We start from the raw sequence: 288,358 nt of genomic DNA, 5'->3' as shown, positions 1-288,358 counted from the left end.
TCCACAAGTGCCCGTTCCTTTACTGCAACACTCAATGTTCATGTCTGTAAATTGAAAACAATGAAACCCAGTCCCAAGAAAGGAATAAAAAGCAAAACATATTCATATCATCAACATAGTACAGAGCATACCACCCCCATCCCAGTGATAAATATCGACTTCCTCAAAGACAATCAGAGCCCCAACACACTGCCTGAACGACTTACAACCTCTTCTCTTGGTTCCCACCTCACCCTAGATTCCAGCTACTCTAAGCTCCAGACCCGATGTTCACTCTTACCTCTTGCCTTTGTTCCTCCTTTCCTCCACCAGTCATCTCTCCCTACCCTTTGCTGAAATTGCTGAACCAATCCTTTAGGTTTCAGATTAGACGTTGCCTCCTCCAGGAAGCATTGCCTGATCCCATCCCACCCCCAAAGCTATACACTTACTTCTGTCACAGGACTATTATATTTGTCATTGCCTATTTATCTGTTTTGGAGAAGGCAATGGCACCCCACTCCAGTACTCTTGCCTGGAAAATCCCATGGATGGAGGAGCCTGGTGGGCTGCAGTCCATGGGGTCGCTAAGGGTCGGACACGACTGAGCGACTTCACTTTCACTTTTCACTTTCATGCATTGGAGAAGGAAATGGCAACCCACTCCAGTGTTCTTGCATGGAGAATCCCAGGGACGGGGGAGCCTGGTGGGCTGCCGTCTCTGGGGTCGCACAGAGTCGGACACGACTGAAGTGACTTAGCAGCAGCATAGCATTTATCTGTTTGACTTTTTCGCTGGACTATTGATTGCCATTTTTTCCTGTGGAGAGCCAATAGTAAATAGCTTAGTCATTAGAGGCTACATGGTCTCTGTCTCAACCACTCAAACTCTGTCCTTGTCACCAAAACAACTGGCTGCTGCTGCTGCTAAGATGCTTCAGTCGTGTCCGACTCTTAGTGACCCCTTGGACCACAGCCTACCAGGCTCCTCCATCCATGGGATTTTCCAGGCAAGAGTACTGGAGTAGGTTGCCACTGCCTTCTCTGAAAGCAACTGGAGACATCGTATAAACAAACAAGCTTGGCTGTGTTTCAAAAAAAATTATATACAAAAAGGATGGTGTGGTGGGCCAATTCAGGCCCACGGGCCAGGGCATGCCCTGCACTAGATGATGAGTTTCTCAAAGCAGCAAGTGTCCTTTGTTCAATTGGCCCTTCCACGGTACTGGCAGAGAGGAGATCAGTTCACTTCAGTCGCTCAGTCGTGTCCGACTCCTTGCGATCCCATGGACTGCAGCACGCCAGGCCTCCCTGTCCATCACCAACTCCTGGAGTTTACTCAAACTCATGTCCCTTGAGTCAGTGATGCCATCCAATCATCTCATCCTCTGTTGTCCCCTTCTCCTGCCCTCAATCTTTCCCAGCATCAGGGTCTTTTCAAATGAATCAGTTCTTCGCATCAAGTGGCCAAAGTATTGGAGTTTCAGCTTCAGCATCAGTCCTTCCAATGAATATTCAGGACTGATTTCCTTGAAGATGGACTCTTTGGATCTCCTTGCAGTCCAAGGGACTCAGGAGTCTTCTCCAACACCACAGTTCAAAAAGCATCAATTCTTCAGTGCTCAGCTTTCTATACAGTCCAACTCTCACACCCAAAGATACTTGATCCTTAATGAACAGGAGAACGGTGTTGAAAAAAATTGTTTGCAATCCCTGCCATCACCTGCTGGATTGAATTAACCCATCATACCCCTAAAGTCTGGAGAGGGCTGCCTGGGCATGGAGCTTGAGTCTGAGTATGGCTGGGACCATCTCTTGTGCTGGAGAGTGACACCAGGACTGGTGAACGTACTGTCTCCAAGGCCGGACCCAGGAGGCCACACGCACCTGTTCTTCACTCTTTCTGCCTCTCCTCACCCATTAGGAACCTGTTGTTCTGGCAGGTGGCCACCAACACCACTTCCTGAAGGTACCATTGCTTCTGTGGGACATTGTTTCTGCCACCGCTGGGCACTTCCATGCCCTGCCCTGTGCCAAGCACAGTCATTGCAGTTGCTTTACGGCCAGTAGGATTTCAAAGTCCCACAAAGAAGGGCTGTGGTTTGAGAGAAGAAAGTCCCTCTCCCCTCTTATGTGAACGTCCCCAGAGGAGACTCAGGTAATTAACGCCTCTTAGTCCCCAGTAGGAGAAGGAAATGGCAACCCACTCCAGTGTTCTTGCCTGGAAAATCCCAGGGACAGGGGAGCCTGGTGGGCTGCCGTTTATGGGGTCACACAGAGTCAGACACGACTGAAGTGACTTAGCAGCAGCAGTCCCCAGTAACTCAGAGTTTTACAGAAACAATAAACTCTCCCCAGGAACCAGTCATGAGTCAATGGTGAGGAAAGGGACCAGGCAGGGCATGAAGCCAGAGAATTACCCCTTCCTTCAAGGAGTGAGGTTTTGTTACTTGGGTAAATTCTGTGACCCTGGCTCTGTATTATCCCAGAAAGAGCTCATGTAAGAATCCTGTTTCTCTTGTAACTAGCTTCCTGCCCATACAGCCCAACAGTTTATCAGACATTCCCAAATAAGTATGAAATTATGTGCACACAACTTAAAGGTTTAACCCCAATACATCAATCTCCAAACCCCTCTGGATAAATAGTCAACTGCATCTTTGGTCCTAATTCTTACTTCATCACATTAAGATTGTGCATCTCAGACTTCCCTGGTGGTCCAGTGGATAAGAATCCGCCTGCCAGTGCAGGGGACACAGGTTTGATCCCTGGTCTGGGAAGATTCTACAAGCCATGGAGCAACTAAGCCCACAAGCCACAACTACTGAAGCCCGTGTGCCTAGAGTTTGTGCATAGAAACCACCACAGCGAGAAGCCAGTTCACTGCAGTGAAATGTAGCCCCCGCTTGCCACAATTAGAGAAAGCCCGAGTGCAGCAACGAAGATCCAGCACAACCAAAAATTAATTAATTAATTTTTTTTTAAAAAAGATCGTGCATCTCACCTTGTAACTCATCATGTAACTTGCATGGCAAGTAGGCCCTCCTACTGAGGGGAGGAGCTTATGTCTCTTGCCCCATTGATGTTTGGCCCATGTGAGCCATGTGACTCACTTTAACCAATAGAATGACAGCAGACCTGACCAAACAGAAGCTCAGGTGTGCATGGACAGTTTGCTTGCTCTCTTAAGTTTCTCCCATTCTCCATTAGAAGACCATGCTTTGGGGAGCTGTTGGTCCAAGGAGAATAAAATTCTGTGGAGCAGATCTGAACCCAGCTTTCCTCCTGAAGTCCACTCCGGCCCAGCCAAGACCAGCTGAACCCCAGTCAAGCCACAGACCCATGAGAGAGAGAAAAAAAAATGTTTGCTCTTGTTTGCCACTGGTTTGGGGTTATTTGTTATGTAGCATTACTATAGCAGGAACCAAATAACAAAGTAGGGAACTCTCTCCAAGTCTTCCAGATGATCCTCCAGGGACTGACTTACAAGGTGTCCAGAATGCTTGGGGGTACCCGCTGCCCCATGCTTCTTCAGCAACAGCTTTGACCATTTGGATCCAGTTCTGTATTGGACAGAGACAGGGAAGGCACTGAGTTTTGAAAGCCTTTCGTCTTCATTTGGTTTGGGCTTTCTTTAATCAGGCTCTGGGGCTCAGCAGAGGCTCCCCTGGTCACTACCGGCTTTGAGGAAAGGGTCTGAGTTACCATCTTTCAAAGGTGATGGAAAAGCCAGTTGCTTTTAACAGACAGCCCTTATGCAGGGCTACAAGGACAAAGCTAACCCTGAGTCAACTGTTTATGGCAAACAAATGAGGAATTAATTCACCTTGATTCCATGATTTTCAGCAGAATTTAGTCCTGCAGATGAGTCAGAGTCTCTGAACCTCATGAATTGGGTGAGTCCAGTCCCTGGGTATGAAAGATCCACTGGAGAAGGCAATGGCTACCCACTCCAGTATTCTTGCCTGGAGAATTCTATGGACACAGGAGCCTGGCAGGCCACAGGCCACAGGGTCGCAAAGGGTTGAACATGACCAAGCAATTAACACTTTCACACTTTCATCAGAAATGCAAATCTTTGTCATGACAGGAAAACATATTGAAAAGTTATGGTCAGTTTGGGGGAAATGGTGTGAATTGTTCACTTTCCCCTAACCACATCCCTTTGCAATTTGACTTTGCAAGTCATCCCATCAAGAGGTTGAATCAGTTTCCCCACCCCTTCAATCTGACTAAGCTGGTGATTTGCTTTGACCCATGGAATTCAGAGAGAGCATGTTGCGTCACATCTAAGCCCAGGTCTCAAGAGACATTGGGCTTCTCAGGAGGCTCAGTGGTAAAGAATCCACTTGTCAGTGCAAGAGACATGGGTTCAATCCCTGGGTTGGGAAGATCCCCTGGAGAAGGAAATGGCAACCCACTCCAGTATTCTTATATGAAAAATCCCATGGACAGAGGAACTTGGTGAGCTACAGTCCATGGGATCACAAAGAGTGAGACATAACTTAGCAACTGAGCACACACACACACTCAAGAGAGAGTGCCTGTTTTGTTCTCTTGGAATCCAGTCCAGCCTTTATGAGAACAGATCCTGGAGCTCCAATGAGTCATCTCAGCTGAAGAAATTCTAGACCAGCCAACCCTGCAGTTAGCCTGAGTCACGTGAGTGGGTCCAGCCAAGTCCAGAAAAACCATTCAGCTGAGCTCAGCCCCTTTTACCAATATGGAGAATCAGGAGCTGAGTTAACAGTGGTTAAGTCACCGATTTTAGGGTGGTTTTATGTCTAATAGCAAAACTACTTACAGATACCATTATTAAAAATCCATTGGAAATTCCCTGGCGATCCAGTGGTTAGGACTCTGAGCTCTCACTACCAAGGGCCTGGGTTCAATCCCCGGTCAGGGAATTAAGATCCCACAAGCCAAGTGGCATAGCCAAAGGAAAAACAGTACTTTAAGACAACCTTACACCCATCAATATGGCAACCAAAAAATAAAAAAGAGAGAGAGAGATAGAATTGGAATCCTTGTGTACTGTTGGTGGGACTGCAAAATGGTGCAGCCACTGTCGAAATCAGTATTCAGTTCCTCAGAAAAATTGAATACAGAATCATCATATGATTCAGCAATTCCACTTCTGGATACATACATCCAAAAAACTGAAAGCAGGACCTGGAAGAGATACTGGTACATTCATGTTGATAGCAGCATTATTTACAAAAGTCTAAAGGTGAACGCACTCTAGGCGCCCACTAACAGACGAATAGGTAAGCAAAATGTGGTGTATAACCACAATGGAATATTTTTCAGCCTTAAAAAGGAAGGAGATCCTGTCTTAGGATACGATATGGATGAAACTTGAGGACATTATGTTAAGTAAAATAAGCTAATGACAAAAAGAAAAAAAAAAAAAGACAAGCATCGTATGGCTCCACTTAAATAAGATAACTAGAATTCATAGAAACAGAAAGTAGAATGGTGGTTGCCAGAGGCTGGGAAAGGGAATTAGCATTTAATGTGGACAGAGTTTCAGTTTTGCAAGAGGAAAACAGTTCTGGAGATGGATTGATAGGAATGGTTGCACAAGACTACAAATGTACTTAATACCACTGCGCTGCCCACTTAAAAATTGTTAAGGTGGTAAATTTCATGTTGTGCATATTTTACCACCACAATTACAAATAAAATACAAATGCATTCGGGCACTGCTGTTAGGAACTTCTTAGGAGTAACTAGTATTCAGAGCGGAGAAGGCAATGGCAAGCCACTCCAGAACTCTTGCCTGAAGAATCCCATGGATAGAGGAGCCTGATAGGCTGCAGTCCATGGGGTCGCTACGAGTCGGATGCGACTGAGCGACTTCACTTTCACTTTTCACTTTCACACAATGGAGAAGGCAATGGCAACCCACTCCAGTGTTCTTGCCTGGAGAATCCCAGGGACGGCAGATTGTGGGCTGCCGTCTGTGGGGTCGCACAGAGTCGGACACGACTGAAGCGACTTAGCAGCAGCAGCAGCAGTATTCAGAGAACCTTTAGCCATTCTTTGAAAAAGCATGAATCTCAGGGAGATGAGGAGAAAAGGCGTAAGAAACAGTGTGAAATGCTAGAGCGGTGTCCGGTGGTTCAGAGAGGACTCAGAAGGGAGGGGCTGTGATGTTAACGTTGGATGTTGAATTAGTCAGGATTTTTTGGGTTGAAAGTGACCCAAAAAACCTAATTTCCATTGGCCTAAAAAAAACTGAAATTTTCTGATGCAGCTGAGAATAACACAGGCCGAGGCAACTCAGAATTGGAGACAGACCTTACCAGCAAGACTCGGTCACCAGGTCTGGCTTCCTCTCCTCTTATTTCTGTCTTCCTTCTCTCCTGGTGCTCTGGTGGCTAAGAGTCTCTCAACTCCCTGTGGAACAGTGACTTCCCAAAGAAGATAGCTTCTCCCCCGGTTCCTAACTGAAAATCCTGGGGAAGGCATGTGATTGGTTTAGCTTGAGTCCCACCTCCACCTCTGGGCCAATCACGGTGCTCCAGGGAATGGGAGATTCTAATTGGCCCAGCCTGGATCATGTGACCTCTCTGGCAGGGGTTGGGGTGACATTTGCTTCAGGGAAGGCAGACGGGGTGCTTGCTGGGCACGTATATGCAGTTGCTACTGGCCACTTTTCTTTTAGAATGAAGTTTTTTTGGAGGTATCATCTCCACTGCTGAGCAAAGTTCACATACCCAGGTTCTCAATACAACCTAACGCTAAAGATCCCAAGCTTTGGGGAATATTAGACATGAGAATGAGGCTCAACTTCCTCACCAACTAGCAGTATGAACTTGGACAATACATTAGCCTTTCAAAGCCTCAGCTTCCCCATTGACGACATGGGTTTAATATCACAGGGTTGGTGTGAGGGTAAAATTAAGGAATGTTTTTAAATCATCTCGCACAGTGTCTTGTACCTTGTAAGCATCAAAAATTAAATTTAGAATAACTGTAATAAAAATTACTTTGAATATTGCCACCAGCCTGTCCTCTTTGCTGTCTGCCCTGTGGAGAACCAGGAAGCAGCTCTCTATGGCAGGCTGAATAGTTTTCATTCATTCAAGCCCCATCGGATCACCTCTTATGCAAGATTCATCCCATAGGTGGTTATTGTAAGGTTACTACCAGGGTCAGGATGGGCTCAGGAGAGTGAAGAGTCTAGGTGTCATGTTCAAGGGAGAAACCCAGGTACAAGCTGAGCCCTGGAGAATGAACATCTCTGTAAATGCCACGTCCTAAGCACCAGGCTTGCCCCACCCTCACTCATCCCAGCCCTGACAGCTGGACTAGAATCAATTCTTAGTCTCCTGTCTAGGGATTGAACCCAGACCACCTCAGTGAAAACACCGTGTCCTAACCACTGGACCGCCAGGGAATTCCTCGGGGGCTTGTTAAAAGGATACTACTAGGGCAAATCCAGCCCTAGAGAACCAGGTGGGTTTACGACTTTGAGAAGATATTCTCATCCCCTGTGGTTCTTCCGTTGTCAGCCCAGGCTGGGATTGGGAACCGGCATTGAGACTGGGGTCAGCCACGCACTGATGTGGGGTTTCCAGAAGCAGAAGATTTCTGCAGAGATGTTCTGGGGTGCGGTGGAGTAAAGGGCCCTGAGGGGCAAATGAGATGCACCCTACCCCCAATATTTCAGCTTTGCTGGAGCTTTTTCTTATTCGACCTTCAAGTGGGATGTCATTTGGCAAAAAAGTTCTATTGCTTAAAAGCAAAATGGTCATGATGAACCTATTTGCAGGGCAGGACTAGAGATGCAGACGTAGAGAATGAACTTGTGAACACACTGGGGGAAGGAGAGGGTGGCACAAATTGAGAGAGTAGCATTGACATTTAGACACCACCATGTGTAAAACGGGCTTCCCTGGTGGCTCAGAGGGTAAAGCGTCTGCCTGTGATGCAGGAGACCCGGGTTCGATCCCTGGGTCAGGGAGGTCCCCTGGAGAAGGAAATAGCAACCCACTCCAGTACTCTTGCCTGGAAAATCCCATGGACAGAGAAGCCTGGTAGACTACAGTCCATGGGATCACAAAGAGTCGGACATGACTGAGCAATTGCTTGCTTGCCTAGTGGGAAGGTGCTATACGGCACAGGGAGCTCAGCTCAGTGCTCTGGGATGACCTAAAGGGACGAAATGGTGGGGGAGGACAGTCCATGAGGGAGGGGATATGTGTATTCGTATAGCTGATTCACATTGTCATACAGCAGAAGCTGACACAACATTGTAAAGCAAGTATACAAAGAGTTTTTTTTTTGTTTGTTTGAAAACTCCTGGGCTGGAAATGGGAGAGAACTTGGCATCTCTTTAATAGGCAAATGACCAGTGTTTCCAAGAAGGTCACTCACTCCCCACGCCTCTCCTCTGCATGCTCGTCTTTCTCTTCCTCATCCTGGATTGAACCCCACCCTGACACCCTGAGGGCTGCCCCTTCACAGCTGGCGACAGTACCTGAGCCCTCCAGCCCTCATGTGGCTGCAGCCAGAGCCTGGCTGGCACCCCGTCCACTCCCATGCACGCCACTCCCATAGGGCTGACGCTGGCCAGCTCACTCAGCAGCCTCTCTGAGCAGGGTCAGAGGTCAGGGCAGGGAGAAGGCTCAGTCACGTGCTCTTGGTCTCGGGTTCCACCCCCGCCCCCGCCCCCCAGAAGGCCTGGATCTCCAAGTTCCCATGAGGGAGAGTCCTAATTCATCCACTGATTACAGCAGAAGGAGGATAAATTCTGAGGGCCAGTGAGGTTGCGTTCCAGTCCAGGGCATTCTTCTCCTTCGAGTCCTTTCTCCTCAGACATAGAAAGCCAGGAAGATTTCCATGTGATCTCATTTTATTAAGTATTTGTCTTTAAATTTTCCTTTGAATTATTTTTTAAGTCTTTTATTTTTTAAATAAAAGAAGCAGACTCATAGATATAAAGAACAAACTAGTGCTTACCAGTGGGAAGGGGGAGGAGCAGGGTAGGGGTGGGGAGCAGGAGGCACCAACCACTGGGTCAAGACGGGCTCAAGGATGGCTCCTCCTACAGGAAATACAGCCAGTGTTTTGTAATAACTGTAAATGGAAAGTAATCTTTAAAACGGTTAAATAAAAAAAATTTTAAAGGAAAGGAAAAATGCTGTTAAAATATGTTATTTCAATGCTTCTGAACTTAGGGACTAGGACAAATATACCTTTTTTCCTAGTGCATTATCTCTGATCTCAATGCTGATTTCAGAGAACTGAGTTCTGCAACTTTGGAGATAAATATCTAAGGGTTTCGTGATAGGGACGTTATTGTTTTGTTTTGTGTTTTAAGAAATTAACCCCCAAAGCAAAGATCATAATGGTGAAAAGGCACCCTCACGAATAATCAATAACTGGGTGTCATCATCACCCAGTTCCAGGCTGCAGACACCAAAAAGAAAAGGAAATATCAGCTGTAGAAATGAACAGAAACCACCTTGTCACCCCAACCAAGCACAGCCTCTAACGCTTCTATCAGACCATATTTTAATATTAAAACAGAAATGGATTATATCTCTGAAAGAGAAGCGAAAATGATTTGACACTATGTATATAATCTAATTCAAATCATGGGCCCCTAATCGACATTTAATTGATGCAATAATGCTTGTTCATGATGGTAAATAAACAAAATATATAAACAGAAACATCTTTGATGTTTAATGACTGCTTAGCAGCTATTTGGGTCAGAGCTACTGAGCCCTAATAAACAAATGCTTAATAATCAATTGAAACACATTTCTCTGGTTATTGCCTTATTAAATCAGGCTCCAACTCCAATTGCAGAATATTCCTTCCACTAGGAAGAAAATGGTTTGAAGTGGAAGAGGCTGCGATGATAGGTCCTCATGTACACTGTGAGTTAAAAGGAAATGTTTTTCTCTCTCCCCTCCAACAATCAGATGCAGTTTAGCAGGAAGGCTTATTCCCAGCTTGCATGTATCTTAGGCTTTATTGTCCTAAAAGAGAGTCTGTCACCTTTTCAGGCTTACTTTTCATTAGAAATCCTCTCCTATTTCGTATTTTACAGGGTAATCCATGTAAATAAAAAAATCCATGAAAAGTGCTCACAGCAATGTCTGGCAAGTACTAAGTACACAATAAATGATTTTCATTATTATTATTATAATCCTGACTTGTCACGGCTCTCTGAGCACATGTAGAATTCTGTCTTGGTCATCTCACCTGAGTTGTTTGGGGGTTTTTTTGTTTTTTTTTTCTTTTTCAGAAAAGTAAGCCTAATTTTCAGATCACACCCTGCCACCCCAGCCAGCAGCTCCAGCAGCTTCCAAACCATTGTCCAGGGAAGGGCCACAGCTGTCTGCAGCGGGATCTGCCATCAGAGCCACTTCCAGCTGGAGTTCTGAGCCTCGCTGATGGCTGATGGCATCCTTTTCTGTGTCACCCTGGCCCTCGCACTTCCAGGAGGTGAGACCTGCGCTGGATACCCTAAACTGGGCTGCCAGATATTCCTTGGGACTGACATGTAAGCTCTGTTTCCCATTCCTAAAGGCTTCCCAGAGCCCAGCTCCAGGTGACCACAGAGAATCAAGCCCATAAGACATTCCTTCCTTATCAGACAGTCTCTAGCCTCTTTAGCCAGCCTCTAGTTTCTCTGCTCTGCCCTCCCTTCCCTCTCCGCTCCTCTCTAGCACAGCCAGCAGTGACTGGAGTCTGTCTGCCCAGGGTAGGAAGGAGACCCAGAGGTCAGCTGCATAGGTACAGAGACGAGGAAGCGGAGAGCGGGGGACGGGGGCAGGCAGAGGAGGATGACAATGATGAGATGAAGCAGAGACCATTTGGTGCCAGTGGAACATTTAAGAAAGAGATTAGCCGAATGACAGTGGACCCGAAGCCCATTGGGTGTGCTTGATGGTCCCATGGCGCCATCGTGTGGCCAGTCCATGTAATGACCAAGGGGCCCCCTTCTAGTGACCGAGGAAGCTCCTCTCCGAGTTGTCTGGGCTCCTTCTTAGACCTCAGAAGCCCCGTGACTCACCCTTTAGGAGTGCAGAAAGGAGACGTGGAAAGTGGAGGCCAGAGCAAGGGCTCCAAAAGTGTGCCCAGGGAATCTGAGAGGTCTCAGAGACAAAAGCTGATCCCAAAAGACCAGAAGTTCCTGCAAGAAAGGGCGTCAAGAGAAAGAAAGCCTCATGTGAACAGAAAAAGCTACAAGGGTGGAAACCCAGACCGCCTCTATTAGAGCTCTAGATTCCCAAGACACCTTGGTGCTGGGCATCTGGAGGGAGGGAGAGAGCCCAACCTGGGGGCTGGGGTGGGTGCCCGGGGTGCCAGGCCTCTTGGAGGCAAAGAGCTCCTCCCCGTCCTCTGCCTCCTCCTCTTCTTCCTCCTCCTTCTTCCCCTCCCCCTCCCCCTTTGTCTCCTCCCCCTCCCCCTCCTCCTATCTCACCAACTCAAACACAGGCTAGGAGGGCACATCGCCGGGATGGTGAGAAGCCGCGGAGATAGGAAGAACATGCCCACGACCCTCTGCAGCTCTGAAGAGCCATCACTCCTGCATTTATCCCGTGGTCTTGCCAGGTCTGTGCAACCCCATTTTACTGATGTACTCGTTTTGTTCCAAGTCCATCTTGCAGCAAAATGCCCTTGGGAGGTCATTATTAAACAGTAAGATTTGGAAGTCAAACTGCCTAAGTTTCTTTCTCCAACTGTATACCTTTACTGGCTGTGCGACCTTAGGCTGGTCATCCATCCTCTCTGAGCCATCATTGCCAGATCTATAAAATGGAGAGATCACAGAGGTAAAATGAGATAACATCCATAGTGCTAGATATTTTCACATACAAGAGCTAATTCAGCTCCCAAAACTGCCCACAGTGCTATCATCCCCATTTTACAGATGGGAAAACAGGTTCAGAAAGGCTGAAATGACTGGATGGAGGTCACATTGATAGTAAGGGACAGAGATGGAACTTGAACCCAGGTCTGAATGAGTGTTCATTGACTGTCTCCCCATCCAAGTTTGTTGAAGGCAACTGTCTCTATTCCCTGATCTAGGCTCAGTGACTGGCATGTGGCAGGGGCTTGATACATACTTATTTATTGACCACCCACATCAGCGCAGAGTCACCAAGTACACCATGCTCGCTCAGGCCACCCTGAAACTCGCAGCTTCCTCAAACACGCCAAGCAAGCCCTTTCTGGTCTCCCAAACTTTGTATGGACTGTTCCTCCTGCTGACAAGGCCCTTCCCTCTTGCCTTCGCCTGAAAAACACAGACCCAGGCCAAATTTCCCTTCTTCTGCAAGGGTTTTCTCTGCCCTTCCAGGCACAGCAAGGCTCCCAGGTTAGAACCACAGAACTCGATTAGCACATGAGTCATACGACAGCACCGTCCTCTGCCATCCCCTGAGTACTCCACTAGGCAGAGACCTCCTGGGGGAGGGAGGCGAGGGGCGAGGGCAGGCAGATTCTCTCCCTGCAGCTGCGTCCAGCCTGGAGCACTGAGGATCATGGAGGGTCCTTAGTGAAAGTGGGAGGGACACTGGAGAAAAAGAAGGGGAGAGAGAATAAGGGGAGACGGGAGAGAGAAGAGGAGAGAAGGGAAGGGTAAAGAGAGGGAATGAGGACCTGAAGAAGGAGGGAAGAAAGAATGAACGGAAGGAGGGAGACAGACAGCAGCCCGACTTCCACAGTCAGCTTATGGGGGCCTCTTTCCTTGGCAGACGGAGAGGAGGGAGGGGGTTCTAGCGAGGGCGCATGTGCGTGCCCGTGGTGCCAGCCACCTGGTCCTCTTCCAGGGCATCCTTCCCACCAATTCTCTCCTGTACCCGAGGCTGGTGCCGGGGCGCCTGACTCTAGATTCTTTCCGAGTCGGCATTTTTCTTCCCATGCTGGGACACAGGCTCAGGCTCGGGGAGCAAGCACACCTGCCCGGCCTGTGCTGACACACAGATTTTCAGAGGAAGGGAAAACGAGCCTGGATGATGCTGGGAGGCTGGGACAGAGTCCTACCAGCTGCCCCAGGCAGAGAGTTCAGCAGCTGCTCTAAGGGTGGCCCCCACAGAGGACCCAGAGGCTTCTTCTACTGGTCCCCACCTCATTCTCCCCTGTTCCTCCTGCACCTTGAATAAAGTGGAAATGATCGAGGCATGAGTGCTGTTAGGAGCAGACACACAGAGTCAGGGGTGCACAGGAAAGAAACCCACAGCCTCCTCTCTTGGACCAATGTCAGAGCAGCGCTTTCTCATTACCTGCAAACAAACCCTCTAGAAATACTGCAAAAGAAATGGCATCCAAAATTCAGTAGCTCCAAAGCAATTTGACAAAATAAAATGTCCTTTTAAAGAACATTCTATTAGCCTGCTGGTCCCTCTGGGCATGATGTATTTGGGTTTTGCTTCTGCTAAAACCAAGTTGGTGTCATATCTTCCTTAGGGAAATGAGGGCAAGCTTAGCTCCCACAGCTCTGGAGAAGGAAAAAGAGAATGTCTAAGCCCCCACCTTGCACCCCAAGCTGGACCTAGAAACCTCAGCCCCACCCAAGGAGAATGGGAGTAACTGGCAGCAATAGCAGCCTTCACGTACTGGGCCCTTGGTACATGCCACGCCCTGCTGAGCCAAGCCCTGAAGTCACGTGGTCCTTCCAAAATCCCAGCAGGAGGTTGTTCTGATTTTACAGAGGACAGCTCAGAGAAGCACAGTAACTTGCCTAAGGTCACACAGCGAGTAAGCCATAACTCAGGTTATGAACTCCACCCACACTCTGTTGCTGAGTGCTGCTTGCCTTTTTCACTTTTCTTCTGCAAAAAGTCTATGGGTGAGAACTGCCAAAGATAATCCTAGGGACATGGGCTTCCCTGGCGGCTCAGACAGTAAAGAATCTTCCTGCAATGCAGGAGATCCAGGTTCGATCCGTGGGTCAGGACAATCTTCTGGAGAAGGAAATGGCAACTCTCTCCAGTATTCTTGCCTGGAGAATCCCATGGACAGAGACACCTGGCCGGCTACAGTCCATGGGTCACAGAGAGTTGGACATGACTGAAGTGCAAGCATTCACATGCACACACCCATGTTATGTCTCCTTTCTTGAGAAGGTTCTGCTTAGTTCTGAGACCATATCTTCCCCCTAGTTTTTACTATTCAAGTATTCTTTCTTTGGAGAAGGCAATGGCACCCCACCCCAGTACTCCTGCCTGGAAAATCCCATGGATGCAGGAGCCTGGAAGGCTGCAGTCCGTGGGGTTGCTGATGGTAGGACATGACTGAACGACTTCACTTTCACTTTTCACTTTCATGCATTGGAGAAGGAAATGGCAACCCACTCCAGTGTTCTTGCCTGGAGAATCCCAGGGACAGGGGGGCCTGGTGGGCTGCCGTCTATGGGGTCGCACAGAGCGGGACACGACTGAAGCGACTTAGCAGAGCAGAGAGAGCAGATTCTTTCTTTTGTAAACTGGTAATGATTATAAGGATAGCTGTTTTATGAAGGTCCTCACCTAGAAAAGACATGGCTTCCCTCTGTCTGTCTCTCACAGATATTCTGTTTGTTTGTAAATATATATTTTTTAATCTGTGGAAAGCAGCAGTCTAGAAACCAAAGTTCTCATGTCTTTCGATGTTCCCCAAACCAGAATATGGTACATGAGTGTCACTGAGGGATGCAGTCAACTGGGGACCCCAGAGGTAGGGATAATACCTGCTTGAGATGCTCAGGGAGAGGAAATAAGACTTATCTGGCTTCAAACCAGACTAGAAATGAGTCAGGATGGAGCCCAGACCAGAGCTGAGGTCTCTGTGCTTATTGCCCCATCCCAAGCTGCCTATAAAGAGCCTGAGCTCCCAGGAAGCCCCAGGTCAGTGTCCCCCCTTCTCCCCTGGGCCCCACTCCCCTATGACCTTGCCATGCCCTCCCTTCCCACAGGGCAGGCAGGGGTCCAGCATGTCTCACCCTCCTCCATCCCACAGACACAGCCTGGAAATCAGGGCTGCGATGGTTACCCCAAAAAGCCCCACGTGCTGACAGGTATGTCATTACACACTGAGTAGCTTAGCCGGCAGAATCCGTTCATCTTCCCTTGGTGAGTGACGTGTCAAATCTAAGTATGAGAGGAAGAGAGAGGGTGTTGGAGTCTGTGTCTTCCTGCTGAAAACTCCTGCGAGAACCAGAAAGGTCTCACTGGTCTTTCCAAGCCCCACGCCAGGCCTGAAGGCAGTAAACTGATAACATCGTAGCCCCTGGCCAGAGCATGGAGGTGTTCTCAGACCTGACACCTGTACCATGATGATCAGGGAAGAGGTGACATCTACATCCAGATGCCAGGGGTTCCACAGATGCACATCAGGGCCGGAAGGGAATTCCATGAAGGGATAACCACCTCGGCCATGGCCTAGGATTCCTGTTGCATTCATGCTGCCTAACAGCCCCAGTTGCTCAGTATACACAGCACTGCTCATGGGTCTGTGATCGGCTGGCCTGGTCTGGCTTCTGACTGCAGGGTGCCACCAGGTCTGCTCCATGTGGCTCATAGTCTGGGATCCGTGAAGAAGACACACAGTCGTGCTGGAAAATACAATTACCTCAGTGGGTCCTGAACCCCAGCTCCACCTCCGCCCAGTTCCTTCCTCTCAGCCACCCAAGTCCTCTCATAATATGATCAGTGCCCCAGGAAGGATGTCCTCTGCCCTTGACCCAGGTCAGTCTTTCCTTTTGTGGCTGTGCTGGGTCTTCATTGCTGTGCAGGCTTTTCTCTAGTTGCAGCGAGCAGAGGCTACTCTTCACTGCGATGCTCAGGTTTCTCATTGCGGGGCTTCTCTGGTTGTGGAGCACAGGCCCTGGGGTCCATGGGCTTCAGCAGTCGTGGCTCGTGGGCTCTAGAGCGCAGGCTCAGAAGATGTGGTGCCCAGGCTTAGCTGCTCTGTGGCATGTCGGATCCTCCACAACCAGAGATTGAACCTGTTTCCCCTGCATTGGCAGGTGGATTCTTCACCACTGGACCACCAGGGAAGCCCGACCCAGATCAGCCTTTATCACTCCTTCCCTCAGACCCTGCCTTTCTTCCTAAACTAAAATCCTGCCTCACAGGTCACCTCAGGAGAAAGCGATGCCCAGGAGATTGGCTCTGCTAAATGAAACCCATGGGTTGCTAAAAATGAGAAAACTCAGTTTTACCTACTCCCCTAGCACTCAAGGACATCACAAGCCTGCCTGAGCTCTGAAGGGTAGGGTGGTCCCCACCCACAGACCCTGACCCTAGTCCCCAAGCCCCATGAACCAGTGCTTCTCAGAATCAGGGATCTCAGACAGGTCAGGGGATGCCCAGAGCTGAGGAGCCACACTCAAGAAATGATCAAGCCGGAAAACTTCTTCGTGATTTGGGTACCATGAGGGGGAGGGGAGGAGGGGGGAGGGGAGGAGGGGGGAGGGCCCTGCTGGCTTCCCGGTTCTTAATTTGAGGCTCCAAAAGAAAGAAATAATAACAATAACCACCCCTACTGCCGCCGCAGCATTTCCCGCCCGCGAAGGCATCCGAGAAAGTGCTGACGGGGCCGGCTGACAAGCCGTGTGCATTGTAATTCACACCATAACAGCATCTCCAGGGCTCATGGATTTCTCATTGAAAAATTATGTGATGTCTTTTTGGAAACCCAATACTGAGTTATTGATATCGTGAAGGCAGCCGGCTCACCACTTCCAGCTTATTAGCTTTATACTTTCTGAAGGACTTTTTTTTTTTCTCCTTCTCTAATTTTCAACTTGGTTTTCCCTTTTCAGTTTAAATCGGATCACGAGGTTTGAGTGAGTGTCTTGAGTGTGTACCTGGGGAGTGGGTGCTCTGTAACCCTGGGAGTGGGTGCCCTGAGAAGCATGTCAAGATGTGTGTGTACGTATGTGTGGTTTCCCACAAGGGTGTAAGTGAGAGTGTGTAACTGGGTGTGTAAGCGGTGGGGGATCTTCCAGCTCTGCAGATACCTGTGGGCATGTGTGTGTGCAGACGTGCATGTGTGTGTACCTTCATGACTGCTCTGTTGTGTGTCCACATGTAGAGTTGCAGGTGTACATATAGCACGTGTGTAGGTGTGTAAGTACACATGTGGTGTATGTGTAGCTAGATGAGGGTGTGTCCGTGTATCTTTGTACCTGAGTAGCCACATGTATGGTTGTATATGTGTCTATATAGCTGCAGGTGTGTGTGTAGGTGTATGCCTAAGGATATATATAGTTGTAGAGGTAGGTGTGGGTTTCCCTGACGGTTCAATGGTAAGGAGCCCACCTACCAATGCAGGAGTCACAGATTCGATACCTGGTTGGGGAAGATCCCCTGGGGAAGGAAATGGCAACCTACTCCAGTATTCTTGCCTGGGAAATCCCATGGATGGAGGAGTCTGGCAGGCTACAGGCCATGGGGTCACAGGCTACAGTCCATGGGGTCATATGCAAATGTGCATGTGAGTATATCTTTCTATCTGCCTAGCTGTGTGAATGGGGGTGTGTCTGTATTCTGTCCACATATCCATGTGAATCTGTGTGTTTTGAAATGCACGTTCATATATGTATACCTATGTGTCTTCACGTCTCTACATGTCTTTGAAACCGTGGGTCCAATTGATAAAAATGAGAAAATTCAGTTTTACTGCTCCCCTAGCACTCAAGGACATCTCAAGCCTGCCCGAGCTCTGAAGGGGAGGGTGGCCCCCACCCGCACCCCTGCAGTCTACAGTCTTTGGGTCTGTAACACATGTGTCTGTGAGAGGCAGAACCGCTGTGGGTCGTAGGGTCACACACCCTGGGGACCAACATTAGTTCTGCCTCTTGCTTCGTGTGACCTTGGGCAGTTTTCTTAACCTCTCAGGAACTCAATTCCTCATCAAAGGGAGGAGGACTGTGGCCTTACCTAATAGAGCTATGAGGACTAAGGGAGTTAATGTCTATGAAGCATCCAGCCCAGAGCCCTGCAGTGCTCAACTTACACAGTCATTACATCAGCATACGTGTTGGAGGGGACAGCCCTACTCTGAGAAACTTCTCTCACCAGCTCTTACCTGCTCAAGCTCCAGGATGTGACTGAAACCAGTTTTGTGCCTGGCAGCCCCACGCAGAGCCTTTGCAAAGATGCCTCCGTGGAACTGATGGCCTCAGTTGACTTTGGACCACACTGCTGAGTATTAGACACACACCTGGCCCGGTGAAGATCTACAGAAGTGAGTCGGGTAGCATGCTGCCACCCGATTAAGCCAAGAAGGCGATAATAGGCGAGAGGTCTAGAATGAAATATACAAGGTACAGAAAGTGCTCTGAGATTCCACAGAAGAAGGGCTTCCACCCTGTTTCAGGAAGGGAGTAGCTTCATAGAAGTGTTAGCTCTCCATCTGGGGCCTCAGGGGGTGAGAAAGATTTCTGCAGAAATCCTGGAAGCCTAGGAAGAGAGCGGGTCTTCTATGTTTCCTCTCAAATCTCCTGTCTTGAATACCCGGGGGTGGACACCCTCTTAGTACTTGAGGGTGGGGGGTCAGAATCCCAACTGGGGGAGTTTGATGAGGTCTGAGTTTAAAGATTTACATGATCCAGAGAGGGGGAAGATGATCCCACCTAACTGAGGATGGATTTCTCATCAGCCTGGTGAGGGGTTGCTCCAATTTAATTCAGGATAGAAAAGAGGCATGGCATTCAGCTGCTTGCACTCAAGGACACCACGTCTCCAAACCCTAGTGTATATTTTATACCAGCAGCATATCTCAAGTCACGTTTCAAGTGCTCAACAGCCATGGGAGGCTCATGGCCGCCATATTGGACAGTGCAAATCTAAACTTCCAAACACACAGAGGCCTGGCAATGTCTCTACACAGCCCCCAGATGCCAAATTCCAATACTGGTGTTTGATACAGCAGCGGGGCAGGTACACAAAGGACAGAGCTGCTTTCCTGGAAATCACTTCCCTGCCCTCCTGCCAAGGCTGCAGCAGCTGGGCAGGACTCTAGTTTAGGTCTCAGTCCTCGGGCCCCTCGGGGGAGCAGCAGAACCTAAAAGACCGCTGGGCAGTGGCTGCAGCCAGATGCAGGACTGGTGAGGAGGGGGAGAGGACGGGAGGGAGAGGAAGGGGAGGGCAGGAGGAGAAAGCAGACAGCCTGGACCAGACCGCAGCAAGGTCAAGTGCTTGAGGTGGCATTCAGAGCAGATTTGTGTAGCTGGAGGAAGGAGGAGGAAAGAGAAGTGAGGGGAAGGGAGACAGCAAAGTGTGAAGCACCGACTGTGTGCCGGGCTGCTCAGTGCCTTCACACAGGTAGGTCATCTCCTTTGGTCCTCCCCGCGTCCCTGTGAATTGGCTATTTTCCATTGAAGAGGGTGTTTGGGAGCCTTTGGGGATCTCTCCTTGACTGGAGATGACCATGGGCATGGAGAGTGGGGAAACATCCTGCTGGACAAAAGAATAAAACAGATCTCTCTCTTGAGACATCAACAGTGCACTCCGTTGAGAAACGCTTTGAGGGACTGACCTCATTTTGCAGGTGAGGACACGGAGGCTCAAAGAGGTCAGGTGAGTTCCAGACACCCAGCAGATGTTCCATAAATAAGTATGGAATGAATGAATAAAAATGGCTTGGACACTTTCTTGACCCCTGAGACAGCTCCCTTCCCATCCCTGGTCATCTCCCCAGGGATCCTGGGGTGCAGAGCATGTCTGTGACCATATGTCCCTTGGGGCCCTCATCCCCACCCCACCCCTTGATCACGACTGAACCCCAAACACCCTTCTCTGTCTACAGCCATCTCACACCTGCTGAGGGTAGATTGAGCGGAGGAAAGAGGTTCTCAACTTGGAATCGGAAAACCTGGGTTCAGATCCCAGCTCCTTCATCAGGTAGCCTTGGGAAAAGCTACCCATCTTTCATTCATGCTTCCATTCATTCATCCATTCACTGCAAATGCTGGTGTGGTTAAGAGCCAGGGCTCTGGGCTGAGACAGCCCTGAGTTATGTCCCTGCTCTGCCACTTACTCGTTCGGGGGTGAACTTGACAGAATTCCCTAACTTTTTTGAGCCAAAAGTGTGCTCCTGTGTAAAATGGGGTAGTAACTGGACTACCCCTCACTGCACTGGACCAAGGAGTAGATTACATGCTCCAAGTAACGCCCCAAGCCCAGGGTTCCTCAGTCAGCCCGCAGGTCAGACATTATCCAGTGAAGGCTACAAGCCACCACGAGCTGGGAAGGCAGCATGAGTCCACCTGCAAGGCGCTGTCACCCGAGAGAGGGGCAGGGTGACAAAACAGCCACCACAGCGTCCAACTCATGGTAGAAATCCCAGTGCCCACCTGCCCCCCTCCTCTTCTTCCTTTCCCGTTTATCACCCAGGCATCCTGTGCGTTATGAAGGGACCTCCTTGCCTTAACTCCTAATGGGATAGATTTGTTGCTGTTTAGTTGCTAAGTTGTGTCTGACCCTTTGTGACCCCATGAACTGCAGCATGTCAGGCTTCCCTGTCCTTCACTATCTCCCCAAATTTGCTCCAACTCACGTCCATTGAGTCGGTGATACTATCCAACCACCTCATCCTCTGCCGTCCCCTTCACCTTTTGCCATCAATCTTTCCCAGCATCAGAGTGTTTTCCAATGAGTTGGCTCTTGCGATCAGGTGGCCAAAGCATTGGAACTTTAGCTTCAGCATCAGTTCTTCCAATGAATATTCAGGGTAGATTTCTTTTAGGACTGACTGGCTTGATTGCCTCACAGTCTCAAGGGACTCTCAAGAGTCTGCTCCAACACCGCAATTCGAAAGCTTCAATAGCAAGTGGGAATCAGGCTCTTTTGACATGAACATGGAAGAGATGTGTTAGAAGGAGGCCAACAGGGTCCAGAATTCCCAAGAATGGTCAATCCTTTAGGATGATCACCCAGACCACACTCTACCCACAACCCACTCAGAAGCCAGAGGGATGGACCCCCACACAGCTGGGGTCATTTTTTCCTTCCCACTCCCAAGGTTTCAGCATCAGGGCTTACTTAACAAGCTGGGGCAGCCAACAGCCACACACATTCCAGAATCAGCAGCTGTTCTTATACTCAGATAACACAGCACAAACATCAAGTTGGAAAAAATAGTCCTTTCTTTGGATTCCCACTGATACCCAGATAAGAGTGTGTATGTGTGCATGCACACTCACACGCACACACAACACACACACACAAAGAGACCATTTTTCTTTTTGCATCTTACAGAGAAAGGCCCCAAGCATTCCGTTCCAACTCCTTTCCATGGGAAAGGTGTTCTGTGCTGTGCCCCAGTGGGTCTGTGTGACTGAGTTAAAATGTGTTCTTTTTTTTTTTATTAGATGAATTGCATCATTAAATTACATTATAAAAGCTAAAAATGCACCATTAATTTTCAAAAACAATAGTAAATACATCTCATTTCTAATACATGATTCTGCATTTAATTTTTGCCTGGGGCCTTGCCTTCTTTTTTCCCCAGCCTCACTGTCTCCCTTTATGCAGACTATATAAATGGAGCTAAATTGCCAAAGAAATTTTTGCCAAATGTCCGTAATGTGAAAATAAATGAATTTCTAATTGGCTGTTGCAAAAAGAAAAATTACTTTTTGATCTCAGCTCAGCCAAGCAAAAATCTACCTAGCTGGAGTAATAAGATGCGGGTACACTGCAGGCAATGAACAGAGAGACAAAAGGCCAGCGAAGAGGCTCTCAGGATGAAATTTCTTCTCTTTCCTCCCTGTCTCCCTCCAGCTGGCCAGGCAGTCCAGCCTGGAACAAGCCATTAGAGGGGCCAGGCGAGGATCCAGCCCCCCAGGAGTCCAGCTCTGTGCCTTCTCAGGGACTCTGGGACCCAGCTGTAGTAACACTCGGTACTCCAGGGTTTAAGCCCCAACTGTTCCGTCACTGGCTCTGCAACCCTGAGTAAGTTACTTGACCTCTCTCAACCTCCAATTTTCCATCTGTAAATAATAGTCATTTCTGCCTTTTGTAGGCTTGTCAGGAGGTAGGAGGAGTTGAATTGTGTTCCTTTCCAAAATTCATATGTTGCAGTCCTAGCCCCCACATCTCAGAATGTGACCTTGTTTGGAGATAGGGTCTTTACAGAGGCCCATCCGGTTACAATGAGGTCATTGGGGTGGGGCCCTAGTCCAATATGACTGGTGTCCTTATAAGAAGAGGAAATTTCGACAGACACATGGAGGGAAGATGGTATGAAGAGATACAGGAAGAAGACAGCCATCGACACACCAGAGAGAGGCCCAGAACAGACCCCTCCCCCATGGCCTCTAGAAGGAACCAACCCTGCCGCCAACTTGGCTTTCCCGCCCCAGAATTGCGAGAAAATTAATTTTTGTTACCAAAGTCACTAGTTATTGGTATTTAGCTACAGCAGCCCTAGCAGACTAATCCATGAGGTCTGAGACACTGATAAACATACGCCAGCAAGCATGGCATCTGGTTGCTCCTGCCATTATTCCAGAATTCTCCCAGGATGACCCCAAAAGGAGGAGAGGGAAGAGACGAGGGTGAGGACTCATCATAGCCTGTGACCCTCTAGAGACAACCTGGGGGGCAGCTGTGCTGAGCAAGAACCCAAGCTCCGTGACACCCTACCTAGACACACATGGGAGCCACGGGTGGGAGAAAGTCATGGGGTTTCAGGACATCCGTGAGTTCAGACAAGGAGGGCATCGTCTGCGGTGGCCACAGAAAGAGCAGAACCCCAGTTGTCAAATGCCACCTGAGATCCTTGGATTCTGGTAAGATCTCAGAAGGAGGGCCTAAGTACAGACTGAAAGTGAATTCCCTGCCAGTTCAGGGGGCCAAGGGGTAGGGGTTAGAGTCAGATTTAATCGATTTAAAGGAAAGATCTGGGACTTCCCTGGTGGTCCAGTGCTTAAGAATCCATCTTCCAGGGACTTCCTTGGTGCTCCCGTGGCTAAGACTCTGAGCTCCCAATGCAGGGGGCCCAGGTTTGATCCCTGGTGAGGGAACCAGATCTTACATGCTGCAGCTTAAGATCCTGAGTGTCCCAACTAAGACCTAGCGTGGCCAAATAAGTAAATTAATAATGTTAAAAAGAGAGAGAGAGAGAAACCACCTTCCAATGCAGTGGGGGCTGGTTTTATCCCTGGTCAGGGAATTAAGATCCCACATGCCATGGGGCAACTAAGCCCATGCCGCTACCAGAGAGAAGCCCAGGCACCGCGTACTGCAACGAAGACCCGGCACTGCCAAATAAATAAATAAATAAATAGTGTGCTACACTTACACATTTTAAAAAGAAAGAAGGAAAAGAAAAGACCTAATTGGCTATTTTCTCCACCTCTGAATTTCTACTGCAAGCTTCAAAACAATCCACCACTCAAGGGCCACCCATTGATTCCTTGTCCTCTGAACACACAGGTCTTTCCCTCCTACTCTGCACAGACTGTTCTCTCTGCCTGGAATAATATCCCTCTTCCTTGGCTCCACTTGAAGGACTCCTATAAAGCCATGAAGCCCCATCTTCAATGTCCTCTTTTCCATAAATGCTTCTCTAGCTGCCTCAGGCTGAGTCAACCACTCTCCAGACTTATCAAGGAGTTTCTAGAAGGAAGGGCTGAGTTCAGGTTGCTCAGTTAATCCGCCTTTCCAGTATTCCGGCTTTGAGGATCAGCAATGTTTCTGCTTCTGCTCCCTCACTGTTCTCTTCTCCTCTTCCTGGCTACTGTCACTAAATCCATCTCATTTACACTGGGAGAGAAAAGAAAAAGACAGGCAAGCTGAAGTCTGCTGTCATCCTTATACGACAGAGGGGAAAAAAATCAAGGCTGAGAGCAGTGGAAGGATTTGGCCAGGGTCGCACAGCCAGGAAGTGGTGAGCTAGGATTCAAACCCAGGCAGTCTGGCTCCCGAACCCAAGCTCGCAGCTGACACACTTTCACTGGCTCTCAGGAACATGCCCTGATCGAATCTCTGTTTGGACACAAGGCTCCACTGCTGTGAGGGTCCCCCTGGGACCTCATCTTCCCCAGACCTGCGAGGAGAGGGGAGGGAAGAGAAATGGAGACCAGACAGGACCTGAATGGACAGAGGCAACCAGAACAGAACTAATTCCCAACCAAAATCCCAGGGTCCAAACCCCCCTCCTGACAGGCTCCCACCTGGGACTATGGCTCAGATCACAAGATTCAGGGGGGAGAGAGGCGGGGAGCCTTGTGGGGAGCAATAACACAGGCAGTGGCTGGCGTCACAGGCTCAGAGTTCCCAGGATCTGATCAGGGCTGGGGTCCCAGAGAGGGGCTCTCCAGCTGGACGAAGTCTGTCAGCAGAAGGCAGGTCATCTAGTCACGGGGGCAAAATGGCAGGCAGTGGTGTCAGGCAGGGTGGGAGGGCAAGGTCAACACAAGATGGAAAACCTCCCTGGACGTCTGCAGACCTCTTCTACCCAGGATGGGCTAGAAGAGCGGGCTAGATAGACTGAGTCCCTCAAGAGACCTCAGGAATAACCATCACCCCCTCCATCACTGCATGGGAGCTACTGAGAGGCAAGCAGGTGGACTTTGCACATTGATCTTCCATTTACGAGGACTTTGGTTTCCCCTGGAGAGTCTTCTTAGCAGGCCCAGCTCCGAGAAAGCAGAGAGAAGCAGGGCTGAGAAGCAGACACAGAAAGATGTGATGGGCCTCAGCCTCCATCCCAGATAGAGCTGGGTTCCTGCAGCGTTTCCTTCAGTCCTGGGAGCTCTGTTGTCTTGAGTTTCTCTCACTTGCAGCCAATGAGTTCTATCTTTTTCACCTACACACAACTTTCCTTTGTGTCCAGCTCACCACCTCACTGTTACAACAGCACCCACACTACTCAGGCTGCCTGGAGGGGCTCTGCAACACAGAGCATCAGATCAGACCCCAGTGCTCCAGCCCCTCCCCAGTAGCTCCCGGCCCACAGACCTGAAACAGGCTGGCCGCTGACCTGAGGACCCCACAACGTGGCCAAACTCTGAGCCACCCGCCAGGCAGTCTGTAAACACCACCTCTTTTCCCTTTTGTGTGCATATTAATTACTCCAAAACAGGTGCAAAACCAACCTCGTTTATTATGATTTCTTTGAGCCTGTAATGGCAGTTGCTGCGAATAAATCCCGTTAACCCAGGGAAAGGATTTATGGCCCCAAATTTACACCAGCCGTTTAATCATGGCACCTTTGCTGCAGACAGACTTTCTGGAGAACAATTTGCCCCACGATTTGTCAGTGGGAAAATGGCCTCATATAAACGTTTGGAGGAAATAAATGCTAATCCACAGCTCACTCTTTCATTCTCCTAATTGCCCAGGGAATTTAAAGGAGACAAACTTATTTACTCACAGCAGGAAGTGAGCTGTAATAAACCATCACCATTGCGGGCTGTAATCAGTCCCCAACAGGGAAGGGGGAGGGGGTCTGGGGTTTACACATCTGGGAGTGGGTGGGTGAGGCCATCGGGCCATTTAAGTGGCTGGCTGATACATCTGCCCTCCCCCAACCTCAGTTTACCCCAGGCTTCCCTAACCACCAAGTTGACTGCAGGAAGGGTTCCTGGGAAAGGGGGTCCCCCTCCTCCAAGCTGTCCTGAGGTTTTGGGGAAGGAGGCCCAGAGCCAACCAAGAGAGCTTGCAGGGAGAGAAGGAGAGGTACCCCCTGCGTTGGAGGCAAGGCCCTGGAAGCCAGCAGTCCTGCAAGGAAGCCAAGCTTCCACTCCCATAGTTCCAGGATTGGGCTTCCACAAACCTCAACCTCGTGTGCTGGGCAGAAGAGGGTGAGACCACCAGGCACTTCTGAGTGGCACCGTGGTGAAGGAGAGACCCAGGACCCAAGTTTGCTAGGGGACATGGGGCTCACACCTCTATATCATTCTTCCTAGGAGACTCGGTGGCCTGCTGTGGGCTGTCCCTCTCAGATCTCTTTCCTCTGCAGAGGTCCTATCCCAGCATGAGCAAGAATCTGCCTGTTCCCATGGTATCAGAGCCAGAAGTGCTAAGAAGTCCTCTTGTAACATAGGATGTGACCCATGGGTCTGTACACAGTGCCATTTTCACAAACCCCAGTGTGAATGATGCCACCTAGAATTGTGCAGTGTACAACCTGTGCAACTGCTCACAGTGGACTTGTCGGATACTGTGTAGGGACCAAAATATTCAAAGTTTTTCATCAGTCCTCCTCTCTGTCCCCTCCTGTCTTCTCCTAGGCACGAAGGTAACTTCCCAAAGAGCAGAGGCCAGGGTCCCACCTCCAAACTTATACCCTCCCTACCCCACCTCTGGACTTCTCTCCCCTGTCCTCACCTCATCCCCACTCTCCCCAACTCTGATTTGGTCACATTCTTGCAGATCATCTTCAAAAGAACAGAGAGTGCCTGAGTTTGAAATGGAACACAGCCACTAACCAGCTGTGAACACAGCCCTTTAAACTTCCTGTACCTCCATCTCCTCTGTAAAAATTCTCCATAATTCCTGGGGGATTATGCTGTCACTCAGGGTGGCCGTGAGATTAAAGGAGATAACGTGTATAAAGTGCCCTGGCACAGCATCTGCTAGCCGGATGTTATTCTGTAGGCAAGGATGAGGAGGCCCTGGGGACCTCACTGCACTCTGGCTTAGTGAAGAAGGTTGGATCACGTCTCACCAAGAAAACCAGACTGCCCAGGGCAAAGGGCAATAAAGTCTCAAGTGAAGATTCGGGATCTTGCCAGCTCAGAGCAGCAGTGCTCATGCCCGGGGGGAGAAGCCACAACTTCTGAGAGGTCAGTCGGGACGATCTAAAGGATTTCCTGGGCACTGATGGGCTAGGAGCAGGGTGGTGGACATTAGCTCTCTACAGGGGATCCGGTAGCAGTTTCAGGAAGCCCAGACATGGCAAGGCGGTGGGTGATGGATGGTCGCCTCCCTAAAGCACTAGGCGTTTTATTGCTTCATCTCCAAGCTTATGACGGTTTTCCGTACAGTCACATGTTTAACGTCCATCTTTCCCACTATGCGGTCATCAACCTAAGATCATGGGCTTTGTCTGTCCTGCTCATCACTGTATCCCTAATGCTTAGCACAGTGGCTGACCCATAGTAGGTCTTTGATAAATATTTGCTGAATGAATGAACAAACCCTCTAGGGGTAGGTATCATTAGCACCATTTGACAGGTATGGCTCAGAGAGGTTGTGTAACTTGCCTAAAGTCACACAGTTCTGCCTTTGGGACCAAATACAGCACAGCAAGAAAAAAAAAAAAGGTAAGTCCTGTAAGCTTCCTCTTTAATGCAGTAGGAATCGCTGAAGATAATGGGATCTGATGTTGGGAGATTCATTAACGGAGGGACTCATCAACAGAGGTGTAAAGCAAGGAGGGGACAGTCTAACACTATACTGCCCATGCCCCACGTGGAACGTGGGTTCCACAATTCGAGAGGGGCTTGGCCAGACCTAAAGATGCTAAAGATTCCGTGATCATGGTGAGAGAAGAGAAAATATCATGAGAGGACTAAATGGCAGAGGTTGGTTGGAAACAAGCTGTGGGGAAGACGGAAGGGACGAGGTCTCAGTGCACTGGATCTTAGCTGCCTTTGTCTTGAGAATTGGTGAGTTATTAGACAGCTATTTTGCTCTGAGTTCTGGTGTAGGCAGGCCACGCTCTGTGCTAGGTGCCTGCATCTTTCCATTCGATCCTCATAACAAACTGCATTAGTCAGGGTTCTCCAGAGAGACAGAACCAACAGGATACATCTATATACGGAGGGGTTTTAATTTTTTTTTTATTTTTTGGCAGCACCACATGGCTTGCGGGAACCCCCCAACCAGAGATAAATCAGGACCCTCGGCAGTGAAAACATGGATTCCTAACCACAGGACCACCAGGGAATTCCCCAGAGATTTATTACAAGGCATTGGCTCACTTGATTATGGAAGCTGAGAAGTCCCATAAGCTGGAGCCAGCGGTGTAATTGAATCTGAGCCTGAAAGTCTGAGAAATAGGGGAGTCAGTGGTGTAAATCCTAATCCAAGGTCAGGAGAAAAGGAGGGAAGATGTCGAAGATGTCCCAGGTGAGACAGTGAGGCGAGAAGAAAGAGGAAGTTCCTCCTTCCTCCACTTTTTGTTCCATTCGAGCTCTCAACAGGTTGAATGATGCTCATTTACACTGGGGAGGGCAGCTACTTTACTGCTTCCACCAGTTCAAGAGCTAATCTCATCCTTCATCCAGAAACAACCGCACAGACACACCCAGAAGGCAGGTTTAATCTGGGCACTCCACGGCCAAGTTCAAGTTCACACATAAAAGTAACCGTCACATAAGTCAAGGAAGCTGAAACTTTATTATCCTCTTTTTAAGGATGAGGGAGTTGGGATTTTTACCTATCAACTATCATCAGTTGAGGGCTGCTTCCGGGAATGCTAAGTCCCCAGTACTTTTGACTCTCTATACCCTGGAATCCTGGAGAAGGAAATGGCAACCCGCTCCAGTTTTTCTTGCCTGGAGAATCCCAAGGACAGAGGAGCCTGGCGGGCTACAGTCCACGGGATCACAGAAGGTTGGACACGACGGAAGCAACTGAGCACATAGGCCAGAAGAAGTGCCCACAGGCAGTGTCAAGTGTTTGCAGAAAGTAGCCTTTAGCTATTGCTGCTGCTGCTGCTAAATTGCTTCAGTCATGACTGACTCTGTGCAACCCCATAGACGGCAGCCCACCAGGCTCCCCGGTCCCTGGGATTCTCCAGGCAACAACACTGGAGTGGGTTGCCATTTCCTTCTCCAAAGCGTGAAAGTGAAGTCGCTCAGTCGTGTCCAACTTTTCGCAACCCCATAGACTGCAGCCCACCAGGCTCCTCTGTCCATGGGATTCTCCAAGCAAGAGTACCGGAGCGGGGTGCCATTGCCTGAGGTAAACCTTATTAAGAGATTATGAGCAAGGAACCAATAGCATCCATTGCACTCAGGGAAGTGACTTGTACATATCACTCTGCTAGGATGCAACTGAGAAGGATTAGAATAGAGCTCTGCCAGACTCCAAAGTGCTCCATCTTGATTCTACTGTCAGGATGTGGAGGTTTCCAGATGCGGGGGTTAGGCAATGAGAGCCACCAAGACCAGGGCCCACCCTCACTGAAGGCTGTGAATAGAAGCCTGAGATCAGAGCATCTCCTTCCTGGCTGGCTAGGAGAACAGAGGAGGCCAGCTTTCTGGGAGGATCCGAAGTGAGGGCAGAGACACGGGATGGACACGCAGAGGGGATGACCTCGTGATCAGAGTTCATGGAAGAAGCTGGTAAAAAACAGCTCCAGATTGTGGGTGTTGGCCATTACCAGGCCCTGTGTGGATGCAGTGGTCTGGGGAATCTTCACAGGGGCTCTAGACTGAGGACTGTGCCATCACCTTGCAGGTGAGGACCCCAAGGCTCAGGAGATGGTCCAAACTCACAAGGCAAGCATCAGAGTTGCCATTTGAACCCTACCATTCATACTGGTGAGGAATATTCGTGGAGTCCCTCCAGAGTGCTATCTTTTAATTTTTAATTTATTTGGCTCTGCTGGGTCTTAGTTGCGGCATGCAGGATCTTCATTGCATCATGCGGGATCTTTCGTTGCAGCACGTGGACTCTCTACTTGTGGCGCACAGGCTCTAGAGCACACGGGCTCAGCAGTTGCAGCACATGGGCTTAGTTACTCCACGGCATGTGGAATTTAGTTCCCCAACCAGGGAACAAACCCGAGGCTCCTGCATTGCAAGGTGGTTTCTTAACCACTGGACCATCAGGGAAGTCCCCCGAGTGTTATTCTAACCACCGGGGATCTCGCAGCAACCAAAGAGTCCAGAGTAACAAATAAATGTAAACAAATAAATGGTATGTCAGATGGTGACTGGTCCTAAAAGTTATACTGATAATAACCCTGGGGAAGGGTGACAGTGTGTGTGAGGAGGAGGCAGGGGCCTGGGGTGCAGAACAACTGCTGTTTCATGAGGGGTGCCCGGGGAGGCCTCTCTGCCAGCTGACCACCAGAAGTGAGAGCGCCCAGCAGAAGTCTGGGGAAAGGGCACTCTGGGTGCGGGTCCAGCTAAGATGAAGGCCCGGAGGCCTTTGAGGAAGAACAAGCCTCAGTGAACTGATGAGGAGATGGGGCATGAACAGGGGATGGTACTGGGAGGTGAGGAAGCACCCATGGGACCTTAGAGAAAAATCAGGCACACACAGGGACTTGACTTACCCTGAACGAGAGTGAGGCAAAGGTGCAGTCCGATGACCACTTTCACCCGATTCTTCCAGATGGTCCAGGCTACACTGCAGGATCCTCTTAGCCAGGACTAGAAGATCTGGTTTAAAGCTGGGAAACCTTCCTCCCTGCCCACCCCGCACTAGCTGGGACACCCTGCCCTCCCCCTCCCCAGCCTGCCCGGCTCCCAGCTCCCTCTCCCTGCTCCCCAGCCCCTCGGCCACCCTCCCTTGCCCCCCTCCCCCCGGAGTCACTCACTTCCCCAAGACAAATGGCAGCTTCTTCCTGCCCATCCATCACAGCTCCCGGGCCCATCCATTAGCGGCTGCTCCCCCGTCCTGCCCCCAACCCCACCGTCCTTGCTCGGGGACGGGGTCCATTGATCAGAGGCCCATCTGCCGCTTGTCACATCCTGGCAGCCCCGACAGCAGGAGACAGAACTGTTGTCGGCCAGGCCAGCCTGAGGCCAAGGGAGAGATGAAGCTGCCCCGCCCAGGACTGGGGGCCAAGGCCAGGGCCCCGACTGGGAGGGGCGGGCTGGAAGGGTCAGGGTAAGCCCTCCCCAGCCAGAGGCTACTCCCCCCGGTCCTCCAGGGCAAGGCGGAAAGTAAGCTTCACAGGACAGGCTGGCAAAGGCTCCCATGCCTCCCTCCACCTCCGGGTCTGCTCCAAACTGGATGCACAAGGCTGGAGGGGGACCTGGCAATTCCCTCACCCTGACTCTCCTCCAGGTTTCTCATCAGTAGCCCCCTGCTTGTGAGGCATCTCACAGGGACGGGTGTGTGTGAGGCAGGGAAGCCCACACAATTCCCACGCTTCCCAACCCTTCGTCCCAGACCCGTTCCTTGAGCACACTGGATCAACTGATGCCCCTCCTCCACACCCCATGGCTTCAGCATCCCCTCCATTCCTCAACAGGGTCCCTCCCTGGCTCTTGTCCAGTCTCACCTTCCACCTGGAGAGTCCATGGGGCCAAGGGGACATGCCCTCTAGGGGCCCACACCCTACCCCAAGACCACAGTCCAAGGACCTACACCCCCAGAATTCCCTGCCAGGATGACCTCAAGCTCACTTCCAGGGTCCACGCAGGCCTCTTTCCCCGGGTCCATCCTCCCAAGATGGAACACAACACTGGCCTGGGGGGTGGCCCAAGGACAGCATAGACGCGGGGCTGGGGAATCCACACGCAGCACACACCTCCCTTCACTGAGCAGCGCCCAGGGGAGAGGGAACCAGCCAAGAGCCTGCAGTTCTCTTTGGTCTCTTGCCCCAGGTTCTGTAAATGTTCAGGGTGAGCCTGTCCAGGGTCACAGATTGGGGTCAGCATCCTCCTTGCTCCCCACGGCTGCTCCCAACTCAATAAGTCCTCAGCCCTTGTAAAAAAAAAATCCCCATATACACTTGAGGCTCACCTCACCCATCTGGCTGGCTATGTAACTTATAGAGCCCAGAGCAGAATGAAGGTGTGGGACCCCCATCTTCAAAAAGCAAGAAAAATGTACCACTAAAATAGAAAATATTTTCCTTTTTTCCAAGGTCTCTCTCCTTCCCCTACCCAACTCAACCTGTCATGGTACTTTTGTCTTCTAGGTAACGTCACACTCCTTCAGGGATGGGGACCCTCGCTGGGCAAGTACAGACCCTCAGAAGCACCTGGGACCTCACACTTCGATGTGACTCCTGCATGCATGCCTGACCCACTAGCATGGCTACCATCATTTCCGTCCTCCAGCCGCTGGATCCATGCAATGAGCTCCAGCTGGAAGTGGGGTGGGGGGAGGGTGTCAATCCCCCTCCCCACAGGCCTGCTGCCTGAACCCACCATGGATGGGCGACCCTCATGCTACAGCTACATACTCGACCCCTAAACGGGGACAAAGAGGAGATGCCAAGTCCCTGGGGTAGTCATGGCAACCACTATACCCCCAGGGGCTTCCCTTGTGGCTCAGCTGTTAAAGAATCTGCCTGCAATGCGGGAGACCCCAGTTTGATTCCTAGGTTGGGAAGATCTCCTGGAGAAGGGAAAGGCTACCCACTCCAGTATTCTGGCTTGGAAAATTCCATGGACCGTATAGTCCATGGGGTCACATAGAGTCGAACACGACGGAGCGACTTTCACTTTCACTATAGCCCACCCTAATCCTCCCCAGGACAGGGACCCAGATACCAGTGGGAGGTGAAGAGGCAGTGGGAGACAGGTCTGGGTGTGAGTTGAGGCCACAAGCCCCCAGGACACACTCCATTGTCTCATCACACGTCACTTCTAAAGCACAAATCCAAAAACAAAGTCATGAAGAATTTCAAGACGGCAACCACAGAGCATGGGGCCTCTCTAAGCACTGAGCCCTGTATGAGCTCATGCACAGCCGCCCCTGCCCATCACCCTTCTCTTCTGTCCCCCCAGACGCTGCCTACTGGCCATGCCCCCTCACGCATTGAAGACTTTGGCGCTGGTTCAGACTCCTGTTCCCTCAAGCTCTGCCATCCTCCCCAGAGTCACCTCCAACCTGGACAACTCATCCATCCCCCTGGCTGCCAAGTGTCTTGACCACCTCGTTCCCAGCGACCACCACCATTGTCCACTCACCCCCGTGTTCAAATCCCTGCACAGCTCAGCCTGGAGCTTTGCAGACATCTCTCCTTGATGATCAGCTAATAGCTGCCTCCTGTAAGTTCCTCGGATTTTCTCAGCAAAGCTCACAAGCTCCAAGGAACAGGTCAGCTCCTTCAGACACCTGGCCCTACACAGATGTGAGTACAGAAGCAGAGTTGGAGTGATGGATGCTCTTTGAAGCTGGAGGAAGGACCACAGGCAAAGGAATGTTCTAGATGCCAGAAAAGACAAGGGAACATTCTCCCCTCGAGCCTCCAGCAAAAACAAAGTCCTACTGACACCTTGATTCTAGCCCATAAGACCCATCTTAAACTTCTGACCTTCAAAACTGTAAAAAGATACATTTTATTGCTGTAAACCCCTAACTTTATGGCAATTTGTTACAGCAGCAAATAGGAAACTAACATAAATGTTTCAGACACCCTCTTCTCCAGACTAAACTCACTCAACTGTTATAAACCAGGGAGTGTGATCCCTGGAAAGCGGTGACCTTTTCAAACTTCCATTCCCTCCTGCGGAGCTTTCATCAAGATCAAGTAAGTTAATAGACACAATGTGGTTAGCACAGTTAGGGAACGTGCTGGAAAGACTAAGGACTCAAAAACTGTGAGCAGATACTATTATTGTTGCTGTTTGTTTTTTTCAACCAGGGCTGATGCTGCTCCTAAAGAGACATTTGGCAAAGTCTGGAAACATTTTTAGTCATCATACCAGCAGGGACACTACTCGTGGATAGAGGCTATAAATGGTGCTAAACATCCTACTTTAAAAAAATATAACCCTCCCCCCACAACAAACAATGATGCTGCCCAAAATATCATATGGGTATCAAGGAACTATCGGTTTGGATACTGTCTAAGCCTATCCATTTGCCAAATAAAATTCCCAGTTCCTACTCCTGTAACTCACATTTCTACCACAAGGTGGCGCTCAGACTTACCAGAGGATGATTCAGAGCCCAGATTAACAAATTATTCTTCTATTAGGCTTTTCTATCAAAAGTCATGCACTGTAAAATAGCAAACCATGTTAAAAGAGCCATATGGATATTCCTCTTTATCCAGCATATCATAGAGCACATCTTCCATAACTTTCTCCTTTGTTCCTCAAAAATGTTTCTAAGTCACTGGTATTCTTCCCATTTTACAGAAAAGGAAACTGAGGCTCACAGAAGCAGTTCTGCTCTCAAATGATGGGCCTCCCTCCCGGTGGTATCACTTGATTGTTGGCTGGGGATTCCTGGCCTTGGGGTTCTGGATCATTTGATTTAAAGCCCTGATTTCACAAACTCTCCGAAAAATCCAGGACACCCCCTGCATTTGGGGAATCCCCCAGAGCTGACTCACACTGGTTCCTCCACGTATAGGCATTCTGCATTCGTCCACCTGGGCTGCTAGAGGCTTAATACCTGAACCCAGTGGTTCCCAAACATGTCTGTGTGTTGAAACCCCATGGTGAACTTCAGAAGTTTCTAGTGCCTATGTCCTACCCCAATGGTGAATTCATCTGGAATGTTTTAAAGATTCCACAAATGATCCCACTTGTGCAGGTAAGCCCGGGAGCCACTGCCTTCACTGGCATCCTCTGAAATAAACACCATTCTTTTCCAGCATCCCTCTACTGAGTAACTGTTCTGAAGACTGAGGAGAAGAAGCCCAAGGTCTTCCTCCGTCTCTGGGGCCCGCGCACTCACATCTGTTTCTGACCCACCCCCTCTCTCTTGGGCAAGCAGCAGCCCCAACTCTGCCTTTAAACGTTTGTCACAGTCACGCTTGTCAAGGAAGTTTCTGTTTCCATAAAAATGCAGTGCTTTTCCTGAAAAGAACTGTGATGGAACAACTTACTTTCCTGCAATTCTTTATAAAGTAAAACACCACCCAGAACAGGGGTCCTCAAACCTGTCTGTACTTGAGCATCACGTGGTTTTAAGAAAACCTCAGTGTCTGGGCTATGCCCCAGACCAATCACATCAGTATCTCTAGGTATCGTTAAAGCCGCTCCAGGTGGTTCTGTGTGCAGCCAGGCTTGGGAACCAGCAGTCAAGATCCTGCTTCTCTGAGTGTGATCCCGGGCCCCAACAACATCAGCATTGCCTGAGAGCTGGTGAGAAAAGCTGAATCTTAGGCCCTTCCTCTAGACCCACTGCATCAGAATCTGCATTTTAACAAGGTGATCTCTGTGCACATTACAGTTCCAGAAGCATCTAGTATGACCTGCCCCCTCCCCCACAACCTTCAGCCGCTGACCATCCCTGCCAGGTCAGGTTCACCTCCTGTTGTCCTCGCATCCCAAACCCCTCCTGGAAACGGCTCTGCTTTTCACAGAGCCCGAGGTAGGGGATGTGTGTTCCTAAACCACCAAGTTTTCCATCCATTTTATCTCATTCATTTATTCTCGGTCAGTCAGTTTGTCAAGAGATTTATGTGCAGAGTTTTCTAAGTACCCACCACTGTGCACATGCCACAGTGCACAGAACAGATGCTCCTGTTACCTTCTGATAGACACAGCAAACCACCAAATGGACTCTAAAAGTTGCAATTTGTGATGAATCTGAAAAGGAAACCATGGGACCTCTCTGGTGGTCCAGTGGTTAAGACTACGCCTCCCACTGCAGGGGGTGTGGGCTCAATCCCTGGGCAGGGAAGGAAAGTTCCACATTCCTCACTGACAAAAAAAAAAAAACCATAAAACAGAAGCAATAGTGTAACAAACTCAATAAAGACTTTAAAAAAAAAAAAAAAAAAGTTCACATCAGAAAAAAAAGAGAGTAAGCCAACAAAAGACCAAGATAAAGAGGAAATAGAGGTGCTCAGAGCCCCTTAGGCAGTGGCTGGGTGGCCGCTCTGATAAGATGAAGGCAGTCTAAAATCCAGGCCTTGGGAGGGAACCAGCCATCTGAAGCACAAAGACTTAAGCAGTGGAGGCAAAAAGTCCCAACATGGCAAGTGCTGAGTGTCAGGTGTTCTAGAAACATAAATGAAGTCGATGTGGCTGCACCAGAGTGATCAGTGGGACCCAGTGGTGCAGAAAGACTGGAGAGATGAACAAGGAGTAAGACCTGGCAGGGAGTCAGAATTTTATCACATATGCACTTGAGACCCTTTGAAGGTTTCTAAGTAGGGGGCGTGATGGGATTAGTAGTGGTTTAGAAAGCGCCTTTTGACTGAGGGTAGAGAATGGGCTGGAAGCGACCAGTGTCCAAGGCAGAAAAGACAAACTTTGAAGCCAGGCAACCAGGGTTCAAGTGGCAGGGCGTGACCTTCCCGTGCACTGATGCTGGGGTGTGTGCACCACCCAAGGTGAGTTGCAGGGTAGGGAAGGATTAGGAAGATGCCTTCACACCTTCAGAGGGTTAACTGAACACCTACTGTTTTTTTAAATGCAAGGTTAAACAAATCGAAATGAAAAGGCTGATTCTCTGGTGTCTCTGTTTCCAACCTGAGTCGACCAGCCAGAACTTGCCTTTCGGAAGACACAGACCCATTTGCTTGCAAACAGCAGGACAGAAATGCCAGTTAAAAACCAGCTGAAGGGTCTATTCTCTATAGAACCTCACTCCTCCCCTACCTCCAGGCATAGGTGCCTGAAAGCTCTAATACGGAGAGGGCTGCAAGGTCCTGCGGTTTTCTAGCAGGGCAGCTGTGTTAAACAGCAGGGCAGCACTCACACTGCAGCCCGTAAGGATGGCGCCCCCAGAGTTGTGTTAATCTACACAGAGACACAGGCTAGGCCAGGGGCTCTAGTGGAGGAAGGGAGGCAGGGAAGCCAGCTTACAGTGTTTGCCAACTGGATGGCAAAGAAGAGATGAGGCACATTTCGAGGGCAGACTAAAGAAACTGGACTGTCAGAGGGACCAGCCAGGCTAATGGTTTGAGAAAGGGCTGTGGGACTAGGGAGACTTTTGTTAAGTTGGGAGAGTCTTGATGGGGAGGATTCAAGAGGATCTTCAGTAAATCAAGGAGGGATGAGAGAAACTATCATTGGGACTTCAGTTTATATTTCACTGATGACCAGTTTATGAGTCAGGGATCTCCAGAGAAGCAGAACCAATAAGGAGATGTGTGTGTGTGTGTGTGTGTGTGTGTATAAAGCAAGATTTATTATAAGAAATTGACTCACACGATTATGATTATGGAGGCTGACAAGTTCTAAGATCTGCCAGTCAGATGGAGAACCCAAGAAAGCCAATGGTATAGTTCTAGTCTGAAAGCCAGGCTCAAGATTCAAGAAGAGTCAGTGTTTCAGCTCAGATCCAAAGGCAGAGGGAAAAATTATGTCCCAGTTCAAAGGCAGCCAGACAGGAGGAGTTCTCCCCTACTCGCTAGAAGGTCAACGTTTACATGCTACTCAGACCTTCAGCTGATTAGATGAGGCCAGCCCACATTGAGAATAGCAATCTGCTTTACTCAATCTATCAATTCAAATATTAATCTCATCTAGAAACATCCTCACAGACACACCAAGGATAATGTTTGACCATGTCTGGAAACCTCATGGTCCAGTCAAGATGACACATAAAATTAACCATCATGATAATTATGGTTGTAAATGTTTTTCCATGTTTCAGAGATATATACATTTATCCTCTGATGAGTTATAGGGTTTTAGCCTTTGGCCATTATATTAACCACCAGTGATTTTCTTTATCAATTTACAGACATTAACATGTCAATAGGTTTTTTTCAGTTTGACTTTTGCTTGGAGGATACATCTTGAAATGTAACCATTTTGCAAGATACATCTGTCCATCATTTTCCTTGGCAGTTCTATCCAAGGTCATGGATAAAACCTTTCTGTTTCAGAGATCAAGTAATTCTCTCTAATACTTCCTCCTAGCCTTTTATTGTTTTATTTTTTAACTTTCCACTGCTTCACCCATCCATTTTTTATCTGTTGGACTCGAGAATGAGATGAAGACCTAAATTGACTGTTTTCCAAATAACCAGGTTTTACAGACAGCTTTACTGAATAATCCATCCCTCCTCTATTGATGTGTGATCCTTCATTTCCCACAAGCTCTTATTTGAGACTATATCTACTTCACCCCATCGATTTGTCCGTCTAGCCTTATGCCAGTAACATACTGGTTTTATTATTGTAGCTTTATAATGCATTTTAATACTTGGTAAGACATGCCTTTCTGCAAATTGATTTAGGTGTTCTCATCTTTTTTTTTTTTTCTCTCTCACATGCACTTTAGAATCTGTTTTTATCCCTTTTTTGGCTTGTCATCACAGGGATGTGACTTTGAAATCCATGGGGGGTGGTGTTTGTGAGGACACCTCCAACCAGCTCCACCTGCCCAAGGTCCCTCATTTAAGGTCTGCCCTCCCCAGTTGAGAGTAGATGGCGTGTGGCTCACAGACTCACCGGGAAACACAGGCTATTGTGGTTGAGAAAGCTGGGGCAGACCTATGTGTTCTTTCCCCCACTAGTTCAGTGTTTGTCCCAAATAAAAGCCCATTTTTATTCTTGTAGGAGCTGAGCCGGGAGATGTTTTATGCCCCGGTTCTAGCCCACCATGATCTATGTCCCTTTTACAAACTTATCTCTGGGTTTTCGCTCAGTTTATAAGCAAGGGGCAATCTTTCTTCCCTAAAGCCTCCTTCCACCACAGTCTGGAGGAACCTTGAGATTTCCTGCCGATGATTTAAAGGGCTATAACACTCGCAGGCTAGATTTGTTTTAGTGTCCATAAAACTCAAAAATTTCATAAAACAATTGGTGAAAATAAAATTACCAAAAAATGATATAGTGCCAGCAGACTGTATAATAGTTACTGGAGAAATGGAGACTGTGATTCACTGGGGGATAAAAATGACAATGTATTTATTGCAGTGCACTGACAGGAAACTAATTTGTCCCTTTTACTTTTGAGACAGGGCAAGAATTCCGATTTTTCTCTTCCTGCCCTGACTCTGACAGGGGAGCAGAAGACGGTAGCAAATTGTTCTCGGCTTCAGGAGCTGTGTGCTTGTGTTTGTGTGTTTGTGTGTGTGCTTGCGTTTGTGTGTGTTTGCATGTGTGTGTGTGTGTGTACCAACATGAAGAGTTTCGAGAAAAATAAAACTATATTTCTTACCTTACCTTGGCCTATGTCTTTCTGAGCCTCCAAAAAGTTTATTTCACCTAAACTACATGTGTGTGTGTAAGCTTGTGTATTGCATGTGTGTGTAAGTGGATTGTATATGTGTAAATATGTCGATATGTGTGGGTGCATGTGTTTGTGTACACATGTTGTATTGGGCCATTATCCGCACTGTTTGCAGAGGTAGAAAAATGAATATTGAGTTACCAAAAAGATACATGCTCTAAAGAAAAAAGGAAAACAGAAACATACCAGCAAAAATAAAGTAAATGAAAACTTAGACTGAGGGAAAAGAATAGAAATCAGACCAATGATTAACGGCAGGAAAACTCAAAGGGACCTTCCGGAGTCAAGGGAAATGTTCTATGTCTTGAATGGGGTGGGGTTCCATAGGCGTATGCATTTGTCAAAAGTCATTGATCTATAAACCTAAAATGTACAGATTTTATGTAAATTATACCTCAATAAAGTTGAATTAAAAAAAAAAAAAAACAGTCCTTAGACTAGAAGACAAGAACAAAGGGGAAGGAAGTTGCTTCTAACCTGATGGGTAGTGATCACACATAGTCTGGCACATTGTGGAGCCCAGAGGGCAGGCCCTGAGTGAATGGATGAATGAATAAAAGAATGAATGAAGCACGTGTGTGCACGCTAAGTGGCTTCAGTCGTGTCCGACTCTTTGTGACCCTATGAACTATAGCCCACCAAGCTCTTCTGTCCATGGGATTCTCCAGGCAAGAATATTGGAGTGGGTTGCCATTTCCTTCCCCACTGGATCTTCCTGACCCAGGGATTGAACCTGAGTCTCTTATGTCTCCTGCATTGGCAGGCAGGTTCTTTACCACTAATGCCACCTGGGAACACCAATGAATGAAGGGCTAGACTTAATTTACCCCAAAGACGGAGTCCATTGTTCAGGATGAAGTAAGCTATGGACCGTGACTTCTGGGAAGGTCTTATTACACCCACTTTACAAATGAGGCAGTTGAGGCTTAGAAAATTCACCTGACTTGGCAGATCTCACAACGAAAGAGAGGCAGCAGAGAAAGTGATTCGGCTCCCTTTGGCCAAAAGTCCAAAGGGAGGGTAGTCTCAGTGAGGGAGGGTAGGGTTAGGATGGCTCCTACCAGGCTGATTGGAGCCTTCTCAGATCACAAAGCCCTGTGCACATTGCTGGTGCCAGCAGGGGAGAGGGGGGTACTGTCCACCATGGACTCTCAGGACTGGCCTACCTCCTTGCCCACCCTCCCCCAACTGGCTTCCTACCAGCCAGCTCAGTGCACTCCCCTGGGATTCTGAGGAGCCATAAAAGGTGACTGTGGGCAAGACAGAGATGAGGGCACCAAGTGGGGGTGGGCGGGGACCTGCAATTAACACCAGCACCTGAGCTAACACCAGTCCCTGCACCTGAGAGTGAGAGAGGGGAAAGAGTGCACTGGAGCGCAGCCCCCCAGGTGGGACACGCTTGCAGGGAGGAGAGGGGGCAGAGAGATGGAGCCCAGCTCTCTGTCTTCAGTTCAGTTCAGTCGCTCAGTCGTGTCCGACTCTTCACGACCCCATGGACTGCAGCACGCCAGGCTTCCCTGTCCATCACCAATTCCCAGAGCTTGCTGAAACTCATGTTCATTGAGTCGGTGATGCCATCCAACCATCTCATCCTCTGTCATCCCCTTCTCCTCCCACCTTCAATCTTTCCCAGCATCAGGGTCTTTTCTAATGAGTCAGCTCTTCACATCAGGTGGCCAAAGTATTGGAGTTTCAGCTTTAGCATCAGTACTTCCAATGAATATTCAGGACTGATTTCCTTTAGGATGGACTGTTTGTATCTCCTTGCAGTCCAAGGGACTCTCAAGAGTCTTCTCCAACACCACAATTCAAAAGCATCAATTCTTTGGCACTCAGCTTTCTTTATACTCCAGCTCTCACAACCATGCATAACTACTGGAAAAACCACAGCTTTGACTAGACAGACTTTGTTGGCAAAGTAATGTCTCTGATTTTTAATATGCTGTCTAGGCTGGTCATAGCTTTTCTTCCAAGGAGCAAACATCTTTTAATTTCAAAGCTGCAATCACCATCTACAGTGATTCTGGAGCCCCAAAAAAATAAAGTCAGTCACTGTGTCCACTGTTTCCCCATCTATTTGCCATGAAGTGATGGGACTGGATGACATGATCTTAGTTTTCTGAATGTCGACCTTTAAACCAAGTTTTTCACTCTCCTCTTTCACTTTCATCAAGAGGCTCTTTAGTTCTTCTTCACTTTCTGCCATAATGGTGGTGTCATCTGCATATCTGAGATTATTGATATTTCTCCCAGGAATCTTGATTCCAGCTTGTGCTTCATCCAGCCCGGGATTTCGCATTATGTACTCTGCATATAAGTTAAATAAGCAGGGTGACAGTATGCAGCCCTGACGTACTCCTTTCCCGATTTGAAACCAGTGTGTTGCTCCATGTCCAGTTCTAACTGTTGCTTCTTGACCTGCATATTGATTTCTCAGGAGGCAGGTCAGGTGGTCTGGTAGTCCCATCTCTTTCAGAATTTTCCACAGTTTGTTGTGATCCACACAGTCAAAGGCTTTGGCATAATCCATAAAGCAGAAGATGTTTTTCTGGAACTCTCTTGCTTTTTTGATGATCCAACGGATGCTGGCAATTTGATCTCTGGTTCCTCTGCTTTTTCTAAATCCAACTTGAACACATGGAAGTTCACAGTTCACGTACTGTTGAAGCCTGGCTTAGAGAGTTTTGAGCATTACTTTGTTAGAATGTGAGATGAGTGCAATTGTACAGTAGTTTGAACATTCTTTGGCATTGCCCTTCTTTGAGATTGGAATGAAAACTGACCTTTTCCAGTCCTGTGGCCACTGATGAGTTTTCCAAATTGGCTGGCATATTGAGTGTATCACTTTCACAGCATCACCTTTTAGGATTTGAAATAGCTCAACTCTAATTCCATCACCTCCACTAGCTTTGTTCATAGTGATGCTTCCTAAGGCCAACTTGACTTTGCATTCCAGGATGTCTGACTCTAGGTGAGTGATCACACCATCGTGGTTATCTGGGTCATGAAGATCTTTTTTGTATAGTTCTTCTGTGTATTCTTGCCACCTCTTCTTAATATCTTCTGCTTTTGTTAGGTTCATACCATTTCTGTCCTTTATTGTGTCCATCTTTGCATGAAATGTTCCCTTAGTATCTCTGATTTTCTTGAAGAGATCTCTAGTCTTTCCCACTCTATTATTTTCCTCTATTTCTTTACATTGATCACTGGGGAAGGCATCCTTATTTCTTCTTGCTATTCTTGTTATTCTCTGTCTTCCTCCCCTCCAACCCTGTTGGGGCTCCTTTAACACCTCCCCCATTTGGAAACAAGAGCGCAAGCAGTCTTGGAGACATAATTCATGGGTACAGACTTTCAGGGCCCAGGAGAGGTTGGAGACCCATGTGTGGGGGCACAGCCCTGACGGAGCTGGGGTCTGGGCCGGGAATCTGGGAACAGACCTTCCCTGGGTCTCCCTGCTCTCCAGTTAGGCCCTGCTGAAAAAGATAAAGGAAGACAACATTTTGGAGTGAGATATGGGTTGGCAAGTCACATAACCTACTCAGAGGCAGACAAAAAGTTCATTCAAGGCATGGAGAGATGTCCAGCCAGGGTTCTGACTCAGCCCAGCCCTCTGACCTGCCTGATAGAGCATCAGATCCGACCTGCTTGGTATTTACCTGCAGTGGTTAATCTTATGTATCAACTTGACTGAGCCTCAGAGTGCCCAGACTTTTGGTCATTCTTTTGAGCATTTCTGCGAGGGTTGTTTCTGAATGAGATGAACATTTGAATCATCTGATTAAGTAGGGTAGATTGTCCTCCCTAATGCGGTGAGCCTTGTCTAATCAGGTGATGGATGGAATCACAAGGTCAACCTTCCCCCAAGAAAGGGGGAATTCCTCCTGCCCAGTGGCCTTTGGGTGGAAAATGAGCTTGTTTCCTGCTTTTAAACTCAAACTGAAATACTAGCTCTTGCTGGCTCTTGAGGCTGCTGATCTTCCGACTGGAAGTACACCACTGGCATTCCCAGGGCTCCAGTTAGACTCACCCTGTGGCTCTTGGGCTTCCCAGGTGGCACTAGTGGTAAAGAACCCCCTGCCAGTGCAGGAGATGAAAGAGATGCAGGTTCAATCCCTGGATAGGGACGAATCTCTGGAGAAGGAAATGGCAACCCACTCTAGTATGCTTGCCTAGAAAATCCCACGGACAGAGGAGCCTGGCAGGATACAGTCCATGGGGTTGTCAAAAGTCAGACATGGCTGAATTGACTTAGCACCATCACTGTGGTTCTTGGGAGTTGACACCCTCCATAATAGCCGATTCTTCTTAATAAATCTCCTTATTTATTATGTCTTAAATGTAAATTTTATACACACACACACATTTTCTGTTTTTCTGGAAAACCCTAATACACTGCTTCTCAAGAATGAGGACTGAAACAGGCCTGAATGAGGTTAGGGCAAAATTTTCTACTCCAGGCAACCAAAGGAAGGTGTCGGGACCAAACCTGAGACTAGATTAGTGAGCAAACTCCCAGGACTAGAAATCAAGGATACAGTAAGGACATCCCTGGGGGTCCAGTGGTTGAGAATCCACCAGCTAATTCAGGGGACATGGGCTTGATTCCTGATCTGGGAAGAGCCCACATGCGGCAGAGCAACCAAGCTCGTGCGCCACAACCACTGCGCCAGCACTCTAGAGCCTGTGCTCCCCAACAAGAGAAGCCACCACGATGAGAGGCCCACACACAACCACTGCGCCAGCACTCTAGAGCCTGTGCTCCCCAACAAGAGAAGCCACCACGATGAGAGGCCCACACACAACCACTGCGCCAGCACTCTAGAGCCTGTGCTCCCCAACAAGAGAAGCCACCACGATGAGAGGCCCACACACAACCACTGCGCCAGCACTCTAGAGCCTGTGCTCCCCAACAAGAGAAGCCACCACGATGAGAGGCCCACACACCGTGACTGGAGAGTAGCCCCTGCCCGCCGCAACTAAAGACAGTCTACATGCGGCAATGAAGACCTGACCCAGCCAAAGGAATGAATAACTGGGGGTGGGGGGGAAGGATACAGCAAGTACAGCAAGGATGCAGGGATGAGAAGGGATCTGTGGCCTATACCTACGGGTCCTGGCTGCCCCGCTTCCACTGATCTTCACTCTGGGTCCAGACCCACGATTTTACTCTGTCCTCTCTCACTGTCAGGTCATGTGGTTTGAATGACTCAGCATTCAGCATGAGCATGGATACATGCCTGGTTCACCCCAGTGAGAGGCAGACTCAGGCTAGTTTCTGGAACTACTATGAAAATGTTTACGTCTTCTTAGATCTGGATTGTTAAACAGTGAAGGGGTAAGTCTCAGGCTGGAGTAGGCATGTTGGCTGAGAATCAAGAACTCGGAAAGGGAAAAGTGCTGAAAGGGAAAGCAGAGCAGATTCCTGATGCCACTGGATCCAGTTCTTCCTGAAGGCAGACATATTTCTAGATGTGTCAATTACACAAGTCAATCATTCCTGACAAATACAGAATTCAGAGCTCAAAAAGCACAAGCAGGAACAGGACTAAAACAAAGGGTAGAGTATGCAGCTGAGAGGAGGATGGGGTTGGTCCTGAAAGATGATTCTGAATGGGTAGGGACTTAGAGGAAAGGGGTGGAGCAGGGGCTGCCCCGAAGTCTCAGGAGGCCAACACCCAACTTCCTAGAGAAAAAGAGCACACAGGGAACACACTTTGCCCGCCTTCCTAAAAGCTGCCTCTCTCTAGCTAAGGTTCTTACCTGACCTTCTGGAAGACTGCCTATGTACAGGAATCATTAGTGCCTCAGGGCCAGCCTCCCAACCCCAGACCGAGGATTAAAGCCACTATATTTATTAGTCAAGTTCCAGGGGTGCTTGTTATCCTCGGTAAATTTTGCAAAAAAAAATATGTGTCTCATTTTGAGACAGGCCTGGAATCCGGGACTTTTTGCAGCAGTGCTTCAATGCTTGTACCTGGACATACCTCTCCTAGATCAACAAAATACAGAGAAACTGTTGGGACTAAATATAACTACCTGCACCTGCAGTTGGGATAAATTCTGGACCCAAAAGATACAAAGTGTAAAAAACCCAACTGCTACTTTTGAGGAGCCTTGGAGCCAAAGCAGGGTACTGCACGTGCCCCCTGCACACACCACCACCAAAGAGGTAGGCAAACCCTCTAAGTCACCTTCTGGCCGACCCCTGGACACACCCCCACCCTCATCAACATAAGGAACAAGCCTGCCGCCTCCTCAGGGAGCGAGCAAGCAAGGGGACCTGTAGTTTGTTCCCACTCCCAGCTGCTCCCAGCAGGGCCCCACTGAAGCCTTGCCTAAATTTCATGTCTGCTCTACAGTCAGTTTCTATTGCTTGGAGATAGAAGCAATGGTCTGTAAACTATTTTCCCTCATTGACCTTCTCTTACTTCCTCCTGCCCAGGCTTCCACACAGCCCCCAGATCTAAGTCCTCCAACCTTTGTTAGCTCCCGTTCCTAAGGAACCCTCCACTGGCACTTCTGTCCATCTCCACTGCCTCCCACGAACCCAAGCCTCCATCATCTCTCCCTGGACCATGTCAAGAATGTCCTAACCCGTCTCCCAACTGCCATTCTTCTGCCTAGCATCCTTTCTCAGCTCCAGCTCCGGGAGGAGCTTTGCTCAATGAACATCTAAATACAGAATCCGCCTGCATACAACTCCTGAGACCTTCCACTGCTCACAGGAAAAAGTTCAACATCTTCAATACAGCTTATCAGTCCCAGTGTGGTCTGGTCCCTGCTAATGCCCCAGCTCTATCTGTCACCTTTCTCCCCTTCCCCAAACCCTGGGAATCCTGTTTTATTTTCTCTACTGTATCTTTTTGTTAAGCTCATTTTTTTTTTAACTCAGGTACAGCATACATACAGAAATGGACAAATGCTGCATGTGTAGAGTTTCACAAAATGAACACAATTGTGAAAGCAGCAACCAGATTTTAAGGTGGGAGCAGAACATTACCCCAGCCCTTCACATCCCCTTCCAGTCACTACCCCACAAGCACAATACTTTCTCGCTTTTGTGGTGTAAATTACATCATCTGTTTTTAGAAATTGACAGAAAGAGACCGACACATAGCATCTTTTGTTTCTAGCTGGTTTGGCTCAACATGGTGTCCAGGAGATTCCTCCTATTGTATATAATGAGACTTCATTTGTATAGCTGTATAGTATTCCACTGAGTATATAGGCTTCAGTGTATCCATTCTATGGGCTTCCCACTGTGGCTCAGCAGTAAAGAATCTGCCTGCAATGCAGGAGGCACAGGTTCGATCCTTAGGTCAGGAAGATCCCCTGGAGAAGGAAATGGAAATCCACTCCAGCATTCTTGCTTGGAAAATCCCATGGACAGAGGAGCCTGGTGGGCTACAGTCCACAGGGTCACAATGAGTTGGGCACGATTTAGCAACTAAACAACAACAATAAATCCATTCTATGGCTGAAAGACATTTGGATCTTGTCCTGTTTGGTTTATTATGAATAAAAGTGCTATGAATATCCACGTGTGTGGATATGCTTTTTGATTGACATAAGCATGCCTTCCTCCTGCATCCTGGCCCTGGCAATGGAGCTGAGGCCATTTGGCCTAGAAAAGAAGCTCTCCCCATGAGCTCCCTAGCAAGGGTTTCAGAAAGTACATCCTGAAGCTTGAGGAGGGGCAGGAACCCTTACTCTCCCAGGAAGGAGGGGCCTTTTTCTGTGTGACCCTAAGGCTCGCTACTTTGATGGCGACACTATGAGATACCTTGAACCCAAGGCATCCAGCCAAGACATGTCCTGATTTCTGATCCACCCAGACTGTGAGATAAATATTTGTTGTAAACTTCCAAATTAGGGGGAAATTTGTTACAAAGCCCTGGTGGCTCAGACAGTAAAGAATCTGCCTACAGTGCGGGATACTTGGGTTCGATCCCTGAGTTGGGAAGATCCTCCGGAGATGGGAATGGCAACCCACTCCAGTATTCTTGCTGGAGAATCCCCAAGGACAAAGGAGTCTGGTGGGCCACAGTCCACGGTCTCACAGAGTCAGACACGACTGAACGACTAAGCACACACACACAATAAATAAATAACTAATACTCCCCAGTATACAGAGCTACCCACTCAATGTGTATATCTGAAGGATATGCTTTCACTGTGGGTGCAGCTATCTACGTGTCCATGCAGGGTTGCTAGTTACCATCAGTTAGGTGTTAGCACAATACAGCTGCATAATAAATCATCCCAATACTGAGAGATTTAAAATAATTATTATTGCTCACAAGTACGTGGGTCAGCATGCCTGCTTTCGTGTCTGGTCAGCTGCCAGCAATGTAGGGCAGCTCCACTGACCTCGGCTGGACTCTGTCAAGTGTTTGCCAGGCAGGTGGCTGTAAGATGGTCTAGGAAAGCTCAGCTGGGGTCACGGGGCTCCTCTTCATCTGGTGGCCAAAGTCCCTCATCCTCCGTTGGGGTAGCTCAGGTTTGTTCCTATGGCAACTGGGAAGAGTTCTAAGATAGCTAGTAGAAACAATGAGGCATCTTGAGATCTAGGGTCAGAACAGGCTCCCTGTCCCTTCTACCTCATTCTAGGCCAAAAGCCAGTCTCAAGTCAAGTCCAGTTCAAAAGGGTGGAGACAGAGACTTCACCTTCCAGTAGAAGAAACTGCAGTGTCTCATGCAGAGGGCATGGACTCAGGCAGCAACAAAGGAGTGGGGACCTTTATTTGCATCTCTCCCAGCTACCAAAATGGGTGGTGCATTTATCCAAGCCCTGTCTTCATCTGAGGCATCTCTGACCTATATTGTGGTTTTCATAGCAAGGCACACAACGTGCCCAGATGCAGACGTGAGGACAACCCTCTCAAAGAGAAGCGCCCCCCACCACCCCCCATTTGAAAAACAGAATGTAGTCTATGTACACAGAGACACATAAAGACACAAACACATTTGGGATTTCCCTGGTGGTCCAGGGGTTAAGAATTCGCCTTGCAATGCGGGGGACGCCAGTTCGATCCCTGGTCCAGGAACTGGGATCCCACGTGCTGCGGAGAAGCTGGGCCCAAGTGCACCACAACTGCTAAGCCCATGGGCTGCAGAGCCACGTGCTCCAGAGCCCACACGCCACAACTAGAGAGTCCATGCACTGCAACGAAAGATCCCGCACGATGCAATGAAGATCCTGCATGCTGCAACTAAGACCCAACACAATCCAAATAAATAAATACAACAAATAAATATTTTTTTAAAATGAACACATTTGCTAGTTATGTAGATGATGTGCACACATGAAGATGGGCAGACTCACACAGATTTTCCTCACTTTGTCTACAACGTGGAGACCCCAGGTGCACACAAGCAGACACGCCAAGTTAGCTGTGTCTAACATGCAAACGTACACAGACGTGTGCACACAGCTTTGGGATCTGTACACAGTAAGCACACAGTAACCACTTCTGGCTAGAAGAAGTCTGCTTGCTTGGCACACATTGTACATACATTCCCACACCACAAGTCCACACGCACGTTCGTTCCAGGTGGGTGGAACCAGCATATAAACACACCAACAAATCCACACGGGAACCGTGGAATCGTCTCCACTGGGCGGTTCTCTGCTTCCAGAAAGATAAATGTCCTCCTCTCAAAGATGAGTTGCCGACCCCACAAATCACTGCTCCTGGGCTCCGGTGCCCTCCCACCCCCCGACCCTCCCCCATTACTCATCCAAAGAGGAAATGCAAAGAGTAATAATAATTAGACAAGGACAAATCACTGGGCTAGGGTGGGGATGGCTCCACTCAATAAAGGGCCGTTTCCTTGGCAACCAGGGCAGGTGCAGGGCGGCAGGGGGCTCTGGGGGGCCTGAAGTGGGTGGGTGTGGGGAGCTGTAGGCCAGGGCTCAGTCCCTGCACCGTGTCCGGCAGAGATTTAGGGAACCCTGGATCTAGGGGAGCAGGCAAGTCCAACCCCAAATGCAGGCATACTCATAAATTCAGCTTTCAAAGCACACACACTGTGAAACGGAGATTGATGGCCCTCTGTCACTTCCTGTATTCTACATTAAATGGTGCAAATCTTATCATTTTTTTCCAAAAGCTTATCTTTTGCTTCTATAGAGTTAAAATTTCTTTAAAAAAATGAAGATAACACTTTTTTTTTAATTTTAAGTAATATGAAAGTACAAAAAATAAAAAGAGAAAGTCTGTCTCTTATAAGTCCACTCGACTTCCGAGGTAGCACCATTACTCTAGAACTTTCTGTGGGCAGATATAGATACACCAGCAGGGTAATAATATATCTACCCCTTCCATAGCACTGACTACGTGCCAGGCACTGTTTAAGCACTTTATGTCCATTCACTCGTTTAATACTTCTAATAACCCCATAAGGTAGATACTATTATACCCCATTTTCAGATTAGAAAACTGAAGCGCAGAGTCCAGTGGGTAGCTGAACCAGCAGTCGGGCCTGAAAGCCAAGCTCTTATCTACCGCACCCTGCTGCCTCTTGTAATCCCGAAGATGTTCATTTCCACCCGGGTTTGTTGTTGTTTTCATTTGGTTTTATTTGATTTGCTGTTGTTGCCGCCTTTCTGTACAGACTCCTGGAGATGATAAAGCTGGAGGGTCTGGAGGGCAAGGCCTCCAAGGCTTATAGCAAAAAAAGGGAAGTAAGGGAAGAGGGACGGGGGGCTATACCCCCGGAGGGAGGGCTGTAGGGGGCTCAGGGGCGCTGGCACTGACGGCTGCAAACTCAGAGCCTCACAAAGAGACCCTCACTGATTCAATTTGATTTCCAAAACTGGTGGTGTGGCACTGGGGAACTCTCAAACATGACAAGTGGGGCTGTTCATTGGTGCAACCATTTGGGAAACTGGTCTGGCAGTATTTGGTCCTGCTGAAGATACACATGCTCTGTGACCCAGATCATCCCTCCTGGAAATTTGCCCTAGAGAAATGGGGTCCCAGGACTTCAGGGACATGTAATAAAAATGCACCTGGCTGCATTGTTTGCAATAGTCCCAAACAGGAAATAATCCAAAAGTCTATCAAATGGAAAATTGTTCAATTATAGCCATTGTCCTGTTATTACTATAATAGAGCCATACAATGGAATAATATTCAGCCAGGAAATGAACTGCAACGACTCACAAAAACACAGATGAATCCCTCAAAAATGTAATGTTAAATTTAAAAAAATGCAAAAGAATATATGATATTGTTTCACATATATAAAATTCAAAATAGGTAAACTAAACTATACTGGGGAACTATGTATAAGGGATCCATAGTTAGGAGAGGAAAATTATTTTAAAAAGCAAAGTGAAAGTCACTCAGTCATGTCCGACTCTGTGACTCCATGGACTGTAGTCTGCCAGGCTCCTCTGTCCATGGGATTCTGTAGGTCAGAATACTGGAGTGGGTTGCCATTCCTTCTGTAGGGATCTTCCTAACCCACAGATGTAACCCAGGTCTCCTGCATTGCAAGCAGATTCTTTACCACCTGAGCCACCAGGAAAGACCAAGGATAATGCAAAATTTCTCATCAGGACTCTTCAAAACTTTCAAGGTAATGAAAACCAAAGAAAGAGTGGGAAAATGTCACAGAGTCAAAGAAACCAAGAGAACACAACAGCTAAACGCAACGTGGGATTCCAGACTGAATCCTGGAACAATAACAACAGCAAAAAAACAACCTAAGTAGAAAAACCAGTGAACTCCAAGTGAAGTCTGCAGGTCAGTTCACAGCATTGTACTAATATGAATTTCTTTGTTTGATAACCACGCCACAGTTATAGAAGATCTTTTTATTAGAGGAAGTGAGTGAAATGTACACAGTAATTCTCAGTACTCTTTTTGTAGTTATTTTATCCATCTTAGACTGTTTAAGCATAAAAAGATTTTTTTAAAGCAACGATGATTCTTATAAGATTAAGGATAATAGTTACTTCTTAGAGGATTTGACTGGGGAGGAAAACATGGGCGGGGGTGGGACTGGGGAGAAGGCACTCTCCAATTCCTTGACCTAGATGGTTGGTGCTTGGGTGTCTGATTTAAACTGGACATATATGTCTTATGCATTTTTCTGTATGTTAGCTATTTCTCACCATTTTTTAATGTTAAAAGAGAAAGAATGATATCACTTTTATGGGAAATCTAAAATATGACATGACTCAACTTACCTACAAAACAGAAACAGACATAGGTAACAGACTTTTGGTTGACAAGGGGGAAGGGTGGGAGAGGGAAAAGTTGGGGGGTTGAAATTAGCAGATGCAAACTAGTAGACAGAGAATAAACAAGAAGGTGCTTCTGTGTGGTGCAGGGAACTATACTAAGAATCCCGTGATAGACGGTAATAGAAAGAGCGTGGCAAAGAATGCATATATAGATACACGTGTAACCTGATCCGTCTGCCGAATAGCAGAAACTAACACAACGTGGTAAATCAACTCAATTTTTAAAAAAAGAAAATAAAGGTTTTAAAAATTACCAATTAAAAAAAAAAAGACTAAAGAGATGATCACTCCTAGCAGAAATGTAGATTGGAAACCCACATTAGTGAAAGAGGAGAGAACGGTGATGAAGGCGAATAGAAACCTTTGGTAACAAGAGGGAGGGAGGGAGGGCGAGCAGGAAGGAGGCCTCACTGTCTTTCCCGCAAGCATCCAGCAAATTCACACCCGCTCCAAATATACAGGTGTTTCTGCATAAATGGTGCCACTACGCATAATTCTGCTCCCGTGACGATACCTTGTCAATATCTTCCGCATCTGCACATGCTCAGAGCAGGGCTTGTTCTTCATCCCACCCCACCCCCATCCCCAGATGGATACTCATGTTGTCCCTGGGTCTCCCTGCCCCACAAGGCTGCTACCCACCTCCTTCTCACACACGACCTTGAACACCTGGGGGAGGCTTTTCAGAGACTTGTTTTCCCTGGGTGGAGGCTCTGTTCAGGGTCAGAAAGCCATTTTCAAGTATTCATTATTACGGGACTTTTCTGCCCTGTTGCCTTTTTTTTTTTAACTATTTTTTATTGGGGTGAAATATATATAACATTTGCCATCTTGACCATTTTTAAGTGTACGATTCAATGGCATTGATGGCATTCACAATGTTGTACGACCATCACCACCTCCCATCTCTAAAACCTTATCCCCCAAAACTAATCTGTACCCATTAGCAATGGCTCAATTCCCCTCTCTTCCCAGCCTTGGTCACCTCTAGCCCACCTCTGTCTCCAGGAGTTTGCCTGCTGTGAATATTTCCTGAGTGGAACACAAAGGGTGAATATTATGTGAAACTTGTTGCCTTTTACACCCCCACCCCCACCCTCGAACTCTCCCACCCAGGCACCAGCTTCCCAGAGGGGGCTGAGTGAGGCAGAAGAGAAAAACCGAGGGGGGAATTCTGACTTTTAGGTTCAAAAGGGACGATGCAGAAGACTGCCTATTGAAGGAGCGTTTCTTCCTGCACTTGGGGAATTAAAACAAGGAAAACGGGACTTCCCTGGTGGTCCAGTGGTTGAGAATCCATATTCTTGGGCTTCCCTTGTGGCTCAGGTGGTAAAGAATCCGCCTGCAATGCGGGAGACCTGGGTTTGACCCCTGGGTTGGGATGATCTCCTGGAGAAGGGAAAGGCTACCCACTCCAGTATTCTTGCCTGGAGAATTTCACGGACTGTATAGTCCATGGGGTCACAAAGAGTCGGACACGACTGAGTGACTTTCACTTCACTTCATTGCCAATGCAGGGGACACAAGTTCGATCCCTGGTCCAGGAAGACCCCACATACCACGGAGCAACTAAGCCCATGAACCGCCAGCTACTGAGCCAAAACACCCCAGAGCTCGTGCTCTGCAACAAGAGAAGCTACGGCAATGAGAAGCCTGCAAATCGCAACTAGAGAAAGCCTGGAAAAGCAATGAAGACCCCGCACAGCCAAAAATTAATTAATTACTAAAGAAAAAAAGAACACGGAAAATGGTCTGAGCTAGGAGGAAGAGAGGGGGTCAGAGAACGGACGGGAAAGTTAGAAGCGGATGATAGACTCCAGGAAAAGACATGCGTGCTGCAGGCTGCTCAGGGTTAGTGCTCAGTATGGGACCTCCAATGAGATTGGGGATTTGAAAGCAAAGGCAACCTGGGCCCCATTTCCTGTCTGCAATCCTCAGTCGTGCTAGCAGAGTTGGCAGAAGGAGATATATATATATATATATATTTTTTATCTATCAAGTCTGTACATCAGCCTAAGCCCACACATTCCGGGGCTCCGGAGTAGCGTGGACAGACAATCCAAGATCTCTGTGCTTCTGAGAACAGGGAAGTGAGCTGAGACACAGGACTGGGACCCCCAAACATCAGACAAATGCAGCGCTGGCCAGCAGCCACCACCACAGACACCAGTGGGGGAAAGGGGTGATGATCCAGCAGAAACCGACTCCGTACGACACACCCACCACCTCCAAATACACTGTCTCCCAAGGAAGGAGGGGGTTAGAGAAGAAATTTCAACTGGCTGAAGACCCTCTCGAGTGGTGAGTTTATCTTGAATTAACTGGAAATAATTATCTGCTTAATTGGTTAATTTTCTGCCTAATAGGGAAGGAGGGGGCAGTTTTGCGACAGAAACCAGATTCAAATACAAAACAACAAAAACTTGCGTTTCTTGCCTGGCTGAGTTTTGAAGACTAAGAAACCCAAAGCCACTACTCAGGTTTTATGTCTCAATGACATTTCTGAATCTTTCTCCATAAGCATTATGAGGCTCATACTCCCAGATCTGCTGGAGCAGGGCATGGCAACCCACTCCAGTATTCTTGCCTGGAGAATCCCATGGACAGAGGAACCTGTCAGGCTACAGTCCACAGGGTCACAAAAGAGTCAGATGCTACTGAGCGACTAGTCAGCAACAAAAGCAAACAAACGAACACATGGTTATGACATTTCCTCTCGCCCACACCAGCATCCACTGCCAGTGTGAAAGACGGTGGTTTAGTCGGTAAGTCATGTCTGACTCTTTAGTGATCCCATGGACTGTAGCCCGCCAGTCTCCTCCGTCCAGGTGACTTTCCAAGCAAGAATATTGGAGTGAGCAGCCATTTCCTTTTCCAGGGGATCTTCCCAACCCAGGGATCGAACCTGGATCTCCTGCGTTGCAGGCAGATTCTTTACTGGCTGAGACACCAGGGAAGGTAAACATCAAAAAAAAAAAGTTCATTTTTTTTCTGCCTGAACAATCAGTTACATGTACCAGTCCATGGCATGATGAATTCTGTCCACACCAGTTCCTGGTACAGAAAGGGGAAGAGACTATCAAACCAACATTAATGGATGTGGAAGAGCATGTTTCTGGTTGAGAAATACCATAGCTCATAGAGAAGTGTTGTTCCTTCGGGGTTATGAACATCTATCGTGTCCAAGGCAACGCCCACGTGGAGACGGCTTTACTGGCAGAGAAGGGGACCTTGAGGGGTGCTCTAGGGGTCTCACCAAGGACAGAGCCCAGGAGATGCTCCACCCACCCAGCAGTCAGTCTCTCAGCATCCTCCTCTCCCATAGACCCATTTCTCTACCAAAACACCGCCATCAATCAGGACACCTACCTGGCTGCCCTCTCTAGGTCCTCTGCCATCCGTCTAGAACTGTATTTCTTTCTTTGCACCAGTGCACAGACTCTCAAGGCTAGAGAAGGGCTAACAAGTCCAACTATGTAACAGATGCTTAAGCTCCCTTAGGGCCATATCAGCAATGGAGTGCTGAAATGTGTCTCCTTCAAAACACAGCCCAGCCCAGCCCTGGAATCTGGGCTGTAGAAAATCCTCTTTGCTAAGAGCTGGAAGGCTCCGCGTCTGTAGGTCCCACATTCCTCCAGGGTCACAGATTGAGTGGAAGCCCCCTTCGCATGTCAATTCTCACTTCTTCCAGAACAGTCCCCCCACATATATAAATTTCCTAGCGCTGGCATAGCAAAGTATCACACATGTGATGGTTTAAAGCAACAGCAAAATATTGTCTCGCAGTTCTGGAGGCCAGTTCAAAATCAAGGTGTCAGGAGGATTGGTTCCTTCTGGAGGATATGAGGGCTTCCCAGGTGGCACTACTGGTAAAGAACCCCCTGCCAGTGCAGGTAGATGTAAGAGACACAGGTTTGATCCCTGGGTCGGGAAAACCCTGGAGGAGGGCATGACAGCCCACTCCAGTATTCTTGTCTGGAGAATCCCCAAGGACAGAGGAGCCTGGCAGGCTACAGTCCATGGAGTCACAAAGAGTCGGACATGACTTAGCGACTACACCACCACCACCACCAGGTAATCCAATAATCCAGAATGATCTCATCCTGCGACCCTTACCTTAATTACATCTGCAAAGATGCTTTTCCCAAATAAGGTTATTTATTAGTCTGTCTGGGCTATATAAGGAGATGCCACAGATAGGGGAGTTTATAAACCACAGAAATGTCTTCTTCACAGTTCTGGAGGCTGGATGTCTGAGATCAGGGTGCTGACATGGTTCTTGTGAAGGTCCTCTTCTGGTTCATAGCATCATCTTTCCCCATGTTCTCACATGGTAGAGGGGACTAGGAGCTCTGTGGGGGCTCTTTTATAAGGGCACTAGTCCCATTCATGAGGACTCCACTCTCATGACGTAATCACTTCCCAAAGTCCCCACCTCCCAATACCATCACCTTTGGGGGCTAGGATTTCACATGAATTTGGTGAGGGTGGGGGGGACAGACCATAGCAGACCACGAGTTCCAGGTAGACATATCATTTGGGGTTCCATTATTTAAATCAGTACACTCCCCCAAGCTCTTTATTCTGCTAACAGAACAGCCTCTGTCGTCCTGCTATTCCTCAAGTTGCAAAATGTCAAGTCCATTCTAATCCCACTGGTACTGGTTTGGTCCACCTGCATGCTAAGTCACTTCAGTTGTGTCTGACTCTTTTCAACCCCATGGACCATAGCCTACCAGGCTCCTTTGTCCATGGGATTCTCCAGGCGAGATTACTGGAGTGGGTTGCCATTTCCTCCTCCAAGGGATCTTCCTGACCCAGAGATTGAACCCAGGTCTCCTGCACTGCAGGCAGATTCTTTGAGCCACCAGGGAAGCCCACCTAATTGCCCCAAATACTGGTAGAATTTTTCTCTTTGTTTTTTCTCTCCCCTCTTCCTTTCCACATCTACACTTTTTCTCTCTATTGTACACTTTGGCCTGTTAGATACAGTTTTCCAGTTTCCACTTCTCTCTCCACTCCCTCCCATAATAATAACTTTCATAACAAACGTTGCATCTTTGGGGCTAGAGGCAGAGGAAGGTGGAAAATGCAGTGGAAAGTGCAGAAGAAACGGTTTAACCCACAGGCACACATGCCCTGCCCTCAAATGCACCCATGTGTGCTACTGTGGGTGCACATTCATGTAGCAAGTGTACTCACATGCACACATGCATGGCCACACGTGTGCACACATGAGTGTGGTGGCATGCATACATGTGCATTGTGACGTAGCCATGATACATGCTTGGGACTTGTACATGCATGCACAAACATGCAAGGTATCCATGTGTGTATATGGCTGTAACATGTCTGTGCATGTGTGTTGTGTGGCTATTATACATGTTATAGCATTGCACATGCATGCACAAACATGCCCAGGCAAATTGGTACACATATGTGCTATAGTGCGTGCATGTCTGTGCACACACATGGCATGTGTAAGTGGTGTGTGCCGTAGCCAGCACACACACACGCACCCACACACGGGCTCTGGGATTCTGTGGTCCAGGCCCACATCCAGCCAAGAGATGCAAGTCAAACCGCAGCCAAGCCAGGCCTCCCTCAGCTAGTCCTCCCCCTCACTGGCCTCAAGAAACAAAGACAGTTTAGCAAGAACTCCTCAGCTAAGCGGTTTTTTTAAGACCTTCAGCCAGCAGCCGCCTGGCTGAGCTGAACGTCTCACTTTATTAGTGAGTTTGGCCTTGGGTGTCTGGCTGTTTGATCAATCCTGCCGGGGGTCAGTGATACTTCCTCCGGGCCCCCCGCCCCTGCCCTGCGTCCCCACGCACCTGATGAACAGCGCTGCCCCTGGAGCGCTGATCACCTATTGATTTTCCAGCTGGAGGTTGCATCCGCCGCCAGCTGCCTTCTCCAGCCCTGTCACCAGGACCATTGGTGACTAACGGATCCCCCGGGCCCTCCCCAACCACCCCCTCACTCCAGACCCAGCTCCCCTCCCCGCGGGTCCATCCTGCCCAGCTTGCTTTGTCTGTGTCCAGGCTCGGCCCTGTCTCTCAGGGCTGAATGCTAGGGCCATGGACACCAAAGTCAAGGGCTTTTCCCAGTGACCTGCCCCCCGGCTCCCACCCAAGCGACCTGGCCTTGAATTCCAGCTGCATGACCTGATGCAAGTTGCTTTAATCCTCCCGTGCCTCGCTTTCGTCATCTGTCAAGCTGGGGCATATTAGGATGTATATAAGCCAGTAGTTTCTAAAGTATGACCTGCGGACCTCTGGGGGACCCCGAGATCCTTCCAGAATGTCCATGATAGTTAAAACTATTGTCATAACAATACTCAGACAGTACTTTATTTCCATTCTCAAGTAAACAGTTTTTTGACTCTCAGTGTAGTGTTCCAGAGATGACATGACATGTGATATCTCAAAACCTCGAAGGCAGAAGCAGCTACGAGAACCCAGCTGTTTTCTATTAAGCCTGACATGATAGAGATCTGCACAAATGTACAGCAATGCCATGCTCCCTTCTCCCTAAAATATTTGTGTTGGGAAATACCACTATTCTTCATAAAATATTTATGTGAACATGTAATGTGTTTATGTTATGGTGATTTGAAATAAATGAAGAACAAATATGATCACAGTTTCTCAGTTTTAACTCCTCGAGTGCTAAATCGTGATAGATATGGCCCACATTAACAAGAGCGCTGAGATCCTCAGTAGTTTTTAAGAGTGTGAAGAGCTGTTGAGGCCGAAATGTTTGAGAATGGCTGATACAAGATGCCAGCACAGTGCCCGCCGGCTCACTGCACTATGATTGAGATATTATCATTGGGGGTAATTATCAAGGGGGGATTTTTCCACCTGAACTGGGGTTCTCAAGGTTATGGGGAGGGGGTTGCTGGAGAGCTTGATTAGGGATTTAGCCCCTGCAGCCAAATGGCAGAGGTGGGACCCCTCTTCTGGGCCCAAGAAGCCTCCGTCCTCACCTGGCTCTCACTGTTAGCTTCGGGTGCTTGGCACCCCTGCCAAGGGAAGGGAACACCTGGGTGACCTGTGACCAGGCGCCTGGCGCTGCCTGCACCTCGTGCTGCACCAGCGCCCAGAGGGTGGCAGCTGGTGCAAACAGGATAGGGGAGTGTAATAATAATAGCTCCTCCTGGCCTAGCATCCAGGTGTGTCGGGAACTGTCGTAAGCATTTTAGAAGAGTTAGGTCGTTTCATCCCGGCCAATCTTATGAGGTTGTTTTAACATGTACCCGGGATTTTGTTGTAATCTGGTATGGTAGCTTGACAGACAGGGAGACAATGTCTTGAAAGAAGAGTTTACTAATCAGTTTCAGAGAGGAGGTGGCATGACCCACCACACAGGACCATGGGGGGAAGCACCAGAGTCAGTTGGGAGGCAGGAGCAGGGAGGGGAGAGCGAGGACCAGAGCCTTCACTGTGCTTTGCACAGGAAGTGATGGGTGAGACAAGGTAAGCTGTTTGGGATTGGCTGGTTTGAATAATTTAGTGGGCTCCAGGCTACTGGGGGCTTCCCTACTGTCTCGGATGGTAAAGTATCCACCTCCAATGCAGATCAACCCAGGTTCAATCCTTGGGTCGGGAAGATCCCCTGGAGGAGGGAATGGCAACCCACTCCAGTATTCTTGCCTGGAAAATCCCATGGAAAGAGGGAGCCTGGCGGGCTATAATCCATGGGGTCACAAAGAGTTGGACCCAACTAAGTGACTAAGAACATGGGCTACTGGGCTTGTCACTAGCTGCACCTGTGCCCGGCCCGCAGGTGATGGAGGGCAGGGCAAATATCAGCTTGGTTTGCAAGTTAGAAAAAAGGAGATGGTTGGGGTATCGGTTCTGGATGGATGTGTTTGCAGGTGAAAGGCGCACTCTGGTTAGTTGTTTGCTGGGAATTTCCTAGCCCTGGGAGAGGCAGAGCCTTCCTGGGCTGCAAGATACCAAGATGCCAAAGCATCATAAAATATACACACAAAAAGGCATGAATTATGCAGAGATAGTCTATTATCACCTTCTTTTGAAAGCAAGGGGCTCAGCCTCCTGCCCAAGACCCACAGCTGGGAGGTGGTGATAGCCGGTCATGAACCTCAGCACTGCAGCTCCAAGTCCAAGTTTTTAACCACCTGCCACACTGCCTCCTGCCACGGCTGCCTCCCCAGCCAGTACTGCTCACTGGCTCGTCTTCAGTGTGGACTGGGTTGGAGTCAGGCCCCTCGAGCCCTTGGCTGTGGCCATGGCCTCCACCTTATGCCCCTGGCACAGATGGGCACCACTCTGTGGTCAGGCTGTAGCTCTGAGCATCATGACCCTGGTGAGTGCCACAATGCTCCTGGCCACTAACCAGGCACTCCAGCCACTTTAGGCTGCAGAGAAAGTATGGCCACAGGGGCAAAAATGCAGATACGGGGTGCCCAGTGGGGGGGTGGGCTACACATCCCATTGGCCCTAAGATTTTACTACCGCCCACCTGGCCCACCTGCTCTCCCTACAGGTCCTCAGATTTGCAAGGAGCCCGACGTTGGGGCAGGGGGCTCCTAGGGCGGCCACCTCCCCAAAGCTGGCTTTTCACCCTCCTCTGTCGGCCCCAGCTCCCCTCTGAAGGATCCTGGCAGACCAGGTCAATGATTAGAACTCCATAAAGGTTAAGGGGTTATTATTCGATTTCAGCTGTTTGTAGCATCACAAACTGTCAACTGGGGACAGTCATGTCTTCCTCCGGGAGGTGCTCAAGATTCAAGGACCTGGCGGGTCACGGGCACGCAGCGGGGAGCGTGTCCACTGGGAAGGTGGCGAGAGGGGGCGAGGGGGCCCCGGTAGGAACCGTGGGCCCTCGCGATCTCAGGACCCTGAGCCGGGACTGCAGAGTCCGGGCCGCGCAAACGCGGGGCGCCTGCGCCTCCTAGCGGCCGCCGCGCGCAGCACCGGCCCGAGCGTCCCGCCGCCTCCTCCGGCGCTGCGGGCGTGCTAGGAACACTCAGCTGTGCAACACGGGCAGGACTCGGGGCTGGAACTGCCTCCCCCTGCGCAGATCCCGCGGGTCCGCCGCCCGCCGAGGACACAGGCAAGCCTGGGGGGGACAGGGATCCAGCACAACATGCATCCACCTTGGCCATGGCCCCTGGCCCTTGAGCCTCAGTTCCTCCTTCCAAGGAAGAAAGGGGCGATGTCCCTGCAACCTCGAACTCGACGGTGTCCCTGCCTTCCCTCGGGTCCACTCCCACCCCACGTGCGTGACTCTTCCTGTAATTCCAGGTCTGGGTGTGTCACTCCTCCATTTAAGACCCTTCAGACGAAATGGTGGTCACACAAAACCTTGCTTTCCTGTTCGAATGAAACACGGATCAAACAGACCCAATCTGGGAGAGCAAGGAGCTGACCAGCTCAGGGTCACCAGCCCCTTAGGAATCTCAGGGGATGGAGGCGCCCGGAGCTCCAGGCCGCTTGGCCAGAAGGGGACCCGGTCTCCCAAAGAAACAGCCTTACCAAGGTGGGTCCCAGCTCCAGGAGCCCATTTAGGCCACCACGGTCTGGGTCTAATTAAATGATTATCATGGTGCTCTGGGAGCTGCATAACCGTCACCCCAGAACTTGGTGGCATGAAACTACCTCTTTATCATGTCCACAGGCTCTGTGGGTCAGGAATTTGGACAGGGCACAGAAGCAATGTGTTGTCTCTGCTATCTGGGCCTCAGGTGAGGGTGATTCAAAAGGGGCTTGAGGCTGGAGGATCCGCTTCCAAGACAGTGTCTTCACGGTCATCTGGCCCTGGGCTGCGAGGGCTGAGGCTGGGTTCCCCCTGTGCCTACTGGCCGTCGTCTCCCGCATTCTGGCCTCAAGTAGTTGGCCTTCTTAGGTGTCAGCTAGATTCCATCCTCATATTTGGGAAATGGGTCCCTCCATTCCTGCTGGAGGGAGGAAGGCTGAGAAGGAATCCCCTGGAGCAGCTACACAGCTAGGGGGCATTAGGGTGGTGCCGTGGGAAGCCGTGCTGGAGACGGCTCAGAAAAACATCGTGAGTTGGTTCAGCTCTCACTTTTCAAATCCAGGAACTTATAGGGAAGAAAAGGGCATGCAGAAAGCGACAAGGAGATCTGGGCACTGGGGCAGGGTTCTTCACACTGTCCTGCCCCTCCATGTTTGCTCTGCCCAGGTGACGGAAGCAAGGTAGGTTCCTTTTCTACCTCAGCCCCGCGGCAAAGCTGGAACCTTCCAGCCTGAGCTGGCACTGCCTGCATGTGGCCAGCAGGGGGCAGCACAGCCTCATCCTGTGGCAACAGATGCTGAGTGGATTAACAGGACCGACTCTGTTGGATGGAACTCAGGGCCACAGTGGCACCCCACTCCAGTACTCTTGCCTGGAAAATCCCATGGATGGAGGAGCCTGGTAGGCTGCAGTCCATGGGGTCGCTAGGAGTCAGACACGACTGAGCAACTTCACTTTGACTTTTCACTTTCATGCATTGGAGAAGGAAATGGCAACCCACTCCAGTGTTCTTGCCTGGAGAATCCAGGGACAGGGGAGCCTGGTGGGCTGCCGTCTGTGGGGTCGTACAGAGTCAGACACGACTGAAGCGACTTAGCAGCAGGGCCACATTGAGGACCCTCTGCATCTCTGGCTAAGGAGGGGGAGCAGCCTGAATGTGCAATTATCTTCCAGCACATGAGCTCCAGGGAGCAAGGATTTGGATGTGCTTGATACTGTTATCTCCCACGGCCTCATCCGAAGGAGATGTTAATACACATGAGGGTGTAGGTGTGAGAGGGGTGAGTATATGTGCCCTGCAGGGTGGGTGTGTCCCCGATGCACCACTCACCTGAGTGTCCGGCAGCCCCACACGTCTCCTGCTCACACTTGCTCCCCTCGAGAAACCCCAAGGTCCTGAGCCCCAGAGTCAGTAAGGCCCTACTCCAGGCCTCCGTTGATGCCTCCCACACTCATCTCTCCCCTCCGCCCAGTCTCTGGCCACCTCTGCCCATCTGGGGGATCCTCATTGCTACATCCCTTTCTTTCCTGGGGTGTCTTTGAACCTCTCTTATTTAAATAAAAGGAGTCCTCCTTGATGAGGGTGTGGGGACCTGCCGATCACGGCACCAGGGCGGCTAGGATAGGTGTGCAGGGACGGGGCACGAGGAAGCCTTCTGGGACACAGTCTTGCTGAAACGAGCAGAGAGCCCTGATCTCTGAGGAGCTCCTGACCTGGAACCTTTCCAGAGCCCCAGCACCACCACACTTGGTTGACTGGTGTTCTAAGTTATTATCCTTACTGTACAGAGAAGGAAACTGGGATGAAGACGGAAATCGTATCCTACCAAGGGTCATGGAGTTGTCTGATTGTGAGACCGGGGGTCTTCTCCAAACACAAAAGAGTTTATTTGGAATTATTCCATTTAGATGACATTCTACAAAAGGCAAAACTAATTCACAGTGGCAGAAAGCACACTGCGATGCTTGCCGGCAAGGGGTGGGAGCGGGGGTTGACTACAAAAGATCTTGAGGGAAGTCTTTGGATAGAAACGTTTATACTGGACTTTGATGGCCATTTGGGATTTGTGTATTTGTCAAAACCCATTGAACTATCCAAATAAAATGAGAGCCTTTGTTACATATAAATAAAGGTTTTTTTTTTTTACCTTTTGAATTTACTTTTTTATTGAAGCTAGTTGATTTACAATGCTGTGCTAATTTCTGCTGTACAGCAAAGTGACTCAGTTAAACAAACACATACATTCCTTATATTCTTTTCCATTATGGTTTATCCCAGGATATTGGATATAGTTCCCTGCGCTACACAGTAGGACCTTGTTTATCCATCCGACATATAATAGTTTGCATCTGCTAATCCCCAACTCCCAACCCATCCCTCCTCGCTCTCCCCCACCTTGGCGACCACAAGCCTGTTCTGTGTGTCTGTGCGTCTGTTTCTGTTTCATAGATAAGTTCATTTGTCATATTTCAGACTTCCTGTATAAGTGATATCGTATGATATTTGTCTTTCTCTTTCTGACTTACTTCACTTAGTAGGACAATCTCTAAGTCCATCCATGTCGCTGTAAATGGCATTCTTTCATTCTTTTTTATGGCTGAACTGTTTTTGTTTTTAATCCAGGTCTTCTGACTCAGATTTCAATGCACTTGCCCCTATCACTTAGGAGACATGGCTTGTGCCTGCAAAAGTTATTCTCACACCCAACGGGTGTCAGAATGCCAACTGGGCACAAACCAGGAGAGCATCCAGGAGGGAGCCTGGGTGAAAGCAGGAGACTTTCATCCTAATTCCGGCTGGAACGGACTAATCGATTGGCCAAGATCAAATGTCAAAAATTTACACCGTCGGCACTTCCTCAGAATTGGCCCGGCATCGTCATCGTTCAGGAGGGCTGACTTTGGTTTATAAAGCTGGCAACAGGAAATCTGCCCTGTTTCTCTGGAAGCTGGGATTCCATGACCTCATCCCCCGCTCCTGGACAGGTAAACGGCTCAGTAACTGGGACAAGTAATGCTTCCTCCTTCTGAGTCTGCAGCCCAAGTCAGGAACACTCAGGATGAGTGATAATATCCTTTTCTCCAGGCAATGAAAAGTTTAGAGTCAGACTTAAATTTAATAAGTTCCCTGGTGGCCTCTTTGAATTTGCATGTTGCCACGCTAACCTGGCCCAGATTTCTCCCCCTACAAGGCAATTCTTGGAAAATCAGGCATCAGTGCTCATTAAACTGGTTCTAAATGTCCAGCGAGCCAATAACAAGGGGAGAGGGAGCCCCACCCAGGAGCAAACACAGTTGAAGTTCCTGAGCTCCTCAGGGTGATCAAAGATCATCAAAGGATTTTCAAAGCCTTGACGTATCCTGTTCCTTGTAGCCTCTAGGCTTACTCTAAGGGCAAGAAGGTTCCAGAAACACAGTGCCAGGAGCTGAAATGGAGGACAACAGTCCCCATGGGCTGAGAGCATCAATTCCATCTTATGGACAAGATCATCAGGAAGGACTCATGAGGAAGTAGTCTTAGAAATCCAGCTAAGCTTTGCCCAGATGTGTCTATTTATAAATTTTGGAAGAGTTTGTCTAGTGAATTCATTTGCCTCTCCTGACAGTGACCAAGGGGGGCTACATGCCTTTCTTTCCTTGGTGGTCATCCAAGGCCCATTGGCTTTCCGATGGCCAATGAAAACTAACTCCACGTTGGGGTATGTATTTATTAAAAGGGCATCACAACAGGGGGGACTCCCCTGGCAGTCCAGGGGTTGAGAATCTGCCTTCCAATGCAGGGTACGCAGGTTTGACCCCTGGTTGTAGGTGAGATGGTAGCCTGAGATACCGGAGACTTGGGTTCAATCCCTGGGTCGGGAAGATCCCCTGCAGAAGGGAATGGCAACCCACTCCAGACTCCAGTATTCTTGCCTGGAGGAGTCCATGGACAGAGGAGCCTGGTGGGCTCCGAGTTGGGTTGCAGAGTCGGAGACGACTGAGCGACCAACACTTTCACTTTCACTTGGGGAACTAAGATCACACGTTCTGCAAGGCAACTAAGCCCACACATTGCAACGAGAGAGAAGCCTGCATGTGGCAATGAATGACCCCAAACATCACAGGGAAGATCCTGTGTGCTGCCACGAAGACCTGATGCTGCTAAATACTTTTTTTTAAGGGTATCACAACGAGAATAGCAGCCAAGTAGGAAGGCACTGTGATGGAGAATGTGAGCATTAAGGCAGGTCATGGTGGTCCTCGGAGCATCACGTCCAGGATCAAAGAGGTGCCTTGGGGATCTGACCTGGGAGGCAGCAGCAGCAAGCCCACTGAGGTCGACACTCATAAGTGAGGCCAACCCTGCACACCTTCCACCCGCCTGGCCCTTGAAGAAGAAAGCCACCTGGCCTAAAAGCAAGGCCTCCTGCAGATGAACACCTGAGTGCCTCTTCCAACCCACCTTGTTTCATTTTGTTCTTTTCTCTTTTCCACATTCCTCACTCCCATCCCCCACCCCCCTACCCTCTACAGGCAACCCTCCTAACGTGCATCTTTTTGTTTATACCTGTTTTTGCAAACGCTGTGTTGTTTCTTGTGTGAATGTATTTGTAGCGTCTGTACACGGTACTGTCCCATCTGTTTCTTATTTTTCTCACGCATCTGTTTTGAAGGTCCGTGTTACATGTTGTCTGTGGCTTGAAAGGGCTTCGTATGCTCCGTGATGCCAACCACTGACTTCCCTGCACATTCTCCCAGTGATGGGCATTCCTCCACCCTGTCCCCAGCCCCTGCCACCTCCGCCACTGCTACCCTCTCACCACAACCAAAGTGGGTGAGCTTCCTTCCCTGTCTCCTCATGCACCCAGGTGAGAATTTTGTTGGGAACATTGACCCAGACGTGGGATGTCCGGACTGGGGAGCACGTGCTTCCTTCATCCAGTGAGCTGTGCCAGGAGGCTCTCCGCTGGTCCCCATGTCTCTGCCAACACTTGTCATTACTCACCTTTGCTAATCTGATGGGTGCCAACTGCTACTGGATTGGCACTTTAGTTTTGTGTTTCTCTGACGATTCACTCAAACAGCTTTTCACTGGTTTGGTGCACTGGATCTGTTTCTATCGATTGTTCCTTATCTTTTGCGCACTTTTTTCTCTTGGGTTATCTATTTACTGTTGCATATTCCTTGTATATTCTTTACAGTGAATCCTTTGTTGGTTTTAACCAACATCTTGCAAACATCTTTTCTCCTGCTCTCACACCTACAGTTAGGCCTTTTGCCAACCACGGACACCAATTAAGCAAACTAAGAGAAAGGAGTAACAGAAGTAAAATGAAATGGGAAGTGAATTGTTAAGGTAAGTTTAAAACGAATACGTTAAAATGAGACAATGAAAATAATGGAAGAAAATATTTACAGAAAAAAACAAAAAATTAATATGAGTTTTTTTAACCCCAAAGTATAAAAGCATAACCTAAAAGTAACAAGTATAAAGAAGACCAAGAAGTTAAATATGAAGGTAAAAGTGCTTTTTAAAACAGTATCAACATGAAGCAAATCACACACACCTAGATTTTTTTAAACTTCATGGTAAAAAGGGAAATAAAGCAGAAAAGCCAGGGAGGTAAATGTCAAAGGGACAAAGCATACACACATGTGAAGACGAAAAACAAAGAACTTAAACACAGAGTGGGTACTAAGCAAACCTGATGTCACCTCAAAACTGAAAACACAGGAGGTGGAATTGGAGAGGAAAATGCTCGGAGGAACCAACCGAAGGCAGGCGAGAAACTCCTTGCCAGCCAAGTTCTGCCCTGGGGCCTGGGGTCTGGGCGCACTGGGCTGGAGGCAGGGCCCGGGGCTACTCTGGGTCATGTAACAGTTCACCCATCAGTCTAGGGCCACGGAAAACCCTGGCCAGGTGCTTGTATTCAGAGCCACTGCCCAGACCTGTCAATGGACTGGCCATGAGCAGCAGCTCATGCCTGGCCTTCGCCTGGCTACAGATTCTGGGCGTGCTCCCCCCGGGTCCTTCACGGCCACACCAACTCCTTTGTGCGTATCCCAGCCGCTCTGGCTCGATCTCCGCCTTTGGCAGAGCCCGCAAGTGAGGCTGAAGCCACGCAGGCCACAGGGCCAGGGAAAATGATGCCCTGGCATCCCTTTGCCAGGCAAGGAGACAGCCTGTTTGAACAAGTTCAGTACCACCCAAGAATGCAGAAGGCACCATCTCTGGGATTCATCACAAGTGCCAGAACTTTCTCTTGGTTCGCCAGACAGAGCAGTGACCCTGAGGACCCAGGGACAAGCTCCCTCCAGGACACACCAACTAGCTAGCCGCCCCAAAGTGGCCAAGTATGAAATGGGCGGATAGCCCATTTCTAGGTCCAATGGCAGGACAAAGAGAGGAAACGTAGGAAATCCAGGGTTCCATCAGGCATCAAAAACGCATGCCGGTTGTACTTCACACAAACAGGTTGGAAGGCGGAGGAAGCATCCAGGTGAGTCACTGGAGGTTGGAAAATATCTGATCTTATCAAAAGGTGAAGTCAGCGACCCGGGGGCTGAGTCCCGCCACCTTGAATCCTTCCAATTATGTGAGGACAGGTAGTTCCTCTGCGGCTCCCGAAGCCCAGTTGCAATTCGGTTGTTTGACGAGGCCGCTCTGTCTTCCCAGAGATGTGATGTGTGGTGCTGAGCTGCCGTGTGGCCCTCACAGTCCCCTCTGGCCCACAGACTAGTGGCTCCTGGGTTTGGGGATTTCATCAACCAGTTTTGTTGTTGTTGTTGCTGTTGTTGTTATTTTGGCTACATCAAATCTGTTATGGCTCGCGGGACCTTTTTAGTTGCGGCACGTGGGATCTAGATTCCTGACCAGCATCGAACCCGGGCCCCCTGCATTGGGAGCGTAGAGTCTTAGCCACTTGACCATCAGGGAAGCCCCTTGAATTTTTTTAATCAGGAAACTCGTATACAATTTTTTTCTTCTTTTTAGTTTTTTTGGCCATGCCATGTGGCATATCAGATCTTAGTCGCCCAACCAGGGACTGAACCCAAGCCACTGCATTGGGAGCATAGAGTATTAACCACCAGACCAGGGCAGTTTGACTGTTAATATTTATTTTTCCAAGGAAAACATTTTTTTTAAAGCTACCATCTAATATCACCATTATTTTCTAAAAGAACATTTTAGCACAAAAAAAATAAGACAAAAGGATGGGATGATCTTTTATACAGCATAACTATGAAATGCTCACCATTTATTTGGACAGAGAAGTCAGGAAAAGTCATCATGGGCCAACACGCGCCCATCATCATGACCTGTCGGAAGTTAAATTCCAACCCCAGTGCTTTGGAGAAACAGGCCAGTGGGCTCGGAGTGGATCCTGGTACAGGTTAGAATACAACCTGTGTCAAAACTGTCACTCAAGTCTGATGCTCCTCCTGACTGCCCAGCTGGTGGCTCATCTCCTTTCCTGAGTTGAGGTCCTCGTGACATCTTGTCTCCTTTACCAGTGGTCCCCAAGCCACCACATCATTAGAATCATCTGGCGGAAGCTTTTCAAGTTGCAGGCTCCCAGGTCCCAGCACAGGAGATCTGGTCCCATGGTTCCAGCATGGGGTCTTGTGCTTATCCAAATTTAGGTACCTCAGACCTGTGACCCCACCACTCAACCCTATGAAATGGACTGACAGGAAGCCATCAGCACGGGGTCCTGAAAAGTGAAGCTGAGAACGGGGATGGAAGGCAGGGGAACCCAGACCAGCACCGAGGCCACCAAGAGCAAGCAGTGGTCACAGGCTGTGCTGGTGCTGAAGCTGGTGCCAGAGAGAGGAGCCGCAGGACTGGGCAACTCTCCACGTTCATGGCCAAAGTGAAAGGGTGAGGTAGGAGGGACAGACAGGGCAGCAGAACGCGAGCATGTGCTGTAGGTTCACAAGGAAGGGTCTTGTTATGAGCAAGCTTTTTCTGGATGATGACTGGCTTCTAACCACCGCCGCAGCCTTTGCCATCTCTCACCACTATCACCTTGTCCCCTGCCTCCCTGCAGGTCCCCACACCCAGTCACTTGCTAGCGAACATCTCCACCCCACTCCTGTGTCACATCTGTGTCACACATACAGCCTGGGTGCTCAGCCAGTGTCTGCAGACTGGATGGAGACGGGCCGGAGTGCTGCCTGGCCCATGGGCCTCCTTGTGATGGCACCCTCCAGCCCTGGGGGAGACCGGCTTCGGCACAGAACCCGCAGAGTGTGATCGAGCACAGAGGGGCCCGTCCCTGGGCTTCAGGATGACACCACCCCATGCCACCTCCCAGCGCGGACTTCCCTGCGCCGTCCAACATGAGCAGCTGGCTTCAGAAGACACTGCAAAGTCGTGGAAATGTCACTAATGGTATCTGAGCACCTATGTGGGCCTTGAGAGGGCTCATTCTTGTGGAACAACTGGGGGACAAAGTCTTGGGAGCTGCCAGGCCATCAGGCCCTGCTGGTCTCTCAGCCAGGCTGAGTCAGTGCTCTCTTGACAAGGTCACGTGGTCCTGCAGAGACGTGTAAAGGGGCCCCGGGGCCAAGGCTGGCATTTCGCGGTTACAGGCCTTTCATGGTGATGATCCATCTCCACACACGAGGGGCTGCAACGTGACACAGTGAACACCGCTGGGAGGCCTGCCTGCCCTGCTGGGGACTGCCCAAGAGGTGGAGAGACGGCGATAGATGGGACCCACGGGCAGAGGTGGCCGGGGACACCTTGCTGTCTCCAGCTTGCACCCCGGACTGTTGTTTGATCTCCTGATTTGATGTGTGGTCTCGCCCCCAGGGGATGTGGATTGTGCCCCTTTGCCTCCTCCCACCCCAAGAGAAGTTCAACAGGATCAGCCCTGGTCCTAAATTCAGACTTTATGAAAGCATTTCTGACCTTTCCCCACAAGGATCCCAATCAGAAACTGGTGAGAACTGGCACTTCTTTGGGACTTTATATAAACAACATCCCATGTCTGCTCTAAGGATGTCTGGAGGGCATTTGATCACATGATCTTGCTCTATGGGGCTCCCTGTGCCCACATGACCCCAGAGTTGCTATGTGACAAGCCTCTGGTTTCTCAGCTGATGTCAAGCATTCGCTTGTAAAAATTCATTGGACTGTCTTAAAACATAGACCAGGAGAACCATGGATGGGAGGGACTACATTTACTTTACGTATAAAGGTTTACTATTATTAACAAGTTACCGCTATTATTTACATGTTTATAAAACAGAAATAAAAATGACATACACGTTTGGTGCCAAAAGTGGCACATCCAAACTAGGATCAGTACAAAAATAAACTTTCAAGCTATGTGTTTGCAGACATCATCACAGCCAAGCAGCCCCGGGGACAATGACACCAGTGCCTGCTGGAAGGGCCCCCGCCTTCTCACAAGAACCCAAGCAAACACACAGAAGACAAACGGACAAGTTATGTTCCTGAGCTACAGAAGCTTAGAGCCTCTAAACGGTTGTGAATTTCTGCTACCGAGGATCTGGGATGGGTTTCGAGTTGATGAGCTTTCGCTAGTGGCATCGGGACATGGTACCGTGCATGGAGGGGAAGCTAAGCTGCTTGTGAAGCCAAGGAGCCCTGTGCACAGGGGTCCTCTCTGTTGACTGCCAATCCTTGCAAATCTCCCGGCTGCAGACAAACAGGAACATGGGCAGAGGGAAACAGAAGCTACTTGGCTTGGGAGCCCCTGTGCCCGCCAAACATGCCCCTGGGTAACTGGCAGAAATCCGCCACATTTCCAGGGTCTCATCATAGATATGCGCCATATCCACACTTGGCCAAGGACCTCATTGGTCAATAGAGGAGGGGTCCCAGCAGGGAGAGCAAGGCCAGCCCAGCAAAGCCCTGCCCACCCCACCTGGTGCTTCAGCGTGCAGCAGCCCACCTTCCTCCCTACTCCCCATGAAGCTGGGCTGGAGTTCATGCCTGGTGACAGGGGCACGCTGGGCCAGGGAGGGTGCTGGGTGAGCCAAGAGCATGGGCTTTCCAACTCCTGCGCAGCAGGACTCCCACCCAGGCACAGACGCCTCCGGATCCCAGTGAGGAATGCAGATGCTGAGGGGAGCGGGCGGGAGGGGGCTGTGAGCGGGCTGCAGCCCACTGCAGAGCCGCTGAAGGGTCCACAGGAGCCGACAGCAGCTTGTCCACCCTGGGCTGGGGTGACAGCGTGGAGGAGGGCACACCGAGCAGCCCCTGCAGCAGCCGCCAGCTCTGCTCACTGGTCCTGGACCTTGGCCCTCTTGGCTCTTAGGGACAGGTGCTGCAAGAGAAGAGAAAACAGCATTGCTGGGGTGGGTCAAAGGAGCAGACTGGAGCACGATTCCCCGAAGTGACCAAATCAAAGCTTCCACCTGGCTCACACTTTCGCAGTAAACGCCCTGCCCCACAGGCAACAGTTTGGAGGGGAAAAGCCCAAGGGACCCACAAAGGCACCAGGGCTTCAGTAAGCCACACAGGCCGAGGTCGGGCCGCTGGGGCTCTGAGGGCAGCTGTCAGTGAGACATGGCTCGCCCTCTGCCCCAGCCCTTCTGCCAGCCCTGCAGCCCAAGAGCCGGGCTGCTCAGACCAGACCAAAGATCACCTCTTGTTTCCTAGAATTTCTTGAGAACAGTCAAGGGAAGGTATCCTTCCCTTGGGAACAAAAAGGTCAGCCAACCTAGCCAGCCATCCCCAGAGGCTCAAGGTCCTGCTCTCATGACGCCTGTGCAAGAGCAGGGAAGACACACAGAACAGGACTTTGTTCCTGGTTTCTCTTTCAGAGACGTCACTCTGTAGCAGTGTAAGCAACCCAGGAAGACTGACACTATAATCACGGGCATCAGATAACAGGATTGGGGGATACAAACATCCTTTGCACTCAAAAGTAAAGCCAGAAGTGCTTTACTCAAAAAATATGCAACTGAAGCAGGGAGTGTAAACAGAAGCTTTTAATAAAGGTCCTCTGTTCCCCAATGGAGGCAGACCTGATGCCCTCTCGATAGTTCTAATCCCACAACCAGGCAACATTCTGAGCATGCTGCCTCACACAGCAGGCTCTTCACTGGAGGGATGTCAATCCCCTGGCTGCAAGCAGAGCAGGGCTGCCAGCCCCAGCACGCTCAATGCCCAAACCCCGCCTCTTGGCACACCTATGATGCCCTCGAGACAGCCATCCCCATCACCGAGAGAAAACCTCAGGGCCTGAAAGAGTGCAGGTGCAGAAGAAGGCGCAGCACCCCACCAAGCACAACAGGATGGGGTGCTGAGGGAGCAGGACACAGGTGTAAATGAGCCACAGAAAGTCACACTTTCTAACCACTTATGGCCGAGAAGAGAAAGAACAAAGTGCTGGTCACTCGGTCACATCTGACTCTTTGCAACCCCATGGACTGTAGCCCACCAGGCTCCTCCATCCATGGAATTCTCCAGGCAAGGATCCTGGAGTGGGTAGCCACTGCCTTCTCCAGGGGATCTTCCTGACCCAGGGATCGAACCCAGGTCTCCCACAGTGCAGGCGGATCCTTTACCGTCTGAGCCACCAGGAAAGCCCAAGAATACTGGAGTGGGTACCTATCCCGTCTCCAGGGGATCTTCCCAACCCAGGGATCAAATCCAAGTCTCCTGCATTGCAGGCGGATTCTCTACCGTCTGAGCCACCAGGGAAGCGCATGCCCGAGAAAGGACCAATGCAGATTCCAGCAAAGGCCTGGAGGGTCCTCCCTCAATCCCAAAGATCGCTCAGAAGCAGGAGAAAAAGCCTGAGGACTTGCAAGGCAAATCTCTGGACAGGTCCCCCGTCCCCCTCTCCCGCTGTGGGTCTTGCTGGATGTCTCCCAATTCTCTCCTCCACGCACGTCACCTGACGTGACCCCACCCACCAATGGAAGGCACCCAAAGCCGTAGCTTAGGGACGGGGATGAGGTCATCGTGCCTGGGGGGCCATTTTGGTGCTCATTTCTGAAGAGAATGTTGTGTATAAACAAAGCGGAGTCTGGACCATTTCAGGCCTCTTAACAGAGCAAGAGCAACACTCTAAAAAACACTGGTAATGGAAAGTCACCAACAATGCCAGGAACAGAGCTGGGGATGACCTGTGGGCTCTGCATGGCCTTGGGGCGCTACGCTGCGCTCAGCCAAGGACCCTCCACCATGCACGGGCAGCCACTGGAGAGCGGCTGGGCTCTTGGAGAAATCAATCCATTTAGGACAAGTGCCTTTGGACTGCTTAGTTAAGGAGGGACCAAGTTTCTTGGAGTAGGAGAGGGTTAGGGCCCTCGCCTGTACAATGAGGTTGTTGAACTAGGTGATTTCTGAGCCCAGCCTCTCTAAAACTACTCTGATCACAAGCAGTCATCAGAATGGAGCAGATGAGCTGAAAAACAGGCATTTGGGGAGAAAAAAAAAAGACAAATTTGGCATTGCCATTTTCTTCAAAATTCTGGGGCAGTCAGTCTGCTCTTTAACTTTGTGGGTTTGACCTAGAAAAACTGTCATTTTGAGGTGAAAAGGGAAAATGACTCTGCTTCTGGGTTAATCCTGTTCTCCCAGAGTCTAAATGAACCTGAGACAACTTCAGAGTCTCTCTTCTCTGCCTGCCTGCCTCTCGTTACGCTAACAAGCGGGCTTAAAACTGCACCATTCTCCTTAAGCTCGAGTTTGCATTTCTAACTGTTCTTTTGGACTTCTGAAGTCTGCTGCGTTCCACCTGAGAGGTTTGGTGGAAGATTTTCTTTCATTTCAGGTTTATTCTTATCAGCCCAATGCAGCAGAGAAAACACACTGCATTCTTATCAGTCCCTGAAATTATCTCATTTTTAGCTGAAATATCTGGATGGGGATACAGGAAGTTGAACTATACAGGTCTGAAATGTTTTTTGTTTGATGGTTTAAGATTTAATATGGAAAGATTTAAAATGACAACTTCCCTCGACATTGCTGGAGGGGGAGGGATGAAAAGATCCTTCCCTTTATAGGATCACAACTCAAACATTTCCAGGAGTTGAGCCAGTGAGATAAACGAGGGAGGCAGGACCTGGAGAGAGTCGCTCACAATAGGCCCCATTCCTCAGCCCCTGCTGCAGACTCAGGCTCAGAAACCCAGCAAATTCAACATGTCTTTCAAGAGAGTCTTGAAATCCATATTTAATGTGGACTCTCCCAATTTTAAAAGGCACCAATAAGGCCACATTTTGGTCTGAAAACACTGCAGTCTGGCTACAGCTTTGATGAAGTAACAGGTTTTGGTTTCCCTTTTGTGGTAAACAATGGTCAAACTAGACAAAATATCTGAAGCGATAATTTTCAGGTACTGGGTAACAGAGAACACAGGCTGTAACCCTTGAGAAAAAGGAAACACTCGAGGTGAGTGAAAGTTATAGTCATTCCAGGTCTCCGCGTGGCTCTCCACATTTTGTAGTGTCCAACTCTTTGAGACCCCATGGACTGTAGCCCACCAGGTTCCTCTGTCCATGGAATTCTCCAGGCAAAACTACTGAATTGGGTGCCATTCCCTTCTCCAGGGGAACTTTCCGACCCAGAGATCGAACCCGGATCTCCTGCATTTCAGGCAGATTCTTTCACCATCTGAGCCACCAGGGAAGCCCCTGTCAGAGGGAAGTGAATCCTAAATAGAGAACAGTATTGCTGGGGAGAGGAAACACAGATCAGAGTTCAGAGCTGCTGAGCCTGCTGGAATTTACAGAACAGGGCATCAGAAAAGAGGAGCTCCAGAAATCAACACAGAGCTACCACTCTTAAACCTCTGGCTGAATACTAAGCCACACAGGTGCAGGCCAAGGGTCCATAAGGCTGGCAAAGAACAGGAACTGGGGAGTTGTGACCTGGTACAGAGGAGATTCTGGAGGTCTGCACAGTGCTGGAGACACTGGAGTTCCGTGCAGCCAGAGTGCAAAGGCCTCACTGAACATCCTAGGCATCCAGTTGAGACATCAAAAGTCCATGTCTTGGGAGCAGGGCTACTAGACACCTGCCCGAAAACAACTCAAGTCAGGTCTTGGTAGAATTAAACTGACTGCCAGTATGAACTGTCTACTAGAAAAAACTCAATATTCTTTACAGAAAAGACAACAAATTCAACTCTTCACAACAAACCACTCATAATGTCCAGCACACAACAAAAAATTACTAGACAAGAGAAGCAGGAAATGTGGCCCATAATGAGGTAGAAAAACAGTCTAAAAACAAAATAGATCAGAGACGACAAAGATGCTGAATTAATGCACGTCTTCCATAGAAAAAAAGCATATACTACACACACAGCAATGCGCCCACCAAGTGTTTAAAATGAAACAGGTTTAAGCTTGCACACACGTTCTGCGAGGCAATCCTCATCAGAATATTTGTGCTGCTTCTTATGAACATGGTCCAAAGTGTGACAGACTTTCTTTGGAAATGGTTTAAAAGGGCAGAGGGAGAGGGGAAGAGTTAAAGATATATTCTTCTTTTTTTATCATATAAGCTGGAGGGATTTATTTTTAAATGCACGTTTTAAATATCATGTGAGCATTTTAAATATCATGTGAGCAAACAGTATGGTGCTTTTACCCAGAACGATCTGAGACTATGGTAACAGCCTTTCATCTATGTACCACGGGTTGGGGTTGGGGGGCAGGCAAGTTTAGGACATTACATTGAAAAATAAACGTATATTTAAAATATGAAGAGGCAGGTAACAGGTGGTTTGGGGGTTCATTCCTACCGTTCCTTGTTGATAAAAGTGTGGAGCCAGCTCCAACAGCCAAGCAGACTCAATGGCGGTCACATCTCTCATGTAATACTTGGAGGTTTGGATAACTTCATTGTAGATAACCCTGAAATAAGAAGAAATCACAAGCTATTTTCCTATTTATTATAATTAGAATCAGAACCACAACAATTAGAGATGGTTCCCCTTTACTTTTAAAATGCATCCACCTGTTCTGTGAGCCAGGCACTACACTAGACAAATGTATTCATGTTGCTCACCTAAGCCTCATGACCTGAGTGGTAGGTACCAGTGTGCCCACTGCACAGAGCAGACTCTAAGTCCCACGTGATTTCCAGGACATCTCAGTTGAACCTTCTGGTTCCCTATGCTTTTGTTTACACAACTCTGAACAGAGTCTAATGACTTCATCAGAAAATGTAGAAATAGAAGCAAAGGCTCACTGATTCTGAAAGGAGCTGGGAATTAACTGTAAAGGGACCCAAGGGAACTGTCTAGAGAGATGAAAGCATTCTATATCTTACTGGGAATATGGGTTACACACACACAGTTGTAACGACTGCTAACAGTTTTCTTTAGGAGCTAATGAGAAGATTGATTGTGGTGATGGATATATAACCCCGTGAATGTATTTAAAGTCACAGGACGGTACACGTTAAGTGGGTAAATTGTATGTATGTGAATTACATAATATCTCCATAAAGCTGTCAAAACACACACACACACACACACACACACACAAGAGGGGGGAGCTTGCCTAAGGCTGAGGTAACAGATACCAAAAAGTCAAGCCAAGAAGGTAATTTAAATCCCCAGATTGTAAGACTGCATATATTAATATAGATACCAGTTTCCAGGGACTTCCCTGACAGTCCAGTGGTTCAAGGCTCTGCACTTTCATTGCGGGGGCACGGGTTCACTTCCTGGTTGGGGAACTAAGATCACCCATGCCACACCCTGCAGCCGTATCAGCTTCCACAGCGAGTATTAGTATCTGCTCCCTGAAGCCAGCCCTTACAGCCTGGCCCGCGGAAGTGTGAACCTCAGCCACCTATCAAATACATCCCTCTACGGAAGCCTTTCTCCCCAGGTACTGGAGTCCATCTGTTCTCTGTTGGGCTGTAGAATGGGACCTGGATTCCTCTCTCTGCACAGCTATACCGAGAGTGAGGACAGAGCACCCAGTCTGTGGGTGAACATGAATGTTTGCTGAGGGGATCAGCAGGCAGAGGAATAAGACCATTGGCTTACAGGGATCCTTGACAGAGTAGAAATTCTTTGTAGAACAGAGTCAGCAAATGTGTACTGGGCACCTGGACTCTAGGCGCTGGGGACCCAGAGACGAACCAGAACGAGGCCTTGCCTTCAAAGCACTGACAAAGCAGAGGGGCAGGAGGGGGCTTACCAGCGGGGCGGCTTCTCTGCATAGAGGACCGATGCTGGGTGGATGTGCAATTCATGATCATCACGGATGGTCCTTGGGAAGCAGAGCAATTTTGTCTCAAGTACATTTTAAACACTTCCAGCAAGACCTTCCCACAGATGCATTTAAACTCATCAAAAACACAGGCTGTACTTCACACAAACAAAACTATCCTCTCCATCTTCTCTCGAGCCTTTTATGACCCCTCCCCTACTGTCACCCCAGAAATCAAGAATAAATCATGCTAAAAAAGGGAGAAGGAAAGCAACACATGGACATCCAAATATTTTTCTGCTTATGTTTATGTTTATCTTCTGGAGGTTCTCTTTCAAAAATTTCCTTGAGGACAGAAATAATATACACAATTACTTCTATAAACTTTTATATTAACAAGGTTAAACAGTAAAGAGTATGGAAGAGATAATTATAAATGGGGGGGAAAGAAAGCTCAATACTGGACTATCCACTTCTCTGAGATAATATTTCAAATGCCAACTTAGATTTTATTCAGTTTAATTCAAAAAAATATTTACGGCACACACAACTATTGGTGAGATCAGCTCATGAGAGAAGATTAACAGATCAGAACACTGCTGCTCAAACCATAATTACAGAGCACTTCTGCAGGTGCCAGGAATGTGTGTCAGGAAAGTGCTTTAAGGCCATGACCCAGCGCATCTCCAGCGCTGGAATAAAGCCATTGCCCGGGGTGTTGGCTGTCTTATCAGGCGACCAACACTGAACTTTGTCCCAAAGGGACTGACCACCATGAAGCATGTTGTGTAGCCTGTATTTCTATTGAGGATACTGGTGAAAGACTTTTGTGAATGCTAGTGGGAATTGCTAATTAATACTCTTGAGGAGAGCGGGGTAATCAGAATGACAATGAAACGATGGTTCTCACTGGAGAAGATCACAGCCTGTCCAGAGCTGCCTCGGACAGAACAGCTCAGTGCTGGGAGCTGGGAGGAGAGTACATACGATGGGCAACAGAACCATGACACTGATAGGCTGGAACACCTGGCCTGGGGTGACAAATAGAACATACTAGAAACAAATGTAAAGTGCTATCCTGAGGCCCAGTCAGCAACCAAATACTGGATGAAGGAGACCTGGCTGCCAAAAAAACAAAGAAGGTCAATGCAATTCTGGGCTCATTAACAAAGCCCAGTGGGAGGAGTTTGGGGGAGAATGGGAACCTGTATATGTATGCCTGAGTCCCCTAAGGTGTTCATCTGAAACTAACAAAACATTGGTAATTGGTTATACCCCAAGAGAAAATAAAAACCTAAAAAAACAAAAAAACAGAGCCCAGTATCTGGAATGGGACACCACGGAGAGTTCAGGATCACAGGACTATAATATGTTCTGAGGGGAAAAAGCTAACAATAGTCTCAGGCGAAAACCCAAAGACAAGTTAGGGAGAGGCCCTTTTGAGCACTCCCTTACTAAAGAAGGGACTTTCCTTGTGGCTCAGCTGGTAAAGAATCTGCCTGCAATGCGGGAGACCTAGGTTTAATTCCTGGGTTGGGAAGGTCCTCTGGAGAAGGGAAAGGCTACCCACTCTAGTACTCTGGCCTGGAGAATTCCATGGACTTTGTAGTCCATGGGCTCGCAAACAGCTGGACACGACTGAGCGACTTTCACTTTCACTTTATTAAAGAGGAGCACCTTCTAATCACTGCTCTAAAAAACTGGCTAAAGTGAAGTTACAAAACTAAAACCAGCTCAGAAACAGAAAGACAGACTAAAGTAACACTTCAACAAACTGGAATGATTTGGTTTGGAGAAAAGAGGGCTAACTAGGTGTTAGCTTTCACCAAATTTGAATATACCAGAGGTTATCGGAGGTCATCAGTGAATCTTCTACACCTGGAAAATGGAACTGGAAGAGACAGGCTGTAGTTTTCAGCAGAGGGAGGGGCTGGCCAGCACATGAAGAACACTCACCAACATTCCAGTGTGGCTACAATGCACCTGGGGAGCTTCAGTTGTGCAGACCTCTAAAAACGTCACAAAGCACCCAACAGCAAAACTAACTTCTCTAGGAGAGAGCACCTGTAATGGTTCCCTTGAGTCCTATTACTCTCTGATTACAACAGATATGTTACCAGCCTGCAGACTTGTAACAGGCTTCCCTGATAGCTCAGTTGGTAAAGAATCCACCTGCAATGCACCTGCAGGAGACACCAGTTCGATTCCTGAGTCGGGAAGATCTGCTGGAGAAGGGATAGGCTACCCACTCCAGTATTCTTGGGCTTCCCTGGTGGCTCAGCTGGTAAAGAATCTGCGCATAATGCAGGAGACCTAGGTTCCATCCCTGGGTTGCCAAGATCCCCTGGAGAAGGGAAAGGCTACCCACTCCAGTATTCTGGCCTGGAGAATTCCACAGACTGTATAGTCCATGGGGTCGCAAAGAGTCGGACATGACTGAGCGACTTCCACTTTCAGACTTGTAACTATCATCCTCCTACAACACATGGATGGGCTGAACACTTGAGAATCATTTCCACAAAGTTAAGACATTTTGCTTAAATCTGTACAGCTAACCTCAATGCATCTTTAGAAGGAGGCAAGGTGCAAATAAAGAAAAATGATTTAACTTCTCTGCTTTCTCTGCATGTCAGCTTGCTGTTGGGTTTGGTTTATTTTTAAGATTTTAATAACTTAAGTGACTTCACAAATGACTTCACAAAGTATCATGTTACCTATAAGCTCCAGTAGAATGAAACCTCGCAGCATTTGCAAAGAATCCGGAAACGATGCACCTCAGAACTGGATCTGGATCACCTACACAAACAGGGATGGATGAGATGAGACCTCACCTGCCCTATGCTCTGTCCTGTGAGGCCCACCCCAGGCTGCCTTGAGCCGCCTTGAAACCATCTCCTGAATGGGTTCAGCCCCACGATTCCCAGTGCCAAATGCCTGCCCTGGCACCATCTATAGGGGTCCCCACCCTCCACAATGGCTGCTGATGGAAACATATCAGACTGTTCCTTAACCTGGGACCACCCCCCCAATTCCCCTGCACCCCCAGCCACAGAGGACCAGACCAAGGCTGGGCACCAGAACCTACAGAGCACTCCACAGGCTGGCCAGTGACCTTGGAACTCCTCTTTAGGAGAGCATTTTACAGGAATGATGTTCCTTCCCTAAGACCCAACCTGGGACATTAACACTACAACATTATTTCTGTGATTACAGTTAGTTTGTAATTCTTCAAAATTTTCAAACAGCTCAGTTTAACTGGCGTCTGTGCTGCTGTAGTAAACATCTTCCAAGGATAAAGCCTGCTCAATTAGATGATTTCTACATGATATATCCAAATTATTCTGCAAAAACGATAATGCCATCCATATGGCTTATGACATACAATATTTCATCAATTCTAAGATTTATTTTTTTTTACACTTTAACTCACTGAAATCAGGACAGCATTTTATAATTGGCAACAGTTTTTCTTTCTTAATGACACATAAAATAATGGTATGTCTTAATGGTGTCTTATGTTGGTAAATAGGTTACCAAAAAGTGGTATGATTTACAAAGCCATCAACAGTGTATGAGAATGTCAGTTTTCCTGCATTCTTACCAGCAATGTTCTGGCACAAAGGTACCCCTTCTTTAACTGTACACTTATTTATTACTATTACTGTATTTCTTCTTTTCAAATTTTCCATTCCATTCCTTTGCCCATTTATCAACTTGGAAATTAGGTGTTTTTTTCCTTAATATGTTAAATAAATTCACTCTATAATAATGCTTTTTTTATCCCTTATATCTGTTGAAAATATTTTTTCACTGTTTTCTTTAACATCTAGTTTTTTTTTAATTGGAGGATAATTACTTTACAATGCTGTGTTGGTTTCTGCTGTCAATGTCCATCAGCCACAAGTATACATATATTCCCTCCCTTTTGAAGAGAAGTTTTCAATTTGCATGTAATTTATTGCATTTCCATAATTTTCTCTATTGTTCTTCAGCACAGAACTGAAAAAAATCCCAAATCTGCATTTCCAAACACAATCTGATCCTAGACTCAGCTCCTTCTCTCCACTTGCCCAAAAGAAGTTATCTATGCAGAATGTGCATTGTTACCAAAATGAGATAATTCCCAAGGGATAAAAACTGCCCTCCTTAAGGAGTAGGATAGTGGGAAATCTTAAATATTACAAGGATTGTGGCCCTCCAGAGCTCAACCCTACCTTACAAAATCTTATCCCTTAGTACTGAATTTCTCTTGGTAAAAAGAATTTAAATTCAATATAACTCTTCTCCTGGGAGAGGGGTTTGATAGGGACAGAGTGAAGGGACAAAGCAGGTGATAAACAGTTAATCCCACTAGGGAATTGTAAGCAGTGAAAAAGTATAGGAGATTTAAGTTAATGATCATTCAAGAAAGTAGGTTTAATTAACCACAAAATCCAGCAGGCTTACTTCAAAACAAAACCATGCAACAGAAGCAGGAGACATGCTCAAAAGCACTGAAAGAATGGTGGCCTGAGACCCCACATCCTCAGTGAGCTCAGGAAGCTAACGATTCCTAGGTCACGCTTCTCTGCCCACGCTAAAAACAAAAACATGAGAAAGGTGGCGTTATCCTGAAACCTGCGCTGATTTACCGCATTTTAGTCTGCGTTACCACCTTCTGGCTCATTTTCACTGCACCATGACAGTCCCCGTTTGACTATGTAGGGACAAGAAAGCTCCCTGGCCTGATGGAGAGGAGGAGCTGAAGATGGAAGCTTGATGTCCACTCAAGAATGAGGAAGAAGGTGGTCTTTTTCCCCTCCCCCGATTTCCCTTCAATTATAAAGCTGCAGCCCACTAAGTTCTCCGTGTGCACCTTCTTGCCCGCCCGCTCGTAAGCCTCACGAGCATCCTATTCTAATCAATCGCTTCTTATCTGTCACTTTGTGTTTTCCTAAATTCTTTCTGCACTGAGGCCTAAAGAATTGGAGCTCTTCCTTTGGAGCCTCCAAGACACATTTCTGCTGTTTCAAGCTGACAATGAAAAACAGGTTAAGAAACAAAGATGCAGATGTATGGCTGCTCGCTATCTCCTGGGAGACAGGCACTTGATCAGCTTCTCCCCAGTTAGCTGCCTCTGTGAGCTTCCTGTCTGTACTGATGATACTTTACCCAGTCACCCGGGCTCAGTGCTTCCCTCTCTTAGGAGCGTGGTCATCCATCAACACCCTCTGAGCATCTGATACGCTCCTCTCTGCCAGCACTTGTCTCCACAGTCCTCTTTGCCTAGTGAGCCCTTTGCCACTGGTTTCTAATCCAACCAGTTTGCTCAACTGGACTTCCACCACTACTCGAGGCCCACTGTGAGCCCTCTCAGTACCCCCCAACCCCAGGATTCCATCTTCCCTGCATTCCTACTACAATCCCCATCACTGTACACCATGAGCACTCAAACATCTATTCCTGTAGTCTCTAAGACAACTGATAATCTCATTTGCAGTACTTTGTGTCTCTGTAAGAATCTCTCCCGTCACTGCACTGTTTCAACAGTAAGAACCGCGTCTTTGTCATCATGTAATTAGTTTCCCTTAGTACGAAAGCAACGTAAAGCTCTGGAATGAAGCTGCCTGAGCTCTGAGGCCACTCACTCACTGTGCGACCTCCGTGTGGCACGTCACTCACTACCTCTCAGCCCACTTTTCTCATCTGAAGAATGGGAATCACGGCAGCGCATGCTTCACTGGAGCTCTGTGAGCACTAAATGAACTCACGTATGAAGACACAGCCCTGCTGGGCCTGTAACGGGTGCTGCAGTTAGGTTAGTAAGAGCTAGTAGTGCCAGGAGTGTTTCCAAGAGCCTGGCACACAGGAGATGTTCAAAAGACAACTGCTGACTGGCTAAGCAGACACACCACCCCCCTGAAAGCGTGTGTTGGCGCCACACAGGCCCATCTTTGCTAGTTACCAGCTGTGTTGTCCCAAACTTAAATTAACTTCTCCCTGGGACCTTACAACTCCTCTGTAAAATAAGGATAACATCACCTACACCCTGGAGTAGCAGAGTAAGTGAGAGAATATTAAATAAAACCCCCGTGGTGCAACCGAGCGTGTCCTCAACTAACAGGAGTCACTGGCACTGCCAGAGGCCAGAGACTGTCTTACACAGCACTTCCATCTTACCTGGCGACTGTCTAGGCTAAACACACAGTACGTGCTTTAGTAACACCTGTAGCTGAAAATAAAAGGCAGTTTATACGGAATGGCCATAAATGTTATCCATGTAAAAGTCATTTTTCTTGCAAAGCCTACAATAGGGAAAATTAACCACATGGCATACAATGAGGTAAAGAATGGTAATGATTCGTAAGTGTTGTCAGGGCTTGTTAAAAATTTTAAATAAAAATAGCCCTCGGAAATGAAAATGGACCTCCTTGGCGGGGGGAATATGCTCCCTTCACATGCAGCTTTTCACCAACACAGGCAATTCAAAATGTGAGCCCAGTGTGGGTCCAGCGTATACTGTGTTGTCTCACACCGCCCAGCCTGAGAACGCCAAGAATGCAACTCCACAGGGCAGAGAGAGGAGCGTCATGAGCAGTGGCAGTTTATTCTTACCTTCACTGGATTTCTTGGGCACCTGAAACTTGACGAGAAGCTTTTTCAACTGCTCCCTCACTGTCGCAGCTCTGACGAGACCCTTGTAATTCAGGAAATGTTCCTGACACCACTGGGAGTTCTTGTTGTGCTGCAGGGCAACGCACACACAGGGAGGGTGAGACAGCACAGGACAACTCTCGGCTGAGGCTGCGTGGCGGGCGCCACTCGACTCTGCCCTCTTTAGCTTCCTTAATGGGACAAGATCTTCAAGTCATTACAGGCCTTTTGGGGCCCCATCTCTCTACACAGATGCTGATCACCCTGCTTACCATCTGACTGCTGTCCAATCTCACTCTCTTGTGCTAAAGGGCAAGTGAGAACTTAACAATAAGCAGTCTTAAGTATCTCCACGAGAGTGGCCAACTATCAGACAGAACCCTTCCCTGCGGCTCTTTGCAAATCAACCTTCCCTCTCTGGCAGCTCAAGGTTATCACTTTACTTGACAACAGGCAAGTACAAGAAGGTCTGGTACTGATGCGTAAGCCCAATACTTTGGCCACCTGATACAAAGAGCCGATTCACTGGAAAAGACCCTGATGCTGGGAAAGACCAAGGGCAAAAGAAGAAAGGGGTGGCAGAGATGGTTACATAGCATCCCCAACTCAATGGACATGAATTTGAGCAAACTGCACTGCAGGAGCGGAGAAGGCAATGGCACCCCACTCCAGTACTCTTGCCTGGAAAATCCCATGGATGGAGAAGCCTGGTGGGCTGTAGTCCATAGGGTCGCTAAGAGTCGGACACGACTGAGCTTTCGCTTTCACACGACTGAGCTGAACTTTCACTTTCACTTCTCACTTTTATGCTTTGGAGAAGGAAATGGCAACCCACTGCAGTGTTCTTGCCTGGAGAATCCCAGGGACGGGAGAGCCTGGTGAGCTACCGTCTATAGGGTCGCACAGAGTCGGACACGACTGAAGCGACTTAGCAGCAGCAACAGCAGCACTGCAGGAGATAGTGAAGGACAGGGAAGCCTGGCATGCTGCAGTCCACAGGGTCTCAAAACACAGGACACGAATAAGCGACTGAACAACAGACTACCTCCAATGGACGGGAGCATGGAGGGGGCCTTTGTAGCGGCAACTGTGCTTACTTTGATAAATGCTTCATACACATTGAGCATGGTAAGATGGTCACCCTCCTCCACAGCAAATTTTCGGTGCGCTCGAATCTGGAAAGAATAAGGCAATGTTTAGAAGCTGACTCCTGTGAGCCTCTTGTCCTGGAGGTAACATTACACGATGAATAGCTCAGTATAATTCATTTGCAACACTGTCTTAATTTCAAGTGTACATAAATATCGTAACTTTTCCTTCACAGTCTTTCCAGCATTCACCCATCTACTCATCACAAATGCCTGGGCTGGGAGGGCCCTGTCAGCAGCTTGGCTGTGCCAGGCCTGCTGTGCCCAGGCAAGAACTCCTGGCATCCCTAATGAGCCCACCAAGGTTGCCCCCAGAGAAGCCTTGAAAACAACCTCCCTTACTTTTGAAAAGTCAGTAGGACAATGGTTAAGATTTGGACCGTGAAAGGCAACTCCACCAATTCTGGCTGAGCAACTGTAAGTTACTGAACTTTTCTGTGCCTCCATCTCTAAATATGGTGACAGTAATACCTCCCTCCCAAGTTCACACTGAAGATAAAATGACATGATGTAGGAAAAATTTTGGCACAATGTCAGGCACAAAGTAAGATAAACACTCCAAACTGAAGCTGCTCTGTCACCAGCAGTCCGTGGGCAATTTTAACAAATGAAAGCCCAAAGTGAGCAAGACTCGTACGAACAGCTTGGGGGAAAAGTCAGACTTACAGCCTGAGACTTCTGGTTTGAGGGGACCACAAAGACGTTCTGGATCTGCATCATGGCGGCAATGCTCAGAATTTCCTGAGAACAGCCAAAATTCCCTATAAAACAAAACGCGTGTTTGATTTCAAACATATCATGTGTCACGAGAAGAAAAAGATGTTCTCTGATGTTTGCCTTGCAGCATACTATAAACCAAGATCATCTATTTCTACATAGCTTCATTTTAAAATCTTATATAAACACTTCACCCTGCCAAATGGGATGCTCTGTATACATGGTCCAGATGAATGGAGGCCTGGAAGGACTCCATTCTGCAGCGGTCACACCAAAGGACTCTGCCATGAGACTCAACTAGGGTAGGTCAGCTCCACACCTGCTCCCTCCTCTCTAGATGGATACCTGGAATCCTGGGAGAAAGCCTAAGAGGGAGAGGGGGCAGGGAATACTTGGACTGCGTCCCTCTGCTCTGGGATCTTTCTATGAAGTGGCCTCCCTCTCAACAGGGCTCACTTCACTGGGCAAGGCTGAGGCATACCTAGACCAGGGAAGCATGCAGTGGGCCACAGCTGCTGGCACCTGGGCAGAGTCTGTAGCAACCAGCCCTCCAGGGCATCAGATGGAGTGAACTGCCCTGCACACTCCCCCACAGCTTCCGGCCTCACAAATGATCTTTCCTGCTTCTCAATGCAAGCCCGGTAGCTCCAAGACACAACTATAGCTAACTTTTCACCACGCTTAATCTGAAACACAGCTTTGTTGACTGCCAGTGAATATAAAGTTAGACCAAAGCAAGACAGAACTAGTATTTCCCTTCTCTGGGCTGTTGGGGGTGGCGAGTGCAGTCTCTAGTCTCCAGAGGATTTTGACTTCTACATATGAGAGGATCTTGAGGCTCTACACTTTGATTCCTTAACTAATATTCTCATAAAAATCTGAAAGCGTCAGAGAAGCTGGGACTCTTGCCCATGGGTAGTGCAAATACAAAGTGGAGGACGCTGTGGTGATTCCTCAAAAACTAAATGCAGAATCACCGAGCAAGCGATTCCACCCTAAGTATTAGACCTCAAAGAAGTGAAAGCAGGGACACAAGCACATGCTTGTACACCTGTGTGCAGAGCAGCATGAGTCACAAAAGCCAAAGGGTGGCAGCTCCCTGGGAATCCGCCAACAGGTGAATGGTCTATTTGCACAGTGGAATATTACTCAGCCTTAAAAAAATCCTGACACACGATACAATAGGAACCCTGAAGACACTGTACCAACTGAAAAAATCAGTCACAAAAAGACAAATATTGTATGATTCCACTTACATGAGGTTCCTAGAATCGTCAAATTCAGAGAGACAGTAAGTAGAACAGTGGTTGTCAGGGGTTGGGGGAGGGGAGAATGGGAGTTAAGTGTTTAATGGGTAGAGTTCCGGTTTGACAAAAATGAAAACATTCTGGAGATGGATGGTGGTGGTGGTTGGACAACAACGCAAAAGTACTTAATGCTGCAGAACTGTCCATTTTAACATTTTTAATTGTATTTAAAAATGAGTAAAATGGTAAGTTTTATGTTGTGTATTTTTCACCACAAATTTATACAAAAACTCAGGTGTCAGACCCACAGGAAGCAAACAAAAGCGTTTCCTGAATTAATGATGACGGACCTTGAATCACAAGTTAACAACATGCCCCAAAGCAGACATCTTTAGATGAAAACTCCTTCAGTGCTTAAAAAAAATGCTGGCACAGGCTACATTGTGCCCTCTCCCCCAAGGTACACAGAATTTGAGAAACAACTTTCCCGACAAAATAAAATCAATGAGAACCGCTGGTCTCCACCTACCTGATTCAAGCAGCACTTTTGCAAACATGGGATTCAAAGGAAACTCTGCTATTCTCACGCCAAGCGGTTCAGTTAGGCGACAGTCTTTGTCCAGACCTGCCGTAAGAACAACGAGAGGCAGAAGGCATGTACCAGTGTTGGAAGATGTACAGTTGTTGGGAGAATAAAAGGTAATACATGCTGGCCAAGGTGTATCCAGGAGATGAATCATACACTATCAGCTTCAACCTGACTGCTGTTACAGTAGAAAAAGAAAAGATTTCCTCGGAGCTCTTGAATACTCAATTTTGAAAAATTAATTCTAATGGCCTCTATGGGCTTCCCTGGTGGCTCAGTGGTAAAGAATCCACCCGCCAACGCAGGAGATGCGGGTTCAATCCCTGGGTCGGGAAGATCCCTTGGAGGGAGGAAGAAATGGCAACCTACTCCAGTATTCTTGCCTGGGAAAGCCCATGGACAGAGGAGCCTGGTGGGCTACAGTCAATGGGGTCGCAAAGAGTTGGGACATATCTTAGGGACTAAACAACAATGGCCTCTATGCAAAGACCTAAGTATAAGGAAATGGCCCCAGAGCCGCCTCCGGCCCCAACCCTCTCCTGGTTCTACTTCTCCCCAGAACCTCCCTCTCCAAGGGCCAACCCACAACCAGATAGTGCCAAACACAGAGGGCACTTTCCTCAGGGCCCCAGCAGCCTTCGCGCCTGCTAACTACAGCTCCTTGGAAATACTCTTCCCCAGCGTCCATGACCCACACTGTCTGGCTTCTCTGCCACCTCTCCTGCTGTTTTCTCTGCCTCACCTCTGGACTACTGCACTCACTTCCCACGCTAGCAAGGTAATGCTCAAAATCCTCCAAGCTAGGTTCCAGCAGTGTGTGAATCATGAACTTTCAGATGTACAAGCTGGGTTTAGAAAAGGCAGAGGGAGCGGAGATCAAATTGCTAACATTCACTGGGTCGCAGAGAAAGCAAGGGAATTCCAGAAATAACATTCATTTCTGCTTCACTTACCACGCAAAAGCCTTTGACTGTGTGGATCACAAAAAATTATGAAAAAAAAAAAAAATTATGGAAAATTCCATTTTTCTCCCCATCACTTATGGCAAATATATGGGGAAAAAACAGAAACAGTAACAGATTTATTTTCCTGGGCTCCAAAATCACTGTGGACCATGATTGCAACCATGAAATTTAAAGGCGCTTGCCCCCTAGAACAAAAGCTATGACAAACCTAGACAGCGTATTAAAAACTAGACATCACTTTGATGACAAAGATCTGTATAGTCAAGGCTGTGGTTTTTCCAGTAGTCCTGTATGGATGTGAGAGTTGGACCATAAAGAAGGCTGAGCACAAAAGAATTGATGCTTTCAAACTGTGGTGCTGGTAAAGACTCTTCAAAGTCCCTTGGATAGTAAGGAGATCAAACCAGTCAATCCTAAAGGAAATCAAACCTGAATATTCATCAGAAGGACTGATGCTGAAACTGAAACTCCAAAATTTTGACCACCTGATGTGAAGAGTCAACTCTTGGGAAAGACCCTGATGCTGGGAAAGATTGAGGGCAGGAACAGGAGGGGCTGACAAAGGATAAGATGGTTAGACAGCATCACTGACTCAATGGACATGAATCTGAGCAAACTCCAGGAGACAGGGAAGGACAGAGGAGTTTGGTGTGCCATAGTCCATGGGGCCGCAAAGAGTCTGACCTGACTTAGTGACTGAACAGCAACAACATTTGGGGCTAACTTGAATTGCACATTTTAAATGGGTGAATTACACGGTGTATGAATTGTACCTCAATAAATATCTTAAGAACTAAAAAAAAAATCTTAAAGAACAAAACCGCCACTGAAATTTAATACCAAACTGGATACTATCTTCATTGGAGGCAACCTTCACACAAAAGACACTTCCAAAAGAGGTGAATTTAGGCCACAATTTTCTCTATTTTAAGATAAACACCACATTTTCAAACAAGAGAATAAGAGTTCCTCCATAACATGGTGTCTCCTTGTCCCAACAATATCATAGGCCAGTATTCTACCCAATCCTCCACAGGAACTCCAGGAGTGGAAGGAAGGGGGTTTAGGGAGAGAACACTGAGCCAGTTTCAGAACGGTGTCAGGGACAGAGAATAAGGCCCAGCTGGGTGACAGCTGAAATACTGGTAAAAGAATCTTTCAGGTGTCTCTTAGCAAGTATAGCTATAGCGATGGTTATTAAAAGCTTCTGATGTATTGACATGCTTCATAAATTTATTATCACGATTGGATTTCATGATCCAATCATAAAGTGAAAGTAAAGTGTTAGTTGCTCAGTTGTGTCTGACTCTTTGCAACCCCATGGACTGTAGCCTGCCAGCCTCCTCTGTCCATGGGATTCTCCAGGCAAGAATACTGGATCGAGTTGCCATGCCCTCCTCCAGGGGATCTTCCCAACCCAGGGATCAATCATGGTCCCACCTTATTTCGATAAGCTTACATGTCACTGAGAGGATCATATATATGGCAAGAACCAAGTCCATCCTTGAAGATACCAAGAGCCCTAGAGTGAATACAACCTAATATCACATACTAATAAATATGTAAGAAACACAGAGTAAGAGAGAGACGTACCTCCCAGAGCATAGAGTAACTCCAGTGCTTGAACCATCGACTGTGCTGGAGGTGGCTGGAAGAAGCATAAATCCCCAAGTTAATTTCATCAGGCACCAGCCATAACAAGGCGACTGTTTCCTGCTCAAACCCACTCTTCGCTTTAACACGCCCCAGACTTCCCAACCTCCACTCTGGAGATGTCCTTCCTCTCCCTCTCGGCACCCTTCCTACTCCTTGGTCTTCAATCTCAGCTTGAGTAAACATTTCCTTTGAAGCTTTCCCTCAGGCTCCACTCCCATCAGAAGAGATGGGTCCTTACCGTGACCTACCTTCTTGCTTTCCCTAAACTCTCATCAAAGATTTCTACTTTTTACCTCATGTCTCGACCTTCTAAGAAGCCCCATGATACTGCAGTATTGACGGACGATTCATCTTTGTACCACCCAGAGCTCTGCCCCAGGCCCTCCCTACAGGGACCAACTGACATCAGTTGGATTTGAACTTCTGGAAATAGAGAGAATGCTAGACAATCTGAAGTTTAACAAAGCTGATACTGTGCTTTCACTGGATCCTCACTGTCTTCTTTCTTTCCACGAACCTTTACTGAACACCTACTACTGTATGCAAAGCATCACTACTATCTCCTAAACGATTTCATCCATAAGCCACATAATAAAATTATAGTCCTTTTGCAAACTGCATAACTTTTTTCTAAATGCGTTCACAACAAATGTATTCTAAAAATATACTTTTGCAGGTGAGGAAAGTGAATAACAAAATGTAAGACATTTGAACAAGATCCTAGAGGCCACTGGTGGCAAAGCCAGAGACAGAACTCAGATCTCAGATCTCGTTTTTTCCACTCTGCCACACCCACTTGGAAAAGGAAATGGCAACCCACTCCAGTACTCTTGCCTGGAAAATTCCATGGACAGAGGAGCCTGGTAAGCTAGAGTCCACGGAATCGCAGAGAGTCACACACGACTGAGCAACTTCACCTCACACCCACTGGACTGCCAAGGAACAAAGGTGTACTTCTGGAAGCTGTGCTGACTGCAGGCACATCCTAACGAGGGCAGAACTAGACCTGACTCACGACACACCAGGGCTTCAACAAACCGCTTCGGACTAGATCACATAACTGATTCACTAGTCCTTCCCCAGTGCCCACGACATCCTACTTTACGAAGAGGAAACATACCCACAGCACCTAAAAGGGGCTTGACCCGTCTTTACGCCGAGACTACACGAGTAACAGGAATGACCGAGCGCTGAATGAGGTTCTGAATAATTACAGAACAAAACAGACAGGCCCTCTTGGACTCCTTTTAATCCTTGGCCCTGTTTGCAGTCAAATCACCAGGCCTGATGAATTCTTCTCTTGGGATTCATCATCAATCAAAAAGCCCACACCTTTACCCCCTCCTCCCCCAATCACATCCAGAAGATTTTCACCTCAACACACACTTACTAGTATTTCTCTACGGCCTCATCTGATTGGAGATCACATAAAAACAGTTTTAATGCAGCTCGAAGGACTGTGTGCGTACAGTTTTAGTTTGCTTTTCTCACTGCCTGGTGTTCTGCTCCCACTGTTTCTTGTACTCATGGCCGCTTCACGGTGATGACCCTGGGACAGCTGCATGCTATCCAACAAGGTCATACACTATGAAATAAGCACCTTTCTTGCTACTGGGCAACTGAGTGGTTTTCAGTTCTTTGCTACTGTAATTATCACTGCTAAATATATAAAATTATATGCATCCTGTGATTTCAACTGTTAAAAAAAAAACCCCACAATTTCAGGGGAAAATAACCAGAAGGGAATATATGAAGATGTATTTATATGTATTTCCTTCGTTTCTCAGCTATCCAAAAGTTTATGATTTTCATTATTATAGTTTTTAATTTAATATAAAATGATACTATAATCATTATCCTACATATAAGTTATTTGTTTCTTTTGAATTATTTTCAGGAGAAAATTTCCCAAGAAGAAATACCAGGCATTGCTACAACTCATAATGTCAGAAAGTCCTCCATGAGGACTGAAATAGAATACAAAACCATTTCCCCCAAGTTGTGTCAGCTGGACTTTATCATTTTTCTTTATGTTTGATCATTCAATTAATGTAGAGTGGAACCACTATTTCAATTAGCATTTCTTTCTCCTAGAGAAGTCAAACATATTCCAATGTTGGTTACTATTTGCGCTGTTCATGCAACATCAGGGACTTTATCATCCAGGAATCTGGCCTAGTTACACACATCAACCAGGTCAGGATAGAATAGAGAGTCAAAAAACACAAGTTTTCAAGTCATAAAAATTCAAGAAGAAAACATGAGTGAGCATTTATTAACTGACTGAGATACGGGGAAGTGCTTCACAAGCACAAGAAAAGAAAATCACAGAGCAAAGGTGGAAAGACCTTGCTGTGGAAACGTTTACAGTGGCTGCACGTAACGAAACAATACCATACAAACAACTAGAAGAACTGTTTACAAGAAAGACTAGAGACAGAGATGAGCAGTTTTAACTAGTTAGGGCTTTAATAGTTAAAGGACTCTTAAAAATCACTAATAAACCTAAAATAGTTTAATTCCGAAGAAATTAAAGTGGCTGATAATGTTCCAGTGGTCATGTATGGATGTGAGAGTTGGACTGTGAAGAAGGCTGAGTGCCGAAGAATTGATGCTTTTGAACTGTGGTGTTGGAGAAGACTCTTGAGAGTCCCTTGGACTGCAAGGAGATCCAACCAGTCCATTCTGAAGGAGATCAGCCCTGGGATTTCTTTGGAAGGAATGATGCTAAAGCTGAAACTCCCGTACTTTGGCCACCTCATGCAAAGAGTTGACTCACTGGAAAAGACTCTGATGCTGGGAGGGATTGGGGGCAGGAGGAGAAGGGGACGACAGAGGATGAGATGGCTGGATGGAATCACCGACTCAATGGACATGAGTTTGGGTGGACTCCAGGAGTTGGTGATAGAGAGGGAGGCCTGGCGTGCTGCAGTTCATGGAGTCGCAGAGTCGGACATGACTGAGTGACTGAACTGAATTGATAATTTTTTTAACCTTATGAGAAATCAAAAAAGATAAGAGATAATATTTTTCCTTCTTTCTCCCACAAACCAAATTAGAAAAACTCTAAAAGAAGATAACACGGCAGGATGGGTGGCCAGTGAGTCAGGCATGCATGCACTATGCAAGCTTATACCTATATAAGGTATAAGCTTTATACTTATAAAGGAATTCGGCCATGTATCGAGGACCTACGAAATGATTATGGCCTTTGACCCAATAAACCCACTCCTGGAAATAATCAGAAATGCAATCCGCTGTAGGGACTTTCCCTGTAGCTCCACCATAGACCTCCTGGCTTCCCCAGTCGGGATACTTCTTTATCATGCCGACACACTCCTGGATCACTCCACCCCTCCCGACTCGCTAAAATCCCACCTGGGTTTCAGGTCTCGCCTCAGACATGACTTAACTGGGCTGCGGGCCTTTCCTGTGTCTCTCAGAGCACAGGACACAGACCCTGTCATTACTGCACTTACTCTCTCTCCCCCAACAGACAAGAACAGAAGTTGTCACCCTTGTCTGGCTGTTCTCCCCTAGGCCCTGCACATGACACCCGCGGCTAAGTGAAAAACACCAGAAAGGTAGCATGCTCTGTACCGATGTCAGCACCCCCTGGGAGCATTCCAGTGTCCCGACGGCTGCAGATGGAAGGCAGGACTTACCGACATGAAGTGGAACCTGAGGACGCTGTCGATCCCCAGCGCCTTCAGCTGCAGGATGACGGGGGCCAGGTTGCTCCGCTGCATCTCAGGGACAGTGGACTGAGGCAGCTGGTCAAAGGCTTCCTCTGGGGATAGGAAATCAGAACTGTTTGGGATAAAATGTCACAATCAAATGTGACCATTCTGTCAAAGAAACGTTGTCCTTCTCTCACTTTAACGAGGGGCTCTAGGAGTCTAGGCTCAGACTCATATGATACTGTGATAGAACGCTGCTTCCTATTTAGGAAAGCCCTTTTTTTTTTTTCAACTTTAGATAAATGTATTTTAACAATTTCAACTTTAGATAAATGTATTTTAACAATATGTCTTTATAAAAGTATGTCCTTTCACTTTAGAATGCTTTTTACAATGTGATTCTTGTTAGCAAAACATTAAAACAAAGCAACAAGTGTTACTGGGGGTGCCCTGTTTCCGTTCCCTCTGCGAGGGACAGAGCCAAGGAGCCAAGGCCTATACATAAAAGCAAAGAACAATTTCAGGATAAATTACCAAACAAAACCAAATAACCAAATGTCTTTAAAATATTAAAAAAATGACCAAATCTCATAAAGACCAAAAATTGTCCAACTTTTTAAATCAAGCCAGGCACATACGTCACTCCCAGAATCCAATGCTGCCTCGAACGGATTAATGAATGCTTACACACACCATCAGGAACAAAAGGTGACCTCGAACAGGAAAAGGCACCACAGAGTTCAGGAGGCCAAGATGGGAGGGGCAGGAGCGGGGGGAGGGACAGAGACTCTGGGAAGCCTTTATAAAGAAGCTAGATAAAAAGGGTGAGGGAAAAAAACAGGGAGGAAGAGATTAAACCCTTTTCGTGTATATTCAGAAAGTCTATGGATCATTTAGAGAAGGATTATAGACAAAATCCTCCCACATCAGTCAACATTTTACCTGTGCACACCCTCCTTCACACAAAGGTGGCCTAGCTTCCAACAGAAATCTTTAATTAACCAGAGAAAAGTCAGAGCAGAACAAAAGGTGTCATGAAGAAACAGCACTATCACTGAAGGACTTAAAAAAAAAAAACTTTAGTTTGACAAAAGACACAATAAATATTCTGTAAGCTGATTGATACAAATCGTCAAATGCATGAGCCCACCTGGAAGGTTCCGGGTAACAGGCAATGGCTGCTGCTGCTAAGTCGCTTCAGTCCTGTCCGACTCTGTGCAACCCCAGAGACAGCCCACCAGGCTCCCCAGTCCCCGGGATTCTCCAGGCAAGAACACTGGAGTGGGTTGCCATTTCCTTCTCCAAACAGGCAATGGCAGGAAGTTCCAAATGGGATATTCCCTTCAAGTTTCAAGAGCGTTTGTGGGGTAGCCTTTTGGTAGGATAACCACATTTTCCAAGCACACTGTGATCAGATAAGAAGACGATACTGATGAAGATGCTCATAGGAAGCAGGTGCTTCTTAAGAGTTCAAGGACACTTCGGTTAAGTTCAAGGACACTTGAGTCTACTGAGGACCAAGTACACAGGGCACTGGGCCCAGGGCTGCAGGAGCTGTGGGCCAACAGCTTTTGAGACATTTCCGTGATTCAGAGGGTCTGGGACCGAGATGAGGATCAGGCTAGGTCCCAGTGGAGGGTCCTCCCGAGGAGAAATGGAGGCTGAAGGGTGGACGGAGGACGGCTGAGGGGAGAAGGGATTTAGGGCACTGACACCCAGGAGCAGAAGCCAGGGACGAGGCGGACCCGCTGGGCAGAGGAAACAGCCCAGGGAAAGGGACCAACAGTGTGAGAAGCGGGTGCGGGAAGACAGAAGGGAGATTCAAAACAGAGAGTAGCGCAGCAGGGGTGCAGTGCAGGGTCAGTGCTGGTGGACAACGGGAGGAGACAAGCCAGAAAGTCCCGGAAGGATCTGGGAAACTGTTAAGGGTCAGAGGAGGTGGCGCCCTGCTCAGAGCTGTGATCTCTAAAAGCATTGGTGGAGGAAACCTAGAGGCTGGATCTGCTGTACCCCATTACTGTCAGCTGGTCTCCCCGCAACCTCACCTCCACTAAAGTTGCCCACACCCTTTACCCAAGTCCACTTGCCTATCTTTAGTCTACAGCCTGCTGTTTGATTTCACTGGGGCATGAGATGATGCTGGCCGTTTCCTCCTTAGAAGTAACTTTAGTTCCTCAGGTTAAATAAAGAATTACCATGTGACCCTGCAATTCTACTCCAAGCTGTACATCCAAAGGAATTAAAAACACAGACTAAGGCACACACACGTACATGCTTGTTCATAGCAGCGCTATTCACAACAGCCGAAAGGCAGAAACAACCGTCAACTGATAAACAAATTGTGGTACCTTCATACGATGGAATATTATTCAGCCATAAAAAGGAATAAAGTACTGATACACTTAAATGAACCTGGAAAACATTATGTTGAATGAAAGAAACCAGACACAAAATGTCACATTGTGTGAATTAATTTGTGAAATATCCAAAACAAATACACTCACCCCTTGGTACCCACAGGAGAATGATTCCAGGACACCCCTCTCCCCCACTGCAGACACCATAATCCGAGGATGCTCAAGTCCCTCACAGAAAATGGTACAGTATTTGCATATAACCTACACACATCCTCTGAATACTTTAAATCATCTCTATACTTACAGTTGGAGAAGGAAATGGCAACCCACTCCAGTATTCTTGCCTGGAGAATACCAGGGACGACGGAGCCTGGTGGGCTGCCATCTCTGGGGTCGCACAGAGTCGGACACGACTGAAGCGACTCAGCATAGTATAGCATAGCATAGCATACTGACAGTACTTAATAGAACGTAAACACTATATGAACTGTTGCTAGTGTGTAAGCAACTTCAAGTGTTGCTTTCTGAAACTTTCAGGAATTTTTTTTCCAAATATTTTCAATCTGCAGTTGGTTGAATCTATGGATACAGAGGGCCACCTGACCATTCAAAATGACAACAAAGATTGCTGGTTGTCACAGGCTGGCAGCAGGGAGAAAAGAAGAAAGAAATACTGCTTAACAGGTAAGGACTTTTACTTTAGAGTGATAAAGATGTTTCCTAACTAGATAAAGGTGGTGGCTGCACACTGTGAAGATAATAAATGCCTGAACTGTTCAAGTTAAAAGGGTTAATTTCATGTTATGTAAATTTCACCTCAATAAAAAAAAAAATTTAAGTTTCCTGAAACTTCCTCTTCCCCATATTTCAGTTCGCCTTTGAAACTGGCTTTCCTCTTTCTATTTCCGTTATTCCCTCTTAATACCTTCAGTGGAAGAACCTTACCTCTCTGACTTCAGGTTCTGTATTCTCCCTCCCTTCCACGAATCCTTCTTACCCTGTTCCTCCCCTCCAAGTACTAGTACATTCCACTTCCTCTGCTTGCTGTGATGAAATCTAACCCCCGCTGCTATCCCCTCACCTGGATTAACTACTGAGTTGCCGGTAAGATCAGGCTCAATTATGGACTGTGAAGCCCTCCCCAGTAGGAATAACTCCCTGCTGTCTGCTTCCAAGGCTCATTCAGTTATGGCAACTATCACACCATAACATGCTAATCTGTTCATAAGCCTGCCTCCACCACCAGGCTGTCAGCAATGTGGCCTCAGACCGTATCTCAACTGGCTTTAGATTTCCATGCCTGGCACAGAGCAAGTGCTCTGTAAACATCTGTGAAAAAGAATAAATGATGTCAAGGACTGAACAAGGATGATGGTAATCTGAAAGGAAAGGAGAGATAAAAGGTAAAACCCCCGGATCTGGTTAAGTGACTGCAGAGGGATACTGGACAGAGGAGGGAATTAAAAATGATTTGAAAATTAAGTCTAGATAATTAAGAGAAACCTTGACACCGTCATCCACAGAAGAGAGGTACAATGAAGTAAAGAGCAGCTCTGGAGACCTCATTTTCTGCAGACAAGACTGCTGTTTAGTTGGAGAGAAAACTCCTTAAGGGCTAAGACCGTCTTCATTGTAATTTCCTGTTGCTCCTTCAAAGACAAGCATGGAGCAGGAGCTGACCAACTGCTATCAATGAGTCTCAGGAGAGACCCTACTGGTTCAGCTGTGCAAAGGTGCTCTGAACCAGAGGAAAGATGGAACCCACTGTGGGGCCCCACAGGATTCAAGGATCCCAGAATAAAAAAAAAATGCCACAGGATGCTAAGAGAATGTTAAGAAAGACAGAACAAGGGCCCAAGCTACATGTCACATGGCTGCTGACAGGCCAAGGCCCAGACTAGGTCAGAAAAGGGGTGGCAAATAATCGGTAATTCATGGGACTTCAATGGTGGTCCAGTGGAGTTAAGACTCCAGAGAAAACTCCTTAAGGGCTGGAGTTAAGTCTTAACTCTTAAGAGTTAAGTTAACTTAAGGGTTAACTTAAGGGTGGTCCAGTGGAGTTAAGTGAGGATTCTTAACTCCTCACTCCCAGTGCAGGGGGCCCTGGGGTGCCATCCCTGGTCGGGGAACTAGATCCTACATGTTCCAACCAAGAGTTCCCATGCTGCAACTAAAGATCCTGCATGCCACAACTAAGACTCCGTGCTGCCAAATAAATAAATATAGATTTTTTTAACTGGTCTAGCTTTGGCCAGTGAGGAACAGTAGCAAAGAAGGGCCATGTCTGGAGTGAGGAAGGTGGCGGGGGTCAGATTACAGAAGGCCTTGTGAGGGAGATCTGGGTCTTAAGTTCTGCTTAATAGGGGTAGATACCTGTAATATTCTCTGATGCCCAGGCTGACTAGGAGAAAGGCAAAACCCCTAAAAGAGAAAAGAGCCACATTTACCTGTATAAAGGCGGTAACATTTCCCTGAGCGGCTGCGGCCACTGCGTCCTGCTCGCTGGTTGGCTGATGCCTGGGACACTGGGACCACCACCAAGCACTCGATAGCTGTCCTGGGGTTGTAGGCCCGGAGCTTCACGAAGCCACAGTCAATCACATACACGATCCCGCTGATTGTGATGGAGGTTTCTGCTACATTGGTGGCCACGATCACCTAGGTTCCCCCACAGGAAGGAGAGTCAGGATAAAAGTGTTTTGGTTGTCTTCACTCTGAATAAACTAGTCAAAGTCCTAAAGATGTCAAGATATCTTCAATAGTGTAGAACCTGTGAGAAGCAGTTAGGTATCCTGGATGGACTAGGATGAATTTCATGCTCAGGGTGCCTTGGGTTTCAATTCTCCCTAAGCTTGGGACCTTGGACAAGTTCCTTAACCTCCTGAGCATGTTTGTTTGTTTCCATAATAAAATTTACCCTCTCCCAGGGTTCTTCAGCGGATTAAATGTGAAACATACATGAAATGATTATTAGAGCCTAGTACTTGGCTCAGAGCAAATATTCAACAAACATTAGTTTTTACCTTTTGTACAACTCAAGTGATGCACATAGCCACCTGTACCTGCCCTTTATTCGTGTTCTAACTGCTTTCTGAGGGTCTGCACTTTGCCAGGCACACTTTAAGGTGCTAGGAATGGACAATGGACGAGAGTCCACATTCCAGTGTGAATGTCTGGGTGGAGAAATAGTGAACATAAGACAGTGACGAACACCTGGACGAAAACGCAATAGGGTAATACTCTAGTATTACGTAGTGTTCAATATATACATCATGTTATAATATGTTAATAATGGAGCATGCTTACTTCAGGTTAGATGGCCAGGGAAAGCCTCTGTAAAAGATGATTTTAGGCTGAAACCTGAATAAAAAGCAGCAACCGGCCCTACATAGATCCAGGCAGAGGAAGGAGAAACAGCCGATGCAGCCACAGGCCAGGATAATTAAATAAAAGATGAGGTTAGGAGGGATGCAGGGACCCGATCATGCACGGTCTCTGGGCCACAGGAGGGGTTTGCATTTTATTCCAAGGGCGCTGAGTGCTGCCCCCTGGAGGGTGTGAAGCAGCAGGAGACATATAAATAGCACTTGGAACTTTGGTCGGGCACTTTTACTTAGATCATTTTACAAAATCTCCCTACTATTTTTATGTAGCAGAGTCACGATTTTATGCTATAAAACCATCTATCTAAAAGTTACTATTATTCATGTTTTACAGCTGAGAAAACCAGACCTCGGGGTTGAGTAACTCATCCCAGTGCACAGGGTAACCCAGGTCTCCTGACTGGATGGCTACAGTTCACGTTTGACTGGACAGACTTGAGCAAGCTCCATCCCAATGGCCAGAATGCCCTCTTAAAAGTGACCTGAAGTTGGGAGTGGAGCCTCAGACCAGCCGTCGCTCACCTACTGTGTTCCCTGCTACCTGCTGATAAATAGCTGCTGTAAGGCAACTCTGGGCCAGTGCTGTACCTTCCTCACCGGATGAAGGGTAAACAGCAGGACCCAGGCAGGGGACAGAGAGGAAACAAACTGGTTGCCTACTGGCTCCTTTAAACCAGTGCTTCTCATCACGCCCTTCCCCACCCCAATTTCAAGGCTAGGTATTTTTAAGCCACACCTTAAATTAACTGACTTAAATTTGGCTCTATAGGCAAACCGATTTTTCAAACACATGGCTGAGAAACCATTTTACAGTAGCTAATCTACTGTTTCTGACTGATCACAATTCACCAAGACAATCCTTTACACCAAGATACTGTTGTGTGATAGGGAAAGTCACCTACTCTGATAAGTACTAAACTTTCTGTGAGGCAGGCTGAGAAATCTTTGCAACTCATTATTTATTGTGTGCTTTTATCCTTGTTTATGTTTTTGGGGGGGTTGTGTGCTTTTATCCTTGTTTATGTTTTTGGGGGGGGTTGGCTATGAAACTTAAGGGAAATTAGTTTCCCAACCAGGGATTGAACCCAGGCCCTGAGCAGCGGAAGAGCAGAGTACTAACCACTGGGCCACCTGGGAATTTCTTTCCGTTTGCTTTTAGCTCTGCTGCACAGAAATACAGACCTTAAGTTCTTTAAAATACCTTCCTATTTAGCAGGTTCTACTTCAATGTAAAATAAACCTTTCCAGTAGAGGGCAAGGGGGCACCAACATGATTACAGACAGCTGCAAACGCCCTTGGTCCCTGGGTTAGTCTTACCTTTCTGACACTGCGTGACACCCTTTCAAACACTTTCATTTGCTCAAAGGAGGGCAGTCCTGCATACATGGGGAGAATCCGGAGGTGTCTCTTCATCCCAGTCTGACCCAGTGCTCGAGCCTGCTCGATCAGCATTGACACGACAGTTTCCACCTCTTCCTAAAATCATCGAGATGGGGACCAAAGAAAACGAGGTCAGACCGAAGCATGTCATTTTATCCGACTGCAAGAAAATGTAGGATGGGGTCAGGACTATAAATCCAGTCAGATCTGTGACTGTCAAGAGTCCTCACACTCCACAGTGGGGTGGTATTTGATCAAATGCAACCGAACAATGGGGCCAAGGGGTGAAAAGTCGTGACTGTCCAATTAATTACTCAAGTCCACACTACCTGCAGTCAACAGAAGAATTTCTGATGCACCAAAACGACTATTTTACTGAGTTTTTTTTTTAATACACTGCAGCAAACTGTGTGGCATACACATGGACAAGCTGTGGCACACAGAATCGCTGTGAGCCTGTCCTAGAAAAGATTCCTGAACAATGGAAAATGCTTGCCAGTGGAAATGATTACAACTAGAGGGTAGTTCTGAACAGAGCTACAACCTTGAGTGAGCCTTTAGGCCTGTCTGGTTGTTTTTCCAGTGGTGTGCCAACCTGTTCCCTCCAGGGTGAGCTGCAAAGGTCACTGGGAAAAAGGTGCAGCAGCGACACAGAGGCGCAGCATGTGCCTCGTGCAGGATTCAATCCTGGCATCAAAACGGCCCACTGGCTTAGCTCTCGGATTTACTCTGGAATCAGCTGATAAATTTAAAACGTCTGGCAGACAGAACAGGCAGGAGCTAATGATTCTCTGGCAACTGAGTCAACAGATGAATGACATCAAACTGAACAATTTTTTAATGCAATCAAGTAACCACAAAGACAATAAAACATGAGACCGACAGCTAAGTAAAGTAATATGCCTCTGTATATATTTTGGTGCTGCTTTTTTAAAAGATTTTTTCATGGACGGAGGAGACTGGTGGGCTGCAGTCTATGGGGTTGCTAGGGGTCGGACACGACTGAGCGACTTCACTTTCACTTTTCACTTTCATGCATTGGAGAAGGAAATGGCAACCCACTCCAGTGTTCTTGCCTGGAGAATCCCAGGGACGGGGGAGCCTGGTAAGCTGCCGTCTATGGGGTCGCACAGAGTCGGACACGACTGAAGTGACTTAGCATAGCATAGTGTAGTTGTATTTGGTACTGCCTTAACGTGTCTGTTCGCCAGAGGAAAAAAGGTTCAATGGAATTACCTGACCAGTGAGAAATGCTAATATGTCTCCATCTCCCTCAGTCTGGTGAATTTTCATCACAGTTTCTACGGTTGATTTGATGTAATCTGGAACAGGACTGAAAAGATGTATGAGATAAATTCATCACCAGAATATGTTCATTAATTACAGATCAATTACCTTAGTAATCTGCCAGCAAAGCCTTGTGAAAGTTCGTTTGCGCCTTCCCAGCAGATAATCGGCATATGAATAATTAAAATAAACATTCTTTTTTTAATGCAGAATTCAAATACAATCCATAATTACATGTAAACTACTATTTTTGGCTTTATTTGCAGAGACAGAAAAGCAATAAAGCCCGTGAAAACCGACGTCCTATCTTTAGCATGCAAAGATTCCCTGGCCAGGAAAAGTGGGTCTCTTGTCCCAGTGCTGAATTCCACATTCTTTCCATTTCCCCTCCTGACAACCAGCAGCATGTCTGAGGGGAGTGGATGGAGTGCAAGGGTGCCTGCCCCTCTAAAATGACTCAGAAGTCAGGCCCGTAACTCTCTGGATTTATCTGCCTCTGATTCAGGCTCCCAGTCTTCCTCTGTACAGTGAAAAGGAGTAGGAATTAGGATGACCCTTTCCTGTTCAAAGAGGCTCCTCCCGAAAAATGTCAGCCAAGGCCTTCCTGCTAAGATGTAGAGGGCTGAGAACCAACTGATTCAAATCACCAATACCACCCGAGTTGACAGTCTTGTAAAGCCCAGTTTGGACCGTTCTAGAGCCCTCCTCCCTGCAACCTTGTTCCCATTTTGCTCTTTGCTGCTGAGCCAGGGACCACAGAGTCATAGACCTGCACATCTGGAGGGAGACTTGAAATCCTGCAGCAATACTGAGGGAGGGTTCCAGAACATCCCATCAGTGACAAACATGCCCTTCCTCAGCAGCCTGGCGCACTGCCCTAGAAGCCGCAAGCAGACACAGCTGCTTCTCAGCCCACTGAACAGACCTGGTTTTCCAATCGCCCTGACTAAAAATGCAAGGACTGTCAAACCTCTGTAGATAAAAGATGTCCACTGGAAATGTCCGCCCTTCCACAGTAAGGATCACGCACGTATCCCTGGTTGGGTCACTGGTGTCATTGTGATTAAAGAAATCCCGAAATTTCTAAAAGAAATTAAAAAAAAAATTCTTCATTGCTCAAATTAAAAAAAAAAAAGGTTCATAGTAACTCACGGAAAGAATGAAAATAATATAAAACTGGCAGAGCAGGGGGTGGGGGGATAGGGATTGGCTATACGTAATACAGACTAAGGATAACAAAATAATTATTCAAAAAATCATATTTTTATTCTTATAATTTTGGGGAGTCACATTTCACTGGCAGACTCTATTGAAGATTTGACAGAAATGATCAAGGTTAGATTTCCAAAGTGCATTCAGCTGTGAACCTAAGTCAACATGCAGCAGAGGGATTACTGATCTTACCCCACCCGCCCCCGTCCCCCATACTGCATTTAACCACAGACTAGGTCAGAAGGTGTAACTCAAGTCAAAGGTGGATTACATCAGGCTGATGTGTATTTCTGTCTGGAAAGCACAGCTCTGACCACACACGTGATCACTGTATAAAGGAAACCTGTACGTCTGTGAATGGCAGGGATGTTCCTGGAAGTGCAATCTACAGGTCCTGTGTTTGCAGGACAAGAGTCCTCTCCCTCTTCATATGCCCCTCAGGAGGCAGCACTACACTCTGTATGGGCAGGTCAGCAATTCCCCACTTCTCCCACGCTCCCACAGGACCTCGCTGAGAGAAGTGGCTCTTGGCAATTCCACCCAAAGAGGTGGCCACGTTTCTTCAATGGTACTTGATCCCCAGGCCTGCAGTCTCTACGGAGGCCTGGTGGGAGAGCTCTTGACCTTCCCGGTCCCCTGAGGCCTGGCACGCGCTGCATTCTCCTCTCCTAGGAGGCCCACCCATGGGATCACCAGGCCTGTCTTCTTTCCTTCCCAGGTATCTCCCCTAAACACGTCCACGTCTGCTCCTGGAAACCAGGATCCAGGGGTGCCCTGAGAACCTGAATCGAGTACAACGTGAAAAGGCTTGGAGAAGCACTTCTAGAAGAGTCGACTAGATTGACTCCAAAATACCTGCATGCTACATGTCAACCTCCAAGTCACGTCTGAGAAGAGTAAACATAGACATAAAAGAACAAGCCTCACGCCAAGAGAAGTACTGTGCTGTGCCATGAAGACCCATGCAGCTCCACCCTTCTTTCAGGTAAATTCCCTGCAAGTGACTTCAGCCTTCCTGTGTCCTATGGCATGCAAAGCATGGGCATGCTACAAGTGATGCACAAACGAGGGAGAAGGCACTGCTCCCCTCTCCCCCAAACAGTGAATAAGTCAAGGAGGAAGGTGTGCAAAAAACCAATCATAACATAAACCGAGCCTCAAGGACTGGATGACCAGAGAAGAGCTGCGAGTTACAGTCAGGGGAGGAGGAAAGGGCCCACAATGATGTGGTATAGGGACAGGGTCCTGGAGGTGGCCGGATCTCCTGGCTAAGCCTGAAAGGATGAGGAGGGCTATTACTGGTTGGGAAGGAGAAGAGGCGCACCCCTTCCAAGAATGACAGCAGAGATGTAAAGACAGAGAGTTACTCTTTTAAGAAATAAAACTCAGCATTAACTGAGGAGGCACAAGACTTTTGTCCTTAAGATCTTTATCTTTTATCTGTATTCGGAAGTATTAAACATATATACACAAAAAATTAAAGGCTAGAAAGCAAATAAACATAGTGTCAACAGCGTCTGCATCTTGAGGCAGAATGAAGGACCACCAGGAGTGAAATGAGCTCAGCCCACCAGGAAAAGAAGAGCTGAGAGCCAACTCTGAAAGCCAGGGGTCGTGCTGACACAGACACACACAAAGTGACTACGAGCAAGAGGCTCGTCTGTGACATGGAACACAAATGCGGTGCATGTCTGCGGGATCGCTCCCCTGCTCACCCGTTTCCTTCTCTGCTAGTGGCTCTGATCTGGCCCACAGGAGTGGACCCCTAGCAGCCTCGCCAACACGGCCTGCCCAGCTTTGGCCCATACAGAATGGTTCCAAGTGGGTACCTGACTACAATGGACCCCAAATTCCTTCTCTAAGAAAAATTATTCTCTCTTCAAGCATCTGGACTGTGACCAAAAAACCATGGATGAGTCAGTGATCATGTTTTCTGCCAGGTAAATGGAAGCCAATAAAAAAAAAAAAAAATATACCATGTCATACAATGGTCAATAAATACTTCATAATTATACTCAGTCACATTCTAATTAAGTGCTGACTTAATTAGGCTGATATTAAGATACACCTAAACCAATGAAGGCGACTATTTGATCAGCCCCATCCAACTCCACTGGCCTCTGCCTCCCAGTCGCAGTCACTGGGTGTCTTGGACTGCAGCTTGGGCCACCCCAGGCCCCGAGCGAAACCAGAGCAGGTGGCATCGATCCCTCCAGGCACTGGAGTTAGCAATGAGTCTGCTGCCCACAGACTCAACAGCCAGGAGACAAGGGAGGTGTTCCAGCATCCCTGGGCCTCCAAGTGAAAATACTACCTGAGCCACGCCCCCCCATTCACCACTCTCACACACTCCTCCTCTCTTGTCCACTTCAGCCCATTCCCTCCTCTTCTTCGCCCTCTTACTCCCACCTGGGAACTCACATTCCATACCCCACGTGCATCCACACCCACCCACGTCTCCCCTCATGCGCACACAAACACCCCTCACTCCTCCTCACTCGCCAGGCCAGAAAGGGATGAAGAAATCAATGACCCGGGTCCACTCAAGACTCTGCTGAAAGTTGCTGACATCTGGCAACCCTTGCATCCTAGCACACCCAAGGCTGACACAACTCCTACATTCCACCCTCCCACCTAAAAATATCACTCCCAGGAAGTGCATCACTATGGACTATGGCAGGCAGAATGGAAAGAAGCTATGTTTTTCCATCTCTGTGCCACACTAAAGACAATGAAAGGCAACTGTAAGCAATAAATATTACTGATGATTCAAAGACTTGGACATTAAAGATTTTACCCACAATAAAAACTATTGGAAACAATTTCAAAAAGGGGGTCGTGGTAAAGATAAGAGGTAAAATGGAGATGATGTTCTGGACAACTCAGTCATGGAAGAGGTTGACAGGAGATGAGGTTAAAATAGCATTCCATCAGGGATCACAGGTGAAGGGCATAAGAATTCATTAAAGAGGGCAACAGAGAGCTTTAACCCCAAAGTTATGGTGGGCAGACCTAAGATAACAGACTCCTACACCATGAGACGGTCCAAGAAACCTGTCAGGCAGCATGCAGACCTCTCTCTCAGCCAGGCTGACTTTTTTCTCCCTCCAAGTTGTTCTGTATCCTGGAAGCCACTCGGAGACCAGAAGCGAGGCCCTTTTATCTCAGCTGATTATGGAACTGGCCTCCTGACTGTGATCGCCACATCTGTTTGTGTCTCTTATACAGCACCAGCGTGATCTTTCTAGAACTCAAATATGGGACTTCCCTGGTGGTCCAGTGGTTAAGAATCCACCTTTCAATGCAGGGCACGGGGGTTCAATCCCTCGTCTAAGATGCCACTTGCCACAGAGCAACTAAGCCCACGCGCCGCAGCTACTGACGTCTGCACGCCTAGAGCCAGTGCTTCACAAGAGAAGCCACTGCAGCGGGAAGCCCGCATACCACAACTAAACAGCAGCCACCGCTACTGAGTAACTAGAGAAAGCCTGCACGCAGCAACAAAGACCCAGCTCGGCCAAAACAAAACCCCACAAATGTGGTCAAGTCACTGCCAAGCCTCACACATGCTAGGGCTACTGACCAGTGGAAGGGTGGAGTTCACGTGGCCTGTGGGGTCCCCCCATCATCTGACCCCTACCAGACTCTCCCATTTGAATTTCCCATCGCTTTCCACGCAATCAAAATTCATTCAACCCACAGTCCCTACTCTGTGCCGGACACTGTCTCAGATGAAAGGGATAAAATAGAGTAAGACAGTCAAAGTCCCAGTCTTCACAGTGTTTACATTTTAGTGATGGGAGACATACAATCAACAAACACCCAGATATGCATATGATGTTAGCAAAGGAGAAGGGCTAAACAGAAACGAGGAGGAGAGCAAGAGAATGAAGAGCGACAGGGGCTCAGTTGCAGACAGTGGTCTGGGAAGGTTCTCTGGGAGCTAATACCTGACCAAGACTGGAAGGAAATGAGTACCAGGCCATGAGAACATCTGAAGCAAAAACGGTCTAAAAAGAGGGCTTCCCCACCAAAAGCAGAAGCATGCGTCAACTTATCTGAGGAAAAGCAAGGTGAGGCTGGAGTGTAAGGAGCACTGGAAAAACTGAAAGGAGACAGAGGGGTGACTGCAGGCAGGGGGACAGATCACCCCCCAGCAGGTGCTGCACGCGAGATATGGCTCCCGCCTTACACGTGACCCACAGCCCTCTGAACACGTTTCAGGCCCCTGTGGTTCTCTGCATGCCTAGGACTCCTTCCCCACCCCACAAATCTAGCAGACTTGTGCGCATCTTTCCAACCTAGGTGGGATGTCTCTCCTCCATGAAAGCTTCTGGACACCCTCCAGCTGGCTAGAGAGAAAGCACCCCCTCCCTGGCTGTCTCAGCACCTTGAACAAACTGAACGGCAAACACCTATTTATGTGTCTGCTTCCCTGACCAGTCAGGCAGTGTATGAATCACCTGTAGCCAGCACTGTGCTTCTGTGCTTTGTGTGTGTGTGTGCGTGTGGTCTGCATGTGCATATACAGCAAGTGGTCAAAATTATGTGTTGAGCTGAACTGCTGTTTGAACTAAAATATTAGTTATTAAGAGAGAAAAATAAGGGGGAGGGGGTTGGGGGAGGGACAGAGTGGGAGGTTGGGGTTAGCAGATGTTAGCATTTATATATAGAATAGATAAACAACAAGGTCCTACTACTTAACACAGAGAACTATATTCAGAATTCTGTAATAAACCATATGGAAAGGAATATTAAAAAAAGTGTGTGTATGTATGTATACATACACACGTATAATTGAATCACTTTGCTATATAGCAGAAATTAACACAACACTGTCAATCAACTTATTTCAATAAAAAAATTTTTAATAGTGAAAACTAATGTACATTTAGACATAAAAAATTGTAATGTGAAAATTACTATATGTACAGGGAAAACTTTAATTGTATCCCTCAAATCTAAATATAAATCCTGAAGTCATAAATTCAAGAAGTATTTGGGAGAATGGCACTGAAACATGTAAAATATCATGTATGAAATGAGTTGCCAGTCCAGGTTCGATGCACGATACTGGATGCTTGGGGCTGGTGCACTGGGACGACCCAGAGGGATGGTATGGGGAGGGAGGAGGGAGGAGGGTTCAGGATGGGGAACACATGTATACCTGTGGTGGATTCATTTTGATATTTGGCGAAACTAATACAATTATGTAAAGTTTAAAAATAAAATAAAATTAAAAACAAAACAAAAGAAGTATAGCCTCCTGCTGAAAAGAGTAATAAAAAGAAGCTGCCTGTGTGGGGGAAAACATAGCATGTAGAGAAACAAGACAATAGGTAATTATGAACTCAATTAATTACAGGCTATTTCCACCCACAAGCTGAAAAGGAATTTCCTCCAATGACGAAATCTAGGACATCAGATGGCCCATAAGGAAGGCAGGCCATCCTGCCGAAGATAAGCTCCAGCTGGAGGCAGCTTCCCAAGGACATGACCAACAATCCCCACGCTGACCGGGGACAGAGGGCGACAGTGGACGTGCTCCCACCTCTGCATCCAAAGTGGCCGAAGCCACAATCAGCCGAAGATCCCCTCGCTTCTTCTGAATCTAAAAGAGAAGGCGTGCGGAAAAACAATGGTAACACTGTGACACAGATGAGATAATCTGATATCTGAAATTTATTACAAAATAATCCAATGTGTGGAGGAGGATGGGGGGTTGGGGAGGAGCTTAAAGATGAAACAAGACTGACCACAAATTGGTAACTGTTAAGTAACAGATGAAAAGGCAGTTCATTATACTATTCTTTCTAATTGTGTGAGTGATAAAAATTTTCCAGAACAAAAAAATTAGAAAAGAAAAAAGAAAGTATAAAGGAGCTTTAAGACACAAATTTGAATTTACCAAAAGTAAAACCATTTTTTTTCCTGACACCTGGGTCTCTGAATAGTCAGAATCTGTGTATATACACTTAGAGTGTGAAAAATCAAACAATAAATAACACCCAGACAGAAATATAGATAAAAGATATTAACAGTTATTCAAAGAAAAAGATGAGCAATGGTCATAGGAGAAATGATCAAATAAATTATAGTAAAAAAAATGTAACAATGAGATTATTGTTTCATCCTTCACATTGGCAAGGATTTATTTTCAGTGTTCAGTGTTCACTCAAAGATTCAGTGAAACAGGCCCCCTTGTTATACCATTCCTGAGAAGGTAATAACAGAGTGGGATAATCCCTCACAAGTATCAAAAAGTTTAAATCTTTGGCCAAGAAATAAATTAATAATGAAGACAGCAGCAGCAGCAGCTAGCATATAGTAAGCCATGTGCCATTCCAAGTCCCTGCATACAGCTGTGCAGCACGTGCACTGCACAGAGAGGCGAGGGGCCCTAAAACCCAGCCCACCCTCCCCTCACTCAGCTGCAGACATCCTCCCAATGGGAAAGGCACCTCACTCTCTATTCACGGCCCTGTGTCAGGCACCATCCTAAACATTTTACGTTACCTAAGTTTCACAACAATGATGTTACAGGGCAGCTCTAAGAGAATGCTTAAAGGTTCTGCCCACTGCGGTAGCCACTAGCTGCATGTGGCCAGAGAGTCCTTGAAATACAGCCAGTGGGACTAAAGAAATGAATTTTTTATTTTATTCTGTTTCAACTAATTTAAATCTAAAGTGGCTAGTGGCTATCAGATAGGAAAGTAAAGCAACACAGAGAAAGAAAAACTTGGTATCAGCCCCATCTGAGCGATGAGCAAATTCAGCAGAGTCAGAATTGAACCCAGGTAGTCTGACCCGGAATTCAAGCTTTTAATCACCCTGCTCTAGTCTCTGGGGATCAGAAATTTCCCCAAAGAAAACAACCAGAAAATATAGGAAGGGAGAAGAGGATGCAAGTAAGGTTGAAACAAAACTGGCCATGGGTTATAACTGCTGAAGCCAGGTTATGGGCACATGGGGGTCCTTAAACCCTTCTCTCTACTCTGGGATATGCTTGAAATCTATAATAAAAAGCAAAAGACAGAAAAGAAACAGAAATCCAACAGATTTAACTTCAAGGGTGCTTCCTGCAACATTATGTAAAATATTTCAAATCTGGAAGCCATATAAATGCCTAGCTGTAATCGAGGTGTCAAATACTTTATGGTACAGACATGTGACTATATAGCCATTAAAAATGTCTTTAGAGAATATTTAATGACAGAGGAAAATGATCCTTATGCAACACTAAGAGAAGTATGCAAGATACAAGTGAGCACAACAACCCAATCCCCACTGGGCCAAAACAGGTGCATAAACAGACACCCAAAGGAGAAAGAAGAGAAGGAAACGTTCCAAAACTCTTAACGTAACTGTCTCTGCATGAGCAGGGTGATTGACAATTTCCATTTCTTTCCTCTGCATTTTGTTGAATTTTCTAAACTGCTACAATGACTTTCCTGATCAAACAACAAACAAAACAAAAACACAAAACCGGAAGTCTGGCAGTAAAGCCATATACCTTTTTCAGCAGACCAATGGCAATGTCGGTGTACAAGGTCCTCTCGTGGGCCTCATCCAGCATGATGGCACTAGAATCAGAGGGACAATCTCAGTGGGCATTAGAGCAGCCACCACACAAGCCCATCCAGACATTAAAGGGACTGCTGGGGATTTAGCCCCCATCTGATCACCGTGCAGCAAAAAGTAACACCAAGTACCTCCTCTTTGACAAGCCAGTAACTCAAAAGCTAATAAAAATGGCCACATCAACTTTTCTTGGTAGAGAAAATGCTCTTATTTATTGCTACTTTTAAAGTTTTACCACCAATGCTGGATCCCAACAGAATCTAATACATGATTTTAAATTCCAATATAACATATAGCCCCATTGAGCACATAAAAATTCAGATAAGGCCCAACCACCCAAAGACTAAAAATCTGCATAAAACAGCACGAAGAGGCACCTGGTCATGGCTATGCCACATGTGTACCAGGGAGTCAAATATGACATCCTTCCCCAGGATACACAGAGCCTGAGTGGATCATTTTGTACAATGAGCGATGGACGGGGACCCACAAGGAGACGGAAAACGTGAATAAGTATTTGGGCTCTGCACGTTACATGCAGCAAATCGCTGCCCAGTTTTGTGCTGTGCCTCTGTAGTCACCCTCCAGCAAGATAAAAACAAGTCAACAGATCGTTCAAATAAGGACAGGGATTTTAATGAGCCCAGTTTTGACTCCATATATTCTGAAAAGAACATCAAAGGTCACAACAGTCAAAGGAAGGAGAGAAGCTTTGGGAAAGCTGAGTGTGGTCACGAATCCCAGCTATTAAAACAACTTCTCCTCAATCTACTCATGTATTTTTGAAACTGTAGGAAATTTATCAAAGGAAAAATACACTTACCTGTATTTTGTTAATAATGGATCAACCATCATTTCCCTGACCAGCATCCCATCGGTCAGAAACTAAAACACAGAAACACAAAGGTTTAGAAATGATTCATTTACACTGTATATTCATAACTTTCCTTCAAAGAGTTCAAGTCCAACTAAACACATACAACCTCATCACCAGTGTGTGTATAAGACAATTCCCACCAAGGACTATGAGAAAATACCCCCAAATTTTGGTTATCAAGCACTGGAATGGTTTCCAAACAAGATATTGAACACAGGACCCTCGGTAAGAGCTAGCAACTCTATTAGCAAATTTCACCTGCATTTGCTCTGTGAGTTTTGACTAAGCCCCGTTTCCTCTGAGCCTGGACCACAGGTACTGGCTATGAATAGACAGGGAAGACAAACCTGGGTCTGCCCAGGGGGTTCACTGAGTCAGAGATCACACTTCCTACAATGTCCCAAGGACCACAGACTTGCAGCTCTTGAGGTTATTAACCTCAACTTCAATTGATATTATTTTAGGAAGGCTGACTGGGGCTGTGGTTAGGAACACAAGCTGTCACATCCAGCAGCTGGGTCAGATCTCTGTTCTTCTTCTTACTAGCTGTGTAAACCCTGGGCAAGTTACTTACCTTCTCTGAGCCCAGCTCCTCATTTGTAAAATGGAGAAAATAAAAGTATCTGTCTCGCAGAGTTACTATGAGAATTAAGTGAGAGAGTACAGTGCACATGTACAGGGCTTAGCAAGGGCCCCAGCACACAGAGAGAGCTCAAGAATGTCGATTATTAATATTACCGTTAAGGATTAAGGAGTGTTTATGAATATGCTTCAGAAAAACGCAGTTAACAACTAGATGCTGTTATTCTCATCCCAAAACAAGTCCGTCTTTAACAAAGCTAAACATTTCCCTCACAGGCTATATCTTAGTACTTTTCCTTTTTGTTTTGCTTTTTAAAGCATATTTTTCTTGGACCTGATGCGAGCTGCCACACATACACACAGGAGTGCAAGTGAGAAGGCGCCACCAGTGAGAGCCCACCAGCCGGGGACTGAGTGCCTGGAAACCTACCAATGGAACACAGGACTTTTCATAAAAGACTCTCTCAAGAGTCATGTGATCATGGAATTCACTAAAAGCTGTCTAAAAATTAGCTAGTGTAAATGTATTTGGTGGTACAGAAGAATAAATCCCTTACCTAGCAAAATGAATGTCAAAAGAAAGAAAATACAGACCATTTAGAAAACAAGTTCCACATTTTTACAAATTACTGCATTTAGACCATCTATTTTCAGTTCCTTTGCAGCAACCTGAGAGGTAACTGAGATTCTAATAACCAATGTTTATTTCATCAAACCATTTTTTTTTAATTTAAAGTTTTTATTACTGAAGTATAGTTGATGTACAATATTATGTAAGTCACAGGTGTACAATATAGTGATTCACAAGTTTTAAAGGTTATGCTCCAGTTATAGATATTATACAATATTGGCCACAGTCCCCATCTTGTACAATGCATCCCTGTAGCTTATTTTCTACATTGTAGTCTGTAGCCCCTAATCTCCCACCCCTGTTTTACCTCTCCCTCTTTCCTCTCTCCACTGGTAACCATGAATTTGTTCTCTGTATCTGTGAGCCTGCTTCTTTTTTGCTATATTCATTACTTTGTTGTATTTTTTAGATTCTACACATAGGTGATATTATATAGTATTTGTTTTTCTCCATCAAAGCATTTTCATTCATTGATCCCAGCACTATCTGAGGAGACTCTGATTTGCACAGTGGTATGCAGTAGACACTGCTGAGCTGACTGTACCCTGATTCTATGACGCTAATTATTTTAATAGCAGCAACAAGGTCAAAACACACACAAAATCCATCATCATGTGAAAATGGGCCAGCGCTAATTAGCACAAATAACATTTATGAATTCTACACTTTATCAATTTATACTATTTGTCCCTGTTTTTAAGTCTTTTATAGCTAAGTTTCTATATTTAGACAGCTACGTGGATTGGTGGGGAGAAACAGTGAAACACACATGAGAAAGGACAGCTCTGAGCTCTGGTTCTACCACCAATGGGCACATCAGGCAGGTCACTCAACCTCCCAGGTCCTCAACCTCTTCACCTGAAGAACCAAGGGCATAACTCTACTTCCAAAGTCCTTTCTGGGCTAAGATGTGAGGACACAGAAAGAGCTCTGTACCTCCCAACACGCCGATGTCCCTGAGGGCCAGGATGCTCTCATACGCTTTCTGTCATGGCATTAGAGGCTTAGTCAGCAGCAACGGCTGCGTGTTTTTACCTCCCCCCAAATAATCTTCTTCCTTATTTACAGAAGGAAAGCAGTTGTGAACCTCACCTTAATTCTCGTGGCCAGCGGGTTGGTGCAGTCATCAAAGCGGATGCAGTAGCCCACCTCATGGCCCAGCACCGCACCCCTTTCCTCAGCCACTCTCCCTGCAACCTTTGGGAAGAAAGATCATGCTGAAAATAGAGACATAGAAATTACTGCCCAGAGCACACACTATGGAAAATCTAAAGGTCACTTATTTTTTAAACAGTATGCTGAACACAGTGGAAAATGAAAACAGAAAGGGGCAGGTTAGCAGAGAACTAGTGTGATAATCTTTACAATGATCAACTTTATGTTGACTTGAGGCAACTTATAAGAACAGTAAGTATGGAATAAAAATAGAATCATGTAAAAAGGTTACAGATCAGGATCAAAGAAATTATAGATAATATTCAAAAGGTCAAAGCCAATGAGAAAATTTTTAAAACACAGATATGCCGAAGTTATTTGAGCCACAAATTCAGCTCTAGATTTCCTGGTGGCTGAAGCAAAAAGGGAAAAAGAAGAAATTTCAAGAGTCATCCTTTTCCTAAAGCTTTCTTTAGCATACCAACTAGGGACAAATTTCCACGTCTTCATGCCTTGAAATAAAACAACTTCCACTGGACCACAAAGGCAAAAGAACAAGAATGACCAAATTCAACACTTGGTCACGTTCATTTTCTCTTTGGAAACAAAAGAATAACACTTTCAGAGCAAGATAATCTAAAATGATTTGTAACCATGTCCCAGCTACCAAAACGACTGAAAGGGGAAATAAAGCCAAGGACGCAGGTTAAAAAACTGTTACATGGAAGATGAGAGGAGAAAATTAATGAAGGCGCCACATTAACATAATAAAAGAAATGAACAACACACTATGAAGACCATGAAGTACAGATACATTTTTTACCTTTTCATTTCACGTTTACATTTCATTATACATTTCACTTTTACATTTCATTTACATGACACATGAAAGGTGAGGGTGGGAAAGATCAAAAAGAATCCAGCTGTAAGATCTACTACTCCAGGCCACTCACAGGCTATTAATTTAACAACAGAAAATATCTGGGGACTTCCCTGGCAGTCCAGTGATTAGGACTCCAAGCTTCCAATGCAAGAGGTGTGGGTATGATCCCTGGTTGGGGAACTAGGATCCCACGTGGCATGTGATGCAACCAAATAAAAAAAAGAATGAATAAATAAAATAATTGCTGGATACTTAAAAAAAATAAATTTAAAAAACTATCTGATAAAATGAATAAATATAAAAGCAGAAGAGCAATAACACTTAGAACTTAGTTTACCTTGAAAGAAAATAAAGGGTTAATGCTCATTATGTAAACTATCTAACTAAAAAAGACCCAAAGGGAAGCAAAATTATAGAGCTTTCCCGGGGACCTGGCCTACCAACCAACCCCCAGGCGTCTTTCTCCTCCTTTCACAGGTCCTGAGTTTGGATCATAAGCTGACACAGGGCGTGTCTGAGGCAGAGCTTTCAGCATCAGCCATTGGGCTGCAGCAGCCATTGGGCTGCAGCAGCCCCAGGTCCAGGAGTCCAGAGGCTCTGCACCCAGTGCTGCAAGCCAAGCACACTGGGCGTTATCTGACCATCAGTGTTTAAGAAACTAAAGAGCAGATGAGGATCAGAAAGTGGCTCTGCCCAGTGACTTGAAATTACAGATCTCAGAGGCCAAGACAGAACCTGTCATCAAGCAGCTGGTGTGCACCACAGAATCTTTCAAAACATCTTATGAAACCAGAAATTCATCCTACACTGCTCTACCTCTGGAGGTTACAGCTCCCGATAACCAGTATTTCACCAGGACAGTTTTGTTATTGTTATTGTTTCAATTCCCACCCTACAGATCATTAAACTGTAAATCTTAAAAACTGGCACAGAGAGTGTGTGCATACAGATACTGGAGCTTATGGGGAAAACCAGCTTGTAAGAGTGAGCATAAGGGAACCAACCTCTCCATAAAAATGTGATCATTTTATGAAGTCAAACATTTATTTACTATTTGTATACATTTGCTATAAAATGGATTTTATTTTCAAGTTCCTTTTTAGAAATTTTCTGTATGGTCATACCACTAGACATCTGGAAAGCCATATTCTATGGGCTTTTTTAGTGATTTTTTTTTTTTTTACCTCTACTGTGTAAGTTCTATTCCCAATAAGCTCAACAATTAGACAGGATAAATACTGATAGAAACAGATATAGGAAAAAGGAGGTCAAAAGAAAACCAGGGACACTTCCCTGGCGATCCAGTGGTTAAGACTTTGTATTCCAACACAGAGAGTGTGGGTTCAATCCCTAGTCCGGGAGCTAAGACCCCACATGCCTCTCAGCCAAAAAACCAAATCACAGAACAGAAGCAATACTATAACAAATTCAATGAAGACTTGTAAAAAAGAAAAGAAAGGCCAACCACCAATGACCGAGCACCTCCTATGTGAAGGTGCTGTGCTCCAAGCTTTCACAAAATGTATCTTATTAAACATGCATACAGTCCATTGGGTGGGCCAGAGACCCTCTTTTTTTACAAAGCAAGAAACTGAAAAAAGACAAGCTTAGCACTTGTCCTGAATCACAGGCCCAGGCGGGGGGGCCTGGTCGTGAAGTCAAACCCAGACCAGGAGTCCAGTGAAATGCTCATTAAGGAGCTGCCTCTCACTGAGATCAGGCAGTGGCTTGTGCCATCTGTTCTTCGGCTCTGACATCGTTTTCAGATTCTGGTCTGCACACAAAGTACTTGTGGAGATGGAGCATTTCAAACTTGACAGCTCTATTAATACTACTAGGCTAATTTATATACTTTTTGTCCTTTAAGAGAAAGCATGTGGTTGCATGGAAATTATCCATGGCTACAAATTTGGAGGAAAAATGCAAACTGATTAAGAGCTGGGATTCCAAACTACAAACAGAAAAAATTGCTCGAATGTTTTAAGTAAGTGAATCATCTTTCATGACATCAAAGGTTAAATCTAACGCAGCAGTCAAGTTGCCAAACCACTACTTCCATTTTTACATACACAGAAGAACTTGGAAAATGTTCATCGATGATGCCTAACTAGAAGACAAGTAGAAAGTGAAGTAATTAAAACTTAATACAGAAGAAAACTAACGCAAGGAGATAGAATTAATTTCTTGTCCAGGTAGAGATGTCAAAATAAAGGCATTCTGGGGACTTCCCTGGTGACACGGCGGACAGGAATCCAACTGCCAACGCAGGGGATATGGGATGGATCCCTGGTCTGGGAAAATGCCATGTGCCACAAAAGAAGTAAGCCCTGGAGCCCAACTACTCAGCCTGTGTGCTGCAACCACTGAAGCCCACACACCCTGGACCCCATGCTCAGCAACAGGCGAGGCAACTTCCATGAGAAGCTCATGCACTGCAACAGAGAGCGGCCCCCACTCGTCACAACCAGAGAAGAGCCCGCACAGCAACAAAGACCCAGGGCAGCCAAAAATAAACATTCACATTTAAAAGAAAAAATAAATTAAAGAAGTATTACTCAGAGAGACAGAATTCAGCCAAAGAAATCCAGTTTCAAAGAAATCACAAGCTTAAGCTAAAACAGCTTAAAGACGAGACAAAGTCACAGCAGAGTCGAGGAGAAACAAGGTCTCAAAGGGACAGGTCAGAAAAATCAACCTGTGGACATCCTCCAGATCTCACAGCCTGGACCTGAAAGAAACTACCGAGAGGCTTCTCCCAAACCTGAAGACAACCCCCCTAATTTACACAATGCTACAAATGTCAGTTACAAAGCTAAAGGAGCTTCTCTAGTGTCAGTGCAGTACCAACACCACAAAGCACATGTGAATCACCCACATGAGAGAGACACTGAGACACTGCTCTGCTCTCACTGAGGGAATAAAGAGGGGCTCAGTGGGGACAGAGCCAAAAATTGCAGGAAGAAAGATTTACAGAAATGGGTCAGACTGTTAATTAACAAAAATACTATGTTATTTTCTGGGGTTTTTTTTTTTTTTAATGTTGGTGATATCAGGGTTTTGCTTTTTATATTATCAGTTTTTAAAATTTGTCATGTATTGTAATATCACCTCCCATTTTAAATATTCACTTCTCTAGTAGAGGAAAAACAAAATGCATTCAAAGAAGTGACTGTGAGACCCAGGTAGAGATGCAAAGAAAACAAAATCAAATAAGTCTGACTAAAAACAATCATGAACATTGTGGACAGGCTTGAAGAAATATCACAAAAGAAACTGGAAAGGCGATGAGCCCAGAGATAGTGATAAATATTACAAAGGCAATCTAATATACACTTAATTGGTGCTCCTAGAAAAGAGAAAAAAAATAAATGGAACAGAAAAGTATGCCGAGATATAACAGAAGAAAACCTGCCCTGATATAAAGTGATTTAACATGAAGATTAGAAGTTCTTCCACATTTAAGAACAAATGAGAACAATCAGAATCAAGACATATCCCAATGAAACAGCAGTACTACAAGCATTCAAGCAGAAAAAGCAAGCTTGGAAGGTGAGGGGGGCTCTGCTGGACCTCAAATTATTTCTATACAGTGATGCTTTAGGCCAAAAGGCAGTGTCTACAGGGCTCTTACAGAGTGCAAATCAAGAATTTTATATCAACAAAGACCACATTCAGACATTCTCAGGCATATACAATTCAGCCAATCAAGAAGTAAAGTGCAAAAAAAAAAGTGAAATGAGCAATTCAAGGTTGGCAAAACCATGGAAAATAATTAGCAATTATTAAACTAGAATTGAAGTTAAATACCTGTGGGAGTTATGATTATAGAAAAGAACATGTACTTATAATCTTGAAATTAAAATTATAGTTCGAAATTTATCACAAATGGAGGAAAGAAAGGTGGAAAGAATAAGCGTGCTAATTTACTCTTATAATAGGCAACTACCTATAACATAGTTCCAAAAATAAGTAACCTTCTAAAGCTTTCTGTAATCCTTTTTCTTCACTTTCAAGCTTTAATAAATTCTCTTGTGCTGAACAAATACTTACCCAAAGTTCAGTACTCCAAAGTTCCTATTTCAATGCAGTTTCTTCTTTTGTTAAATTCAGCAAAAACAAATATATGGCTACAAGCCCATTTTTACAAAATTATTTCTATCCATCTACCCACTCCAGTGTTCTTGCCCGGAGAATCCCAGGGACGGCAGAGCCTGGTGGGCTGCCTTCTATGGGGTCGCACAGAGTCAACACGACTGAAGCGACTTAGCAGCAGCAGCAGCAGCAGCCAACTATTTATCTAAACAGAAAATGAAGCTTAAAATGATGTTCCCAAATACTCACACTGTGTTTGCTATGTGGTGAGATTTGGGGTTTTTTTCCCCTAATTACTTTTTCTGTTTGACTTTAGTACTTTATTATTACATAAAAATTCATGATGTACAGGTATCAATTTTACAAAAATAATCAGACCATAGTTCTTTTTAAGCTGAAGAATTAAATTCTTGAGGAGCAGTGTCATATTCATCTGGAGTTTGTAGGAAAGAAGAAAAAAATAAGTCACTAAAATAGAAGACACAGGCAGAGTCTTTCCAGCAAAAAGGAAACTCACTGTAACAGCAGCCACTCTCCGGGGCTGGGTGACTCCCACCACTCTTCCTTCAGCCGTCCAGCCAGCTTCTGCCAGGTACTGCAAATAAAAGCATGTTTCAGCACACACCTGATACCACTTCACCAGAAACAATCTACCCCAGGATGACCCTGGGTTAAAATTACTGACAAAGGAAATAGCAGATGGTTCTTGTTTCAGCAGATATTTTAAAAATTATTTTGCAAATGAGGGATCTGAGGTTTGGAAATGTGAGGTCATTCACTTTAAGTTCATAGCACATGTATAATAAATTCAACATTCTAACTCCCCCGTCTTATAAAATGTCCCATTCTTCAGCTGCCTCAAGGAATAAAAGAACTATCCATGGGTCCCTCAAAACCCTGCTAAATCTGTAGAACAAAGAATTTTAAAGTACATACATAGACAGTTCAATGAATATCATCCGTACAAAACATTTTAACCAGAGTAAATAAAAACAATTATGATTTTTAAAAAGACCAATAAAACATGTCATTGCAAAAAATTAGATTTTAAATACATGCAAGTATTCCACTAGATATTATACATTAATATCTAATATTTAATATTAATATTTAATAAACATTAAATTAGATTATCTAATTTATTTATTTGCCACATATACTTATTTCTTAGTTATTTGATTATATGCATTTTTAACATGTTTTTGTAGTGTCTAAATTATTTTACAATAAATACATATATTACTTCTATAACAGAAACAAAAAGATTAAAAATACTGTTACATGTATCTGCTTGTTTGTTCAAAAGACTAATAAAGGAAGGGCAAACTAGAAATTAAAGAGAATGGTTTTCTGAGGAGGGTTGGTAGGAAAGGGGTGGAGAAAGGGAGAAACTGAAACAGGGGAGCAGAGACAAAGAGCGGCAATGCTCTGAGCTGACCTTTGTGTGCAGCTCTGACTCTCAGAACTAGAGTCATGTTCCATGTACTCTTCAAATACCCAAACAAATACACGAGAAAAGCAACCAGATGTCAAGGGAAACCAAAAAGAAATGCAAACACTAACAAATGACCCTATCTGTATTACAAATAACTGACTGACCACCCTGGAGAGGGTAGAGAAGAAAATCAACCTAGGATATTGGAAAACAGAACCTTGATGAAAGTCAAAGACAAAAAGAACAGTACCTCAGTGCTATAATCTAGTTAGTAAATGTTAGGGGTACAGGCTAGCAATTCTGGAGCTATTTTATGTGTTCACTACAGTTGGGCCACCTGATGCAAACAACTGACTCAATGGAAAAGACCCCGATGCTGGAAAGACTGAGGGCGGGAGGAGAAGGGGACGACAGCGGATGAGATGGTTGGATGGCATCACTGACTCGACAGACATGAGTCTGAGCGAGCTCCGGGAGTTGGTGATGATGGGGAAGCCTGGCGTGTTGCAGTCCATGGGGTTGCAAAGAGTTGGACGTGACTGAGCTACTGAACTGAACTGAGAGTTTAAGAAATAATAAATACACTGCAGACAATGAGAATGGAGTTTCTCACTATGGAAGAAGAGTTACAGATAAGGAAAGGCTACAATGAGTTCTATGCCGTTGGATTGGAATCCATGAAGTATCAGCATAAATTTGTGATTTTTAACATACACACAGATTGGCACAGATATATAATAAGTGTTTTTACGTAGGAATCTAATACTTCCCTGATAGCTCAGTTGGCAAAGAATCCGCCTGCAATGCAGGATCTTCCTGACCCACATGGTAAAGAATCCACCTGCAACGCAGGAGACCTTAGTTCAATTCCTGGGTTGGGAAGATCCCCTGGAGAAGGGAAAGGTTACCCACTCCAGTATTCTGGCCTGGAGAATTCCGTGGACTGTATAGTCCATGGGGTCACAAAGAGTAGGACACAACTGAGTGACTTTCACTTTCACTTCACTTTAATAAGTATATTATATATATTTAATACATATTATATATATACATAATATATGTACATAATTAAGGAAGTCCTAAGTCTGCCCACTGAGTCTGCCCACTGAGACTTATAGCAAAGACACCTCTGTAACAGTGAGCACTCTAGCAGCAAAATACTGATTTTTAAACAGCATTTCCCAATAAGAGGAATCAGGGCTCCTTGGAGAGGTGGCTGACCCCAAGGTTAGTGCAGGAAAAATAAAAGATGAGCATGAAACACTTTCTGTTACTAGAAAGTAAGAAAGTGTTCAAAAATGAATGGAGTCTTTTAGAAAGAACACAGGAGCCAAATTCAAGGAGCCCCTAATGACCAAAGCTGGACCATTTTGACCAACACAATAAATAATTATAGCATTGGGTTTTAACCCATACAACAAAATAAATCACCATGAGTTCATACTGATATACAAAAATAACTGGATAAACAAACAAACAAAGGAGAAAGGACAGTTCTTCCTTACTGGAGATGTCACTTAATAAAGGCAGAAGGGAAAGGGAGTAAAGTCATCACTAGGCAAACACCTGAGTAAGTGCTGCAGACAAGATCCGCTGAGGGCTGCTACGACCAGCGGGTGACAGTGTGAAAGGAGCAGAATATCTGCAGGTTAAAAATATCTCCTCCAAGATACTTACAACTACAAAGAGAAAAACTTTACAGGTGAAACCTGGGACCTTAACAAAGTGATCAAATAAACCTCACCAGATGAGACTTTTTAACATTTCAGCTCTCTTGATAGAAGGCACCAATAAGGACACATCATTTCTATGGGATTCTTGCCAAAAATCCAAGCTCATTCTAATCATGAGAAAACATCACATAAACCCAGACTGAGGAACACTCTATAAAATAAATGCCCAGTACTCTTCAAAAATGTCACGATCATAAAAGATGAAGAAAGACTGAGGAACTCTCACAGACTGCAGGAGACCAGGGAGAAATAACAACTAAATCCAATGCAAGAATCTGGATCTTCTGAGAAAGAACACTGGTGGGAAAATTGATGAGATTTAAGTTAAGACCTACAGTCTGCTGCTGCTGCTGCTAAGCCGCTTCAGTCGTGTCCGACTCTGTGCGACCCCATAGACAGCAGCCTACCAGGGTCCCCCGTCCCTGGGATTCTCCCTCCCTATTATTAATGTTCTACTTTTGATTACTGTATCATGTATGGGAAGTGATGTAAGGGGTGTAAGGGAATTTTGTATTACTTTTGCAACTTTCCTATACTCAAAAATTAGCTAAAAATAATAATTTAAAAATGACTGTAAGGAACAAATTGTTTTAGATAATGTAGGGTTTTTGTCATAAAAACTGTGAATACAAAATACTACCAATCACCCCAACCAAAACAAATGCAGAAAGACAATTATAAGAATAATGGCTAAGACTCACCAAGCACATCACTAAGTGTCAGCAACTGTCTGGCATGCATAACCCAGTTTAATCCTCGCAAAAAATCCAATTTGGAAGGTACCAGCATCATCAACAATTAAGAGATGAGGAAACAAAGAGGTCATAGGACTTGTCCAAGGACACAGATAAAAATCTAAGAGTTGGGATTCAAGCTCAACAAACCAAACCCACATATAGTTCAGTTCAGTTGCTCAGTCGTGTCCAACTCTTTGCAACCCCATGAATCACAGCAAGCCAGGCCGTCCTGTCCATCACCAACTCCCGGAGTTTACCCAAACTCATGTCCGTTGAGTCAGTCGGTGATGCCATCCAGCCATCTCATCCTGTTGTCCCCTTCTCCTCCTGCCCCCAATCCCTCCCAGCATCAGTGTCTTTTCCAATCAGTCAACTCTTCGCATGAGGTGGCCAAAGTATTGGAGTTTCAGCTTCAGCATCAGTCTTTCCAATGAACAACCAGGACTGATCTCCTTTAGGATGGACTGGCTGGATCTCCTTGCAGTCCAAGGGATTCAAAAGAATCTTCTCCAACACCACAGTTCAAAAGCATCAATTCTTCAGCGCTTAAACTACATAACCAGGACACAATTCTACCATCCAAAATAAAACACACTCATTTGTGTCAATCTCTTAGTAGTAGTGTTAAGGCAAAGAAAAACTAAGTCTCTAATAATAAACCTGACCATGAAGCCAATCTCTCAATATATCTGAGATTCAGACTTCTGCTTGCTTATGTTTGCTGACAAGTGGAAATACAAAGATGCTGCAAATGTAGGTATAGTGCAGACATCAAAAGGCAGTGGATGTCACAGAGGGAGACTGTGGAATTCCACCTCAGTTCTCTCTGCTCTTTTTAAGGGTCATCAAATCTGTTCTTCTTGTTGAGCAGTGGGATTAGGAAGAACTCCACTGAAAACTTTAACAAAAATTGCAGCAAAGAACTTGTTTTCACAGTCCACTGTTTTGACAGAGCTCTAGGAAAAAAATATCATCTAGCTTCCACATACAGTTTGTGAAATTTCAAAACTGGTGCAGGGTGCTAGGGCATGCTGTACTTTTCCAAGGAAAGATATTACATAAATCTAGCAAAATAGTTTGTTGACAAAAACTTGCTTCATATTCTTGCCATGACCTTCAGTTCCTCAGTCCTTCCAATTCTCCTATGCTGTAACTCAAATTTAGCTCCCCAAGAAGGTGGAAACTGTGACTCTCTCAGAGAAGTGGAACTGAGTAATAAGGAAAAAGAGGATAATCCACAGCAAGGAGAGCAGGTATTTGGGCCAATAACATAATCAATCACAAGCCTCTAGTCATTTTCACCAGCAAAGCTTAGAAAATTCACTGTTTACCATTTATTCCTTTGTGTTTTTTTGCATTTTGTACCATGAATAGATCCCCTATTCAGAAAATACAACACTTATTTTAAAAATACAACTCCTAGAATTTCTCTGGAGGTACAGTAGTTGAGACTTTGCTTTCCCATGGAGTGGGTGCAGGTTCGATCCCTGGTCAGGAAGCTAAGATCCCACATGACTCATGGCCAAAAAAAAACAAAACATAAAACAGAAGCAATACTGCAACAAACTCAATAAAGACTTTAAAAATGGTCCACATTACAAAACTCCTAAAACAATACAGGTCCTTAAAAACAATTAAATTCAAATGCATATGCCCTTTGACCCAGCAACTTATAACTACTATATTTATTCTATAAGTATACCTGTATATGTATAAACTGAGACAGGTGCCAACTGACTCACAGCATCATTGTGAGAACATAAAACTGGAAACAACCTACATGTCTACCAACTGGAAACTGGAAAAATAAATGATGTAGAATCTATGCAACTAAAAAGAGGATGATACGCTCAGTGGAAAAAGAAAATAAACAAGGTGCATAAAACATGTACAGACACTACCATCTGAATTTTCAAAAGGGGAAGAATATATATATATGTGTTTTCCTGTAAAAATTATCTTTCTGTGTAAAACCAATAAAAAAAAATCTCTATCCAAGAAAACTGTAGCATCAATTACATCTGTATAAAAGAAGTATCAGAAGACAGGACAGGGAGGTGGGAGGGAGGGGACATACGTATGCCTATGGCTGATCCACGTAGATACATGGCAGAAACCAACACAATATTGTAAAGCAATTATCCTCCAATTAAAAATAATTTTTAACTGTTAAAAGAAAAGAAGATAGGGAAATCTTCCTCTTTTTATATCCTTTTGTGTCTTGAATTTTAAACCATGTGAACCTATTAAATATTCCCCCAAAATTAAAAATACTAAAATAAAACTTAAAAAAGAAACTCCCTGTGTTTGCTGCCACACTGCCAGGCTGGATCCTCAGACCCCAGTTCTTTCTCCCCTTCAGAACATGCTTTCCTGGACTCAGCCCCCCAGCAGGTGCGCTGTGACCCCTGGCAGCCAAGCCTTGCTGGGGGCAATGACCAGACGGTTGCACTGTACTGTATCACTGATCCAGGTGTCTGATACCCATCACTGTGGGAGGACTCCACGCACCGCCACCCTACTGCAATCAGACCTGGCCACATCATTTGCTTTGACCAATGAATGTGACAAGTGTCACTTCCAGGCCACAGTTTTAAGCGCCAGCTCATGACCCTGTCATCTACTACAAGATCCACAAGTCTCTGACAGGAGCTGCGCCATCATCCTGGGTCCCAGTGACCATGTGTGAGCAACCCACACCTTGGGTCATCAACCCCAAAAGACCACACAGTATGAGGAAGAAAGAAACCTTTGTGCTCTTAAGCCACAGAGATTTTCAGGTTCTTTGTTATCCTAACAGTTTATCCTCAGCTGACTAAACAATCACACCAACTAATGCAAAACAAACTAAGATCATCTAATACCATGTGGCCATTAACCTCTGTTCTACACTCCCCATCTCACCACTCTCTACGCTGTCCTCAGCAGTAACATGAAGATAATAACAGTGCCTGTCTCACAGGGCCACTGAGGATGAAACAGTATGTGTAAAGTGATCCCTTTATGTAGCACTTATAATTACTACTTATTGTTACTTGGTTTATTATAATTATTATTAATAACCAATAATCACTCAGAAATGTAACACGGCCCTTTTCCTGTGTCTCTAAGAAACAAATAATATGCTAGGGTTTTGTTTTGTTTTTTAGGTGCTAAATACTCTTTTATTTGATTCTACACATAAACCACACTAAAATGCCTTTCATTAAGTAAAAGGCAATATTTTAGATAAGAGAATTTTAATTAAATTGGCATAGTTAAGACCAAAAAGATAAAGTGGACATTGTCAGTGTCTCTTCAACCCTTGCCTTAACAGACTAATTGAAACATACCTGAATCTTGTTCTGTTCTATGTGACAGCGAAGGCACTGTCTCAGTATTTTAATATATTAATATAATCAGTTCTAGAAATCTACATAACCAATCCTCTAAAGGGCTGGAGAAGGCATTCACCACCTCCCTGAAAAGGTTAACATTCCTTATTCACATTCAATCATCGCTTTAGAAGAGGAAGAGAGTGACAATACGTGTTGAGCCAGAATTACTATCAAAATTCAAAAAGCTGATCATATTCATTTAGCCACAAACCAATCTTATTGAAATCAGGATTGTCCAACAGAAACATTCCATCAGTCATGCATGATCTGAATTTTAGTGTATGAGATCAATTTAAATACAGTACACACAAAAATTCATGAGACATTTCTGTTTCATAATAAATAAGACAGTGGCCAACGATTACTCATTAGTAGCTTTTTTGAGATAAGTTAGCAAGTCTTCCCTTTCTTCTCTTTAATGTCAGCAAAGGTCATTTTTGTTCCAGGGATGTATTTCTTGGGCTTCTCCAAGTATTACATCAGCATCTCCTCTCCCCAGGTGATGCCCTGGTTCCTGCTGGCGCTGGTGTAAGAGAATCTAGCCGCCTGACCTGTCTTTCACTCAAACGGACCATGGAAGTTCGGCCCAGTTTTGTGCTTGCCTCTCTTTTCCACAGTAGAGCAATGGGCACACTTCTGAACAAAAACCTCCCAGTCCTTCTTGACATCACCCATTTTTAAATCATTCTTTCTTCATGCACACCTGAGAGGTCCCTGCTCACAAGCTGAATGTCCTGCTCTCTCTATGCTAGGGTCTTGGTACCATCTACTCGTATGTTCTCCCTCCAGGTCTCCCGTCTCCGCTCCTCTGCCGTCCTTTCCCTCTGTCTACTATTCCCCAGCTGCACACTAGATCACCTGGGGAACTTTTAAGAAATACCTGTGTCAGGGCCCCAACCTACACCCAGTATCGTGTTGGGCAAAAGAAGCTTTACTTTTTCTTTGTAAGAGTTCAAAAATAGGCAGAACTAATCTACAATGCTAGAAGACAGAATAAAAGTTATGCTTGTGTGTGTATGCTTGCGGAAGCAGGAAGAAACGGCAAGTGTCCAGAAGAGGACACAGGGCCTCCAGGGTGCCAGTGATGTTCTATTTCTTGATTTGGGTGCTGGCAGTACTGTATTCACCTGCGAAGGTTTACCAAGCTACAGTTATGATCTATGATATCGGAAGTATACGTATTTTATACTTCAAAAAAATCTATACTTAAAAGGGAAAGAAAAACCTGCAAGGACTCTTATCCCTGACCACTTAAATATCATGCCTCACCCTCCAAGTCGTGGCTCTTAAGACACACTTCGACTTCACCCTGTCTTTCCACTCTTGATCCTACCTGACCACTCTGTTGAGCCCCAAACACCTCTGCACTCCAGTATCTCCACCCACAGTATTCACTGCATGAGGACATCTTCCCAGCCGGCTCCCACTGATCGTTCAAAGTCTATCTCTTTGTCTTGTTTCCCCCTTTCTTTCATTTCAAGATTAAATGCCATTTCTCTTACAAAACCTTTCCCGATCCTCCTTTCCACTTCTATCCACAGCAGAAATGATTTGGCCCTCTAAGAGAGATTTCTTCCATAGCATTGTATAATTCTATAATACACTGTCCATTTTTATTCACAACTATAGCAGCATCCATCTTACCCCTCCTCTTCTGCCTCTCATGCAGGAGACATGGGTTCGATCTGCAGTCTGGCAAGATTCTACATGCTGTGGGGCAGTAAGCCCATACATCACAATTACTGAGCCCATGTGCTGTAAAGCCTGTGCTCCATAAAAAGAGAAGCCATCGCAGTGAGAAGCCTGTGCACCACAGCTAGAGAGGAGCCCCACTTGCTGCAACTAGAGAAAGCCTGTGCTCAGTAATGAAGACCCAGCACAGACAAAAAGAGAAAAAGAAAGTGTTGCAAAAATAAATAAATATATACTCACTTGTGGAATCTGTGTGCTTTTCCCACATCCTGTTTCTCCAATTATCACTACTGTCTGATAGTTTTCTATCAAGTATAATATGTGATTCCTCAGCTGAAAAAAAACATAACCAAACACTGTAAACAGACATACATTTTCTCAAAAGACCTAAACAAAGATATTTAAACATTATGAAATGAGCTATTTGCCAAAAGAAAGGACATTTTCAAAAGGAACTACCAAAACATATTCCAAATATCTATCAAAATGTATCTCAGGTACTGTTGGTATAAGGCAACACAATTGCAACTGAATATAATAACTTATCAAAATATATAACGCACATACTTCTTGATTCAAGAATTCTACTTTTAAGAAGTTATCCTAATACATGTGAACAAAGATGTATATACAAGCATGCTCACTGCACTGTTGTTTGTAAGTACCAAAAGTCCAAACGGCCCATATGTTTATCAACAGGGGAATGATCACAGTTATGGAAAGACCCCACTAATGGAGGAATATGTAGCCGTTAAAAAGAACAAACGCCGACTTGTACTGATGTGCGATGGTCAGTGAGGTCTGCGATGGTAAGAAAGCAAAATGCACGACAGTGTGGTAATACACTACTATTCATGTTTTTAAAAAGGGTAAATACACATATGCTTCTTTACATATGTGGGGGAAAAGCAAAATAAGGCACTGGTAACTGTACTGTCTCCAGGGAGGGGAAGAAAGTGGGGGGCAGGGAGCAGGCATATGAGGAACCCCTTTAACTTTGTGCAATATGCATGCATCACGTTATTTTTCATTTACTAGCTGGTGAAAACAAAAAGAATATGCTTTCATCTCTGCCTCTACAGCCAAGTGCACAATAAAGCACCTACACATTACCTCTGTATTTCAACTGGGCCTTCTGTTACCCATTCAGTGGGAGAAGAAATGCTATTTTGGCCACTGGAAAGTCACAGACAACTCCAAGATCCCATGTACTCAGCTTCAGAATGTACTTCTGTACCCACATTTGATAACAGACACACCCACTGATCTGTAAAGTCATGATGATATTCCATAAATTCCTGGTTTGAGGTAAAAATCTGCCAAATTCTCCTACTCTCATCACTGTTCAACTCATCTGACTCCACAGAAGACTGAGACACATGATGCTGCCTTATTGCTTAAATAAGGTATTGGGGTGTTTGGGGGTTCCAATTTAGCATTATTTAGGGTCTAAATAGGAGAAGGAAATGCCGGCCCACTCCAATATTCTTGCCTGGAGAATCCCAGGGATGGGGGAGCCTGGTGGGCTGCCGTCTATGGGGTCGCACAGAGTCGGACACGACTGAAGCAACTTAGCAGCAGCAGCAGGGTCTAAATATGTAATTCTCCAGTTTTAGTGTAAAAATCTTTTAGAATATTTTTATTATCGATTTAACAGATATTAAATAGATATTTAACTATTTGTTAAAAATGAAGATTCCTAGCTCTACCTTCAGGGTTTCTGATTCAGCAGGGCTAGGGTAAGTCCAGGAATTTGCCATTTCTGCAAACACCCAAAGGGGATTCTGCTGCAGGCAGTCTCATGACTCATCTCGATGCTTTCCTTTCAATTGCCTGGACTCTGCACTTTCTTTTGGGTTAGTTTTAGGCAAGGAAAGATTTGGGTTCTTTGCAACCATTTTGGTAACTGATATCTTGTCAATCCATCTGCTGAATGGATGAATGGATGAATGGGTGGGTGGTCAAAGACAACTTGAAAGACAATTCGAATACAGACAGAGACACACATGGCATTCTAGGGAAATAACATAAGAAGATGGAAATAAGCAAACTATATGAACTCTATTCAAGAGGTGCTAGAAAAAGCCCATGAAAGGCTCCAGGTTTGATTTGGAAATGAATTACTAATACGAGATGTAGTGAGGGGCTTCAACACAGAGTCAGTCTGGGCTTTACCTAGGAGGCAGTATGTGCTGTGTTGCAAGAAAACCGGGCAGTGGTATACCAGAGTGATTTAAGCGTGAAGAAACTGAAGGCACTAATTTACTTCATGTGCTAAATATGAAGCAATGCAAATGCATATTTGCACACAAAATGATGTGTGACATTCAAGAGAGAGATGACAAGATGATTTCCAGTTTAGAGACTGGGAAAATGATGGTACCACGAACAGGTACAGGCAGGGAAATCGAGGAGAGCTGGTGCAGAGGACCAGACTGAGCTTCAACGAGGTTTGAGTTTAATGGAATAAGAATACAAGCTTGCATTGCAGTGTCCAGGGCCCAGAGAAAATGACAGCCCACGGGAGGCAGCCAACTGGAATGTCACCTTGAAATGGCACTGGGGAAAGGGGGAATGAGCCTTAGATTTACTGCTGCTTTAGTTTCAACTTCTTTTTTTTTTTTTCTCATTAAACTTTTTTTAATGGGTCTCAAATTCTGTGACAGATTTTTGGTCAAGTTGTTTTCATTAAAAAGTACTGATTTTAAAAACTAATAACAAACTGCCACACACAAAACATATGGTCCACAAAAACATTCTCCTCAACTTCTATCTTTACTTTAAAGAAGTTTTAAGTTTTTTAAGTTTTAAGTTTTTAAGTTTTAATGGGGGTGTGGTGGTGAATGAGTTACTTTTATCGTTTTCGTCTCCTGTGCTGTACTAGGTCACTTTGGTCATGTCCACCTCTGTGCGACCTCATGGAGTGTAGCCTGCCAGGCTCCTCTGTCCATGGGATTCTCCGGGCAAGGACACTGGAGTAGGTTGCCATTTCTTCCTCCAGGGGATCCTCCAGAACCAGGGATCAAAGCCGAGCCTCCTGCATTGCTGCGATTCTTTACCGGCTGAGCCACCAGGGAAGCCCTAGATTTATCTTTAACATCTTATGAGATTACAACTGTGCTTAAACTCTGCTTTGATTTTTATCAATAACTTACACCTCTCATCTTACCATTTTTAATTTGATCAATGTTACCATCCTTGTTTTTTTTTTTTTCCATCTGTTGTTTCATTTATTATATTTTACAAGTACAGCTGGTGGATGAAGAAGAGTCCAGAAAAGTAAATACTCAGTAAACAATAATTAACCTTGTACTTAAATGTGCATAACATGTCAGGTATTTTACTAAATAATGCTCCATGTAGATTATGGCATCTGGTCCTCATAACAATCCTATGAGGTAGGTCCAATATTACAGACAGGAAACAGAAGCTCAGGTGCTGAAGTAAGGTCACACAGCACACAAATGATGAAAACTGCCTTTGAACTCTGAAGTCTAGCTCAAGTCTAGACTCTTCATCACAGCTCCAACTGTGTCCCTCCATGCTGAACCTACAATCTTATCTTCTGAGGGTCAAACTGGTTTACATTCACATATGATGGTTGAGGTTAATCATCTATAGAAGAAACCCAGAGACTGTCAGTACAGGAGTGACTAAGATGTCTGGGGTCACAGAAAAGTCTGATGGAGGTGACTTGGCTACATTCAGAAGGCGGCTGCTTCATATCCATTTGGACAAAGAACGTATTAATAAAAGAGGAATTTTTAGCATAGTCTAGACAAAGAAACTCTCTAAGAGCAAGAACCTGACGGCTTTCACCCAACACTGTACAGGAGAAAAGACAGACACCAGTGCTGGTGGCCCCACCTACTTGAGTCGTTCGAGGGGCCTCATACGAGGCAGCGGGACTTCATCACCCTACATCAGGGGCTACAGGAAATAAATATCCTTCAACTGTATCTAAACCGCCTTTGGCTCTGAGCCCACTTTCTGATTATGGCTTGACTTTCCATGTGGACTTGGCAACAGGGAGAAAGTGTGCTCATGGACTGTATTCTCTGTACTGGAGAACCATGGCTAACTGTAAATGAATATACTCTGAATTCTAGTTTAACACTTTGGTTTCTGACAAGATGAGTGTAAGTGCATTTCATGAGACTAATAAAATCATGCATCTGGATGTGCACGTGGTATGTAATAACCACACCCAAATGCCATCACTCTCCCCGTGGGCGTTAACCTCTTCAACAGAAACCACCTGCTGCTGCTGCTGCTGCTGCTAAGTCGCTTCAGTCCTGTCCGACTCTGTGAGACCCCACAGACGGCAGCCCACCAGACTCTGCCATCCCTGGGATTCTCCAGGCAACAACACTGGAGTGGGTTGCTATTTCGTTCCCCAATGCATGAAAGTGAAAAGTGAAAGTGAAGTCACTCAGTCATGTCCGACTCTTCGAGACCCCCTGGACTGCAGTCCACCAGGCTCCTCCATCCGTGGGATTCTCCAGGCAACAGTACTGGAGTGGAGTGCCATTGCCTTCTCCGGAAAGAACCTGATATTTCTAATTAATCTTGTGTCAAAAAATATGCCTTAAAAAAGCTAAAATTGGCCATATGCCAGTAAGCTACTGAAAATGGATGCATGAAAGTTCACTGTGCTGTTTTCTCTACTTTTCTGTATGTTTGAACTTGTCCATAATTGAAAGCAAAGAGGGGAAAAAAAGAATGTCACTTCATTTCTTTCAGTTTTTCCAATATGCAAGATCTAATTGAAAAAAACCTTAAGGACTTTCCGGATTTATAAGATTAACACACACAAGTATTCTAAAGACACTCTTCAGATAGGCCATCTCTGAGCTCACTGCATTCTAAAGGATCATTAACAGTAAGGAACATTATTCACTTCAGTGCCAAGTATTAAGCTACTGCAGGCTGCTTCGGGCCGACGACTGAACATGCTTATTCAATGTACCTTGAACACTGGCAGCTTCTGCCTCTGCTGCTCTATAGAAAGGGCAGCATAAGGGTTGTAAACAACAGTTGTTGCCGAGTTTTCAGCTAGACTTTGTCTCTCTTCAGAGATGCTGACACCTGGCCCCTCTGTACCTGCAACAGAAATGTTTTTGGGTTTTGTTTTTTTTTTCAGATTCTCTGATACAAGGAACAGGAAAATTGTGAGAAAATTACAAATTCAAAGATGAAGATATACAATGGAAGCCATGCGTTTTTATTTCAAACCACTAAGAGTAATTTCAGGAAAACATTTAGAAAGGTACCTATGAGACTACAGAAAAACATCACACTGGTGTCAAGAACAGAGGAGATGGCAGTCCCACTGGGCTGCAAACTGTTTACACACAACTGTAGGTGACGGAGGACAAGGTGTTGAGTTCTGGTCACCAGGCTGGGATTATTACCAAACTCTCAATAAAAGTGGTGGGAACCCACCAGGAATTAGCTGAAGCAAACGAAGAATCCTAACACCGTACAATGGCAGCAAGGTTCAGGGTCAAGGGGTACCAGGGACTCAAACACCGCCTGGCCTTTCTCCTTCTTTCTCTGCTCCTCTTAACAAGCTCCTTTCTGGGCTGGGTTCTCTACAGGAGCTGGAATCAAGGCTGCAGCCAATGCCAGAGCTCAGGCTCACAGTTCCTCCACCATTCACTCACTCATCCACAGAACAAAGATGACTGTGCCAGCGATACAGCAGTGAACACTACAGATGCAGGCCCCACCTCTGAGCAGCTGACTTGCTTCTCTTATTCTTCCTTCCAAAGGAAGAGGACTTAGAGCATGAAGTGGCGATGGAGAAAGACCCAGGGAGGGGGACCGGGAGTCCCAGGTGTGTGCTATTTGGAAGGTGGGGACGGCTTTCTTTCCCCCGGTTTAAGGCCATTGCCCTGCCCGATCCAGTCAACCATGGCCCTGGAATGGGCTACAACAATTGGCAGCTTCTATTTGAGTCACAGAACTGAAGTGGTTGGGAAGGAAGTGCTGGTCTACTATGCTGAGCAGATTAGACACCAGATACCCACAGTGGCTTCTTCTTTTTTTAATTATTTACTTGGCTGTGCTGGGTCTTAGTTGCAGCATGCAGGATCTTTAACTGCAGCGTGTAGGACCTAGTTCCTTAACCAGAGATTGAACCTGGGCTCCCCTGCATTGGGAGCAGGCATCTTGGCCACTGGACCACCCAGCAAGTCCTACCACAGTGGCTTCTTGGTAAGAACAGTAACAAACTGGGACTCAGGGAGGAAAAGAATAGGGAAGCCACATCCTGCCTGTTTGAAAAACTGTTTGAGGTCCTATGGATTTTTAGCCTGAAAAGGAAAATGCCTTAGGAGTAACATGGGTTCCATTTTTATGATCAGCCTCTGTAGTCTGTCACACCAAATTGTTCGTGCATCCCAAGACAGAACTCAAGAGTTGTAAGTAAATGGTACAGGGTTCAGAATTCAACTCAACATAAGAAAGGTATCTCTAAAAATAAGACTTGTTCAGCACAAGAGACTGTCGCCTTTGGGAATTAATAAAAACCCTCCCTAGAAGTTCACAGCCCTCTGTGAGGGGTGCTTCAAGAATAATTACCCAATACTATCATCACCCAGGTTTTCTGAATGCATAATCCATGATGCTATGTAAAAGTGCAAAGGTTTTGTGATCAGAATACTTAGCCCAGTGATTTACTTTTACATTTTTTGAAGGGTCCCAAACCCCCCTGACAATCTAATAGAGCCTATGAACTCCATCTCCTGAAAAATACACCAGGGATAATTTATGAGAACACAAAAACGCTGGAGGTCCAGAGACCACCCCCAGAGCTAAGTTCAGAATCACCGCTGTAGCTCTCTGATCCCTTTTCCATTCGTTTCTAGGAACATAGTTGTATTCCGGAGGTCCAAGACCGTCAAAAATCAGGTAAGTGGGGCACTACTATATTGTTTTTGCCAAAATGTTGACCTTCCTTTCAACAAGATAAAAGAACAGGACTTGGAACAAAGCCTGCACTCAAAGAGGCACATTTCCTTTCCTTTCTCCCTTTCTTATCACTACATCGGATTAATTCCTTGTGATCTTCACTCAAGAAAACTAGAGCAAAGAAATAGCTTATCTTCATCAGCTCTGCTTTTATCCTGAATTATCTTCTTTTCAACACATTTTAAACCTTTATAGCATGCTTAGAATCTTTTAACATTGCTCCTACGTCTCACCTCCTCCCACTCCAAGATTTAATCCACCCAGGTGTCTTCCTGACTACCCCAACCCTCCTGTCTCTAACCTACAGCCAAGTTCACCTCGGTACATGCGGTTATGAGGTCTTTTACAAGAACAGGTGCTGTCAATCAATGAGGAGCATGTCTCCTCCATACAAAAGACTCCATTCAGCCAAACTAGGACTGCTTCCTGGCTGTCTATACATCCCATGGTCCATTCTGGCTGCCTAGGGTTTGTTTTTCCCTTGGGAATATTCTCAGTGCTTAAATGAGTAACAAGTTTGTAATTCTTATAAATTATAAAGGCCTTCACCTCTCCATCTATAAAATAAGTTGATAACAGCACACCCCCTCCCCCTCTTCAGCATTCCTTCTAACCCAGTTTTTCAGTTTAAGTGGTGATCCATCAATGGGTTATAAAACTCATGAACTTCTTTAATATGCTATGCGACTCAATTATTTTGGTGTTTGGGATACTGCTGAGGCGCCATCCCACTCTGCCTTTGTTCATGCTAAACTAGAAATCAAACAGAAGTATCAGAGTGCATTCCAAAAAGCACTGTTGTTTTTGTGCAACTCTCTTCAATTGTGTGTGTGTGCACACACACGTGCGTGCGTGCTGGATCACAGCACATTTCTTGCTGTGTATCAGATCAAAAACTCTTCAAAGCTGTTGCTATAAAGTGTTTGCCAGACACGTGGTCAAACACTGATTTATCACTAAATATCTGTTGAATGAAGGAAGGAAAATGGCCAGGCCCTTCTGATTCACTTGGACTAACACGTCAAATTTTTTTTTCCCTACACAAAACTCAGGCAGCTCCTACAAAGATCTTAAGGCAGAGATCACAAAATGGTAAAGATCACAAACTATGAGGTCCCCAAACATGCCTTCGTTAAAATGTTTGAAATCATTAGTTTAAAACATGTAAAAACTTACCATTCTAATCTGGGTGTTGAGGCCATGTGACAACCTTTGGGTGGAACCACCCAGAGCTTCCTGCTTTAGACAGGATATTGTATGCCTCGGGCTAATTGACACAGTACACACTCCAGTTTGCCACAGTTCCTTCCTCTCCTTACTGCTTCCACCCGGCTGCTGCACTCATTTAGATTGTCCAACAGGCCCCTGTAGCTACCTGAGCTTGTGACTCCCAGCCTGTAGGACACATGTTCCTCTACCCTTATACCCAGTCTCAGTCACTTCCCTGACCTTCCCTGTGTATTTCTCGTATCCTGTTTTCACACCTTCAACTTCAGTTTCCTCATCTGTAAAATGGAGTAATACCTCCATCACAAGACATCGTGACCACTTAATAAGATGACGTAAGTAAAAGTGACTAGCACAAAGTGTCCAGTAAGTGTCATCAAATTCATTACAGTTAATGACAAAACAGTTTACCTGGACCAGTGGTTCCCAAACTTTAATGCATACTGGAATCACCTGGAGATCTTTTAAAAAATACTGATGCTTGGTTCTGAGCCCCTCTAGACTTCTCATTTCGGAGAAGGCAATGGCACCCCACTCCAGTACTCTTGCCTGGAAAATCCCATGGATGGAGGAGCCTGGTGGGCTCCCGGGTCGCTAAGACTCGGACAAGACTGAGCGACTTCACTTTCACTTTTCACTTTCCTGCATTGGAGAAGGCAATGGCAACCCACTCCAGTGTTCTTGCCTGGAGAATCCCAGGGACGGGGGAGCCTCGTGGGCTGCCGTCTATGGGGTCGCACAGAGTCGGACACGACTGAAGCGACTTAGCAGCAGCAGTAGCAGACTTCTCATTTATCACCATGGAGTAAAACTGAATAGCAGGAGTTTTTAAAAGCTTCCCAAGTGATTCAACTACACAGCAAAATTTGAGAACCACTTACCTAGACAGTCACCGAACCCAGAAATCTGAGTCATTACTGACCTCACCTTCCTCTGTATCTGCCTCTAAAACGTCTCTCCAATTAGGTCCCTCCCTACTGCTCACACGCCAGAATCGAGGGTTTCAATATCCCTCCTCGGTTTTAGCAGCATCTTCTCTTAAGGGTGTCCCTGACCTTAATTTCCTCCCCTAAGCATTTGCACACTAATGCCAGTTATCTTCCAAGAATAAACTAGATCATGTTATCTCCCGCTTAAAAACAGTGAAATCTGAATTCTTACATGAAGACTTCTCACGATGACGCCCCTACCTACCTTTCTGGCTTCATGTTCTGCCACGATCCACGCTGTGTTGGTGTTGTTGTTTAGTTCGTTGTTGTTTAGTTCCTAAGTTGTATCTAACTCTTCTGTGACCCCATGGACTGCAGTCTGCCAGGCTCATCTGCCCATGGGATTTTCCAGGCAAGAACACTGGAATGGGTAGTCATCTCCTTCTCCAGGGGATCTTTGATCAAATGAATCTGTGTTTCCTATGTTGGCAGGCGGATTCTTTACCACTGAGCTACCTGGGAAGCCCCGCCCCAAAACATATCCTACCACTAAGCATCCCCATGCTACTCAACTACTTTGGTGTTTTGGACACTGCTAAGGCACCATCCCACTCTGCCTTTGTTAGTGCTACACGCTTTAGAGTTCCATTCTCCTACCTCTCCATGGCACAAAGCCTTATTTGTGCTTCAGCGTTCATCTGAAAAAATATCACTATCTTGATGAATGATATCTTATCCACACATTTAACCTCTCCCTCTCATCTATCTGTGTGTGCGCTTACTCGTTCAGCCAACTCTGTGTGACCCATGGACTGGAGCCTGCCAGGCCCCTCTGACAACTGAATTCTCCATGCAAGAATACCCAAGTGAGCAGCCATTCCCTTCTCCAAGGGATCTTCCCAACCCAGGGACTGAACCCAATTCTCCTGCATTTTACTGTCTGAGCCACCAGGGAAGCCCTCCTCTCTCCAATACTTCCATGAATTATAATAGTTAAATATGTATCTAGGGCTAAGAGCTTGACATGTATTCTCATTTAATCCTCAAAACAATCCTCTGGGTAGGTGCTTTGCCCAATTTACAGATAGAGTAAGTGTGATTTTCCCAAATCACCAAGTTAGAAAATGGCAGTCAGGATAGTCTCGACAGTCTGATCCTAGCAGAGCTCCTCTTCCTTACCACTCCCTTTTTCTGTCTCACTTTAAAATCTCTTAAAGAGGATACCCAACTTCGTATTACAATTGAGAGAGAGAAAGCATAAATCTTGAGAGCAGAGCCTTGGTCTAGAGATATTTGTCTCCTGACCACAAGGCTAGGTGTTCAGTAAGTACAGTGAAAGAGCGAAACAACGGAAGAGAACTCTGGGAGTAATCCCATGTTCTTTAACCAAAAGAGTATCCTGGCCTGATTTTCAACAATTTATTCAGACCTTTATTGTACTTAACACTCTGACCTGTTATTAAAGGCTCAAAGAGATAAAACAGAGAGTATCCTAACTGGATACTCACTACCTAACTGGACTTTAGTTTTGGCTGCAAATAAAACTCAGGATGTGGCTGAGGACTTGAAATGCTGAATCATAAAATCATAAAACTCGTTAAGTGACAAACTACAGATTTTAAAAAAGAATTAACACATCCCTTGCTTGGGTTTTCTTCCGCATCACTGATACGCATGGTCAGAATTTCAGGGACTCGCTCTAAAATACCCTTGAAAACCTTCCCCTATATTACCCTTCTCTGTCTTATTTCATTTTTGCTGCAATATACTTTACACATGAACCTACAGAGGTTCAAGTGGTGGACAAAAGTAAGTTGGCAACGATTAAGAAACTTTTGTTTTTCACAAGAAACTGATGGAAGGGGAGGGAGGGTCTGGTACATAAACATTCAACAAAATCTTGATTAATGAGTAAATTCAAACAAAACAAGCAAACCATTTGGCGGCTGAGACTGTGTTAGCCTGCAAGACGGGAAGTGGGTGACAGCCAACGCGGAGAGTGTTCACTTCTGGCAGACACGCGGGGTGGACAAAAATTACCCTAAAACATACTAAGATGCTTTCCCTTTTAACGAGCACTTACTCTACATGAAACAACGCGCGCACGTTCTCCTTACTCTAGCCCATACGATAGGTGTTATTATTCCTCCCATTTCACATATGAGAAGTCTAAGGCTAAGAAGGAACTTGTTCAGAGGAACTCTACTACTCTATGGCAGAACTTAGAATTCTAATCCAGGCAGTCTGATTTCCTAACCTGAACTCCTAAACCCAGGGCAGCACCACCTGTCCAGTCCCAGCGTAGCCCCAGGGCGGTAAAAGGACACGCGTGGGCGCTTCAGCTTTTCCCCATCTCACGGGTTGGGCAAGACCGGCACCAGGAAACGAGGAAAACGAGGCCCGGGGAGGCTGAGACTGTAACGAGGTCACACAGAATTTCTGCCCAGGCCGGGGGCGGATCCCTGAATCCCTCGGGACCACTGTGCACGCCTAAGCTTCCGAGGCCACCAGCGCGGCAGTGGCCAACCCGCCGAGGTCAGGGCTGCAAGCAGGTCCTCAGGCCCCAGCAGGCTGGCCGTGGGGCCAAGACTGAAGTCGGGCCGCCGCATCTGCCCAGCGTTCCACCAAGGGCCTTACCGGGTCGCCAGAACTTCACCGGTCCCACGGGCGCTGCCATGCTGGGGTGAAAGGTCACAAGGAAGGCTCCACCCCTCCGCCGCGCACCAGCCCCCAAAGGGGCTGGGGGGCGTGGCCCGCGAGGAGCTTGGATCTAGGAGGTTCCGCGGTGTTACGGCTACGCCCCCGTAACCACCCCCCCCCGAGCCACGTGATCTGCGTTTCAGCCCCGCTCCGGACCCATGTGATCGGTTCCGCCATATTGGAGGGAGGGCGCGCCTCTCTTCCTCTTTAGGGTAGCGGACCTGGGTTCTGAGTGGCCTTAGGAGTTTGGGGTGACCCGGAGGGCGGCAGCACGCTACTGGAAGGTTGAGCTTGGCAAGAGACCGCTGGTCCAAGAGTTTGTCGCCGCCTGCGGTACGCGGTGGGCAAGGAAGCAGTGCATCCCAAATTAACATTACGTTGTAAGCTGTCACGGGTGTATGATTTCTTTTAGTCTCCTCCACATTTTCCGATTGGAGGATAATAGTAACTACCTAGTGGATTTTGTGGTTCAGTAAATATTGGGCGCCTATCGTGCGGCCAGGCAGTGCAGTTTTGGTCTCTTTCATGAGTTTCTGTCCCAGAGTGGAGAGGCGAGGGTGTCCTGGGAATAAATGAGTAAATGCACGATAAGCAGTGGTGTTTGGGGTCTTCCCTGGTGGTCCAGTGGCTAGGACTTGGCATTCTCAATGCAGGGTGCCTGGGTTGCATCCCTGGTCCGGGAACTAGGTCCTGCATGCCGCAACTAAGACGGGGCAGCCAAACTAAAAACAAAACCAAAAAAAGTTGATAATTAGCAGTAAATAAAAACGATGGAAACCAGTATGGAAGTCTCCAGAGACCCTGAGAGTAACTCTGAGAAGGGAGAATCGATTGAAACAAGAAAATTAGAAATGGGTAGATCTGTTAGGACATCGACCCAGTGTTTCCTCCAGTCTCACGACCCATGTTTTAAATGCTGACCCCCAATCCAATCCCGAATCAGAATATCTAGGGGTGTGTCCTAAAAAACTGCATTGGAAACATGCTACAGAAAATTCCAGTAACCTACTTGAGAAAGATTCCACTAGCTGATACACTGGAGTAGAGGAAATGATTAATGGGTAGGCAACTAACTGGAAGGAAGTGAGAGGGTTCAGAATCTGTGTATTTTAGAGCTGTGAAGCAAATTCTCATTCCTGGAGAGAAATGGTAGTCGTGGAAAGATCAAAGGCTTTGGAGACAAGTCGAATTTGGAATCCTCACTTTGCCTTTCCTAGCTGTCATTTAATCTTAGTTGTAAGATGAAGTTTAAAAAGTTTTTATTAAATGTGAGAACATGTAAGGTAGGCTGCAACATAGGATATCCAATCAAAGTTTGCTGTCAATAGCTCATAGAGCAAATTCACCACGGGAAAAATCAGAACTCACACATACACACACTCATTTTCCAACTATTCTCTTTATTTCTGTAAGGAAAACAGGGTTCCTTACATGATCATCTCTGCCTAAAATTCTCCACTGATCCTTTAAAATATCCTTATGTCAGCTGTAAGGCTTCTCTAAATTCACAACTTCAGTATTCTCCTCCTGCAGACTCAGAACCTGTGTGCTGCTTCTGTGATTTAACACTCATTTAGTTAAACTATAATCTGTCCCCACTGTTTCACTGGAAGCATCTGAGAACATGCATCATATTATTACAACTCAAAGCAAAGTGCCCACTGAGTGATATATATGTGAACACCATGCTTTATAGTTTTAATTCTTAATGACATTGACCCTTCTTTATTTTTGTCTAATTTTCAATAAGGGCCCAAGTATACAAAACAGGGTTTATATTAACACATAAGTACAAGGGTAAATTAAATAAATGCCACTTATTATTATTTCTATATATTTATTTATTTTGGTCACACTGTGTACCATCTGGGATCTTAATTTCAATCATGGAACAAACCCATGCCCCGTGCATTGGAGGCTTGGAGTCTTAACCATTACCAGTGAAGTCCCTGATTTCTATATTCTATAAACTACCATTTATATGATGAAGACTTCCTGTTTACAGAGAGAGTGTAATGGCCATGTGCAAATTACCAGATCATAATCTTAAAGCTAGAGGAGACTTTAATCATCTAAATTCTTTATTTTATAGAAAGAAACAAAAACAGCCTATGGAAGTTGAAAGGACTTGGTCAGAATAAATGGGCTAATTTAGTATCAGAATTGAAACTAGACTTTAGGCTTTCTAATTCCCAGGTCAGTGGTTTTTCAACCACATGGACCATTTAAAACCATTAGAGTTTAGCTCTCCTTGATGAGAATTAGTTCATCTGCCTCAGAAAGTTCTCTTAGCCCAACTGTCTCTAATGGGTCATTTTGCTTTCAAAGACTTCTACTACAGAAAGCATCTAAATAATACCCTAGAGTGTTGATGAGTGGTTTTATTGCCACAAACTAGGAATGGTCTCCATGGACTATCTTATCTTTCCTAATTAACTATTTCAGATAGAATGGTCTAAAATAACTACTAATTAAAATCCGTTGTTTCTTGAGATGGCATCTAGTATTTAGCTCATTGCCAACAATCACATGAAAGTTTGATCACTGTTACATTGTACAACTTCCAAATGATAGATTTTCCACAGATAGTCCTCAAAATGTTCCATAGGTATTTTATAGAAGTTTTTCTCTGCCTCTGATGGTTAACTGGTACTTCCTGCTTTGAAATATAGCCCATCTGTCTTGGCCATGTTTAGGAGGCATAGGATTTGGAGTTTTCATCATTGTACCAGTAAAGTCTTTTATGTTACAAGTAATAGGAAACCCAATTCATTTTTATTAGGCAAAAATAGCTCGCATAATCTAAAAAGTCCAAGTAATTCTGACTTGCGACACAGCTGCATTGAGGCACTTAGGACATAATCAAGACTTGCTTCTGATCGTAACATTGTGCCTCCTGCTGACCCAGGTGTCACATGGTAACTAGATGGTCAACTCATGTCACATCCTCTTAGCATCAAGCCTTTTTCCAAAAATTCCTGGCAAAAGCATCTAGCTGGGCACATATCCATCCCTGAATCAACCACTAGGGCAAGGAAATACGGCATACTGATGGCTTAAACCTGGTCATACACTCCCCAGGTGTGCTCAGCTTTACCTGAACCGCATGGACTGAGAACTGGAAACGAATGGTCCCTCAGAGGGTCTTCTGAGAATGAGATTATCAGAGGTGGAATGAAGGCAGCAAAAACAATAAGTAGCCTCCCATGTGTTCATGAACTATACTAGAACTCCTGGCTTCCTAAGAAAATCCTAGCTGCCCTTGGGTCTCCTTCAGGAAGCCAGATCAGTTATCCCCCAGCTTGAAAAGAGACAGTTCTTTGCTGAATTGCCTTTTCTGAATTGTACTATAATGGGGGTTTTCCACTGACTTTAAGGTATAGCCCTCTTGGACTTGTATAATATATATATATATATACACACACACACACGTATATATATACTTGTATATATAAACCTATCTGTTCACTTGCATACAAATGATCAGGTTCATACAGGTGTTAGCATAAACAAGTGTTTACTCAGCTCCAGGAATCTGGGTAGAGGTGTGGAGAATCCACCAGGAGAGACTCAGCTAAATACTGGGAGAGTCTCTACCATGTAGGCCTGAAGAATTTTGCGCATCTATGGAACAGGGTGAACTGGGGAGGCCAGGGTCTGCCAGGTGCTTTCTAAGATGACAGTATGCTTTATCGGAGAGTGAAAGGCCGGGTTCAGGGGCATAAACTGGACCTCTGCCAGGCAAATTGGGATGTATTTCCAGGTGCAAGGCATCAGGAACCTAGAATCACAGTGCCTCTGTGGACATACTCACATAAGGTATGTATTCCACACTCACAGAATATGTATGAATGTTCAACTGCTTTCTAGCTGTAGACAAACACCTTGTGGAGTCAGTGTTTGGGCACACCCCAGAACATCTGTCGTCGTGTTTATTATCAGAATACTTCACAGTACCACTTTTATAAAAGGATTCTTCTAAGACATTCTCACCTGATCTTAGTGCCAAGAATTGTTCTTCCTGTACCTGGAGTTAATTTTGGGTGCTGGATCTGACCAGGCTTCTCTTTTCTGCCTCGGCTACTGAGAAGCTTAAAGTGTGTGCTCTGCCCACAGTGTGTCAGTCAGGGTGGCGTGTACTGACAGTGTCCTGCCTAACTCCCCACCCTCTGGTTTCTCTCATGTAACTTCTCACTTATGTGATTCTTGTACGTTAGGTTTTCTTGTCAGCTGCTTGGAATCCTGTAAGAAGATAGATACTCCCCAACCCAACTGCCCAGAGAAGTCGCGTGGCCATCTCTTCAGTTGACTCCTTCAGTTTTTCAAGAAAGTGCCAACCCTGCCATCTGATTGGGTTGACCTTGAAACTGTACAGCTAATTCAAACAGCTCATCAGGGAGAAAATAATGAGACAGCAGAGTCTGAACACTATTTGATATTGGGAAATTGTTATGAAACATTTAGGTGTGATCAAGGTATTGTGTTTATGCTTTTTTTTTAATCTTTCAGATATACACTAAAATATTTACTGCCAAGTTGTAATGGCTAAGTCTGACATTAAACAGATAAAGAAGTATAACTCTCCCAGGAAGGGACATTTTATTTTTTTCTTATGTAGGAGAAATATACTACTACTCAACCTCTACTGGAAGGTTGGCAGCCCTGAGAACTCCTTTTTTAATGTAGCATGTTATGGACGTATTCCTGCTTCCAAAGGAATGAGAAGCAGACATTTCCACATGCGAGCCAACACATATTTTTGAACCAAACAGTCTGCCATACTCACCCTCCCATTCCCTGGAATTGGGGTCAACAAATCAACATTTTGAACAAGGACCCCAGATGACTGCTGTAAGTGGTCCTTAGATCTCCCCCTCAGAAAACTCAAGCACCATGATAGCTTTGCTTCCTCTTACAGTCCTGGCTATTTTCTTAGGATTCCATATACCTCTTGTTCTTCTTTAACAAATATTTATTTGGCTGTGTCTGTTCTTAGTTGCAGCACACAGGATCTTTGATCTTTGTTGCAACATGCGGGATCTTTAGTTCCGGCATGAAGACTCTTACTTGTGGCATGTGGGATCTAGTTCCCTGACTAGGGATCTAACCCAGGTCCCCTGCATTGGGAGTGGAGTCATAGCCACTGGACCACCAGGGAAGTCCCTCTTGTTCTTATTTCTAATCGCTAGCATTGCTTTCAGAAAATAATGGTTTTTGCATCCTATTCCACACCAAAAAAGGGGGCTCTGAAGTCATTAGTATGTGATGAGCCATATACCTGCCCTCCTCTGAGAAAGTCACGGTGATAAATATCTCATTCCAAAGTCTCAGTAGTCCTGCAACAAAGAATTGTTTAAATTTATCTAATCCATTTGCCAAAGTGAACACAGATCCTGTTTTATGAATGCCTATTAATAGCTCTGTAGAACACACTGAGTTGAAATTTCAAACATACCTGCATTTGTGAATGAGCTTAAGTTTTAATGTTTTCAATTCACCATGGCATTAACTGCCATTTCTCAAGGTACATCTGGGAATTTCCTGGCAGTCCAGTGGTTAGGAATGCCATGCTTTTACTGCTGAGGGCACTGGTTCAATCCCTAGTCAGGGAACTAAGATCCTACAAGCTGTGCAGTGTGGCCAAAAAAATTTTTTTTTTAATTCAGTTCCGTTCAGTCGCTCAGTCGTGTGACTGAGCACCACAGCACACCAGGCCTCCCTGTCCATCACCAACTCCCGGAGTCCACCCAAACCCATGTCCATTGAGTCAGTGATGCCATCCAACCATCTCATCCTCTGTCGTCCCCTTCTCCTGCCCTCAATCTTTCCCAGCATCAGGGTCTTTTCAGATGAGTCAGCTCTTCGTATCAGGTGGCCAAAGTATTAGAGTTTCAACATCAGTCCTTCCAATGAACACCCAGGACTGATCTCCTTTAGGATGGACTGGTTGGATCTCCTTGCAGTCCAAGGGACTCTCAAAAGTCTTCTCCAACACCACAGTTCAAAAGCATCAATTCTTCTGTGCTCAGCTTTCTTTATAGTCCAACTCTCACATCCATACATGTTTTAATTAACAACAAAAAAAGGTACCCCAATGCCTCTCTACTCCATGTAGAGAAATAGTCACATTTCAAAGCACTGAACTCAGAATCTGAAAACCTGTGTTTAAATGCTTGTCACCATTTACCAATCATGTGACTCTGAATATGCTACTTAATCTGAACTTCAGTTCCTCCACCTGAAAATTGGGAGTAAGAGCTGTTCAACCGCTCCTCTGATGAGAGGGTCACAGATAGCACATAGGAAATTATCTAAGTCTGGAAATAATTTCAAATAACAATATATGTTTATCTGAGGCTTGGGCCAGAGTTGTTTGCAAACAGACAGGAACCAGTTGTCTGGTCTGCTTTCCAGTTGAGATTATGGCACTAACCCAGTAAATAACCTGCTGACCAGAAAGGAGTCCTAGTACATACGTGAAAACCTGCAGGCCTGCTCAGATACGGTTGCATCAGCCTGTGGCTTAGTGGCAGACAGCACCCTCCACTACCACAGATCTCTTTTGCTCCAATCAAATCAGGAGGAGGAAGCCATCAACTCTTTCTTTTGCCCATGCACAAGAGAGACTAGACGAAAACAGGATTCCACAGGCGTACCAGCACTGACGAGCAGGGTGTAGAAACTAGTCGCATTGCCTGCCACTGGACTAGGAATCTGGGATAATTGCCACTGCCCTCTTTTGCCCCTACTGCAGGATATCCGATTGCTAAATCATTGCCAATACACCCATCTGATGAAATTAGGCCCATGAGGCCACTACAGTTAATATCAGGGTGAATTGAGGATGCACACGGAGGCCTTCTCTGGCAGAGAAGCACAGAACTGAAGTCCTTGTCTAAACAGCTTTTTCTTTGAAAAAGACAAGCCAGAGCACATTAAGAGACCTGAGATTGCTGGCAAGTTTTCTCATTCAAACTGTAGAGCTAGTGACATAGATATTTATATCTCTAGGGAAGGTGTGACCCTGACACTTTTTAGATGTCATCTAACTTAAATATTTTCTTTTATAATTTGGGTCATCTACTCTTCCACTCAAGACTATTAAGAAAAAAACAAATGCATAAATAGCTATGAGGTGTGTTTACTTGTAACACATTCCTAGAGTTAAACAGAAAAGTGCCAGAGAGGGGAAAAAAAAAAGACACGAGCAACCACCAAACAAGATTTGTTTACATCTATTTAATGCTAAGAACACAGATATCCTCAAGAAGGGACACACCTAAGAAACAGAGTTTTGAGTTTTTTTCCTGAATAGGATTTTGATCATGAAAACTAGCAATTCAAACCTCTAAAACAATAGAGCACATAAATCTAAAAATGCAACACATTATCTCTTACCTGAATTACCTGAGAACCCTGAAACATTCTCTTGAAGAGCTATCCATATTAAAATTGTGCAAAGAAACTATACCCATAGTGTTTAAACCATAAAACCAAGACTGGGTTTATACATGATAAAAATAAAGATATAGCACATAAAATACTATGCAGTTCATCGAATGCAAAGAAAATCAGAGTGAAGGAAAGGCAATGAGGACAGGAGACATTCTGGAAAAGCGGGCACTCCAGTGACATCTACTGCAGCCTGTGTGAGGCCAGGAGCTCTGAATGCATGGAGCCATCACTGATAGGATGGATAAAGCATAATTTCTCTAACCGCCAGCAAGTTAGCGGATGATCTGGCAAAACTTCCAGAATTAAAACTGAGGTAGTTTTCGGTAAGGAATGTTTTTCTTGAAAGCATGGCCAGCATGTGGTTGAGCCGGGACCTGATCCCAGCAAAGTGAAACTCTCTCTCTTTATTCAAGTTTCTTAATGAGTCTCTAAAGCACAGATCGAAGTGGGGGGTGCTCCGATACTTGGGGGGTCCAGGCGTGGCAAAGTCAGTGGATCTGAAGGAAGTCTGGGAGCCGATGGAGCTGGCCACGGAGCCTTGGGAGGACAGAGAGGAGGAGGACCTCAAACTGGAGGAGCGCGACACAGACATCTTTGATACTGGTGACCCTTCCTTAGACTGGCTTCCCGGAGAGGCGAGAACACCCTCGTCCACGTCAGTCTGGGTGGTGGCCGACGTGGTGGGGACCACGGTTTGGGAGCTCACCACCCTGGTGGCCACTGTGGTCTGGGTGCCGGCGCACGCCGTGGCTGCGCTGGCTTGTGTCCCCACGTCACTCGTGCTCACCGCGGGCGTCTCTCCTGGCTCTGTCTGAGTAGCGGCATCAGTCGCCCTCCTGCCCTCCAGCCTGTCCTTGCGGCTGCTGAAGTAGTCCTCCTCGCTGATGGTGGAGGTCTTGGAGGCCCCGCACCCAGCCTCTGCCCGGCCCTCCTCGCCACCTAGCTCGGCCTTCCGGGGAGTGCTTGAGAGCCTGGCCAGCCGCAGCCGCAGCAGGTTGCCCAGTGTGAGCTCCTTGGACAGTGGTTTCTGGTCGATGAGATGGTCAAACCTGCCACTGATCCGAAGCTGGACAGGAGCTTGGAGCTGATGGGCTTTGACTGTGCGTAGAGGATTCGGAACTCCAAGTCAAAGTGTTCAACCACTTGGCCAGACAGAATCACCAAGTTGCTGCTGTTTAGTTTGCCATCTGTCCATGTAAAACTGCAGGATTAGAAACAAACAGAAGCTGGTAAGAATGATTGATCTTCATTTACTTACTGTCAACCTGATTATAAAGCCCCGACATCCTGTGACATAAGAGTCACAATTCAGGTGACAGCACGCCTACCATGCAGTGTGAATTCCAACTAGCCTTAACACAGGATATAACCTAGGAATATGTTAACATTGAAGTCAAAAAGAGACTTCCCTGGCAGTCCAGCGGTTGAGACTCAACCTCCCATTGCAAGGGGCATGTTTTGGATTCTTGGTCAGGGAACTGAGATCCCATGTGCTAGAGGGGCTCAGCCAAAAGATTAAAAAATAAAAAGACCAGTATTCAACTAACAGGCTAAAACATATGATCCTCAGCCTCAGAGTTGCTAAAAACTAGAAAGGGCTCCTAAGGTGCTGAGCGCAGCACCCTCCTTTGAGGAGTGAGGAATGTGCCTAGCGATGTCCCGGGGGAAGCTCGTGGTAGAGCCTAGACTGGGCCCCAGACCTTGAGAACCACAGGGGCAGTGCTCCTCACTACCTCGCCCACACTGCTGTTTCCACAGAGGGAGACAGGCCTGTCATTCTAATGATGACACTGTTGCTCAACATACATGTAGGGCTGATTAGTGGCCGCGCGCCCCTGGTGGTTCAGTGTGCCACCTCCTTCCTATGGTGACAGGACCCCACCCACCCCAGCCCAGCCAGCTGCCTGGAGGCACCCTCTCCAGGTACAGCAGGGCTGGGCAGGTGACCCAGGCTGGCCAGAGTATCCTACCCCTTAGATGAGGGGATCTACGCAGGGTGGGTGGTAAGCCAGTGAAAGCCAAGGAATTTTTCAAGGCCTGATAACCATCAGAGAGAGGGAGGAAGTCTCTCACTTTTATAAATAGCTACTGAAGTTCACATGAAGGGAGCCTGGACCTCTGTCTGCAAATAGAAAACCTGACTGAGAATAAAGATCCATGAGAAGACTTCCCTGGTGGTCCAGTGACTAAGAATCTGCCTGCCAATGCAGGGGACATGGGTTCAATCCCTGGTCCGGGAAGATCTCATGTGCCATGGGGCAGATGAATCCCTTCTCCCCAACGTGAGAAGCCACAGTAGTGAGAAGCCCACACACTGCAATGAAGAGTTGCCCCCACTCATCACAACTAGGGAAAACCCATGTGTGGCAACGAAGTCCCAGTACAGCAGGAAAAAAAAAAAAAATCAACTAGAGAAAAGCAGAAATAGGAGACAGTGCTCTGATAAATGCATGGCCCCTAGGTCAAGATAAGCTGAAAGCCAACGGTACCTTTCTATACTTTCAAGTTAGGTGAGACAGTAAATTCCATTTTGCATAAAGTAGTTTGAACCAGCTTTCTGTACCACCGGCAATCACCCCACTGACTCAGAAAAATCTGTATCAGGAGTAGGGTGTTTACATAAGAAATCATAAAACATGGTAGCAACTCTGTCTCTTGTAACCAAGAACCCAGGCTAAAGAAAATTCACCATGTGACAACTGCCTTCAGAGCTGGAGAAGAAAGATCCTTTTGAAAACCATCAGTAAGACCATGTAAACAAGACCCTTATCCAACACCGGGATTAAAAAAAGTCCTCAGCATATGAAACCTATCCTTATTCTCATCCTCATGGAAGCATATTTCATTTTTAGGAAGTAATTGTAGGAGCCACTGTGTCCTTGTCTTTTGAAGTAAAATGCCAACTCAAGAGTTAATGATTGGGAAATGTGAAGATGTGGAAACAAAGAGCTGTTGGGCTGGGGAACTGGTAACAATTTAGACTGTAAATCTGCCACACAGCAGGATCACGGAACTCCTAGTTCCCTGAAAGATAGAGATAAAGGCCTGAGGCACATCCCAAATTGTTTCTATAGGAAGCAGAAACCCTCCATATGAAAAATGCTGACTACTAGAACATAGATCCCAGACTGGTTGAAACCAGAAGGCTGATGAAGCTTGAAACTTCACCTTGATGCCAACCAATCCAAAAACTGTCCACAAGCTGATTACACCCTGCTCCTTGAACACAATAAAATTTCCCACCAGCCCCTCCAGGGTGGGTCACAGAGTCTTGAGATCAAAAGCCTGCTGGGGCACTCTCTGCCCGGCAAAGCAATGAAAGCTACTCTTTTCTGCTTCACCTAAAACTCTGTCTTTGTGTTTCTATTTGGCACTGGTGAACAGAGGCCGAGTTTCAGCAACAGTTTTTATAGTTCAGATTCAGAATGGCCAAAAATCAATTGGAAAGTTTGGTTAATATAGATTAATCCTACTGTGGGTAAAAACCTTAGTTTCCTCCTGTTATTGCCAAATAATAGGACTTCTTATAAAAAGAAGTCTTGAGGGGGAGTTCGAATTGTTCTGAGAAATAATGGTACTGTTTGAAAAGAAAGACACCAAGAGTTTCTTCATCTGCCTGCCTCCTCTCACACAAGCCTCTACACACCCACCTTTACCCAGGGCTGACACCCAGTTAGCACTCAGGGCTGCCTGCTTCTTCAAATATAGTTTTTCTTCTTTAAACTGTAGAGACACACCTCAGCTCACATATACCATCAGACAGTCTAACACAGAGATGGCAAAACACACCACCATCAGAGCCACATCCATAAAAATGGTATATCTTAACCTCTGAAGATTATCATGTACACTCCTTATCTTCACCCTCCATTCAAATTCCCTGCTCTCTACCCTAAGATGCCACGCCAACAGGAGACTTCAAAGGTGGAGCCAAAAGCACGGATCTGCTTTCTAGACTAAAGCACCAAATCATAAGGCTTGAACCAAGGTGAAAGATTAAAGCAGGCAGCTTCAGTTGTGCCCTCCATCCTCAGCCCAATGCCTACCACCACCCTTAATTCAAGTGGGCAGGACAAGGTGGGTCGGAGGCCTGGAGAAACAGGATCTGAGGCTGACGCAGTCACTGTTGTTGTTGCTGCTGTTGTTGTTTAGTCACTTAGTCGTGTCTGCCTCTTTGCGACCCCTTGGACTGTAGCACACCAGGCTCCTCTCTCCGTGGGATTTCCCAGGCAAGAATGCTGGAGTGGGTTGCCATTTCCTTCTCCAGGGGGGTTTTCCCGACCCAGGGATGGAACCCACGTCTCCTGCACTGCAGGCAGATACTTCATGCTGAACCACCAGGGAAGCCCCCCTATTCCAGTCACTGTTAATCCCCAATTCATCCACTGCAAGCCTGGCTAAGCCTTGAATCAAGGACTCCCTCACCATCAGGTCTCCAGATAAGTTTCAACCTCTGCTCTTTAGGTTTGTGAACCACAAGGCAGTGGAGGGGACCCCGGCCCAACCCCCTCCAAGAAGAAGAGGCTTTGACTAACCTATTCACACACACAGAGGTATGCTTGCCCATAAAGGCTCACATTGAGAGGCAAAAGCAGCTTTCACCTTCATAGAGCGCACTTCCTCTTAAAAGTGTAGATTAATAACCATGGATGGGTCAGAAACTCACCTGTAGGAGCCTGTAGCCACACGAATGCCATCAATCAGTGTGAACTTTTCATGAACCTTCCCAACAATTTTAGTTCCTGACCTGGCATAGTAAATATTTCCTGTAATTGTCCGGACAGTCATCAGCTGTTGGTAGGGGAGTGGGAGAAAAAGAAATGAATGATCCAGTGAGCACGTGATACAAGAAGCCTTAGTTTACGATTCTGAACAGATAAACGTACTGGCAGATGAGAGATTACACTGCTGGGTAACAACGCCCACAGTACAGGAGCCAGGTGAGTCTCAGGACTTAAGTAATGCTACTTCACTTAAGTTCATCTTCTTGCATGCTTTTTTATGCATGCATATTTATTTTTGAGACCTTCAGTTCATGTGGACATGTGCACTAAAAGAAGATTCACTTTTTGGAGACACTAAACAACAGAATTCAAACAATGACTTAAACATGCTAGTAATAAATAACATTTTAACAAAGACTCAAAGAAGCTAAGCTGACAATTCTCCTCTTGTATAATAGCATTGTTAATAAATAACAGCCCATCCACACTTATTCCCACACCATAATGGGTATGGAGAACAGGAAGAGAGGACAAGCCTTCTCTAAATACAGGGTTTCTGAGGCAGAAACACTCATATTATGTGGCTTAATCAGCAATGTTACTTCTCCCACAAGTACGCATGTACCAAAAAGGTGCTCTGGTGACGCACCGGGGCCATATATTGTATAATTATCCTTGCAGAATGACAGACATAAATGTATATACAATGAAATGCAAAATACTAAGCCAATCTACATTCTTTGGAGCAGAGCAGTAGCTCTGTATCTTTAGAAATCTTACACACTAAAATGTCTAAGATTTTTGTTTGATTCTCTCATTCACTCCATAAACAACAGAAAGCCCCTACTATGTACCAAGTCTTGCGACAATAGATATAAGGCATGCTCCTTACCTTCAAGGACCAGGAGACAGAAAATTAATGATTAAGTTACTATAGCAAGACATAACACCATCCAAAGAAGTGAAAACCTACATCTCCACAAAAACCTGTACACAAATATTCATAGCAACTTTATTCATAATTGTAAAAAACTGGAAACTACCTAATATCCATCAATGAGTGAATAGTTAAACAAACTGTGGTTTAACCATACTATATGATACTGTTCGGCAATAAAAGGAAGAAACAGTTGATACACACAACAATTTGGACGTATCTCGAGGGCAGGAAAAAAGCCAGTCTCAAAAGGTCACACACAAGAAGGAGAGGACATATACACCCAAGGCTGATTCACGTTGATGTGTGGCAGAAACCAGCACAACACTGTAAAGCAATTACCCTCCTATTAAAAATAAATACATATTTTTTATAAAGGTCACATACTGTGGAATTCATCTACATACCATTCTCTAAATGCTCTCTAAATGACAAAATGACAGAGATGGGGGACAAATTAGTGGTTGCCAGGGATGAAAGACACAGGGGAGGGAACCAGAGGGGAGTAAATGTGACCATAAAGATGCTGCATGAGGGAGATCTTTGTGGTGATTGAACAGCTCTGTATTCTGATAGCAGTGGTTACACATATGTACACATGTGATAAAATGGCATAAAACAATAGACCCACATGGTACCCATGTCACTTTCCCGGTTCTGGTGTTGTATTGTCAGTTACATAAGGTATAACTGTTGGGGAAAAAACTGGGTGAAGGATACATGGAAACCTGTATGTTCTCATACTATCTTCCTATCTTCACAACTTCCATCGTTATTTCATAATGAAGACAAAAGACAAACTATGGCATAACACAGCATTGTTTCTGTGCTTTTCTTACCAAAATGCATAATATGAATTTAACCATGAGGAAACATCAGACAAATTCCATAGAAAACTGGCTAATATTCTTCAAAAGCATCAAGACTCTAACTTGAACAGTTCCAGATGAGAGGAAGCTAGGAGAAATGGCAACTAAATGCCAGATATGGTCCCAGATTGCAACCTAGGTAAGAAAACAGGCATTCATGGAATGATTCATGAAATTCACGATGTCTGTAAAATAGGTAATAAGGACTATATCAAGTTTATTTCGTGATTTTGAAATTTGTTCTGAGGTTTCTCAAGATGTTAACATTTAGAGAATCTGGGCACAGAGTATTCAGGGATGCCTTATATTGTTTTTCTAACACCTTTGTAAATCAAATTATTTCAAAATAAAAATTAAAAAAACAAACTAGAAACTTCCATAGAGGTGCACATGACCCTGGCGGGGGAGGGGTTCCTGGATAATATTCCTGAGTAGAGCTTCAAAGGATCTGCATATAACACAAGCACGAAAAACATCACTGTGGGCAGATTTCTGTGTGATTCTGTGCAACTTTCCCTTTGGCATTTATCTGAATACTATATAGGCCTCTGTGATGGTTGTCAATACACTTTTTAAAAAAAATTAGTTATTTATGGCTATGCTGGGTCTTTGATGCTGTGAGGCTTTCTCTAGTTGCAGTGAGTGGGGGCTACCCTTTACTTGCAGTGCATGGGGTTCTCATTGCAGTGGCTTCTGTTGTTGCAGAGCGTGGGGTTGAGAGTCAGACTCAGTAGTTGTGATGCTTAGCTGCCCCAAGGCATGTGGAATCTTCCAGACCAGGGATCAAACCCGTGTCTCCTGCATTGGCAGGCAGACTCTTAACCACTGGACCACCAGGGAAGCCTAAAGCACTTTTTATTTATTTTTTATTTTTAAAAACTTTTTATTTTATACTGGAGTCTGGTTGCTTTACAATCAAAGCACTCCTGAGTGCCTGCACATTAAGGTATGATCAAGTTCCTGCAGACTGGGCAGAAGTAGTCCCCCCAAGAGGTGAGGGGCAGACTCACCAGCACAGGCAGGCCCTGGTGAGTGAAGGCACCGGGGCAAGGTGATACATCCCAAGAAATAAGTTAAGACATGAACATGAACACAGGAGAGGCCAAAGGGACAGGTTTCCTTACGACCCTTCCTAGAGGATACAGACGCTCCCCCCACCCCCCCAAAGGCAGCAACCAATAGCAGGCAATTGAGTTGGCAAACCGGAGAAGGAAACGGCAACCCACTCCAGTATTCTTGCCTGGAGAATCCCAGGGACAGGGGAGCCTGGTGGGCTGCCATCTATGGGGTCGCAAAAAGTCGGACAAGACTGAAGCGACTTAGCAGCAGCAGAGTTGGCAAACACACCTAGATTTCTGCTGAGTGGATGACTCAGAGCCAATCACTCAATCAAAGTCATGGCCAGGCTATTCTGTGATCTGACTGCTGCTCACACACAGCCTCAATTACAGCAACAGCACTTAGAAATTAAACATCGACACCTTCAATTTCTTTGCCGGGCTCTAGGGCAGAGCAGACTGAACGTCTGGTTAGATCATGATGCACTTTCCAGGCCTGACTTGCACGTCCCTTGGGTTCACCTGATGCATTTTTAAACTGACTGTCGAAAACAAGTTAGTGAAGTCATATAATCTTACACTTAAATACTTGGCTCAAATTCTTTCACGCTCAGGGCAAAGGATATAAAAAGTCTACTTTCAAAATAACAAGAAATGACAGGGATTAAGAACACCGGGGCTGAGACTTCCTTGGTGGTCCAGTGGTTAGGAATCTGCCTGCCAATCCAGGGGACACAAGTTCAATCCTTGGTCCAAGAAGATCCTACATGCCGCAGGGCAGCTCAGCCTGCATGACGGAAGGACTGAGCCTGTGCAAGTGCAACTAGAGAAAGCCCACACACAAAAACAAAGACCTACTGCTGTCAAAAATTAAAAAAATAAAAAGAACACCAGGGCTGGAGGCAAGCAGACAGATGGAGAAACTCCATCCCACTACTTTTCAGCTGTAGACCCTGGGCTCTTGGTGTCACCAATCCCTAATCTGAAAACAGGTATAACACCACTCACCTGGTGGGGCTGCTGTGAGGAGTGAGTGGCATAACACTGCCAACAGCCTAGAACAGCGCCAAGGACAGAGCAGGACTCCATAAACGGCGATCATCACGATCAAAATTGGAGCCCACCAGTGCTGCGCCCAAAGCAGCAGCTTCTCCTTCCTCCCCATTAGAGAAATGCTATTTACTGTGATGGACAGAATAGCACTTTGTGTGTAAGAAACCAGTCTAGTTCTTTCCAGGATTTTCATCTCATTTTATGTTTCTGGGAATGTCCTTATTTTGGAAAATAAGGCTATTACTTTTGGAGTTTTCCTTTGAAAATACTAGCCATTTTTCTTTATAGATTAAAAAACATTCTCTATGATCATTGTATAATACATTTTTACACTAAAAAAAAAAAAGGCAGCAGCTTCCAAGGCAGCCTTTTGCCAGGAGAAGCCAAGGTCTGAACCTGACTCTGTCCATTCTTTCCAATGAGACTTCAGGTAGAAGACTTTGCTCACACGTCCAGTCCCTCCCCGCTTCCAGTGGGAAGACCACCACCAACTACCCTGTACTCACTGACAGTTATAACTTGCTGAATGTGGTGAAACTAGAGACACTGTAATACAAACCTTTTCTTCTTCAGGATGAACTTTCAGATCCATGCACATATCCAAAAACTGAGAGAGCAAAGCCTGGTCCAGTAGGATATACACAGCAACTCCCTGTTTCCGAGAGATTTCCTGCAGGTCTCGGAAGATGTCGATGTCCGTGAAAACATCCATCACCACTGCAATCACCTAGGGTGTGGGGAAGGGAGAAGAGCCAGAGGTCAACCCACAAGGATACCACCTGACAGCTGGCTGTCAGGACTCTGGACCCCTTCTCAGAGCTGCCAAAGGATCCCACCCTACTCTATCCCTCCTTCCTTCTCCTTCTGCAGTATCAGCTTTCCCCGCACCATGGACTCTTGTCCATTTCCAAAGATGCTCAGGCTACTGTATCCTACAAATCTGGACCTGACCCAGCTAACCCTCCCAACTGCCTCCCAGCCCCTCTCCTCTACCACAAATTTCTCAAAACTATAAATTCAACCACCACCTTGACGTCCTACGAACCTGTTCCATTCGATTCTCTTCCTTTACTAAAACCCTTGTCTTATAGCTCAGACCAGCAAGTTATCCAGGTTCTGCAGCTAACACACTGTTATCTTAGACATATGGCTTTTTGTCTATGTCTGTAACACATGTATGTAAAACCTTAAGAGTTTCTTGGAGGCCCCCTTCTGGGTGTACCAGTCCCCAAGCCTGACTTTATTGTCTGATTTTGGATCATAATATTGTTTTCTATTATAATCTAGAAAGGACTCAAGGCTTGAAACTGATCAAACCAGGCAGGCTGATCCTCCCACCTTCTGCCTCGGCACATCACATCTTCATGACGTCTGCTCCCTCCACCAATCAGGATCTAACCAAATGGCTTCCGGAGCGCCAGCCTCTCCTTTGTAAAAGGTGGTCTCTGCAGTTCTCTTATATCTGTCCACAGTGCAAGCCCACAACAAGAACACGGAAATATGTCCTAAAGACACTGCCCTGGAGCTTGGACCAGTCCTTTCCCTCTTCCCAAGGACCGGGCTCCATTTCGCCTCCTGATCAATTTCCCTTTGTGCTGATCAATGTCACTCAGCACAGACTAGTTAGGGCTGCCATGTGGCCTCAGGCAGATCATAGTTGCTTCGAAAAATCTTACTCCTTAGCTGCAAAATCGGTTCCTAGTGAGCATTAAATGACTACGTTACATGGAGTGCTCTGTAAAGAGATCCCTCTGGTATCTGCTCACTGATTTACATGACCGGTCCTGAGTCTGAGCCGTCCAGACAGTTCAGGGCAGAGAAATATCTACCAGCTCCCAGCTTTCCTGCTCAAGAGAGGCCGCTCCAGTGGCAAAGCCTCTCATCACATCCTCTGCAGGTTGAAAGTGTGGTTGTCAGCTAACTACTGGCAGGGCTGTGGGGGCATCAAAACATGCAGGTCTCGTACAAGCCCCTGCTTCCGGTCAGAGTCAGGGTTGGGGGCCAGCATGGGGAGGGGCTGTCAGCTTAAGAAACCACTCCCAAAGACCAAGGTTCAGAGTTCTTTTGCGGGCTGGAAAACCTCACCAGTAAAAACTCAAGACTCTTCCCATCACATTAACTCCTGATTTACTTAACAGGTCTCACCTCTTCTGTGGAGGCAGAGGCCCTTGAACAAGACTGATTCATCCCTCTGGTCCCAGAGAGCTCAGGACAATACTCAAGGGTCATTATCCAATGACACCTTATGGGAAGCTCGAACGAACTTTTTGGCCAACTCAATATTTGAATGTCAAAGAAATGCAGAGACAAAGGGACGATTTCGCCATCCTTCTCTAACATCACAGTCTTGTCTACCAGGAGGAGGAACCTTGAAACCCCAGTTCCCGGGAAGTCACTGCTGTGAGTAAATTTGGGAAGGAGTATTTCTCTCTCTGGCTCCCTTTCTCCAATGTTGCCAAAATCCCAGGTATGAGCTATTCTTGGCAAAAGGTACGGCTAAAACCCACTGAAGACAGTGACTTACAAAACAAGCATTCTTTCTAAATTGGTGGCATCTCCAGAAGTTTATATTCTCGAATGTGTTTTTATACATCCTATTTGGAGATGTATCTATCCCATGTAATTCAGCGGTTGAAAGGCAGAAAGGCCTAGGAGCAGACCCCAGCTCTGTGATTTACTAGCTGTGTGACCCAGGGCAAATTGCTTAATCTCTCTGAGTCTCAGTCAGTCTCCTCCTCCAGTAGATATGGATAACAGCATCTGGCATCTACGTCAAAGGGCTGTTGCAAGGATTAAAGGAGACAAAGCCTAGAAACGGCTTAGCTCAAGCGTGAAATCAGTGTTCGATTATGCAGCCAGCACTTCTTTCAGGGTCTACTGTGAGCTGAAGCCTGTGCTAGGTAGGAAAATGGTTATAAAGAATTCGACACACACCTGACTTACCCACAAAGCGAGGACCTGGGATGCAGGCAAGGAACGTGGTACACACACGGTAAGAGGCAATGAAATCAGGGGAACACTTCGCGGGGAGTGGGAGACAGTAAAGCATCTCCCTTGCAGGAGCAGACCCAACAACGGTCCCCAGAGGAGAGCCGAGGATTCCTGGAGGAGACGGCATTTGAGCCGAACCACAAATAAGGACAATTTAGCCAGGGGAGAAGTGAAGCGGGGGTTGGGGGGGTAGGCATCCAGCAGGAAGCCACGTTATGACAGAGGAAGAGGCAGGAAATGACAGGGTATTGTCCCAGTCTGGCTGGAATGCAGAGTATGCACGAGAGGGAGAGACAGCACGTGACTGAGAGACAGGAGAGTGTGCAAGAGCATGGAAGGTCTTGGACGCCAAGCAAGGCTCAGGATCATACAGGTCACGGACAGGAGGAGGTTTAAAGAGTGACAAGGGCAGTGATGGAGCCAACAGGACAGAAGATACTGATGGCGGTGCAGGCTGAAGATGTGGCCCCCTCCTCCAACTCAAGGCCACGTACCTAAGTGCCTACTGTATTGCTTTTTAGGTTCAACAAATGTTTAGGAGGACTAAAGACCGAAATGGGCTTCCCAGGTGATTCAGTAGTAAAGAATCCAACCCCTAATGCAGGAGACATGGGTTCAATCCCTGGGTCAGGAAGATCCCAGGGAGAATGAAATGGCAACTCACTCCAGTATTCTTGCCTGGGAAATCCCAAGGACAGAGGAGGCTGGCGGGCCACAGTCCATGCACTCACAAACAGTCGGACATGACTGAGCAACTGAGCACACAGCACACAAAGACTGGAAGAGGGACTTCCCTGACAGTCCAGTGGTTAAGACTCCATGCTCCATGAAGTTCGATCCCTGGTTAGGGAACTAAGATCCTGCATGCTGCATGTGAAAGTCACTCAGTCGTATCCAGCTCTTTGCAACGCCATGGACTATGCAGACCATGGAATTCCCCAGGCCAGAATACTGGAGTGGGTAGCACAGCACAGCCAAAAAAAAAAAAAAGACTAAAAGAACAAAAATCAGCAACAGAGGTTGCAAGGGGGATCGAGGTGGGAAACCATGAGGGTCACAGAGGAGTCAGATGTGAACTCAGGTCCACACAACAGAAAACAGAAAAAGAAACAATCCTGAGAGGGAGGTTTCAAAATTGAGAGGTGGCATAAAATCTCATAAATGGGTTCTGAATGCACATGTGTGAGAAGAGAGTCCAGATCATATGAGAGAAAAACAAATCCAGAGTCAGTCCCCGTCCTCAAGAGACAGGAGATGAGGTGGGGTATCCCAGCGTGATGGAGTCGCTGGATGTATACCCTGGCACCACCGGGACAGAGCCAAGGAGGCCGCCCAGCTGGCCAGGCTAGAGAGGGTTGGAGGGTTGCTGGGCAGGGCCCCAGAAGTGGGGCCCATAATATATAAGGCACCTGCCAAACTGAATTTTGATTCATCACCCTAACAAAACAACTGCACAAATACCACCATTGTTACGTAGTGACTAAGTATCTAATTTGATATTAGTTTCATTGTTTGGTTTTGAGGCCTCAACCTTTCCTGTGTGTTGAAAATAATTGGATTTGAACTGGCCTCTCACACACCCACGGAGTAGTTAGAGGGTGGATGGAGGTGTTTCTCCTTTTGATTCCCCCAGCAGCCAATATCCCCTCCTCTTTCTAGATCGGGGCCCTTAAAAGACTTCTGGAAGCAGTCGCAGTAAGGCCTGCCTTCCTTCAAGACGGACCCCCACCCTACCCTCCCCTCTCCCCGCCCCGAGTCTCTGCCCTTAGCCCCATGCCACCCCATGCATCCAAGCCCTGCATAGTTGAACTAGACCTGGGGCTTCTCAAAATGTCAGCCTCTTCACTGAACTGAGCTATGACCTGGGCTCATCCACTAGCCAACTGAGTACCTGCTCTCCAGGGCCAGCCAGATCTCAGAGGTGTTGGTGTTTATGCCCTAGAATACACACTTGAACTTGAAAGTGGTCATCACTCCCACTTCCTGAGTCATACCACGGGATGGATGTGGGCATTGCCCTGTAATAGCTCATGCTGCAAAGAGTCTGTCTGTTCTCTTAGGGCTGGAAAGCTCTGCAAGTAGTGGTTCGTGAATGTCTTTCAGGGTCAAAGCCCATCTGTGCCTGTCGGTCCTAACATGACACCTAAAGAGGAAACACCCAGCTGTCGGAGCCTGGACGGCTGGTCTGCTGCCTGGTCCTCATGCTGTTCCTGCTCTTCTGCAGCCACATCTAGAGCAGCCACTCCTGAGTCAAGTCCCATGTCATCATCACAGATGACACAACCTCAAGTTACCTCCTTAAGTCACTCCAGCTATCCCCCAATGATTTATACCATGGGACCTGGTGATCCACATGGTTACAGGTAGCAGTCCCTGGAATATCCTGCACAGACCCCCTCATTTATGTTACTTTCCACATACATCTGGAATCTTTTCCGTTTGCCAAAAGCTCTAAAGAAGTATCTTGAGATCTGAAAATCCCATGAATTGTTATCTCCAATTTACTGAAAAGAAAAATAAAGCATGCAGAGGTTCTGTGTCTTGTTCAAGGTGACACACTTAGTCAAACGCAGGAGCTGGAATTTCAGCCCCGTCTGGGCGCCTCCAGAGCTATCTATTAAAAAGTGTTAAACATTATCCCAAACAAATCTACTTTCAGTCTTCAGATGACTGAGAGCTTGGAACAGATCCTGAAAGGATCAAGTAGAGTATTCCAGAAAGCAGGTAAGATTGAGTTCGCCGGGGAGGACGATCACCAAGGACACAAAACTTGGAATGCCCTAGGACAGCAGCAGGCACTTCTTTCTGTGGGCAGGTTTGCTAACTCTGAATCAACTAATCAGGAAACCTTGGGAGGCACATCTGATGAGGCCGCACGGATGATGACCTGGACACGGATGATGGCTCCTCCACTTCTAAGCACCATGTGCCCTCTGGCAAGCTACTTCCACTGTGCTGGCTTCTACCACATGCAAGTAACTCTACCCACCTGCAGCGTCTGCAGTGGGTTTGGTCACCTGACAGCTCCTGGGATGCAGAAAGCCTTCACACGGCAGCTGGCACAGTCTTAGTTCTCATTTTGCCACCATTCCTGGGTAAGTCATTCTACCTGAGCTCAGCATCCTCAGACACAGCCCCTCTGAGCTCTGCTGTCTGATTCATGCACCCACCATGGGCGGGGTGGGGCTCTGAGAGCTTCATGGGGCCACACAGGGTGGGTCATTCCTGTTCTCATTCCAGCTCTTCCTCTGCCTGGAGCAAGAGGTCCATGTCACTCACCGTGTCTCATTGCATCTCAGTTTCTTTCCCTTCCCACCCACGATCATAAAGCAAAGACATGTGTTAGAAATGCTTGGAATTCTACCAGAGGTCTGCACACGTGCAAAGAAGCATCAGCCTATCTGGTGGTCAACAAGAGCCTGTCTGCTGAATTCCTCACACTGAGCACACGACACCCAAGTCAACTTCCTTCAAGTTCCCAGGGCTCTTGTCTCTTCTGGAGAACTTCTTGATAAAATTTTTTTAAAAAAGCAAAAGACCTGTATTTTCTCCCCAAGTATTACAGATTTTAATAGAACAGAAATGACCTCCTGGAGATTTCTTTTACAATCTTGATACCAACGTCAGAGTTTGAAGACCAAGAAAAATGTCGATGTTCACAGCAAAACCTAAATTTGTTTGTGCCTGTTGTTTTCTCCAAGTTTCATGGGCTGTTATTATAAAATTAGCAATATAAGCACCAGATTAAAGTACTAGTGGAGCCTCTGTCTGCAGAGCGTGGCCTGGGGCCTCTCTGGGAAGGCTAGGGTGACAGAACCAGTTTTTCACTGGCCCCAGGAGTGAGGGGCCAGGCACATATGGTGGCGTTTCCTCTGTACTGTTCCAGCATAAAGTACACAGTGGACTGGACTTTTTCTTTTTTCTGTTTAAACTTACTATTATTTTTAATTTTTTGGCCATGCTGTGCAACATGTGGGATCTTAGTTCCCCAACCAGGGATGGAACACATGCTCTGTGCATTGGAAGCACAGAGTCTTAACCACTGGACGACCAGGGAAGTCCCTGGGCTTTTTCAAAGGGAGGGAAAAGCATCAAGAGGTATTTTGTGGGAGCAGGGACTTATCATTGTGAGTTAGTTTTATTTTTTAATTATGCAAAACATCTGCCTGGCTCCCACGTCTAACTGACAAAACACACTACATTCAGAGACATCTGGCTTCCATTCTTGTCCCTTCCTTTCTGCCCTCCCCACTAACATAATAACTTCAACTAGTTTTTTATTTACTTTCCCATTTAAAAAAAATATACATAAGCATATATGTGCACACATCCTCACTTATGTTACTGAAGAAGTATGCATATGTGTGTATATGTATACATATATATGTTCTAATCCCCCTGTAGATAAAAGGCAGCATATGATACGCACTGCTCTAGGCCACTGCATACAACAGAACCTTCTGAGATGATGGAGGTGTTCTGTATCTGCTCTGTCCAGCACGGGAGCTCCTGGCCACCAGCGGCAATTAAACACTTGAAATATGATTAGTATAATAGAGGAACTGAGTTTTTTCAATTGTATTTCCTTTTAAGTCACATAAATGTAAACAGCCACAGGTGGCCAAAGGCTGCTGCACTGGTCAGGACAGTTCTAGCCACTTCATTACGGGAAATAGCTAGTCCCCATCCCTTTTCAGTTGCCAGGCACTCCACTGTGCACAAGGGTTCATTTACTCACCAATCCGCCACTGAAGGATGTTTGAGCCCTTCCAGCCTTTTGCTGTTATACTCAGTGCTGGAACAAACAGCTAACTGCACAGGCCTATTCATATTTTGCCAGTGTATCTTTAAATAACAATCTTGATATCAACTTGAAAGGCAAAAAAGATTGTTGTGTTCACAGAGAAACCTGAATATGTGCCTATTGTTTTCTCTAAGTTTCATGGGCTGTTATTACAAAATTAGCAATTTAAGTATCAGATCTGTCTTTGGGACAGATATACAGACATGGAGTAGCTAGGTCCACAGGTCAATACAACTGAAATTTTGCTGAATATTGCCAAATTCCCCTCCAGAGGTTCTATCCTTTGCATTAGGACTTTTAAAAACCCAATATACCTACTACTTCTCTTCCTGAGAGAACTTATTTTTTATGCATAAAGGAACCAGAGAATAATTGTGCAGCTTCTCTCAACTGCCCGACAGATGCCAGGTAAAAAGAACCAGGAAATGAAACGGCAGACAGAAAGCAGCATGGTGGTGGCCAGGGGCTGGCAGGCGGAGGGAGCGGGAAGTTGCTGCTCAATGGGAGCAGAGGTTCCAGTTCCAGAGACAAAGAAGTTCCGAACCTGGACGGTGGTAATGGCCACGGTGGTGATGGTGAATGTCCGTAATGCCACTTTAAAAAAGTGGTAAGTTTTGTTACGTATATTTTACCACAATTTAAAAAGAAGAAAGATGAAATGGTGAAAAATTTCTGAAATCCTTAGGCTAAAGCATAAAGTCAAAAGGAAGGAATAAAAAGCAGCCACACTTAAATCTGGTGGGTAAGGTCTTAAAACGACACATCAGTGAGACTTCCTAGGCCAGTGGTTCTCAACCGGGACAACTTTGCCCCCAGAAGACATGTGGCAATGTCTGGAGATTTTTTTTTTTTAACTATAAGAAAATATATAACATACAGATACACCATCTTAATAATTTCTAAGTGTATAATTCAGGGGCCTTAATTACATTCACAATATTGTCAACCATCACCACTGTCTGTTTACAAAATTTTTTATCACCTCCTACAGAAACTAACCATCAAAGCAGCAACTTGTTCTTCCCCTGACCCCCTCCCTGGGGGAAACATTTCTGAATGTGAGGAGTTTTTCAGTGGGGGCCAGTGCTTCTGGCATCCACTGGGTAGAGGCCAGGGATACTACTCAGCACCCTACGGTGCACAGGACAATCCTTCGGGACAAAGAGCTATCCTGTCCAAAACGTCAGTAGTGGTGAGGTTGAGAAAGCCTGCCCTGGTGGAGACGGGCATCCGCACAGGAACTGATTGCACGGGTTCCACTGCAACTCTGAGGAAGGTTGTGTAAGATCAGGAGGGCCTTAATTTAGATACAGCCACGTACACACAGGGGGGCCTCCGACAGATTCCTCAGCTGCTACTCCTCCTAGGAGGCGGGACTCTGTCAACACGATGACAGCTTCTTCTAATGCTCAGGTTATCAAAAGGATGCCCAAGGGTGAGGTCATAGCAGAAATGTCCCTCTGGAACAAAAGCCCATAGGGAATGGGTGGCTGGTAAGAAAGATGGCTCTGGGGAATGCAGGACCACCTAGAATGGGGAGCTTTGCTTGGGAGCTCCCATCCGGACACTAGGAATATTCCAAGAGCCATGGCAACAGCACCTCCAGGCAAGGTCTCCACTCCCACCCGATCCATGGGGCCCAGAGCCCAGGCCAACACTGATTCACACAGTAACAGAGACAAAGAAATGAATGACTCGTCAACAAATATAGTAGTTCAGGGATAAATTCTAGAGTATGTATTTCAGGGGAAATTCTGTGCAGAATTCTTCTAAAAGCAAACATCTCAGGTCTCAAACAGTTCAAAGCAAACGAAAAAAAGTACAAAACACTACTTCCTACAGCTGAGCCCTAGGTCAGCTGTACTCAGAAGCCACGCTGTACATAAATCGTTGTGTTTTTAAGATGCTGGACCTCACTCAACACAATAGACCCACGCTTTGAAAGGTGCACAGAAACTTCCCAAAAGCAGGACTGGCAGGTTCACAGCCTCGGACCCAGCTACCCTGGGACAAGTCCTTGCTGAGCGGAAAGGCAGGCAGACTCACCTGCTGAATGATCAAGGCTGCAGGTGAGCAGTCTCCGCAATATGTGGTGTGCACTATTCGGTGCCAGACATCCTGCAAGCCTAAACAGCTCAAACTGCAGCTTGAGTCCTGGGTGAGGATGAAACCCATTCCAGAACCATCGGCGAGGCTGCAAAGCCCGGATCAGACACCACCATTCACCATCTGAGCCTGGCTTCTCCTGCCTGTACCCTGACCACCCTGGTCTCCCTCCTGCTAAGGGCAGATCTAGAACCGTTGTAGTCATTTTCCTGTTTCTTTGATATGCAATGTGGAAATTAAAAGTCTACATCTTGAGAAACCCTTAAAAACCCCCAGAATGTTGAAAGCTACCAAAGAATCAACACTCCCTTGTGGCAGGGGGGCCCTGAGCAGTGGTGAGTGGTCAAGAGCCCAAGCTTGGGGCCCAGGCTGACTTGGGTTCATGCCCAGCTCTGTCACACACGAACTTAGAGGGCAAGCCGCTTCCCCTCTCTGTGCCTGGGCTCGTCTTAGTTGTGGTCTCCTCCTACAGCTGGGAGGAGGGTTAAATGAGAGAATCCAGGGGAAGGGCTTAGACAGACACTGACCCACTCAAAGCACTCAATCACACCGTCAAGTGCTTTCACTGTCTGAACACAGATGCGGAATGGCCTCTCATCTTATCCAGAAACAGCTTGAGACCTGCATCTTCACAGTCCTCGCCATCACAGATCCTGAACTTCAAAGCGGTCAGAGTGACCCGGCCACTCCTGTGAACATAACACACACTTCTACCTGGAGCAGCAGCAATGGACCAGCCACCAGATTAGCTCTCTAACACCTGTTCCCTCCATAGATGTCTCTCCACCTGGGGACAGGTTGAGAGACCTCTACATGGCACAAGGCAGACCATGGTGGCTGATGGTGCTTAAGAGATGCTACGCCTTGGTTTGAGTCCTGGCTCTGTCATTCCCTGGCTACATGACCTCAGGGCAAGGGAACTTTATGCCTCAATTTCATCACCTGCAAAATGCAGATCATAATCACACCTACCTTGGAGTTACTTGAACAATGCTTGGCGGAGAAAGCAATGCTTTTCTGTTTTGTTTTGAACAAAAGAGATGGTCTCTGAGACCTCAAGTTTAGGGTGTCTCAGATCCAACTCATTTCCCCATCCCTACCCTCAGCCTCATTCTCCTCCATATTCTAATTTGGTAGCATCACTGTCCACCCAAGCTAAAAAAATCTCAACTCTTCCCATACCTTCTCCTTGGCTTTGCCCCGTCTCCTGCCCACCTCCCTCACCACTCTTCTGGTCCATCAAATGACCAAGTCCTGTCAGTTCTACCAAAAACTCTTCCCCTGCCCAACCCCCAGCAGTGCCTTAGCATAGACCCTCTTCTCATATATAGATCCCTACAACCCCTCCTTATAACCATCTGACACCAGTCTCACCCTTCTCTAACCCATCCTCCTGCAGGCTCCCACCAGAATCTCAAAGACACCAATCTGATCATGTCTCTCTCCTCCCCTTAAACCTTCGATGGGTCCCCACTGGTCCTTCCAGTAGTGTACAAAGCCCTCAACAGTCTGGTCTCAGTCTCCCCATTTAGCCTTCTCTCCTACCATTAACCTACATATACTCTGTGCTCCAGCTGTGAGGAACATGGTGGCCTCAAAAAAATGCCAGGCGTTTTTCACCATTCTGGGCCGGTCCCTATGCTCTCTGTTCTGACAAGCCCCACTCCTCCACTTGGACCCAGCTCCAAGGTCGCCACCCCTCTTAAAGCTTTCTTTCTTCAGCCGGTAGCAACCTCCTCACTGCTTCCTACCAGCTGACTATCAACTCTCAAGTGCAGGCAAGAGTCAGGTCCTTCACCTGTGGCCCCAGGCCCTGGGGGCATAGTGTCTGATATACACTGAATAAGCAAGCAATCTGGCATACAGAAAAGACATTGAAAACACTTATCAAATTTAAAGGTATCATACCACCTTTCTCAGTTAAAACTGTCCAGGTTCCAAATACAGAATCTTGAAGATACAGGGCAAAGAACAAGGCAGGAGATTCTACCCAGGAAGGCATTACAGAATGCCTATAAGACAAAGGACTCTGAGTATGGGTCCTGAGCCCTTTCTAAGACCAGCACTGAGTTGATGGACTGGTCTTAGCTCTAGTGCCCCTTCAGTACTACTGAAAACAGGATGTAAGCAAGTGAAAAAAGTGAAAGTGAAGCCGCTCAGTTGTGTCCAACTCTTTGCAACCCCATGGACTGTAGCCTATGAGGCTCTTCCGTCCATGGGATTTTCCAGGCAGGAGTACTGGAGTGGGTTGCCATTTCCTTCTCCAGGAGATCTTCCCAACCCAGGGACTGAACCCAGGTCTCCAGCATTGCAGGCAGACGCCTCACTATCTGAGCTACCAAGGAAGCCCAAATGTAAGCAAGGGGCTAGGGCAGTTCCTCTCTCATAGAGACCCATTAATTACTTTTCCCAAGTTCCAGGTGCCCAAGTTCTCCCCCTAGAGGTGATCATTGGGAATGCACACCTATTCTACAAAGGTGCTTTTTTCCCTCTTTCCAATCTTCCCACTGAACTCACAAGTGTCTGTAGCATCAAAACGACCCTCAGCATACTCAATGCACTGCAGGGCTGATAACAGCCTAGGTGGCGCCCACACATCCTCCCACAATGGCAAGGCACTAGCCTACTGGATCCCCTACCCACTGCAACCCCACCAACAGGCAAATGGCACTGGGCATCAGGAACACTGGTAAGTCAGGACTTGTCCCCAGCTTGTCTACTTCAACCAGTCGGATGTACAGATACCATAACCATAGTCAGACACACTCATCTATAAGCCCTACCAAGTCTTACCACAACCTGGAGCCTTACCTGCATTTTCTCTGTCACAGGCAAACAGCCAGGAAGCTGGGCACTGCCAGTTAGCAAGCAAGGTGGCAGTTGATCATGGCTCTGGAGGAAGGTGTCTGCTACACCCTACCAGCCCCTGCCACCTTGGGTGCTGCATGCTTTCTCCCTGACCCCTTTGTACCCAGCACCCTGGGTGCAGTCTCATCCAGGCTGGCAGGGAGACAAAATCTCCCACCACGCCCCAATACCTTATCACACTTAAGGGCCAGACAACGGCACCAAAACCCAGCGTGGAGAGATGATTTAATGCATGGCTTTCTGCATTTTTTTTTCCAGCCTATGGAAATGCAAACTCCCTGCGCCACCCATTCACTGAAGGTGCAACTTCCCCTCCAGGCTGGCAGGAGGGAAAAGGGTCAGGGCTCTTAGCCCCTCTGGTTTGCATCTGCTTTCTACAAGACACGTGGGGGTGACTAGCAATGATAGACTCGAAACGCCCCGCAGCTGTCTCTGGAGACAATCTTTCAGGAATTTCCCCCTAGGTTATGCGCTTGTTAAGTCATACATCTCTAAAGGAACTCCTGAAAGTGCGATCTAGAGTCGGCTGACAGCCAATCTGACAACTGGTTTTTAACTGAAAGCTGGAACGGACAGGATTTCCGGTCACCCTCCCAGGGAATGTAAACGTTAGGAGTTGGAACTTGAACACAATTCGCATTCTTGGGGATGGAGATTCCTCCCACTCTCCCTGGCCACGAGGAGCGGACGGGGAGGAGATCGGGGATCCGAGGGGATACACACAGAGTGGGGAGAGTTGGGGACCCCCCGACCAACCGGCCCGAGCTCCTAGGAGACCTCAGTTTCCCATTTTTTGAAGACGATGTCCCGTGCGACCGGAAACCGAGGAGACCGGAGGAGCTGGGCCGCGCCGCTCACCTCTCGCGCCAAGCGGAGCTGCTGGCGTAGCGCGTCCTTGCAGCCATAGGGGCCGCCGGCGCCCGCGCCCCGAGGCTGGAAGTGCGCCTCGACGCGCGTGGCCCCGCGGTAGGCGCCCTGATAGAAGGCGGGCCAGCCGAGCTCCAGCAGCGGCGGCTCCAGGTCCGACTGCTCGGGGAAGTAGGTGCCGGACGAGCAGTCGTGCGACGAGCCGAAGGAGTCCTCGGCCCCCGCCGCCGCTCCCTCCTCTCCGGGCCGCTCGGCCGCGCGCAGAATGGAGCGCACCTCGTCCGGGTTCAAGAAGCGGCCGAGGCGCTCGCGTCGCAGGAAAGCCGAGAAGGCGTCTGGGCCGCCCGCCAGCAGCTCCTCGAGCGCCAAGCGCCGCTCCTCGCTGTACAGTTCGGCCGGGTTGGGCGGCCCACACGGCGACAAGCAGGCGGCGGGCAGTTCGTCCAGGCCATCGTATCTCAAAGCCATGGCGGCGTTCAGACGCTACCCAGCTCGGGCCAGTACGAGCGTGCGGGACGCTTTATAGGCACCTTTGAATCTAACCAGCCCGCGCCATTGGCCGCCCCGCCCCGCCCGGGCTCTCCCATTGGCTGCCTTCTTCTAACGGCCCGTCCGGAAGCAGGGCTTGCCTCTACGGCCCCGCCCCCTAACTTGCTATTGGTACCCCGCGGCCCGGCCTCTCCCCGAAGCCCCGCCCCTCCCAGGCCATTGTTAGACGGCTACCGAGTCCACGTTCTCGCTCCAGAGTTGCTTGGTGGAATTTAAATCTTGGCTACTACGTGCCTGCTCCGAGGTGGCATTCCTGCTCTGGCCCTGGCGGGAGCTGAGTTCATCAAGATAGCCGGTGCCAGGCCTAAGTGGCCGTGGTACCCGGGGCGGTGGGACAGACAGTGAGCCTGGATTGAAACCCGAGAGCCCGGCCCCCGCGCCAGCGTCGCGCGCCCTCTGCCGCCCGCCCCACAGCGCGGCCCTTGCAAGGCCCAAGGAAGTCAGGAATCTGCACACAGAGGAGAGGCTGGAGCCTGCTGGGGCACGCTGACCCACTGACTGCGCCTCCCCAGGGCTCACAGAGTTTGGGTGAGGCTCAGCCATGTCGCCTTTATCCCCAGCACTTAAAACATTCATTCGTTCGTTAAAAAATACTAGTCCATCATAATAGCTACTCGTCTGACTGCCCTTCAGGGTAGCTAGCTTTCTCTTCTCTCACCTCACCGTTTTTTGCCTGTCGAACCCCTAACCCTGGCTAAACCCCACTCTCCACCTACTTTCCACCTGCACCAGGGCAGACATACAATTCTGCAGAAAAGAAAACACAACGATGTCTACCAACTGTGCCTGAAATTCATGGTCTCTAGTGGGCCCTTAAGGTTGCCTGCTAGCCTACATTTCCCTACTTCTACCTCTTCCTTTTTCTTACTCTTAAGAGTTTGCCTCCTATTTCACTGAGGAAAATAGTAGCAGTCAGAGAAGACCGTTCCACATGCTCCCACCACATCTTCCTACCTGTCTGCATCTCTGCCCACATACTGGGCCTTGTGTCCAGTTCAGTTGCTCAGCCAAGTCCAACTCTTTGCGACCCCATGGACTGCAGCACGCCAGGCTTCCCTGTCCATCACCAATTCCTGGAACTTGCTCTGCATCTCTGCCCACATACTGGGCCTTGTGTTACTATGGATGAACTGCCCCTGAGCTTGTCTCTGATACCTTCCATTATCACCAATCCCTCTACTACTAAGCTTATGTCTCTAGCAATTCTCTCCTCATTCCTGGATGATCAGTCTCCCTGCTTTACTGTTTCATTCCTATCAGCATACAAATATGCTGAAATATTTTTCATCCTTCAAACAACCCTCTCTTAACCCTACATCCCTCTAGAGCTTCCTCCCCATCTCTCTCTCTCACTTTTATAGCATAAAGCCTCAAACGAGTTTTCTATACCTGCCATCTCCAGTCTTCCTCCCATTCTGTCTTGAATCCTGTCCAATTAGACTCATTCCTCATTGCTCAACCAAAACCTCTTGTCATGCTCATCATGAGGGACTTCCCTGGTGGGCCAGTGGTTATGAATCCACCTTCAGTCCCTGATTGGGGAACCAAGTTGCCACATGCCGCTACAACTAGAGAATCTGCGTACCACTAAGGAAAGATCCTGCTAGACACAACTAAGACCCAATGCAGCCAAATTAATTAATTAATTAAAAGATCATCATCACAGTGCTAAATCTAATAGCTAATTTTCATGCCTCATTCCCTTTGTGTGAGAAGACATATGTACAACTGTAGAGTGTTCATAAATGTGAGAGGTTACCACTAGCATTGAAAAAACAATATACTTTTCAAATCAATGAATGTCCACTGCTACACAGATATCTCTGTTCATCCTCTCTCCTCAAACCCAGCCTGTTTGTGAAGTTTTTCAAGCTCAAGTGTGGGAACTTCTGTGTGTCCCTGTCCTGGCAGCCAGCATCCAGAAGGGTCCAAGAGAGCACCCTTTTTCATCCTCTTTCAAGATACCCACAAATTTCTGTATGTGATGAAAGCAAGGACCACTGTCTAGGGCTGTGTAACCCTAGAGCATATCAATCTCTCCATTGCCTGAGGTCAGAAGTGAGGATGACCACGGTCTTACCTGCTGAGTTGTTGTAAAAATGTGAAGCAGTATTTGACTTCCCCACTGTAAACTATATGAGGAGGACAGGGATAGAGTGGGGAGGAGAGAAGGACAGGTCAAGAGAACAGAAGAGGGGGCAGCCCCATTATATATGTCATCAGACAAACAAAGTGTGGGAAGAGAATGTTAGAGGAGCTATCACAGGGCTCCATGCTCATTTCAAAAGCAACATTTGATAGGATGAAGGTCCTTTCTTTATTTTTGCTGTGCTGGGTCTTTGTTGTGTCACGCACGCTTTCTCAAGTTGTGGTGCAGGGGCTTCTCTTGTTGCACACGCAGCATGGGCTTAGCTGCCCTGAGGCACGTGGGATCTTAGTTCCCTGGCCAGGGATCAAACCCGCATCCCCTGGATTGGAAAGCAGATCCTCAACACTGGACCACCAGGAAGTCCCTGAAGGTCATTTTCAACCACTCTTATTTTCTTGATTTCATCCTGTTTCACCTTCTTGCAGTCTAGAAAGATACTTGCTCCATGGCTGAGCCCTCAGGCCTCCCTGTGATTTAGGGGCCAACCAGGCAAGGCCTCTGTGGTGGGGGCAGGGACGGGGAAGCCTCCCCTGCCATCTATCCCAGGCATCACCTCTTTGTGAATTCAAATCCTTATAGTTCAAGCAAGTTCATAGCAATGACCACAGCCACACCGAGCAGGTGTTATTAAAAGGAATTTAATTCATCTTAATTAAAAACTCTTTAACAGCGAATTCTGTCACAGGCCTTGGCAACTGGAAGCGACTCCAGGGGCACGCCCCTTTGGGATGTGGTTGAGCCATGGTCTCAAATGGCCCACCACTGCCACGTGTGGCAAGGAGCTTACCTGGAAGTTACTTCAATACAATATCAAAGATCTGCGAGGATTTTTTTTTTTAAAAAAGGCTTTAAATATATTAGACTCTCTTGATTGCCATTTTTACACAAAGCTGCTGATACAGTATACAGAGATTTAACTTTTTTTTTCACATAAAATACATTTTTCTTAAGTGTTCTCTGTACATCAGTGGCTTCTGGTCTGGTGAATTATTGCGGGGGGGCTGGGGATCTGCAGACTTTTCCTGGGTGCACAGAGCCAGGCCCCGCACCTTGGCACTCACAGTGCCCATGGGAAGCAGGCCCTCTGACCAACTGACCAACAAGAGACTCTTGTTGAGGGGTGCTTCTAGCGAAGGCAGTCACTTCTGCAAAGTCACCCACTGGCCACATGACCCTTGGCTCTTAGGTGCCCTGGGGGAGGGGAGGCTGTCCCCAGGTCACAATAGCAAGAGTTAAATAGAGTCCTTCTAGGCATCCTGTAAGAAGCGCGCTTCTGGAAAGCATCCCAGTATTCTGCTCTGGAAAAGCAAGTGGGAGAGAGAACTCCAGATCAAAAGGTATCTGATACCAATAACCAAAATGGGTCTCATGTTATGACAAGGCCAGCCAACTGGTGGGTAGGTCAGGGGACACACCCTTGTTAACTTTTCTAAGCCTGCTGAGATTGATCAAACAGTACAGAGCAGTTTCATCAATGCTGCATAATCTGATGGAGAATTACATCCTTAAGTCTTCAGAAGACCTAGGCTTAGGGTTCATTCAACTTCCTGGAGCTACTAGCCAGCAGCTCAGTCTCTGGTGGGAGTCACCAATTTTCAGGGTGGGAGCAAGGGCTGGAGCTCACATGGAGCTATGTGGCACATGCTTTAGAAATAGCCTCCTTTAATCTGCCAGGAACTGCCACCAGACTGGGGTCTAACCAGGAGCTGGGCATCTGGTCGATCTTGCCAGCTTTCTCCGTGCTCCTTGCTCCATATCTGCCAGGAACAGAGGCAGACTTATGAGGAAAGGCTTCGATGTTAAAGGAGAAGCTCCTTTTCCTCCCACTATCCACTGGTGGGGCAGGAGGATTAGGTAATAAACGAGCAAGAGACAATGAGCTGAAGAACCTGAGTTGTATTTGGCAGCAAATTCCAGGCTCCTTTTTCTTCCAGACACTGACTTCAAACTGCTGTTAGACAGTGCCCAAAAGATGCTGGCTGGAAGGCAGCTATCCTTGAAAGTTCCAGATAGACTTCAGATGGCATCTGCCTGGAACCCAAGACCCAGCATCTCCACCATTTAGTGGCAAATGTTATCCAAGGGTGGCCATTTCAGCAACCTCCAAACTAAAGGAATCCACAGTCCAGGGATTCTCAAGAGCAGAAAAGCACAGGGTTGATGGACCAGGACACAGCTTTTCTGTCTCTGAATCAAATGGGAGTTGCTGGTACTCGTGGTCCTCCAAGGATGAGAACTGTAAAGAGCAGTGTCCTCACTCCACCTCGTTCCTCCTCTATCCCCAGAGCCTAACACAGTGCCTGGTGAGCCTCAGTACTCAATAAACTACAGAGTGAATAACTCAATGACCTTGGCCCCAGCTTGTCCCTCGACACCAAGGAGATCCACAGGGAAAGTTTCCCTGGGACTTGATGGGAATGGTTTATCCCTGACTGAAAACATGAGTTAATGCCCAAAAGCCTGCAGTTGGCTCCTGTCAGGCAATCAGCTGGGACTCCCAGCCTTCTGGGTGGGAGACAGTGGCCCAGGAGCAGGAAGCAAGGGAGGAAGGAGGAAACAGCCAGAAGGACTCAGAGGGGGCAATAAATGCCTTCAGTCTCTGGTCTCTGAGCAAACAGATCTGAAAACCTGCACAGCTCTCTCCTAGGAGCGTGTGGCTTCCCTCGGGACCTCCCAGCTCACAGCTCAAGAGGAATTCCAGTGTCAGTCTCATCTGAACACTGTTTTTAAAGCCTAAAGGTATGAGTGTTTTGGATCATCCCTGCCCTGACCCAATCATAGGATGAGATAAGAGAGCCAGCCCCAGACCCCAGAGATGTGGCAGGCGTCACGCACACCTGTCTGCAGTCACCTGACCTGACTTTCCACTCTACACTGGATCCGCCCTGAAACTGGGGTGGGAGTGGTCTGATGCTGTGACTCTCCCTGCATCCAGGAGCCACCAGGGGCGAAGTGACTCCTGAGGCCCTGCTCTCCGGTCCAGCTGCCCTGCACCTGGTGAAGCATCAGCCAGAACCCTTGGAATCCAGCTCTGCCTCTGGGCTACAGGAGCCCTGGGGGCCACAGTGGAGGACTGGGACAAACAGCGGACCCCCTTACTAGCACTGTGGCACAAGGGGCCCCCACCAGCCCCAACTTCTGGCCCAGATGTCTCGCAGGGAGAACTTCTCATAGGTTCAGAAAGAAAAGGGTTAAAGAGAACCCAGATTTGTCCCCCAAATTTCTGAATCTGGACTTCAGGTGCCCCCTTCAGAGCTCTAAAGAGGTAGTTTTAGAACAAGTAAAAGGCGCACGGAGCAGGAAACAGACCTGCAGCTAGTTAGTTACACCAGTAGGTTTTGGCCAAGCCCGTGGACAGCGTCCAACTCGTGGGCAACAATTTCAAAGGGCTCATGAGAGGACGCAGTGGAGAGGAGGCAGGCATCCTGTCCCTCGCAGTCTTCCCTCCCCAGCATCAGAAAGATTGGGGGCCGTGAAACTGTAAAGCTGGCGCAAGACCCAACTCCAGCACCACCACTGGAATGCGGTGCACGACGCTGGAGCACAGATGGGCACCTTGGATTTGCAGGCTTGGGCCGGAGCAGGATAGCAGCCCCTGGGCCAGACAGGAGCTCACAAGAGCCAACTGGCAAGCCCATGTCACTGGGCATTCCTAAAAAAGCAAAGCTGGGCCGGGAGTCCTGAACATTCACTCTAGGAGAGGTGGGGGCCACAGCAGCCCTCCACTGCTCACTCTGATGGCTCAGTCTGAGGAGGACTGGGTGAGACAGGCTGGACTGAAACCATCTGACCAGTCACAAAGCTCGGTCAGGGCGCTGGGCTCTGTCATGCTGAACAGAGATGTCTGCAGAAATTAAAAACATGAACTCACCTCTCTCCCTGGAAAAGCCCTTCCAACTGAAGCTTCTCCCTTAGCTTCACTTTTTTTCAATACCAGTCAGTAAAACCTAGTGATCATGATACTGTCTGTGAAAGAAAGCTAATTCACCGATCCCCCTCCCCAACCTGGAGTTTTACAGTCTAAAAGAATTATTTTATCCAACACACTTATGCTACCTTTGTTCCCTCTCCTCGCCACATTTTGAAGCTTCCATCCAAGAGCAAAATAGATTTGGATTATTCCACGAGCAGAATTACCTGGTGTTCTACCTTGGCCCCTGGGTGCTTACACAGCTGGCTCTAGGCATGGGCAAGGCTGTGGGGAGCAGGTCTACATCCATCTCATCCACCTGCTGTGGGTGCATCAAAGTGAAAGTGTTGGTCGCCCAGTTGTGTCTGACTTTTTGCGACCCCATGAACTGCAGCCCACCAGGCTCCTCCGTTCATGGAATTCTCCAGGCAAGAATACTGGAGTGGGTTGCCATTCCCTTCTCCAGGGAATCTTTTGGACCCAGGGATCGAACCCCCATCTCTTGCATTGCAATCAGATTCTTTACCATAGCTCCCTCTGAACACAGAGAAGACCTCCTGCTCCCACCAGATGGAGACAACAATACCAAGTCATCATAGGACTCCAGGCAAGATGATGGGTCTCAGGTTAGCAGGCCCCCTCCCCTGCTAAAGCCATGTTGGCAGTGGTAACAAAACTCTGAATCTTAACTTCAGTCCTCTTAGAAGAGCTCACAAATTTTCATTCCCACCTGCTTCCCATGAGCCCAGCTGTGTCATCCCTACACAAGTTGACTGAGTGTGAGAGTGTGTGTGTGTGTGTGTTGATATGCGATGTGTGAGTACTGGTCCAGAGAAGCCTTGACCAACAATAGAACTGGAATCCCAGCTCGCCCTCCCAAAATCTGACAGCAGGATGAGACAGGAAGCCACGATGGGCCTTGTTTTTTGATGGCAGACAATGCAGCAAGAAGCAGAACCATGGGAAGTGGTGATGCTATAGGCAGCTGGCTGAAAGGTGGGTTCTGAGTTCCTCTGGAACGCAGAGCCCACCTCCCCCTTCCCGCCCCAGCTGCCCTGCCCCCCGCCCCCAGCCAGGGCTGCTGGGCTGGCCTGGATTCCAGGGCCCCTCTCCCCAAGCATCTCTCTCCTCCATCCCACAGAGACTAGGAGATGCGGCAGCAGCCATGGACCTTCTCCTCCATCTCCTCTATGGGGGCCTTGAACTTCAGGAGTGGGGGGTCTCCACTGGTGACCGTGTAATACACCGAGGTCCCATTGCTACTGTACGGAGAAGTTCTGCCTCCGATCAAGGGGGCCTTGCCTTCGCTGCTGCCCTCGCCCGTCCTGGACACGCCACTGCCCAGGTGGGTGCTCAGGAAGGGGTGGCTGAGCAGCTTGGCCGCAGCCCGCTGCCTCTTCAGCTCCAGAAGCGTCTGGGGGCTCTGTTCCTTGTAGCCACTCCAGGATGGGGTGGCATCGGCCACGCCAGGGTTGCCATAGGCCATGCTGTAGTCGGGCACCTCGTGCACTTTCCAGACGTCCCCGTTACACAGCGCATACTGGTAGGTGCTGACTGGAGCCCGGAGGCCGTTCTCAACAGGCATGTCCATGTCGCTGTGTGGGATCTTGGTGGGAAACTCGGAGAGCAGCACGGGCTTCTCCAGCCTGGGGTTCTGAGGGTGAGAAGGACAACATCATCAGCTGGCTAGGGGATCTGAACTCCACCCCTACCTGCGCCTCTACTGAGGGCATGATTGCTTGAACCCGTCCTCTTCCATTTTCTCTACCTAAAACCTCCGTTTTCCTTTGGGGAATCTCACCAGTCGTGGGTTTGGATAGACCCGACTGACTCCCATCTTTGCTCCGGGAGATAAACCATGACCCCAGGACCTGGCCAATCAATTAACTCACTATGGGAATTAGTGCAGGAATGGGTTCAGAAATTGGTTCCATGAAACTCAACCCTGGGACTTACTGCTAGAAAAATTGGGGAAGAGCAGCTCTGTTTCTATAGAAACTGCAGGGGTGAGAATCATAAACTGGGGAGACGGCGTGTCAAAAGGTCTGCTTGGCTGTGAAACCAACATTAAGGAAGACAGAGATGACAGAGACACTGCACCCTCGTGATATGTTCTTTTTTTTTTTTTTTTTAAAGATTCTTTGATGTGGACCATTTTAAAAGTCTCTACTACATTTATTACAACATTGCTTCTGTTTCTATGTTTTAGATTTTTGGCCGCGAGGCATGTGGGATCTTATCTCCCTGACCAGGGATTGAACCTGCACCCCCTGCACTGGAAGGTGAAGTCTGAACCACTGGACTGCTGGGGAAGTCCCCTGATGATATGTTCTGAGTCCCCGGATCCAGTTGGCCCAGACTTTCCAGTTACCCAAGCCAGTGCATTCTTTTTGTGTCTCTAAGTCAATCTTAGTTGGGCTTTTTGGTCACTGAGAATCCTCTCCCTATACTCCTGGGATATCTCTGCTCTAAATGGGAGAGGTTCTTACTCAGAGATCTTTTACACCCAGCAATCCCTGGGTAACAAGAGCTTTAAAAGGAGCTGCTACCTAGAAACTCTAAGGAAAAGGTGGATATATTTGACAGTAACAAAAATATAAAGCATACCAAAAATCACTATAAACAAGGTCAGAAGACACACAAAAAACTTTTTTTTTTTTGGCCACACGACAGCACGTGGGATCTTAGTTCCCCAGTCCTTGCCCCCTGCAGTGGAAGCACAGAGTCTAAAACACTGGACCACCAGGGAAGTCCCCCCACTTATTTTTCTGTAAACCTAAAACTACTCAAAAAAATAAAGCCTATTTGTTAATAAATAAATAAATAAATACAATGCCTGAGTCCGAAGCCTGGAGACTGATTTAATTAACTGATATTACAGTCTGGACATCAGGTTTTTTTAAAAACAAAAACAAAACACCTCCCCAAGGTGATTTTCTTGTACAGTTTAGACCGTGAGCCACTGGTTGAAGAGACAGAGTTGTCTTATCACGGCTGTGCCTGCTATCAGGAAGTCAGCTCTGCCAAAAGTGGGTACCACAGCCAGCCCTGGGGGCTATCTGTGCAGAGTCCTGTCAGAAATCTGACTTGGGAGTCAGGCTGAGCAAACACACCCTTAGATCAGTGGTTCTCAAATTCTTGCATGCATCCGAATCCTCTGGAGGGCTGGTTAAAACACAGAGTGCTGAGTCCCAGCCCCAGGATTTATGATTCAGTCCATCTCCTGTGGGGCCTGAGAACCTGCATTTCTCTTTTAATCAGAGGATAATTGCTTTACTATGTTGCGCTGGTTTCTGCGGAACATCAACATGAATCAGCCATAGGCATGCATATAGCCCCACCCCTTGAACCTCCCTCCCACCCCACCCCCATCCCACCCCTCTAGATTATCACAGAGCACCAGGTTGAGCTGGGCTTCCCTGGTGACTCAGACAGTAAAGAATCTGCCTGCAATGCGGGAGACCTGGGTTCAAACCTTGTGTTGGGAAGATCCCCTGGAGGGGGGCATGGCAACCCACTCCAGTATTCTTGCCTGAAGAATCCCCACAGACAGAGGAGCCTGGAGGGCTGTACAGTCCATGGGGTCCCAAAGAGTTGAACACGACTGAAGTGACTAAGCACACACTCATATCTTTGGGGTAGAAGGGCTGCCTGGAAGAGGGAACGTAGGAGCTTTCTGGGGTGACAGAAATGCGTGTACTTTCACCTAAAGGTACACATTGGAAAGAGGTCATTGAAAAAGTCATTTAAGATTTCTGTAAGTTATACAAGTTACACCTCAATCACAAAGAAAAGATAATTAAGCATATCGGGGAAGAATCTGAAATGTGATTTGATTTCAATCTACAACTCTTTTCTTTCCTAACCCCCAAGCTTAGGTGGGTAGAGGCAGAACTCGAGCTCCGAGTGTACAGGCTCCATCCCAATCAGCGTTTCAGTGGGGATTCTCTCTTTTTAAAAAAACACTTTGAATCAAATCTTTTTTAACATTTATTTGGCTGCGCTGGGTCTGTAGTTGTGGTTTATCCCCTGATCAGGGATCAAACCCAGGTCCCTTGCATTGGGAGCGAGGAGTCTTAGCCCTTGGACTACCAGAGAAGTCCCTCTTTTTGTTTTTTGTTTTTACTCTTTTTATTTTATATTGGAGTATAGTTGATTGACAATATTGTGATAGTTTCAGGTGGGCAGCAAAGGAACTCAGCTGTACATATCCATGGATCTATTCTCCCCCAAACTCCTCTCACAATGGAGATTCTTTAGAGCAGATGCCTTCACTCCTGGTGGGAACATGCCCTATGACAAGCCCTCACGTGACCTCCTTGTTCACGCAGGGAAGCAGGGTCCCACTGAGACATTTTGTATCCCTCCAAGCAACACTGGCTAGAAATGTTTTCCGCTGCTCTTTGTGTGATGGTAGAACCACAAAGGCACACCACTGCTGGTATGGTCAGCCCCTCCCTTGTGCCCAGCAGTTCTGCTCTGGCCCCAAACTTGTATACTCCACTCAGCAAGAGTGCAGCCAGGCATGGACCTGAATGCATCGGTACTGAGTCAAATAGTGCCCCCCGAAACTCACATCCACCCCACATCTCTGAGTGTGACCCTATTTGGAAATAGGGTCTTCACACGTGTGATCAGTTACATTAAGATGAGGTCACACTGGACGAGGGTGGGCCCTAATCCAATGACTGGTGTCTTTCTAAGAGAAAACAGAGACACAGACCCACACACAAAGAAGGCCACGTGGAGACAGAGGCAGAGATTGGAGGCACGCGAGCAAAAAGCCAAGGAATGCCCGAGATGGCAGAAGCTAGGAGACAGGAATGGAGCAGAGTCCCCTTCCGATATCCAGAAGGAACCAAGCCTGGAGACACCTTGATTTTTAGACTTCTGGCTTCCAGAACTGGGAGAAAAGACATTTGTCTCGCTTCAAGCCACCTAGTTTGCGGTAATTCATTACAACAGTTCTCAGAAAACAATACAGCATCTTCTTAGGAAAGCGGTTTAATGCCCAGACCAGTATCTACTCCTAGAACCAGCTTCTTAGACGTTCTGCCAGCCCCTATACTTTTCAAAAATTTTCTTCCAACCCGATATCTCAACACAATTCTCAACATCTTGTTAGGTTCCCCCTAAAAAAGTTTTAACACCCTTCTCTCCCAGAGCTGCCGCCCTACTGAACCTTCTCCTCTGGGAAGCCAAAACAAAATCTCTCTTCTGCTGGAGCTCAAGCAGGCACATGGTGATCACTCACTCCCTGGAAGTTATGAGCCCCTACTGTGTGCCAATCACCCAGCTCTGACGTGAACACATCCTACACTCGCCTCAATAACCACGGTAGGCAACCCCATCAGACAGGATCCAGCTGGTTTAAGGGCGATGGCCAGCTGACCTCCCTCCGAAGGCTCTGAGATAAAGACGCAACACCAGGCTGGGGTTCCATCTGTTCCCCTCCCACGGCAGTGGTCACTGGGGCCAGGTGGGAGGCAAGCTCTCACCGGGTCCTTATTCTCTTGGTCTGTCCTGGTCTCCCTGATGTCCCCGTTGTAGGTGGAGTTCCGCTGATCCTCGGATGCACTCCGCTGCTGCCAGAGTATAGCCTCTCCCTCATACTCCTTCCTGTACAGGTTGGTCCTGTCGGACAGGCTGGCTCGACGTACCACCTTCCTAAGGGGAGAGGGAGGTGCTGGGAGGCTGCTTCCAGGCTCCATGGGCAGGAGCATCCTTGGGCGCCCCTGGCTGTCCTGCCCCCAACTCACCCTCGGCTGCCCGCGCTGGACGTCCTCCTGCTCAAAGATGACTTATGCCTCAGCTGCGACTTCATGATCACGTCGTGCTTGTGTTTCAGCTCCAACAGCAGGACTTTGAACTCCTCCTCTTCACACAGGTCTGAAAGGGTGGAGGAGTCCATGGTAGGGGACAGAGAAGGGTCTGGTGATCCCCGAGGGCCCCCCAGACCCACTGAAAATTCATATCTTCTGGGGTGTGGGTGGAGGGGAGAAAGCAGTGCCAGCCTTATTTCCTGGGCTTTAACCCAATCCTTAGAGGAGTGTAAGAAGAGGAAACCCCAGGTCCCACGCACAGTCCCCATTCACAGGTATGACTGAAGGATTCATACACCTTTGATCACTTCCAAGAGGAGTTATCAATTCTCCACTGATATAAAATATATCAAGAGAAACCAGAAGGTACCCCACAGAGCCCAAGCAAGACATTATGAAAAGAGCCTGAAATCATATATCCCCACCCACTCAATCCCTCTCATCCTTTAGTTCATCTGTCTACCTATTTGCTGAACCAGTCATCATAGGTTCATCCTCTGCCCACCCATCCTCTTATTTATTCATCCATACATTCACCCACTTATCCATCCATTAATCTACCACCCATTAATTTATTCATCAAACTATCCATCTACCATCTATCCAACCATATATTCAACCATTTATCCTCCACTCATCAAAAAAATCAATGAGTGCAGGTGTGGTCCTTCTGAACTTACCAATTGGCATCTCGTCCATGGATGTCCTAGCACTGAGACTGGCCCCATGGGACACCAACAGCTCTGCCATCTGCATCTGAAACACAGGAAGAAGCCCGGGTTCCCCCCTGCCCATAGCTGAGAAAGCCTAGGAGTTGGAGACAGTGAGAGTTCAAAGCTTCTTAGGATATGATCCAAAGAATGGTAGGGCAAAGCTGACTCCCAGGGAAGGCTCTGCCCCCTAAAGCCAGGAACTCTGGCAAATGCAATGGGCTTGACACCTCCTCCAGCATGACTCAGCCATACCGAGGGACAGAAGGAGTCAGCTATAACTCCAGAGCTGTAAAATGTTTAAAGAGGAATGGCGAAAGCTACAGAGATTTCTATCTGGGAAACAAGTAGAAAAACTCAAGACAGAAATGTGGGAAATTTTCTAATTTGGCAAATTGGATTGTCATCTTGTTAGGACACAATTTGACAATCCTTTTTGTAAACTCCGTAGGTCTTTTCACATCCTACACACTAGCTGTAGTCAACACCCTAAGTGGGTCAGGTGTTCTTTTGAACCAACTCCCAGCCCAAAGGTCATCAGGTTGGCCGTAAGCTGGCCTCTCTCACAGCACTGTGGGTGACAATTACCTGTCCCCAGAAGGCAGCGGCGTGCAGGGGCTCCCAGCCATCCCAGTCCTTCACATCCACGCGTACACCATGATCCAGGAGGAGCTCGGCTGCCCGCAGGTATCCGTTGGCTCCAGCTATGTGCAGCTGAAGGAGAGGAAAGGGGTCAGCACTCCCCATGGGGGCTGGTCCCTCATGTGGAAGCAGGATAGCCCATGCCCCGGCCCAAGGCCCAGATCATACTTGGGGCCAGTAGAATGGAATCAAAGGAGGTGAAGATACCAGCCACGTTACAGAGCATTAGTAAGTCTGCAGTATGGAACTAGAAGGTAAGGGAGAAGGGGCTTCTCTTCTGTCTTCAAGCCCCTGTCGTTAAGGCATCAGCATTTACTGAGTGCTTACTCTGCACTGAGCCCTGTAGACGGGGTCTCAGAGGTCCAACAGAACACAGCCCTGATGGCCAGATGCCACGTCATCCGGGGGTCAGGTGGCTACAAGTTTCTGGCAAACAGGTTTTGGGTTTTTTTGCTTTTTTTAATTTTCAGGAAAAAAAAAAAAAAAAACAGGGTGTGATCTGGAACAGGCACACATGAAAACTGGTATCACTATCTGATTTATAAATGTTTGATGCTTGCCAACTATTAAGAATGACACACACAGCCAGCCAGATATTAAAAGCTGCAGGGCCAGGTACACAGCTGAGAATAAAAAGTTATGACTGGGAGAGTGATATTCATGGTTTTTTTGATTTTTTGTTTTACTAAAGTATAGTTGATTTACAATGTTTCAGGTATATAGAAAAGCAATTCAGTTATTCATCTGCATATATTTTTTTCCAGATTTCCTTCCCCATTACAGGGGATTACAACTATAATTACATTGAATATAGTTCTCTGTGCTACACAGTAGGACCTTGTTATTTATTATATAAATAGAAGTGATCATGTTAATAATAACAATGAGTTCATCACCAGAATCTATTGAGAGTTTACAGGCTCTGTGCTGAGCAGCTACATGCAGAATCTCATTTAGTCCTCCCAACAGCCCCCTGGGGAAGGTACGCCTCCCTGCTTCACTGGGAAGAACTGAGACCTAGTGTGTGCCCAGCCATGTGAGTGAAGCCACTCTGAGGCCAGCCCAGGAGGAGCAGACCCCTGTGTCTTCAGGGCTGAGCCACAGACCCAGAGGAGCCCCATCCAGGGCGGGCAGTCCTGGCACAGCCTGGCCATAACTTCGTCCAGTCTTCATGCAGCATCCAATCCAACTACCTGACTCAACTCTTGAGTGTTGGGCTGAGCAGGGACCCCTTTCTTAGAAAAGAGCATGAGGCACAAAAACCTAAAAAAGAGAACTACTTCCACTGCTGGATATATATCCAAAGAAAATGAAAACACGAATTCAAAAAGATACAGGCACCCCAACATTCATAGCAACATCATTTACAATTGTCAAGATATGGCAGCAACCTAAGTGTCTGTCAACAGATGAATGGATAAAGAAGGTGTGGTGTATATATAGACAATGGAATACTACTCAGTCATATAAAAGAATGAAATAATGGCATTTGCAGCAACATACATGGACCTAGAGGGTATTATGTTTCATGAAAGAAGTCAGACAAAGACAAATACTCTATGTTATCACTTACATGTGAATTTAAAAAAATAAATGAATGTATGTAACAAAACAGACTCACTAATAGAGGGAAGGGAGAGGGGAAAGATAGGGGTAGAGGGCTGAGAGACACAAACTACTATGCATAAAACAAATAAGCAAAGTATATTGTACAGCACAAGAAAATATAGCCATTATTTTGTAATAATTTTTAATGGAGTATAATCTATAAAAAATATTGAATCACTGTATTATACACCTGAAACTAGTATATGATAAAGCAACTATATTTCACTGAAATAAACAAATAATCAATTTTAAAAGTTTTATTTAAAAAAAAGAAGAAAGGGGGATGAGGCAGAGGGTGGGACTCAGGAACAGGGTGGGAGAAATCCAATGATCACATCTGGGCTACCAGATCAGGCCTGAGGGGCAGTGAGAGGGTGGGCCTCAGGAATAGGGTGGGAGAAATCCAATGATCACATCTAGGCTACCAGATCAGGCCTGAGGGGCAGTGAGGGAACTTGGTACTGCTGAGCCCTACCTGAAAAGCTGAAGATTCTGAGACCCTGAGTGCTCACAATCACATGGACCCCAAGCCTAGGACAGGATGGGCCCAGCCATGGGCAAGGTTGAGGGAGGCTTCCAAGGCCATGTTCTAGTTCTCAGTTTAGAGGCTGCAGAAGCAGACTTCCCCAATACTGAGCTGTATCATGCTATGAAAGGGGAAGAAAGATCAAGAAGGTTTCACTGACACTTGAATTGGAACAGTGAGTGAAGCAAATGAGGCAGATAGAGAGAAGATTCCATCATTCTCTATCTCCAGTGTCTAGTAAAGCATGTGGCACAGAGGATGTGTATGTTGATGATGGATGATGGATGGGTGGACCAATGGATGGATGGGTGAACCAATGAATGGATGGGTGAACCAATGAATGGATGGCTGGACCAATGAACTGATGGGTGGACCAATGGATGGATGGGTGAACCAATAGATGGATGGGTGGACCAGTGAATGGATGGGTGAACCAATGGATGGATGGGTGAACCAAAGAATGGATGGGTGGACCAATGGATGGATGGGAGGACCAATGGATGGATGGGAGGACCAATGGATGGATGGGTGGACCAGTGAATGGATGGGTGAACCAATGGATGGATGGGTGAACCAAAGAATGGATGGGTGGACCAATGGATGGATGGGAGGACCAATGGATGGATGGGTGGACCAGTGAATGGATGGGTGAGCCAATGGATGGATGGGTGAACCAAAGAATGGATGGGTGGACCAATGGATGGATGGGAGGACCAATGGATGGATGGGTGGACCAGTGAATGGATGAACCAATGGATGGATGGGTGGACCAGTGAATGGATGGGTGAACCAATGGATGGATGGGTGAAGTAATGGATGGATGGGTGAGCCAATGGATGGATGGGTGAGCCAATGGATGGATGGGTGAACTAATGGATAACCAGTGAATGGATGGGTGAACCAATGGATGGATAGGTGAAGTAATGGATGGATGGGTGAGCCAATGGATGGATGGGTGAACTAATGGATAACCAATGGATGGATGGGTGGACCAATGGATGGATGGATGAACCAAAGAATGGATGGGTGGACCAATGGATGGATGGGGGGACCAATGGATGGATGGGTGAACTAATGGATAACCAATGGATGGATGGGTGGACCAATGGATAGATGGGCGAACTAATGGATGGATGGGTGGACCAATGGATGGATGGGAGGACCAATGGATGGATGGGTGGACCAGTGAAAGGATGGGTGAACCAATGGATGGATGGGGGGACCAATGGATGGATGGGTGAACTAATGGATAACCAATGGATGGATGGGTGGACCAATGGATAGATGGGCGAACTAATGGATGGATGGGTGGACCAATGGATGGATGGGAGGACCAATGGATGGATGGGTGAACTAATGGATGGATGGGTGGACCAGTGGATGGATGGGTGAACCAATGGATGGATGGGTGGACCAATGGATGGATGGGTGAACTAATGGATGGATGCGTGAACCAAAGATGGATGGGTGAACCATAGGATGGGTGAACCAAAGATGGATGGGTCCCTGGGGTGTCTGGTCTCTGAAGTCAGGGAACCAGAAGAGAGGCTGTTGCATCAACATCAGGGACAGACAATGAAACAGGCACTGAGGTGGGAGAGGGTACACTGAGGCAGGAGAATGAACGGTGCAAAGCAAGATGGCCTGGATGAGTGGATGAATGTGGCACCCGTCTTGAAGCAGGAGACATCATGGGAGGAGGTGGAAATAATGAACTCAGAATGGACAACTGTAGCATGAGGTAAAGGAGGAGCTTGGAGACAGAAGAGGTGAACGGCAGAGCCAAGCCTCCCCAACCCAGAGCTCCCAACTCCCAGCCCCAGCTTCTCAAAGCAGCTGATCCCTGCTCTGCTAACTCTCCACATTCCAGGGGGGACCCTGTCCCCAAAAGGGGGAGGAAGTCCAAGGCTACGGACAGGGCCCCACTGTGTAGGCTTGACCTCCACCCAGTGCTGGCCCCGTTCAGCTCCAGCTGGTCTGGGTTCTGGTCCCAACCCCCCAGCCCAATCCAGCCTGGCCCCTCTCCTCACCAGTGTGGCCCCCTGGGCATCCACCCAATCAAGGTCCTGGCCAGCTGCGATCATACAGTGAATGTCTGAAATCATCTGCTGCTCGGGAGCTGCCCGCATCTCGTTGATTTTCTCCTGGGTGATGCCTGCAGTGGGGGAGAGGGGCACTGAGTCAGCATTCCCAGGCAGAGAACCCATGGGGGAGGGGAGTGAGGGCAGAGGGGGCAGGAATGACTCCTCTTTCCTAGGGTCTGCCGTCAAGTGGGTAGACAGACGTGCTCAGAGATCATTTCTCCCAGGCCCAGTGAAAATGAACACCACGTGTTGGGCCATGAAAAAGAGCCTGGAATCCAGTTGGCACTGTATTAATATCAATGACTGTTACGTACACAGCTCTTCTACCTGGCAGTCCCGACCACCCACCTACCCACCTCCGGCTGCTCAAATTCCTGGTTCGTCTCATCCTTTAGGTCCAGCCTGGATCACCTCCTCAGCTGGCCTCCCCTGCCTGCTCTATCTGACCAGGTCTCTGTTCATTTCTTCCACTTCATCCAGAGCTGTGTTTGCAGCACCAGGCACCAGGCATGCTCAGTGAATCTCTATCACGGCCATGACTAAATTACTGAATATATCACTTCTGAATGGAGAGCTGAATAAATCGAGGTGGAGGGACTCAGAGACACATTTTCAAACCTGAATCTCTGGCTAAAATTTAAGTGTTACTGGCAGCTACTAAAGAGAGAGTGATTGCTCTGAAAAAAAGGTCCATGAGAGCAAGCATTCTTGGATAGAACTCAGGGGAGGTCTGTAAACTTGAAGGGAGAAAAAGAATGATCTATTTTCACTAATTTTTTATTTGTTTAATTTTTATTTGTTTGTCTCTTTTTGGCTGTGCTGTGTCTTTTTCGCTGGGTGCGGGCTTTCTCTAGTTGCGGCGAGTGGGATCTACTCGCTAGTTTCGGTGTCTAAACTTCTCAATGTGATGGCTTCTTGTGTTGGAGAGCAGGGACTCTGGTGCACAGGGGCTTAGTTGTTTAGGGGCATGTGGAATCCTCCTGGACCAGGGATCAAATCCACGTCCCCTGCCTGCCAATGCATTCTTGGATTCTTATACACTGGACCACCAGAGAAGTCCTATTTTCACTAACTTTTCAATGAGATATAGCATTTCCTTCTAGTCCAAATTCACAGCAGAATTGGCAGTGCCCATGACTTTGTCACCAACAGAAACTATAGGTATTTTCACATCATGCTATCTTATTGTTTCATGAATCAATGAAGTTTCTATATTACACATTTAAAAGTATTTGGTGAGCCTTACTTTAATAGCAGTGGTTTCCTTTATAATCCTATGGCTTTGATAACTCCATTTATAAGTACAGAAGGGGTGGGTTCATAGATTCACCAGACTGGCACAAAAATTATTAGGAAGTTCTACAGAAAGTGGACAGGGAAAGCTCCAGAGCTAGGGAATGGGCAGGCCAAAAGGGAGGTTCCTGCAGCTATCTGGGCAGAAACACAAGGGCAGAGATGAGGGGAGGACCTCAGACTGCAGTCCAGGGTCTGGATTTGAGATGTATTTCTAAAGAGGAGGCCTTTCAGGAGCATGTACTGGGGTGGCGGGGGCGGGCTGGTCTCTGCTGTATTTGTTTCCTCTCTGAAGCTCATTTGTGAGCCGAGAACAGCCCACATCTTGTTTATCCGGGGTCCCTGGCAGCCCAAGTGGTGCCTGGCACAGAGCAGGCAGCCGTGAATGTTCTTGACTTTGTATTTTCCCAAATGGGAATATATCTTTATTGTGAATGTTTTGAATTGAACTGTCACAGCTGATGAAGAGACGGGGCCAGCTGAGGCTGCCCATGCGTGTGGGCGACACAGATGACAGCCACGCCCCTCCTTGTGCACAGCTCGTTTTCCAGGCTTGTTCTGTGTTCAATCTTGTCCATCACATGGGTAACAACCATCGTGGGGTCCTGTCCCAGTTCCTGAGCACTAAGCGATGGGCACGTCTCTAGGTAACTTGTTCACCTGCACTGATCTGAGAGAAGCTCGCCACAGCCCCACACCCAGCCCACTTCACAGCCGGCGGCCCTGTCCTTACCCTGGTACGCCATGCACGTCTCAATAACATCCAGGGTGGGCTCATCCTCACAGAGGTCATAGGGCATGTTCCCATCGGAGTTGACAGCGAGCAAGTCGGCTCCACTGCAGAGAGAGGACCAGGGTGAGGGCCAGGAACGTGCAGAGGGTTGGTCTGACTGCCTCCACTGTCCAGCCTCTCACCCACACCCCGCGGTGCACCCCAACACCCACAACCCAACCACAGTGCAGCCCAGCAAGGACTGCATCTCCAGGGTCTCAGGGGTCCTGGGGGGGAAGGGGACACAGTCCCAGGATAGCTGTGCCTCTTTCCCCAGCTTCCTCCTCTGCTGAACCAGCAGGTGGGCACTTGAGGATAGATGTCAAATAAGAAAAGACAAAGTTAATGGTGGTAGCACTACTTCCCAAGCATCTGCTAGGAGCCAGGCTTGATCTAAGCCCTTTACATCATCTGATATAATCCTCATAATAGTCTTCTTGGTTCAGTATTATTGGCCCCATCTCACTCAAGGGAAAACAAGATTCAGACAGGGTCAGTTACTTGCCTGAGGTCACACAGCTAGGATGTAAGAGGTTCAAGACGGAAACCCGGCTCTTTCATGGGCCAGCTCTTTTTACTTTTCCCTGTCCTATTTCAATATTAGACCAAGTGCAGAAACACCCAAGGATACCCCCAATTCCTCCTCTAAGTCCCTGCCCCAAAGGGAAACCAGGACGAGGCAGGAGAGAGCCTTGGGACCCCGTGGGAGAATTCCCCTTTGGGGCCAGTGGCTCCCAAATGCATGGTCCTGGGCTGCCCTGTGGCAGAATCACTCAGATGCCACTGAAATAAAATGAAGCTTCCTGGACTCCACTCTAGACCTCCTGAAACAGAGTCTCTCAAGAGGATGGGGCGGGGTTGAGGATTACACATTTTAAACCCATGATTCTGGTACAGATTGGCGCTGGGGACTGGCACCATGCTGGTATCCTCTCCCTTTTCCTCTCGCATCACCTCTGATTGAATGGTAGCCATCTGATGCCCCTGCAGACTTAGCCACACCCAGGTGTTCATCAGAGGTGTGGGCACGGGCCACCTGCCAGTCCTCTGGCCTAACAGCCCTCCCCGGGGACCTGTCTGAGCTCCTGTGTGCTCTTGGGTAAGCTAATCCACCTCTCTGAGCCAGGGAAGCATCTCTTATCACCCGAGTAGCCACCCAATGGGCCCTGGCTGCTCTGCTGAGACCTCCGCCAAAGGCCACTTTCCCTTGGCCGCTATACCTGAATCCCTGTGCTCAGATGCTTTCCTGGGACTCCAGCCACCATTGATCTCACTTTGTCTCGGTTCTGGGACTGAAATCACCTGATTTCCTGCTGAGTTTCTCAGGACTTTTGTGTCCCTGAGTGTTCAGTGCCCAGCACAGGGCTTGGCCCAGCTCAAATGCCCACCAATCATTAGATGAGTTCAATGAAATACACTTGAAATTCAAGATTGCCTCTTCCCTGTGTTTGCAGAGCCTGAGCAGACTGGAAAGAAGTTCCGGGTGGGGGAAGACTGTTCAGAACTCTACAGAGGGAAATGGCCTTATTCCTGGAGAAGACATTGCTACATTATGTCCCCCAAAGTAGGTTCTGCCCCAAAGAAAAGCATGTAGATGGGATTTGAGGGGGCAGAGCCAAGGAAAAATGCCTGCTTTTTCATAGCAAGAAAAACAGCAACAACACATAAGTATGGAGATGAATACAGACTCGTGGGGACAGACAGAGAAAAAGAGATGAAAAGAAAGAGAATCTTACCCTGATACAAAGCCAGAGACAATACAAGAAAACTACAGACCAATATCCCTTATGAACAGTGATGCAAAACTCCTCAAGAAAATACTAGCAAACCAAATTCAGCAGCATAGTAGAAGGATTATATGCCATGGCCAAACGGGATTTATTCCTGGAATGCATAGATGGTAAACTGTGCTGCGTATTTTATGACCATCATATCGGGAGAAAGGAAGAGAATGAAAAGAGAGAGAACGTGAATTGAGAGAGACACGGGGGAAAAGACAAAGTGAGATCAAGGAGGAAAGAAGAGACAGAAAGGGAAGACAGGAGAGAAAGACACAGGGATGGAAAGGGAATGTGGGGAGAAAAGGGAAACAGGAGAGAAAGACACAGGGATGGAAAGGGAATGTGGGGAGAAAAGGGACAGGCAGCAAAGAGGCAGGAAAAGAGAGAGAGATGAAAGTCGCCCTATAAACACACCGAAAACAAGGACCCAGAAAAACACCAAAGGCGCGCTGACGGCCGATTCATGTCAGTGTATGGTAAAACCCACCACAGTATTGTAAAGCAATTAGCCTCCAATTAAAATAAATAGATAAACCGAAGGCGGAGGGAAGGCTGCGCCTGGGGAGAGAGGGGCACGTACTACTGAACGAGGATTTTCACCAGGTTAATGTGGCCGCAGGTGGCCGCGGCGTGCAGGGGCGTCCACAGCTCGTTGTCCTTGGCATTCACGTTGGCACCGTGCGAAAGGAGCAGCTTGACAATTTCCTCAAAGTTGTCGATGCAGCACTGCAAGGTGGACACAGGCAGGGTCAGCTCCGGGCAGGTCACGATGAGGGCACACCCAGTTCCCGACAAGGACAACGGAGCCAAGCTGCCTGGGTTTGAATCCAGCTCCATTACGTGTGTGCTGTGTGATCACGGGCAAGCCACGTAACCTTTCTGAGCCTGTTTCCTTGTGAGTAAGTTAATAATGTACAAGATAAAAATATAAAAGCAATATAAAGAATAAAGTCAGCTGTAATAAAGTAATAAAGTCAGCTTCGCAAATGTTGGTGGAATGGGATGAAATTTCGAACAAGGCTTTAAAACCTTTCCTTTTTAATTTCAGAAGGCTTTCTTCAAACAAAACTGTAAGGAGAACTTTAAGTTAGATAGCCAATAAATTCAAGCAGGGAGGCTCAGGCTGAATGAAGCTGGGGTGTGTGTGGGTGGGGTCCCCCTCCCCATCAATGGCCCCCCTAGATTATAGTTTGAAACCTCTGACTTAGGAATTTCTGACCCAGAAGCTAGTTCTTGGGGAAGTCCCAAGTCATGAAGCCTCCCCCTAAAAACCCAGCTCCGCCCAAGGGCTCTACTGGGTCCTGACAGAGTCCCTGTGAGGAAAGAGCCGTGTCTGTCCTCCCACTTCTCCACATGTGGGTCAGCCCCAATGAGAAGGCAGCTTACAGAGAGATACTGGGCTCCAAAAGCCACTGAAGCCCCCAAACTCCAGCGAGGGAGAGTGAAAGATTCCAAGGAGACAGAGGGAGCTCAAGCTGGGGCCATGAGCAGAGAGAGGTGAGGATAGAGGAGGCAGAAGACGGGGATCCACTTTGCAGGCTGCAGAAAGGATCTCAGATGACCGCCGGAGAAATCAGCAGGGGACAGGGCAGCAGACCTGTGGCTCAGAACTGCCCATCCAGGGACGGCTCTGCCCTCAGTGCATGGGAGACACTGCAGAGTTATACTCAGAGAAGCAGCACCTCTGACTATTTGTTTTTTTAAAAAAGTCCCTCCTCCAGCTGCATGTGGAGAACAGACTTCCATCACAAGCTTCTGGAGGGAGAAGAGGGAGAGTGGGGAACTATGTCAAAATCACCCCCACTTAAGAGATGATGGCAGCCTGACCTACAGAAGTGACCGCAGGCATGGGGAGAAGCGACTGGATGCTAGCAGAAAGAGCGGGGGCACCTGTGGGAGCCCAGGGCCTCAGGGGGGTGCGGGGACGGGGTGGCACCACGGCCCCCATCCCCATTCCCTGCAGAACCAGGGGTCAGAGGGATGTCCTCGGTGGTCCAGTGGTTAAGACTCTGAGCACCCAATGCAGGGAACCTGGGTTCATTCCCTGGTCAAGGAACTAGATCCCTCATGCCACAACTAAAAGATCCTGCATTCCACAAGTAAGACCTGGTGCAGCCAAATACATACTTACATACATACCAAATACATACATCCATACATACCACACACATACACATCAAATACATACATGCATACGTACCAAGCACACATATACATACCAAACACACACACATACACACAAAATACATGCTTACATACATAACAAATACGTGCATACATACATACATACCACACACATACATACCAAATACATGCTTACACACATAGCAAATACATGCATACATACATACATACCAAATACATACATATATATATTTAAAAAAGAAAAAAAGAATCGGGGGTCAGCCCTGGACATATGAGACATATAGGAAATGAGCAGAGATGGTGCCAGGTTCTCTTTATGCACCATCTGACCTGGGGTTGGCTGGGTCTGGGGGCATCTCTCCAGACAGGAGAGTCAAGGGTGACCCAGTGGAGCAGAGCACTGCCTCAGGTGGTCGAGAGAAACATGCAGTGGCATGGTACCGCCAGCAGAGGGCGCCAAAAGCACCAGGGTGAGGCAGTCTGGAAAGGCGAGGGTCCCCCGGTGGGCGGTCACTGGCAGATGAGTTTGGGATGGCCTGGTCCATAGAAGGAGCCAGGAGCAGCCCGGACTGTAGGGTGAGGGGACAGGAGGGCCAGAGATCCCACCACGAGGGGCTGCAGAAATAAGACAGGCAGGGCGGTGGACAGGTGGAGCGATTACGCACATAGAATTGCAGTCGTGTGAGAAAGATGCCCAGGGGCTGGGCCAGTCTGCAGCTGGGAAACTCGACCTGAGCATGGGCTGGGTTGGGACCTGGGTGCAGGAGTGCAGTGGGGGCTGGTACGTGGTGGAGGGGGGCAGCGTCCTCGCCCACATTCCCCAAGGTGGGCCATAGCACCTGGCACCGATGACTCCTCCCGCCCCCTCACTTCCCACGTTCAATCCATCACCGGCTGTGGATCGTGTCTCCTGACTGCTGTCCCCATCCCCACTGCCCTGGCCGAGGCTTCATCATCTCTCTCTTTCTCCCTGTCACTCCCCTTTCACACACCCTCAGCCAGAGAGAGCTTCCTTGTTAACCCAGGCATGCTGCTCTCCGTTTACAAAACCTCTGAAGGCTCCCTGTTGCCAAAAGCAGAAAATCCATAGGAAGCTCTTGTCACTGTGCTCCTTCGTTGTCCTGGAGCAGTAGTGATGATGACAATGACAACAATAACAACAGCCCCAGAACAGCAGTAATAGTAACAGGTCACATTGCCAATAATAGGAGTTATTGCTTTTTGAGGAGTTACTAGGGCCATGCACTTTGCTAACTTTTGGCCATGCATTGCCTCAGTGAATCCTCAGGAAAACATTTTCAGGGCTCCGTAGCCATGTAGGGCTAGAAGCTACAGAGCTGGACAATGTCCATACACAGAACATGTCATCATCATAAAGGTTGTATTGGATGGTGCTGCCCTGAACCTCAGTTTCCTGAGCTGTAAAAATGGGGATAATAGTATTTCAAAGAGTTCTTGTGATGATCAACCCACACTTCACATATGTGAAGTGGTTTTGTTAAGAAGTGAACATATGACAGATTTTCATAATAATGAATGAAAATCATTCAATCGTATCTGACTCTTTGTGACCCCATGGACTGCAGCCCACCAGGCTCCTCTGTCCATGGAATTCTCTGGGCAAGAATAATGGAGTGGACTGCCATTTCCTTCTCCAGGGGATCTTCCCAACCCAAGGATTAAACCTGGGTCTCCCGCATCGCAGGCAGATTCTTTTCCATCTGAGCCACCAGGGAAGTCCCTCCATAATAATAATATGTAATATTTATCCAGTGTCAGATGATGCCTATAGGGTTTTGTATATTTATTTAATCTTCACAACAATCCAGTGACATGGGTACTTGTTATGCCTCTTTTACAGATGAGGAAAATGAGGCACAGAGAGCTTAAGCAACTTGCCCAAGGTCACACAGCTAGACCCTGTGGATGCATGAAGCCCCACGAGACAGAAGAGAAGCCAAGAGGACACACAGGGAGCTCCCAAGCCGATGGCTGAGGGTGGGGACTTGCCCCTGGGGCTTATGGGTAGGGCAGTGGCTACCTTTCCCGCCCTCAGAGGGAGATGGAGAAGGTCTCGCCAGCCCAGGCTTCCAGAGCCTGGCCAGGCCACCTTCAAGTCCACCTGCTCTGAAACTTGGGCCAGGGCACAGGGAGGTTCAGCGTGTTCAGTCATTAACTCAGCAGGCACATATTGAGCACCTACTTTATGCCAACATGGTGGGGGACAAAGTGGATACACCAATGAGAAAGAGACATGATAACTCTGCCCTCATGCAGTGCAGAGTCTTGGGTAACCAGAGACCAACACTAAATGGTCCCACTAATGGCTGGAAAGCTTCCCTGATAGCTCAGTTGGTAAAGAATCTGCCTGCAGTGCAGGAGACCCCGGTTCGATTCCTGGGTCAAGAAGATCCACTGGAGAAGGGATAGGCTACCCACTCTAGTATTCTTGGGCTTCACTTGTGGCTCAGCTGGTAGAGAATCTGCCCGCAATGCAGGAGACCTGAGTTTGATCCCTGGGTTGGGAAGATCCCCTGGAGAAGGGAACGGCTATCTACTCCAGTATTCTGGCCTGGAGAATTAAGAGTCAGATGCGACTGAAAGACTCCCACTTTCACTTTCACTGGCTGGAATGACAGAGGCGCTCAGAGGATGTAACAGCACAGCTCTCAGACTCTAGCTGTGCACGCACCTCAACACTGGGTGAGATGCGATGGGGAGCAGAGAGTGTGTGCAAAGGACAGAAAACTCAAGTAGCTGAAGGCCTGGCGGTCAGCATGGCCGGCTCAGCAGGGCACTGGGGTGCTCCTTACCCTTAGTGTTATGCGAAGACATGAGACTGCTCTGAGTAACATCAGCAGATGTTGGGTCTGAGCATCCCTGCGGCCACAGCACGGAGGGTGGATCAGGGCAGGATGCCTGAATGCTGGGGCCCAAGGAAGGGGCTGCTGCAGCATGAGATGATGAGAAATGTCAGCCAGAGCAGCCCCTCCTCAGCAAAGCGGGGGTCTGGGCCCATCTCACTGCCCTAAAGAGGCTGTGTGTTATGACAGCACACGGTTCCTGGCCAGAGTCCAAAGCAGTGTGACCTTAGGCAGGTCCCATAACCTCCCTGTCAATCACTGCTGTCACCAGGGTGGTCGGATGCCTTGGTGGGTGTGAACAAATGTGCTTCGTACACTGTCAAGCTCTGAACAAACTTGCTTTGTGTGTCAAACACTTTGCCAGGCAGCGACGATGCAGCGGACAAAGGCTCCCTGTCCCCGGAGGCAGTGTGTGCGCCATGCACGTGGGCACGGGGCTCTGTGGGCGTGTCTGTAACAGACACACTCGTCTCCAGGGCAGACAAGAGCCTTTCAGAAGTGGCAGCTGCAGCTCCCCTCCCCCTCCTCCCTGAGGGTCCTGGGCAGGAAAAAGCAGGGAGGGAGATGGGGCATGTGTCTAGGTGGGGAGCAGGGAGTCAGGGGTCCTAGCAGGTCCTCACCTGGTGCAGGGCGGTGAGTCCATCTTCGTTGCACAAATCAGGGCTGACCTTATTCTTCAGGAAGTAGCGCACTGCAACAGAGGGGAAGAGGTGACTGTCTTGTCACACACTGCATGTGCAGGGGTGGGGGGACCCAGGTAAGACCCACTGTCCCCCCGGTCCTGGCACCATCAGTCGTATTTACTCCTTACAAACCTCCTGCCTCTATCCTCCCCGACCCGCTCAAACCTTAGTTCGCATCCTGGACCCAAGTGCAAAGGGAAAGATGCGGGGGTCTGCACACACATACAGGTACAACTTCTTTACATTCAAGTCTACCCGCTCAGAGACTCGGACCACGGCACAGGGAGGCATCAGTGAGTTCATTCATTAAGTCAGTATGCACATATTAAGCACCTACTGTATGCCATCGTGGGGTAGAGTGGTGAGATACACCAAGGAGCAAGAGACATGGATTCTGCCTTCGTGCGGCTGAGTTCGGGAAATGAAAGACCGACATCCAATGAGAAGATCCAGCAGCCCTGCAAGACCCTTCACAGACGTCCGTTCCTGGTCAGTCTCCAGGCAGGCCACTCCCACAGGGTGAGGTGTCCCTGAGGCCAGTGGGATGAAGCCCATGGTTTCCCTTCTGGTCCATCTTACCCTTCCCTGTTCACATGGCTCCAAAGCCGAATGTAGAGCCTGCGCAAGCCTGTCCCCAGATCCAGCTTCCCAAGGGTGGACCATGCAGCAAGAAAGTGCACCTCTAGGCTGAAGGGGCGACCACAGGATGGCTGTTTGCAGAACCAATGGAGGAACTTGGCTACACAAGCTGGCTGAGGCCCTCATGATGCAGAGAAAGCCAGGGACAGAGGCCAGGGTCCTGCAAGTGCAGGAGCAGGCCAGCCCTGGCCCCTTGGAGCCCCTCCCATGCCCACCTAGTCTGAAAGTGTGAGTCAGCTGTGTCCGACTCTCTGAGACCCCATGGACAGAGAAGCCTGGTGGGCTACAGTCCATAGGGTCCATGGACTGTAGTCCACCAGGCTTCTCTGTCCATGGGATTCTCCAGGCAAGAATACTGGAGTGCGTAGCCATTCCCTTCTCCAGGGGGGTCTTCCCGACCCAGGGATCTGGTCTCCCTCATTGCACGCAAATACTTTTATCATCTGAGACACCACCTTGTCTGGCTCCCTCAAAACACTAGCCGAAGTGCGCCTCCCCTAATGCCCATGGCGGGGCGGTGTCTCCGCGCCACCACCCACACGCTGGGGCAGGGCCACTGTGGTTTCCTAGCCCATTTGCCTCTGCTGTGGGGGGACAAACTCGAGCGAACTGTGAAGGGTAGAGGGCAGGTCATCCATTCTGCACACTGAATATCCGCTGGGCAACCCCAGAGGGTGCGGGGGAGGGAGATGAGGTCTCCGGAACCTCAATGGGATGGGGGCTGTCTTCATTAGGCGCAGATCCAGGAACCACAGGCCCAGCAGCACCCTTGGCCTGAGTGTGACCAGAGGTCCCTGCGAGGGGGAGGCTGAGGTCTCCACCCAACTTCCTGGCAAGAGGTGACATCTCCCACACACTTGCCCAAGATGCTTTCATCACTGCTGGGGGTCAGGGGGACAAGGGGCTTATATATGGTTTACACTCAGGTCCTCTGGAGCTGCCCTGTCCACTAGGGAACCACTGGCCACAGCGAGCTCTTGGGGTTTTTCAAACGTTAACTTGTAAAAATTCAAAATTCACTTCCCTCAGTCACTCTGGCCACATTTTAAGGACTCAAAAGCAAAAGTGTTAGTTGTTCAGTTGTGTCCGACTCTTTTGCAACCCCATGGACTGTAGCCTGCCAGGCTCCTCTGTCCATGGAATTCTCCAGGCAAGAGTACTGGAGTGGGTTGCCATTTCCTACTCCAGGGGATCTTCCCAACCTAAGGATCGAACCCAGGTCTCCCACATTGCAGGCAGATTCTTTACCATTTGAGCCACCAGGGAAGCCCCCAACAACTACAGGTGGCTACCATATTAGAAGGAAATGGCAAGCCATTCCAGTATTCTTGCCTGGAGAATCCCAGGGACAGAGGAGCCTAGTGGGCTGCCCTCTATGGGGTCGCACAGAGTCGGACATGACTGAGGCAACTTAGCAGCAGCAACCATATTAGAAAGTGCACAAATAGAACATTTCCCATCTTTACAGAAAGTTCTATTGGACATCACTGCTTTGGGGCATTACACATGGAAATTAACTGCATCACCAACTGCTCAGACCCTTCCATGGCTCCCTACGGCTCTGGAAACAAGTGCAAAACCCTGACGATGGTGTAGAAGGTCCGCATGATGTGTGCCCTGTCTGCAGGCCTCCATCTCGCACAGTTCCAGGGGGACCATTCATTCACATTGTGGCCTGTGAGAACGGCACCCTCTTAGGGCAGAGGAGTTCGTTCAGCTGTATACGGCACTCCCAACTTACCCGCCTCTCCAGTCTTTTTCTTAAATTTCAAACACCTTTCACAATAGTCTTTTGTCAGCTACAGAGTCACCAAATCTCCTTTGATTTCTGAGCTTTTGCACTGCCTGTTTCCATTACCTGGACAACTCAGTCACCCATGCGTGCATGCATCCATCCATCTAGCCTCACCCACTCATCCACCCATCCACCATCCATCACCCACCTGCATCCATGCATCCATCCAGCCATCCACCCACCCATCCACCATCCATCCATGCACCCACCGGCATCCATTCATCCATCTATTCATCCACCCATCCACCATCTATCCACCCACCCTCATCCATTCATCCATCCAGTCATCCACCCATCCACCAATCATCCATCCACCCACAGCCATGCATTCCAACACACACACACACACACACACACACCTGTCTCACTCCTCATCCTTTACATCTCAGCTAAAACTTCCCAGATGAAGCCACTCCCCCGTTCTGCACACCCACAGCATCTACACATCTCGTATATAGCCTTAGCACAACCATAATTACATAACTATCTGGATAATCATGGTGGGCTTTGGGTCTGTCTGCTGTGACCTGGCACTCACTGCTGAGGTCTGGCACACAGTTAATCCTCAACAAGCCTTCCAGGACCCTGACTTACTTGGTGGCCTCCTAGCTCAGTCTAAGGACACAGCTTATCCATCTTTCAGCACAGCAGACCACCCTGTAGGGCTGTCCCGAATGGCTCACGTCTACAGTATTCAGCGCGGCCTACAGGGTCTTCCTACCAGGATGCACAGTACCGGTCTCAGCCTCAAGGCCATATTGAGAACATTATGGCAAAGCCACTGATCACTGTGGCCCAGCCTATCCACAGGCCACAGGGGTGTCCTGGGCCTGACAGCTGGCCTTTGGAAGAGAAGTGACCACAGTGTCCCTGTGCATCATGGAAGGTTCTGGAAGGTTCTGCTCCCATTAGGCCAGGGTTCAGATCCTTTGGGGGTGGCTGGTGAACTAGGATTCCGGTCCGGGAGACACTCTTTGAGGCAGAAATTAAGCGTCGGCTGCCTAAAGCAGTCTTTGTGTGCAGTAATTATTAGGGTGTTCTCTGTGCGATGTGGGAACCTAAGACATATAATTACTCCAATGTCGGGCAGTTATTTTCAGCCCAAGAGGTGGGACAAGTCATCTCCGTCTCTAAGGAGCCGTCGACAGTCATGACCCAAGGTCCCCCTCTGTTGGTTCTACTTGACTTTAGTTGGGAGCCTGGTTCTGGACACAACCCACTGGAGCAAAAACTCTACCACCCAGGACCTAGCCAGGCTTTCCTGCCTCTGGGGTTCAACAATAAAACGATTCTTCTGGACTTCCCTGGTGGTCCAATGGTTAGGAATCTGCCTGCCAATGCAGGGGACGTGGTTTGAGTCTCTGGTCTGGGAAAATTCCACTGCCGCAGGGCAACTAAGCTCATGTGCCACCACTACTGAGTCCACAAGTCTAGAGCCCGTGCTCTGCAACGAGAAGCCACCGCAATGAGAAGCCCGCACGCCGCAACTAGAGGGAAGCCCCTGCTCATCGCAGCCAGAGAAAGCCCTCTCGCAGCAATGAAGACCCAGTGCAGCCAAAAATAAATAAAAAAATTTTAATGTTAAAAAATGATTCCTCTACTCCTCTACCAACACTGTCTTTTTACTGAGCCCCTCCTATGCACCTGGGTCGATGCGGAACTGCTTTGTTTCGTGGGTTCATGTCTAATCACTCCTCCTATGGAGAAAAGGAAAGTACAGCTCACTGCCACATGAGACCAAGTAGAGGAAGTCAGACTCTCTGATTTCTAAGCCCAGACTCTTGACCACAAGTCTGCTCTTTTCTGCCCCCGGGGCCAGGCATGGCGACCAGCAGTGCTGGAGTATTCAGAGCTGGGCTAAACGCTGGTGTGGGGAGGAGGATGATGGGAGCGTGGACACAGTGACCTCTGCTCTGTGAGCATCAGAGGCCCTTGAGTCCCAGGCCAAGCCTCTTCTTGCAGACAGAGGGGCTCAGAGATCTACAGCCAGGACAGCAGAAATACCGCAGGCCCCAGGGGGCATGGAGAGACATCTCAAGGGACAAGTTAAACTCAAAGTTGCTTCCTCTCACTCCCTACTTAAAACTCTCCTGGCTCCACATTGCTCTTAGACTAGAGTTCAGGGCTTCCCTGGGGGCTCCGTGGTAAAGAATCTGTCTGCCAATGCAAGGGACGCAGTTTCGACTCCTGGTCCAGGAAGATCCCACATGCCATGGAGCAACTGAGCCCGTGCACCACAACTGCTGAGCCTGTGCTCCAGAGCCCAGGAACTGCAACTACCGAGCCCACGCACCGCAACTACTGAAGCCGGTGTGCCCTAGAGCTTGTGTTCCTCAACAGGAGAAGCCACGGCGATGAGAAGCCCGCACACCGAAACCAGACGGTAGGCCCTGCTCACCACAACGCAGCAACAGAGGCCCAGCACAGCCTAAATAAATAAAATCATACATAAAAGAGTCGCATTCAGAATTCATCCTTGGCCTTCACTGGGTCAGCAAACTATGGCCATAGGCTGTATGTGGCAGGCAGCCTGTTCCGATAAATGAAAATTTCTTGGAACACATCTGCACTCACTCATTTACATATTGCCTGTGACTGCTTTTACCCTACAACACCAGAGTTGATTAGTTACAGCAGAGACATATGGCCCAGACAACCTAAAATATTTACTTTTAATATCTGGCTTTTTACAGAAAAGACTTGCTGACCCTGGTCTTCACAGTCCTGCATGGTGTGGTCTTGCCTACAGGGCTACCATCTTGCTATTTTCATCAGAGTCTATGGGAATGGCTTGCTCTGAAGTTGTGCAGTGTGCAGCCTGCTCAACTGGACCTAGCCATCCTATATCCCTAGCTCTCGAGGCTCTTCTCTTGCTTTCTGAACACCTTGCACAATAGAGGTAGCTGGCTTAGGGGGATCTGAGGGGTTGGTCGGGGCTCAGAAAAGACAAAGGCAAGAAGGGCACGTGCTCCTCTCCAGGTGGACGCGCCCACCACTTCCTGGTCGCCCACCCCCTGGTCTGCTCCCTGCCTCCCCAGCCCCAACAAACACCAGGCTTGCTCATCAGTTTGTCCACATGACCCAAGAGTCCCCATGCATTTGTTCAGCTGTGACTTTAGGCAAGTTATTCCTCTTCTCTGGGCATCAATGTTCTCATCTGTAAAATGGGGATCACAATAGCATCTCCTTTGTGGGGATGCCATGAGGGTTAAGCAAGAACCCCTGAAAGCTACTACTATCATTTATATTAAAAACAACATCAACCACTGAGCTCCTGCTTGGTCCTACTCTGTGCTGGGTGCTAGAAATGTAAACGTGAATATCTTGCATTTCTCAAGAGCCCCTGACCTGGTCTTAAAAGACAAGGACCATCTCTCTCCAGGGGGCTCTGAGCATCTGCTGGTTTAAGGATCACAAGTAAGGCCACAGCCAATGTCCCCACCATCCCCTCCATACAGGCGAGACCCCACTGAGATGGTAAAGAGGTGGCTCCCGCCCTCCCCTCGTGTATTCCTGCGCCTGGCACCAGCCCCGTTGCTCCGCCCACACCTCCCTGGCAATCTGGCTGGAATCTGGGCCAAGCAGGGCCATCTGCTCCCCTCTGTCTCCAGCTGTAGCGAGCAAGCTGAACCGGCCCATCTCGGCAGGAAGCTGGTGGTGGCTGCCTTTGTAGGGAGAAATCACTGCTGACAAGCTTGTGTTTTCTTTGCTACCTGACCCACTCCACCCCATCGAGCAGACTGCCCGACCTCGGGCTGGTCAGCAACCACAGGTGTGGCTCCTGTCTTGGGCAGTGGGGCACAGCAAGGCAAGAGGTATCTGCCCACTGGATGGATGGACCTTGGACAATCTACATCTGCCGGGGGTGCCCTGGGGCTGAGCTGCTGCCGCCTGGCCACATGACTTCCATCCACAATCATGTTCATGGGACACCCACTCACCAGGCCCTCCTCCCTTTCCATCTCGCTTCCTTTCCTGCCCAGCACTCAGCAACGAAGCCTCATCCTCCCACTGCCTCCTAGGCGCTGCATGATCTAGTTTCTGCCCCTTTCCACCCCCACTTTATCCCACCCGCACCTCCTCCCTGAATCCCTCACCAATTCAGTCACACTGGCTTCTTCCATTTCTTAAAGCAAGACAAAAAGTGAGCTCCTCAAGGCCTTTACACAGAGCTTTCTGCACCTGGAACCCTCTTTCTTCCATGACTTGAGCCAGCAAGCTCCTCTTCATCCTTCCAATTCTAGCTGAAATGTCACCTCCTCCATGAGGCCTTCCAAGATCACCCCAATCTCAGTCAAGTTGCCTGAATGATTCTCTCCCACAGTATCCTGGACGTTTGCATTTCTGCTTTGCAGTAGTGCCTACTGCAACCCATACTTACAGGGTCATTAGTGAGCATATATTAATTATATAGTTATATGTTTAGTTTTTTTAGACTCCATGAGGGCAGGGATCCCCCACTGACTGGTGTTCCCAGTGTCCAGAATGGAGCCTGGCTCAGAGCGGGGGCTCAAGAAATATCCATTGTAGTGAGAACACCTGAAATCTACTGTCTTAGTAAATTTCTAGTACTGAGGACAGCATCCTTATTAGCTATAATCATCACGCTGCACACTGGCGCTCTGGATGTAGTCATCCTACATAATGGCAACTGTGTACCGTCTGGCCAATATCTCCAAAAAAATGTAACCTACACGAGGAAACTGGAGAAGGAAGTGGCCATCCACTCCAGTATTCTTGCCGGGAGAATTCCATGGACGGAGGAGCCTGGCAGGCTACAGTCCTTGGGGTCGCAAGAGCTGGACATGAGTTGGTGACTAAAGAGAGCAAGAGACTGAGGAGATGGATGTGTTAATTAGCTTAACTGTACTGACCGTTTTTCTCTCTATATATAAAGGTAGATAGATAAACGTCATGTTGTACACTGTAAATATGTACAATTTTTATCAAAATTTTAAACAACCTATCGTATGAGGGAGCAAAGGTAGGAAGGAACAAGAGGAGAGAGGATGGCTCTGGGGGTCCATGGAGCTCCTTGTTCCAACTCCTCATTCCAGGGGCCATGGGACTGTGGGACATGGTCTCCCGCTGGGGACATATGCATAGTCCCGCAAACACAACACAAAGAGTGTGACTCAAGGACTGAAAAGCAACAAGCATGGATTTTGCACAGACGTGCAACAGCAGATACCCCTCCTTGAGCCTCCAGTGGCGGTGCAGCAGACCTGGCAGTTGAGCAGCAGCCCACTCCCAGGCCAGGTACCAGACGCCCATCATGACCCTTCTGCCCCGGATCTCAGTCCTCATTCTTAGTCTGCCCTACACATTTGGTGTTCTTTCTATAATTCAGCATTGACTGTGTTACAGGCACTATCTTAGGAGCTTTATGTCTATCAAATTCATTAGTCCTCCATTTACATCTATCAACCCCATAAATCCACTTATGAGGACCAATGACCTGCTATTATCAATTAACTGCCTGCCATTATCATCCCAGTTTACAGGTGGGAAAACCGAGGCTCGGGCTTGAGCTCGTGAAAATGACTTGCCCAAGGGCACGTGTCTAGGAATGGCAGAGCTGGGATTTTAACTCCCAGATTCTGACTGTCTCCAAAGGCTGCTTAACCATTTTGCTAAAATCATGCCAAACAAGGACCTGGGGAAGGGAAGGTGGGCAGCCAAGAAATGTGTCAGATGGATGCAGATATGAGTGTGAAGAGAGCCACAGAGCTGACAGAAAGCTAGAGGAAAGGTCAAGATTGTTACCAACAGTTCAGCATCCAGTACATGATAACAAGAGGATGATCACTAACGGTCATCCCCGAACCTTCTCTTTAGAGCAGTTTGCAGGTGAGGACTGTGGGGCAGGAGGTTAACACTTAGCCCGAGGTCCCATGGCAGAGGAGTGGGGACTTCGGGGAGGACCCTGAGCGCCACCACTTCCTCTGTTGGTCTTCCTCCTGCATCTCCATTCCTGGCAGACCCTACCCCTCCCTTGATGCGCCCCACCCTAAGCATCCTCAGGGCCTGCCTCCAGCTGCTGCACCCCACCCACTAGGCTGCACCTCCTCCATGGAAAATCATGCCCCCACTGGTCACACTTCCTTTCCTTCCTCATGTCCCAGGTCTGCTTTGCTCAGTCTCATGGGATCCAGCACCTGCAGTCTGGTCAAACCAGATCCTTGGGCCCCCCTTCCCCCTCTGCGTCCCACCCCCCAGGGTGCTGGCAGGGCTGCAGGGGGCCCAGCGTGCTGCTCTGACCCTGATTGAAGGGCCAGCACTCTCAGGAAGCAGTCTCTTTCCTCTCCTCCCAAGTCAAGGTTGTCCTGGGTCCTCAGCGCACTGTGCTTCCCCAGTCACTCCACTGAGCAACTTCAACCTTTCCACCCACCACTGCTCCTCCTTGGAGCAGAAAGAGCCAGAAATAGCTGCTTCCAGGGGAGCCCAGCCGCCTTGGGCCGGGGGTGGAGTCAAGTCTAATGGTGGCTTCTGCAGGGGCTGGTGCCTCCCATCCCAGTGGCAGGAAGTTCACCCCAGGATCCCAGGCCATGACTCAGCCAAGGTGAAGGATGGGCAAGGAAGACCTGGGTTTCCTTCAAAGTCACAGTCCCAGGCCCAGGGCCCAGGAGCCAGCCCTTGTTCTTCCCCGGGAAGCCCCCCTCCAGGGCCCATGTGAGGAGAGGAGAAGGCCGGACAATAACCAGTGTTGGTGAGGATGTGAGGAAGTGGAACCCTCGTACACTGCTGGTGGGAATGTAAAACGAGGCAGCTGCTGTGGGAAAACTGGCAGTTTCTCCAAATATAAATAAAGGTTTACCATATAACCCAGCGATTCCACTCTTAGCTATAGACCCAAGAGGAACGAACATATATGTCCACACAAAAACTAGTATCTCGATGTTTATTTACATTATTTACAATAGCCCCAAAGTGGAAACAAGCCAAATGTTCATCAGTGGAGAAATGGATAAAATGTGGTATACTCATACCATGGAATATTATGTAGCCACAAAGAGGAATGAAGTGCTGACACAGGCTACACCACGGATGTTTCTTGAAAACATCATGCTAAGTGAAAGAGGCCAGTAAAGAAAGATCACATATTGTGTGATTCCATTTATAGGAAGTGTCCAGAATAGGTAAACCCATAAAGACAGAAAGTAGATTAGTGGTTGTTAGGAGCTAAAGGGAGCAGGGAATGAGGAATGACTGCTTATGAGTACAGGGTGTCCTTTTGATGAAACTTCTCTGGAACTATTAATAGATAGTGGTAATTGTTATACAACCTTGAATGTTATACAACCTTGAATGTGAGTGCAATAAAGACCACAAACTGCACACTTTAAAGAGAGAATTTTGTAGCATGTGAATGCTACCTCGATTTTCTGTTTAATTTTTTTTTTTTTTGGGCTGTGCTGGGTCTTCACTGCAGCTCTTGAGCTTAGCTGCCTTGTGACATGTGAGATCTTAGTCCTCCCACCAGGAATCAAATCTCTGTGCCCTGCATTGCAAGGCGGATTCTTAAACACTGGACTACCAGGGAAGTCTCAATATCTCCATTTTAAAAGGAGAGCAAAGGGGTCTATGCTGGCCTGGAGCATCACACTATAAAGTCATTTCCCTACCAGCCTGGGAGTTCTGAGAGGTCAGTACAGCATCTGTCCAGTTCACTGCTGTACCCACGTGCTGAGGACAGTACACAGTAGATATTCAATCCTTACTTAATGGAAAGGGGAGGAAGGAGGAGGCCACTGGCCACTTGGACCCTAAGTGATCTGGTTCCTGCCCACCTTTCTTGGAATCATCCATCCCTGCCACCATGGACCCTTCAGGACCACCCAGGCACCACTCTGTCCCTCTCTTGCATCTGTGGGCCTTCTCATGTGCTATTCCCTCTTTCTCTGCCTTCACTTTACCTGGTTAATTCTTCCTTTTTATTATTTATTTATTTGGCTGCATCGCATGGGATCTTTGATCTTCATAGCAGTGTGTGGGATCATTATAGTTGCATGCAGACTTTCAGCTGTGGCATGTGGGGTGGGGGGTGGGCATGGATCCATGACCAGGATTGAACCTGGGTCCCCTGCACTGGGAGCACAGAGTCATAGCCACCGGACCACCAGAGTTAAACCTTAACCAGGCGTCTGTGTAAATGTCTCAGCTTACACGTCGCTTCCTCCATGAAGTCACCCCAGGCTGGGCCAGATACCCTTCTCAGGTGTTTTCTCAGGTCCCTCCACAAGAACCCTTAACACCATAATGTAGTTGTATATGAATCTGTGTCTTTTCTAGACTATCAACTCTGGAGGAACGGAGAAGTAGGAACCACAAACTTTCTAGCCACCGTGACATAGGTTCCTGGTCAGTATGTGATGGTCACAGGAGTCAGGGGAGCCTGCCTGGCATCTAACCAAGCCTCAGAACTGGCCAGAGCATCTCTCTTGGGTTATTTCATGCTTTGTCCTCCAATCAATGCTCCCAGGCTGGCCCAGAGACCTTTCTGCCTCAAAATCTTCATCCCTTGGCCTAAACAAAGAAGCCTGTTTCTCTCTTAGCATCTCTGTTACCCGAATGATCATGAGGACAAGAGTGCCAAGAATGCACTGACAGGAAGCTCTAATTTTCTCCCTTCTAGAAACCCTAAGCCCAGGGCACATGGCTGAGCTGGGCAGTTGTTGACCAAGACTCATGTCAACTATCCAAATGCATTTGGAAATATGTAACTTGTATCTAGCATTAGGAGGGTGCCAGGAAAATTATTTCAGACCCTTCAGACTATAAGATCCTTGTGGGAAAATCTTGCCTGACTTTTTATCTGCAATATCCAGCACCTAGAGTAAAAGGTCAATAAATATTCATTGAGAGAATGAACAAATAAAAGTTCTGGTCTTCTTCTAAAGAAAATAAAACTAAAGTGACCAGGGAAATTTAACAAAATAAGAACAAGATCTATGTGAGGAAAACTACAAAACTCAGATGAAATCAAAGAAAATTCAATAAAAGGAGAGATATTCTATTCTCATGGATAGGGAGACCTCATACTATCAACAAGTCAGTTCTTCCCAGTTTGAGCTATAGAATCAATACAATCCCAATCAAAAATACAGCAAATCACTTTATGAACACTTTATGATTCTAATGTTTATATGGAGAGGCCAAAGACCCAGAATAGTAAACACAATATCAAGAGGAAAGGGACATATGTATACCTATGGCTGATTCATGTTAATTTATGACAGAAACCAACATAATATTGTAAAGCAATTATCCTCCAATTAAAAATAAATAAACTTTTTAAAAACTTAAAAAAAGATACTTGAGGAGTGAAATGAAGTTGGAGGACTGATACTAACGGACTTCAAGACTTAGTATAAAGCTATAGTAATCAAAGCGGTATGGTATTGGTGAAATAATAAACAAATAGATCAATGGGACAGTATATAAGCTCAGAAATAGACCCTCATACATATAAACAACTGTTATCCATTGGTGGTGGGAATGCAAAATAATATAGCTACTTTCAGAGGTTTCTTATAAAACTAAACATACTCTTAACGTACAACCCAACAATCTCACTCCTTGGTATCTACCCAAAGGAGTTGAAAACTATATCCACACAGAAACCTGAATACAGACACTTATAGAAGCTTTATTCATCATCACCGAAACTGGGAAGTAACCAAGATGTCCCTCCATAGGTAAGTGGTAAACTGTGAGACATGCAGACAATGGAATATTATGCAGTGCTAAAAAGAAATAAGCTATCAAGTTTAAATGCATATTACTAAGTGAAAGCGAAAGGCTACATACTATATGATTCTAACTATATGACATTCTGGAAAAAAAAAATTGGAGATAGTAAAATGATGGGTTGTTAGTTACCAGGAGTTGGGGAGGAGGAAGGCTTGAAGAGGCAGAGCACAGAGGATTTGGGGCGGGGCACTGAAAATACTCCAAATGATACCTTAAGGATGGATACGTGTCATTATATACATTTGTCCAAACCCATAGAAGGTACAACACAAGAGAGAACCCTAATGGAAACTATGGTCTTTGGATGAATATGACGTTATTAGTGTAAGATCCTCAATGGTAACACATGTACCACTGTGGTACCTGTTGTTGATAATAACATGTGGGGCCCGAGGTGGAGGGGCGGGTATGGAAAATCTCTGTACCTTCCCTCCGTTTTGCTGTGAAACTACAACTGTTGGAAAAGAATAAAGACGACGTGAATAAGCAAACAAATAAAAAGAAACCAGGGAAGCCGATGTACAAAATAAGCTACAGCTAATCCTCTGGAAAAATGCATAGTCTTTCTGAAGTGTGGGGGCGGGAGAGGAATCACTTCATTATGCAGGAGCAGATATTTATGTACTAGATTTCCTGCAAGGCAGGGAGAACTAACTCATCCGATGTGGAGAGGACGTGGGTCTGCAAGGTCTCTCCACCAAAGCCGCAGAGACCTTGCCTGTGTGCGCATTCCTCTCCCTCCCTTCTCGGTCAGCTCCCTGTTACAGGCATCTTGCCACGCCCCTCCCCACCCACACACCTGCCGTACTTGATCTCCGGGACTCAAGGCAAGGACACTGTTGGTCCAGAAGCACGACTCTGAACATCCCCATTGCATTCACGAACACATCAGACTTCAGCTGTACCAGGTCCCCGTTCTTCACTAATTTTGCTTCCAGAATTCTCGAAGCACCTCCCTCTGCAGACCCAAGAATCTGATCTCCCTCCCTTCTGCCCCGCAGAGCCCTGCCGCCCGGGAACTCTCCAAGGTATTCGCTTTGCTCCCAATTCCCCTCTCTCCCCAGACGCCCTGCGCCGCTGCCTCTTCTTGAATCCCTGTTGATCTCCCAACTCCATCTCTCTCACCTCACTTCTCTTTCCTCAGTTTTTTTAAATGGCCCAATTATTTCATATCTCCAGGCAAGCAATAGATGAAAATATTTCCAGTCCTCCAGGTGGGAGCTGCATACACATAAACACTAAAATGGGTTCACAGCCATCATAATACAAACATTTATTGAACATTTTTCACGTGTGAGGCACTATGCAGAGTCATTAAATGTCTCACCCCAGTTCATTTCCACAACAACCCAATAACTTAGGTGCTATTATCAGCTGATTCAAAAGAAAACTGATTTGCCCAAGCTTACTTAGCTAATTAAGTGTGTGTGTATGCTAAGTCGCTTCAGTCATGTCAGACTCTTTGCTACCCGTAGGGACCGTAGTCCACCAGGCTCCTCTGTCCATGGGATTCTCTAGGCAAGAATACTGGAGCAGGTTGCCATTTCCTCCTCCAGGGCATCTTCCTGATCCAGGGATAGAACCCGAATTTCCTGTAGCTGCTGCACTGCAGGCAGATCCTTTACCACTGAGCCACCAGGGAACTCAATTCTGGTCTGGGCAGTTCCAGGTACAACTGGTGGGTCTGGCATAACTAGTAATAAAAGATCCTCACCCAAATATAACCAAAACCAAAATCCAGTCCTATCAATATTTAGGTAGAGAAAACAAATTGCCTATGAAGGGGGAAATTCCCCCAGCTCCTGCCTGTCCACTTTGAACCTTCCAGCTGGTTTCCTCTTGCTGTCCATACCACCCACTACGCTTGTCTGACCAGCTCCTACATTTTCTCTTAAAGATGCTGGGTCTTGCTTTCTTCCCTCAACACAGAGTTACACAGGACGGGAACAAATCCCAGTCTGGGCTTCCTTCTGCCTGTCTGGCCAAGGAAATTATACAAGAGTTTTGAACATTTTAAAGGTAACCACCAGAGAAATTAACATCAGGATTTATATATTTCAGATCAGTGGAAAAGATAAATGCAAAAAAACATGGTATTCATGAAAGTCACAAAATGAAAGAAATAACATAGGAACATAAATGCCACAAAGCCTGAAATAAGATGACCAAAATGTAAACATCTTACAACAATAAACAAAATCATTTATTCTCCCTATAAAGCCGTGAAGATGTCATTGCCAAAAAGAAAAACGTTTGATTATGTGCTGTTAACCAGAGATACAGCTCAACAAAATAACAGTCTGAAAATAAAGGGATGCTCAAATATAAAACCAGCAAACGCAAACACAAGGAGAGCAGGGGTAGTGACACCACTGGGATGCAGAATAGAATTCAGGGCAAGAGGAGGAGGCAATCAACTTCAGGATGATTATTTTAAAAATACTTCAAAAGGAAATCATAAACAGAAAACAGATCAGTGGTTGTCTGGGGCTAGCGGTGACGGGGGGAAAGGGAAGTTGTTATCAGTTAGGAAAACTTTTGACATCATAATCGGTAAAGCAAAATTCAGTGCAACACAAATTGTCAGTAAAGAAGTCAAAACCACAATTTTTGCTAGGAATCTTCAGTACATACACACCCTGAAGAAACGATCAGGTAGGAGGTGAGGGGCAAAGACGTATTGACAAAGATGTTTACAACAGCCTTGTTTATATACACTGCTAAAAATTGAGAAATATTGGAAGCAACCCAAATGTCTAAACAATTTGAGATAGCTTAGATAAAATATGGAACATCCATATAATGGAATATTCCACAGCTGGTATCTTAGAGGAATTTTTAATGACATAGGAAAATGCTTGATATATAACACAGAATGGAAAAACAAAAAACCAAAACTATACATTCAATGCAATCTCAACTGGAAAGGAAAAACCGCATTGTGTCCACACAGAAACACACGTCTCATTGGAAATAAAAATTAAGATTTTAACTGTGGCTATCAGTGACTCTTATTTTATGGTTGCCAGAATTTTCCAAACATTTAAAACTATGTATAGATTACCTTTATAATCAGGATTTTCTGTTTTCACTATAAAACAAAATCCACACACAGAATGGTAGCCAAATGGTAAGAAATATATTCCTGCTAAGAGTTTTTAGGGCAGAAATGAGGTCTCAGGCTGGTTGACTCCATGAAGGAAATGCTGAAGCCAGGATTCTTATGTTGGGTAGGAAGTTAAATAGAAACCAACAATAATAATAACCCCTTTGTTGGTATCACAAAGTAGGCAAACTATGGTCCAATGGCCAAATCTTGCTACTATGAATTGCCTGTATGTTAAGAATGCCTTCTGTACTTTTTTAATAGTTGGGGGAAAATCAAAGAGGAATAATATTTTGTGACATGAAAATTACATGATAGTCAAATATCAGTGTCCATAAGTGAAATGCAATTGAAAGACACACTTTATATATTGGTATATTGTCTACGGCTGCTTTCTCTGTAGTAACAGACTGTACCACCCACAGAACCTACAATATTTCTTATCTGGCCCTCTGCAGAAAAAAAGTTTGCTGATCTCTGGTGCCGCGCTTTTCTGCTAACAAAGCATGTTGAAAACCACAGTCGTTTAATTCTCATGATAAAAGTCTCAGGTAGAAGAGGAAGAAATCAGTGAATGTCCAAGGTAGACCAGGAGGTCCAAGGTCGTGGCCAGGAGGGGCATGAGCAGATTAGGCTCAATGTCTTCACCTGCCAAGGAATGAAGGGGGCACCAGCCCCCAAGAGCCAGCTATTCACTCACCTCGTTTCCCACCATCTCACCACCCCCAGCCCCAAAAGCATTTCCTGTCAAGAGCGTGACCTTCTGAAACCTGCATGGTGGAGGCTGCAGCTGCAAAAAAGATGGTATTTTTATCCAGACCCTGTTTCCTGTTTGCTGGTTGAGGGGTTTTATTTGCTGGTGTTTGGTTTTGTCGCTTCTGATACAGACTATCTCCCTTGTCGCATCAGAATAGAGATGCCTGAGTCCTAATAAGGATGCTGCCCACCATCAGGCCCACCTGCCCCGGGGCTGCCTGGTCCCAAGGACTCTCCCCTCCTGCCGCACTGCCTCCTGTGATGTCGAGATCCCCACCTTCTGCCCTCTCAGGAGCAGAAACCAGGGTGGCTGGATGGGCCAGGGGTGGGGGGTGGGGGCAACAGGAGCATTTCTGCTGCAGGAAATGGAAAAATCCACTCTCTTATCAAGAGGAGCTGCCAGGGCCAGGAAGGGAGAGAGTCTGCAGGTTTTCCAGAGCTTCTAGAATCCACTGCTTTTAGCAAGGCCTGGCTGGGGAAGGATCAGCACAGCTGCTGGAGGCAGTTAAGTACAGGACTTGGGAGTCGCTTGCTGGGAATGTGCTCAGGACTTGGGGATCATTTGCTGATACTCCCAGCAATAGACAAACAGGCACTGGATTCAACCCTCTGGACCCCAGGACTCAGCCAGATGTAGAGAGAAGCTACATCAGTTTCTAACAAGTCAGTGATTAACAGGAGTTCATACTCATTGCGTGCCCAGCACTGTGCAGGAGTTAGCTCACTGAAGCCCTACCCCTGGCCTGGGCAGGAGGGAGACAGCCTCTCTGATAGATGCTATTCATATTGTACAATTGAGGCACAATGAGTGTCATTAACTTGCCCCAAGCTGCTCATCTGATAAGAGACCCAGTAGCCCCACACTTGAGCTCTGGGCTTGCTCCGCCATGTTGGTTTCATGTCTCAGAGCTAGATCTGATCCCAGGTCCCAAGAGCTGGGAGTTCTGCAGCTCAGAGCATTATTCTTGTTTCCTGTTCTGCCACCACACCCATAACCAGGCTCTGAGCCAGACGGATAAAAGGGCTGTCCTTTGCTACCTTCACTCCCACCCTGGACAGAGGCCACGAAAATGTACCACTGAGGGACAGGAAATCCACCTAAGCATTGCCCCTGCCATGAAAACACAGGTGGAGCAGCTAAGAATCCAGACCCCATTTCCCAGTGATCTGACCTCAGGGATGTCATCGCCTCTGTCTGAGCCTGTTTTCCTCATCTGTAAGAGAGGAGTTATAACCTCATGAGGCTATCTGAGAGATTATGGAGTAGATTAGTGTGTGTGTGTGTTAGTTGCTCAGTTGTGTCCTGACTTTGTGACTCCATGGACTATAGCCCACCAGCCTCCTCTGTCCATGGTATTCTCCAGGCAAGAATATTGGAGTGGGTTGCCATTCCCTTCTCCAGGGGAATCTTCCTGACCCAGGGATCGAACCCAGGTCTCCTTCATTGCAGGCAGATTCTTCCCTGGTGGTCTAAGCCACCAGGAAAGCTTCAGAGTAGATTATTACTGGTATTATAATAACAGGAGGAGTATTTAGCTAGTTGGCTCTGCCCCTTCTGAACAGTCATCCCACGGGAATGTGGAGCCCCGTCTTCAAGCCACCAAATGGTGGCTCCAAGTGGTGGGCACCTGTGGAGGTCTTGTGGGCTGACACGAGGTGGAGCCAAAGGGCACTGTGGCTGTGGCATCCAGTCCCCAAGACGCATGGCTTCCTCCTAAGGTTCCCACGCTTGTGCAGGTGCCTCACACACTGAATAGGACCGACTGCCAAGTGTCATCATAGGAGGGCATGTGCCCTGCGAGGCTGGGTCACAGCAGACACTGCAGGCTCCATCTTGCTCCCTGGGCCACTCGCTCTGGAGAAGGAGCTGCCATGCTGTGAGGACAACTTAGTCAGCCTTGGAAAGACCTCATCATGAGATGCTGAGGCCTCCTGCCAACAGCCACGTTGGAGCCATCGTGGAATCAGAGTCTTGAGCCCCAGTCAAGCCCTCAGATGATGGGCATCTGGGTGACATGCTGACTACAACCTCATGAGAGGCCCTGAGCAGGAACCACAGAGCCACCAGCCCAGGCCTCCAAGGTGCCCTAGAATCTGTGCCCTCTCCCCTCCCCATCGGTCAAATTTCTGTTAACCAGGGAAATTCTTCAGTAAACCCTACAGCTGACTAAGAGTTTCTATTTCCACCCACAGGGTTGAAAACACATCAGGCGTCACCTGGGTCTCTGTCTCGCTCTGGAGGCACAACCGCATCTTCCCTGTTGTGTGAGGATGGGAGCAGGTGTTGAGGCACCTTCCTGGGCTGAGGGTACCCACGACCTGGCTGGAGAGAGGCGGGAGAGGAGACAGCGGCCACACACAGTTTCCTGAATCACAGACCTGCATGTGCTTCTCTCCTGCTCAAAAAAAAAACCTCTCACGGCTGCCCATGGCCTCCACACTGTCAGGAGCCAGCCCAGTGATTCTCACTGTGTGGTCCCAGTAGTGGCGGCAGCACCTGGGAATTTGCGAGCAGCACAAATCCTGTGTCTCTGCCTCAGAAAAACTGAATCAGCAGTTCTGGGGGAAGCCCAGGCGCTCAGGTTTCACACTTGCCTCCAGCGATCCTGACGCTCCATCTCCTGTCTCCCCATTCCTTCCCGTGTCTCCCGTGCTCCGGAAACACCCAGTGTCTCTTCCTCCCGGCTCCACCCCAGCGCCATGAATATTCCCTGGCTACCAACTCCGTGCCAGGTGTGAGCACAGAGCAGGGAACAAGGCAGACATCAGCCCTGCTCTCCTCAAGCCTGCAACCTGCCCTACGCTCAGTCTGGAATATTCTTCCCTTCCCCTCACCAGCCAGATCCTCACCCAGCCCTCACGCCAGTGCGGGAGACGTTTAACAATCACAAGGCGAACGTGAAATGAGTCGAGGAATATGTGACTGAATGCACCACCCTCCTTGAGCCTGAATTAAGTGCCCTCAGGAGGCAGTGTGCACCTCCACCCACCTGTCACCCTTCCCGAGGGGCCCATGGAGCACTTGAGGTCTGCACAACCCAGATTGAAATATTTGCACTGTGAGTCTAACATGCACACCGGATTAGAAAGATTTAGTACCCCACCCCCAAAAAAGATGGGAAAACATTTGTTTCAATAATTTTTTGTATAGATTATATGGTGAAAGAATAGACTGAGTTAAAGAAAGTATACAAATTAATTTTACCTGTTTCTTTTCTACTTGAAGGTGCTCCTAGAACATTTGAAATTAAGTATGTGGCTCACTTTTTTTTTTTTTGACCAGCACTGTGCTGGTTGTAAATATTAGTTTCAGGACTACAGACTCTGTGAGGGCATTTCTGTCCATCTGTCCATCCATGCATCCTGCCTTCCTTCCTTGATTTCTCCCTCCCCTCCCCCTCTCCTCTGTCCTTTCCACAAACATTTATTGGACATCTGCTCTTGACTCTCTAAGACTGGGCACAAAGTAAGCGCCAACACTGTTTGCTGAATGAATAAATCAACGCTCAGAATGCAGACTGACCCACAGTGACCCTGGGGAGTTCCTGTCCTCTTTAACTCCCATACCTGCTTGCTTGGATGTAGCTTTCCCATTTCATTTCAAAAGAAGCCAAATTCCAAAGATTCCTTGAACTATACAAAAAAAGGTCTTAATGACCCAGATAACCACCATAGTGTGGTCACTCATCTAGAGCCAGACAGATATCCTAGGGTGTGTATTCAAGTGGCCCTTAGGAAGCATTATGATGAATAAAGCTAGTGGAGGTGATAGAATCCCTGTGGAGTTATTTAAAATCCTAAAAAAGATGATGCTGTTAAAGTGCTGCACTCAATGTCAGCAAATTTGGGAAACTCAGCAGTGGCCACAGGACTGGAAAAGGTCAGTTTTCATTCCAATCCCAAAGAAGGGCAATGCCAGAGAATGTTCAAACTCAGGGCCAGGGTCAGCTTTCCTCCTGCATTCAGGGCTCAGGTGCCCTCACGTCCCCGGGCCAGGACTCTGCATGCAGTACACTTTGTTCTGGACGCTCCACGAGAATCTGGGCTGAGCTTTAATGCCAAGTTCTCCAGTGAGGGGAGGGCACCAGGTGGGCAGAGCCGTGCACTGCACCTCGCTCACCCTGACCACGAGTCCGGGAGCTGAGACCTGGGCTTCTGAGCCTACTCTGGGCCCCAGGCAAGAATCACTGTGGGAGTAACAGGTTCCAGAATCTCAGACTCAGCTGCCTCTGACTGTACCCCTCCCTACTTCCTACCCCTCCAACCTGAGAGGCTGCAAGACACTGGGAGGAGCCACAGTATCTCAGAGGAGCTGCCCCTTGGAGCTGAGCAGGCAGCTAGGGCACGGCTTTTCGTGTCCTGGGACCCACTCACAGTGTACACGAGGTCATGGCCGCTGCAGCACAACCCTGCAGCCAGTCGTAAGTTTCCTCAGGCCTTCCCATTGCTTCCACATCCTTCCCAACCTCACACTGAACCACCAGAGGTTTCCCTTCCCCAGGGCTCTGGCTTATGCTATTATTTCTTTTTTAAAAGTATTTATTTATTTTTGGTTGCACTGGGTTTTTGTGGCTGCACACAGGCTTTCTCTAGTTGCAGACAGTAGGGGCTGCTACTCTTTGATGTGAAACACAGGCTCTAGGTGTGTGGGCTCCATGGTTGGGGTGCATGGGCTCAGTTGTTCTGCGGCATGTGGAATCTTCCTGGATCAGGGCTCAAACTCATGTCCCCTGCATCGGCAGGCAGATTCTTACTCACTGTACCACCAGGGAAGCCTTTATGCTGTTATTTCTGTCTCAAATACTCTCTTCTGGCTCAACCTTTATCTTTCCACATGGCTGGCTTCTTCTTATCCTTCAGGTCTCCTAAAGATCACCTCCTTGGAGAGAATGCCCCTGACTTTGCTAAATAAGTCACAGCCCTTTTCTCTTTTGCAAAGCACCTATTCCTTCCTAGCAAGGAATTTCACTGTAGGGGAGTGAATTGCCACCTTGGCCTTTAAGAACCTTATCTTCCCCTTTAAGATACGCCATGGATCACCACAGGAAATTTCAGGCACTCAGATACATGTCTGGTCTCCTCATGTACAAGCTGAGAGAAAGAAATCTCATGCCCAAGAGTCTAGTCTGTGATTACATGGATTCCATGCAATGGATTCCAACATCCATTTGCATGATGTTCTAGAACAAGCGAAACTAATACACTTCACACCCACCAGGGCAGCTATAATCAAAAAGCAGACAGCAACAAGTGTTGGTGAGGATACAGCAGAATGAGAACCCTCCTACAGTGCTGGTAAGAACATAAAACTGTGAAGCTGCTGTGGAAAATAAGGGGGTCTGGTGGTCCCCCCCAAAATTAAGCACAGAATTACCATGTGCTTTGCTTAGTCACTCAGTTGTATCTAACTCTTTGCGACCCCATGGACTGTAGCCCACCAGGCTCCTCTGTCTGTGGAATTCCCCAGGCAAGAATACCAGGGTGGGTTGCCATGCCCTCCTCCAGAGGATCTTCCCAACCCAGGGATTGAACCCAGGTCTCCCACATTGCAGGCGGATTCTTTACCATCTGAGCTACCAGGGAAGAATTCTACTCCCAAATAACTGGAAACAAAAACTCAGATAAATATATACACACTCATGTTCATAGCAGCACTATTCACAAAAGAAAAAAAAAAAGCCAAAATGTAGAAACAACCCCAGTGTGTACACACATTAGGGTCACTAAAAGAAATGAAGTACGGACACTGAGGGTGAACGTTGAACACACGATGCTAAGTGAAAAGAAGTCAGACTTGCAAGGTTACATTTGGCATGACTCCACTTATATGAAACTTCCAGAACAGGTAAGCCCATAAGGACGGAACGCAGATTTGTGGTCGCCAGGGGCTAGAACGAGGGGGAAGTGAGTGGTGACTGATTAATGGGGAAGGGTTTCCTTTTTGGGGGATGAAAAGGGTTTGGAACTACACAGAGGGCTGGTTGTACAACACGGTCAATGTCCTAAATGCCACTGAATTGTTCACCTTAAAACGTTTCATTTTATGTTATGTGGATTTCACTTCAAAAAAGTCAAAACCAAAAAAGAAACTACAACAAACCTGTTAAACCTTAACCCCAGTGGTCCAGTGGTTAAGAATCCACCTTGTAATTCAGGGGACATGGGTTCGATCCCTGGTCGGAGGACTGGGATCCCACGTGCTACGGAGCAACTAAATAAGTCCACGTGCCACAACTAAGACCCGACACAGTCAAACAACTAAATACACATTTTTTAAAAAATTAGGACAGGGGCTTCCCTGGTGGCTCAATGGTAACGAATCCACCTGCCAAAGCAGGAGACACGGGTTCAATCCTTGGTCCAGGAAGACTCCACATGGCCTGGAGCAACTAAACACACGGGCCACAACTACTGAGGGCTCTGGAGCCTGAAAGCCACGACTACCAGCCCACGCGCCGCGACCGCTGAAGCATGCGTGCCCTGGAGCCTGTGCTCCACGACGAAAAGCAGCCGCCGCACCGACAAGCACAAGCACCGCACCAAAGAGCCCCCACTCGACGCAACCGGAGAAAAGCCCACACAGCAACAAAGACCCAGCACAACCACAAATCAGCAAACACTAAAATCAAACAACTAGAACAGTACTTGCCTAGGATTAGGGAGAGAAATGGCTGGGAAAGGGGGTAGGGGACTTTCTGGAGGGATGGTAATGCTCTAGATCACCACTGTCCAGTAGATACACACAACAATACGGGCCGTATATGCCATGCTCAATTCTCTGGTGGCAACATGGAAAAGAAACAGGTGAAATTTCGATAATATATTTTCTTTAACCCACTAGCTCCAAAGTATCAGCATTTCAACATGTCCTCAATATTTTAAAATTCTGTGTGTATGACCGTGTGTGTAGTGGTCACACAAGTATGCATCTGCGATTTTAAAGATTGCAAAGAGCTAACTACACACAAACACATCAATGAGAGTATGAAAACTGGTAAAATCTCGGTCCGGTTGATGGATTATATCAATGTCAATTTCCTGCTTGTGATATTACACTACAGTTTCCTAAGATGTCGTCACCATTGGGATAAACTGGGTGAAGGGTAGAAGGGATCTCTTTATGATTCTCAGTCTGCGGGTGAATTTAAAATTATCTCAGGATGACGAGGCATGGGCTTCACCCCGGGGGCGAGGCCTTGGACTACGGTTGGGGCAGAACTGCCCTAGGCATGCAGCTGTTCATAGGCCCTCGTCAGATGTACATACTGGACTGAGTCAAACCAGACTCAGCCCTTGCCTTGCTGGGGTCACAGGGGTGCGCTGTAACCAGACAACCCCTCAGACAGAGGGAACCATGCCGTGAGGGTACACGGCAGGGACCCACCAGTCAGGGGCTCAGCACAGCCACAAGCCTGCAGCTTTAGGGCTAAACATCACCGGATATAATCCAAGAATGATGACAGCTGAGAGCTGACATGTATTTGAAACTTCCTCTGTGCTGGACATGTGTTAAAGCCAGGCTTCATTTATTCCTCCATACAACCCTTTCAAGTGGATGTCATTATTTCCATTTAACTAAAAGAAAAACCGAAGCACAAGAAACCAAGGTCACCCAGAAAGCAGAGGAACCACGATGTGAGCCCAGACCGTCTTGCTCCAGAGCCCCGAGTCTGACCCATGAGCTTTGGTGACTCCCGGGCTGGACCACACAGAAAGCTGAACCTCTTGTGCCTGGTGGATCTTTAACCATCCCCATGCCCTGGAACCACTTCCTCTGTCTCTCCCATCAGCACCAGCTTGAATGTTTGAGCATTAACGTGCTGACGAGGCCTGAGGAGCCGTGACCACACAGTGCCCTTCCACCATCAGCCTTAGGGTGGGTGCAGCTTGTGTGCGTGTGTGTCCCTGTGTGTGTTCTGGGTCCCGCCCTGCCCTCTCAAGTCCCTTTCAAAAACAGCAATTTCTCCATCAACTGATCAACAGAGAAACAAAATATGGCAAATCCATTCAACGGACTATTATCCAAACATAAAAAGCAATGACGTGCTGACATATGCTACAACATGTATACTGAATGCAGGAAGCCGACACAAAGCTCACATATCGTATGATCCCATTTACACGAAATGCCCAGATCGGCAAATTTATAGGGACTGAGGGGTTTGCTTCCCTGGTGGCAGTAAAGAATTTGCTTGCAATGTGGGAGACCCAGGTTCGATCCCTGGGTCGGGAAGATCCCTTGGAGAAAGGAATGGCTACCCACTCCAGTATTCTTGCCTGGAGAATCCCATGGACAGAAGAGCCTGGAGGGCTATAGTCCACGGGGTCTTAGAAGAGTCAGACACGATTGAGTGACGAACACTTTCACTTCCCACAGGGACAGAACACAGACTGGTTTTTTGCCAGGGGCTGGGGGGAGGGGGAACTGGGGAGCAACTGCTAACGGGTGCTGGGTTAGGGGCAATAAAAATATTCTAGAACTAGGCAGAGGTGATGGTTGTACAACATTGTGACTGCACCAAATGCAACTGACTTGCCCACTTTAAAATGGTTAATTTGATGCTATATGAATTTTACTTCAATTAAAAAAAAACGAGAGAGAGCTTCCCTGGTGACAAATCCACCTGCCAGTGCAGGAGACATAGGTTCGATCCCTGGTCCAAGAAGATCCCACATGCTGCAGAGCAACTAAGCCCATGCATCACAACTACTGAGCCAGTGCTCTAGAGCCCAGGCTCTACAGCAAGAGAAGCCATCGCAATGAGAAGCCCGAGCACGGCAGCTTGAGAGTAGCCCCTGCTTGCTGCAACTAGAGAAAAGCCCGCACAGCAACAAAGACCCAGTACAGTCATACATAAAATAAATAAATCTTTAAGAAGAAAAAGAAAAACAGCAGCTTCCAGATCATGGGGTGCTATAACGCTACCAATGGTGCCTGGCTTCCTGACATAACCAGGCAGAGCTGGGCTCTGGGTCGGGGAGGCCCACCTCCATGCCAGGTTGCCCCCTGCATGGCCCACTGTGCCCTCCCTGTGGGGCAAACAGGAGTCTAGCCCCACACCCTGGACGTCCACGAAGTAAGAGGAAAGCAAAGAGACCGCACTTTGTGTCAGGTCCCCAGAAGCTCTGTGTGAGAGTCCTGCTGAGCCACTGTCCTGTCTGTGGGATACTTACTAAGTGCAAGGCACTGGAAGTGTCACTTAAAAATAATTTTTTAAAATGTATTTATCATTTTGTGTTGCACTGGGTCTTTTACTGCACGTGGGCTTTCTCTCTCTAGTTTCGACAAGCAGGGGCTACTCCCTAGTGGTGGTGTGTGGGCTTCTCACTGCGATGGCTTCTCTTGTTGCAGAGCACGGGCTGTGGGGCACAGGGTCAACAGCTGTGGCACACAGGCTTAGTTGCCCCCAGGCACGTGGGATTTTTCCAGACCAGGGATTGAACCCGTGTCCACAGCACTGGCAGGCAGATTTTTAACCCCTGGACCACCGAGGAAGGAAGCCCCAATGGGTACGTCATCTCACTTAATCCTCACTAGAACCCCGAGATATGTACTGCAATTCCTCTGCTTCATAGACAGGGAAAGAGGCTCAGAGGGATCCAGTTCACCGCTCAAGTTCACCCAGCAAATAAGTGCTAGAACCCATGGACCCGCCTCTTCCCGCTGGGCACACACTCGAACAACAGAGGACCGCACACCCAGGATCTGAGACTTCCTCTCTCCCGCCAGGGGTCCAGAGCCTGCATGATCACCCTCCCTCCAAAACCAGGAGCAGGAATCAAGCCTCCACGGGCTTCTGAAAAATGAGGTTGTTGCTCTTGTACAGTTGCCAAGTCATGTCCGACTCTTCCCCAACTACATGAACTGCAGCACGCCAGGCTTCCCTGTCGCTCACCACCTCCTGGAATTTACCCAAGTTCAAGTTCAGGGCTGCCCTCAAAATAGAAATGGGCTCTACGGGGAGCAGGTTGGGGTCACACTAGAAGCCAGGAGCTCTGGAGGGAGGTACACAGGCACTGTCTCCCAGCTGTGTGAATTCTGGGCAAAGGACACCCTCTCCAAGCCTCTCTCCTCACCTGTGAAGTCAAAGGGCTCTGGTATCAGGTGATGTGGCAGAGGATGCAGAGGTATGCACAGGGCATGGGGAGGTGTCCATCAGAGGTCAGAGGTTTGCATCCCGGGGTGGGGGGTGGATGCCCAGGGAGACAGGGTGTGCTGAGATGAAGTTCCTGCTTCTTCCTCCGGTCCCCACACCCCAGGCCCCAGCGCCGTCTCACACTTGCCGGTTCGTGGAGGTATTTCCCTGGGGTCAGACGAGGGTAGGATTTGTCTCACGCTCCAAATCGGAAAGGCGGGCCATCCTGAATTCCAGCCTGGCTAAGAGGACAGAGCCTAAGGGACAGACAGCCCATGGGAAGAGGGCTGAGGCCACAGGCATGATTTCAGGCCAACCCACCCCATTAAACGGTGTTTTTTCCCCAGCCAGAAGGAGGCCAGGCTAATTAAGTGAAATGTGCCAGTCTGTAAATCGATTTTTGTGCGCCAGGAGCTCCCAAACTGGGTCAGAGACTCTTTGTCCCTCAGAGTCACCGGGGAACACCCACTTCCATCTGCGTCTCAGAGCCTGGATCTCTGCAGACACATCTAGCCTCCACACTCTCCCTACCCTGGGACCTGGCTTCAGGTTACTGACTGAACTCTGACTCTCCAACCGCCCAGCCCACCCCAGTGGGTACTAAGCTCCTCTCTGGAGAGGCCAGGCCCCCAGCTACCCAATAAGGCTGGGCTCAGAGGTTCAGGGTGAGTTTAAAGGCATACCTGGTGCATGGTGGGGGAGGGCGGGGCATGTCCGTGTATCATGGACAGTTCAGGGTCAAGGCCTCTAGAGCTGTGAGCAGAACCTGCTGAGCTCACCAATGAGAAGAGAACAAACCAGCCCAATACAAAGTCCAAAAGTGGCATCTTGGTGGCTAAAAATTACCAGCTAGAAGGCCCAGGCTAAGGGGTAGAGCTATACAAGGCCTTCAAAAGAAGCCCGCAGCCACGGCCCAGATACAGGCTGGGGATATTTTCATAATAGAGAAAGATGCTGTTTATCAGGAGCTTGCCGCACGCCAGGAAGTGTGCCCACGCACATGACATACATTTCCTCTTCAAACCTCACAGCTTCCTGTCAGTGACCCCATTTTACAGACAGTGAAACTGAGGCTCAGCAAGACAGAGTGACTTGCCAGGGGCCACGGCAGACTCAGGGCTGGACCCCAGGCCTGCTGACGCACAAGCCCTCCCTCCATGTGCGGTCCAGCCTCTTGGCTCCTGGGAAACTCTCACAGCACATCCTTGGTGGCCCACCAGGCTGAGAGGGTTGCACGGAGCCACGGAGTCTGACACAACTGTGAACTGAGTCAGCATGGCGAGCCTCCGGGGTCAGCGCTCAACATGGTCATACTGCAGGAGCCTGTGGATGTATCCTAAGGCTCAGGGCCCTGACCAGTGGGGATACAATGAGGGTGGACCTCATGGGCTCGTCCAAAAAAGACAGCCTGACAAGGAGTCAGGCTCCAAGGGGTCTTGAGGACTTCAAAAGCCAGGAAAGACTGAAGGCAGGAGGAGAAGGGGGCGACAGAGGATGAGATGGTTGGACGGCATCACCGTCCAATGGACATGAAGAAAAGAAGTGAAGTTGCTCAGTCATGTTCGACTCTTTGCGATCCCATGGACTGTAACCTACCAGGCTCCCCTGTCCATGGGGTTTTCCAGGCAAGAGTACTGCAGTGGGTAGTAGCCATTTCCTTCTCCAGGGGATCTTCCCAACCCAGGGGTCGAACCCAGGTCTCCTGCATTGCAGGCAGACGCTTTACCGTCTGAGCCACCAGGGAAGCCCAATGTACGTGAGTTTGAACAAACTCCAGGAGATGGTGAAGGACAGGGAAGCCTGGCGTGCTGCAGTCCATGGGGTCACAAAGAGTCGGACACGACTGAGTGACTGAACAACAACAATAACAAAAGTCAAAGGAACCCAGCTAAGCTGGAACTTTCAGTGGAGAGCAATCATCTGAGCCTGGGGCCACAGTGGCTGTTAGGCCTGGCGGGGGAGGTTGCAAGCAGAGGGTTCAGGCTGGCTCTTCTTGGCCAGTTGGGGAGATTCTAAGAGGCTGCAGGTGCGAGGGGTGAGAAGGAAAGTGAGAGCTGACAGAGGAGGTTGCGAGAGCAGGAGGGGGAAATGGAGATGAATTACAGGTACTGCCTCCCCTGAAAACCAGGGGTACAAGCTGCACATCTTCCCACCAAGAAAGCACAACAGCAACAACAGGGTGACCTGACAGCCCTCTGCTCTGCTCCTGGACACAGCCCACCCAGAAGGTCCCTTGTGAGAGGTATGGGGGAGCGTGGAGGTCTTCCCAAGCTGGGGAGGGGTTGTGAACCCCTCTATCAGGCACAGTCTGGATTACTATAAAGTGGGAGGCAGCTTAGTATGGCGATGAGAGCATAACTCAGAATGCCGGGTTCAGTCTCCAGATGTGCCACTAGCTAGCTGTGTGACTTCCAGCAAGTTACTTTACCTCTCTGTGCCTCTGTTTCCACAACCATAGAAACAAGGTTTTTTCACCTCAACTTTTCATATTTAAACAGCTTTCTTGAGGTATAATACATATACCACACAATCCACCTATTTAGAGTATACAATTCAATGATTTTTTTCCCCCTGTATCTAAAGAGTGCTACAGGGCTTCCCAGGTGGCAAAGTGGTAAATAATCTACCTGCCATTGCAGGAGATGCAAGAGACTCAGGTTCTATCCCTGGATTGAGAAGATCTCCTGGAGTAGGAAATGGCAACCATAGGGGTATCTGGCTCTCATTGCTCCTCTGGGCCTTAGAGACTGCCGTGGCTCTGAGTCATGAAGTAGAGAGTTTCTGGACTCTCCTGGCTGAGGACTGAAGCCTCCCAGCCACAGAGACTCCCTGGACAGCACAGCATTAAAGGGTCTCTCTGGATGCAAGTTGCCTCTTGTCCTTATCAACCACAGCACAGATAATAAAAGGTGTGGAAATAGAGAAGTTCCTTGAGTTTTTGGTCCTGAGACAAGCCTGGTCTGACCACAGAGAAATGATGTACCTCTTACTTCCCCTCTGGTCTGTGGAGCACAACCTTGGCTAGTTTCATTCTGCCTCAGCCCAAAGGTCCCTGTTGGCAAGTTCAACTCCTTGCATGACTGTGGACTCCTGCAAAGCAGACCACACTACACTGCATGAGGGAGTAGGCTTCCCACACTTTCATTTCTGTCTCCCTGAGCCCCTTGACCCCCACCCCCTGCCAAACCAGCCCCAGTTCTCATCCCATGTCCCCTTTGATCTTGATGATGGAAAGAACCAGATACTTTTCAGATTCATGTTCTGTCTCTTCGCAATATCATGATTCTAGGCAAGTCGGGGTTTCCTAGGTGGCACTAGTGGTAAGAAACCTGCCTGCCAATGTTGGAGACATAGGAGATGCCGAGTTTGATCCCTGGGTCAGGAAGATCCCCTGGAGGAGGGCACAGCAACCCACTCCAGTATTCTTGCCTCAAAAATCCCACGGACAGAGAAGCCTGGTGGGCTACAGTCCATGGGGTCACAAAGAGTCAGATACGACTGAGTGGCTGAGCATGCACACACAGAATTGTACAAACATTGCCACAATCAATCTTAGAACATTTTATCACCCTCAAAGGAAACCCCATACCCATTATAACCCCTCCCCATTCCCCACTGCCACCCCAAGCCCTAGATAACCACTGCTCTACTGTCTGTCACTACAGATTTGGCTATTCTGGGCATTTCCTGTAAGCAGAATCATATGCGACCTTTTGTGTCTGGCTTCTTTCACTTAGCATGTTTTCAAGGTTCATCCATGTGATAGCATGTATCATTTCTTCTCACGGCAGGACATTCCATTGTATGGACAGGCCACATTTTGTTTGTCCACCCATCAGATGATGGACACTTGGCTTGTTTCCACATTGGGGCTATGATAAACACTCTGGCTACAAACATTCGTGCACAAGGATTGATGCAGACATATGTTTTCACTTTTATTGGGTAAATACCGAAGAATGGAATTAACTGGTTCTTTACAGAAGTTTTTGTTGAATAAAACATCCTTATTTCCTCTAGTACCACCCAGCAGAAAAGAAAGGAATTACTCTTTATTGAACACTTTATGCCAGTTACTGCCCGAGGTACACTTCCACACATAGCTGGATTTAATTTTCATAATTTCATTGAGAGAATTATTATTATTATTATTATTATTATTATTATAGTCACTATCTACATGCAAAAACTGAGGTGCAGACGGGAAAGGCAACTTGCTCAGTTGCATGTGTGTGTCCTCAGTTGCTCTGAGTAATTTCAGGGATCTGATGAACAAGCCCACTGCCATCTCCATGGTTTTATGGACCTGAATTATATCTCCCTCCTCAAATCTCATGACCCAAACGGCCACCAGGCCCATTCATTTGCCCAATAACGTAAGGTTTAAGTCCTTCCCTTTGATCGAAGTTCTCCCCTCAAAATGATACATCCTGGACTTCCCTGGTGGTCCACTGGATGAGAATCTGCCTGACAATGCAGGGAATCAGGTTTGATCCCTGGTCCAGGAAGACTCCACATGCCGCTGAGCAATGAAGCCCATGCATCGCAACTACTGAAGCCCTCATGCCCTAGAGCCCATGCTCTGCAACAAGAGACGTTGCCACAGTGAGAAGCCCATGCACTGCAGCCAAAGAGTAACCTCCACTCGCCACAACTAGAGAAAGCCCTCTCGCAGTAATGAAGACCCAGCACAGCCAAAATAAAAATAAGTAAAATAAATAGCCTATTTTTAAAAAATACACATTTACCTTTAAAAAAAAAAATGATATAATACATCCTAAATCAGCCAGGATCTAGGGACCCCAAAGCTCATCCAGTCAGCAGTGAAATTTCCTGCAGCCTTGAGTGTCTTCTGTGTTCTCCCCGTGCCCCGGGGGATCCCCACCAGCTTCTCCAGCACTGCAGGAAACCCGAGCAGCATCCAAAGAGCCAGGCGTCTGGCCTGAGGATTGAAATGCCTACCATGGACTGAACCATGCCCTTCCTCAAAGTCATCTGATGAAGCCCCAAATCCCAGCGTGTTTGGAGGTGGTGCTGTTAGGAGACAATGAGGTTTAAATGAGGTCTTGTCATGATGAGATTAGTGCCTTTCTAAGATACATGAGAGAGTCTGCTGTCTCCCTCTCCCTGGCACATGAGGACACAGGAAGATGGTGGCCACTGACAAGTCAGGAGGAGGATTCCCACCAGGAGCAGACCAGGCTGGTCCCTCAGTCTTGGACTTTCAAGCCTCTAGAGCTGTGAGAAAATAAATTTCTGATGTTTAAGCCATCTGGTTAATGTTACAGTGCTATGGCAGCCTGAGCTGACAAGACATAGTCCCCAAGCCGTGGCCACCAGGACAGTCTGGGTTGAAATGACTTGGGGGGTCTGGGGCCCCCATCAGCTGTGCCCTGGGAGGCACCCAGGTCAATGCCATCATCAGTCACTGAGTTCCATGAGTCAGAAGCTGTTTATTAGCCAGAGCACACCAAGACCAGAATATACTTGCCAAAAATGGAGTTTGAAGAAATCTACAGAGTTGTGTGGGTTTTATGAATATATTTTCAGCTGCAGAGACAAAGATGGTGTATTTGACATGCCCCCAAACCTACCTACCGATCAATCTGTATAAAACCCAACCCCTTCCATTAATTAGAGCTTAACCTTCAGCTTTTTTAAGTGAAAAACAATTTCACCAAAGAAGAGCTTCGCAGAGTGAGTGGCTTATCTTGAAGACAGCAATAGGACACCATGTCATATATGATATGATATGATTGCATTGTTTTCATGAAATAAGAATAGGCTCTTTAGGACCCAAATGTAAATTGAATTAATTTTTTTTTCTGGAGCCTGGAATTATTGCCACATAATGTTTTCCAGGTGCCTGGTTGAAAACATCAGCTAGGTATGACCCTTGACAAGGTGTCTGTCTCAAGATGTGCCAGAAAGGACAGAAGAGAGAGAGACAAACTTCCCAAACCCAGGAGCTTTCTCTTCCTATGTCTCATTCTATACAGATGATGGAAATTCACCATGGACTATAAATGTCTCGGTGCAAATGAGATCTGATTGCCAGTGGTGGATGCGCCCTGTGAAAGACTAGTGCTTAACTGTGGCTTTCTCTCACAGACCTCATTGGGAATCAGTTTAGAACCCGGCTGCTAGGTGGCTGCGTCCACCCACAGGTGGGGGCAGTGGGCGCTTGTTTTGTTTCTCAGTTTCCTTCCTCAAGCAGGATGCTCTCCCTGAGCCCTCATTCCCGGCCCAGACCTTGCTAAGTTAAATGGTGAATGGGGAGGACTAACCTCCTGAAGAGGGATAAATACTCCACAAGAGGTATGATCCATGTCTGCGGCACAAAGCTTAGAGTGCAAGTTCTGATGTCAGACAGTCCTGGCTCTGCCTTTTACCTGGGGAAGTCATTAGACCTTTCTAAGCCTCAGTTTATCCATCCATAAAATGGGGCTACCAATAGTAGTTGCTCCCACTCCAGGTCTGGGACCCTTCTACTGTTCCATCACAGTAATTCCCATTTCATGCTTCACCTCCACCATCTAGCTACATCCTCCAGCTAGTCCCTCACTGCTCAGCTACTTCCCCTCTCTCCTGCTTCTTCCCATTCCCTCAGTTGCTCCTTCATTATCCAATTCTCAGTCAACCACTCAGATGGCCACCCAGGCGCCAGTTACCCTGCCACTCCCCAATTCCCCTTTCACCCTCATATTATCTCGAGTTATATTCTTCTGACTTAACACAAGCTTAGAACAATCAAGGGAATCTTGGCTTTCATCGGGACAAATCTGTCCTAGTCTATATATACTTTTCTCTGCAGGAAACTGTCTCTTCCTGGACCAAGCAGTTGATGTTAGAGATGGAGTGTTTCCTGCCTATTATCTTTGAGCCCTTTGGTCTGGACTACAGAGAGTGGGAAGGCAAAGCCCACATGGTACAAAGGCTTGGAACATTGCCAGGCAGAACCAGGTGTCTCCACCACACAGGAAGACACTGGCGGGTTGGCTGGTGTAGCCTTGGAGCAGCTCTCCTGGTTCCAGGTGGGATGCTGAAACAAGATGCCCTCCTCACCAGGGCCCTGCCCCTAAGCATCCTGCAGTTCAAGATGCTCTCTCCTAAAAGCTGGGAGAGCTTCATTATGGATCTGATTAAATCATAAGAAACCTCATCCCAAGCTTGCCAGAAAACAAGTTATTTTCAGCATCCGTGGGCAGCAAATGGAGAAGAAAGTCATGAGCCGGAAGAAATGACTATGTAGAAACCGAGCCCATTTAGATGAAGGTTGGCCACCATTTATCCTTGACAAAATGGTAGATGCCAAGGAACTTGGGGGAAGTTTTGTGATATAATCTAAAGGTTGTTTTTTTTTTTTTAATAACAAGGGAACAGATCATATTAACTACAAAAGGTTAGAGAAAGAAATGTATAGAAACCAATTTAAGGTCCCTCCAAAGAGTTTTGTAATTATGGATGGGTTTTAAACATTCAAATGGCTCAAGCCAAGCAAAATAAATTAAGAGATGACACACAGAAATCAGGAAATCCCGGGCACCTTGAATGCTATGGTTTCCATCAGTGGCCTGACAGAAGTTCTTCAGGGGGCAAGTCCTTTCATTTTAGGGACTTTGAAAGGGTTCTCTCATGCAAGCAGGTTTTAAGTGTTACACTATGTGGGGTGGTCAAAGTCTTTCACTTGACACTGGCTTACAATGAAAACCAATGTAAAACATTTTTTTTGTAACTCTTTTATACTAAACTGTAAAATGACTACAATCAAAATAGTCTCTTGTAAATGACTAATAAGAGATTAGCAATGAATAAACAGAGATAGAGAAAATGAGAGTAATTAAGGCAGTATGGGCGAGCAGAAGAAAGAAAGAAAAAGCTAAAGCTAATGATTCAGTTCATTTCAGTTCAGCCGCTCAGTCGTGTTTTACTCTTTGGGACCCCATGAATCGCAGCACACCAGGCCTCCCTGTCCATCACCAACTTCCGGAGTTCACTCAGACTCACGTCCACTGAGTCAGTGATGCCATCCGGCCATCTCATCCTCTGTCATCCCCTTCTCCTCCTGCCCCCAATCCCTCCCAGCATCAGAGTCTTTTCCAATGAGTCAACTCTTCGCATGAGGTAGCCAAAGTACTGGAGTTCAGCTTCAGCATCATTCCTTCCAAAGAACACCCAGGACTGATCTCCTTTAGAATAGACTGGTTGGATCTCCTTGCAGTCCAAGGGACTCTCAAGAGTAAGCAGAGACATTACTTTGCCAACAAAGGTCTGTCTAGTCAAGGCTATGGTTTTTCCAGTGGTCATGTATGGATGTGAGAGATGGACTATGAAGAAAGCTGAGCGCTGAAGAATTGATGCTTTTGAACTGTGGTGTTGGAGAAGCTAATGGTAGGTGATACTAATAGTGACATTGACTATGCTCGCTGTCCAGCCTTCATGTCAATGAATCTTTCCAATCCCACTACCACAGTCATTATTCTCTCCACTTTACAGATGGGGAATTTGAGCACAAAGAGATTAAGGTAACTTACCCAAGGTCACAAAAGAGAGATTAAAAGTTAGTTTTGTCTGACTCCACGTTCTTAACCTCTGAAGTCTGCCTCCCTCTCTGCAAAGCTTCCCAACTTTCACACAAAAAGCCTCCTTTGATTCAGCTTCCCCTATGCCATCCACATTTTGAAAGATTTTATCTATTGAGCACACTATATTTGTGAACTAATAATTTGTTCCATCTGGCTGATGATTATTTTTCTGTTCCTGTTTCTGTTTCAACATCGATCCAGACTGTAACCCCAATTACTGGGGGTTCAACATAATATTATGAAATCACACAAATCACTGTCATGGCTATGCAGCTAATAAGCAATAAAATTAAATAGGCATAACCACTGTTCCCCAGTGCTGAATTCTGACTGCCACACAGTTTGAATCCATGTCAATCACATACTTGGTATACTCAACCCAGGACTCATGGTTCCCAGATACAGGACTCTGGTACCAGCGTTTGGTCTACCCAATACATCCCAGATATTTCCAGGGAAATAGACAGCCAATTACAGTGCTTGATCCTTGCCTAGAGTAATCACACTGGGTTGCTAGAATTCCAGTCTAGAGCAAAGTGAAGTCTAGAATGTGGAATAGATTCAACAGTAATGGCCCTCAATGAATTATAACTTTTAGTACCCACAGGCTATGTAGATTCCTCCCACAGTGACCCTGAACTTGGCCATGTGACTTCCTTTAGCCAATGAGCCATTAGCAAACATGATGCCAGAAAAGGTTTGATAAATGCTTTGAGCTCGCCTTCTTGGAACCCTAAGACCACCATGCTAGAGGAAGCCCACTTGATGAGAGAAGCCCAGCCATCACAGCTGAGCCCAAGCACTGGCTTACCAGGCAGCTAACTGCAGTCTCATGAACCCAAGCAAGACTGGGAAGAACTGCTCAATCGATCCCAAGAGTCATTGAGAAATAATAAGCTATTTTAAGCTGCTAGGTGGTTTGTTTCAGGGTAGTTTGTTATACAGTAACAGCCAACCAATACAGCACAGTTCTTGATGGTGACTCATCCAGAGGACTATCAGTACTATCTTTGTGGTGCCCAAGGATCCCAAAGAGTTCTTAAGCCAAAAAGCCTGTATACTAGGGTTTCTTTTGAGGGACTGGGAATTCTGACTCCTCCATCAAGATGTAGGTTTCACTTGACTCTTTCTGTGTAAATACAATGGGATCGTTTCCCTTTCCCAGACTCAGTGGGTTTCATATTTATCCTGTCTTAGTCTTCCCCTCTTCTCTAGACACAAATTCCTCCATCAAATATGGTAGACAGAGGATGGGGCAGTGGGACCAGCTCTATTTGTTGGCATAATCATGGGATGAATACACGGGATGATGAAATACTCTGAGCAGATTCTGGAACACTGTTCTGTTTTTCAAACCCCAACCTGCCTCTCCATGTTTGGTACTTTGGCGTATGTGACTGTTGAGAGAAGAACTTAGAGTTTGGCATTTAAAGAGCCTCTGAGTCTCATAGACAGAAATACTGACCATTTTTTCACTCCATTAGAAGAGAAACACTGGTTCCCAGAAGCCAAGCAAGAATAAATCATGCTAGAAATTACTTCATTTATCTCCTCCACAGGGTTGCTAGCCGGAAAAATGCCATCGTTAGGAACTATCTAGACTTCACTGAGCATTTGACAAGCATTTCATATAACTCCTTATCAATGATCAGGAGAAATGCTGGTTGAGTGCCATGGTGTGTTGGGTTTAAGGAGGTTCCAGGAGAGAACCAAATTGGATGAATCTCTCAGAATGGCATCACCTTGGTTTATCAGCCTACTACAAGTGGTTTCTTCTTCCAAGGGTAAACTCACACTATCCAAGCATATAAGGCTAATATCATCTACCGTGCTGTGCTTTCTTCAAAGTGACTTTACTAGACTCAGTTCCAACATGGCCTGGCTGGGTCTCTTATTCACTATCGACCACTAGTGCTGGGCTGAAGATGTCCAGACCATGTTCCATGAATGCTTGTGCATGAATCTCTTACTCTGATTCATTATATGTTTTGTTATCATTTAATTCTCAGAGAGACCTCTCTTCCACATAAGTGTAGGAAAGGAAGGTAGACTCTATTGTTCCCAGATACCAACTACAAATAACAGTACAGTTAAGTTCATTTCAGTTGAACAAATATTCCCAATGGGTAATGACTGACCATGAAACCCTAATATGAAGGCAGCCCCTGGGGTTGTGCTCCCAGGCTCTTGTCTTTGGCCATGATCTATTCAACATTTTTGTCAAGGATTTGACAAAATGGTCAAGGGCTGTACTGTCCTATACAGTAGCCTCCAGCTTAACCACAGTTGACTACTTAAACTATTTTAAATTATTTCAAATTAACTAAAATCAAAGCAGTTCCTTAGTCACACTAGTCCCCTTTTAAGGATTCATTGGCCATATATGACTAGCAGTTGCCATATTGGACAAGGCATTTCCACAATAAAAAAAAAAAGTTCTATTGGATCCTTCTGATCTAGAATGCAAATGCTCATTGCATTTATGAACAACACAGAACAGAAACTGTTGATGAATATTTCATTTGAAGTGGACATGTTTTTTAACTATGATCTTGCCAACATCCGTTTTCCCTCCTTATTGTAACAGCATTCCAGTTTTCCTTGGGGTGGGTACAACAAACCTACAAGTACCAGTTCATGTATTTTGGGAAGAGCTGACTCCAGTGGTGAACATATCGCTCAGATCAGACCAATTATAGCTTTATACGCATGCTGTAGCAGTAGTCACTCAGTCATGTCCAACTCTTTGTGACCTCTTGGACTGTAGCCCACCAGGCTCCTCTGTCCATGGAATTCTCCAGCAAGAATACTAGAGTGGGTAGCCATTCCCTTCTCCAGGGGATCTTCCCCACCCAGGGACTGAAACCAGGTCTCCTGCACTGCAGGCAGATTCTTTACCATCTGAGCCATAAAGGTAAGTATATAGCCAATCTCAGCCAATGAGATTCAGTTCTGAGACTTGTTGAACCTAGGACATGATTGGAAGAAGAAATAATTCCTCTTGGAGTTCCAAAAAAGGTAGGATATACACTTCAAACTGTTGTCAGTCATCTACTCAGAGACACTTTTTGACAGTTTTATGTACACATGTGTTAGTTTGAGTTGGATTTCTTGTCTCTTATCTTCATTTATCATTGAAGACATCCAAATTATTTGAGCGGGTGGATTATGGGCTCAAAACTCAGCAAGCTTGGGACTTCCTTGGCAGTCCAGTAGTTAGGACTCTGTGCTTACACTGCTGAGAGCCAGGTTCAACCCCTGGTTGGGGAACTAAGATTCCACAAGTCCCGTGGCACAGTTGATAAAATAAAATAAAATAACTCAACAAGATAAATGTAGAGCCTTGATTTCAAAGTTGAAAATTACCTGTAGGTCCAGGAAGGCTGCTGGGGTGCTGCTGCTGTTTCGCTTCTTGATCTGAGTGAGTGCTGGTTACATAGAGATGCTCAACATGTGAAAATGCAACCAGTTTTTCCCTTTGCTGTATGAATAATACACTTCAACAAATAGTTTTTTTTTTAATCAATTACATAAGGAGCAGATGGGGAAGATGTAAGTTCACTAACGAGACACCGACTTGAGAGTTTCAGTTTCTCATAAACTCAAGATCTGCCCAACAAGCCAGTGGAAACTTATGTCATACTAACAGACAGACTCAACCTGAATGAGGGCCCTGATAGCTCCATTCACCTTAGGGTGAGTCAAATCAGACTTCAGGAAAGACACAACGTAGAATGTGTCTGCAAATCTCAAAGTGATATCTCATAATGGTCAGGGGGAGAAGAGATGGGAGGAGGGGATACAGGCAGGGCAGGTTCATTGAAACCCTGGAATGAACAGTGTCTGGATAAACAGACAACCCTACCATCTGCATATGAAGTTTTCTACACAGAAAACCCCAAAAGAACCTACTGAAAAACTGAGACTAAGACGTTCAATAAAGCGGCTTGATACAAAGTTAATATACAAAAGCTTAAAGCCCTCCTTTCAAGAAATAAACAGAACTTAACATGGAAAAAAAAAAAAAAACCCCTAGAGCTTTTCTAAAGGAAAGAAAAGAATACTTTCCCAACAGAGACACGCACTACTCATCTGCTTGGAAAAACTCATTATGACAAAGATACCAGTTTAGCCCAAAACAATTTTTTTTAATTGTGGTAAAATATATATAACATAAAATTTACCACTTTAACAATTTTTAGTGCTCAGTTCAGTGGTATTATACACATTCACATTGTGCAACGATCAGCACATCATCCATCTCCAGAAGTTTTTCCATCTTCCCAAACTGAACCTCTGTACCCAATAGACAATAATGTCTCTTTCTCTCCTCCCATTAGTTCCTGGATAATTTTTTTTTTCAGTTTTTGTTATCGTGGTAAAACATGTATAACATAAAATTTACCATCTCAACCATTTTTAAGTGTACAGTTCAGTGGTATTGAATATGTCCACCAACATCCATCTCCAGAACGCCTCTTATTTTGAAAAACTGAAACCCTGTGTCCATTTATAAGACTAATCAATTTTTGCAGGAATCTATTTTTGAGCTTTGGGCAGAAAACTAACCCAAAAGGCCTTCAGTATTACACGAACATGCAAAAATATCCAAGAACATTTTGAAAAGGAAGAGTCATATGAAGGACTTTTCTGTCACACATTAAGCCACAGTATAGACCTACAAGGATCAAAACAGTGTGTAATTGGCACAAAACCAGCGGGTTAGAACAGAATAAACAGTTTGGAAAGTCACCCTTCTTCACAGGTAACGGTTTCAAGTATGAGGGAGGCATGGCAAACTCATGGGGAAGGGAAAGATTCTGAACATTTGATAATTCTTTGGAAACAAAATAGAGACAGGCAGACTTTTCAGTTATTACTTTCTGCTCAAATGAGTTCCAGGAGGATTACATATTTAACTGATTTCAACGAGGCCACAACATCTAGAAAAACATAGAGGGTAATATACATCTCTGGATGAGGAAACACATTAGAGCCAGAGTCAGCAAACTTTTTCTGTAAAGGGCCAGAGGGTAAGGACTTTCATCTTTGCAAGCCTTATGGTCTCTGTTGCAACTCCTCAGCTCTGCCACTGTGCTGTGAGAGCATCCAGAGACAGTATGTCAACAAATGGCTATGGCTGTGTGCCAATAAAACTTTATTTACAAAAACAGATGGTGGGAAGATTTGGCTTTCCAGCCATAGTTTTCTGACCCCTGTTTTAGAGGGGTAAAAGCAAAGAACAAAATAATTGGGAAACAAGCAAATATCATATAGTTTAGCTACATTAAAATTAAGGACTCCAGGGCATAAAGTATATATACCATAAACAAAATATTAAAGCAAACACACACACAACGCAGGAAATATTTGCTCCACACATGCCAGAGTCGACATCTCCTGTGTTTTCATTCTTTCCCTTTCCTTGTCCTTCTCACACACACACATACACACCATCATCAAAATCAAGAAGAAAAAGAACACAAGAGTAGGAAAATGGACAAAAATATACACAGAGAAAGGAAGAAATGACCAATAAGCTTATACACAGGTATGCTGTGTGTGCTAAGTTGCTGCAGTTGTGTCCAACTCTTTGTGACTCTATGGACTGTAGCCCACCAGGCTCCTCTGTCCACAGGATTCTCCAGGCAAGAATACTGGAATGGGTAGCTGTGCCCTCCTCCAGGAGATCCTTCCAACCCAGGGATCAAACACACATCTCTTACTTCTACCGGATGGGCAGGCAGGTTCTTTACTACTAGTGCCACCTGGGAAGTCCCTTATATATAGGTATTTAACCTTAAAAACCTCAATTACATGCATATGAGGACCACAGAACTAATTCTCATATATCAAATACATCATCAAAGTGTCTTTTCAGTGCTATTGACTGGTGTTGATGGAGAATGCACAGGCAGGCCTGGTACCCACTGCTGATAAGGGTTCGGTTCAGTCGCTCAGTTGTGTCCGACTCTTTGCGATCCAATGAACCGCAGCATGCCAGGCCTCCCTGTCCATCACCAACTCCCGGAGTCCACCCAAACCCATGTCCATTGAGCCATCCAACCATCTCACCCTCTGTCATCCCCTTCTCCTCCTGCCCTCAATCTTTCTCAGTATCAGGGTCTTTTCCAATGAGTCAGTTCTTCGCATCAGGTGGCCAAAGCATTGGGGTTTCAGCTTCAACATCAGTCCTTCCAATGAACACCCACGACTGATCTCCTTTAGGATGGACTGGTTGGATCTCCTTGCAGTCCAAGGGACTCTCAAGAGTCTTCTCCAACATCACAGTTCAAAAGCATCAATTCTTCGGCGCTCAGCTTTCTTCACAGTCCAACTCTCACATCCATACATGACAACTGGAAAAACCATAGCCTTGACTAGATGGACCTTTGTTGACAAAGTAATGTCTCTGCTTTTTAATATGCTGTTTAGGTTGGTCATAACTTTCCTTCCAAGGAGTAAGCGTCTTTTAATTTCATGGCTGCAGTCACCATCTGCAGTGATTTTGGAGTCCAGAAAAATAAAAGTCAGCCACTGTTTCCCCATCTATTTGCCATGATGTGATGGGATGCCATGAAGATAAGGGTATAAACTGATAATAATTATTCTGGTGACCAAAAAAGCAGTTTAAACTGAAGTTTTGCAGTGTTTATCTCTTTGAATCTATTGACCCTCTGGGAATCTACCCTATGTAAGTCATCAAAAGCTGTGTCCAAATACTCTTATACAATAATAACCACCATGGCATAATTTACAGTCCGCAAAAATTAGAAACAACCTCAAAATCCAATAATAGGAGAGTGGTTACATAAATTATGGTACATTCAGACAAGGATGTATGAGGTTGTCATTTAAAATATCTTTTCCAAAGACTATATAAAGACAGAATAAAATAGTTGACCTCTAAGCAACATTTGACTCAGCTGATAGACTTTTCTTCTAAAGATACTTCCTTCCTTAGTCTTCTGAGATGTCACATCATCTTAGTTTTTTTTCTTCCTCACTGCCAGATGGTTCTTGGTCCCCTTTGTTCTCTTCTTAGATGAATAAGTAGCTAGTCAGGTGACCCAGGGCTTTCTCTTAGGGCCCCTTCTTTGCTCTGTTTTACTTCCTAAATGATCTCAGACAATCCCTTCACTTTAAAAAGGTTACATTTCTAAGCTGGTGATCCCCAAATTTTTTAAATCCCAAGATCACCACTTGGATGTTAAAATGGTGCCAACTGGGGTGACTGCAGAACTCTAGATTCTCTCCAGATTCTCATCTCCCTCCTACCCCAGTGTTTCCAGTCTCAAAACATGGCACCATCATCTACTTAGAAGCCCAAGACAAAAACCAAGGGTCATCTGTGTGTCCTTCCCTTTATCACGTGACACACAAATCCTACCAGCTCTACCTCTATCGTTTCTCCATCTCCACAGCCAGCATGCAGGCTCTCACCTAGGCCCCTGAGATAGCTTGTGATGAGGCCTCCCTGTTCCCACTCATGCTCCCATAGGAGTAGACTTCTACAGCCTACTCTCCACTCAGCAGCCAACAAAAGCTCTTCACAATCTTTATCTCATCACATGCTTCCCCCTGTCAAAACTCACCAGTGGCTTTTCATCTCCACCCAGTTAAATGCACATGTCCTACCAGTCTGCTGGGGTCAACGTCCTCCAGGCTACCTCTTTGCGTCCCCTCTGCTTTCCATCCGCAAGCTCATTCCCACCCCACGCTTTTATCCCTTTCGTCTAGATTCTCATGTGATTCTCCTCTTTCTCCACACTCAAAAGTTAGCTTATACATGGCCTCCCATCCCAGCCCTTATTTATCTCACTACTTGCTTAGGTTCTTCAGAGCGCAGAGGAGGTACCTAATTTTGTTGAGCAGACGAATGCTAGGGTGAAAGTTATTTTGTAAACACACGCTTCCTCACTCTGTGTTTGTATGTGGATACATAGAGGGAAGACAACTGGGTTGAGTATGCCTCATGTGACGCCCCCACCCACCAGGTCCGTTCTTCCTCATGCTTGGGGAAGCCAACCCACTTGGACCACATCACAGACTTCCTTGCATTCTGCTTCCTGGTTAGGTTTGGTAATGGGAAGCATGGGCAGAAGACTGGAGTGCAGCTACAGTGGGTGGAGGAAGCCTCTGCTCTTGTTGGGCAGCCCTCCCCACAAAATACCTCCTTAGATGTAAGTAGGGTCTCATCTCTTGGCCTCTTCAAGCCTCGGGGGCTCATTGCCCCCACTTTTACTAGCCCCAGAGTTATGCACCAATCCCTGGTGCATAAGGAATGTACCTCAAAGTGGTCCCCAAGACTCTTTCAGGGTATTCAGGTTAAAACGATTTTCATAATAGCACTAAGATGGTATTCGTCTTTTTCACTGTGTTGACATTTGCACTGATGGTGCAAAAGCAACAGTGGGTAAAGTGCTTTTAATAGAGCAAGTCCAGTAGCATCAGACTGTTCTAGTCATCACAATAGTCTTCATTGCTTCATGTTGCTGTTGTTTAGTCACTAAACCATGTCCAACTCTTTTGCAACCCCATGAACTGTAGCCCACCAGGTTCCTCTGTCCATGGGATTTTTCAGGCAAGAATACTGGAGTGGGTTGCCATTTCCTTCTCCAGAGGATCTTCCCGACCCAAGGATTGAACCCAAGTCTCTTATGTCTCCTGCATTGGCAGGCAGATTCTTTACCACTGAGTCACCAAGGAAGCCCATAATGATGGACACATTTGTCCAAACCCATAAAATGTACACCACCAGGAGTGAACTATAAACCACCGACTTTAGGTGATCATGTGTCCGTGTATGTTCATCAATTGTAGTAAATGTCCTATTCCAGTGGGGGATGGTTGATAATGGGGGAGGCTGTGGGTAGTTAGGGGCAGAGCAGGGAGTCTACGAGAAATTGCCATAACTTACTCTCAATTTTGCCATAAACCTAAAATTGCTCTGAAAAAAAGTCTTAATAAAAACACAAAAACAAAACACACACCACAATAAAAAAAAATCAATACGTTTCACTTTTAAATGTCCTTGCTGATGCCATAAATGTACTAATCTTACTATGTCGCAACCCTTGAGTACATGTTTTTTTATAAATATTCTGCGTGTCAAAATGAGAAGTATGCATGAAGTAGGATCACTGTCTCGATCTACATTAGTTGAGGATTAAGTTGTGTACTAAGCTAGTCCTTTCTCTCCTGGATCACCATTTTTACTTAAAGAATGACTTGCAAACAACGGTTATCAGTCTTTTCCTCTAAAACGGACAAAGAGATTTTTCTCACTGATATTGTTTATTGCCAATGACAGAATTTTAGCTTTCAGGTAAAAATTAGAATTTTGTAAAACTTGTATCACCGCCATGACCTCATAGTTTCCCAGTACTTGAAGAATCTTCTGGTGAGACGGGTGTTAAATATATAAAATTTTTTACTGAAGTAGTTTGGGCTTCCAGGTGGCACTAGTGGTAAAGAATCCATCTGCCAATGCAGGAGACACAGATTCGATCCTTAGGTCGGGAATAGGAAACGACAATCCGCTCTAGCATTCTTGCCTGGAAAATCCCATGGACAGAGGAGCCTGGCGGGCTACGGTCCATGGGGCCACAAAGAGCTGGACCTGAATGAGTGATGAGCACTTAGCACCAATATGAGATAGCTGATTTACAGTTTTGCATTAGTTTCCAATGTACAGTATGGTGATTTGGGGGGGGTGTTGCAAGTTATATTTTGTTATAGGTTAGAAAATAAAAATTTTTTACATTGTATAGTGAAATGTGTCAACACTTAGAAGATGTGCATAACTCAGTGAACCAATACTTTCTGTTTAACTCCAGCTTTACTGTGATATAATTGACATATAACGTTGTGAAAGCTTAAGTGTACAATGTGTTGATTTGATTCACATATTTATTACAAAATGATTACCACAGTAAGGTTAGCCAACTTCTCCATCACCTCCCAAAATTGTCCTTTTTACACGTATGTGGTGAGAACATTTAAGACCTGCTCTCCTAGCAAATTCCAAATATGTAGCATTGTTAACTATAGTCACCCTGCTGTATGTGAGATCCCCAGAGCTTATGCATCTTATAACTGGAAGTTTATACCCTTTGACTCCCACCCTCACCAGCCCCTAGCAAAAACCATTCTACTCCATTTCTGAGTTTGGTTTTTTTAGATTTCACATATAGGCAGTATCAAATAGTACCTATCTTTCTTTGACATTTCACTCAGCATAATGCCCTAAAAGTTCATCCATGTTATTGCAAATAGCAGTATTTCCTTCTTTTTTATGATCCAATGATATACATCTCATTTTTTAATCCATTCATTCATGGAGAAGATTTAGGCTCTAGCGAATAATGCTGCAACGATTACTGCTGTGCAGATCTCTCTCCCAGGTGGTGATCTCTGTCAGATCACTCAGAAGTGAGGTTGCTGGATCATACGGAAGCTCTATTTTTAATTCTTAAAGGAACCTCCATATTGTTTTCCATAGTGGCTTCGCCAATTTATATTCCCACCAACAGTGCACAGAGTTTCCTTGTCTACTCATCCTTACCAACAGATAAATCTCTCATCTATCTGATGAACAGACGACCTAAAAGCTATGAGGTGATATCCCACCGTGGTTCTGATTTGCATCTCCCTGATGATTTGTACGCTGACTGTATTTTCATGTACCTGTTGGCTGCTTCTATATCTTCTTTGGAAAAATGTCTATTCAGGTCCTCTGCCCATTTTTTAAATTGGATTATTTGGCTTTTTGGCTATTGAGTTGTAAAAGTTCTTTATATATTTTAGATATTAACTCCTTATCTGATATATGGTTTGCAAATATATCTCCCATTCTGTAGGTTGTCTCTTCATTTTAGTGGTCTTCTCTTGCCACACAGAAGCTTTTTACTTCGATATGGTCCTACTTGTTTACTTTTGCTTCTGTTGCTTGTGCTTCTGATGTCATATCTAAAAAAGTGAGCCAATACTTTCTAACAGACTAATGTATTATGTTTTTTAAAAAAAAGTATGCGTGGATAAAATAGTCATTCAAAATATAAGAGAAACCAACAGATTTTAATGTATCAATAAGAGCATAAGAAAAGCTAAAAACTGATATGTTTCAGATTCCACATTGCAATTAGCCATCGAGAAACTACTACCTGTTGTATTTGATTGAAGTTTCAAAGAATACCCACATCTATCTGAAAAGGCAATTAAAATATTTCCACACTTTTCCAACTCCATATCTGTATGAGGTAAGACTTTCTTCATTTACTTCCACCAAAATAACATACCACAACAGATTGAATTCAGAAGCAGATGAAAGGATCCAGCTGTCTTCTATTAAGCCAGACCTTTAAAAGATTTGCAAAAGCATAAAACTAGGCTACTCTCCTCACTACTTTTTTTGTTTTGAAAATATCATTTTTCATAAAAAGATTTATGTTAACGTGTGTGGTGGTTTTAAAACATGTCCACAGATGCTCCTCCCTTCAAGAGGTGGAGTCTAATCCCCTTCACCTTGAGTGTAGGCTGGACTTAGTGAATCATTTCTAATGAACAGAATGTGACAGAAGGATGGTATGTGCCTTACAAGGTCGTAAGAGGTACTGTGATTCCCTCTTTGCTCTAGCTCTTGGATCCCAAGCTCTGCAGGAAGCCAGCTGCCATGTTGAGAGGAAACTCAAGCAGTCTGAGGGAGAGGCTCACATGGCAAGAAACTGAGGCCTCCTGCCAAGGGCCTTGTGGGTAAGCCATCATGGAAGTGGATTCTTCAGCCCCAGTTAAACCCTGCTGCTGCTGCTAAGTCGCTTCAGTCGTGTCCGACTCTGTGCGACCCCACAGACGGCAGCCCACCAGGCTCCCCCGTCCCTGGGATTCTCCAGGCAAGAACACTGGAGTGGGTTGCCATTTCCTTCTTCAATGCATGAAAGTGAAAAGTGAAAGTGAAGTCACTCAGTCATGTCTGACCCTTAGCGATCCCATGGACTGCAGCCTACCAGGCTCCTCCGTCCATGGGATTCTCCAGGCAAGAGTACTGGAGTGGGTTGCCATTGCCTTCTCCCAGTTAAACCCTGAGGTGATCGCAAACTTATGAGAGATCCTGAGCTGGAATCACGTAAGCTAAGCTGCTCCTGGATTCTTGACTCACAGAAACTGTGTAAGACAGTAAATATGTATCTTTTTTTAATTCTTATAGTTTTTAAAATTAATTAATTATTTGGCTGTGCCAGGTCTTGGTTGTGGCATGAGGGATCTAGTTCCCTGACCAGGCATCGCACCCAGGCTGCCTACGTTGGGAGAGCGAAGTCAGCCACTGGACCACCAGGGCAATCGCAATATTTATTGTTTTAAGTTTCTAAATTTTGAGCTCATCTGCAATGCAACAATAAATAACTAGTACAACAGTTAATAAGTTTATGTTTTAGTCAGTGAATACACATTTAAACTCCTCAGTTTTAATTTCCTATATGGTAAATATTGATATAAAACTCATGTAAATAAGATTTCTTAAGAGTTCTCAGTTATTAATAACATAAACATGCCTTGAGACCAAAATGTTTGAAGACTACTGCCCTAAACTCTTTGCAAATTGCTTCTTTATTAAACTTTACTCAAAATACTCTATGTGAGAACATCTTTTGTTTCCAATCAGGACTCTGATGGATAGAACAATAACAAAAAAATTCTTTTGATATTTCAATGACTGTTGCTCTTCAGTGGAAGGATGAGTGATTTTATTTTCTTCTGAATTTTTTTCTGTACCTTTAAACTTTTCTACAAACAAGGATGCATTATTTTTATAATTAAGTGAAAAGAAACTTCCCTTTGCAAAATCATTCAAAAGTGAAGGTTCAAACTGCGTTTTCTTCAGATGAGTCAATGGTTGAAGCTCGGTGTGTGGGGCCCAGATGTCCGCCAACGCACCTGGGGGTTGGGGAGAGGTTTGGGGGAGCAGAGAGAGGGAGGCAAGGGGAAGAGGAGACAGCATCCCCCGCCTCCTCAGCCAGAATAGTTCTTCATGTGTTTTACATATTGGGGTTCTGCACAACAGTTCATTTAAAGAAAAGTTTCCACTCTTTAAAAAAAGAAGCTTGAAAACCTTTACCGTGAGAATAATAGCTGAAGAGTTAAAATCAGGCTGCATAAGAATCACTCAACTTTTTCTTCAATGTTTTTTTCAGGGTTTCCCTAAAGAAAGCCCTACACATTCTGAGGGAAGAACAGAAGCCCTGACAATTTCATGAATATTTGGTCGTTTCAAGAGAGGCTGGCTCATGTGGCCATGGAAAGAAGTTACAGGTGGGGATGAAAAGGTTATCCAGGGACCGCCACCGCCCCCCTCTCAACCCCCCGCCAATAGTAAGGGCCCAAGAGGACAGCAAAAACACGAGGGGCCTTAAGGCCCACAGAGACACAGATCAGAACCACAAGTGAATCATTCTCATATTTTCTAGAAAAAACAAAAGCAAGAGGTTCCAGGACCACCCAGTGGTTAAAACCATGGGCTTCAGGGACCACAGATCTGGGTTCAGGTCTCAGGTTTGACACTTCAAACCTATGAGATCTTGGCAAGTGACACTGCCTCTCAGAGCTTCAGTGGAAACACACAATGTACAATTTCACCTGTAAAATGAGGTCTGAGAATGTCAAACAGTGAAGCCGTTTTGCCAAACAGTTTGGCAGTTTCTTAAAAGTTAAGAAACTTAACTTTGGGGATAGATTTACCATCTGACCCAGCAATTCCATTCTTAGGTAACTACCCAAGAGAAATAAAAACAAATGTCCCCAAAAGGACTTGCATACAAATGTTTTTAGCAGCATTATTCATCAAAACCCCAAATGGAAACCATCTAAATGTTCAGCATCTGGTGAATGGATTACCAGTGGCATATCAATACTGCAGAATGGATCTCCCTGGTGGTCCAGTGGTTAAGAACCCACCTGCCAATGCAGGGAACATGGGTTCGATCCCTGGTCCGGGAAGATCCCATGTGCCATGGAGCAACTAAGCCCGTGTGCCATGACTTCTGAGCCCAAGCACCTTGAGCCCATGCAGCACCACAACAAAGAGTAGCCCCCACTCACCACAACTAGAGAGAGCCCATATGCAGCAATGAAGCCAAAAATAAACAAATAAATAAGTGAAAGCGAAAGTCTCTCGGCTGTGTCCAGCTCTCTGCGACTCCATGGACTGCAGCCTGCCGGGCTCCTCTGTCCATGAATTCTCCAGACAAGAATACTGGAGTGAGTAGCCGTTCCCTCCTCCAGGGGATCTTCCCAAACCAGGGATCAGACCCAGGTCTCCTGCATTGCAGGTGGATCCGTTACCAGCTGAGCTACCAGGGAAGCCCAAATAAATAAATAAATAGAAGAATGTGTAAGTGTAGAAGAGTGGATAATGCAAGGTAGCGATTTACATCATGTGTACTTCTCATTTAAATTCCAAAAACTGAAGAATAGTTGATTCACACTGTTGTGTTAGTTTCTTTTATACAGCAAAATGATTCAGTTATACATATGCATTTTTTCATTTTCTTTTCCATTACAGTTTACTATGCTATACAGTAGGACCTCGTTGTTTATCTATTTTATATATAGTAGCTTGTAATCTGCTAATTCCAAACTCCTAATTTATCTCTCCCCGTCCCGTTTCCCCCCTGGTAATCACATGTTTGTTTTCTATGTCTGTGAATCTGTTTCTGTTTTGTAAATTAGTTCATTCGTGTCATATTTTAGATTCCACATATAAGTGATATAAATTATATATCCATGATAAACACTTCTTACCATATCACTCCCACATATATCAACCCAATGTAATCCTACAGGGTTAGCAGGCATATTATAGCATCCTCGTTTTTACAGATGGGGAACTGAGGCACCAGGAAGTTAATGAACTTTCCCAGGTTGCTTAGCTAGTCGGCAGCAGAACTGAGAGGAGGAATCCTGGATAGCTAACTTCAAAGACTATGTTTCTCACCTCTCAGTAAATGTCAGCTGGGTATGGAGTTACTGCTCTACCAAGTGGTGGGGGAAAAGGTCCAGAAAAGGGATCAGAGACGACTCCCCAAGAAGGTCACACAGGAACCCAAACCTGAAGGGTGTAGGAGTTAGTTAGTGGAAGAATGTTCTAGACAGAAGGAACCACATATGCCAAGGTGGAAAGGTAAGAGAATGCAGGGCATGGGGCGGAAGACAGAAGAGTTGGAGGTGGCTGGAGCGTGAACTGATACCCAGCAGTGAGAAGCTGAGAATGGGGCTCAGGAGGCCACAGAGTGTCCCTGGTGTCTGGACATTAACCTGCAGGCGATGCAGGGCTAGAGAAAGAAAGTGAGTTCCTCAGCGCTGCCTTACTCCAGGAATGACTCACATCACCCTGGCAGGCGGAGGAGGTTGACTCAGCCCCTGCTTCGAGCTCCGGGGAGCGGGGGAGCTGCCACCCCACACTCCCATCCCACTGGGAGCTAATGCCCCAGCAGCCACCCCACCGGCAGCCCCATCAGTACACAGAAGCTATCCCAGTCAGCTGGGAGCATCGGGCTCAGTTGTGCTGCTAGAAAGCTGAGCATAGTCTGGTGAGAACGCCTGCTAGCAGCTTCCACACCCTGCTTAAAACCCAGACACCTGTGGTCCCCAGGGGCACCTCTAAATGCACCCCAAAAGCGAGGCCACAGGGCACAGTGCTCTGGCCCTCCACTCTCACTTGGCTCTGCCCAGAGCCAGGGGACCAGCCGGGGGTGGAGGGGGGAGGACCTAGCACTCTTCTCATTCAAATTTAATATCCAGATAAACATTTGCATGTATGCACAAAACATTCACTGTGGCAAAAGTAAAACTACTGAAAAAAACTTATGTGCCAACAAAAAGAAACTAGCTAAAAATACTGGTGAATCCATACTGCGGAATACTGCTGCTGCCTGCTGCCAAGTCGCTCCAGTCGTGTCCAACTCTGTGCGACCCCATGGACTGCAGCCTACCAGGCTTCTCCGTCCATGGGACTCTCCAGGCAAGAACACTGGAGTGGGTTGCCATTTCCTTCTCCAATGCGTGAAAGTGGAAAGTGAAAGTGAAGTCACTCAGTTGTGTCTGACTCTTAGCGACCCCATGGACTGCAGCCTACCAGGCTCCTCCATCCATGGGATTTTCCGGGCAACAGTACTGGAGTGGGGTGCCATTGCCTTCTCCCTGCGGAATACTATGAAGCAGTTAAAAAGAATGCAGATATATTATTCCATTGTACTGGCATGAAAACACCTCCAAGATATATTATTGAGTGAAAAAAAAAACCCTACAGAATAATGTGTCTAGTATATACCAGTTACATAAAAAACAAAGCAAACAAAAGTCAGAAACTAGCTCTATAGTTCATCAAGTCTACAAACACATAGGTAAATGAGAAAAATGCCTGGAAGGAAATATATCAATTGTGGAAGGAAATACATCAATCGTGGAAGGAAGGAAAGGAGGGAGAGAGGAAGGAAAGGATTTTTATAACTCTATGTTGTTTGATTTTTATAAGAAGCATGTATTTGCATTCTTAAAAACACTAAAGTCTGTTTAACACACACACACACAGTGGGAAAATGTGTTAAAATGATCACCCTACTGGTGCAGGGTTCAGGGTCCCTTTTCAAAGAGCTGTGACATCTGGGATCTTGTCTAATTCTTGCCACACCGCCTTGAGGGCAAGTATTCAAAACCCATTTTATAGATTAAGCAACTGAACCCAGGGAGGTGAAACAAGCTCTTCAAGGTCACATACAGGACCGAAGGACCGAGGGGCCTCTGAACCTTGGACCCAAGCCCAGCACTCTTTCTAACCTGGAGGGGTGGGAGTGCACCAGGGCAGGGTGGTGGACTGTGCGTGGATGCTTTGCAGCAGCCAATTGTCAGCTCACAGAACCTCTGAAAAGCCTCTTTCGCAAAGGGAAACGGGGCTCAGGGGAGAAGGGAATGGAAGACAAGTGGAAAAGGAGGGCTGATGCACCGCCGCCCACGACAAAATCACACATCATGATGTACCGCCCACTGAGTGGGAGGGACCTGCCGAGTCACCCGGTAAATGACATGTAGGAAGGAGCCCCACAGGGCAGCGTCCCCCAAGCCTGAGACTTCAGGCCTCTCTCACAGGGGCTGCTCACCCTGGGTTCTGGCTGCGTTGTTTGCAGCTGAGGGGTTCTGGGGACGCCTCTCTGCTCAGTCTCAGGGCGCTCTGTAACCAGGCCAGAAAGGGACCTGTGCTTCTCAGAGGGTTCTAGAATCTAAGGGGCAACAAACATAAACCCTAATACCCACCAGTGTGGTAAGTGCCTCCACCCCTCCGTTCTTTCACTGGCTGCTTTAGCACCAACTGTCTGGAGGATGTGGGAAGGCAGGAGACCAGAGGGACCCAAGAAACACGGCTGGGTCCCTCCAAGGACAGGCAGAAGGGATTCATATTCAGGGAGGCACCAGCGCTTACCAAAGGCAACACATCTCAGCTGCACAGAGAGCAGGCATGAGCCCTCAGAGCATGCTCAAGGAAGAGGGCTTCGGCCAAACCACAGATCCTCCTTTCACTCTTACAACTTACAGCTGCCACAAGGCTGTGAAGCCACAGGGACAAGAGCCTGGATTCTGGGAGTTCTGATCCCAGCTCTCCTCCCTTGCTCAAGTTTCTGAACCTCACTGGTCTCAGTTTCCCCATCTGTAAAATGAGTATTATTATCCCTGCCTCTTGGGTATTATGATATCTGGATAATAGGACATATAATCATGATAACATAATTAAATACTACTAACAAGTACAGGGTATCCAAAAAATCTGGAAACAGATTATATGAATGTATGTATGTGTTCATATTTATTTATTCATCTGCTTTACAGACTGGAAATGTCCCAGTCAACGTTGTGTACATCTGTCTATTTCCAGACTTTCTGGACACTCTTTATATAAATATACTTTTATATAATCATAATTTTATATAAATGTATATAATAAAACATAGTAATAATATAATGAAACATACTAATCACTCACACAGTATGAGGGACCACGTCAAGAACTTACAGGTATTCTCTACTTTAATGCTCAGAGCAAGCCCTGGAGGTGGATGCTATTATTAGCCCCATTTTACAGAAGCAGACACTAAGGTACAGGGAGCTGAAGAGACTTGCCTACTTGCCAGGGTCACCGAGGGAATAACTGACAAAACGAGTTTGAGACCCAGGTCATCCAACCTCAGAGCCTACTTATGCTGTTTTCCACCTGTCTAACCCATCTACCTCTGCAGTGAAGACCCAATAAAAGGAACCAGTTCCCGGGCACAGAGAAGGGGCTTAGGAAATGCAGGGTCCTCTGAGTACTGAGCTCCTGGAAGAGAGAAACCAGATCCAATTGGTTTACCACTCTATCTGGAATTGTAATACACAAGACATAGGCTGGCAGTCAATATTAGTGTGAGGGAAGGAAAATAAGTATGTATTAGCCAAAGGCTGGCATTATTGTCTAAAAAAAAGTCTCATATTCCAGCGCCTTTCCTAGGAACATCCACCTCCTAAGACGCCTGGGGCTGCCCAAAGGTGGGCGAGGAGGGTCAGACCCACCCTGCTCTCCCCTCCACGGCACAGAACCCAGAATCCAAGGGGCCCAGGAGGCCACCCACCAACCAGGCCCAGGAGTGGCCTACCTTCTTCAGCGTCGTTCCTAAGCGAGGCCTCCAGGAGGGCCACACTGGCCTCGAAGGACACCTTCTTTCGCCGGCCGCCCGTGCTGCGCTTCCGCTCATGCTTGCGCTTGCGATGCTGCAGGTCCTGCTCATACTGCGCCCACTTCTTCAGCTGCTGGGCCCGGCGCTTCTGGGCTGCGCGCAGCCGCTCCAACGTGGGCACCTTCTCCAGCAGCTGCAGTTCGGTCAGCAGGTCCACGTGGCTGGCCATGGCCTCCGCGCCTCCCTGCGCCCTGGCTGGGGGCTAGCGCGGCGCGCCAGGGGCCGGGGCAGCATGCGGGCTCCTACGGGGCTGGGGCGGCATGCTGGGGCCTGTGGCAGGGAGCGGGAGAGACACAGATGGACATGGCGTCACACTCAAAACTCCGATCTGATGACGTCACCCAGTCCCACCTTCCAAACGTTTCCCCCGCCCCCTATTTTATTGTCTTCCTTCCTTATTTCTTTTTAACTGAGATATAATTGACCTCTAACATTGTGTAAGTTTCAACTGTACAACCGTGTTGATTTGACATACTTATATATTGCAATATGATTACAACTGTTAGTTAACACCTCCATCACAGTCATACAATAATCCTTACTTTTGGTGGTCGTATTATAATTTCATATAAGGTTGTTCTATTGTTACAACACATACAGGAGTTTATTGTTATAACATGGAAGGGGTTTATTGTTATTTTTAAAGGAGCGAGTACTGTATTTTAAATGTCTCTGTATTAATTTATCACCTGGTAAATATGGGCAGATATAACCTACAGAAACACAAGCTCTTTGGGAACCTCATTCTGAAGAGTCCAGTAGTTAAGAATCCACCTTCCAATGCAGGGGACGCAGGTTTGATCCCTGGTTGGGGGACTAAGATCCCGCATGCCACAGGGCAACTAAGCCCGCATGAGGCAACTGAAGAGAAGCTCCAGTGTGGCAAAGAAGATCACCCACACTGTGTCTAAGACATGATGCTCCCCAGCAGTGCTATTGGTAAGGAGCCTGCCTGCCAAAGCAGGAGACCTAAGAGATGCAGGTTCTATCCCTGGGCCGGGAAGATCCCCTGGAGGAGGGCCTGGCAACCCACTCCAGTATTCTTGCCTGGAGAATCCCGAGGACAGAGAAGCTTGTCAGGCTACAGTCCATGGGGACACAAAGAGTTGGACATGACTGAACAACAACAACAACCCCCACTTTACGGATGTGCCCCAGTTTGCTTATTCATTCACTCACTGAAGATCATCTAAGTTGTCTCCAGCCTGGGGCTAATACATTCACGCACAGGTTTTTGTGTGAACATGAGTTTTCATTTCTCTGGAGTAAATGCCCAAGAGTACAACTGCTGGGTTGTACAGTAATTACATGTTTAGTTTTATAAGAAACTGTCAAACTGTTTTCCAGAGTGGCTGTACCATTTTTCATTCCCTCCAGCCATCTATGAGTGATCCAGTTTCTCTGCCAGAACTTGGCATGCTCAGTGTTTTAGCCACTTAGATAGATACTCCTTTTTAAAAGTAAGGAGCTCAGAGGAGTTGAATTCACAACCATGCTGTATCATCATGAGGGCAGGAACTCACTAGGAGCTAAGGGACCATCTATTTATTTTTCCCTACTTCCTCAAGGAATCAAACAGTGAAACCTGCCCTGTGATGAGTCCTGGTTCAGAGATGGATCAAGAATCAGCTCTGCCTTCTAGGAAACACCACATCTACTGGTCTGTCATGGTGTCATCTACCTATAAATTAACCTGATCCTTCTGATGACCTAATGAGACCAGGTACTATTCTGATCCCTATTTCAGATAAGGAAATTGAGACACAGAGAGACTACCGAATCCCACACAGCTAGAAAATGGATGAGCTATTCTGGCTGGGGTTATCAGGAAAGGCTCTCCAAAGTAGGAAGCAATTGATTTGAATCTCCAAGGATGAGCAGGAGTTCACTCGCTGAGGAGGGCAGACATGAGCTGAGAAGGAGCTTCCCAATGTTCAAAGGCACGTAGACGAGCTGAACACCATGAAGGGAATTCTGGGAGACAACACACCTGGCTTGAGGGACTTCCCTGGTGGCCCAGTGGTTAAGAATCCACCTTGCAATGCAGGGGACGTGGGTTCAATCCCTGGTCTAGGAACTAAGACCCTACATTCTGTGGAGCGACTAAGCCTGTTCACTGCGACTACTGAAGCCTGAGCACTCCGGATCCCATATGCCACAACTAGAGAACGCGTGCACAGCAGCAGAAGATCCTGCATGATGCGATAAAGATCCTGTGCGCCACAACTAGGAACCGATACAGCCAAACAAATAAATATTAAAAAATAAAATAAAAACATGGCCAGAAGTGGATGGGGCTGCCCAGCCCAAGGGAATAGAAGTCTTGGAGGAAGCAGTGAGTAACTTTTGGTTCAAGGCCAGACAGCCAGAAAGTCCCCCATGGTCCACATCATATTTTGTTTGCTTGGTTGATTTGGGGTCCACACTGTATTTTATGGTATTGTCATTCACTGCTAATATTTAAACCTTGAAGATTTTATATCCAAAATCAGATTTTCAGCCTTTCTTAAAACATCTCAGTAGCTGGCCAAGCTGAGCTCACATGGCAACGATCAGCTGGTACTGAGTAGGACTGCCCAATTTAGATGGGGGCACATCTCATTTTCCATAGTGCCCACAGCCTCCCATTACTCCCATCTGACCTCCGTCACTAACTGGCATCACTTGCTAGCTCCTATAGGATTTACCTGGTGGCCTGATGGTAAAGAATCTGCCCACTAATGCAGGAGACACAAGAGACACAGGTTCGATTCTTAGGTCAGGAAGATCTCCTGGAATAGGAAATTGGAACCCATTCCAATATTCTTGACTGGGAAACCCCATGGACAGCAGACTACAGTCAGTGGAGTCACAAGAGTTGGACACGACTTAGTGACTAAACCACCACCACCACCTCCACCATTAGCTCCTATGATCATTTCACAGGTCCTGCCTTAGGCGAAATATCCACAGGTCCAATACGCACAAGAAAGAGAAGGCAGTCTGTGAGTCTCCTCAATAAAGACCAGGATCAACGTACAGGGGAGTGGTGGTGTGCACCCCAAAACAGGCACCTGGCCTCCAGAGCTGTCCAACAAGCAACTGAACAAGGGCTTGTGGTCCAGTGGCTGTCTCTGGAGGTGGCAAATTCCCCATCACTCACTGGAGAATAAAATTTCCACTGATGTCAGATCAGCCTAAGCATTCTGTACATCTTCTTTCAGCCGTAAGAGTCTGTACACAGATGGTTACCCATTTCTTCATTATTGAATATTCACTGATCACCTACTAATTGGAAAGTGCCAAAACATGCAATAAACTGTGGAAAATTCTGAAAGAGATGGGAATACCAGTCCACCTGACCTGCCTCTTGAGAAACCTGTATGCAGTTCAGGAAGCAACAATTAGAACTGGACATGGAAAAACAGACTGGTTCTAAATAGGAAAAGGAGTACGTCAAGGCTGTATATTGTCACCCTGCTTATTTAACATATATGCAGAGTACATCATGAGAAACGCTAGGCTGGAGGAAGCACAAGCTGGAATCAAGATTGCTGGGAGAAATATCAATAACCTCAGATATGCAGATGACACCACCCTTATGACAGAAAGTGAAGAGCAACTAAAGAGCCTCCTGATGACAGTGAAAGTGGAGAGTGAAAAAGTTGGCTTAAAGCTCAACATTCAGAAAACTAAGAGCATGGCACCCGGTCCCATCACTTCATGGCAAATAGATGGGGAAACAGTGGAAATAGTGGCTGACTTTATTTTTCTGGGCTCCAAAATCACTGCAGATGGTGACTGCAGCCATGAAATTAAAAGACACTCTTTGGAAGGAAAGTTATGACCAACATAAACAGCATATTAAAAAGCAGAGACATTACTTTGTCAACAAAGGTCCGTCTAGTCAAGGCTATGGTTTTTCCAGTGGTCATGTATGGATGTGAGAGTTGGACTATAAAGAAAGCTGAAAAAAAAGAAAAAGGAAAGCTGAGCGCCAAAGAATTGATGTTTTTGAACTGTGGTGTTGAAGAAGACTTTTGAGACCCTTGGACTGCAAGGAGATCCAACCAGTCCATCCTAAAGGAGATCAGTCCTGGGTGAGCACTGGAAGGACTGATGTTGAAGTTGAAACTCCAATACTTTGGCCACCTGATGCAAAGAGCTGACTCATTTGAAAAGACCCTGATGCTGGGAAAGACTGAGGGGAGGAGGAGAAGGGGATGACAGAGGGTGAGATGGTTGGATAGCATCACCGACTCAATGGACATGGGTTTGGGTGGACTCCGGGAGTTGGTGATGGACAGGGAGGCCTGGCGTGCTGCGGTTCATGGGGTTGCAGAGAGTCGGACACGACTGAGCAACTGAACTGAACTGAAAAACTCGCTAAGACTGAAGATAGGAATAGTCACATCAATCACTCTATCAAAGCCTTTAATCCTTTTCTAAGAACCTCCCCAGCCATTGTCCCAGCCAAGTGTTTCCCTAAGTGTAGAAAGAGAACCCATTCCAAGGGAATTTACAAAAGTTCAGGACAAGATTTAATAAAACATGGACTCAAAGACAGCAAGCTACCTCCCTTTCACTTGTTTTTTAATAATCAATTTTCTCTTTAGAAGAAAGTTATCAGTTGGGTGCTAATAGATCTTTAACATTTTTATAACATGTCAGTTTCCCTTATAAACAAAGAGAAAGTCAGCCTCAGACTCATAGCCTTGGGCAAGCGAGAGTATTTACAATAGAATGTAATGACAGTGATTTTTTTCCCCTGTGGATCTGGTTTCACAGTTACTGTTTATTTATGGTGGTGATATAAAATTTCCTTTTTAAATAAATCTTCTTTATTTCCCTTGGAAATCCTGCAAGGGAGTAGCAAAGAAAAATTAAAGAATGATGGCATTTAATGCTGGCAAAAATTGTGATTGACGTTTGGGAATCCCTCACCTGGTCACTGATCCTCAATAACAACAATCTGACAAAAGAAGCCCTCTTAAGAGCTCATTATTTCAGCTGACAAATATTCACTGAACATCTGTCACATGCCAGACAGCTAGGGATACAGCAAGGTAAAGACAGGGATGGTCCCTGCCCATTGGATGGATGACAAAACAGAGGTACAAGGGAGTGGAGGACACATTCACAGGAAACAAAGACTGAGCAGTAACTTGAATCCTGAGCCCAACTCCCAGTATAGTGCTCCCTCCTTGAGCCCCAGGGTGGAGCGCCCCATGCAGACAGGAGACACTGCTATGCCTTCCCTGGCTTGGACAGTCTGCTTGAGTAAAGGAATTAAGGGCAGTTGCCCAGCCCCCTGGAGAAAGCTGAGGACAGTGCCTCCCAAGGGCCAAGAAAGGGGGTCAGGGCACACTTCTCTGACTTTGCTCTGTCAGCCCCCAACTGGCTCGCCCCTCTGGGTTCCCTGGAGCTGGGGCTCCAGGACAGCTCCCTCTTGACTGCTGGTTTTCAGGTGACCTAGTTTCCCCCAATAGACCCACACCTCCTCCCACCCCCGTCTAAGAAAACCCTGCTTGGTCTAATTAAAGAATTGCCATCAGTGCTGCTAACACAGCAGCCAGGCAGCCCCCAAGGCAGGGCACTGGCCTGGGTGCTGGGGCAGCCCGCAGAAGTACTGGCTCCTATGAGCTGTGGAATGGCCCCCTTGTGAGATCCAGTGTATCTGCCCATATTTCCAGAGATAGCGCTGGTTGGTGATGGGGACACAGCCCAAACTGCCAGGACGTGGGAGAAGTAATGGCCTCAACTCTAAGAGTAGGGGAGTTTTTATTTAACTTCTGACTGCAATTTCCAGCATGCAGGATTTTAGTTCCCCCACCAGGGATAGAACCTGGGTCCCCAACAGTGGAAGCATGGAGCCCTAACCACTGGACCGCCAGGGAATTCCAGCAATCCTCAACTCTTAAAGGGGATCCTCAAGAAGGAGCTCATTTGAAGGAAAACCAGCTCCGGAGACATATTGAGCCCAGAGTGTTGCAGGAGCAGCCAGATGGACCATCTTGCAGAGAACTGGGCACATGGGGACGCAAGGCAACCAAATGTCTGCGCTGAAGAGGCGGGTAGGGGAAGGGGTCCGCAGAGGCCAGGCTGGGTTAGGTCATCCAGGAAGTGTGTGCACTTTAAGAAGAGAAATCAGAAGTAAGGGGGAAATAAGGTAGGGCACTTAATTATTCCAACCAATAGCTGTGTGAGGTCTGGGTGGATGAGCCAAAACAGCCCTGGTGTGGGCAGCCCCAGGTCTTCAGGGCAAGGCCCTTCACTCTCAGTGAGCCCAGACAGACAACTAGAATGAGCCTCGATTCAGCCTCCGGTTGCCGTCTGACAAAGCTGAACTTGATACCTGTTGGTAAACGGCAATGTAGAGAAGCAAGGGCTGCGCTCCGGAGAGCTGAGCCTTGAGGGCAAATGCGAGGAAGCCTGTGGGGGGATTGGGGACCAGGTGGGGGTGCACCTCACTTCCCTCCTCCAAAGTGAAAAGAAGGCTATTACAGGAATGCTGTTTGGGGGATGATACGTCTCTGAAAAAACAAGAAGAGGAAGAAAGACATGGGCCCATCGAAAGGCTCGGTTTGGTAGTGCTTTCTGTAGTTCCCCCAGTATCACTCCATGCTGGGCCCTGATTAGCCACAGCCCATGAGCGATGGTTTAAGCTCAGCCAGAGTGATTGGCCAGGGGTAGGGACATGACCTAAGCTGGACCAATCAGAAGCTCTCTCTTCTCACCGCCCAAGAAGTGGAAGTGTGAACCCCCATTGCCGCTGTAAATCATCTTGCTCCCAGCCATGCAGGAAGCCGGCCTTTGGATAAAGCCAATACTTGGGAGTCAGAGGAGAGAAACAGGGTCCTTTAATTTAGGGACCTCTGGACTTTATCCCTGTTATTATTTAAGCCAATTGAATTGAATTTTGATATTTGTGGCCAAAAGCACCCTAACAGATATTAATGCTACTTTTAGGGATACACGAATGGGAGCCCCAGGAGGCGATGTTGCCTGAAGCAGGACAGTGGTCTCTTGCTGGGCTGTATCACCAGACACCTCCACTTCCCCTAAAAGGGCCGTTTATGGTCTTCTGACCCAAGCTGAGGACTGGCCTTGAAGAAGGGCTGGGGAAGGTCAACACCAGGTTCCCACAGCAGTCCACCCCGAGGTGGGACCCAGGCCTTGCGACGCCTCCAGCCGAGAGTAGCGGCTGCCTGACACAAATTTGGACTCGAGCCTAGAGCCTTGAGAAAAACAACACGAAGGAAGGTGAATTCAAATTGAAGAGACTTTAAAACATGAGTCAGACGGTGTCTCAAAGTTCACGCTGTTAGAAGAAAACGTTAAGGTTTTTTTTTTTTTCTTTCTTTCTTGTTCTTCAGCTATTCTTCTCCACACAATATTGGCAGCACCCTGGAGGAAGGCCGTGAGTGCTTGCGCCTCATGCTTCCTGTAGCACTGAGCACGAGGGAAAAAGGGAAACAAAACACTGCACCGGCTTTCCCTCCTCGGAGCTCACTTGGGACCCACTTTCGCTCCTAAAGGATACACACCCCCGCCCTCCCACAACACACTGCTTTGAATAATAGCGTCATTTCCTCTTTCCTGCCCACCCCCACCCCACCCCACCCCCAATATAAAAATGCTGTACGTGTGAGCAAAGAGACTTCTAGGGCCCTTGGTGCTCCAAATATCTGAATTAGAAATTATTAGCCTTGTCCTCCCCACCAACCCCATTCTCGTGGGATTCTGCAGACTGTTTTACTCCTGCTGTCATGAACCTTCTAGATTGCGGGCACAGTCTCCTAGACAGACATTCCAATTTAAAAACCTGTTGTAGGACTTGGGTCTTCAAGGGTCTGTTCCTTAACTCTGCCTCTCCCAGCTGTACTCCTTCATTCAGAGCTGAGTGGTGATCCTGGGCTTGGCCTTCATTTGTCACTGTACTCTGAAGCCCATTTACTACAACCCGATTTGGCAAGACCTTGGAGGAAGAGTGGTTGGATGGCATTACCAACTCAATGGACATGAGTTTGAGTAAACTCCAGGAGTTGATGATGGACAGGGAGGCCTGGAGTGCTGCAGTCCATGGAGTCGCAAAGAGTCGGACATGACTGAGCGACTGAACTGAACTGGAGGAGAAGGATGGAGGAGAGGGCAAGATGGCAGAACTTGAAAACCACAAGTTCAACAAGAACAGAGTGCTGGATCAACTAAAGCACCTTGAGCTTTCAGGAAGAGAATCGTGTCCAGCATTGAGATAATAGCCCAGATGACCTCTATCTGAACTGGCTGGACCACACTGGGAATATAGGAGCAGGCCTTAATAAAAGCCATGAATGAAAGGATTAGCATTGTTCTCTAGAGGGCAGAGTTGTGATCATAGGCAAAGTGAAGAAGGATCACCCTGGAACTTCCCTAAAAGTCTAGTGGTTAAGACTCCATGCTTCTACTGCAGGAGGTACAGGTTCAATCCCTGGCTGGGGAACTAGAGATCCCATATGGGGAGTGACACAGCAAAAAAAAAAAGAAGGAAGAAGTAGGATCAGCCTGGAATGAGGAAAAACTGTCTCAACACCAGCAATTCAACAAAGTCCAGCCATGGTGTGATGCTGGGGTCCCTGCCACCGAGAACTCCAGTGGCCACTCGTGAGGCTGCTGAGAGAAAGTCCATATTGGGCTGGAGGGGGGACTGTGGGATCCAGTGAGCCCCAGTCCCAGCCTGGCAGAGAGATCATCTCTATTAGGAGGAAGACTCTATCATGTATATTTGCTGCCCACGAGCCTAGCTGGAAGAACCATTCCAAATAGATATTGATCGGTGATATTTTAGATTCTTTCTACCTGTGTAGGTGAGACAGCTGTCTCAGACTCAGCTCCAAGAAAACTTCAAAGGAAGCCACAGCTCAAATGGGCAAAGGAAAACCTGTGAACACACCCATCTTCCATGCCGAGCTTCTCCCCATGAATCTGAACCCACAGAGAGGCCCACATACGTATGGGTAAGAATGCCAGTGTGGGGGAGGCTGCAGGGGACAGAACAAAGGTGCCAAAGATGGGGCACATGCAAAGCTGACATGATGTCTACGAACACATTAGTCAGTCACAGTCACGGTGCTAAACCAGCCAGTCTTCTAAAGAAGCTTATGTAATAGCTAAGCACAGGGAAATGGGAGTCAAATTACACATACTGCTCCTCCAGGCTTGGGGGAGTGTGGTCCACCCCCTCCCTTGCAGAGAGATAAAAACTCCCTTTGCAGCTAGAAGGATCATTTTCCAAAGGAGGCCACCTGTGGCCACAGAATGCCCTCCTGGGTTACACATTTATTGAACAGCGGAGGGCTATTCACACTGGTTAAGCCTTGAGGAGCCTCTGCCACCTCTGCCTCCCTCTCTCAGCATGACATCCTTGGCCAAGCTTTCCTCTGTTGTGCCAGCTCTTAGGTTGGTGGTGGCTTCTTGGAGCACTTTGAGGGCAGAGGGTATGAGGCCACGTGTGATGACAGGAGGAATGAATGTGGTGATAGATTAGTAATGTCTGCCACAGATAAAGGAGTGGCTGTGTGGGTACTGAGCAGGCAGCTCTGTTTTACAGAGTGAGTGCCTACTTGGATTTCAACACTTGCCTTCATCCCATTGTTCAAAATCCTCTAGTCTTAAATACAAACATCTAGAGTGTTATCAGATTAAGTAGAAGGGCTCCTCAATATCAGTATATCATTCAACCAAGAACAAAAAATCACAATGGCCTCAAAGGTAGACAAGAGTCAAGATGAGCTTAGGTTCTAATAAGAATTTCTCCAATACCTTGTGCTAGGGGGTAAAATGAAGACCTGTCCTCGATGACTCCATCCCTTAAGTTGAATGGATCCTACTTCTAGGAAGCAGTATGCTGAGCCAACTCAAGCTAAGGATGGCAGCCCCTTTGGAACTGCTACCTCTCCCAATCCTATCCCAAAGATGAGCATCCCATCCTGTAACTGGATGGGGTCCACTCTTGAAGAGGGAGGGGCAGGGAGCACCATCAGCCAGGGATCACTCCTCCATCCTAAGCATCTTGGGCTTCACACCATTACCACCATGAAGGAGGAAGAAGGCTGTTGTCTGCTTCCTAACAAGGTCCCTTTCTCCTCTTCAGAAACCTCAAAGATATCCCTAGCAAGCTGTCGCCTTCCCTTTAGTCAATTAGAAAACAGCTGGGATAGGAATTTTAAAAGTTTTTCATATTGTTTGCTCACGGAGGTTTGGAGAATAATTCCAAGGAAACAAGGACAATGAAAAACAGAGAGTTGGACTCAAAGGAGAAAGTCCTACCCTGGAGGAAGAAACAATGAGAAGGAAAAGAGAGCCATGCAGACAATGGACACCAATTAACTGCACAGTAAGTGCGGGAACTGGGATCCAAACCCAGGCCTGTCCGATTCTATTGTCTAGGTACCTAAAAGAACAAGGAAGGACTTCCCCTGTGGCCCAGTGGTTAAGAATCTGCCTTCCAGTGCAGGGCACATGAGTTTGATCCCTGGTCAGGGAACTAAGATCCCACATGCCACAGGGCAACTAAGCCTACAGGCCACAGCCAGTGAGCCCATGTGCTCTAGAGCCCTTGAGCCGCAACTGGAGAAAGTCCATGTACCACAACAAAGACCCAGCCTGGCCAAAAAGAATCACAACTGCTTTTAAACAACTTCCTCATGAAATGTAAGAAGATTTCAGGAAATCCAGGGTGTTGATGATTAAGGAGATAAGAGGACATTTCAACTAATAAACCAGATAGATCAACTGGTAGTAAAACAAATACTTGCTGAAATCAGTATAGAATTTAAAAAATGTGCTTAATGTAACTAAACATAAGCATCACAGAATGTATAAAATATGTAGATGAAATGAACCCAGAGATAAATAATGCAGGGTTATAATGGCAGCTTCTGTGCACAACGTATTTTTCCATGGGTCCAATTCGTTATATGTAACATCTCTTGGAGTCACTGCACCAACTCTGTAATGTGGGTCTTGTTCTCATTTCAAAGGGGAAAAAACTGAGACTCAGGTTAAGGAACCTGTAAGGAGTGCTATTTCAGTTGTTTATGGCTGGTATCTCTTCTGATTGATCAATCATATGCTATGATGGTTAAGTATTTTTTTTATCATCTCTCCTGCTTGAAAATAAAAGAGAAAATGTCAGACAGGAAAGATGGCCCACAAAAGCACGACTAAGAGCAAGAAAAGGAGTCCTTGCAGGAAAATAAATGAAATCTACGCAGAGTACAGATAATCGATTACAGTCATAACTTCCCTTACTGTTGGAGTTGTCATCACCTTTGGAGGCTTAGGCAGGAAATACATGTATCTCATCCCGAATTTCATAAAATCTGCCTTCCAAACCCTGTGAGCTCAGCCCCCTCTGACTAGTGTTCCCTTTCTTGGTGAGTACTTTCTCATTTTCACTTCACCCAACAGCTCCCAAACCAGATTCATAACAGCAACTGTCCTCTCTCCTCTGCTCTCTGTGAGATGAAACTGTCAGTAGAATAAATCAGGAAGTTTCCAGACACTCTGCATTTTGGTAAATGAAGTTTCTGTCCAGCATACAGGCTTTGAAGTCTCTCCGTATGGGATTTGTGACCTTGCAGGTCACCATGCAGAGAGAAGCAAGCTGTAGTTGACTGCCTTTACATTACTTTCATTCCTCCCCTCTTTGATCTCCAGCCAAAGTCCCTTCACTTTGATTCCCTCCTCTTGGCTCCTCTTGGGTGTGCAGAACTCCAAGCATATCTCTGCTTCCCCCTCTGACCAGCTTTATTTCTGTTTAAAATTCTCCATAAGCCATAGATTCAATCCCATGAAAGTGATATTACTCCCACAATTGAATGTATCTCCTCGTGTTGAAATCTCAGGTTCACTTTGTTAGCGACTGGGGTCTACTCTACACTCAGAGCCCTAATATTATTTCAACCCTCTCATCATGTTCTCCAGCAAATTACCAAACTCTCTCTATATATTTTGTGCTTAACTGTCATCAACAAGTAACCAATCTCAAGATTTTCTTCTAGTAATTTTCTCCTCTAATTCAATTCCACTTTTAATTTAAAGCTGCTTTCATTTAGCCAGTCAACAAACATTTATTGCCATCAACTATGTGCTAGTCAGAAAAGCAAGGGGTCCTAATGTTCCCTTAGTAAACAAAATTATTGATCAGAAAAGTTCTGCTCTAGTAAAAGCAGAGTAACTCTTATAGGATACATCCCCTCACATTTAACTATTGTGAACTCTATGCACCACACACACACTACCTATTGGAAGGCACTAGATAGTCAGTCCACGGGGTTGCAAAGAGTCAGACACGACTTAGCGACTGAACAACAGCAAGATTTATTCAGCCACAAGCAGATAGAAACTGAAAGGCAGTCAACACTTGATAGAAATTTGCACTAGGCAAATTCTGTGTTTTTGTAGCTTTTTACCCAAGAGCAGTCCCCACTCAGCGTTGTACATGGTGGCTACAACTTGGATGAAAACCTTTGCTCTTATTGTTTGAGGAATTAAAGGACAGAGTTCAGGTGACTACAGTTGAAAAGTGAGGAGAAAGCATCCCAGAAAAGAGTTCACAGATGGTAGCCCCAAATGCTGAGTATAAATTCTGTCCAAATCTCTCTGAATGATGCATGTGCAGGGCAGGTTCCAAGCCGCCCAACTAGGGCTATAAGAACTGAAGAAAGATTTCAGCTGCTGCCTACCCAGGGGAAATTGAATTTAAAGTTTGTCTGGTCAAGTCAGCTGACTGATTTTTTTTAAAGTCATCACTAGGACTTCCTTGGTGGTCCCATGGGTAAGACTCTTCGCTCCCATAGCAGGGGGCTCAGGTTCCATCCCTGGCCGGGGAACTAGACCCCACAGCATGTCACAACAGAGATCCTGAGAACTGCAACTAAGACCCAGTTCAGCCAAAAAAATAAATGAATAGTCATTACTGTTCTGAGAAATATAATAGAACCTCGAGTCTCTTAAGTCTGACTCATAATATTCAAGATGTAACCTAAAATTCCTAGAAAAAATTTTTTCAGCAAACAGGAAATGGACTTCCCTGGTGGTCCAGGATTAAGGCTTTGTGCTTCCACTGTCGGGAGTGCAGGTTTGATCCCTGGTCAAGGAACTAAGATCCCACATGCCCTTGTGCAGTCAGATTAAAAAAAAAGCACACAGGAAAATATGACTCAAACTCAAGAGGAAAGGCAATCAATAGAGATCTACTTCAGGATGATCCTTTATTTCCTTTAAGGGTATAAAGGAAAATATGCTAGTAATAAATGAGCAAATATGAAATAGGAACTGCAAAACAGAAAGCACAAAAAGAGATGCAAAGCTATTAATCAGATCAGCTAAATCCACACCAACACCTTCCTCTGCATCCATGTGAGTCATGCTTTTCATCAGGGCCAGTTACATAGTTCTAATATCAACTTCAGTGACTTTTTTTTTTCTGGAGCACCTTCCCAGCGCCAGGTCTTGGGCAAGCTTTGGAGAGCAAAAATATAACATAACATCCTAAACCCTAAAAAAAAAAAACAACAAACCCTGATCCTGAAGAGCAGATATTTTCATCTGACGACATCTGTATAGACTACTCGTCACTTCTCATGGCCTCCTTATCTTTCAGGCCTTAAATTGGAAGAAGAGATTGAAGTCCTGCCATGGGCTCTTTCCAGCCTCCAGATCACTCCATCAGGAACCATTTGCCCATATAAAGCACACAGGAATGAAGCACAGGCTGTCAGGTTTAATACACCTCTACGTTCTTCCGTCACAAAAGCGTCCTCCCCTACTGATTAGACAGATCAGGTCTATAAAAAACTCTGGGTGTGGACGTCAAAGAGGGGCCATGGGGAGGCACTTGCCATTATAACATCTCTTCATACAGCTCCATTAATTCGTGTTCTGCTTTTTCAAAACCTGTTAGGAAAGAGGGTCTCAAACTTGGCTACATGTTGGAATTACCTGGAAATGTTGGGAAATTATATTAAGATCCAGAGCAAGACTACTATATATCCACCAGAATGGCCTTTTTTTAAAAAGACAGAAAATACCAGTCGTTGGCAAGAATTCTTATAAACTGATCAGAAATATAAATTGGTACAGCCACTTAAAAAACTGCTCAAGCAGTATCTTCTACAGTTGAACATATGATGGCCTATACGCCAGCAATTTCATTTGTAGGAATATACTCAACAGAAATTTCTGTATACATTCACCAAAACACATTTATAAGAATGTTAACAGCACTATTTGTATAATAATCTCAAAGTACAAACTATTCAAAATGTCCACCAACTTGAGTCTGGAAAAAAAACTTATGGTGTACTCACAGTGGAACATAGTCCAGAAGCCCGGATGAGTAATACACAATTACACACCACAATCTGGATTTCTCACACTGTTAACCAAAATAAGCCAAACACAAAAATGCATACTATATGATTCCATTTATGTAAAGTTCAACAGGCAAAAAGAATCTATGTTATTATCAATCAAAGTCACGGTTTTGGGGTAGGAGTGACTGGGAAGGCACATAAGAAAGGCTTTTAGAACAATGGTAATATTCTGGTTGGTTTGTTTTGGCCACACCATGCAGCATGTGGGATCTTAGTTCCCCGACCAGGGATCAAACCCATGCCCCCTGCAATGGAACCTCAGGGTTTTAACCACTGAACCGGCAGGGAACTACTAATATAGGGAAGTCCTACATTGTATGGGTTACCTGGGCATGTTCAATCTGTGAAAATTCATTCACTTAGAATATGTGTGTGAGTGAAATGAAAGTCGCTCAGTCATGTCCAACTCTTTGCAACCCCCCCATACAGTCCATAGAATTCTCCAGCCCAGAATACTGAGTGGGTAGCTGTGCCCTTCTCCAAGGGATCTTCCCAACCCAGGGATCGAACCCAGGTCTCCCACATTGCAGGCAGATTCTTTACTAGCTGAGCCACAAGGAAAGCCCTAGGATATGTGCACTTTCCTGTATCTGCTTTACCTTAACAAAATATTACAATTTAAAAAATACAGGGTCCCATCTCAAGAGATTCTAATTTACTTGCAGCCCGGCTTTGAAAAAAATTTTTCTCCAAACTTTAAACTTTTTATTTTGCATTGGGATAGAGCAGATGAACAATGCTGTGGTAGCTTCAGGTGAACAGCGAAAAGACTCAGCCATACACACACATCAGGCCTTGAAATTTTTAAAAAGCTCCCCAGGTGTGTCTAATGTGCATCCAAGAACCACTGTGTTAGAACCTGGCAACCCTCTTCACTGTTTATTTCTTGGAGCAGAAAGTGCTGCTGGTTCTCCAGAAAGTTTAAAGCAGTGTGGTTTCTGTAGAAGACTAGTAGCTCCAGAGGAGGTTAATAGATATTACATGGAAAAAGAGTTCTGTGGTGAAATAAACAATTTTTAAAATTTTAATGATTAACTTTCATTGAACACTTACTACATTCCTAGAACTAGGCTAAATGCTTTATCTACATTATCTCATTTAAGACCACAACAAGTCTGTGAGAAAGGTACTATTAATCCTCATTTTAAAGAAGAGTTAAACTAAAGTTCAGTGTGGTTAAGTAATTACCCAAGGTCACACAGCCAGTAGAATTGATGCTTTTGAACTGTGGTGTTGGAGAGGACTCTTGAGAGTCCCTTGGACTGCAAGGAGATCCAACCAGTCCATCCTAAAGGAGATCAGTCCTGGGTGTTCATTCAAAGGGCTGATGTTGAAGCTGAAACTCCAATACTTTGGCCACCTGATGCGAAGGGCTGACTCATTGGAAAAGACCCCGATGCTGGGAAAGATTGAGGGCAGGAGGAGAAGGGGATGACAGAGGATGAGATGGCTGGATGGCATCACCGACTCAATGGACATGAGTTTGGGTAGACTCTGGGAGTTGGTGATGGACGGGGAGGCCTGGCGTGCTGCAGTTCGTGGGGTCGCAAAGAGTCGGACACGACTGAGTGACTGAACTGAACTGAACTGGATACAGCCAGTACGAGACAGCCGTGTGCCCGCGTGCATGCTTAGTCACTTCAGTTGTGCCCAACTCTTTGTGACCCCATAGACTGTAGCCCGCCAGGCATCTCTGTCCACGGGATTCTCCAGACAAGAATACTGGAGTGGGTTGCCATTTCTTCCTCCAGAGGATCTTCCCGACCCAGGGATTGAACTCGAATCTCTTATGTCTGCTGCACTGACAGGCGGGTTCTTTACCACTAGTCATCTGGGAAGCCCGTACAAGGCAGGATTAGGATTTAAATTCACGTTGGCCTTGACACTGAAGCCCATGCACTGAATCACTGCCCTGATTTGCCTCTCCAGGCAGCACTTGTCCGCAGGACTTAATGGAGCTTTCACTTGGCTAATGTGAGCTGTGGGTTGCCAAGACAGGAATGTCGGAGGCAGCATTTCCCCAAATGATCTCCTTGCCTCCATCTCTTACCTTCCAACCCACAAGCTACACCACCGGTAGAGTTTTCATTCTGCACTCAAGTCTGATCCGGTATTTCCCTTATAGGGAAGCTTTTTTTTTTTTTTTTGGCCACACCACATTGCATGCAGGTTCTTCCCTTACCGGGATCAAACCCACACCCCTTGCAGTGGAAGCAGGGAGTCTTAACCACTGGACTGCCAGGAAATTCCTGTAGGGAAGCATTTAACACTTCTGCACTGCCTAAAGAGTCAAGTCTAAATTTCTTAGCCTCACAGTCCAGACCATCCAGTATCTGGCCTTGACATGCTTAGTTTTATCTCTGGCCATCCTAACCTCCCTCCCCACCCTCAGTCCACTAAACACTCAATTTTCTGGCTATACTTAATAGGTCTGATGGATTCACATCCCTGCAATGGTACCCACCATTAGCTGAAACTCCACTATGTGTCAGATACTCCTCATAAATTAACTCCCACAGGGAGCCTTTAAAAACAGGTCTGGAGACCTCCCTGGTGGTCTAGTGGCTAAGATTCTCTGTGCTCCCGATGCGGAGGCCCCGGGTTCAATCCCTGGTCAGAGAACTAGGTCCCACATGCTGCAACCAGGAGTTTGAGTGCCACAACTAAATATCCTGTGTGCTGAAATGAAGTTTGAAGACCCCACGTGCTGCAACTAAGACCTGGCACAGCCAAATAAATTTTTTTTTCATGTCAAAAAATAAAGATAAAAACAGGTCTCATTATCCCCAGCAGATAGATTAGGAAAAGGGAGGTTCATCTTGCCATGCCCAAAGTCATACCTAGTGAGTAGCGAAACTAAGATTTGAACACAGATTTAGATTTCTCTTCTATGAAGCTATGGAGTTTTCACTCCTCCACATTCACCACCTGTCCTTCATTCATACTGTTCTGTGCGGTGTTGATACCCTTCTTTCTCTCCACCTGGCAAGCTCGTCCTGTTCTTTAAGAGCTAGCCCAAGTGCTGTAATGATAGTATTTATCATCTCTTAAATGCTTTTCAGGCGCCGTGCTCAGCACTTGACTTGCCTTGTCTCATTTACACAATATTGTCTCCATGCTCCTTTTATTCCCTCTGAATTGCTCTTTATCTGCCTTGTGGCAAATGGGTTTCTCTCTCCTCTAGTTCCAAAGAGTCTGACCGCATCTCTACTGTGGCTCTCAACTGTGTGTGCGTGCTAAGTCGCTTCAGTCATGTCCAACTCTTTGCAACCCCATGGACCACTGGCTGTAATTGTTAATTTCATATCTGCATCTTCCACTGGACTAGACGCTCTCAAAAGACAAGAAATATGTTATTCACCTTTCCATCCCACCCTAGGGCAGGGGTCTCCAACCCCCAGGCCCATGGACCAATAGCAGTCTGTGGCCTGTTAGGAACCAGGCCACATAGCAGGAGGTAAGCGGTGGGTGAAAGAGGGCAGCTTCTTCATCTGTATTTATGGCCACTCCCCATCGTTTGCATTATAGTCTGGATCTCAGGAAAACAAGCTTAGGGCTCCCACTGATTCTGCGTTATGGTGAGCTGTAAAATTATTTCATTGTATATCACATTATATAATCACAATAATAGAAATAAAGTGCACAATAATGTAATGTGCCAAAACCATCCCCCCACCCCCCACCCTCCAGCCCATGGAAAAACTGTCTTCCACAGAACTCGTCTCTGGTGCCAAAAAGGTCAGGGACTGCACCTTAGAGTCACCCAGCATGCAATAGACATTCAATAAATAGGAGCGTGTAGACAGAAGGGTGGGAGATGAAGAGACTAAAATTCACGGACATTATTCCATCAGTTGTATCATTGGGAGTGGTCCTCTGGCTTGGAACCACAGCTCTAGCATCAAACCAGACTAAATAGACCTGGCCGCTGGGGAAAGATAGGGGCCAGACCCAAGATGTGCCTTACCTGGCCCCTGCCTTGCCATCCATAAAAGGTGACCTCGGACTACCTCTGCTCCACAGTCTCTTTTCAACTCTGCACACTGTACAGTTGGCTTTATAGATTCCGGCTTAGAAGTTTTGCTGTAAAATGGTGGTGAGCTCCATTCCACAGCACTGTTTCAGATATTCTCAACTGCTCCTTGCCATGGCCTATGCTGTTCTTAAGATCTCCTAGTGGATGAAGAGCTATCCGTGACAGGTGGCCCAAAGAAAATGTATAGCTAAGGCGTGGCTCCCCACAGGTGGGAAGATCATGTGGTCATAACTCTTTCTAAATGGATCTATTCTTTTTGAGTAGGAGGCCCTTTTATAGGACAGAGACATCTTTGATGCTCACTCATTCATTCAACACCCATTCTGTGCATGCAGTCTACAACGGGTGCATTCAAAGCACACCTCCTTGTAACCCCTGGGGTAACTGCCAACTCATGCCACCCACATCCAACCCCACTGGGCTCCAAGGCTGTGGATTTTTAAAGCCAGGCTTCTGTACCTTTGTTCTCACTCTTTCTGGACTAACATACACACTTTCCCAGGTAACAGTGAGCAATAATCAGCACCAGCTGCAAACTCAGCTGGGTTTCTGCACAGCCTCCCTCAAACATTAGTAAACATGGAAACCACCAAAAAGTCAATTTCAAAATTACTTTATCCCTTCCTAGCTGCCTACCTCTGCTGCTGCCACCAGGAGGGCTAAGATACATGGTTTTTCTGCTTTACCAAGTCATTTTCTTTTGAGGATGTCAAGTATCGCCCCTCCCACTGGGGCACAATGTATGCTGTATTTTACACATTCATTTGTAATATTCATGAAGTCTGTCAAAGAGAACTTCACTTATGCATTTCTCTAGCACAGCTGGAACCACACCTCTGTTCTCATTTGTCCATGTGTCTGCTTCCTTCAGGAGATGGGGAGGAACTTGTTTAAGTTCATTTTTTATCTCTAATTTCAAGCATCAGGCCAGGTAAAATGCAGTTCTTGAATATTTAACAATATGTAGCCACAGTCTAAATGATCATAAAATCTAAAGTACTGTGAAACTTGACTCAGAAACACTCTATTTTATTCCTATCTGACTGGAAAAAAATTGAATGTACTCAATACTCAATGTTAGAGAAACGCCTGGGGGAAAGAAGCATTCACACACATGGTCTAGGGAATAAAAACTGGTTTGCAGGACTTCCCTGCGGTCCAGTGGTTAAGACTGAGCTTTCAGAGTGGGGAATGGGGGCGGGCGGGGGGATTCAATCCCTGATCAGGGAACAAAGGTCCCACATGCCCTCTGGCTCGTCCAAAAGAAAAAAGACAAAACTGGTTTGGCCTCTTGGGAGGACAATTTGACAATGTCATAGTTCAAACTGCAGGGAATTTTCCTTACAGGTAAAATCACCCAAGTGTACGAAGATACACACTGTATAAGCAAGGATGTCATAGCATCATAATGTGTAGCAGGGGGGAAAAAAAAACGGAAATAATCTTCACCACCAGCCAGGGACTAGAAAACAAATTATGGTAAATTTTTATCATGGGAATATTGTGTAGCTTTTAGGACTGAGGCATACCTACACGTGTCGACATGTGCTAAGATAAATTAGCTGAAAAGGGAAGTTTTGGGAAAGGGTTGTATAGATGTGTTAACAACAAAAGAGGATAGGATATACATAAATGCATGTGGATTTGTACATGCCTAAGAAATTTATGGAAAGACATAAAACATTCAGTGATTTCTTCCAGGAAAAAAGAAATGTGTGGATGATCATTGGGAAAATTTCCCTTTCCATTTTCCACATTTCTGTACTGCTTGAATTTTAATAATGAGTTTCTCTTTATTTTTATAATTAAAAAGCATAAAGTAAGCAACAAGAAAACAAAAGCTTGATTTCCTATGTAAAAAAAAAAAGAAGAAAATAAATGAAATTCTGGAGAAACTCTTCCCTGTTTTTTTATTTTAATTTGGCTGCATCAGGTCTTAGCTACACATGCAGGATCTTTATTTTCAGCATTTGGGATCTAGTTCCCTGACCAGGGATTGAACCCAGGCTCCCTGCATCAGGTGGAGAAGGAAATGGCAACCCAGCATTCTTGCCTGGGAAATGCCATGGACAGAAGAGCCTGGCGGGCTACAGTCTATGGGGTCGCAAGAGTCGGGCATGGCTGAGCAACTAAACCACCACCCTGCATTGGGAGCACGGAGTCTTGGCCACTGGACCACCAAGGAAATCCCCTTCTCTGTTTCTTTGTAAGATAGTAAGCAATGACTCTAAAGAGTTTGCTCTCTGCCCAGTTCACGGGGGAGAAGGTGATAGCTACAGAGTTCCAGAAAGGAAGCTGGGGACAGAGAAAGTCACCAAAGAAGAGCCAAGCGCCCTGAAGAAAGTAAGTGTGAGAATATGTGCCTTTTTCTTGCTCTTGGATGACAGGAAATAAAGCCTGCTCTGATTGAGACTCTAAAATGTTCTGGGAGCTAAGAAATTCTGAGAACTCACCAGGTTGGCATGGACACGGGGCCTGCAATCAGCGCCAAGAAGCAAAGGCTAGGAATGCCTCGGTAAGTAATAGACATAAGTAACCAGGGTGAACAAAACGACAGACCGAGCACCAGGGACGTAAGTGACACAGGGCTCCGCTCACCTGTCCCTTCTGAATAGACTCCCAGAGGCTGACTGCATGGATACTAAGGTAATAATTATTGTTAGTATGTATCCAGTACACCCCATGTGCCAAACACAGGTTAAATAATCATATCATCTCATACTATTATTATTCCTATTTTACACATGGGGAAACTGAGGCTCAGCAAAGTTAGCAAATAACTTCTCAAGGACACATTAAGTGGGAGAGGGAAGGATCCAACCCAGGTCTGACCCCAGAGCTAGCCAAAGTCACTGCCAGCCTTTCCTCCATCTGAGGAAGAACTGGAGAAAGGCACTCCTTCAGGGCAGGGACAGCTGATGAAGTGCAACTGCATTTTTGCCCAGAGTCAGAGAGCATCATGATTCAGTGCAAGGACTTAGAAGCAAGACAGCCTGGATTCAAATCTTAACTCCACCACTGACTGGCTGTGTGACCTGGGGCAAATCATGGAACCTCTCTGTGCCTCACTTTCCTCAGCAGTAAAATCAGGGTCATAGTAAGGCCACCTCTTAAGAGTTGCTAGGAGGACTAAAAGTTAAACAGTGCTTGGCTCATAAGATAAGAACTAGATGTTAACCATTATTATTAATATTAAGAAAAAGGGACTTTCCAGGTGGTATAATGGATAAGAATTCACCTGACAATTCAGGGGAAACAGGTTCATTCCCTGGTCCAGGAAGATTCCACATACTGTGCGGCAACTAAGCCTGTGCACCAGAACTACTGAAGCCCACGCTCTAGAGCCCACGATCCACAAGAAAAGCCACCGCAATGAGAAGCCCGTGCACTGCAATGAAGAGTAGCCTCCACTCGCCACAATTAGAGAAAGCCCAAGAGCAGCAACGAAGACTCAGTGCAACCAAAAAAGAAATAAATAAGGGAAAAAAGAAAAAAGGTGCCCTTCCTCCCAGGCAGATGCAACCCCGCAGGGTTACAAAGCTTGGCAAGTGGAGCAGGCTAGCTTTTGGCCCCTCTATCAGCCGGGTGCCATCAGGCAGTCCACAGCTCTACAACCCTACACTCGGCCTCCTGAGCAGTGAACTTCCACATGCTGCCAGCTCTTCCTCTTGGCTTCCTTCCCCTCTGCCAACCTGGCTGTGAATCTGGCTGGCACACTTTTGAAAAATACAGACTCCCAGGGCCCCACCATGGCGGGTTCTGACGCAGGTAGGCTGGTCTAGGGCCCAGGGATCTGTGTGTTTAACAAGCCCCAGGTGACCAGGGGACCCAAGACACTGTGTCCCCCCGACACATGTTTCTGGAAGCACCAGAAGCCCCTCGCACCTGTTCTAGGTGTTTCCATGGCTCCTTGGGAGCAAGCAGCCTTTCCTTCATGCTTGGTCCCAGGTCTGAGCACAGAGAAGGGGCACAGTAAGTCTGTTCTCCTGCAAGCCAGCCCACAGAGCAGATGGCTGTGCGAGCAGGCATGACAGGCCGAATTTGCTGGAGTGGGTGACACCGGGGACCCCTCAGCTATAGACCCTTGCTCCCCAAAGTGCAGTTCACAGACCAGCAGCACATGACTCCTTCTGAAACGTTATTCTAAATGCAGATGTCCAGGCCCCAGACCTAAGGAATCAGATTCTGCCTCTTACAGAAACCCGCAAGCAAATCTGAGGCATATGCTTGAGACCCCTTCCCCCATCAGAATGAGTTCTAATCCACGTGCAGCTCTAACCTGTCCAAAAACCCTTTGGGGCCAGTCTCTTCCTTCAGACTCCCAGGGAGGCCCAGAAAAACAGCGTGGTCCTTTTAATGGCCCTGATGTAGCAGCCAACCTAGGGCTCATGGTGAACCTTCCTTTTGATGAATTATTTATTTCAAAGTCCATGTGAAAATAAACCTTCCCAATAAATTGAAAAAAAAAAGACAATTCTGGCCTCTGTAATTCTGGGGCATAAAACATTCCCGTCTTTTGTACAGAGTTGTGACCCCTACTTCCCTAGCCAAAGCCATCCAAAGACATCAAATGCCCAAAGAAAACAAGCCGTGTCTTCCTGTTGGCCAAGCTTCAAGTTATCAGGCAGATTTCACACTGGAGCTTGACCTCATTAATCCAAGGCCTATCACATTGCTGTAAATGTCAGTGGAAAAACAGCCATTCAGTGGTTTCCTTCATTCCACCAGAAAGGGAAAAAAACAGGAAGCTGACAGCAGCTGCACCCCAGCTTGGCAAATCCCAGGGGCCCCTCTGAGAGGGTGTTCCTTGTGAGTACCTACCTTCCCCTGCCCCAGCCTGCTTGTCCAGATAAAGGGCGGACCTGTGTCTATGTGAGCAAAGTGCAGCCATGATCATAGAACAATTCAGATAATTCGGGCCCCCAAGTGCCTCCTTGGCGGACGGGCGGGAAGGAAAATAGCTTTGGTCTGAATTTCTTTGGCCTGAATGACCAACGTTCATCGCTCAAGTTCATCTGCATCTCTCTCCTGTTCATTCAAAATGTCCCACAAGCCAAACCTCCTGGACTCCAAGAGACATGAGGCCTTCCAAGTCCTCATTCATCCCTTTAATGCTTACTGTCTCCTGTGTGCCCGCTGTCATGCTGGGCAATTGGGGACACAGGGCTGACTGAATGAGACACAGTCACTGACCTGAGGGGCCTCATGGCCAGTAGAAGCCTTCTCAAATCTGGCACTGTTGACATTTGGAGTTGGACAACTCCTTGTTGAGGGGGACTGCCCTGGGCACTGCAGGGTATCTCGCTACATCCCTGGCCTCAACCTGCTAGATGCCAGTAGATCCCTGCCCCTTCTGCACTTTCCCACTTGTGACAACCAAAAATGCCTCCAGACATTGCCAAATGTCCCCTGGAGAGCCAAGCTGCCCCCAGGCCGAGAACCACTGACCTCGTGGGAGAGATAGAGTAAAAGAATAATGACCACAAATAGCCATACAATCACAGTTATGTTAAGCACCATGGAGGAAAATTTTATGGACGTTACATCAATATATCTATGATGTGGAAGTCAATTTTATGTTGGGTTACAAATCTTTATCACAACCCTGAATTATACACACACACACATACATGCATGTATGATCTGTATTTCTGGATGAAGAAACTGAAGTGCAAAGAAGTGAAAAAATTGGCCGAGGCCCAAAAACCAGTGAAAGGCAAAAGCAGGATTTGAACCTTGGCCTTGAACTTTGCCTCCTGTGGAAAAGAAAATTCGAGCCTTTGTTTTGATGTCTTCTGTAAACAGGCAGGGTGTATGGTCACGTGATGCTCTAACCCCCCATCCTAAAAGACTCATTCCTTCCTGGGGTCACCGTGGAGCTCAGTCACCACCTGCTGCATCAATCAAGCTGCAAACTGCCTGCGTCAAGGCACATTTGTGGGACACTAGCGGGCCAGGAAGGTCGCCTTGAATTCTGAGACATCCAAGAATAGCTCCCCATCACCAAGCGCCTGCACTCAGGAACTTCCCAAAAGTCAAGGCCAGGAGAGACTAGGGTAGTCGCCAGATACCTGGAGCACACCCCACTGTGACCCATCACTAAGGTGCCTGCAGTCTAGCATCCAGGGGTGCATGGTGAAAGAAGCCAGACATTCTGCAGGCAGCATTACCAAGAGCATGCATGAGGTGGTACACATAAGCACAGAGCAACTTCAGAGACCTCTAGACATGAGTTCTCACCATTTATAAGCCCTTTAGCAAATCACCTCACTCTCTATGCCTCAATTTTCCCTTCTGCACAGTGGGGATAAATGCATCTACTTCAGTAAGTCTGTATGAGGATTCGATGGCAATACAAGCAAAGACCTTGGACAGTGACCAACATCCGGAAAAGCACTTAGTCCCCTCTTATGGTCAATAAGGGAGCGAGATGGTGGCGCTTCCTCCACCCACACCCCCTTCCTCCAAATGAGAAACGTCCCAGGGTGAGAGACACGGGTGCACAAGTAGCAAAAACATCTCAGGAAGAAGGAGGGAACGTCTGTGCTTTCCGGGTAGAAGGAAGAGGAAAGGACAGTTAACGTATCCGCAAACGTGCACAGGCCAGCCATTCCTCCCTTGCAGCAGTAAATTCTAGACTGGATTCAGATGGCTCCATAAGCTGTAGGAGGCCTGCTTTGGGTGAACAAGCATTTAATCATTCGGGACCCCTTAGCAGAACGGCCTCTTGTTCCCTGACCTCGCCTCCATCATGCCCTACAGTGATGGCTTTCCAGCTGTTAACTCTGACCACTGCTCTCTAAGACACCAAACACTTTTTAAGCCTCTATGTCTTTGCATACGCTGTTTTCTCAGCTCAGGCTGCTCACTCCCCTCCACCCCACCTTATTAGCTGCCACCTGGAAAACTGTGTCTGAAGGGCTCACATGTGCCCCAACAGCAAAATTTGCCCACCTGCTATTGATCACTGCAGACTAATAATAACAGCAGCCAGGGTTTCCCTGGTGGCTCAGTGGTAAAGGGTCTGCCTGCCAATGCGGAGGACACGGGTTAAATCCCCAGTCCAGAAAGATCCCACATGCCATAGGGCAACAAAGCCCATGTACCATAAGTACTGAGTCTGCGCTCTAAAGGCCGGGATCCGCAAACGCTGAGCCCAAGTGCTGCAACTACTGAAGCCCTTGTGACCTAGAACCCGTGCTCTACAACAAGAGGAGCCACTGAAATGAGAGGTTCGTGCACTGCAACTAGAGTAGCCCCCAGAGGAAAAAAAGTCCACAAAGCAACGAGGACCCAGCACAGCCAAATAAGTAAATAATAAAAAAATAGCAGCCAACATGTGCAAGCAGTGATTAATATCTAGAAGGCTCTGAACTGAGGTTTTTTACCCACATGGTTCCCTCTTTTCCTCACATCACCACTCAGAGGTAACACATCTGTCCATCACCAGCTGGCTGTGAGGTGGCAAACTCAGGAATGAAACCTGGGTTCGTTAGCTGAGGCCACCTGTTCATCCCTCCCTCTACTCTTCACTTCTCTTCTTGCCAGTGAAGCTGTGTTCTCACTATCACTTTTTTTGCCCGTAGATCGAGAAGCCTGAGAGCTGCTTTATTCATCTTGAAATCCCTCTCTAAGCACAATGGCTAAAAGGGAGTACACATCTGTTGAATGAATCAACAGACCCTGCAAAATGGCAGCCATAGGAGAAAGGCGAAATGACTTCCTAGAGACAGGCTGATGCTGGGCTTGGATTCCCAGAAATCAACCCCCTCCCACCCCCAGGCTTGAGGGGCTTTCCCTGTCCTGTTAGCTAGAGGCAGAGAGTTCTGACTTCCCCTGGACTGAGAAGGGGTGGCGAGGGGACCTATGAGACGACAGTGCAAAGGAGGAAATGGTGGTGGTGGTGATGATAATCATTTCCTGCATTCCTGCCCCTACCTGGTGTTGCACTAAGCACTTTCTATGCATCAAGGGCTCAGAGAATCCTCACAAACCCACAGAGGAGGCATTACTACCACTCCCACTTTACAGATGAGAAAACCAGGAGTCAGAGAGAGTAAATAATTTACCCAGGTCACAGAGCTTCTAGGTAGAGAGCTGTAATTTGAACTAGACCTATCTGACTCCCTTGCTCTTCCAACTTTGTGGCCTTCTGTAGGAGACAGGCTTGTCCTAGCCCTCCTGAAATTCCACTGTCTCGGGACTTTCCTGGTGGTCTGCTGCTGCTGCTAAGTCGTATCAGTCATGTCCGACTCTGTGCGACCCCACAGACGGCAGCCCACCAGGTTCCCCCATCCCTGGGATTCTCCAGGCAAGAATACTGGAGTGGGTTGCCATTTCCTTCTCCAATGCATGAAAGTGAAAAGTCAAAGTGAAGTCTCTCAGTCCATCCATGGGATTTTCCAGGCAAGAGTACTGGAGTGGGGTGCCATTGCCTTCTCCTTCCTGGTGGTCTAGTGGTTAAGAATCTGGCTGCCAATGCAGGGGACACGGGTTCGATCCCGGCATCTGGGACAATTCCACATCCTGCGGGGCAATGAAGCCTGTGTGCCACAACTACTGAAGCCCCCATGCCTAGAGCCTATGCTCTGCAACAAGAGAAGCCACCACAATGAGAAGCCCATGCACCACAATGAAGAGTAGCTCCCACTCGCCACAACTAGAGAAAGCCTGCACGTAGCAACGAACAGCCAGCACAACCAAAAAAATAAAATCTCAATGTCTAGGATGAACTCAGGATTAAAAAAAAGACCATCCCAGCCTCTGTTGGAAGAATACCACTTGGGACGCACTCTATACTGAGAGCTTCATGTCCCAGGCGCAGGTGGCATGGGAGTAGGAGTCATTAGATTGGCAGAAGGGTCAAACTTGGCTGAGGTTCCTGAAAGTCCAGACACCACCCAGGAATCCAGGTACTGCCTTCCGTGACCCACAAAAAGTCCAGGCTGGCCGCAGACTCCATTGATTAGAGAATGCTGACTCTGGGTATGGAGTGGGGTTTGAGAAGAACCTGGGGCCCCAGTTTCCAAAGAGAACAAAGATGCTCTGCAGAAGGTTACTGCCTTGGGGGAAAACCCACTTTCCTGCGTCAGCATCATCTTAGCCCTATGGCTCCAGCTCCCGAACTTAACAGGTGGATTAGAATTTAACCTCCGCTCCTGTGTCAGTTACCAAAGAGAACAAAGTCTGCGCGTGCACTGGACCTTGCCTGCCATGTCTCTCCAAGCCAGGGAAGATTCAGAGAGCACAGGGATTCGGGGAGCCCCAACCCAAAGCCTGGCAGATGGGTGGCACAGTGGGAGGAGACCAAAAGATGGGGGAGGAAGGATCAAGTGGTCTTCCTGAAGAAGACATTTCAGAGGCTGGGATGAGCTGGGACCAGGAGAGGGGTCAGGAAGGTTCCAGGGAGAGGGACACCGCTGGACAGACTCCAGTTCACAGGAAAGCACGAAGTTGAAGGTCCAAAATGGCCTGGTTGACATCTTGCCTCCGACATCCTGGTGACACGTGGGAGATGAGGGGCTGGGGAGGGGAGTTGTGTGGGAAGGCCCAGGAGCAGGCTGGGAGCTCAAAGGACTCACCAGCGCCCACCAGCCGCCTGCAAGCTGCCTCTTGATGACAAAGCTGAGGGAGGAAGATGTGGAAACTCCCCCAGTGCCTGCAGAACCACCCACCAGGGCTCCACTTCTGCTCCTGCCTAAAAGGAGACACGCCCCATTCCAAAGCTTTCTGAAAGGCCTGGGTATTAACCTCGGAGCAACCGGCTGCCAGGACCTCACACGGTCCTGCCCCCATCCTCCCACGGCCTGATTAGCCCCATCTCCTAGAGGCAACTGAGGCTCCCGGAGGCCAAGTGCCTTGCCCTCGGGAAGAAAGCGAGTCACTGGCTAAGCTAAGATGCTTATGACCAGCCTCTGAGGAGGCCTCCCACACAGAGGGTTTTTCTCCGGTGCTTCGCCAGCCACAGGAAATGGCAGGGCCCTCAGGGAAGTACCCGCGCCGGCCCAGGAGGCTAACGGCAGGCGCCTTCCCGGGAGAGCCCGGCGGGCAAGGGCGCCTGGTACCCCGGGGCCCCGGGCCCTCCACAGAGGGCGATTCAGAGGTGGCACCTGGTGCGCAGGGCCGCCGAGAGCGGGTGGGCGCTTCTGACAGCGAGAACAGCGGCCCATTATGTGGAATTCAATCACATGCGCGCGCAAGCAGCTCGGCTTTCGGTTCTGAGAAGCTCTTAAGGAGCCGCGTCTCTCTCTCCCTGGGTTTCTGAGATGCCCGGGAGCTCCGAGTCTGGGGCTTTCCGCACGGCCCTCCTGGGAGGGCCAGATTCAAAGCTCCAATTATCCGCGCGAGGCTGGGAACTGCATCATCAGCATCTCCCGCTAAGCCGGTCCGAACTGGAGGAGGTGGCGGGGGTGGGGAGTGGGGGTGGCTGGGGCGGGGGGTGGAGTCGGCCGGCTTCAGGGAAGGCAAATACCTCGCATCTCTAGCTGTCCACGCGGGACGGTCTGGGCAGCTCGGATGACCTTGGGGAGACCCCTCTGCGCGACCTCTCGGAGGAAGGCTGCACAGACTCAGTCCATCCTAGGCATTCGGGGGCGCTCCTGCGGCCGGAGTCGATGCGCGGGACTCAGGAGGAGAGGCGCGCTCCAGGCGCGGGGGACCCAGCCGCGGGCGCACGGCGGCCCTTCGGGGAGATAGGGAACAACCACGCTGGGGTCTCCCCCGGGGCCGCGGGGCGCTGTCAGCCGGATCCCGCGGGGGGCGGGTCTGCATGCGGGGGCGCCTGCCCTCGGGACCTTTCCCGCCCAGGCAGGGAGCGCTCCCGGCGCCCTGCCACCGCCTGCGGGGACCGAGTGCCGCCACGCGAGGGGGCGGCGCCCCCATGCCAGCCCCGAGGCTGGGAGCCCGGACTGTCTGCTGCCGGTTGGGGCTTCTTCTGCCCAGCATTGCGCCCCTTAGGCAGAAGGCGGCCCAAGAGCCCAGAATCCGCCAAGATGCCCCCTGCCCGCCCCAAGATCCGGCTACGGGGACACCAGCCAGCAACCTGCCAGTGCGCCCCGTACCCTGGCCTCGTCTCTGGCGCGCAAGACCCAGGAGAACGCCCCCATCCCAGCCCAACTCCCCAGCCCTGCTCGCCTGGTACCCGCCTTTCCAGTCTCCCTCCAGCCCCCCCAGTTATCTCCTGCCGCCGGCCCTTCGCCAAAGCTCCACACACACCCCCAGTCAGACCCTCAGAAGCTGGGTCCACCTCCCCGCCGCGATCCTCATCCCCTGCCTGGTCAAGCCGCAGAGCGCAGGGCAGCCGGCGATGCCGCCGGGAAACTCACCCGCTCTCCCGAGCCCTGCCCCGGGCGGCTCCCGGCCCTGGCTCGGTCCTTCCGTCCCCGAGCCGCAGCTGCCGGTGCGGCGACAGAAGCCAGCTCTGCACGGCCGCGGGCCTCCGCGCCGCCCCTCGGCTCCTCCCCCGAGGCGGGGCCTGAGCTCGCGGGAAGGGGGTGGGCATGCTCTCGACTAGACCTGGACGGCGCGGGAGCTCCCGGCGAGGGTCCCCTATCCCCCTCCACCACCACCTTTGAGCAGCTAGAAATTGAAGGCAGGTGAGACGCGACCAGGGTTCGGAAAAGAGTTTTCCTTACGGTCTTCCTCCCACCCTTCAACATCACCGCTTTGGAAAGGGGGAAGCCCAGGACGGTATTCTTGCTCCCATTTGATGGAAGGGCATCACGAAGCCCAGAGAGCTGCAGTAAACCACCCAAAGTCACACAGCATTAAAACCAGGGCCAGCGGTTCATGTCTCCTCCTACCTTGAAGCCTGAATCAGAAGGCTTCCTAGGACGTCAAGGAGCCCAGCCAGGGTTTGCCCTGGGGACAGGTCTGTGGGAGCCGGTCCCCTAGCTGAGGGGTAGGAGACGAGAGCCAGACTAGTGGGAACATGGGGGGCCGTGGCCTGCGACGTAGAATCGCATCATTTCCTCTTTCTGGGAGGGACCGAGGTGTAGAGGAGGAGGAAGGAAGTGGTTGTACCTCCACTGACGTCTGCCCCTGTTTGGGAGGTGCAGGATCTAGAAAGGGGCTGCCTTCCTGAGATCTAACGCTTAAAATAGAAAGTAAAACACAAACTGTGGCCCCTGTCATCTAACCCAATCCTTTTTCCTGGGCTGAAGGCCCCTGCACTCAGCACCATCTTTTCTCTATAGGACAATGGATTGAGAAGACCCTTCTCTCCACCCCACCCCAGGAAGAGGAGAGAAAGTTAACAAAGGGGAAACAAATCCATCCCCAAACATTCTCTGGAATCCACACTCGCTGAACACTGGCTTTAGAACAATAGAGTTCTCTTCTACACAAAGGGCCTTGTTTCCTGAGCTTTCCCAGTCTCCAGATTAGAGCCCGAGGCACCCCACGGCCAGCCAGAGGGGCGCAGAGAAGGCTTAGGTTTGAGGAGTTCGGGGATGATAGTTCAGTTCCTAGCAGTCTTGTTCAAAGAACTCCTTTACTTGGTACTATATAGCAACTTTCTTCAGAGGCTGACACTATAACCTGAGTTTAGTGATTTCCTGTTTGCTAAGAAAAACCCCATAACCTTTGCTGGGGAAGCAAAAACCCCTGGATTGGGTTTATTCTCTGACCCCAACCTCCCCGGTTTCTCTGAAAGCCAGCTCCCCAATTTGCCCCCTGGCTTCCTCTCAGTTCATTAATAATCCAGTTTTGAATGACACTGTTTCAAAGTAGAGCAATTAGAGAGCAGAACAGGTGGGGAAGACTTAAAGAGATGTTTAAAGTAACCCTAGGGGATCATTGTTCTCTGCAGAATGTTTCCATTGATTTATCCTGGAGAGCTGTAGCTGAGAGAGCAAGCGGGAGTCCATCTCTCCCAGGCTTGCATAGAACTTGGAGCCTGCCTTCCTAAAATGATGCCTTGAGTATGGGCCCAGATCCCCACGCTGTGCTGTTCGTTTACACCATTCACAACATTTTGATATTGAAGATAAGTATACTCAGAATCGGGTGGAAGACTCATACTTCCTGATTTCAAAACTTAACCACAAGGCTACAATAATCAAGACTGCAGTACAGTATAAGGATAGATGGGGATTGATGGAATAAAACAGATTCCAGCTAAAACCCCTTACTTTTAGGACCAATTGCTTTTCAACGAGTGACAAGACAATTTAAAGAATCATCTTTTCAACTAATGATGCTGGATGACTGGATTTCCATATGCAAAAAAAAAAAAAAGGTTGGACCCCTACCTCACACCATATACAGAAATTAACTCAAAACAGATAAGGCTGAATCCTAAGAGCTAAAACTATGACACTCAGAGGAAAACATAGACATAAGTCATGACCTTGGATTAAGTAGTGTTTCTTAGCTATGGCACCTAAAGCAGAAGCAACAAAGGAAAAAACAGACAAGTTGGACTTCACTAAAAATGCTTTAGAGGACACCATCAAGAAAGTGAAAAGATAACTGTAACGGGCTGAATTGTATTCCCCCCAAATTCACATGCTGAAGTCCTGATCTCTAGTATCTCAGACTGTAACTGTGTTTGGAGATAAGGTCTTCAAAGAGATGACTGTCAAGCTAAGGCCCTTAGGGTGGGGCCCTGATCCAATATAGCTAGTGTCCTCAGAAGAAGAGGAAGAGACACCAAGGATCCTTGCACAGAGGAAAGGCCATGTGAGGGCCCAGGGAGAAGACGGTCATCTACAAGTCCAAGAGAGAGGCTTCGGGAGAAACCAGATCTGCAGACACCTTGCTCTTGGACTTCTAGCCTCCAGAACTGTGAAAAGAAATTTCTGTTGTTTAAGCCACCCAATTGTGACATTTTGATATGGCAGCCTTAGCGAACAAATGCAATAACCCACAGAACCCACAGAATGAGGGGAAATATTTGCAAAGCATATATCTGATAAGGGGCTTGTATCTAGAATATATAAGGAACTCTTACAACTCAGTAATAGAAAGGCAAATAACAAAAAATGAACAAGGGGTGAGAATAGACATTTCTCCAAAGAAAATGTACAAGTGGCCAATAAGCACATGAGAAAATGCTCAATATCATTAGCCATCAAGGAAATGCAATGCAAAACCCCAGTGAGGGGACTTCCCTGGTAGTCCAGTGGATAAGACTCTGCACTCCCAATGCAGGGGCCATGGGTTTGATTCCTGATCAGGAAACTAGATCCTGCATGCCACAATTCAAGATCCCACTCAAGCTTCCACAGGTTGCAGCCAAAGACACAGGCACAGCCAAAAAAAAACACCCCACAGTGAGGGAATTCCCTGGACGTGGTGATTCTACTGCTGGGGCCAGGTTTAATCGCTGTTCAGGGAACTGAGACACCACAAGCTACAAGGCCAAAACCAAACGAAAACATCACAATGAGATACACTTTCAAACTTACTAGGATGGCTGTGATCAAAAAGACAGGTAATAACGAATGTTGACAAAGATGTGGAGAAATTGGAAATTGTATGCTTTGCTGGTGGGAGTGTAAAATGGTATAGCCCCTTTGAAAACCAGTCTGGCAGTTCCCTAAAATGTTAAACAGAGTTGCCGGATGACCCAGCAATCCCACTCCTAGGTGTGTACCCAAGAGAAGTAAAAACAAATGTCCACACAAACTTGTACATACATGTTCATGGCAGCATTATTCATGATAGCCAAGAAGGGGAGACAACCCAAATCTCTATCAAAAGATGAATGGATCTGGAAAACATAATGTATCCATACAGTGCAGTGTGATTTGACAGTCGAAAGGTATGCAGTATGAATACATGCCACAACATGAACCTTGAAAATGTTATGCAGGTGAAGGAAGCCAGTTACAAGACCATGTATTATATGATTCCATTCCTATCAAATGTCTAGAATAGGCAAATCTATAAAGACAGAAAGTTAATTCCTAGTTGTCTAGAGTTGGGAAGGGTATCTGGGGCAAATGGAGAGTAACCAATAATGGGCACTAGTTTTCTTCCTTTTTTTTTTAAAGAAATATGATTGATGTAATAACCAGTTTCTTTTTGGTGTGTTGAAAAATGAACTAAAATTGATTGGGGCAACAGTTACATGACTGTGACTATACTAAAGCCATTAAATTGTACACTTTAGATCAGGGGGTCCCCAACCTGTGGGATCTAAGACCTGATGACCTGAGTGGAGCTGATATAATAATAATAGAAATAAAGTGCACAATAAGTGTAATGTGCTTGAATCATCCCAAAACCATCCTCTACAACCTCAGTCCATGGAAAAATTGTCTTCCATGAAACCGATACCTGGTGCCAAAAAGGCTGGGGACCACAGCTTTAAATGGAAGAGTTATATGGTATGTGAATTACATCTCAATAAAGTATCACCCCCCTCCTCCCGCCAAAGTCAAACTGTACTCTGGTCCTTGAAAGCAGTACTGACCATGTCTAAACCTCTCTCTTCTGCCCCAGGCAAGAAAGTCCCTCCTTTTTAATTTTTTTGGCTATGCCACATAGCTTGTGCGGTCTTAGTTCCCCAACAGGGATCGAACCCATACCCTCAGCAATGAAACTGCAGAGTCCAGTAACCACTGGATCAGGGTACTCCCGGGAAAGACTTCCTTTTATTTTGAGGCCATCTATGGTCCATCTATTAGACATTAGAGTATAGTCTAATGCCAGTGAACATTCTAATAGACTATGGAAAATGTTTGAGGGCCTAGAAATAAATGGGTTGGCTCCAACATATAAAATCTGAAATATTGGTGTTTAAAAATATAGAATTAAATATCTACACAACTTCAGGTGAACCAGTCAACTGCAACTCAAGCCAACTCATAACATATAAATCATACAGAAAGTAGAACTGGGGTGAATTATACGATTGCTGTGATGTAGGGCAACACCTCAGAAGAAGGAAGGCCTAGAGACTTCTGAGTCTACTAAAAAATGAGCTAATCCAGCCTCAAAGAGATTCACTCAGAAGTTATTTGATCCACTGGTTCTTAACAGCAGCCAGTGAGCAGGTGCTGGGCTGGTTGTTTTCATTCACTCAACAGACACTTAGTCCAGGGGGAAAGAGTATAGAGTTTCCTTAAAAAACTAAAAATAGAGTTACCATATGATCCAACAATCCCATCCCTGGGCATATATCTGGAAAAGATAAAAACTCTAATTCTAAAAGATACATGCACCCTAATGATCATAGCAGTACTATTTATAATGGCTGAGACATGGAAGAAACCCACATGCCCATCAACAGATGGATGGATAAAGAAGATGTAGTAATATTATGGAATGAAATGGAATATTATTCAGTCATAAAAATGCATGAAATCCCCACACCATTTGCAGTAACATGGATGAGCCTAGAGATTATCATACTAAGTGAAGTAAGTCAAAGACAAATATCCTATGATACCACTTTTATATGGAATCCAGAAAATGGTACAATGAACTTATTTACAAAACAGAAATTGACTGACAGACATAGAAAATAAATATATGGTCACCAAAGGGGAAAGGGGCAGGAGGAACCAATTAGGGGGTTGGGATTAAAAGATACACACCACTCTATATAAAAGAGATAAAAGGACCTACTGTATAGCACAGGGAACTATATTCAGTGTCTCATAATAACCTATAATAGAAAAGCATCTTAAAATCAATGTATATACATATATGTATGTTTGTATCTGTAAATATAACTGAATCACTTTGCTTTATACCTGAAACTAACAGAGTTGGACTATGAAGAAAGCTGAGAGCTGAAGAATTGATTATTTTGAACTGTGGTGTTGGAGAAGACTCTTGAGAGACCCTTGGACTGCAAGGAGATCCAACCAGTCCATCCTAAAGGAGATCAGTCCTGGGTGTTCATTCGAAGGACTGATGTTAAAGCTGAAACTCCAATACTTTGGCCACCTGATGCAAAGAACTGACTCATTTGAAAAGACCCTGATGCTGGGAAAGATTGAAGGCAGGAGGAGAAGGGGATGACAGAGGATAAGATGGTTGGATGGCATCACCGACTCAATGGACATGAGTTTGGGTGAACTCCTGGAGACGGTGAAGGATAGGAAAGCCTGGCGTGCTGAAGTTCATGAGGTCACAAAGAGTCGGACATGACTGAGCGACTGAACTGAACTGAACACAATACCATAAATCAACTATACTTCAAGAAAAACAAATACTTAGGGCTTCCCTGGTAGCCCAGTGGTAAAGAATCCACCTGTCAATACAGGAGACATGGGTTTGATCCCTGGCCAGGGAAGATCACACATGCCAAGAGCCAACTAAGGCCATGTGCCACAACCACTGAGCCTGTGCTCTGGAGCCCGGGAGCCACAACTACTGAAGCTTTTGAGCCCGTGTTCTGCAAGAAGAGAAGCTGCCACAATGAGAAGCCCATGCACCACAATTAGAGTAACCTCTGCTCGCCACAACTCGAGAAAGCCCACGAAGCAGCAATGACTCAGTGCAGCCAAAAATAAATAAATAAATAAAAATAACAGATACTTATATATTCCAGTGCCTGGCCCAGAATAATCCTGGATAAGTGGCTGATTCTGCTGGTTGAAGATGCTGGCTCCAGGCCAGGCCCACCCTAGAGAGTGGCAAGTGAAGATGACAGTAGGCTCAAGAGAAGACCACCGAGTAGGGGAAAGTCCTCTCCCCTTAGGAGTCCTAGCTCTGCTGAACTCGCTGGGCAGTCATTTCCTCTTCCAGAGCATCGGTTTCCTGGTCTGCAAAACTCTGATTGTACAATACTTGCTTGGCTTTGTGTGTGTCTTTTTTCCCACGTCCCTGTGCTTTTGAGGGAAGTGACCTTCCTCCGACCTGTTTTGCAAGCTCCCCAAAGCGCACATAAGTGGTGTGAAGAGAACACCAGATGTTTTTGGCCTGCAGGTGAGCGCAGTCCCATGTCACTGAGCGCTTAGGGGGAAGGAAGAGCAGGGGAAGCGGGTTTTCATTTTTACATTCCATTTAGAGAGAACTCTCTTAGCCCAGCGTCTCTCAACCTTGGCAGTACGTTGACATCACTAAGGAAGTTTTTCTTTTTTTTTTAATTTGGATGTGAGAGTTGGACTATAAAGAAAGCTGAGCACTGAAGAATTGATGCTTTTGAACTGTGGTGTTTGGAGAAGACTTTTGAGAGTCCCTTGGACTGCAAGGAGATTCAACCAGTCCATCGTAAAGGAGATCAGTCCTGGGTGTTCAATGGAAGGACTGATGTTGAAGCTGAAACTCCAATACTTTGGCCACCTGATGTGAAGAGCTGACTCATTTGAAAAAACCCTGATGCTGGGAAAGATTGAGGGCGGGAGGAGAAGGGGACGGCAGAGGATGAGATGGCTGGATGGCATCACCGACTCAATGGACATGAGTTTGGGTGAGCTCCGGGAGTTGGTGATGGATAGGGAGGCCTGGCGTGCTGCAGTCCATGGGGTCGCAAAGAGTCAGACACGACTGAGTGACTAAACTGAACTGAATTGAACTGAAAGTTAAGTTAGCAATCCACATGGAATCAATGTCTTTTTATACCATAGTGAGAAATTATTTTTTTCTCTAATGGCCAAGAATTATGTTTATTCTTTTTTTTAGTTTAATTTGTATTTTATATTGGAGTTTTTGAAGCTTCCCAAGTGGTGTTACTGGTAAAGAAGCCGCCTGCCAATGCAGGGAGTCGAAGAGATGCAGGTTTGATTCCTGGGTGGGGAAGATCCCCTGGAGGAGGGCATGGCAACCCACTCCAGTATTCTTGCCTGAAGAATCCTATGGCCAGATGAGCCTAGCAGGCTGCAGTCCATAGTGTCACACAGAGTTGGACACGACTGAAGCAACTTAGCAGGCATAGTTGATTTACAAAGTTGTGGTAGTTTCAGGCGTACAGCAAAGTAATTTAGTTATACACATATAATGAAGCTTTTTATTTTATTTTTTACATTAATTTTTATTGGAGTATAGTTGTTTTATAATGTTGTGAAGTTTCTACTGTACAGCAAAGTGAATTAGCTATAGGTATACACATTTCTCCTCTTTTGTGAATTTCCTTCCCATTTAGGTCACCACAGAGCCTTCAGTAGAGTTCCCTGTTCTCATTAGTTATCTATTTTATACATAGTATCAATGGAAGCTTTTTAAAAATGGAGATGCCAGGCACTCCCCCAGGACTTTTGAATCAGATTCTGGAGGTGGGGCTCTTACTTTTAAAGATAGACAGACACACAGATGGCAAAAACTCCCCAGGGTTGTTGAAAATGCAATGTGCAGCCAGCCTAAGGATCACCCCTTAAGCCTGTGTTTCTCAAATTGCAAGGAGCACAGAATCACTCTGGAAAAGAGAGAAAGAGAAGGTTAAAATGCTGCTTCCTAGGCTTGTCCTTTGCACCCCTCTCTCACTCTTGGGTGTAGGATGGGGCCTAGGAATAGGCATTG

At 46.9% G+C, this 288,358-nt stretch overlaps 3 protein-coding genes, 2 non-coding genes and 1 pseudogene across 7 annotated transcripts; 1 reads left to right on the top strand and 5 right to left on the bottom strand.

Annotated features, from left to right (window-relative positions):
• The first annotated feature begins 7,879 nt into the window (after window positions 1-7,879).
• Window positions 7,880-7,952, top strand: TRNAH-GUG (transfer RNA histidin (anticodon GUG)). The gene has a single exon. It is a non-coding gene; the product is annotated as a tRNA-His (tRNA).
• Window positions 7,953-67,804: 59,852 nt separating this feature from the next.
• Window positions 67,805-139,801, bottom strand: DHX35 (DEAH-box helicase 35). Its single transcript, XM_070381731.1, has 22 exons — window positions 139,650-139,801; window positions 132,851-132,984; window positions 128,122-128,214; window positions 119,425-119,502; window positions 113,870-113,974; window positions 111,511-111,572; window positions 110,620-110,689; window positions 108,658-108,717; window positions 102,865-102,977; window positions 101,844-101,940; window positions 100,545-100,703; window positions 98,291-98,501; window positions 93,472-93,596; window positions 89,744-89,798; window positions 87,129-87,224; window positions 85,302-85,396; window positions 84,585-84,662; window positions 83,449-83,578; window positions 79,569-79,650; window positions 76,843-76,914; window positions 75,432-75,543; window positions 67,805-70,994 (listed from the first exon to the last, which is right to left on the bottom strand). The coding sequence occupies exons 1-22, from the start codon at window positions 139,687-139,689 to the stop codon at window positions 70,950-70,952; spliced, it is 2,112 nt and encodes a 703-aa protein (XP_070237832.1). The 5' UTR covers window positions 139,690-139,801; the 3' UTR covers window positions 67,805-70,949.
• Window positions 126,551-126,864, bottom strand: LOC106700843 (cytochrome c pseudogene; annotated as a pseudogene).
• A 4,521-nt stretch (window positions 139,802-144,322) lies between the features above and the next one.
• LOC138990579 (small nucleolar RNA U109) lies at window positions 144,323-144,457 on the bottom strand. The gene has a single exon (XR_011466708.1). It is a non-coding gene; the product is annotated as a small nucleolar RNA U109 (small nucleolar RNA).
• A 2,479-nt stretch (window positions 144,458-146,936) lies between these two features.
• On the bottom strand, window positions 146,937-169,950 carry FAM83D (family with sequence similarity 83 member D). Its single transcript, XM_070381730.1, is given in 5 exon segments — window positions 146,937-148,229; window positions 148,232-148,368; window positions 151,834-151,958; window positions 156,368-156,535; window positions 169,436-169,950. Coding segments are annotated over 5 exon segments (1,743 nt in total). The 5' UTR covers window positions 169,913-169,950; the 3' UTR covers window positions 146,937-147,393.
• A 2,814-nt stretch (window positions 169,951-172,764) lies between these two features.
• Window positions 172,765-280,881, bottom strand: PPP1R16B (protein phosphatase 1 regulatory subunit 16B). 3 transcript variants are annotated; one of them, XM_070381728.1, is made up of 11 exons: window positions 280,747-280,881; window positions 250,430-250,780; window positions 196,920-196,990; window positions 191,871-192,016; window positions 189,471-189,574; window positions 187,391-187,515; window positions 183,173-183,298; window positions 182,555-182,630; window positions 181,812-181,941; window positions 181,551-181,719; window positions 172,765-177,706 (listed from the first exon to the last, which is right to left on the bottom strand). In XM_070381728.1, exons 2-11 carry the CDS (start codon window positions 250,677-250,679, stop codon window positions 177,197-177,199), a joined length of 1,707 nt encoding a protein of 568 aa, XP_070237829.1. In that variant the 5' UTR covers window positions 250,680-250,780; window positions 280,747-280,881; the 3' UTR covers window positions 172,765-177,196. The 3 variants fall into 3 exon arrangements, with proteins under 3 accessions (XP_070237829.1, XP_005896044.1, XP_070237830.1); XM_005895982.3 differs by lacking the exon at window positions 280,747-280,881 and adding an exon at window positions 280,270-280,418; XM_070381729.1 differs by lacking the exon at window positions 280,747-280,881 and adding an exon at window positions 279,417-279,615.
• Between the last annotated feature and the right edge of the window lie 7,477 nt (window positions 280,882-288,358).

The sequence above is a fragment of the Bos mutus genome, chromosome 13 (genome assembly GCF_027580195.1).
Source record: "Bos mutus isolate GX-2022 chromosome 13, NWIPB_WYAK_1.1, whole genome shotgun sequence".
Taxonomy (NCBI): domain Eukaryota; kingdom Metazoa; phylum Chordata; class Mammalia; order Artiodactyla; family Bovidae; genus Bos; species Bos mutus.
Note: the sequence above shows the minus strand (reverse complement) of the source record. Positions and strands in the feature narration are given on the sequence as shown.

Excerpts from the sequence above, each read along its gene's own strand:
- DHX35 (XM_070381731.1), bottom strand. The coding sequence starts at position 139,689 with ATGGCAGCGCCCGTGGGACCGGTGAAGTTCTGGCGACCCG. Across the intron at positions 79,651-83,448 it reads GCCCAAGAAATCCAGTGAAG|GTGATCCAGATCCAGTTCTG; the intron begins GTAAGAATAAAC and ends CTGTTTGTGTAG. Across the intron at positions 75,544-76,842 it reads GCAGAGAAGCCGCCCCGCTG|GGTTATCTACAATGAAGTTA; the intron begins GTAAGCCCCCTC and ends TTCTTATTTCAG.
- PPP1R16B (XM_070381728.1), bottom strand. The coding sequence starts at position 250,679 with ATGGCCAGCCACGTGGACCTGCTGACCGAACTGCAGCTGCTGGAGAAG. Across the intron at positions 192,017-196,919 it reads GACTCACCGCCCTGCACCAG|TGCTGCATCGACAACTTTGA; the intron begins GTGAGGACCTGC and ends TCCACCTTGCAG. Across the intron at positions 189,575-191,870 it reads GTGAAAATCCTCGTTCAGTA|TGGAGCCGACTTGCTCGCTG; the intron begins GTACGTGCCCCT and ends CTCTCTCTGCAG.